Here is a 249,245-nt window from a genome sequence, read left to right as displayed (position 1 = left end):
CCTGGCTAGATACACCCCTTTAAACAGCAGTTTCTAGCAGTGTGCCAGACCCTATTATAAGTGAAACCACTGACCAAGATTCTACCAGTCATAATGCAAACAAGCCTATTCACAAAACACTTGGTGGAGGCTGAGGCAGGAGGATCCAAGTTCACGGTGAGAGCCTCAGCAATTTAGCAAGGCCCTGAACAACTTAATGAGACCTTGTCTCAAAAAAAGAAAAGGGCTGGGGATGTAACTTGGTGGTTAAGTGCCCCTGGGTTCAAACCCTGATACAAAAAAAAAAAAAAGCACTGAGTCCATGGCCTATTTCACAGGCCTTAATCCTCCATAGCATAGACCCCTACTCTAAATAAGTTGCATGAATATTTACAACAATGCAAAGTCCTTTTCCAACAGCTTACTGACTCCTGAGCTGCATGTAGGTAGTATTAGGCCCAGTTATATATAAAATCACTGCCTCAGGTGGCCACCCCAGTACCTAAGAGGGAGGGGAAGCCCCATACCTGAAAATGCTTTGTGTATAGATGGATCCAGCAGGGGGAACCCAAGCATCTGAGCTGCTGCTGTAGCATGACCTGTCACTGACATTATCCGGTTTGAGACAGGAGAAAATCAGAGTAGCCAACTAGCAGAGCTATTGGCAGTATGGTTGGTAATTAGTCATGTGCCGTGGCTGCAGGTTATTTGTATTGGCAATCGGGTGGTGTACCAAAGTCTTACACTGTGGATAGCACAATGTTAAATGGAACAATGGTCTATAGTAAAAAGAACTTTCTAGGAAGCCACAATGTGGCAACACATTTGAGAATGGCTACATGCACCAGAGGCACAATTAAACTGTATATCACGTTTCTGATCACGTTAAGATCTCTGTTCCTGAAATTATGGAGGTAGAAAGAAAGAAAGAAAAATAATGTCCTGAGAAGGTAAGTATGATCTGATGCATTGATAATGGTGGATTGACAGTGTCTAGGGCACCTATTTCACAGGACGTGCTGCTCAGGATTGGCCCCAAACAAATGATGGCACTTTCATTTGCCATTCAACATTCAAGCAGTATGGTTAATGAACAGAAAGAATGGCTCATTAAAGCAAGAGGTATGTACCCTAGTCAGCAAACCCACCTTGGCTATTGGACCAAAGTCCTTGGAGAAGTGCTAAGACATGTATATAACCATATGAATGGCACACTTTATCCTTATGACCATCTGGGGACTCTGGTTCCTGCCCCAAATATTATCCATCTCCAAGCTGTGTATCCAGATGTAATACTTCCAGAGTGGATGCATGAACAGAGAGTGCTGCTGTTTTGCACACTACAAGCATTAACTCAAGGGTAGGGGACAGTTCAGTGGGAGTCCAAATGACTGCTTCCTCTAGAATAAGTCTACTATTTCTTGTCATAGTGTGAGGAGCTGCAGCCCACCTAACTTGGTCCTCATTGATCTTGTTGTACTCTGAACCATGTGGTCATGACTTATGCCCTAAGTAGACTAAAGGATATACTTCAGAAAGCTAGAGTTGATTTATAGGTCCACTCAAAACATTTATTTTTCTGTGGTCTTGCCAGGCTTGGCAGGGCATACCTATGATCCCAGCTACTTAGTAGGCTGAGGCAAAAGGACCATGAGTTTGAAATTAGTCTGAGCAGCTTAGTGAGACCTTGTCTCACAATTAAAAAAAAAAAAAAAAAAAAAAAAGCCTGGGGGATTGTAGCTCAGTAAGAGAGTGGCATTGGGTTCAATCCCCAGTACTATTAAAAAAAAAAAAAAAAAAAAGCTGTGGTCTTTTGCTGTGTCTTTTCCCCCTGGAATATCTGGGCCGTATACCAAAACCAAATTAATGCCTAGTGAGTTTCCTACCCCTTCCATGGAAGATATGCTAAATTGCTGGTTTGATTTCTGGTAGGAAAAGTTGGTTGTTGTTATCATTTTCATAATCGTTCTTTGTCTTTTTTCATGCATGTTTCTACCATTGTTGGGGATTCTGTTTACCAGCTGGACAAATGGACTTGCCACTCCCAACTACACAATGTTAAAACCTCTCACAGCCTCAGGGGACATAGCAGAAGAGTGGGGCATGTGTGATTGAAAGAGCTGATTACTGGGGTGATAGGGATACAGTTTGACATGACTGCAGTTGTTCTGTATCTTAACCACTACAATTACTCGTGAATAACCCTGGCTCAGAAAAACATAGATAAAACCATTACAGTCAAATGTGAGGCTTTATGGATCTTCAGGGATGTACCTGGCTTTTCTATTATTATTCTAAGAGAAAAACCTGATACATTCTAGTCAGGATGAGTCACTTTTGTCCTAACCCATAAATATACCCACCTCTCTGACCAAAAATGTGGAATCAAAATGGTCTTGTTGACCCCAGAACCGTGCTTCTATCAGTAAATACCCCAATAAATTACACTCTGTGCAGTCCCAAATCTGTCTGCCCCACTTTCTTTGGTCTTTTGGCAGCTTTGGGCCTCACACATTAGGACTGGGTTATTCTGCAACAGCAATCAGTACAGATCAGCTCCTGCAAATACAGCTAATGCAGGACTCAGAGGAAGATTTGCTGTTTTTAATAGTTACATTAATAATAAGCATCAAAGTAAATAAAGCATTTAAGGTAAAAAGTTAGGACTCTAGGAAGGCTGAGGCAGGAGGATTGTGAGTTCAAGGCTAACCCAAGCAACACAGTGAGACCCTCTCTCTCCAAAAAAAAAAAAGAAGAAGAACAATCAGAAGCAAAAGCAACGAAGAATAAAGAAGCCAGGCACCATGACTCTTGCATATAATTCCAGCAACTCAGGAGGCTGAGGCAAGAGAATTGCAAATTCAGGGACAACCTTAATAATTTAACAAGGTGCTAAACAACTTAGGGAGACCCTGTCTCAAAACAAAAAAACTAAAAAAGGCCTTAGGATTATAGCTCAGTGGTATAGTGCTTCTAGGTTCAATCCCCAGTGGGGAGTAAATAAGACTAAAATACAATTTTAAAAAGGGCTGGGAAGCCAGGTGTAGAGCAGATGCCCATAATTCCAGCATCTCCAGAAGCTGAGGCTGAAGGATCCCGGAGTTCAAAGACAGCCTCAGCAATTGGAAGAGGTGCACCTGTAGTTCCAGTTACTCAGGTGTCTGAGGACCTGCAAGCTTGATACCAGCCTAGGAATAGTGAGAATGCATCTCAAAATATTAAGAAGAAGAAGAAGGAGGAGGAGGAAGAGGAGGAGGAGGAGGAGGAGGAGGAGGAGGAGGAGGAGGAGGAGGAGGAGGAGTTTGGTCCCCAACACTGCAAAAATAAATAAACAAATACAAATAATTTTGAAAATAATACAAAATAAAAATACATATTTAAAATATCACACTCATGCATTGCTTGTGGGACTGCAAATTGGTGCAACCACTCTGGAAAGCAGTATGGAGATTCCTCAGAAAACCTGGAAGGGAATCATCATTTGACCCAATTATCTCACTCCTTGTTATATATATCCAAAGGACTTAAAAATCAGCATACCATACTGATGTGGCCACATCAATGTTTATAGCAGCTCAATTCACAATAGCTAAACTATGGAACCAGCCTAGGTGCCCTTCAATAGATGAATGGATAAAGAAAATGTGGTATATATACACATGGAATATTACTCAGCCATAAAGAAGAATGAAATTATGGAATTTGTTGGTCAATGGAAGGAACTGGAGAATATCATGCTAAGTGAAATAAGCCAATCCCAAAAAACCAAAGGCCAAAGGTTTTTTATAATAGCACCACATAGGTGCTAACTCACAATAAGTAGGGGTGGGTAGAAGTTCACTGAATTAGACAAAGGGGAATGAAGGGAAGGGAGGGGGATGGGAATAGGAAAGACAGTAGAATGAATCAGACATAATGTTTCTATGTTCATATATGAGTACATGATCAGTGAAACTCCACATCATGTACAACCACAAGAATGGGAAATTATACTTCATGTATGTATAATATGTCCAAATGCATTCTATTGTCATGCATAATTAAAAAGAACAAAAAAGAATATAGAAAAAATAAACAAAAAACCACACCTATCTTCTGGGATTTTTATATGGTGGCACAAAATCCTGCTTGTGAAGCAAGAGGCTAGGTCTTTTTCTTTTTTTTTTTTTTTTAATATTTATTTTTTAGTTCTCAGCGGACACAACATCTTTGTTTGTATGTGGTGCTGAGGATCGAACCCGGCCGCACCCGGGCCGCACGCATGCCAGGCGAGCGCGCTACCGCTTGAGCCACATCCCCAGCCCGAGGCTAGGTCTTAATGCTCTCTGCTTCAGAAACATTCAGAGACAAATTGGTAGGAAAAGAGGTTTTATTCAAAGCTACCTTTGAAGGAAGATGGGAGAAAAATGAAAGTTTCAAAAGTTACACTTCTGTAAAGCTCTAGGTGGAGAAAAGTATTTAAAAGTGCCAAGGGAAGCCAAGAGCAGTGGCACAAACCCATAATCCCAATTATTTGAGAGGTTGAGGCAGGAGATCAAAGTCAGCCTTAGCAATATAGGGAGACTCAGTCTCGGAAAAAAAAAAAAAAAAGTAAGTAAAAATTTTTTAAAAGTTAGTTAAAAACAAAAAGGAAAGGGGATGTGACTCAGTGGTTAAGCTCCCCTGGGCTTAAATGAAAAGGCTAAGGGATGTACTAGGACAAAAACAAAACAACAACAACAACAAAAAAAAAAAAACAAAAAAACAGAATTTCAGTTTAGAACAGCTTTCACTTTTGTGTTATTCTGGCCCAAAAGGCTTTTCCGGCTTTTGACTCCTGAGTCCCTACTACTACATCAGAGAAGCTGGGACTTCTTGGAGCTAGCATCTGCACCTTCCTAATTCAGAGGGTGGGAAGGTGTCTCAAATTCAGTCTGCTTCAAATACGTCCCCCCATTAATTTCTACCCTCAATCTTGAAGAAATTGGGGCTCCCATGACATCTGGCTGGCAGTCCACTGGTGAGCAGGAAGTCAGATGCTTATTCCTGAAGGACGATGCAAATTCTGAGATATTTAATAGCTCTGCTAGAAGGAAGGACTTTAACATTAGTTCCATAAATCCTGGCTGCTTACCTTTTTGGTGGGTGTGAGAAATAGAAAGTCCAGCTGTCCATTTTATTTAATATTTATAGATATTATTAATAATAGATAATAGTTAGCTTTAATTGGGATGTAAGATCCAATTATAGCTATTTTAACTATACCCCGCCCCAATTTTAAAATTAGCCAATTGAATAGGATTGTAACCCAAGATCCTCCTATTAGAGCAAGGGATAGTGCTGCATTAGGGATAAAAACAGGTGGCCTGCCCACTCACATGGGTGCTTGCTTGCTGGATTTTTTTTTTTTTTTTTTGGATAACACCTTCTTCTGCAAAAGTAAAGTTTGCCTTGCAGAGCTACTTCCAAGAATGTGTCTAATTCCTTGTGGCACCCGGTATTTCTAACAGTGGGGTTTGACAAGTGACTCCATAGGATTTCCTGTTCTGCTTCTGAATGATTTCCTCTGAAGTTCTGTTGATCATTTGCCAAGCATCTAGGTTTCACGTTGCAGGAACTTTGTCCAGTTCTTATCATAAGAGTCATTCCCGTGGGAGGGGAATTATTAGTTCAAATCTATTACACAGACTGGATTAGTCTAACTAATTCTAATTAGTCTAATTAATTAATTCTTGACTTTGAATCACTATCCCAAGACCTCTTTTAAACCAATTAAAGCAACAGTTTTTTTGAAAGATTAGCTCTTTGGCCAGAAAAATACTGTTACTGAAAGCTTGATCCTTGTCTCTGATGTCAATCCAATAACAAGGACACGGTTTTGAGAAAAAGGGAAAGAAGTTTGATTGCTTTGCTAGCAAAGGAGAAACACAGGGGACTCCTGTCCCACAGGCTGGGATTCTGACCATCAGGGTGTAACAGAAGGCACTTTTTTTTTTTTTTTTTTTTTTTAATTGCAGTTGGACACAATACTTTGTTTTTACTTACTTGTTTTTATGTGGTGCTGAGGATCGAACTCAGGCCCTGGCCCTCACGTGCCCTGTGCTCTAGGCGAGGGCAATTCAAAGGTTACCTTCCAAGTGTGCCCAGTCCAGGCACATGTTGATTTGGGAGATAGTGGCACCATCCTGTAAGTCTGAATTACTTCAATTCCTGTGGTGTGGCACTCAAGGACAGATAACTCAGCTTCTGATGGGAAGAAGAGTTATCTTGTCCCCCCCCACCCCCAGGTTGGGGAGAGGGAAAGAGAGAAGAGAAAGGAAAAACAAACAACAACAAACTGTCAGTTTTCAAATAAACTGCAGTTCTAGTCCTGGTGGTGTACACCTGTAATCCTAGCAGTTTAGAAGTCTGAGGCAGGAGGATCCCAAGTTTGAGGCCAGTCTCAGCAAATTAGGTGAGGCCCTAAGCAACATAGTGAGTCTCTGTCTTAAAATAAAAATAAAAATACAAAATACTAGTAAGAGCAAAGCAATCCATCTAAAAAGAACAACAACAAAAGCAAGCCAGTCTGTGTAATAGATTTGAACTAATAAACACAATCTCTTCAGCTTTATCATCTTACCAGGTTAGAGAAAAACAACTTGTTTGCAAAAGCAATCTTATCAGATCTGTGTTAGAATGCCTCTTAGCAGTGCTTCTCGTGCAAATCCAGGTTAATCACCACCTGGGTAGAAAGTATCTTTAGAATTAGATTCAAATTTAGGTACATTTATAAAAACTTTGACAAGAATTAATAAAGGGTTAAGGAAAATAATATTCCTACAAGACAGTCCCTGGGAAGGGAAAAATAGAGGGAGGAGGGAGGGAAATTAGCCAAACATTAAATCTCCCCCAGTATATCCTTTCCCAGTAACAATGGGCCCTAAGGGAAAAGCAAACTTTCACCACTTCCCAGGTTCATCCCCAGGATCTCCACCAAAAGAAAACAGTCACCCCTTCCCAGCCACAATGGGTCCTGAAGGGAGGAGGCAGATACTGAAAGGCTGGGCCCTGGACTTTTACCCTTTCCCATTGTAGATGAGTCCTGGAAGGAGAAAAGCAAATCAAAAAGCTCTAGGTCCCAGAGGAAGGAAGATAAATAGTGAAATCCTTTTTCAAACCTTTTACAACTGCCTTGCTGAGTTAAAATTTTAACCTGCATTACTAGGTCCTTGACTATCTGAATAGCACATCCGTAGTCTCCAATGATTGATTCACCCTCATTTTAAACTATAAAACTCAGACTCCTTCTATAACCTGGGGGCCATTTCCATACTCAGAAACTGAGCCCTCTGGTGCCAGATTGACTTTGCTGGAGAATAAAGGAGAGCTTGCTGTTCCAAGGTTTGCTTCCCGTCCCCCTCCTGCGTATTTGTGCACCATGTGCTTACAATTAATGCCATTCCATCAAGTAAGATCGTGCATGTACACTTAAGTGTACTTTGTGAACTAAGACACAACACCATGCAAACAGTTTAATGAGAAAAACCCTTTTTAAAATAGCCAGTCTTGTTGGATCCAGTGGTGCTGAGAAACCAGCCTCTATCTCAGAGCAAAGCCTGTCCATGGAAGGGGGCATGACCCTTGTCCTTGGAAAAACCCACAAAGGGTTACCCAACTTGTTCCCGCCAGTGAATGTGCTAATCATGTTTTAGAGTTGTTTTATGATTTTTCCCATGGTGTGTGATGATTTGCTAAGAGATGCTATGATGTATGTGAAGTCCCTGCCTTCCCCAAAGAGTGTATAAAACTGCTGCAAACCCTGGGCTCCAGGCCTCTCAGCATCACCAGTTGCTGTGTGTGCGCGCGGAGGACTGAGCTGGCTCTCAATAAACACCTCTTTGCTGCTTACATTCGATCTTGGTCTCTGGTGGTCTTTTGGGGGTCCCAAATTCGAGCATAACAGTACATGCGTGTAATCCCAGTGAGGAGAGGCTGAGGCAGGAAGATTCAAGTTCCAGGCCAGACTCAGCAATTTAGATCTTAGATCTTACTAAGTTGTTTCAAAAAGGAAGGAAGGAAGGAAGGAAGGAAGGAAGGAAGGAAGGAAGGAAGGAAGGAAGGAAAGAAAAAATACTGGGGATGTAGTGCAGGGATAAAGTACCCATTGTTTTGAGGGAGATAGTGCTTAGGCAGCCAAGGCAAAGATGGCGAGTGAGGAAGGCAGGGGCAGGGCCAGAACAAAGAAGCATGGAGAGGGTCTTCTGAAGAGGTCAACTTCCTGGTTAATGAAAGCACTAGTGGACACAAGCAGAGGACCCAACCAGACAGACATTGCCATACTCGTGCTCTTACACAAGGGGATCCAATAGAAAAACTCAACAGATATTGTCAGGGGCTAGAAGGAAATTCTCCTTCAAAGAATAGCCTGATAGTTACAAGGAACAGCCCCCTGGGAGACATCCTGCCTGGGAGACATCCTGCAGCTACCTATCTTCCTGAAACATCCTGCGGTTATCAGGATCATCAGACATCTTGCAGCTGGCAGTTTTACCACCCACATCCAGCAATTGCTGATTAGAGAGCTTCCCCATCCCCAGCATATAAATACCCCTGTGTGAACAATGAAAGTTTGCAGTTTGATCAGAACTCCTGTCTTGCTGTCATCCCTTGTGTCTCTTGTCCCTTCATTCCTCCCCACCTAGGTTTGCCGCCATCATTGATGTGTCCTGCCGGTCGGGACAAGATACGTGGACAGGGGAGTGGATAAGGAAAGAAGGAAATTCCAAGGACTATAGAAGAACAGGCCAAAACTCCCCCATTGGGTTTCCAACTCTGGGTTCCCTTTTCATCAGAGAAGTCCCTCTGTATCTCTGTCACCTTTGCAATAAACCTACTTCTTGCTTGCTATCTCTGTGTGCTGTTCTTTAATTTTTTGCTGAACAGAGAAAATGAACCCAGTACCCCTAGGTGGTGGTAATAGTTGAATCTCCAGTACCCTAAAAAATGATAGCCAGTCTTGTGGGGTGCGATGGTGAATGCCTATAATCCCAGCAACTCAGGAGGCTGAGGCAGAGGATCATAAATTTCAGGTCTCAAAATTTAAAAAGAGGAAGGGAATTTAGCTCAAACGGTACAGTACCCATAGGTTCAATCCCCAGTACCAAAAATAAAACAAAATAATCTGTCTTACACATATTCTATATTGAAATATTTAAATTTGTCTTGAGATGGAGGATGAATGAAGCAAGATTGCCCCTATTAACTATATAGACACAGCTCACATTATGTAAAAATGATTACCAGCAACATGGAAGGCATTATTATTATTAGGGAACTTAGCAACTTAGTAAACAATTTAGTTAACTATACAACAATCACAATTAACAGCATTATATTTAGACTGTCAGATTTTTAAAGCTCTAGGGCATTTTTATCAATACAACATGACGTTATTTTTCAAAAAGTAGTTTATTTAATTAGAATTACAGAAAGAAACAAATGAAGACTTGAATAAATCTCAATCCTTAAGGACTTAATTTTTCTTTAAGCATTTAAAAACTTAACCAGTATCAGCAGAAAACTAATAAAAATTATCTTGCTAAAACAAAATCTTTGTTTTTTAAGCCAGCTCTTTGTAAACTTTATGAAGGGGGTTAGCCATTGCCAAGCTGTTAGTGAAGGATATGGACAATAGACCCCAGGGAACTTCCCTTACTGTTCCCCTACCCACCCCACCCTAAATGGGCCCACTGCCAAAACTTCTCCCATGACCTGGCCCTCCCATGTCCTTCCTATGAAACCCAAACCCTTGTTGGAGCCTGCCACCATTTTCCCTCTTAAAAATGTGCCTCTCCGTTGCTTAATAAAGCATCGCTGGTCTGTTAAGGTTGGCCTCCATTTCCTTTTTCTTTTTGTACTCCCTTTCATGTGCTTTCAGTTAAATCCTACTTATAAATGTATTTTAAGTTCTGTTATGCTCAAATTCGGGACCCCCAAAGACCACCAGAGACCCAAGATCGATGTAAGCAGCAAAGAGGTGTTTATTGCGAGCTAGCTCAGTCCTCTGCACGCACACACAGCAACTGGTGACGCTGAGAGGCCCCGAGCCCAGGGTTTGCAGCATTTTTATACATTCTTTGGAGAAGGCAGGGACTTCACATACATCATAGCATCTCTTAGCAAATCATCACACACCGCAGGAAAATCAAATAACAACTCTAGAACATGATTAGCACATTCACTGGTGGGAACAAGTTGGGTAGGGGTGATTGGTCAGTACAAAGTGGGTATTCATTTGAACTGATTGGTTTGAGCCAAGAGGGGTGTACGTGCTGAACTACATGGTTTCCCAACTTGTTATCAACCACCATAAACTACTGGGAGGTTTATCTGGCATCCCAGGTATTTCCCTGTCTCATGCTGATTGGTGGCTGCTAGGGGGCTGCTATGGGTCCCCACCTAGCCTGACTGAGTCAGGGACACCTGGTGCAGCAGATCTCTCTTGTTATTTATAGATAAACAACTTAGCAGGGTGGGAATGTGCTTAGGAGTGCTCTCTGGGTCTTTCCAAGGACTAAGGTCATGTCCCTTCCTTGAACAGGCTTTGCTCTGAGGTAGAGGCTGTTTTTCATTCCCCCCTTTGTCTGGAAACTTGGGAACCAATCATGGTTTCCTCAGTTGGGGGCCTATTTGGGCAGGCTCTACACACAGTAATTCTCAGGGGACAGTCTTCAACTTCCCAGACTCACTCAAAATTGGCCTCCTAGATCCAACCGGACTCGATTTACCTATCTACACTGCCTATCCATTTCTGGCTTTATTTCCCCTAATTTCAGAAACTTTATTGCTGTAAGGAGAAGGGGTGAGAAGGGGCGATGGCTCCTTCTGGCTGCTTCAGAGCTGAAAAGGGGTGTTGAACATGAGGGGGCTCGATGACATGGGGGACGATGGACGACGTGGGGGACGACGACATGGGGGACATGAGTTCCCTTTTAGAAGTCAGTTCCATTTGAGGTCTGGTTGGGGAAAAACAGGTTGTCATCTGGGGATGGGTGCTTCTATGAGAGAAACAAAAACCATGAGTACTGAATAAGTGTTGCAGCAGCTGGAACATGTCACTGTACATAAGTTCCCTCACAGGCTTTAACATCCCCATTACCAGGACTGTAAACATAGCATTTAACTTTTAGGGTTACAGATGTCCTACCCCTTAAGATAGTTTAATAATTTAATGTCATCTGATCTTGCAGAATCCTTTTACCAGTGTGACCTCTGTGTCTAATAGAGAAACCTTTAATTCTGTTATTTAGGGCTGGATAACCATACTAGCAAACACCATGCCTACCTGTGTAGGTTAGAATTAGCTGTAGGCCTTAAACTAAAAACTACTCTGGCAGTTTCTTTTGATAGTTATCAGGCATTTTTGTCTGAGAATCTCTTTTGCAGCCTCCAGTTTGCTTATTCTTGGAAGTTACATTTAACTATTATTATTATTATTATTTAAAATGCCCAGGAATGGCTGTGTTTTGGCTTTGACTATCTTTGCTAAGTATTTAAGATGAAGCAAGTCAAACTGACTTTTGTTTCTATCTATTGTTAACAGTCAGCTGAGTTTCCCTGGGAGTCCTCGGGAACTTTACAGCAGCTTCTCAGTTCTGCTAGTGCCATTTGCGCTAGGATGGGTCCAGGCCTTGCTTGACCATGTGGCTTCCCTTGGAAGCATCAGGGATGTCTCCCCTCTCTGATGACCCTCCTCTTCACAGCAAATGCACTGATTGGCTTTCTGTCCTCCACTGGTCTCATTAATCTCCCTGATCGGGAGGTTATGTGGCCCAGAGTTGCAAAGCTCTTGGAGAAGTCCCCTGTTCCCTGGATTCAGACTGACTCAGAGGGCAAGAGCCAAATATTGGTTTTCTTGGCCCTTTTAATTTAACTTTAATTTTAAAACTTAATCTTAAACATCCAGCAAATAAGTTTCAACAGCCTTATATTAAGAGTACTGGGCTTTAATGTCTATCTCTCTCTCCTGTAGGTGATAACTCCTTATCTTAAATTAACACAGGTTGTGTGTTAAAAACAGTACCTCTGCAAAACATTAACAGGCAATCTTAAGATCATTTATAAGAAAACTACAAAATAAAATTAACTAGGGTAAAAACATATTTAGTTTATGTAATAGCTACCTTGAATTTTGGCAGAGTTATACATTATAATCCCCTGTTTGAGATCCTGATAATCGTGACAAAAAACCAACTTTTGGACACAACTTTAAATGTACTGAAATCTGGCCTGCTTCTTCCATAGTCACTTTCACATGTAGTGAGATGGGACATAGAGCCTTATCTCAGGTGAGGTGGGGTTCTTCATAAATCTTAAGTACTGTAGTTTTGAAGCTGATCTTTGTTTTTTAGACATCATTTTGTAAAGCCTATATAAATTGTTGCTCAAGTTCACATGAATATTAGTTAACACAATATAATATCACATCTAAAACATGAATTAAAGAAAAGCTGAAAGCTTTTAACCTTTTGTAGAAAAGTAGTAATGTACTTTTGTGTTTTACAATAAAACCTTCACACAGATTAGGCTCTCATTAACTTAAAAATACATTTAAATTGTGTCTCAGTGTAAAAAGTAACATAGAACTTTACATATCTTATTGATAACAAGTTCAGTTATAGAACACAAATGATATAAATAAATCTCCAACATATTGTTTTTTAAGCCTAAAATTACCATACAACTTTAGAACACCAGCTTGATATAATACTCTTTTGAAGCTTCTACCTTACAGACTTGTATACCTGGAAGATATGAACACATTAATGGCACCACAATTACTTTGATGATTTTATATTAACCAAGTTTAGCTTTTAAACAAATAACATTACAATATTGAAAAATAACAGTTGTTGTTTAACCATAGTTGTATAATTTTTAATTTCTTTAAGATTACTTGCTCAAAAACTTACACATATAACCAACTTACACAAACCTTCTTTATCACTTACTTAAACCCTTTTATTAACTTAATCACATAGATTTTCTTCTCTAGAAACACATTTTCTCTCTACTAAATCCATACCTAGAACCTTCTAGTTTTTCTTTCCCATCTGTTAACCTCCTTCTGTTCACATTTTGAAACAATACTTGTAAATTTTTGAATTTAGGCAGATTATCTCATAGACATCAACATTTTATTAGGTTTTATTTTTGAACACCTAGAAAAACTTATAAGCTTAATTTTAAAGACACCTTTACTTTTATCTGTTTACCCACTTTAAATTGAACCATTTGAATCATGTGAATCAAAGATATTTGGATCCATTTTTAAAATTTTTTATGAGCACTCCTCATATATCTGCCAATTGTCATATAACTGCATGATATATGTGGACTTACACACATACAGACATACTGACATACAACACGTAACACAAGTGTAACACATAACACAATAGTAAAGGCCTTGTAGCTTTCTCAGGTGAAATCTCATTGCAATGTTTAAAAAAATTCCAGTTGATCAAAAATAGAACTTATCAGAAAAACATTAACTTGTCTGTAGGACCAAAATCATGAACTCAAAAAAATACAAAATATAAGAAAAGGCAAAAGTCCTAGAAAAAAATTTGACCGGCCAGTAATTAGTAAATGCCATACAATTTACTTTTTGGTTTAATCTAGTTTGAGTTCAGGTAAAAGACACCTTTACTTTTTTTTTTCCTCAGTCTCCTACTGAGCTCCAGGCTTCTTCTATTTGCATATCAACTTAAGTCCTGGCTGAGGTCTGGAAGGAACTGGGAAAACTGGATTTCTGAGCAGAAACCTCATGCCTAAGGCATTTTAACCATAAGTCATAATTTCCAGGTTTGGATGTTGAAAATTATGATACAAGTTTAAGATGCAATTCTCAAAATTTTATATCTTTCTACACTAGAAAAACTTGCTCACACAAAACTGAAAATAGGATCTTTCTTGATAATATAAAAGCCACTATCAGAAGAAGTTCCTTCAGGATCATTAAGCTACTTTCTTTGTTCTGAAGTTTCTAAAGTAGTATTAAGTTACATTAAATCATCTGAAAAAATTTTAAAAGAGAACCACACACTACCATGTATATTCAATTTTTTTTTTATTGGTTGTTCAAAACATTACAAAGCTCTTGACATATTATATCCAAAATTAAGCTTTGAAAATTTCCAAGACTGTTGCTATTTAATGTCATTTCAATAAGCCAAACCAATGTTTTAATTTAACACCTTTTTTTCTAAATCTTACACACTGAGGGGAACAGATACCATATCATAATTTACTATCCTTGCCCAAGTTAATGCACTGGTACACCTAGTGAAATCTTTTCAGGCTACCCATTTCAAAATTGATGAAAAAAAAAAATTAAAACTAAATGATTGGGAGTTACTTGCCAACTTGGAAGTAGAGTTTTTTAAATTTTCTATCCTAAGTATTTAAGTTCTCCGGCATGAATTATCTGAAATCACAAACTAAACAATTACCTAACCCCAACTTTTAACTGCAAGATTATGTAATGCTTCAAACTCATTTAGATACCAGATTGTTACAATGAAACATCATCTTTTAGACACACATTCAGCCTAGATCATCTCCAAGAATCAATCTATATTAACCTTCAAAACAGACAGACCAGATAAGAGAAAATCTCTCCAGGTTTCTAACTCCCATTTAATTATGACTTCTACATCAGTGGCACTATAGATTTCCCCACGAGTGGACCAGATGTTCTCACATAGGGGCAACTATAGGTGTAAAATCAAGGGGCTCAGTGTGATGACTTTACGGTATTCAGTGTCCCTTTCTTTTTAAGTAGACAAAGGTGGAGTAACCCTTAAAGTGCAGGTAAGGAAGAGGGAGTTCCCCAAAGCAAAATGGCTTTGGCAGCTGCTGGGAGTCCCTCCGTCCTTTTACTTACAGGATTAGTTCCTCTGGTTTGGTCCGACCCCAGGCACCAGGCACTCTCCATATCTCCTAACTTTTCAGTAGTCAGCTCCCCAAAAGTTCATCCTCTGCTTGCAGTTGTCTCGAGTGCTAGGCTTCCCCAAGAAGGCAGAGTGGGGACTCCTCTAGAGTCCCCTCTGGGGTGCCAAAATTTATGACTGAAAGTTCGGTTCCCATCCCCAAAGCCAATTAATGCCAATTTAATAATGAGGACAGGGTTTTGAGAAAAGTTAAAGCCAGATGTCAAAGTTCTTAGATCCCCAGCAGGCATTTCCCTCTGCAGTGGGTGCACTCAAGCCAACTACAGGAAGAAAAGGAAACACTGCTTCCCTAATCTCGCTTAAAAAGGGGGAGTAAAGTTTATCAAACTTCTTTAAAACACAGCTAAAAGGGGTGTAAAAGTTGAGAACAGAAAAGCTGGCGGTTCTATTGACTTTTGGTCCCTTACAGGAGAAGCATACTAGGGACAATTTAGGCTAAAATGTAGCTAAAGTTACCTCCACACATCTAAGGCAGATTGGAACTTGGGACTCTGCATCTGTCCAAAGTAAAACAAGGCCATCACACTTAACAGAGACACAGACAAAAGACATACAAAGACACACAAAGACATAGATTCCCTTTTCAGATTGTCAAAAAAACGAAAGTGGGTGCTGGCCCCAAGCCAACTGGGGCCTTCCCTTCAGACAAACGGATTGGGGGACATCCCCCTCAGATTGGGTCTGACGACCCCAGACTGGGAGATTAGTTCTCTTGCCAGGGTGTTGGGGTGGAGACAGTCAGGACAATAGAAACAAACACACATAACACAAAATTCGTCGTGGATTGCTACCCAGAAACTAAAGACTCAGGTGGACCGCGGATCCATCAGCTATAAAATACTTTATCAAATACTTCACAAAATACTTTACTACAGGCAATGCACTCAGAACCCAGAAAGGGGCTGGGTACGTCTCCCACAAACCCCGTCGGCTGCCCTTTGGTGCGTCCACCTGGACCTTTTGCTGACCACACAACACAAAACCAGGACCTGCATGCAACCAGAGTACATTTTCTTACACATCGGCAATGCCTTTACTTACCGGCTGGGTTTTTATCACCTCTCCATCGGGGTGTCTGGGTAGGCTTATTAGGGGATCCCAGATGAGCCCCCATATGTTATGCTCAAATTTGGGACCCCCAAAGACCACCAGAGACCCAAGATCGATGTAAGCAGCAAAGAGGTGTTTATTGCGAGCTAGCTGGTCCTCCGCACTCACACACAGCAACTGGTGACGCTGAGAGGCCCTGAGCCCAGGGTTTGCAGCAGTTTTATACATTCTTTGGAGAAGGCAGGGACTTCACATACATCATAGCAAATCATCACACACCATGGGAAAATCAAATAACAACTCTAAAACATGATTAGCACATTCACTAGCAGGAACAAGTTGGGTAGGGGTGATTGGTCAGTACAAAAGTGCTGGGAGCCATCAGCCAAGTAGGTATGACAAATTCCTTGCCAGCTTACTCCCATGCTGTCTAGTGGAAGGACTTCTGAAAGGTGACCTTGCTCAAGGACCAGGGCAGGATCCGTGTTTAGGGTGTTCCCCCTTTAGAATAGGGCGGTTTAGCATAATAGGAGATTAGGGTGTTCCCTCTTTAGAATAGGGCGGTTTAGCATAATAGGAGATTAGGGTGTTCCCCCTTTAGAATAGGGCGTATCCTGCTGCTGAGTTCCTCTTGAGTGCTTAGGGTCAGACAGTATATTTTGGGAGACAGAAGCCCATGCGGAGTGGATTTGGGCAGAGTAGTGGATTTGGGCAGAGAACGTGGATTCCCCCAGAACGTGTTTGTAGACGGCCGGTGTGAGTTTGAGAATAAAGAATTGCTGTTTGAATCTACAAGCTGTGTGGAGACTCGTGATTTGTGCCCAGCCAGAGACTGCGGCACAAAAGGGGTATTCGTTTGAACTGATTGGTTTGAGCCAAGAGGGGTATACATGCTGAACTACATGGTTTCCCAACTTGTTATCAACCACCATAAACCACTGGGAGGGTTATCTGGCATCCCAGGTATTTCCCTGTCTCATGCTGATTGGTGGCTGCTAGGGGGGCTGCTATGGATCCCCACCTAGCCTGACTGAGTCAGGGACACCTGGCACAGCAGATCTCTCCTGTAATTTGTAGATAAACAACTTAGCAGGGTGGGAATATGCTTAGGAGTGCTCTGTGGGTTTTTCCAAGGACAATGGTGATGTCCCTTCCTTGGACAGGCTTTGCTCTGAGATAGAGGCTGGTTTTTCAAGTGCTCTCTTAAGCTTTATATCTTAAAAGACTTGTATACTAGAAAAACATGAATACATTTAATACACAATGAAGCCAGTGAGGGTTAGCATTACAATTACACAGATGTCCTCATATTAACTAGGTTTAACTTTTACAGTAAAATTCAGAATTCATAAAAAGTGCAAGAAGTAAAATCAAGAATCAATATATGGGATGGATTCAAACTAAAAAGTTTCTTCTCAGCAAAGGAAAGACTCAATAATGTGAGAAGAGAGCCTATAGGTTGGAGGAAAATCTTTACCACATGAACCCCCAATAAAGCATTTATCTCTAGGATTAACACCAAAAAACAAAAACAAAACAAAACAAAACCCACCAAATAACCCAATCAATAAATGGGCTAAGGAACTGAACAGACACTTCACAGAAGAAATACAATTGATCAACAAATATATGAAAAAGTCTTCAATATCTCTAGCAATTAGAGAAGTGCAAATCAAAAGTACTCTAAGATTTCATCTCACTCCTGTCAGAATGGCAATCATCAAGAATACAAGCAACAATAAATATTGACGAGGATGTGGGGAAAAAGGTACACTCATACATTGCTGGTAGGACTGCAAATTGGTGCAACCACTATAGAATTCAGTATGGAGATTCCTCAGAAAACTGGGAATGGAACCACCATTTGATCCAGCTATCCCACTCCTTGGTTTATAGCCAAAGGACTTAAAATCAGCATATTACAGTAATGCAGCCACGTCAAAGTTTATAGCAGCTCAATTCACAATAGCTAGACTATGGAACAAACCTAAGTGTCCCTCAATAGACGAATGGGTAAAGAAAATGGGGTATTACTCAATGGAATATTACTTAGCTTTAAAGAAGAGTGAAATTATGGCATTTGCTAGTAAATGGTTGGAGTTGGAGAATATCATGCTAAGCGAAATAAGCCAATCCCACAAAACCAAAGGCCAAATGTTTTCTCTAATATGCGGATGCTAATTCACAATAAGGCGGGGGTAGGGGGCACTAGGGAAAAATAGCATTACCTTAGATTAGGTAGAGGGAAGTGATGGGAGGGGAGTGGAGGGGATGTGGGGATAGGCAATATAGAAGAATGAAACAGACATTATTACTGTATGTATATATGTGACTACATGACCAATATGATTCTGCAACATGTACACTCAGAAAAATGAGAAATTACATCCCATCTATATGTCAAAGTGCATAAATGCATTCTATTGTCATGTATAACTTATTAAAACATATAAAAAATGAAAAAAATTCCACACATATAATATGTTTATATTTCTTTTCTAGTTTCAGACCCTTTCTTAAATTTATTTTCTAAAATAATCCTTATGAATGTTATCTGTGCATTTAATTTACATAAAAAATTTCATCCCAGGAAAAGATTGGACAATCTGGCTTATACAAAAACTGTGCCTTAATCTTGTTTTTTTTTTTTTTTCTCCTATGTTGCCTTTAAGTGGTTGGAACACAGGATATTCTTGAGCCTGACTTGTATCTCTTATCATTATTACAATCTCATCAACTTTAAGTGAATTCCCCACTGTCAATTGTACCCAGAGTCTCCTTTGGGGCCTTTTTCTTATACAAGGCATATTGATATTCAATGGAAGAAGCCATTTCCATCTTATTATTTAGGCTTCCATAAAGATCACTTTGCAAAGGCTATCAACAAAACACAAATTGGAGATTGGTTTTAGTTTCTTTTTCTCCTCCTCCTCCTCCTCCTCCTCCTTCTTCTTCTTCTTTTTCTTTTCTGGGTCCAGTTGTTTCAGTGATATCCCCTAGCCAAATGGGGTGTCCTTCCTGTCTCCATATCATAAACTAACAGTGCTAGAACCTACTGCCACATCTTTTGTCTCCACTTCCCATAAGAAAAGAGGCTGGAAGGCAGGGCAGAGGCAATTTCTCTATGCTCATTTTTCTATAGCTCAGTCAGCTTTCCTGGGATTTTTTCCCCTAGTACTGGGCTGGTGTCCCTGATCCACAGTGAGATGATCTGCAGCTTCCGGGGCCAGGCAGAGAAACAATGCTGGGAGTGTCAGCACTGGATTGAAAAGATTTAAACCTTTTTCAAAAGCCCTTTCTTGGGCTAGGGATATAACTCAGTGGGTAGAGTGCTTGCTTCCCATGGATAAGGCCTTGGGTTCAATCCCCAACATTGTAAAACAACAATGACAAAAAAAGAAAAACAAAAAACAAAACTTTTTCTTTTCATATCCTATCCACTCACACCAGAGGCAATACCTTTTGGCTTCTTCAACCTAGTTTCTGACTGTTTAAACTTCTTATCATCCAACTGCATAAATGACTGTAATACAGAATCTTTTTTCATATACTTCACCTTTGACAGACCAACTCCAAATGCAATATTGTATAATAACCCAGAAAATGATTCAAAGGCTAGATTGTGTAAAACATAAAATATCTTTCTCTTAGACAGGCTTATAATTATAGGTCACCCATTGAGCTAAAATATCTTTTCTCAAGAGACTACTGGTAAGGTCAATGCAGCATGGTTCATGTTTTAAAGGGTCAGTAACAGATGCAAAAACCAAAAATGAAACACAGAGACAGAGGATCAGAGATTATCTCCAAAATGATGGTTGACAGATGGGAACCTTTAAAATAGACAGATCTGCACATATAGAATTTCTTCCACTGACTTTACCTCTGACAGGCCAACTTCAACTGCAAGATTATACACCCCCCACCAAAAAAAAAAAAAAAAAAAAGAAAAAGAAAGAAAGACAGAGATGACAACAACAAGAAATTATCCCCAAACCATGGCTGAGAGACAGAAACCTTAAAAACAAACCAGCCAAGATCTTTCCAAGAGACTACTTATAGGGCCAATGTAGTATTGCCCACATCTTAAAAGGGGCAGTAACAAATACAAAAAAAACCAAAAAAAAAACAACAAAAAAAAACCACAGACAGACAAACAGAGGAAATAATTTCCAAAACCAAGGTCAACAAACAGATGAAAATTTAGAGCAGACCAGAAGGAAGTAAATGTCCCACTTAACCATGACTCCTATACCAGTGGAATTCAGATGTTGTCACAAAGAAGGGCCAGATGTGTGAAATCAAGGGTCTAGGCACACACACCAGGGGGGATTACAAGTGACCAAGGTTGTCACAACCTTATTGAGTTCAGTTTCTTTTTTCTCAAAGTGGTCCAAGATGGAGTAACCTGTACCATTCAGGGAGAGTTCCCTGAAGCAAAAGGAGCTTCAGCAGCAGCTGGGACAGTCCTTCAGTCCCTTCCTTTACTCACAGAACAGCTCCTCTGTTTCAACCTGAGGCAAACTCATTTGTCTCCTAACTCTCCAGCAGTTGACCCTGAACAAGTTCACCAGCCACCTTTGCATCCTCAGCAGAGAAGTGGGGTTGCTTGGAGTACCAGGCCTGCCTAGGAAAGCTGGATCAGGAGCTGCTCTTGGGTCCTATCTGAGTTGCCAAGTTTGTTACCAAAATCTGGGTCCTTGCCCTAGATGCCAATTCAATAATGAGAACAAAGTTTTGAGAAAAAGGAAAAAGAAGTTTTATTGCTTTGTGAGCAAAGGAGAAATACAGGAGACTCCTGTCCCAGAGGCTGTGATTCTGCTTATCAGGGGGATTGAGGCATTTTTAAAGAGGTGAATTAAAGGCTACATTCCACTGTTCTCTGTCAAGAGTTGTAATTCACTTGTTAATTTGGGAGATAGTCATTTCTGAGATCTTCTGGTGCTATCCCCAAAGTCTGAATTTCTTCCTTCCGGTGGTAGGTGTGTGCTCAAGGACAGATAACTGCCTAGGGTGGGGAAGAAAGGCAATCTTATTTCTCCTGAGATTAGGGAAGGGGAGAGATTAGGGAAGAGCGGGGAGAGAAGAAGAGAAAGAAACACATCTGTTTTAAAAACAAACCTCAGTGGCAGTGAAAGACCCCAGCCCAGAAACCCCAGGCCCCATTGTGAAACCATCTGGGCGTGTTGCTAACCCACTAAACACCGGAGAGGTCTATCTGTTAATCAGTTAAGGGTAGTCTATTGTGAAAGGACAGGATGGTTGGAAAAGAACAACAACAACAACAAAAAACAGGTCCCAGGGCATTCTTAGGCAAATAGGAACTGATAACATAAAGTGAAGAACAACTTTGCCCTTTAGGTAATCTATATGCTGGGTTCAAAATAACCAATAAGAAACCTGTTGCTTACCGCGCGCGAAACCTGCCCCTTTATCCTATAAAAGACCTGTACCCCAAAGCCCAGTGTGCCAATTCACCAAAGCTCCGGCTGAGGTTTTGCTGAGCACCCACAGGCGCCTGTGTATCAATAAATTACCTCATGTTTTTTGCAGCCAGTGTCTCGTGCGTTCTTCCTTGGACAGGGAGTCGGAGGGTCTTTCATGTGGAGGTCCCACCACCGAGATTCCCCTGTACCCCCGTCCGGATCCCTGCCCGAGGAACACCCAGCAACCACTGGGAGGTAAGCTGGCCAGCTCGTGTCATTTTGTGTCTCTTTTGTTCTATGTTTGCAGTCTTCGGTCGTTATCTGTCTGTGCGCGGCGTCTGTACGATTACGCGTAATTGCTCTGTTTTCTGGGCAGCTCGAGAAGGAGTTGACGAACTCGGACTTCTCTCCTGCCACCCTGGGAGACGTCCCAGGGTTCTGAGTGGATTGCCTGTAGTAAAGTATTTTGTGAAGTATTTGGTAAAGTATTTTGTAGCTGACGGATCCATCTGAGCCTTTAGTTTCTGGGTAGCAATCCACGACGTGCTGCGAATTTTGTGGCCGCGCTGCGAATTTTGTGTTATGTGTTTCTATTGTCCTGTCTGTCCCCAGCCCAAAACCCTGGCAAGAGAACTAATCTCCCAATCTGGGGTTGTCAGACCCAATCTGAGGGGGATGCTCCCCCAATCCGTTTGTCTGAAGGGAAGGCCCCAGTTGGCTTGGGGCCAGCACCCACTTTCATTTTTTTGACAATCTGAAAAGGGAATCTATGTCTTTGTGTGTCTCTGTGTGTCTTTTTATGTCTCTGTTTAGTGTGATGGCATTGTTTTACTTTGGACTGATGCAGAGTCCCAAATTCCAATCTGCCTTAGAGGTGTGGAGATAACTTTAGCTAAATTTTAACCTAAATTGTAAGCGAGATTAGGGAAGCAGTGTTTTCTTTTCTTCCCGTAGTTGGCTTGCGTGCACCCACTGCGGTTAAGAAATGCCTGCTGGGGATCTAAAAACTTTGATATCTCGCTTTAACTTTTCTCAAAACTGTGTCCTCATTATTAAATTGGCATTAATTGGCTTTGGGAATGGGAGCCGAACTTTCAGTCATAAATTCTGTCCCAGACCGAGATTCTACACCGAGGTAAGTGCACGCACCCCATGTCTGTTTGAGGTGCATCTTTCTCTCTCTTTCTTTCTGGAGGTAAGGTGGGCACCCGACGGTTACATAAACGCAATTAGTGCAGCCACCACTCTTCAAGACTCGGGTGAGAGGTTTCTCGGCCTAGGCAGCTCTTAATCACCTGTTCAATACAGAGCAGGCATGTTGGGTTCTGCCAAAGCCGCTTCCAACTTTTCTGTTTGGGCCCGGAGAGCAATTGGCGTGAGTACACAGTGTCTGGAATCCCGACCTGCTTTGGATGCGTGGAGGTGGAGGAAGGAGTTGGAACAACTGCGGAATTCTGGTCTGGGCTACTCTCAGACGATTCTTAAGGTTCCTTTCTCTTGAGCCCCCTCCCGACAGCCCTAAGCGGTATCTAGGGTGATCGGTAGATGAATGGCACTGAGGGAAAGCCCCAATCACATTTGCCTCCGTATGGGCTATGCAACACTCCCACAACCTGGCATCCATTCCTCCTGGATGCTCCCCTTCCTTCGCAGGTCAGAAATGTTAGCAAATCAGGTTGCAGGACTAAGAAAGGCACGGGATAATTAGCAAAATCTGCCCAGGTTCCCTAAGGTGCATAGGTAACTTTCAATAGTCTGTTTTACCACCCCAATGTTTAAAATGAGCTGTGTTCTTTAAGCTTCTTTAAAATGAGCTAAATTCTTTAGAGAGGCATTTTTAGAATCAACTCCTCAGGTAATCTGCTAGTCTACAGAGCAAAGGCAACAAAAGAGAGCATGTTTCTCTTTATTTACAAAAAAGGAAATGGTGTGAGGTGCTGTATGTTCAAATTTTCATTGCTCTAAGGGAAAATCCTAAATTATGCCAACAGTGTAAAGTAGACTTAGCTATGATATCTGCCATGAAAAAAAAAAAAAATCTTGGACTCACTGAGAAAAGAATCAAGAGAAAAATTTGAGCCGATCAAAGTACATACCCTCTTCCCCCTTCAAGACCTAAGGCAGATAAAAACTGACTCTACTGGAAAGTTAGGAGATATGCCAGATTGCCTGGGATTGGGTCTATCCAAAGAAGTTAATCCTGTAAGTAAAGGGGAGACTGAGAAACTCCCAGCAGCTGCCAGAGCCATTTGCTCTGGGGAATTTCCTCATTCTTTCCCTGCACTGTAAGGATTACTCCACCTGAATGCAGTAAAGTCAGTCACACTGAGACCCTTAATTTTACACCTATAGTTGCCCCTATGTAAAAACATCTGGTCCACTCATGGGGAAATCTATGGTGCCACTGATAGAAGTCATAATTAAATGGAAGTTCAAAACCTGGAGAGATATTTTCTTATCTAGTTGTCTGATTGTTTCTTGGGGATAATCTAGGCTAAATGTGTGTCTAAAAGATGATGTTTCATTGTAACATCTGGTATCTAAATGAGTTTGAAGCATTGCACAATCTTGCAGTTAAAAGTTGGGGTTAGGTAATCGTTTAGTTTGATTTCAGATAATTCATGCCAGAGAACTTAAATACTTAGGATAAAGGAAATTAAAAGAACACTATTTCCAAGTTGGCAAGTAACTCCCAATCATTCAGTTTTATTTTTTCATCAATTTTGAACTGGGTAGCCTGAAAAGATTTCACTAGGTGTACCAGTGCATTAATTTGGGCAAGGATAGTAAATTATGATTTGGTATCTGTTCCCCTTAGTGTATAAGATTCAGGAAAAAAAAATGTTGGATTGGGACGTTGGTCTGGCTTATTGAAATAACATTGAATAGCAACAGTCTTGGAAATTTTTTAAAAGCTTAATTTTGGATATACATGGTAGTGTGTAGTTCTCTTTTAAGATTTTCTCCAGGTGATTTAATGAAACTTAATACTACTTTAGGAACTTCAGAACAAAGAAAGTGACTTAATGATCCTAAATAAATTTCTTCTGATGGTAGAGATCCTATTTTCAGTTTTGTGTGAGCAAGTTTTTCTAGTGTAGGAAAATGTAAAAGGTATGAAATTTTATAAATTGTATCTTAAACTTGTATCATAATTTTCAACATCCAAACCTGGAAATTATGATAATTATGATAAATTATGGTTAAAATGCCTTAGGCATGAGGTTTGTGCTCAGAATTCCAGTTTTCCCAGACCTCAGCCAGGACTTAAGCTGATATGCAAATAGGAGAAGCCTGGAGCACTCAGCAGGAGACAGATCTGAGGCCCAAGGGAAAAAAAAATAGTAAAAGTGTCTTTTTATGGGAACTCAAACTAGGTTAAACCAGAGAGTAAATTGTATGGCATTTACTAATTACAGGCCGGTCAATTTTTTCTAGGACTTTTGCTTTTTTTCTTAGATTCTGTGTTTTTTTTTGAGCTCATGATTTTGATCCTATAGACAAGTTAATGTTTTTCTGATAAGTTCTATTTTTGATCAACTATGGAGTTTTTAAACATTGCAATGAGATTTCACCTGAGAAAGCAACAAGGCCTTTACTATTGTGTTGTGTTACACTTGTGTTACATGTTGTATGTCAGTATGTCTGTGTGTATTTCCATATATCATACAGTGATATAACAATTGGCAGATGAGGAGCGCTCATAAAAAATTTTAAAAATGGATCCAAATATCTTTGACTCACGTGATTCAAATGGTTCAATTTAAAGTGGGTAAACAGATGAAAGTAAAGATGTCTTTAAAATTAAGCTTATAAGTTTTTCTAGGTGTTCAAAAATAAAACCTAACAAAATGTTTATGTCTATAAAATAATCTGATTAAATTCAAAATTTACAAGTATTGTTTCAAAATGTGAATAGAAGGAGGTTAACAGATAAAAAAGAGAAACTAGAAGGTTCTAGGTATGGATTTCATAGATGGAAAATGTGTTTCTGGATAAGAGTCTATATGATTAAGTAATTAAGAGGGTTTAAGTAAATGATATAAAGAAGGTCTGTGTAAGTTGCTTATAAGTGTAAGTTTTTGAGCAAGTAATCTTAAAGAAATTAAACAGCTGGTTAAACAAGTGCTATTGTTTTAGAGAATTGTGCTATGTTATCTCTTTAAAAGCTAAACTTGGTTAATATAAAAACATCAATGTAATTGGTGCTATTAATGTTCACATCTTCCAGGTATACAAGTCTGTTAGGTAGAAGCTTTAGAAAGAGCATTATATCAAGCTGTATTCTAAAGTTATATGGTAATTTTAGGCTTAAAAGAAAGATATGTTGGAGATATAATTAAATCATTTGTGTTCTATAACTGGGCTTGTTATCAATAAGATATGTACAGTTCTATGTTACTTTTTACACTGAGATACAACTTAAGTGTATTTTTAAGTTAATGAGGGCTTAATCTGTGTAAAGGTTTTATTGTAAAACACAAAAGTACTTCACTACTTTTCTACAAAAGGTTAGAAGCTTTCAGCCTTTCTTTAATTCATGTTTTAGATGTGATATTATGTTATGTTTGCTCAAGTTCACAACAATTTATGTAGGCTTTGTAAAATGATGTCTAAAACAGTCTCAGAACTGCAGTACTTAAGATTTATGAAGAACCCCGCCTTACTTGAGATAAAGCTCTATGTCCCATCCCACTATATGTGAAAGTAACTATAAAAAAAAAATAGGCTAGATTTTAGTACATTTAAAGTTGTGTCCAAAAGTTAGTTTTTGTTAAGATTACTAAGATCTCAAACAGGGAATTATAATGTATAACTCTGCCAAAATTCAAGGTAGCTATTATATGAACTAAATATGTTTTTACTCTTTGATAATTTTATCTTGTAGTTTTCAAAATGGCTTAAAGATTGCCTGTTAATGTTTTGCACAGGATAGAGAGATAGACATTAAAGCCCAGTGCGCTTAATATAAGGCTGTTAACTTATTTGCTAGATGTTTAAGATCAAGTTTTAAAATTAAAAATTTGGCTTTTGCCCTCTGAGTCAGTCTGAGTCAAGGGATAGGGGACTTTTCCTAAGGGCTCTGCAACTCTAGGCCACATAACCTCCTGAACAGGGAGACTAATGAGACCAGTGGAGGACAGAAAGCCAATCAGTGCATTTGCTGTGAAGAGGAGGGTCATCAGAAAAGGGAGACATCCCTGATGCTTCCGAGGGAAGCCACATGGTCAAGCAAGGCCTGGACCCATCCTAGTGCAAATGGCACTAGCAGATCTGAGAAGCTGCTGTAAGTTCCCGAGGACTCCCAGGGAAACTCAGCTGACTGTTAACAATAGATGGAAACAAAAGTCAGTTTGACTTGCTACATCTTAAACACTTAGCAAAGACAGTCAAAGCCAAAACACAGCTATTCCTAGGCATTTTTAAATAAAATAATAGTTAAATGTAACTTCCATAAATAAGTAAACTGGAGGCTTCAAAAGAGATTCTCAGACACGAATGCCTGATAACTATCAAAAGGAACTGCCAGAGTAGTTTTTAGTTCAAGGCCTTTATTTCTAACCTACACAGGTAGGCATGGTGTTTGCTAGTATGGTTATCCAGCCCTAAGTAACAGAATTAAAGATTTCTCTATTAGACACAGAGGTCAAACTAGTAAAAGGATTTTGCAAGATCAGATGACATTAAATTATTAAACTGTGTCTTAAGGGAAAGGACATCTGTAACCCTAAAAGTTAAATGTTATGTTTACAGTCCTGGTAACTGGGGATGTTAAAGCCTGATGAGGGAACTTATGTACAGTGACATGTTCCAGCTTTTGCAACACTTATTCAGTACTCATGGTTTTTGTTTCTCTCATAGAAACACCCATGCCCAGATGACAACATGTTTTTCCCCAACCAGACCTCGAATGGAACTGACTTCTAAAAGGGAACTCACGTCCCCCAAGTCGCCCCCCACGTCTTCAAGCCCCCTCATGTTCAACACCCCTTTTTCAGCTCTGAAGCAGCCAGAACGAGTCGTCGCCCCTTCTCCACACAGCAATAAAGTTTCTAAAATTAGGGGGAAACAAAGCCAAAAATGGAAAGGCAGTGTAGATAGGTAAATCGAGTCAGGTTGGATCTAGGAGGCCAATTTTAAGTAAGTCTGGAAAGTTAAAGACTGTCCCCTGAGGATTACTGTTTACCAAGATGTAGAGTCTGCCTAAATAGGCCCCCAACTGAGGGAACCATGATTGGTTCCCAAGTTTCCAGACAAAGGGGGGAATGAAAGACCCCAGCCCAGAAACCCCAGGCCCCATTGTGAAACCATCTGGGCGTGTTGCTAACCCACTAAACACCGGAGAGGTCTATCTGTTAATCATTTAAGGGTAGTCTATTGTGAAAGGACAGGATGGTTGGAAAAGAACAACAACAACAAAAAAAAACAGGTCCCAGGGCATTCTTAGGCAAATAGGAACTGATAACATAAAGTGAAGAACAACTTTGCCCTTTAGGTAATCTATATGCCGGGTTCAAAATAACCAATAAGAAACCTGTTGCTTACCGCACGCGAAACTTGCCCCTTTATCCTATAAAAGACCTGTATCCCAAAGCCCAGTGTGCCAGTTCACCAAAGCTCTGGCTGAGGTTTTGCTGAGTACCCACAGGTGCCTGTGTATCAATAAATTGCCTCATGTTTTTTGCAGCCAGTGTCTCATGCGTTCTTCCTTGGACAGGGAGTCAGAGGGTCTTTCAGCAGAGCAGCAGGGCTATAATCAAAGTTGCTGGAAGTAGTGGTGCACACCTGTAATCCCAGTGGCTCAGGTGGCTGAGGCAGGAGGATCACGAGTTCAAATCTAGCCTCAGCAAAAAGCAACTCAGTGAGACCCTGTCTCTAAGTAAAATACAAAATAGGACTGGGGATGTGGCTCAGTGGAGTGCCCCTGTGTTCAATCCCTGGTATCAAAAAAAAAAAAAAAAAAAAAAAAAAAGCATAAAGAGGACCACTGTTACAATCCTGCTATGATATTGGTTCAGCTTTTACTGAACCAGTAAGTAACGATGGGAAGATATTCACATGCTAAGGGGTGAATGGAATTGCTCAAGGTAAATGTTGACTATGCATTTTCCAGATGAGCTTAAGTTTCCTGAAGTTCTTTTCAACCCAGGAATGGGTTATGTTCTGAAATAAAATTTCCTATGCTTGTAGCTGAATATGTTGTTGCAGCCATCAGAACAGCTTGATAGCCTGAAAAACCAGCCTCTATCTCAGAGCAAAACCTGTCCAAGGAAGGGACATGGCCTTTGTCCTTGGAAAGACCCACAGAGTACTCCTAAGCACATTCCCACCCTGCTAAGTTGTTTATCTACAAATAACAGGAGAGATCTGCTGCGCCAGATGTCCCTGACTCAGTCAGGCTAGGTGGGGATCCATAGCAGTCCCCTAGCAGCCACCAATCAGCATGAGACAGGGAAATATCTGGGATGCCAGATGACCCTCCCAGTAGTTTATGGTAGTTGATAACCTGTTGGGAAACCATGTAGTTCAGCACGTACACCCCTCTTGGCTTAAACCAATCAGTTCAAATGAATACCCCTTTTGTACTGACCAATCACCCCTACTCAACTTGTTCCCACCAGTGAATGTGCTAATTATGTTTTAGAGTTGTTATTTGATTTTCTCACGGTGTGTGATGATTTGCTAAGGGATGCTATGATGTATGTGAAGTCCCTGCCTTCTCCAAAGAATGTATAAAACTGCTGCAAACCCTGGGCTTGGGGCCTCTCAGTGTCACCAGTTGCTGTGTGTGTGTGAGGAGGACCAGCTAGCTCGCAATAAACACCTCTTTGCTGCTTACATCGATCTTGGGTCTTTGGTGGTCTTTGGGGGTCCCGAATTTGAGCATAATAAGCCCTGTTGCAACCATTTATCAAATTAACAAACATCTTTTTCACAGTACTAGGAATTGAACCCAGGCTTTTGTGTATGTTAAGCAAGTGTTCTATCACTGTGCTACACTTGCAGCCTTTCAAGTTAATAAACATCTAAACAGTTGTACTAAATCAGCCTGCACTTTTAGATCTATATGCCATGATGTAATCTTATCCCCAAACAAAACTGGACACTCACCCAACCAATATAATTGTTGAAAAGTTTTACATTCTTTGAATTTTACCTTACTGATCAGTATTCAAAAATCAAAATGGCTTAGAATGGTTCACTGGAACTTCAAGCAGCTTAATGATAGACCCAACCTGATCTTTTATTAAAATTGGGAGCCATCTTGCCACAAAGCCATGAAAAGATAATTTTGGCTTTACTATAAATTACTGCAAATTCTGAACCTGCTTGGAATGCCTGCCCGTGCCTTGAACTCACCCATGCCTGGCTCTCTGACCAGATAGCAGCCCTCTCTGAAACTTTAGTGACACCTCATAAATATTGCCTTCCCTGGCCAGACAATGACCCTCTCTGAGGCTCTAATGGTCCTCATAAATTCTGATGTTGGGGCCAGCAAAAAAAAAAAACAAAATGTTAACTACCATTAGTGTGATGCTTGTCAAAGTTCTGTTATCTGTAACCCCCTTTTGTGTAACTTTCTGGGCTATAAACCTGGGCTGTAGGAAAGGTGGGGTAGCTGTCTTGTTCCCGCCATTTTGGGAGGGAGAGGCAGCCTGGCCAGTCGAAATAATAAGCTTGCTTTAATTTGATTTTAATTGGAGTCAGTGGTCTTTTCTTGCGTCCTGATCTAACATTAAATTCCACTTATGTTCCTTTTACTTTTTTTTCTTTCTTTCTTTCTTTTTTTTTTTCCTGGTGCTTGGGATTGAACCCAGGGCCTTCTGCATGTGAGGCAAGCACTCTACCTGAAAGACCCCAGCCCAGAAACCCCAGGCCCCATTGTGAAACCATCAGGGCGTGTTGCTAACCCAGGTAAAGAGAGGTCTATCTGTTAATCAGTTAAGGGTAGTCTATTGTGAGAGGACAGGATGGTTGAGGAAGAACAGAAAAGCAGATCCCAAGGCATGCCTGAACAAACAGGAACTGATAATGATAAGCAGGAACAGAAAAACCAGAGTGTTAATATGTAACTGTCATGAGGTTTATCCAGGAACATAAAGTGAAAAACAACTTTGCCCTTTAGGTAATCTATATGTTGGGTTCAAAATAACCAATAAGAAACCTGTCACTTCCTGCGCGCGCAAAACCTGCCCCATTATCCTATAAAAGACCTGTACCCCAAAGCCCGGTGTGCCAGTTCACCAAAGCTCCGGCTGAGGTTTTGCTGAGCACCCGCAGGCGTCTGTGTCTGAATAAACCTCTTGCGTTTGCAGCCAGTGCCTCGGGCGTCTTTCTTGGACAGGGAATCGGAGGGTCTTTCATACAAACTGAGCTATATCCCCAGCCCCCTTTTGAGTTTTATGGTTCACTCAAACCCAAAACAACTACTCAAGACTAGAGAGTAGAAAGCTGGCACAGAAATATGACCCACTCATGGTTCCAAACCTCAATCAATGGAGATAAAAATCCTCAATGTGCACCCTGATGGGACTTCCAATATGACCCTGTTAGGTAGCTAGTCAGCCATGAATGGGTGAGCAGGGAAGGACAATGAAAGGCAGCCTTATCTAACAGATAAGTACCTGGAAGAGGGGGGGGGGATTGGTGGGTTAAAACCTCCTCCAGCCATAGTTACAGCCATTTAAGAAAAATTATTATGTCAAGATTATGTCACACCATATCATGTGGTCTGGACTCAATTTCCCAAACTATGTCACAACTTCCATCACTTTAATAGCCAAACATCAAAGAAAGCTTGATGTGGATATTTGAAGGGTAATAAACTGATTTAGAGAATGGGCAATTGTGGCAAAAATTAAGGAAACTTGGTAACACACCCATCAAGGGGAAAGAAAATTGAAACAAAACAGGGGGACTCAATTTCCTTAAAAACTCCTACTCTTGGGTTGGGGATGTGGCTCAAGTGGTAGTGTGCTCGCTGGCATGCGGGCGTTCTGGGATCGATCCTCAGCACCACATACAAATAAAGATGTTGTGTCCGCCAAAAACTAAAAAATAAATATTAAAAAATTCTCTCTCTCTCTCTCTCTTTCAAAACAAAACAAAACAACTCCTACTCTATGAGCACCACACTGTCTGTAAGCACAAATAATTGAGATGGGAGCAGATCTCAAATGATCAGCAAGCTGTCTTTATTAAGCATTTGGCAGAATGGAACATGACATATTTTTAGGTAAAAAATGGGCACTGGTTCAAGAGTAGTCTGCTTTTTAATCGGTCTTTTTTTAAAAAAAAAATTTATCTTTTAGATGTAGATGGACACAACACAAAATGCCTTTATTATTATTATTATTATTTTTTTTTTAATGTGGTGCTGAGGATCGAACCTGGGTCCTGCCCGTGCAAGGCTAGCACTCTATGGCTGAGCCACAATCCCAGCCCTTTTTATCGGTCTTAATGAGAGTAAATCATAGCATAATGTTTAATGTGACTTAAACATTAGAGACTTGTGCAGTCAGGAAACTAGTTGTTCAGATTAAAAATCTAACTCAGGGAAACAGCTGTAGAAGCTGGAAACTCATGTTACTGGGGTAAAAATTCAGAGCCCAGAGCCCATTTTTTCTCATCTTTCCCTTTAGCACTCAGTGTTACTGGGAAAGGATGAAAGCCCAGAGGTTAGAGCTCATTATCCTTATCCTCCTACCTCCAGGATCCATTGTTATCCAGAACTTCACTATTTGCTTTTCTCCTTGCAGGATTCATTGGCAATAGGAAATGGTGAAAGTGCTCAGTATTTGCCTCCTCGGTTAAATGTTTGCCTTCTTCCCTCTTCCCTCCTCCTGGGCCACATTTTCTTTTCTTGGGGGGTGGGAGGGGAGGGCTACCAGGGATTGAACTCAAGGGCACTCGACCACTGAGTCACATCCCCAGCCCTATTTTGTATTTTATTTAGAGACAGGGTCTCACGGAGTTGCTTAGTGCCTTGCAATTGCTGAGGCTGGCTTTGAATTCATGATCCTCCCATTTCAGCCTCCCAAGCAGCTGGGATTACAGGCATGTGCCACCATGCCCACCCCACTGTCCTCCTTTCTTCCTGGGGGCTGTCATGGGGAATGTTATTTTTCATATCTTCATCGTCTTCTCTTAGAGGTGGTTCCTGCGGTTCCTATGCTGTCAGTCAAAAGTCAAGAGGTGGACTTGGATGGAACTCTGGAAACTTCCTGGGACTCCCTGCAAAACACTGGAGGGCGAAAGGGTCATGATAGGTCCACCTCTTCCTTGAGAGTGCCCTCCTTTCCTCTTTTTCATTCCTGCTAATAAACTCATTCCTGGGCTGGGCTTGGTGGCACATGAATATAATCTCAGTGACTAGAGAGGCAGGAGGATTGCCAGTTCAAAGTCAGCCTCAGCAATTTATCAAGACTCTGTCTCATGTTGAACCCCGATGCAAAGAATCACCAACTCCAATTATTTAATTGATTTTTTAAAAAAAAAATGACAGCAGAATGTATTACAATTCTTATTATACATACAGCACAATTTTTCATATCTCTGGTTGTATATAAAGTATGTTGACACCAATTTGTGTCTTTGGATAATGATGCCAACTCCAATTTTAAATCAAATTAAAGGAAGCTTGTATTTGTGTACATAAAGAAAGTTGATCAGCAACTGTCTCCCCTAACACAGGCTAGAGACCAGCACCCCTAGCTCTATAAGAATGAGATTTTATAGCACAAAAAGTTGTAAAAGGAGTGTCTTGAGAACTTACGGATAATAGGATTTTGACAAGCATAATACAAAGGCAGATAGTAGGTTAGTGATCCACATGGAATGATATTTCAAGGTAGAAAGTAAATTCAGATCCCAACATCAGAATTTATGAGGCGCCACTGAGGTTTCAGAGAGGGTTATTATCTGGTCATAGGGAGCCAGGATTTATGTTTTGCCCCTAAGGTTTTAGAGAGGGCTGTTATCTGATCAGGGGGAGCCAGGCATGGGTGAGTTCAGAGAGCACGGGCAGGAATTCCAAACAAGTTTAGAAATCACAGTAATTTGTAGTAAAACAGAAATTAACTTTTCATGACTTTGTGATGAGATAGCTCCCAATCTTGAGATGGAATTAGGATGGGTTCATCACTCAAAATGAGAAAATTGAAAGGGCTGGGATGTGGCTCAGAGGTTAAGTGCACCTGGATCCAATCCTCAGTACCAATAAAACAAACAAACAAACAAACAAACTCATTCCTGTAATTCTGAGCAATCTGTCTGAAATTTTTTGACCTGATCCCAAGAATCTGGGGGGAAGTGGTGGCCTCTGTACTGCCTCAGTATCACAGAAGGCCCCAGCCCTGTGACAAACCATCTGTCATTTTCAATTACTTCACTTTCCTCACAAATTAGGCATTTTTTCGGTAGCCAAAGTTAAAACAGGAAGGAAAAGGACAAATATCCAAGGATTTAAATATCTCAGGATATGTGGATGTGTAACCGATGTGATTCTGTAATCTGTATTTGGGGTAAAAATGGGAGTTCATAACCCACTTGAATCTCATGTATGAAATATGATATGTCAAGAGCTTTGTAATTTTTTGAACAACCAATAAAAAAAATAAATTTAAAAAATAATAATAAAATAAATATCTCAGGATAGTTATTCCCATTCTTCCAACTGTAGGTTTGGTTAGTTGCTAACGAATCTCAGTCCTCAGCCTTCTCCTTAGAGATAGGTGCTGGCTTAAGATTTCCAGGGCAGGATTTTGCTTCTGAAATGGCTTGCCAAAATTGTTACTGGGCAAGGAGAGTCTTGACCATAATATTCTCTGCTTCAGAAACAGTCACAGTCAGATTGGTAGGAAAAGAGGTTTTATTCAAATGAAGATGGAAGAAATCTAATTGTTTCAAAAAGTGCCATTTCCAAAAATTTCTGGGCAGAGGGAAGCTTTTTAAAGAGGAAAAGGATGCATTAGGACAAACCACAGAATTTCACAGGTTTGGAACAGACTTCACTTAGAAGCCATTATGGCCCAAAGGAGTGTCACAGGTTTTCATTCCTCCTGAATCCCTGGAACCTTCCTTATCATATCAGTCTGTTTCAGGATTAGGTGTGCTAATAGTCATATAGCTTCTAGCATAGCTTACAGAACATGATAAACACTGTTGATTAAAGAAAATTAGCAACAAAGTTGGCCATTGAATTTATTACAATTCTAATAAATACTCATGTATCTATAAAAGAAAAAAGAACTAACACATTTGAACATGTAACAATGAAAAATTTTATGTAAAATTTTGAATTCTTTGATGTAGAAAAAAATTTCTTAAAGGTGCAACAAAAGACTTAGGGGGAAAATTTCAATGTATAATATGATGTGGGCTAATTTCTTTAACATTTAAATACTTAAATATTTACCAACAAAGAGCAAGAGTCCATTAGAAATATTCACAGGGGTATGACTCATTTGGCTGTCCATTAGAAATATTGGGGGGTGGGGGGGCAGGGGAAAGGAGGGGCATGACTCATTTGTCCATAGAAGGAGAACTTCAAGTGGCCCTTTTAAACTTGTAAGAAATTACTCAATCTCACTCATAAATAAGCATTGCCAATTAAAATAACAATGAGATCCCAGCGGGACAAAGGAAATAACTCTAGACCCAGAAGGCTTCTTCAGTAAATTCTTGCAAACATTGAAGGAAGAAAATAATAGCAGTCTTACACAAACTCTTCCAGAGAAAGAAAAAGAGGAAACATTGCTCAACCTCTTTAACAAGGCCGCTTAACCTTAAGAACAAAACCTGACAAAGAAATTTCAAGAAGGAAAGTTGAGGGTAATTTCATTCATGAACAGAGATGGAAGACTCCTATACATCGTTTCAACTGTAGGTTGAACAAGCTTGTAATATAGGCCAACCAAATCCATAGATATAGAAAAAGAACATTTGTCACCACCAATTTTGGTTTGTTCCAGGAATGCAAGATTGGTCAAATGTTAGAAAAGCAAGCACTACAATTCACCACACTAACAGAACAAAGAAGGAAAACCATGACCATATCAACAGATGCAGAAAACTGATAAAATTTGCCAATATACACATGTGATAAAAACTCTCAGATATGAAGAATGGAAGGGAACTTCCTTAATCTTATAAATTGTGGCTACAACAAAATTACAATATGGAAAAATTGATAAAATGTAATGTTAAACATTTTAAATAAAGATTATGAATTAATTCTCACTCCCGCACCCCTCCCCCCTGAAAAAAAACCTACAGTAAAGGTATTTAATTAACAAACATAAAAAAACCTTCTCTTTTGAGATCAGAATCAAGATAAGAATCACTCACTTTCATCATTTCCTTTCAATAGTATAAGGGAAGTCCTAGTCAGTGCAATAACATGAGAAAAAAAAAAGGCATAATATGTTTTAGAAAGTAGGACATTGCAGGGTTGTGGATGTAGCTTAGTGGTAGAGTGCTTGCCTAGGATGTCCAAAGTCCTGGGTTTGACAAAAAAAATTAAAAAAGCAGGGAGTGGTGGTGCATGCCTGTAATCCCAGAGCCTGAGGCAGGAGGAACACAAGTTTGAGGCCAGCCTGGTCAATTTAGGAAGACTCTATCTCAGAATAAAATAAAAGGGCTAGGGATATAGCTCAGTGGTATACTGCCCCTGGGTTCAATCCCCAAGTCTGCAAATTAATAAATGAATTAATAAAATAAAAATGAAAACCACAGATGGGGTATCTACTATACCAGATATCAAGAATAAGCTACAGGGGCTGGGGTGGTAGCTCAGTGGTAGAGAGCTTGCCTAGCATGTGTGAGGTACTGGATTCAATCCACAGCACCACATAAAAATAAATAAATAAAATAAATGTATTTTAAAAAGAATAATATATGGTAATTAAGATGATTTTGTATTCAACAAAGAGTCACCTGACCCCCGACAGAGAGGACACAGCAGTGTAGTAGGAAAGTGACAATATTTCAATAACTGTTGCTGAATCATTTGAATATCCACATGAAAAAAGTATACCTTGACTCCCATCTCACAATATGCACAAAAATCTATTTCACATAGTTTACAGACCTAATTATGAAATATTAAGTAATAAAGTGTTTACAAGGAAAACATATAACATCTTTGTGACTTTGGAGTCGGTAAATGTTTCTAAAATAGAACAAAAAATACTAACTATAAATTGGACTGTTAAAATTAGGAAATTCTGTTCAACAAAATGTATTTTTGGAACACTGAAAAGGCAATTTCCAAAATGGAAGGATATTTGCAGTTCCTATACCTGAAAACAAACTCTCATCCAGAATTTATAAAGAACTCCTACAAATCAATTAGAAAGATCCAGACAATAGAAAATGAGCAAAACAATTGAATATGCATTTCACAAAAAAGGGGATCCAGATAGTCAAGGAACATATGAAAAGGTGTACAACTTCACCAGTTGTCAGAAAATGCAAATAAGCCCACAATGTGCTACCAATACACCCATCAGAATGGCTAAAATAAAAGAGACTGACAATATCAAGTGTTGATAAGGATGACACAACAGAATTTAAATATGCTGGAAAATGTCAATTGATAAAGCCACTTTGGAAAACTGGTATTTTCTACTAAAACTCACACACATGCCTAGCAATACTACTACTAAGAATTTATCCAAAATAAATGCACACATTTATGTATTAAAAGACACATACAAGCTAGGTATGGTGGCACATACCTGTAATCCCAGTGGTTTAGAAGCCTGAGCCAGGAGGATTGCAAGTTCAAAGCTGTTCTCAGCAATTTAGTGAGACCCTAAGCAACTCAGTGAGACCCTGTCTCTAAATAAAATACAAAAAGGGGTCTGGGGTGTGGTTCAGTGGTAGAGCACTTGCTTAGCATGTGTCAGGCACTGGGCTTGATCCTTAGCACCTCAAAAAATAAATAAATGAAATAAAGGTATTGTGCCCATCTATAACTAAAAAAATATTTAAAAAAATACAAAAAAAGCTGGGGATATGACTCAGTGGTTAAGTTCCTTCGGGTTCAATCCCTGGTACCCTCCCCGCAAAGAAAACAAAAAAGACAGACAAGGATGATCACAGAGACACTAGCCATTGTAGCATATTTTAATCAGCATCACACTGCTGTGACCAAAAATCTTACAAGAATGACTAAAGGACAAAACATTTATGTGGGGCTCATAGTTTCAGAGGTTCAGTCCATGGTAGGTTGATTCCAAGGCTCTGGGCCTGAGGGAAGACAGAACATCCTAGCGGAAGGGCATGGCAGAGGAAAGCAGCTTGGGACATGGTATCCAGGAAGGGGAGAGGAAAAGGGTCAGGGACAGGGAGAGCCCTCTCTCTGCTCATCAAGGACAATATATAAACCCCAAGTCACACCCTCAGTGCTCTACTTCCACCAGTCATATCCTACTTGTCTAAAGTTATACCTTTCACAATCTAATCATTTCACCCTTGAAAATCCTTGCATTGTTTCACACATGAGCTTTTGGGGGACACCTAGTATCTAAACCATAATATAGCCCAACACTGGAAACCACCTCAATATGCCTCAGCAGAAGAATGGATAAACACATTGTAGTGTTATTAGCTTTTTGTTACTGTAACAAAATACCTGAGTAAGCAACTTATAAAGAGGAAAGTTTATTTTGGTTCCCAGTTATCCCACTCCACGGTTTATACCCACATCAATGTTTATAGTAGCTCAATTCACAATAGCTAAACTATGGAACCAGCCTAGGTACCCTTCAACAGATGAATGGATAAAGAAGATATGGTACATATACACAACGGAATATTACTCAGCCATAAAGAAGAATGAAATTATGGCATTTGCTGGTAAGTGGAAGGACTGGAGAATAATAAGCCAATCCCCAAAACCAAAGGTCGAATGTTCTGATATACAGATGCTAACTCACAAGAAGGGAGAAGGTAGGGAAGAATAGAAGTACTTTGGATTAGACAAAGAGAAATGAAGGGAAGGGAGGGGGAATGGTAATAGGAAAGATAGTAGAATGAATTGGACATTACATCTCTATATGCATATATGATTACATGACCAATGTAATTCCACATCATGTACCACCAGAATGGGAAGTTATATTCCATATATGTATAATATATCAAAATACATTCTATTGTTATGTATAACTAATAAGAATAAATAAAACAATTTTAAAAACCAGACAAAAAAAGAGACTAGGGTATATAACTTCAGTGATAGTGTGGGCTAAGCATGTGTAAGGTCATTGGTTCCATTCCTAGCAGGCACCCCGCCCCCCTCAAAAAAAAAAAAAAAAAAAAAAAGAAAAAGAAAGAAAGAAAAGTAAAATATATCATATTTACATCAGTTAGGGTTTCATCAGAGAAGCCAGGTCCTGCAACTGTGGAATTACTGAGCTTCTAAGAGGACAGATCTAAGTCTGTCCTCTTTGATCTAATGCTGGAGTTTAAGATCCACTCAGGGGAATGTGGCTCAAGCGGTAGCACGCTTGCCTGGCATGCGTGCGGCCTAGGTTCGATCTCTCAGCACCACGTACAAAGATGTTGTGTCCGCCGAAAACTAAAAAATAAATATTAAAAAAAAAAATTCTCTCATTCTCTCTCTCTCTCTCTCCCTCTCTCTTTAAAAAAAAAAACAAAACAAAACAAAACAAACTCTTTAGGGCTGGGGTTGTGGCTCAGTGGTAGAGCGCTTGCCTAGCATGCATGAGGCCCTGGGTTTGATCCTCAGCACCACATAAAAATAAATAAAATAAAGGTATTGTGTCCAACTACAACTAAAAAATAAATATATATATATATAAAAAATAAGATCCACTCAGCAGGGAGTCAGGAAGGAAGGATGCATATAAAGTGGGGTGGGGACTCCAGAGCTAGCTGGAACCACAAGACTGGCTGGCATCTACAAGGATGGACTGAAGTCCATAACCCTTCTTGTTCCATGGGTGATGAAGGTTTCCTGCAGTAGCTGGGACCTTTCATTGCACACCTAGCCCAGGGGATAGCACTGCTGAAGGCCAATACAGGGCAAGGCAGGGTAGTTGCAGGCATGGCCTCTGCTGATTAGAAGATCAGCTGCAATGAGAGTGAGCTCCAGAAATGACTACTGCTTCACTTCTGCCTGTCAAATCTTACACAGGAATCTCTCTGTGACTGGTCCTAACCAGAAACATGCAGGGAAGGGAAATCTTGGAAATGGTGTGCAGACTAGCCAAGTTGACACAAGCCTTACATTTTTCATCTGTGTAGCAAAGAGGAGAAAAAAAAAAAAAAAAGTAGGAGCTCCACACACCAATAATGGGGGTGGGTGGGGTGCGGATCTAGGCTCTCTGGCAGGTTGTAGTGGATATCAGTGCGGGGGTCCAACTCAAGGATAAAAATGTGTGTATTGATTAACCAGCCAATCTGCTATAAGGATTTCTCCTTTGGGCAAAACTGAACTTATTCACAAAGTACAACAGTGTTTGAAGAAGTGAAAAAATGAGCACAACTGAAATGCCCATCTGGGTTGTGGGGTGTGGTGGTGCATGCCTATAATCCCAGCCACTGAGGAGGCTGAGGCAGAAGGATCATAAATTTGAGGCCAACCTTAGCAAGACCAGAAACAGAGGTATGAAAAACTTAGGGAGATCTTTTCTCAAAATAACAAATAAAGGGCTAGGGTTATGGCTCAGTGGTACAGCGCTTGCCTTGCACGTGCAAAGCCCTGGGTTTGATCCTCAGCACCACATAGAAATAAATAAATAAATAAAATGAAGTTATAAAGAAATTTTAAAAAATAACAAAATTGGATGTGTCAAAGTGGTAAAGGCCTTGGGTTCAATTCCCACTACCATAATCAATCAATCACATCAAAAAAGCCCAATTAAGGCCACACGCAGTGGCACATTCCTGTAATCCCAGCAGCTCAGGAGACTGAGGTAGGAGTATCACAAGTTCAAAGCCAGCCTCAGCAAAAACAAGGTGTTAAGCAACTCAGTGAGACCCTGTCTCTAAATAAAATACAAAATAGGGCTGGGGATGTGGCTCAGTGGTCAAGTGCCCCTGAATTCAATCCCTGGTTAAAAAAAAAAAAAAAAAGCCCAACTAGGACTATTTTTTAATATTTTTAGGTGCAGATGAACCCAATGCCTTTATTTTTCTTATTTATTTTATGTGGTGCTATGGTGCTGAGAATTGAACCCAGTGCCTCACATGTGCTTGCCAAATGCTCTATCACTGAGCCACAACCGCAGCCCTAAAAATTGATTCTTAGTTTAGATTGTTTTAGCTTTATACACACAGTATTTATTTTAATACTAATGAAAATTGGAAGGGCAGTTTTTCATACCTCTGTTTCTGGTGAATTGTTAGAGGAACCCACTGGTGCAACAAAACTAACCCTCATGCCCCACATTCAATCAACATATCCTGCTGAATCACAGAAGTTTATTTCTTATTTCCAGAGCAGTATAGGATGACCATGTGAGTATGTATGGGTATGTGAGTGTGTATGTAGGTCCTCCTCTATGCTGGGGACCTAGCAGAGACCCACATTGACATGGTTTCCAAAGTCATCCATGCAAAGGAAAGAACCTGGAGGCAGGTGTCAGTGGGAGGTTAGGAGGTTTCTTATGGGCCTGGGTTGGAAATCTCTCCAATCCTCAGCTCACATGGCCCTGGCTAGACTCATGATCACCCCCAGCTGCAAAGGAGGTTGGGAAATATATCTAGTGTGCAACTGGAAGATGGGTCTGAGCTACTAGCAGTTACCTGTTCAACTTCACTTCCCTAATTGGTTTTCAACCTTAAACACTTGGCTGGAGACAGACTCCTCCAAGAAGCCCCATGACTCCCTACTCCCACAACATCCTACATGACCATTCCCTCCTCTTCAGGCAGCTTTGGACCTGAAGATAGGTCCCCCAGAGAGCCTAGCAGGGGTCTGGTCCACCCCAGAAACTCAGCCACCATAGGGATTTTTTTTTCTTCATAGTGCTGGGGTTGGAACCAGGACCTTACCCACACTAGGCAAGCACTCTTCCACTGAGCTACATGCCCAGTCTACCCTAGGGCTTTGGAAAGAAACTGTCTGACCTGGCAGATTTGGAGGGGACAGTTCCTATACCTAGTGGAAATACTCCTCACCCTCTCCTGTGTCTACTGTTTTCAAGTGTGCCCAGCCAATTAGAAGCCCTAGGGGGAGGCTGGAGGGCAGTAAGAGAGAAGTAGATGCTTCTTTCTGCTTCAGTTGATGGGGGAGTCTGCAGCAGGACTGATGTCCTTGTGACTCTGGTCAGGGTGAGCCAACAGGCCTGCATAGTTCCTGCTTCTGTGTGGATATGGGCTGATTCCAGGAGCACATCCCTCACTTTAATCCCTCTGCCTGGGGTGTCGCCAGAATCCTGTGGGTGCTTCACTGGCAATTAGATCCCCTGGCTCTCCTTGGATTACCATCTCTCCTATCCTGACTTATTCGAGGGGGATAGCATGCCACAGGGCTCTGATTTGGATGATCTGTCAGTCCAACTTGTGGGGGACCATTTGCAAATCTCCCGCTGTTGTCCATCCAGCAAGCTCTGTGGCTGCTGTTTGAGAGACCACCTCTCTGAGGTGGAGGTCCCCTACCTTTGATGTCTGTAGAGCATCTGTGCTTTGTTCTGGTACCTTCTGGTACCTTTGTAAGGGACTAGTAGTACCTCTATCTCCTTTGGGACCCTGGGAAAGCCCCTGTCAGGTGGCGGGACTTCCCATCCTGGCCTGCCCCTGGCAATGAAAATGTCTGGGGCTAAGGCCGCAGCCAGGGTGCCCTTTTCTCCTACTGGGTAGGGGATATAGGTCATGTCCTAGAGGGAGATAGGTTGGTCAGGGGATACTGAAGTTGTCCATGCTTTACTCAAATGCCATGGTGTAGCAGCATAGCCATCTTGGTTGGCCCCCTAACCCATCCACTGCTCCTTAGACACAACTACCAATCTCTCTCTTTGAGCCTGAGCACCCTCTCTGATAAATGAGAGCTCTGAGAATACAATCTGCTTTTTTTTTTAAAAAAAAAAAAAAAAAAAGAGAAGGCCTGACCATGTTGCCAGTCTGGCCCCAAACTCCTGGATTCAAGTAATTCTCCTGCCTCAGTCTCCTGAGTAGCTAGGACTACAGGTGTGTGTCACCATGGATGGAATATAACCTGTCTTTTACCCTGAATGGGACACCCTCTGCTAGACTTACTGAGCCATGAAGTTGCCCCAGCCCTCCTGGGCTCCTTGGGTGCCTGTACCTACATGTTCAGGCCTTGACCAGGAAACCAACCTTTTATTGACTGAGGTGGCTAACCTGGCCTGGTTTGGCACAGGGATGCACTGGGGACTCAGGCAATGGAAATGAGACTTTACCTCATCTGCAGAGAGGAAAGTACCAGCTCAATGGCCAAGTGGCAGGAAGCACTACCCTGCCCGGAGTTACAAGTTCAGAGGAGTCTAAGGACAAGGCGAGGAGGGATCTGGGAAGAAAGGACACTGACCTCATTATTCCTCTAATTTCTTGGATGACCCTTCATCCTTCCAATTCCTGTCAGCTGTTTCCTTATATAAGCTCCATCATGCTTGTCTTCCAGGAAGCCCTCCAGATGGGAACTGTCCCTGCCTCTCAGCTCTTCTATTTCTGTCCTGGACCCTTTACTAAGTGCAAGGCTCAGTGAGTGGGAGTCCTGAACTCTGTCACCAAACCTGCTTGCAGCAGGTTGTGGAGGAGATTGCCATCCCCAGCCATCTGGGACAGGGCACAGTTCTTTCCCCCAAAACATTCATTGATCCTACCCTCTGCTGCCTCCATGTGGTCACTCGTAGAACTGCAGGCTACACTGAAGCTTCCACTCTCTTACCACCCACAGTAGGTCACCTGTGGGCATCCTCAGCCCCATCATCCCCCATACTTTCTCCACCTAAGATCAAGATGCCTAACCCTTATTCAGAAACCTATCCACAAAAGAGACTTTGGGCTCTACTTTTCCTCCAGCTGGCTCCTAGTTTGTGCTTCCATGGTGTGCCACTCATAGTCTCAGAGGGCAGGTAAGGAGCTGCTCAGGTGGGCAGCAGTGTCATGTCTGTGTCTAGCTTCTGGACATTCCTGGGTGAAGGAAAATGAATCTCACTCACTCGAGGACTTAGGCATGGCCCTACTAATTATTGCCCAGCCAAGAAGCAGCCTCTTGCAGGGCAGTGCCAGGGTCATGATTAGGGACCAGCTTGCTGCAGGGCATACATTTCTTCTCAGAGAACACTAAGTGAGAGCAAAGGGACAGGAACCTGGGCTGGGAGATAGTGGGCATGGCCAGGCTGGATCTGCCCCTTCCTATCTCCTGAGTAACCAATGTGACATGGCCCTTCATTTCCTACCCCACAAGGTGGTCACTATTCTGGATCCCATTTTACACAAACAACACCTTTGTTTGTATGTGGTGCTGAGGACCGAACCCGGGCTGCAAGCATGCCAGGCGAGTGCGCTACTGCTTGAGCCACATCCCCAGCCCAAGAGTAGAAGTTTTAAGGAAATTGAGTCTCCCTGGGAGTCAATGAAGCAGACAGGACTTAGACCTTGATACTGTAGGTAGTGACTTCACAGGGTGACCATGGAACTCTCCAGAATAAAGCTACAGCATAAGCACCAGGACAGCAGGAAAGGAATACAGAAGGTTTGTTTTCTCCTTGTACAGGTGGGGGCAGGGGGTATTTCCAAGCAACATCCCAGAATAGGTAGAGATATAAGTCTGAGTGCAGAGAGAGGTCTCTTTCCTACTGGGGGACTTCCTCTCTACCTAGGGGGCCCTGAGGTCTCTCACAGCCTTGGGGTTGAGTCCACCTGAGGTTTCAGGCTGGGTCCGTGGTCTGGGCACCAAGACCGCTTGGCACTGAGGCCCCATGGGGGAGGGGCAGCAGATCTCAGTCTACCAGGGGTCATGCCACCGGTGTCAGGCTATGCAGAGTGAGGTATTAAAATCTGAGTTTCTGATGCAGAAATATTAGGGCTTGGGACACAAGCACTAGCACTAGCTTGGGACACAGGAAATGAGGTCTCAGGTCTTAGGAATTAGAACTGTGAGTAGTAGGGAAACAGAACAAGGGGTTGATGTCAGGGATTTGGAATTCCTAACACTAGGTATTCTGCCTCCATCTGAGATGACAGACTAGGTATATGGTCTTGAGTCCACAGGTGTTAAAGGCCCAGTTATCACGTGTTCACACCTAAGGATTTGAGAATCATAGGACTGATGGTTATGTTATTGGGAGTCCAGGGCCTTCACCTGGGAGGCTGGGTCTTGGCCCTGAGGTGACCCTGTGCTGCTGGCCAACCATGCTCCAGTCTCAGGGCTGCAAGCTCCACATGTTCCTGCAACGGAAATGAGGTTGGACCAGTCACAATTGTCCCACTGGCTGCCCCAGGATCCCAAGAAAGTTGAAGAGGGGGATAGGTAGGAGTCTGTGGGTGGGGCTCTCAACCTGGGTGGGGTCTCACATGTTGCCCTTCCTTCGTAGCAGCACATAGATGATAGAAACCAGTAGCACCACAGCCAGCCCTCCGAAGATGATACTCAGCAGTACCGTGTAGCTCCGTCCTGGTGAGTGGGCCAGAGTGGTGAGTGTAATCTAGGGCATGTGGGCATGCAGGGGTGGGAGGGTGCACAAGAGAGATATCCTCACCTAACTGGCACTCTGGTGTGGGTGTGGACCAGGTGCCGTCAGCCTGGCAGGTGCTGGTCTCTGCCCCAGCCAAGCTGAAGCCGCTGTTGCAATGGAAGTGCACAGTGGAGCCCACCAAGTACCTGAGTCCCTCCTTGTGCCCATTGGCAGGGGGAGCCAGCCAGCCACAGGACATCACTGCAGTAGGGGCAGAACATAGACAACAGGTCTAAGTTGCTGGCCACAGCATGCAGCTGGCCAGTACTAAAGGCCATATCCTAGTGCAAGGTGGATTCTCACTTGCCCAGGCCTCCTCTCTCCCACCCTTACCAGGCTGTAGGCTCTGCATTCGCTGCTGGTACAGTTGGTGGGCAACCAGTGTGGCATTTCCCACACTCAGGCTCCCAGTGGCTGCCACATCGAATTTGCAGAAATGGTCATTTCCACATAGTTTGACTGCCTCTTCTGCCTGGCTTGGGCTGAGAGTGGTCTTGTCTGGGAAGAGGGGCTCAAATGTGGGGTCATGCTTAGGTTGGTACACGAAGTTGTTAATCAAAAACCAGGAGTCATACGTGAACAGAGAAGAAGTGTTGTGTACTGCCCCTGTGGAGACAGGTTGCATGCCTGGGTGGACACAGCTTCGAGTAGTGGCCAAGGGTCTGATGTCCCCTTGGTCCACAGATCCTACCTGTGCCATGCTCCAATCCACCCTACCCCACTCCCAGCTCTGCTCATTCTGCCCAGTGTATTCCAAAGGGCCACTTACAGTCAGCCCCAAACTGGAACAGCTCCTGAGCACTGGCGTTCAGGGGCAGGACCCGTCCACTGCGTAGGGTGAAGTCATCGGTGGGGTCATTATTAAGTGTCCCAAGAAGGCCACGGGTGTGGGTCAGAAACTTATCAGGTAGCAGGATGGCCACACTCAGGAAAGGGCCCTGTATGCTGACCTCCAGGCCGGCCCCTGATGACAACATGATGGATACCTTGTCCTCAGCAGCCACTGACAGGAACAAGCCTGGGCACAGGTGAAAATGGACTTAGTCACTCCCTGTAGTCCTTGTGCCTTGTCCTCATCCTCACCACAACCCCAGAATGGGGTTGGAGGCACCTAAGAGGAAGAGGAGGGCTGACCTGTTGATTATGATATTCTACCATCTCCAGCATACACTTGCACCAGGAACCCAGATGCATCAGATTCTCCTGCAGAGAATCTCCCCATGCTGAGGCTGCATGTGGGGGCATGTGGGGACAGGGCACAGCCCCTTCCCCCAATACATTCATTGGTCTTGCAGCAGTTTTACCTGTCTCTGCCCTTTCTGCGGGTCTTTGTATACTCATTCCCTCTATCTCCATTGGGTACTATTTTGTTTGGAAGCCCCCTGAAGTAAGGGAATGGTGGTGGCAAGGGAATGGGACACTGAGGCTATTACTCATTTTTTTTGAGGGGGGGTACCAGGGATCAAACTCAGAGCACTTGACCACTGAGCCACATCCCAGCCCTATTTTGTAATTTATTTAGAGACAGGGTTTCATTGAGTTACTTAGGGCCTCACTTTTGCTGAGGCTGACTTTGAACTCGTGATCCTCCTGCCTCAGCCTCCTGAGCTGCTGGGATTACAGGGATGCACCACTGTGCCTGGCTGAGGCTGCTACTCTTGTGTGCCACTCTGAGCTGTGTTCTGAACTCTGCAGGCATGGCTTCCTTGCAATGGCCTGCCTGCCTGCCTCTTTCTTTCTTTCTTCCTTCTCCTTCTCTCCCTCTTTTCCTCTTTTTAGATTGAACCCAGGGGTGCTCTACCACTGAGCTAATCCCTCAGCCCTTTTAATTTTGAGATAAGGTCTCATTAAGTTTCTGAAGGCCTTGCTAAGGCTGAGGCTGGCTTGGAACTTACAATCTTTCTGCATCAGTCTTCTGAACACTGGTCCTATCACATCCAACTTGCAGGGCATTTTATGATGGAATGAGTGACCACAACAAACCAGTAGAGCCATGTGGGCCAGCAGTGAGTCCTGGCATGCTGGCCCCTAGACTTTTTTGGGCCATAAGGAGGTCCCATCCTTCAATTCTGGCCTCTCAGGGGTATGACATGGGTAACTTTATAGGTGTCAAGATGTGAGATCAGACCTCAGGCTGGACCCTGTACCTCTAGCCTAAGACAGCGATGGTCAAGTGCACAGATTCACCCACCCGGCTATGTTTTGCTGGACCTATCTCCAATCCCCAAGAAGCCTCCATCTTTGTTTCTGAGCCCTAGACACCACCCTAGTCCTTAGTCAGGGCTGGGAAGAGGCACAAAGTCCCTAAGGATACCTTCAACCCCTGGGCAGATCACTGAACTTATCTAGCCATGCCACTTACCCTTCAGGTCCATCCAGCTCTGCTCAGCAAAACTGAGCACCTCCTGATTCAGCAGCACTTCTAGGACCCAAGACCTTTTGGCCAGCCGCACCTCTACCACATCTGAGTTGCCCTCCTGGACAGCCACTGCAGTCAGCCCTGTGCCTCGGGCCTGTGAGCCTGGGGTAAGAGGTGCAGAATGGGGGCTGGGGCTGTAGCTCAGCAGTAGAACACTTGCCTAGCATGTGTGAGGCCCTGGGTTCAATCACCAACACCACATTAAAAATAAATAAATAAATAAAATAAAGATATTAAAAAAAAAAGAGATGCAGAATGGGGTTGTCTTGGTTCCTATTTTCCACCCTAGATGACCCACCACCACCCAGAGGCTGTGGGGCCCTGGTTTTACCATTGGTCATCATCCCTGGCTGAGCACGTGCTTGCACCCTCAGGTCTGTCAGCTCCGCCTCTAACAGCACATACTCGCCACGCCCATTGAATGTGAGGTTGGTGCCATCAAAGGTGACAAAGTGAGGATCCCCGAAGACGGAGGCTGGGGCAAGAGCAGATTAGACAGATTCCTCAGCACCTGGCCCTGCCCAGCCCTCCCTGGGGCTAGTGCTCAAGCTGGCACCTACCCAGGTGTGGGGGCCGGTAATTGCGGCAGTCGCTGGAGGGCCGCCGCTGCATGTAGCGGGAGCACTCGGGAGCCCAGAGGCAGCAATAATAGAAGCTGATGACATCATAGAGCCAGTGAGACATGCTGGGCACACGGGGTGGTGTGCGGTATGGGGGTGAGCCCCAGTCGTGGCCACGGTCCGGGGTGCTGCCACTGATGGAGTCTGCTGTTAGGAGCTGTGTGCCAGCTGCCGTGTAGCAGCACTGCTGACCTGAGGCATACTGGGGACTGGTAGGGGAAGGCAAGTCAGGAGCCTACCCCCAACCCCTGCCCTGTCCCTCATCTCTGGTCTAGTGGCTCACCTGGCTTGTACAGAGCGTACACAGTGCACGGCCCCAGGGTGGTAGGTGCAAACACTGCCATGCTCAATGTCACAGCCGTAGTCTGTCTGCAGAGTAGCCAGTGGCTGTCACCTGGGTTTTGCATCCTTTCCCTCCTTGGGCGCCAAACCCAAGGGGACCCTCTGAACCCAACCTCACCCCCTGAGGGTATTTGTCTCAGTGGGGAGGCTGGCCCCACCCATCCCCCAACACCCTCTCCCAAGCCCTAATGGGTTCAGGGGCTCACAAAATAGCGGCCAGAGTCAGCTCGGGCTTGGGCCAGGGTGCAGGGGCAGTCGGGCAACTCCTTCAGGAAGTTGGGCAGCTGGTCCTCCAGTGCCTCCCAGGCCAGACACTGTGCACGAGCCCAAGCCACAGAGTCCTCTCGGAAGTCATCACCCAGGTGCCAGGCCAGAGCATGATCGTTGGTCCAGAGTGCCAACACATCCCTATGATGGTGATGATTCATGAGTTAAGGGCCAGGCCAGGCATGGCCTGGGGTTTCCCAAGCAAGCACGATGGTCTACATATAGTTGGATGTCCCCAGCCCATTCTTTGTACTGAGGCCCTTACTTTTTCCCTAGATAATTTTTGCTGTCAACGATCCGCAGAGCACCCACTTTCCATCTCTGATAGTCAGGAGATGCAGGTTTTGGAGTGAAAGTGAAGAAGCCAGAGTTGGAAATGTTTGTGGCCAGGGTATACAGGTATGACCACTCTGCTGTCCAATTCTCTGAGTATGGCTTCCCTGAGGGAAGAGAGATTCTTGGTCAGCCCTAGGACTCCTCTGAAGACCCCTGGGGCAAGAGAGGAACCTGGACCCAGTCTCTAGCACTGAACAGCTTGACAGATGGATGGAAGGGCAATGGATAAACAGATGGTCCTCATGGAAGGGCTTGCTGGAATGTCAGGAATCCCTTGCTTTGGAGCTCCACCTTCTCCACTTCAGGGTCACTGTCCCTGTATCATGCCAAGCTCAGAGAGGAAGGATCAGATCCAGTTTCTCTTTTTCCAGCATAAGCCTCCTATCCAAAGGCCAGGGCAATCAAACCTTCTACTAGGCCTGGGGCCCAAACAACCAGTCATCCTTTCACCTCGCCTTCCCCATCATTCAGTCTAATAGACGTTACTGCTATTCTTCTTCCCTAGATTGATGTTTCTGGCTCCCGATCCTCCAAACCTGCCTGGAATTCCCTTCCTTTCTCTTCCACTTATAAGACCCCACTCCCACACCTAGGACACCCATTTTTGGGAGCCCAAAGCTCCAGATGCCTCCACCAGCCCTGGACCAGCCTCACCTGTCTCTTCGTAGCCCCACAGCTCAATGGTGACAGCCTGCGTCGGCAGTCTTGAGGTGTTCCAAGTGAGACTGAGGTTACCTGTGGTGCCTGGGGTGCCGTAGTATTGCCAGCGGGTCTCATTCACCAGCTGGCTCTTCTCTGTCTCTGACACTTTGTAGGGGTGCACTGTGCAGAGGCAGGTGAGGGGTAAGTGAAGGCCTGGGGCCTAGGTGGTGCAGGGGAGGAGGCCCTGAGGCTATAAGGTCTAGGGGGAACTCTCAAAAATAAAACACTTAAGCAGCTGGCTGACTTGTCCAGTCCCTCATAGAAGAAAAGGATAGCAAGGCTGGGAGAAATGAGGGCCTGACCTGGTCTGGCCTGGCTGAGCTGTGTGGCAAGCACTGGCCTACCTTGTTCAGGGACCCACTGCATCTCCACTCCTTATGGGCTGATACACCCATCTGGATACCAGGGGATGGGGTAATGAGATGGGGGAACACTTGTCCAAGGGACTGGTTCAGCCAGAGTGGCAGGTGGGTGGACTAAGTCTCGGTGTGCATAGATTAGCACTGGGGAAAGTCCCTATGGGCTAAGGATGTATGGGGGTGGGAACCAGGACCCACAGAGGGTGCATGCCATCTGGGGCCCACAGCCTGGACTGACTTGGTGGAGTGAGGGCTCACCAGCCAGCCAGGTGCCTGCATAAGGGAAGGAGCGACCATTGTCCATGGAGATGTTGAAGGGGATGCGACCACTCTCATAGAGCAAGGGTGATATACAGTGGACTTGCCCCAAGGAGTCCACATGACCAAGGGTCTGGATGCTCTCCTTAAACCTGTGGAAACAGAGCTAGTAGGAACAGCTGGGCCAGTGTGATCTGACCAACTCAAAGGCCCAAGTCCCCCACCTCCTTAGTAAACAGTGTAGCCAGCTGTCTCTGTGCCCTCCTGCCTGTTCTTGGTCCCAGGGCTCCACCCAGCCAGCCAGTGGGGCTGGGAATATGGGGCCTCCCACCTGCAGATCACACCATCTGTGGAGCTGAACCACTTGAGATGCTGCACCACAAAGTCCTTGCCACCCATCATGGAACCTGAGGATGGTGAAACCTCCAGGCAGAAATTCTGGAAGTCCAAGCAGCAGGTGCCAAGGCCTGAGCAGGTTGGGTGGCAGGAGCAGGGCCCATTCCGGTCCCCACAGCGCAAGGAACAGCTATCCTGGGCACCTGGAAAAGAAAATCCTGAGCATCTGGCTAAGGTACATGCTAGGCTTGCTGCTCTAAGCACAGGGCCTGCCTCTAATTTTCCCCAGAGTCAATTAAGGGAAGCATTCCCAGGGAGGAATGCTGGTTGTAACTGCTCTCCCTGGTCAGCATGTGGACAAAATGGAAAGCCATGAGTTCCATGGGGCTGGGGTCAACCTTAGCACAGATAATCCAGTGGAGTGACTAGAAAATAGTAAAATGAAGAAAAATGCCTCAGACATTCAACCTTATAGGGTCAGAAATAACTCTCAGGGATCTACTAGCTTTCAGACACTAAGGCCTTATAGCTCACAGGACAGGCATTCTGAGAAGGTCACAGTTGCCTGCATCTTTGACCTGGGCCTGGGGACCTTTTTTGGCTCTCAGATGGGTCTGTGGACAGTGTGCTATCTTGGGACTCCATAGTCTGGAGAAGGACACTTCTTGCTCACCAAGGCTGGGGTCTGGTCACATAGCCACGTTAAAGATCTAGGAGGGACTAGTGCCTGGGCCGAGCTTGACACATTTTACTTTCCCAGGGGGCAACAATAGAACTCCAAAGAGAGCCCCAACTTTAGGGAAGAAGGTCAGGGGTGTTTCCTTCCTCTTGAGGAAGAGGTGGGACATTTCTAATAGGGAGCCAAGGAATAGGGAGAAGGTAGTCAGGGGTGTGCCATGGGGAGCTGTGGAGGTCACGCCTAAGACTTGTCCTATGGATAATGGGGACCTGAGGTAGGGCAAAGACTGGGGTGGGGTGGAAGTACTCAAGTTAGAATTACATATCTCACTTGGCCCTACACCATCCCCCGCAACCAAATGAGGCCAGTCAAGGGCTGGGCCTGGGTTTGAGCCACCAGAATGTCCCTACTTAAGTGCAGTGCCTGGCATTCAAGAGTGGCAATAAATATTTATTGTCTCAAGTGGTGTGGGGAAGAGGCTTCTATATGCCAATAAGTGTGATAAAAGTGGCAGAAGGGTTGTGATACTTCCCTGCAAGATGGAAGACAGGGTGGGGTGGAGGACTGTGGGTGGGTGATGCCTCTCTGAACCTGAGGCCAGGGTCCCAACTCTGGAGTTCAGGCCTTCTGCTAGACTTTCTTGGGTTCAATCTAACCCTGATGAGGACTAACAAGCCTGCCTAGAGCTGGGAGGGAAATTGGGGGCTCTCCATATGCAATCACACTCTTCACTGGGATTTGGGGTGCAGGCCAAAGGCTCCGCTGCTCTCCCCTACCTCTCTTCTAGGCAGCCATGGCTTCCTGTCTCCCAGAAGCATAAGGCAGGCTCAGTCCAGACTTCTTTCCCATCCCTCAACCCTGGAGCTTCAGAATTTCTTCCCACTACTCCCAGCACAGTCATAGAGGCCCTGACAGATGGACAGAGGCCAAGCCCAGCGGGGCTTGGAACTGCTCTCCCTGGTCAGCATGTGGACAAAATGGAAAGCCATAAGTTCCATGGGGCTGGGGTCAACCTTAGCACAGATAATCCAGTGGAGAGATTGCATAATCTACCCCAAACCTGGCTGATTAGACAGGGGGACAGAAGCGGGTGGGAACATACCTGCTGTGGGCCTGGGCCCGGAGCCGGGGACTGTCTCCAGCAGCAGCAGGACCCAGGGCAGGAGGGCAAGCTTCATGGTGAGGTCTGGGTCTGTAGTCAGCAGCAGCAGCAGCAGCAGCAGCAGCAGTGCAGTGGCTCAGAGGCGGCAGGAGGCTCTTACTCCTTGCTGGCCTGGCCCCGCCTGCCTGCCCCGAGCTCTGAGGCACCGCCCCTCCCTTCCCCACCCCACCCGTCTCCCTTCCCACCCCACTTATTCCCCTCTCAAAGTCCACAGGTGCCTGAGTAGAACAGCAGAGCCCAACCTGCCCCGTTAGCACATTCCTGGCCCAAGCAAAGGACATGGGAGAGGGAAGAAACCCAGCCCTGGGACGTTGTGGGAGGGATATGGGGCTGAAGCCTCCAGCTGCAGAATCTGGCACGTGATGAGCCGGATGTTCAGAGGCTGCAGCTTGGATCCTGGGTCCCAGCCCATCCTACATAGAGGAGCTGAAGGGTGGGGTTCCTGAACGGGTGTTTGGCTGCGGGCAGGAGCTGTCAGGTCAGTCCCAGGTTGATCCTTGGCCAGAGGCAGCTCTGGGAGGATTCCTGTTGGAGGGAGGAAGGGGAGGGGAGGGGAGTTCCCTGAGATTGAGACAGGCCCATTCACAAGCTCAAGTGATCCTCCAACCTGGGCAGGGGAGCCCACAGATGCACAGCCTGCTGCAGGATGGGTGAATCTGGTCTGTGCTTGAGATTGGCAGGATTCCAGCCCCTGTGCCTTCTGGTCAGATTTCACATCCTCAATCAATTTCCTGCACGGAGGTGTTGCTAATTCCTCCTCAAAGTTTGGTGGGGTGAACAAGTAAGCAGATTCTAGCCAGGGCTCGCCCCTGGTGGGCATGTTGGTGTGTGGGAAGGAGCTGTCAGGTCAGTCTCAGGTTGATCCTTGGCTAGACAGCTCTGGGAGGATTCCTGTTGGAGGGAGAAAGGGGAAAGGAGGGGAGTTCCCTGAGACTGAGACAGGCCCATTCACAAAAATGTGATCCTCCAACCTGGACAAGGGAGCCCACAGATGCATAGCCTGCCCAACTACACCCACCCCTGAGCTGCCATTCATCAGAGTTTGCATAATCTCTTTAATCTTTGGGCAGATGAGGAAGCAAGATAGAGACAGCAGGGGACAAATCAGGCTTTTGGGAGCCCATGCAATCAGGGAGAGCTAAGTTCCAGGCCTGGGACTTCTCACTCAGGGTTTGCCACCTGGGCTGAATGTTAGGACAGGTCCTCCCCTACCCTAGCTGTCCTAAGAGGGTGTTTATTAACTTTGCAGCTAGTCTTGCACAGCACCAAGCTGAGGCCATCTGGGATGTGACCTGCCTCAGCCTGAGGCCCCATCAGTTCTTTATTCTTCCATTTCTCACCTAGGTCTGCCCCAAACTACTCAATGTTAGTGGTCACCCACCTGCTCCTCCCTTGGGTCCAGATCCAAAGAGAGAGACTGGCTCCTATTATAACAGTGGTCCATTTTATACTTTGAATATACCCCTTGCTGCTCTGCCACTGCTACTTATTTAAAAATATTTTTCAGGGTTGGGGATGTGGCTCAAGTGGTAACGTGCTCGCCTGGTGTGCGCGGGGTGCTGGGTTCAATCCTCAGCACCACATAAAAATAAAAGATGTTGTGTCCACCGAAACTGAAAAATTCTTTCCCTCTCTTAAAAAAATATTTTTCAGCTGGACACAATATCTTTCTTTTTCTTTTCTTTTTTTTTTTTTAATGTGGTGCTGAGGTTTGAACCCAGTGCCTCACACAGGCTAGGCAAGCATTCTACCTCTGAGCCTGCAACTTATCTTTTAAATGGAAGTTTCTTTTCTTTTTTAGGCTCCTCCCTAATCTCAGGGGGAAACAGGATTACCTTTCTTTCACATTTTAGGCAGATTTATCTGTTCTTGAGCACACACTCACCATAAGAACAAAGTAATCCAGACTTTGGAGATAGTACCAGTTCTCAGATATGACTATGTCCAAATGAACAAGTGAATTACAACTTCAACAGTGTACACGAGGAATGTAGCCTTTGAATCACCTCTTAAAATCCCCCTATTCCTGCTTATAGGTAGAATCACAGCCTCTGGGACAGAGTTCCCCTATGTTTCTCCTTTGCTAGCAAAGCAATAAAACTTTTTTTCCTATGTCTTCGTTATTGGATTGGCACTGAGGACAAGGACTGAGCTTTCAGTAACACTACTGAAACTGTCAGAGGAAGCTTATGGTTGGGGGAGTTGGAAAAGGGCAGAGTTGCTCCTGGGGAACCCCTGCCCCCATTCTATAATATTTGTGCAGCACAGAGGCATTTAATAAGAAGTCTGTAAGACCCTTACCTCCCAGAAGGGAGAAAGCCCCTTAATGCACAGGGTTGCTGAACACTAAGGGTACTTCCCTGAGGGGTGCCCTGCATTTGGATACTGATGTCCTGTGCCAGGAAGCAGCTTATACCCCAGCCTGGGTCAGGGCCGCGGGTGCTTTCATTCACATGGGCAAGGGCTGGCCTGAGGAACTGCTGGACCAGTTCTCATGTCCCAAGATGGCAGGTCCAGCCAGGATCCCCCTGGACTGGCATATCTCTAGTTCCAAATGGCCTAGGCTGGGGATCCAGGATAGTGCCCAGTTCCTGGTGCCTTTTCTCCTGGGAAGGGGCACCTACCTAGCAGTAAGGAGGTGCCCCATCTCCAACCTGGCCCAAAGTTTAGGGACAGATGGGTCTCTGAAGAGCAGAGAGGGAATGATAGTCGTAAAGGGCAAGTGTGAGCATTTGGAAACCGTACATCCTCAAAATAGACAGGCTTGGAGCCTGTGAAGGCAGGGTCAGCATTAGGGGCTTGTTTAAGGCTGTTGTCACCTTAAGATTCTTAGTAATTTTTGTACAAGAGGTTCACATTTCTATCTTGTGCTGGGCTCCACAACTTACGTGGCAGGTCCTATTGGGGTGGGAAGTATGATACCTCCCTCTGCATGGTGTTTCATTGCCAGTCCCTCTGGCATCCAGTGAACTCTGGGGACTTCCCAAATGCCCCTTTAGGCCCAGTGCTAGCCTTGCCTAGAGGCGTCTGCAGCATTCTATGACACTCTACATTCTCCAGACTTTTGTGGTGCCCAAGAGCTGAGCCTAAGAGAAGGAAAAGGTCAGAAACTAGGGACATCAACCTCCCGAAGTCTGGGGCCTCCCCACCTCCAGCCCCACTGGGAGAACAAAGCAGTGAAGACCATTGTTCCATCTTTATTAAAAAAGAACACCCCCCCCCCAAAAAAAAAAGGTGTGAGGCAAGCCTGGCCCAGGTGATGCCTCCATTGGGATCTAGGCAGAACCCACTTTGTCCTGGGGTCAGGTTGTAGGTACAGCCTGCTGGGCTAGGTATGAGCATGTTTACAAACATTCCATAGAAAATGATGCTGGCCCTGTTGTGCAGATACACCAATCCATCCTTACAGGGCTAAATTGGGCCTCCTCCTCTTCCTCTGGGCCCCCACACTGTGGGTGTGGACAGCCCAATCTGTGAACAGCAGGATGCTGGGAAGACAGGGCTGGTGGGCAGTGGAGGCTGCATGGGAAATAATACCCACTTAGGTTTCTGGCCTTGCTCAGGGTCTGGGCCAAAGGGGATTCCAGGCCCACCCTGTCCCCTTGGGTGTGGCTGTGGGGCTCCGGCAGGCCTTCCTCAGATGTCCATGTAGTCATCATCCTCATCTGTCTCACTCTCTAGTGAAGACTCCTGGCTGGATGTCTCCAGAACCTCCAGAGCTGGCTGACATAGGTTCTCCTTCCTCACGTTGGCAGCTGACTGGGCAGACAGGATGGCCGACTGCAGACAGGGCAGGGCACTGGTCAAGGATGCCTGGCCTACTATAGGCTTCTTGACTTTATCCAAGCCCCTCTTCTTCACAGCTCCTCCCTCCCCCCAATAACCCGAGCCCTTGCCCCAGGCTCCCATTTGCCCAATCCCCTGCCCTAAGACCCCCAAGAACCCAAGCCCCCACCCCAGGCTCCCTGTAATTGGTGCCCTCGGCCCAGTACTTATGATCACCTTTAGCTTCTGCTTAGTCTCCTCCGAGATGCTGCCTTTAGGGGAGAGCAGGGTCGGGGTGGGCGGTGTGACGGTGATCTCAGGAGGAAACTTGGTGGTGGCCGAGGGGATCACCAGCTTTGGCATGTTGGGCAGGAGGCGGGACTTGGCCCGGCTGGGCTCGGCCTTGCCTGGATGGCCCTCAGGTGGCTGAGTACTCCCACTGCTGGGGACCTTGGAGCTGGTAGCTGTGGGGGTGAGACCTCAGGGGCTGAACTTTGCTCGTAGCCTCTGGAGCCTGCCTGTCCCTCCCCTGCTCAGGATTCGGTTTCCCCTTTAGAAGATAGAGATACCCTGAGCATCTCTCTTCCTTGTTGCATTAGAAAGTGGGTGCCTTCTCTCAGCCCACTGGTCCTGGGCTTGCATGCCAATATGCTTGTACTGGCTGTCAGGCCCCCCAGGCCTCCACCCTGGTCAACTACTTCTCACCCATAGGGACTCAACTCTGGCTCTGGACCATGGGGTGCTGGGACTGTGATCCTGACCTGGGAGCACCATGAACTCTGAGAGCTCAGGGCCTGGGACATGGGAACATCCCTAAGCCTTCCCAGGGATTCCATGGCCCTCTCAGACATCACAGCTTACATGAACTGTTACATCCCCCAAACCATTCCAGGCCACAAGACAGTCAATCAGCCAGGTGTGGTCACTGAATCAGCCCTAGTACATCCACTTTCCCTTACACTCCAGGGAGAGTGAGGGGTTGTATTTTCCTGGATACCAGAAGAAGCCGCAGCAGTTGCAGGCTGCAGCTCTAGAGCCTGGCAGCCTCCAGGGAGTTGCGTGAGCTGGGAGAAGCACAGCAGGCCTGGCAGAGCTCCACATTCCTCTGCAGTCCCATGGCTTTAAAAGGAGTGGGGCTTACTCAGAGCCTAAGCCTGGTCACTGCAGGCTGGCGCCAGGTCTTACTGTCCTGAGTGGTCTGTGGGAGGCTCAGCCAGGGGGAGTTCCCAAGGGGCCTGAATGGGTAGGATGGCTGGTGGGAACATGCAGGACAGAGATTGGGGTTAGGCTGTCTCAGTGGACCATGGGGATGCCTCAGTGATCAAGCCAAGTTCTTCCCTATACATTTCTATTCTTCTCTTGTCCTATCTGGGTTTTGCAGTGGGCTGATGGCTAAGAGGCCCAATCAAAATGCCTGTCCTTGTTGGAACTCCTCTGGGAAGCCAGGGGCAGAATGAAAGAGGCTCTAGGTCCCTGACAATGGTCCATATCAGATTCCAGCTTGGGCTCTTCCTTTGTTCCCCTCCCCTCCCCTGCCTTTCCTTCCCACCTCATCTCAACTGACCTTCCCCAGGCCTGCCCTCAGGCTTGGTGCCTCTGTAGGGAAGCCTTCCCTGGCTGCCAGATATGAAGCAGCCTTGTGGGAACCAGTGCCCAGCTGTTCCCAGCTGGCCTTACCTTGGCTGCAGGTGGGCTCGGGACCTATCTGGGGGGTAGCCTCTGTTGGCCAGCAGTGTGGCTCTACTGGGGGACCTGTGGGGGCCGTCTTCACCTGTTGACTGCGTCGTGGCTCCTGAGGTGGGAAGCCAGTGCTCTCTGCCACTCCTGCCAGCTCTTCTCCCTCTGTGGGGACATAGGCCAGATGCAGGTGACATAATACCTCCCAGGGCAGAGCCTCTTTTGTGGGCATCTGTGCCAGGCCCTGTGAGCCTGGGCTGTGCTCTCAGACACCCAGAAGAGAAATGTGTCCAAAGTGGGAAGCCTGCAGCTCTTTATCTCCACAGGAGCAAACTGGGGACCCTCAGGAACTCTTCTGGGACAATCTAGGTTGGTACTTTCAGGAAACCTCTCAGCCCCCAAGTGGACATTAGGAGTTGTTTCCTACTAGGGGGAAAAATGAAGGCTGTATGGCCCCTGGACCTGGGTAAAACACCACTATGGTTACACCATGGGATGGGGGTCTTCTCTCTCTTCTGGCTCACAGGAATGACGCTGAGACCTAAAGTCAGGATTAGAATCACAACTACCAAACTAAGACCAAAGAGGACAGAGAACACACTGGCACTGTGCCCTCATGCTGAGCCAGACCATTCCTTCCCTGGCACAATGCAGGGACGAAAAATTGGCCTCAGTTGTGCCAAGGACCAGATGGGCCCAAGGGGCTATTGCAGTGCCTGTGGCCGACAGCCAGGCCATTACTCAGCATCAGTGCTGCAGATGTCCAGGCCTCCCCAGACCCTGTTTCTAGCCTCCTCTCTGTCTTCTAAGTCATTCTCTTCTTCCTGCTTCCTCAGAGCTAGAATCTCCCAGCTTGCTGATACTGTTCCACTGCCTGCCCCTAAGGCTCTTTTTACTAGGAATGCCAGCCACCTTTTCCATCAGGGGAAGCAGGCTCCCCTCCTTGGCCAGGCATGTGTGACAGCTCCTGAGACAAAGATAGACCAGGCTGCAGGCAGAGGCCTAAGGGCCATTAAGCTTCCCTGGTCTCCAATGAGCTACTTAAGGGCAGGGTCTGTGAGGAGGCTTTATCTTAAGCCTGGCTCTGGGGAGCCACTCCCTTTCTTGGTCTCACTACCTGGCAATCCATACTCATAGATAGCCCAACACAATGGCTTCAGAAGGCCCCCTCTAGTAATTCCTAGTCATCACCCCCAACTTATTGGAGACAGGACACACACCACTAAATTAAGCTGATTTTCCCTTGGCCCTGGGCTCTAATTAACCCTTTTGTAGGGTTAATTGCCTGCCCTTGCTCTGGCCGGATCTTTCCCTTCTGTAGTTGTTCCCTCAGTAGTGTGTATGTATGGAGCTGTTCAGGTTGGGGAGGCCAGAAACCTTTTTTTTTTTTTTCTTTTCTTCTTCTTCTTCTTTCTTGGTGTTGGGAATTGAACTCAGAGGTGCTTTACCACTGAGCCATATCCCTAGCCCTTTTTATTTTTAATTTTGAGACAAGTCTCTTCCTTAAATTTCTTAGGGTTTTGCTAAATTGCTGAGGCTAGCCTAAGAGTCTCCTGCCTCAGGACTAGATTCTCCTGCCCAGCCCTCTCGAGTGGCTGGGATTATAGGCATATACCACTATGCCCAGCAAGCCTGGCTTTCTTGGTAATATAAATCTATAGACCTGGCTGCAATGAGGTGAGTCAAGCATACTCTGAACAGGCCTATTGGGGGCCCACAGAATGGGTGGAGGCTGCTCCCAAGATGGCTTTGCTCCTTAGCCCTAGTAGCAGCCTCATTGATTATCCATCTTTCTCAGGTCTGCCTTCTCAGGGTGCCACCAAGAACAGAAGGTATACCCCTGGTATGGAGTCCAGCAGAGACTTGGACACACAGTGAGGTGTTCCCTAGATCAGGTGGTCTCCTCCCCTCACCAGAGCCATCTGGGCAACCCAGGGGTGGGACCTACTAAGGGAACAGCCTGCAGAGAAGAGTTGTCTGGAGCTTCCCCAGCCTTGGGTTCTTGTCTGGGGAGCAGGTGTTTAGGCAGAGATTCTATGCAATCAGGACATTTCTCCTGTTTACCAGGACAGATACACAGACTGGCACCAGGTCTAGCTGTCTCCAAGGCTCATATTCTGGGAGACCATGGGTCTCAGACTTTCCTTGGCCTCTCAGGGCCTGCATGAGGCCAGCACTTTCACTACCCTTAATACTACTTGCATTTCCACTTTGCTTTACTCTTCCCACCCTAGAAGACACAATGGCTTTAGGGAAAAGGATCCTCTGGGGAGTCAGTTTTATACAAAACTAGGACCTGGCCTAGGGTGGGTGGACACCCAGCAAACAAGGAGATAGACACAAACTGGAAGAAGCTGCACAGTGATAGGCAGTGCCTGGGACTCCCTTAAGAGACACAGGGACCTTGAGCCCTGGCCAAACTTGAGGGGTACATCTGCTGCATGGAGCCAGTTTGGGCAGTCTGGCCTGGCAGGTGGGTGAGCTTACTGGGGCCTGGGGATATTGTGCACAGCTACAGCAGGCAAGACAAACTGGGGTTCTCTGAGAGTTGGTTGGCCATTTGAAGACCTCAGTGGATACTGGCTGGAAATTTTAGTTCCTCCCCTGTGGGCCTTTCAATAGATAGCTAGTATTCCCCATGTCATGATGAACCAATGATCCAATAGTATGTGAAAAAGCCAGATGGTCACACACCAAACCTGGTACAGTGAGGGAAGAGTTCCTTGGAAAGGGAACCCTAGAGCGGCTGCCTTCATTCCTTCTTGGCATTGCCTGCCCCACCCTCAAGTAGGTGAAAACCTGCAATTCACACCCTATTCTCTAACTGTTGTATCTAGGGAAGACTGCTCCAAGTGTACATTCTTCAGTCTGGAGAGTCAATCCTTTTCTACTTCCTTCCCCAAAACTAGATTAAATGATTTTTTGTCAGAATGAAAATCTTGAATATGTGCCCACGTAGGCCTGGCAGAGGGGCCTTCTAATGGCCCAGGTATCTAGCTTGCTCCCTAGCTTTCTGGGTTGGTGTTAGGGCCAGGCTGGGACAGGTAAATACCATCAAGCCCACATCTCTAGAGCAGAGAAAGTTCTCAGAAGGAAGGAGCTGGCTCCCAGCAGGGTCTAAATTTCCAGACATAACAGGGTTATGTGGCAATATGGCTGTAATGGGTGTGTGTGGGGGCTACCTGTAAAAGCTCCCAGTGACTACAGAATGTGCAGGACTAAAGCCAAAGTCAGGGTGATGGCATAAGATTGGGAGTCCATGCTAAGTGAGTGCCGAGTCCCAGGGGAGCAAACTTGAAAACACATTAACCCAGGACACTGTCCCAGGTTTCATGCAAGAGAACCAAGACAGTGGTCACAGAGGAGACTTGACAGTTGCAGTCCCTGAGGCAGTCATCCCTGTCTCCCCACTGGCTGTCCCTCATGCTCAGGGAGAAGACAGCTGGATTGTTACTGGATGGACAGGTAAGCCCTCAGGGATGGCTCCAGATGTGGGTAGGTGGGAGCCTGGCTGTAGACCAGTGCAGGGTCTCGGGCAAGAGCACAGGCTGGGAGAAGCATGGGGGTGGAGCTTGAAATACAGGGCCAAGGAGACACATCCATCCCTGAATGTGCTCTGGGGACACAGGCAACTCACCAGACTGGTCTTGGCTAGGGACCCACCAGCTGGGGAGGTTAACTGGTCAGGGAATATCCCTGTCCTATTATGGGTCTTCAGAGCCTGGCTGGGGCTGTTCAGGTAGAATCATAGCCACTAAGCCAGAAGCATGCCTGCACCAGTGAAAGAGATAGTGCTTTGCTTAGTCCCTTCCTCCTTATGGCCTGTGTGGTGCTGCCTCAATGACCCTTTCTCCCAGAAAAGCTCCTGGCCCAGACTTGTCTAGTCTGTTAGGTGGCCCTGAAAGACAGGCTGCCTTTCCAATGGATTTCTTATCCTGGATGGCTTCCATCTATCTTGTCCATGGGGGTGTGATGGCACCTGAGCAGATCTAGTGTGGGAACAATGGAGGCCAAGTACTGGTGGCCTTGCAGTATGTCAGTCAGGAGCCCTCCTGATACCCATGGGAGGCCTGGTCTGTGTTCTTCCCCTTCCTACCTGATCAAGCCATCTTTCTTATTTATTGAAAGGCTTTATTGTGGGGAGTGGAGAGAAAACCATGATGGCAGCAAACATCAAATGATGGTGCTTGCCCCTACTCTCATCACCACCCCTTTACAGATGGGAAGACCGAGGCATGTAGGGTTAGGTTGAGATTGGTATGTGCAGGATGTACCGACTGGCACCACTGATGCTGCCAGAGACTGACGAGCAGACCAGCAATCCCTGCTCTCTTGTGGGATCACACAGGCTGGAGGATACCCTTGCCTTCCCCCTTTGCCCATAGTTTCTATTCAGAAGCTGCTGTTGACTAATGGTAGGGGCCCCATACACCAGTTTACCAGGATGGGACTCACCTGGGCCCAGAGAGGCCACATTGGGGGTGGCTTCGGGCCTGTGTGGTTGGGGGGGCCCAGGGTCCTTGGATGAATCTGGAGTAGAGGCTGATACTGAGGCAGGGCAGCTGATGACAGCTGTGGCAGCAGCCAGTGCAGGGCGAGGTTTGGTGTGGATGTCGTTGGGTCGCTGGAGCACATCAGCTGGCACAGGGTCAGGTGTTGTGGTGCTTACCACTGTAGGAAAGAAGTTCTCTCGGCTGTCCTTAGGGTGCTTGGGGGTGGTAGGCATGTCCCCTGAGGTCTGTGAGGACAGAGGAGAGGTAAGGCAGGCCAGCTGGTCAGCCCTGGGCCCACACTGTCCTACCTCACATCAACCCAGTGCAGTCCCATAGGACAGTTTGTCTGGATCTGGAATGCCAACATGACCCTTTGGCATCTAAGCCCCATTCTGCTGCCAACAAGATCCATAGGCACCCTTCCAGAAAAATGCTAATGTCAGCATACAGCTGGGAACTGTGCACCCCTCTTGGAGATGTCTAAGCCCTGCTGGTGGGGACTCAGTGAAAATCTCCAGCTGACCTCCCCCTACACTCCAGGGTGCCAGTCTGGAAAATCATATCCATATCCAAGGCATAGGGTATAGGCCTAATCTGGGAACTTTAGGAATGCACAGTCAGTCTTGGACAAGGACTCCTAGGGACACTAGTGGTTCCAAGAGAATACTACAAGAATCTACACCCTGAGCTTGGGATTGCAACTGGCTGCAAGCCCCAGCCTGATGCTGTCCCTGCAATTTGACCAAATAGGCCCTTTGCCTACAGCCTGATCTTTTTAATGCACCTGCCACAGGTCTTTGGTTCCCTTAGGGGCCTCCAAGAGTCTTCTTTCACACAGCTCCCTCTGTCATGAGACCCTTTTTGGAGCTACACAGGGCATACCCAACTCCTCCCAACCACGATCGATCCCCCTCCTGGGCTGCACAAATGTGAAGTCCATGGTGCCTGACAGTGTGCTTCAAAGTGAGATTAGGTAGGGTAACTCAAGGTGGTAGCCTCTCACAGCAAAGCACCTGGACCCCCACCCCCTACCCCAGCACCAGGCCCACTGTACTGTATGAGCTGCCCACACTGGGGCAATAGGACCCTCAAAGTCAAAGGCCAGAGTCAAAGGCCAAAGGGTGGGCATCTCATTGGGAAGCTGGCTTCTACTGATAATCCTGCCTCTTCTGATGTTTTGCTTGAATTGTTCCGTCATTCTGAGATCCATATGGTGGGGGACAGGCCCTAGAAATTCTGCCATGTAGTGGGTGCCTGGGATAAGCCCCAGGCTGGTGTTAAGGGCAGCAAGTTTGGTGGGAGGATGGGGCAGGACAGCCCTGGCTCTCAGGGTGCCCAGAGTGGTAGAGTTAGGAGCACCCCAAGTTGCAGTGCGAGCAGACGTGAGGGGGAGGGTAAGTGCTATGTCCCTATTCTCACTCAGGAGGAGGTCTCAGCCACAGGCAACTGCATCTAGCTTTTTACAATGTCCAGAGCACCCTCTAGGCGTGCATAGAGCTGCCACAGCAATTGGGACATGTTGAGGGGCAGAAGCATTGACTCTGAGGGCCATGGCTTTCTTCTCCTTGGTTCTGGTCAGAAGTGGGCCCAGGATGGCTGTGATCATCCTAACTGATGGCTCTGAAGTATGGGGTTGGTGGAAGGTACTGCCAGATCCTGTGGGAAAGGAGGTAAAGGTTGGGTGGCTTTGAAGAAGACCCTGAGATAATACCCTGCCTTCCATAACACCAGGAGAGGACGACTTGGCTGAGATGAACATGAGGCAATAGGAGAAGACAAGGGAACCTAACCAGAGGGCTTAAGGGGAGTGTTCTAGGTGGCTTCTTCTAGGAGAAGGGGGCAAAACACAAAGGTTCCAGAAGAGTGAGAGATGGGAGGCAGAAAATGGCCTCCGGAGGGAGATAAGACCAGAGCAGAATAGCTCTCAGCAGTGATGCTCCAGACCTGAGGCAAGAGTTGTAGGCCAGACTTGTGGTGAGAGGGCTTCGAATAATAATACCAGGGGTATCCCATTCCACTGGGGTCTAGGAAATGGGTGACAGGTGGAACATTGATGGGGAGGATCTCAAGACCACTAGGTTGGCTCTCTACACTAGGGCCTGAACTGACATTGCCCAGAAGCAGGCAATCTAAAAGTTAAGGATCCCAGTGCCCTAGTTCTGGCCACTCCCAGAAATTTTTTGAGGTCCCTGAAATAAGGAAACCTCTGTCCACATCTCTCAGGGGCCCCGATATGAGCATGCCCAAGTAGCTACTGGTCCTCTAATATATGAGACTCTGCCCTGCCCTTGTCCCCCCCACCCTCCCAGTACCATGGAATGAATCCTGACTGTTGAACATGATAGGCTGCCCTTGGATCTTGCCAGCTAGGTACCAGTGAAGAGAAAAGTGTACGAATATTTCCTGTGTGAGTCTATCCTTTAAGCTGGATGTGTAATCCCAGCTACTCAGGTGGTTGAGGCAGGAGAATCACAAGTTCAAGGTCAGTCTGCCCAATTTAGCAAGACCCCATCACAAGATAAAGTAACATTTAAAAAGGGTTGAGGGTGTAGTTCAGTGGTAGAGAGCATACCTAGCATGCACAAGGTCCTGGGTTCAATTCCCAATACTGAAAAAACAAAACAGTCGTCCTCTTTTGTTTGTGGTCACTGTCTGCATGTTCACTTGCTCCACTTGGGTCAGTAGAGGTGACAAGAGGGGTTTCTAGGAGGGCTTAGGCCTGAGCCCTGCACAAGGGCCTCAGCAGTTATTTCTGCCCCATGGAGAAGGGAGGCTATGGTGGGGGTTAAGAGGCCATGGCCAACTGTGCTGTGCCCTTTGGCAATAATAAAGTGGTAAGGACTACAGGTAGGTTGGGGGCATATCTTGCCAAGGACTCTGAATCTCAGGAGACAGGGCTCACCTACGACCCCCAGAGAGTCCCCTGCCTGGTCCACAGCCTGCTTGGTATAAGGGAACTCACCAGGGCTTTCTAAGACCTAGAACTTTGGCAGGAGTTATGGCCAGATGCTCCATTTTCCACAGGGAGGAAGCCCATCTGGACCCCCAGGGTGGCCACCAGTCAGTTGCTGGGGGTGTTGGGACTAGATGGCTTAGGGGCCACCCGAGTAAACAAAGGCTATACCTATTCAAATGATGAGCCCCTGTGGTTTTTTCTGGTGGTGCTGAAGATTGACTCAGGGGCACTTAACCACTGAGCCATATCCCAGCCCTCTTAATTTTAAATTTTGAGACAGGATCTCCCTAAATTGCTTAGGGCCTTGCTAAATTTCTAAAGCTGACCTTGAACGTTCGAACCTGCTCCTCAAAAACGGCTCTAGTCCCTGGGTCCCCATATCTGGTAGGTCCCCATTCTTGCTATTTGGCTCCTAGAACACTATCTTTCTTGGATACCACTCTTTCTTGTCCCAAGACTCCTCCCTGTGCTTGTGGTCCTGTCAAGGTGCTTGGCCCTGCCTGTACCCTCTGGTTCATACTGATGATTACAGACTCACCAATACCAGGGTTCCTCACATATAGTGTTCTTGCCTGGATTGTTCCTCTAAGCAGGGGCAGGGTGAGGGCACTCTTGACTTAATGCCTTCATGGCCTTTCCTTTCAAAGAATTTCAGATTCAATAAAACCCTAGTCTCCACTCTGGCTGGGGCTCTCCCAGGCACTTCCCAGGAGGGGCTTTAACTCCAATTCCACCCCTGCCATTTCTACCTTACCAGTTAAGCTTCTACCATCTCTTGGACCCACCCATCCTCATCTGGCCTCTGCACCAGTTCTATCCCTCTCCATCCATCAATCACTCCCCTGCCTGATAAACACCAGTATTCCTACCCATTCTCTGAGAACTTGTCTTCACTTTCTTGTTTCTACCACATACCCTCATTTGGTGGGTCCCTAGGCCCCCAGCCACTTTGCTCCTAATTGGCCTGCTTCTAATGCTACTTGGTCCTCTACAAATGGAAGGACCACTCCAGGTGAGGTCAAATGGCTTGAAGTCATCCTCTCTGTTTCTGGAAAAGGAGCCAAGGCAAGGGGAGGGACCCATCAGGTCATGTATTCACATATGCCAGGGATCTGGGCCCTATCAAGGCATCCCACTTTGGGGTAATACTCCACCAGCTGGAGATTCATTCACTTCCTGCTTATTTTCCCACAGCCCACTATGACCATAAAAACCATCCTCAGGGCCTACCTACTTCTTGACTTACAGCCCTGGGCCTTGGTGTGGGGCAGGCCCTACATGATGAGGCTGGGCTTACCTGTCTCTGGGCAGCAGCCCCAAGGTGGACTTGACAGAACTTCACAGCTTGTTCCAGTGCAGCCTCCTCATCTACCTAAGCAAGGAGATGCCCAAGGTCAGAGGGCTTAGTGGTGCTTGAATTCCTCCCAGCCTTGACCTTTAGGTATCACAGACCAGCCTTTTTTTTTTGGTGGGGGGCCTCACTCCTGTGAAGGGCCCTCTTCACTGCTGACCACACCCAGACTCCCTCAGTGATGACTGTGGGCAGGTGCTCTTGTCTTCCAGGTGGAAGGGCAGGTCAAGGTCCCAATGGTCCTAGGTACTGATGCCAGTGCTGGACCCAGCCACTATTCTGGCTACACAAAGTTGATTTCTGTGGTGAGTTATATTCATTTTCAAAGGCTAAGGCTGGCAGAAGGATTCAGATCCCAACCAAACCTTCAAATTTGGCTGAGGCCATTTACTTCTAGATGGCTTCTGAGAAGGGTAGGCTTCTGGGCTAAAGTCTGCCTCTTGAGGAGGCAGGATAGAGGACTGTGACTCAACTGGGAGGGGCCTTGTGAAAACCCAGGTCTGGATGGTGGGCAGATGACGGTAATGGTCCTGGGCTGTGCCAAGTATGTCTGGAGACCAAGAAACCAAGCAATGAGGAGGTTAGTATGGGACTAGGGAGATGTGGGGGTCACTCTGGACAATCAGCAGGCTAAGCTTGCTTGCAGGGGATGTCTATACATTGCCAAGCAAAGGCAGGAGAGTGAGCAAGCCAGGGCAAGGGACCAGGTTCCCTAGCAAGGAAAGCAGCAGTACTTTTACTGTCTTCTGAGTAATTAGCAACAAAAACAAATGGAAGTTAACATTGGTGGCTGGTGAGGTGAAGGCAGGACATCTTAAAGAATGTCCTGGAAATCGATAGAATTTGGGGAAAAAAAAATGTTAATCAGGGATTTGGTCAACCCATTTGAACTTGTCACTGAGTTCTGGGTATTCTTTCTATGGGAATAATTTCAATTTGAAAAAAATATGTGCTTAAAAATGAAATCATGTTATTTGCAGGAAAATGGATGGAACTTGAAAACATTAAGAGAAATAAGTCAAACTCAGAAGATCAAGGGTCATATGTTTTCTCTCACATGTGGAAGCTAGAGAGGGCAAAGGAAAAGAGATGTTGGGTGAATCTCATAAGAAATGAAGGTAGATCAGTAGAATAGAGGAAAGGAATTGAGAGAGGGAGGAAGGAAGGAAAAAAGGAGGATATTGGGGAGTGATACTGGTCAAATTATATTGTTATACTGTGTGCATGTACAAATATATAACACAACAAATCCCATCATTATGTACAACTACAATGTACCAATGAAGTACGAGGAAAAAAAAAGATAAGGAAAAAAAAAAGGCAAAAAAGAGGGATGATACTTTCTCTGGTTACATTCAGGGTACTTCAGCCACCTTTAGATGGTACCCACAGAAGTCTCAAAGGAACTGCCTCATAGTGATGGGACCAGATGTCTGATCTCTGAGTATTGGATTTGCAATGTGGTTTCATTTTACTTTAAGACTGAATTCAGACATTTTAAAGCTCATTATTTTTCTGACTCTATATGTATTGCCTTATCATTGTAGAAAGTCTCAAAAACAAAATAAAACCAATAAATCATACTAAAGGAAAAAAAAAGCACACAGTTGGATGGGGTGAACAAGATACCTAATACCCACCCCAGAGGCAGGACCTGGTACATCTGGACCCCCAGGAATAAGACTCCTGGAGGACAGAAGGCCAAGGGCAGGTTGGGGTGTGTGGATAGGCCCACCCACCTGTTTGATGAGCATGTAGGTCTCTGACATGATCCTTTCAATGCGGCCCAAGTCATAGGCCACACCCTTCTGGCCCTGCTGCCACACACGGTAGGCATCCAGCAAGAGTGTCTTGCCAGACTCAGTATCCTCCAGAAGTTTCCTCTTGCGGCTGGGCCGTGGGGGTGGCTCCTCAGGATGGCTGACCCCCCTGGCCCCTGTGGCAGTGGTTGGGGAAGAGTTGGTAGTAGTGGAGACTGGTGGGGCTGGTGTGAATGGAGAGGGCTGCTGGCGGGCACTGATGCTCAGTTCCTCCAGGGACAGCTCAGTGGGCCTGCTCTCAGGGCCCCGGTCCCTTGGGGGGCGACCCGGCAGCACAGCTGGTGTCCGCTCCAAGTCTGGGCGATGAATAACAGCCTCACCCGTGTCCATAGGCTCAGTAGGCCCTCCTCTGGGACTCTCCTTGTCCTTCTGTTCCTTGCCCTGGTCTGCACTGTCTCCTGCATCCATGACCATGGACCAGTGGTTGAGTGGGCCAACTTTACACCCTGGCTCGGGACCTGGTCCTGAGCCCTCAGCCAAAAGGGGCTTCTTGGAGTGGGGGAGGCTCTCCTGGCCATCTTCAGGACTGGCCTTGTGTGAGACATCGGTGGTCATCCTGGCTCCAGGGAGGCTACAGGCCTTGGGCCCTGGGCGTTCTGACTCCTACAAGGAAACCAAAAATAAAACATTGGTAACTTGTACCTTTTGACATCCTCTCCCACCCAAAGTCACTCCTGTCAACCTTAGACTGCCCCATGACACTCCCAGGTAGCCAGATCAATGGAACTATTTATTTGCTACTCCTGAGTAACAAGCCTGGCTCTAGCTGGGATGGCACTGCCTAGTCTTCTTGTCCCTTTGTGATGGGAGACACAGGGTGTTTTATAGGAAGGGACCTATCTAGGGTCACCAAATGTGCTTGTTGCACAGCCAAGTCTCTTTAACCACTGGTACATGAGGCCAGGGTTTCTGGTGGCAAGGACACTTTCAAGGACACCCCCAGACCCAGATACCATCAAGCCCAGTCTAGCCTTACTAGGCACTGATTCTGAAGAGGCAGTCCTGGCTCAGTTTCCAGCAGCCTCACCTTTTAAGTGGGTCACTTAAACTCCTGGACCTTGGTTCATTCATCTGCAAAATGGGAGTAGTACTCTACCTGCTTGGAGGGTGAAGAGGGAGGGTGTACACACATAGTTCACTGGTGGTGGAGGAGCAGGGTGATGGGCAACATACCTCTGCAAGCTCACTCAGTGTATCCTCCAGCACCTTCACAGTGAGAATGAAGGCCCGCTGTGCCAGAACCTGGCGGTCTGCATCTCGTAGATACTTCCTATGGTGACACAGGGTGATTAGAAAGGATGGGAGCATGTCAGATACCACACAGTGCTGCTACGTAGTAGCCCAGTGTCTAGTTCCTGCCCCAAGAATGTTTGTTTCTGTGTCCCACTTACTGAGGTCTGCTCCCCCAAGTTTCACCTGAGTCCCACCCTCCACACTCAACAGGTTTCTGACTTAGCCCCAGCTGGTTGCCCTTCTCGACTGGCTGTGAACCCTGAAGGCAGGGCTACGATGGGCCAGTCCTGTGTACTGGCTTAGGTAGGGTCGGGGTGAAGGGATGAGCTTTAGTTCTTCTCCCTAAAGTCTGTCTCAAGGGTGCTCCAAGCCCCAGCTGGAGGCCCCTTTGAACTTGTGGCATGTTACCTGGGACCTCATAGGTGAATAAGACCATGAGAAGGTGAGGAGGGCAGCTAATGGAGGATGGTTGGCCTAGCTTAAGGCTTTATGACCAGGCCAGTCCACCTGTGAGTTCTATTTCTTAGGACCCTACACAACCCCTACATGCACCAGCTATGTCAGGTGTCCCTCTGTTCTGGCTGTTCTACCCTTCTGGTTGAGGGGTCCCTGGTCCCCATTGAAGACATGGCTCTCCTGCTGCAAATTATTCCTGGCCTTTACCTGGAGTACTATGGCTATGGTATGAATGTCTGTTTTCCCCAAGACTTGACATCACCTCTGAGAGTCCCAGGCTAAGGGGAAATAGAGGGAAGGAAAACCAAGGTCAGTGGAGAGAGCCTGTTTTGGCCCTGGAATGCTTGAGGGTGGGAGAGATATCCCTTAGGTTCTAGACACTGGGACAGAGAGTTCTTGAGGAGAAAAGGCTGGCTGGGACTCCCCCACAAGTAGGCTTCAGGGCCAAGTTGAGCAGGGCACAAAAGCCCCGGGTAGATGACTGACTCAGGGTAGCATGGTCACGGGCCAGGATGGGTACGTGTGTGGCTCACTCACTTGCCCTGGTCTGGGGTCCGTTGTAGCATGGAGGACACCTTCAGCAGGGTGCTATGGTCCCGGAGCTGGGCCAGCACCTTAAGCAACAGCACAATGGAGCGGTTCATGTGCCAGGCGAAGCTGCCCGGCCGGTCAATCTCATCCACAGGGATCCGCCAGATGCCCTGTGGGATGGGCAGAGGTAGGCTGTGAGGAGGACTGCCATGGCTGAAGCCTCAGAGACACTCCTGCCTGGAACCTGCCATGGTGCCAAAGTCACACCATCCCATTAGGGACTCCTTGGCCCCTTCTCACCATCCAGAAGACAGAAGTGTGGCCACTTCCACTTATTGCCTCCTCCTCAATGGTGGCAAATGACATGCATGCAGTTCTGCTACCTCTTTTGTATGACTATGTTGCATGGTTTACTGGGTTTATCTTCTATGGCGGCACTCAGGTCACATGCACACCTCTCAGTACAGGTGCTGACTTAGATGCACAACCAATATCTAGAGGTGAAACTACTAGGTTAAATGGGGACATGATGCTGGGTATGGTGGCACACGCCTATAATCCTATCACCTCTAGAGGCTGAAGAAGGATTTCAAGTTTGAGGCCAGCCTTAGTAGCTTAGTGAGGGCCTCAGCAACTTTGTAAGACCCTGTCTCAAAATAAAAGGGACTAGGAATGTACTTCAGTAGTAAAGTACTCCTGGGTTCAATTCCCAGAACCAAAACAAAACAACAGCAACAACAAAAGGGGGACCATGGTGAAGCTCTGGTAGCTGTTGCCCCCAGATGACTCCAACACAGCCCTATCTTGCACACCTCCTTCCCTACAGTACCCAGAGAATCTTCACAGCTCCCATGATACCCAGGCCAGTTTGCCCACCAGGGACCCTCCTCCCCTCTCCCTAATCCATTGCAGTACTAGACATATCCTACCCACTGCCAGCTCCAGAATCTAGTCCCTTGCAGGGTCCTGGTGACCAACATGACATCTAACAACCACTTGGGGTTCAGTCAAGGTGTAGGGAAGGCATGAGTGACAGAGAAAGGGAATGATGAGTAAAAGAACGTTAAGGAGGCTGGTCACTAGCAGAGGACCTCAGAAGCCTGGAAGGAGCTGGAAGGCTCCCATATGGGTCCCTGTAGCCAAATAATGGAGATATTCCTGCCTGAATGGACTAAGTCTGCAAAAGACAGGCTGCACTGCCTCCTCTTGCTCCTCCTGGGCATGGGGCCTGATCTATGTCAGGCTGCAGTATGGGGTTCTTGGGACCTCACTTATCATCCATGTGGACTACAGTGGCGTGCCCAGGTGGTGCCCCTCTCAGGGCCCTATTCTTGTGGGTGCTCACTGCCTGTTTGTATGCCCATGCAGAGCTTGGGCCTACTCTGTTCCAGCAGTCCTGGAGGGAAGACAGGGCACCTCCAGCTTTGAGCTCTTTGGGTCCCAGTAGAGCTTAAAATCCACATCCCCGAGCACTTGCACCTCCACACTGCGCCACTAGGCAGAGAAATGAGCAGCCTGGCTCATACTGTGACAAAAAGGGCCCACCAGATAGGCTAGGGGGCTATTTGGAGGCCACATTCTATCCACAGCAATGCCCAACCAGGGGGCTGAGGCCATCTATATCCAGTATGACAAACACCAATAGTGTGTCTTCCTCAGGAGTGGTTCTGTAGCAGCTGAAAAGCTACCACAGGGAGGTATGTTGGATGCTTTTTAAGCAGCTGTAGCTGCTGGTTTGGGGAGGTGAGGACCCCACGCCCTGGCAACCACCTGTTCCCAGAGCTGTGTAAGATCTAAATAAGACTGCAGTGGCCATGAAAGTGCTCTCTCTGTTACCTCCCAGGCCTAGCAGGAGGGGCCAGGGAAGGACCCAGCTCCCTGGGAAGCACTTCACCATAGTTTCACACAGCTACACTGTGGATGCTGGAGCTTGGAGATGTGGAGTAACTTTCCAAGAGCAGCTCACGTTTGGCCCCTCACCACATCCATGGCTCCAAGGAAAGGATTCCTTTGGGCCTACAGAGGGAATCTTGGACCACCTGTACCAGCCTCAACTGCACTGGTTGGGAGAGGGAAGAAACCCAGAGCTACAAATTGCATTGGAGAACAGGGTATGACTTGGAGGGGAAAGTGAGTGATATGCCCTGCACAAATGAGGGGGTTCAGAATGATCCTGGAGAAATCCCTCTAGCACTTTCTGTGCTGAGCTTAGCTTACTCTTACCCAGAACTAAAGTCAGACCCTTTCAGACCTCAGGGCCCTGACAAATCTGGCAGAGCAGCTGTGGATGGGAAAAGGTCCAGCCCTCATATCAGGTGAGGATGAATAAAAGAACGGCATGTGTTTTCCTCAATTGTGTTTTGGGGAGTGGGGATGTAATGAGGGAGGCTGACTTTCCCATCACCCTGAGTCTCCACACTAGTAGCTCTGATGCCAGGGCACAGGCAGGGTGAGAGAGGAAAAAAGACAAGAGTTGTGAGGGTCTCAAAGGCTCCCAGGCACTTAGGCCTAGAAAGACTGAGGGTGCTTGAGCCCTACTCCTACTGCCTTTCTACCCTCCATACTATAAGTTTGATGCCCATCAGAGGCACATCTGAAAGGCTAACTACCTCTCAAAGTAGCCCATTTCATCTTAATTAGCAGGAAAGGTCTTTTTCCTATGGTGCAAGAACCCCAGAATCATGCTCTAAGGATTGAAATTATGCCCACTGGCTTTTTAAAACCTCCTTTCTCAACTCCCTTACCAAGCCCTCAGCCCCTCTGGCCTGACACAAGCCAGGAATTCTATGCCTGGGAGCTTCTGCTTACATCCTTTTACCTCCTTTGCCTAATCAATTTTTGTGTCTTCCCAGGTCCAGCTGTGATGTCACCTTCTCTCCAAAGCCCTTCTGGCATGTTGCCCTCCTCTGACTCTCACAGAGACAACTTAAGGTCTGCCCCTCAGATAGCTGAGGGTTGTTTTAGGCTGGCAGTATATCTTGACCAAGAGTGGGTCTGCTTTGGTACTGGGTCCCCAGGGCCCTGACAAACCTGGCAGAGCAGGTAAGGCAGCCAGTTTGAGAAGGCCTTCTGCCTCCTAGAGAGTAGACATGGACTCTGCTGAAGCCTCCATCTGGAGAATCATAGTTCCCTAATCTCCTTGTTTGTCCCTTACCCTGTAAATGTTCATGTTCAACTGTTTAGGAAAGGTGGGAGATAATTCTCATGGAAAAGAGAATGCTCTTCAGAACTCTGAGTATGCAGAGGTGCCCCATGCTGGGGACAGAGATGGGGCTGCAGGGAAGATGAATGGTGCCCCATCACCAAAAGGCAATCACTGCAAGGCAGCAACAGTTGATTAAGCCAGGTGACAAACAGCTCACCTCTCCCCCACAGGAAAAAAGGGGCCAAGAAGGTGCTACCTAAGATAACCACACCTGGCCCTCTGCAGACAGAGAAGCACATAGAAGTTCAGAGAGGGATTTCAAACTCTCGTTCCCAAGTTCAAGGATCGAAGACACAGGGTATTTATCTGTGTGTATGTGTGTGTGTCAGGGGGCTCTTCTAAAATGAGCCAATGAGGATGTAAGAAAAAAACCTCTTGGAGGGCCCATGAGGTCACCTAAAGTAGGCTACCTGGTACTGTGAGTGCATCTAAAACTGCTTGGAGACTGGATGTTGGTATACCCTCATCACTTTTGGGGACAAAAGCTGTCTTCTGTTTATTGAAGTGAGACAATGTCCCAGGAGACAGGTTTGAGCCCCAGGTTCATCCAAAGCCTCATCTGGAACATCTGGAATGTCCACAGGTTCTGTTTCAGAGGGACCTGGGCAGTGTTGGCCAAGCGGCACACCCAACCTCTTGCCTCCCCTGTCCCTTGCCAGCTGATGCTGGGCTTCCATCCTTAGCAACTGACCTCTCTGGCCCAGGCACTCACTCTGCTAGGGGGCTGGGGGATGAATGAGGCAGCTTCACTCTCAGGACCTACTGGTTTGGGGTGAGGTGAAAGGAAAGGGTAGGGCAATAAGGGTAGGGCAGGGAAGGACTCGACCCCTCTGATGGCCACAGAAAGGTGGCATAGTAGATAGATGGCAGGTGATGGCAACAGAAGCACATTCATTGTAACGGGAAAGAGAAACCTACACAGGCTGGGTCTGTCAGGAGTAGAAACCCACGTGGGCAGAAAGCCCTCTCTGAGTCTCTGTCATTGAGCAGCAGTGTATAACCACCTCCTGGAGTACCCAAACATTGACAAACACTCCTGTGTGAACAGGTCTAGTTTGCACTGCACATTCCAGAACAAGGTTTAGATCCCTATCTTCCTTCTGTTTCCTTCCATGACATAACACCGCCCATCATGGAAAGAACAGAAGATGAAACGAATCAGGTAGTGAATCCATGAAAAACCAGAAGGGAACTATGGAGGTTCCTGTCTGTCTGTTGCCACTGAATGTCCCCAAACCAGTCCTTAGAGACTTGAGACACAACATTTTGCACTTGCACACACTTGTTTCATTTTGGTTTCTTGCTTATTCTTTCCTGATAATATTGGTGCTGAAGAGCATACTTCCTATGCCGAGTCTGGCTGGCTCAAGAGCCCTTGTTCATTTATTCACCTTTCATTCATGCACATGGCACAGCGTGGGACTCCTCAATCTGTTTACCAGGCAATGAGTACCATCCTCTCCCCTCTACCTGTAATGAATTTGTTCCTTCCCACTCCCAGGGCTGGACCTTTTTGCTGCTCTGTCCACCTCAGCAGCTATAGTGAAATAACAAGCAAGTGAGTCCAAGATCCCAGTCAGGCCTTCCTTTCTAGCAGGAGCCCCAGGGAACATCCCCTCATTTCCTTAGCATGGGGCTGTGTGCAGATGGAAGTAAACCCCACCTCAGCCCAGAGACGGCTTCCTATAGCCATGAGGATGGACTTCAGGGTCACTTGGACTGAAGAAATAGAGCCACCAGGCAGAGATAACACGGTGGAGAGCAAGCCAACAACTCTGCTTCCTGGATGAGCCAAGAAGAGATGAGCTTCTGTGTAACTCCAGGGTGGTCTGGACAAAGCCTTACTCCATGGGGACAGAGAGGAGCCAAAGTAGGTCTCTGCTTATACTGCCCTTCTCATACCCTGCCTGTGAAGGGCTATGAAGAACCTCAGAGAGAGCCACAGTGTTACAGAGGTCCTCCCAGTTTGAAGACAGGAGTCCAGTAGGAGATGGCACCTACTTTGCCCTGTTTTCCTCACCACTGCCCGACATGAGGTGGTGGGAGGCTAGGTGGAGGAAGAGCTAAGTTGGGGCCTGATGAGAAGGGCTGTGGACAGCAGTGCCAGAAAGGAGGCCCGGCTGAGAGTAGATAGAGACCAGCAATGGGGTGCTGACACCCCCTAGAATCTGAAGGACAGGCCAGAACAGAATCACAGATTTGAGAGAGCCACAGGCAGGAAGGAGTCAGAAGCTCCCCTGTCAGTTCTAAGTCCTCTGCCTAGGTACCCTCCAGGCTGTGCTGGTGCCCATGAATGTTCTGTCCACTCACAAAGGGGCTGAAAAGTTTGTGTGTTGGGGAATTGGGCGGGGGGCGGAGCCAGGAGAACAGTTTGATTTCTGCTCATGGCAATCTTATTGACTGACACAGTAGGGAGATGAAAGACAGAGTGGCTCCTGCAGGTATGGAAAATTGTTTCTGGACCATCTAGCCAAGACTGTGCCTGAGCTTGTGGCTCATGATGTCTCCTGCACACTGTTATCCAAAAGAACTTACTCCTGGAAGGGTATAGATGCTCTAACACTGTGCTACATCTCCAGACTTTTTTGTTTTGAGACAGGATCTTGCTAAGTTGTGGAGGTTAGCCTCAAACTTAGGATACTCCTGCCTCAGCTTCCTGAGTTTTTGGTATCACAGGTGTGTACCACAGTGCTTGGCCAGGTTCCTCTTTCCCTGGATTCCAGAAGCTGGCCACCAGCCCACACTTCCCTAAAGGCCTTGGAAGAGCTCACCCATGCACACTCCTGGGTCCTAGGGTCTGCATATCAGTGAGGCCACTGAACACAGCCATTTACTCAACCTAGAGCCACCTCTGAACCTAGCACCTGAAGGCCACAGATTCAAATACAGATCTGGTTCTCTCAGTAAACCCCATGGCCCTCTAATGGGCCACTGCTTAAGCTACTTTTGACAGTATAGCCCAAGGCTATTCTGGGGCTCCTAGGCCAAGGGTTCCTAGCCCTGTTATCTTAGCAGGCCCTGTCTTTCAGTTACAGATCCTGCTACATCCTCCTCTAAGGATACAGGGAAAAGCCTCCCCAGGAACACAAGTGCCCTTGGAAGTCAGAGCAGGAAAGAACAGCAGGCAAGGGTGTGCCCATTCAGAAATTCACTAGGTCCAAGGTTTGTTGCAGAGCAGATGAGGTTTGGGGATGGGATTAGGAGGGGACTCAAGAGATTCATCCTACACTTATACTAGCAGGGACAGTCTGAGTGTGTAATCAACCCAGCCCTTGTATTCCAGAGAGGGAAAATGAGTTCAGTGTCCTCCACTAGCACCACAGGTCCTCTGAGGGTCATATTTAAGTCCCTTTAGGTTCTGTTGTGGGAAATGGCTTCCAGCCTTGGTCCTCCCAGAGCTCAGTTGGCCTCTTCCAGCTCCCTCTTGTTGTCACACCCACAGGACTCAGATTGACCTCTTCCCCTGATCTGCCAGTCCCAGGGCCATGCCCACATGGGATGCCAGGCAAGTTTCAGGCAAAAGAGAAAATATCCACACCTGGGAATGCTGAGAAAGGTTATAAAGAAACCACATGGGTGCCACACAGAGGTATTTAGGAGGGAAAGGCAATGAAGTGCCAACATCACTTTGGGGAGTCCGAGGGTACTACCTAACAAGACAGCAAGTGGGAAGCTGGGTGAGTGGGAGTGAATATCCCCTTCATCTTCCCTTCTCTAGCTCATTGAAGCTCGCCATCTCAAGCAGCCTGAGTTTGGGGCCTTCTTGGGCTGGCCCTGTTCAGGCTGTCTACAGGAACTGTCTCTCGCTCTTTTTTTTTTTTTCTTTTGTTCTAGGAATCAACACAGGGATGCTCTGCCATTGAACTACATTGCTAGCCCTTTTTATTTTGACACAGTGTCTTGCTAAGCTGTGGAGACTGGCCTTGAACTTGTGATCCTCCTGCCTCAGCCTCCCTAGTTGCTGGGATTATAGGCATGTGCCAGCATATGTCACTGTCCCTGGCTCTTGACATCAGCAGCTAATTTCAAAGGCCTGTGCCCTGGACAGAATAGCATCCCTGTTCTTGAAACTGAACTCTAGGTTGCTCTCTGAATGCTGGACTGCTCAAGGGTGAGAGGGCTGGTAGGCAGGCAGTAAGATGGCATCATGGCATCACTCTTGCTTACAATAGCCCTCTGAACAGACCTGCTCTCCTGGGGAGCTCATAACCTGGTGAGGTGAGATGAATTCTCAGGGAACTCCTTAAGTCTACCTGTATTAGTGAGGAAAGGAAAATCAGGACAGCTATCTAATGGGCCTGCCTGTAGACTGTCTTGAGAAGGAAAGTTTTTTTGTTTTTTTTTTAAAGAGAGAGAGAGGGAGAGAATTTTTAATATTTATTTTTTTTAGTTTTTCGGCGGACACAACATCTTTGTTTGTATGTGGTGCTGAGGATCGAACCCGAGCTGCACGCATGCCAGGCGAGCGTGCTACCGCTTGAGCCACATTCCCCAGCCCCGAGAAGGAAAGTTTTAGGTAAAAGTCATAAAGCCTAGACTCCAAGTCCTTTCAACTTTGGTGCAAACCTCAGGTGGCTTTCAGTGAGTCCCAAGAGGGCAGGGAGAACATCCTGTCCCACAGAGCCATATCTGGGCTAGCCCTAGGCAGGCTCTGGAAATTAATGCAACAGACAAACCCCTTTCAGGGTGTGGGGGAGGTCCAACTCCCCAGAGAGCCAAGATGCAGGGACAGGAGAGAGGCTGACAGAAGGAGCAGTGGGCCAAGAAAGCAAAGACTCTGAGGGCCAAGAAAGCAAAGACTCTGAGGGCTTATCAGGGAAAACCAGACAAAGCAGGAGCAGGAGCTAGAGAAAGAGCCTCCACAGAACAGGTAGAAAATGGGCAGCTGAGCATACAATGATGACTCTTTTAGTCAGCCCCACCATCCAGCATATCCTAAGCACAGGGAGCATGTAATGTTTATCTAGATTATTTAACTCAGTAAATAGAGCATATTTTCCCACATTGTCAAAAATATCTCATTTAAAATGACCACAGTGTTGAGTGTGGTGGCACACACCTGTAATCCAAGTGGCTTGGGAGGCTGAGGCAGGAGGATCCCGAGTTCAAAGCCAGCCTCAGAAACAGCTAAATGTTAAGCAACTCAGTGAGACCCTGTCTCTAAATAAAATACAATATAGGGCTGGGTATGTAGTTCAGTGGCTGAGTGCCCCTGAGTCCAATCCCTGGTCCTCACTTGCCCCCCAAAATGACCACAAGTGGGTGTGGTGGTGCACACTTGTAATCCCAGTGACTGAGGAAGTTGAGGTAAGAGGATTGAAAGTTCAAGGCCAGCTTTAGCAACATAGCAAGGCCCTAAGCAACTTAGTGGGGCCTAAGCAATTTAGTGAGGCCTAAGCAACATACTGAGACTCTGTCTCAAAATAAAAAGGGCTGGGGATGTAGCTCAGTGGTTAAGTGCTCCTAAGTTAAATCTGCAGTACTAAAAAGTAAAATAAAATAATCACAGAGCCAATGACTCAGGAGGCTGAGATGGGAGGATGGCAAGTTTGAGGTCAGCCTGGGTAATTTAGTGAGACCCTGTTTCAAAATAAATTAAAAAGGGCTGTGGGTATACCTCAGTAGTAGAACACCCTTGGGTTCAATCCCCAGTACCATAAAAATAATAAAATGACCACACAACACTAAACCCAAAAAAAAGTGGGTTATTGATGGGTAACTGGGTCAGAGTCTCCAGAATTATTATGAAGAATGCTGGGCTGAACATTCTTATCTATGAAGCTCTCCTCCCTCTACACGGGATGGCTTGCCCTCAGGGACCAAGAGAGAAGGCACCAAGCAGCAGGCTGGACTCTTGGAGGTGATGCTTGGGTGGCTGAAGTCGTACAGTGGGGGAGTTTACAAAGGAAGACCAGTAATCAAAGCTTCCCAGAGCAACACTTTTCCAACAGCTTTGTTCACAGAAAACACCACTGTGAGTAACCAGGGGAGAGCCTGTTCTCCTGACTGAGGGATTCCTACAGCACCCCCCACCCATATGGATACAGTGGTGACTCAATACTAAGAACAGGAGAAGGAGGGGGAGCTTACTGGCATCCCATTCCAAGGAGCAGCAGGCACAGGGATAAGGAAAGGCTGCTTCTAGCTAAGGACGAGATGCCTAGTGATGGCTGGTGCTAGAGAGAGTGATGGAGCCTACCAGCAGGGTGGGGTTCTGGGACAGGAGATCAAGGGCCTTCTCCGATCCCCCAGAGAAGCACAAAACTTTCTGTGGGCTCCAGGACAGCCTCAGAGTTATAGCCTGACACTTAGCTGAGCCAGGAATGTGAAAGAATCTGGACTGTAGGCCCTGAGGTCAGAAGAACTTGTAAGGAAAATACCTGAAAATCCTCCAAAGTTTTAGAGACACACCTGTCACTCAAAGACTCATACAAACCACCCAAATAAGACTACCTGGAGAGAGAGGAGCAGGTAGGGTATGGAAGGATACTTCAGTGCCAGTGAGCCCCAGGAGTTGATTTCATCTTCTGGGGTCAACAATTCACAGGGTGCCTGCCCAGCTTCTTCAACACATGATTTCACTTATACCCCCACTGTGGGAGAGGAGACCAGTTCCAGGGCAGGCAGGCAGCTAGCAGGGAGCTGAGACCAGAACAGCACTCAGCCCACTAGGTTCTTATACTCCACCCCACTTGCCCCCAAGTAAGGACAGCATCAAGAACAGAGCCAGGCCAGGATCCTATATCCCCTCGCCTGCTCCTCTGCAGCCCTCATTCTCAGGAGACCAGGCATTTTGGGCCAGGACTGTTTCTAGGCTGGCAACTCTCCAGCCTTTGATGCCCTGAGGAGTTAGGGGCCCTCCCCCTCCTGTAGCATTTTTGCTCCAGGCTTAAGGGGGTGGAAAGAGGGCTCCAGAAGGCCAGGTTGAACACCACTGGGGGCAAGAAATTCCTACAGCTTTTACCCCAAAGTCATCTGGGAGCTTCTCTAGCTGCAGGGCTGTGCACAAGCCACCAGGCCCGCTCCCTCCCACCCCCAACACGGTCTTCGGTCTTCATTGTCAAGTTTGGACTACAGAGGGCGAGGAATTCCCAGTGTCAATACAGGTAATAAGACCAGAACCCACACAGGCAGGGCCTGGGGAAGGCTGCAATTCGCCCGCAGCTGGCGCCCACCGTTTCCAGCCTCCTCTGCCAAAGGAGACAACGCGCACTAGGTTTTTCCTCCCCTCCCCCTCCCGGGAAAAGCAGAAACGACAAACAACCAAGTGCGAGTGTGTAGGGGAGAGTCCAGGGGCCAACTCTCCGTGGCCAGCCTTGCCTTCCACATGGGTACCTTCATCCCACGCCCAGGCCCAACCCAGGCTCACGCGATCCCTACCTCCAACCCTACCCTTCCCACCAATGTGAGTGCTGAGGGTCAAGGACCGGGTTTAGCCCAAAGCTTTGAGCCCGCTGGCTCTCACTTTTAAAAAACCGCTGGCACCATCTTCCCGCCCCCGCACAGCAGCTATTTTTAACTAGGGAGGCACCGCGGCTGGGTGTTGCTGCCCACCCAGCCGGGCGGCCAGCTCACCATCCCCGGGAGCAGCACCGCGCAGCTTCTCGCGCGGTGCTTCTCATCGGTGTCTCTGTCGCCAAGTTGCTTCAGCTAGTGGCTTTCGCTTTCGCGCGGTGTAGCGCAGCACACACCCCCGCGCGCGTCGGCTCACTGCCCTGGGCTTGGTCGGGTTGGGCTTGCAAGGGGCTCCCTGCGCGGGCGCGTGTGCTGGCTCCAGTGGCGCTTGCCACCCCCGCGTGCCACCGCCTAGGCCGGCGTGGCAGCCCACCTGACGCTGAGCAGAGCGCCAGCTCAGCTTAGGCGTGGGGGTACCGCACCCCACTGCCGGCCCACTTCCTCCGCGGGGTGTCAGGGAAACCACAGCGCACGGGCTTCCTGCTGCGACAGGGGCGGGAAGGCTGGGGGCGGACGCGGGGGCCCACCCAGGGAGGATTGAGTAAAAGAAACACAGAAAAGCGGAGAGCGAGGCAGGCAGAAAAAGCAAGGTAGTCCTGTGGCCCTGGTCCCAGCCCCCGCCCTCAGCCTAGGGCAAGTTCCTACCCGCCGGCTCCGCCGTGGCATCTGTGCAGGAGAGCTAAAGCAGGCGCCAGGCCATGGCCGCGGAGGCTCGCTTGCTTGCTCTCGGCGGGCCGGGGTGGGGCGGGTAGAACCGGACAGGGCGCCGGCGCTCTCCTGGAAGCTGGCCCAGCAGTGCAACTGACTTTGGCTGGCCAATCCTGGCGGGGTCCCTGGCCCGCCGCGGGTGCGTTGGTGGTAAACTGCTGCTGATCCGACACAGGGTGATGTGGGTGCAACCTTCAGCACGGAAAGCTGTGGGGCTGGGCGGCCCCAGACTGGGCAGAGTAGGGGCGGCAGGGATGGCAGCGGCCAACTGAATGCCTGGGTTGTCCTCTACCCTTATAGTACCTATGTGAATGGCGCCCCCTGGAGTTGTGCCACACAGTGCTCTGTGGTAGGCAGAAGTGTAGGTGTATGGGACACCTGTAGGTGTGTGGGACACTCAAGAACTTGAGTGAAGACTTTTGAAGCAACATCCTCAAGGGGTAGGAGAGCAGAACAGAGATGTTATGATCAGTCCACCAGTGGGCTTTATTGCTGGAAGTGGCCTGGCTTCATTTTCCAGCTGGGTTAGAGAAAGGGCTGGGCCAGGTAGGCCTCAGGACCTGTGAGCCACTACATTCCAAGAATAGCAGTACCCTTCTAGCTAGCACATGACTAGCTTTGCAGACCTCAGGGAAGAGTACTGACTGTGACCATCTACAGAGGAGGAAAGGACTCAGAAGGAAAAGGCCTTACTCCAGAGCACATGGCAAAATCCCTGCTATCTATAGCCTCTAAGAGTCTTCCTCCCTGCTTTCTTTCCAGTGAGGTAGGATGCACTGGAATTGTCTACCAATTGCTGGCTGCTGCTTCTATCCTCACTGAAGAAAGAACAAGGAAAGGTGGGAATGGACCATCACTGATGGTCTAATTGGAGAGATGCTGTACCCCCCACAAGCTTCTCTTACCACTTGAGTGCAAGGAGCTCCCTCTTCCTTCCCTAGATTACCAAGGGCCTTGAATCCACCTGGCCCAGTGATATCCCCCTCTTTGAGCTGGCTAGTCTCCTACTCTTAGCCTGGTTCCTGTCCACCAGCATTTCTAAGCTTACCATGAGTCGTTTCCAGGTGCCTCCTGTCCAAATCAGCTTGGGTCCAACCTGTCCCTTCAGCCTGGAAAATGCAGAACTTTTTGCCAATGGAGGATAATTTCTTTGTCAGGCAATGTGCTTGCTACTGGGGACATGAAAGATGCATGCCTGGGCTCCTAGAAGTCACTTATTTGCAGGGAGACATACCTGGCACAAACCACTCCTAGGCTGTAGAGAAGGACAAGGGGCTTCTTTAATATCCCAGTTGGATATTAAAGAGTTCTGAATCCACATGTCAGTCACACCACTAAAGCCTCTCACCATCCACACTGATAGACACAACACACATGTGAACAGGTTCAGAGAGTCTGAGTGCTTCATGCAGTTACATAGCAAGAAGTGTCTAGGATGGTTGAGATCCATTACCCAGGTCTGGACAGCTCCAGTTGGGTCACTCCTCTCAGTTGTCCCCAGTTACTGGAACAGGCATGAAAACCAGGTGCCAAAGTAATGCTTGCACCTTGCAAGCTCATGACCTCACTTCATACCTTATCTACTTCCTGTAAGATCAAGTCAGACTGAAGGAAGCTGAGAACATGTGCTCATCATCCCCAGGCCAGAGAGAAGCTGTTATCAGTGTCAAGCGTTCAGTCCTTGCACTTTCAGGCCCACCACCAGTAGCACCCAGCTCTCCAGAGGATGTATGCTCTCCCATACAGTCTGGGAATAGGTCCATAGGCACATTCTCACATGCACAGTGGTGAAGGAGCCTGACAGCACCCCCACATCTGCCAATACAGATGAATACACTGAGGTTTACAGATAAATACACCCAGGGGTAGGGATTTGGGCAGCCCAAGGTTCCAGTATCTGGCTATCACAGCAAGAGGGAGGCCTATGGTGATTAAGGGGAGCTCAGGGATTCTATGCTAGGCTCCCATTAAGCAAAGCCTCTGAGGAGACATATTTGGGAGAATGCTTTGTAGACTCTGGCCTCTTTGGACGTAGTACTCTACCACATAGTGTCCTGCACTCTGAGCCCTGGTTTACAGCCTTTTCCAGAGCCCCAAGGCAGGCATACCATCTCTAGATGACAGGTAAGAATACTTAGGCCAAGGGCAGGAAGGTTCCTCACAAGATGAGGGTCACCCTCCTTGTCTCTCCACAGGGGGAAGTGCCCAAGTCCATGCTAGAGCCCCCTGGGGCTTCGTGTGAGAGTACGATGACAGTTACAGGCTGTGTTGGATCCTGGAAAATGCCTTCTCCCCTGTCTGTCTGACAATCTGGTCAACTGCAAAGTTAGTATAAGCTTTCAGGAGTGTTCTGAACCACGCTTGCTGTGGACTGGCAGAAAACCCCTCTCCTAGGCCCATAATACTATGAGATCCACAGAATAGAATACCCAGGTGCCTAGGCTGAGAGTTGGGAGTGGTGCTCACATTGATCTCAGGGAATGAAGCTGAGTGAAGTGGGATCCCAGCCAGTTGGAGTACTCCCTCTATGGCTATGCCTGAGAATGGGTATCTCCTGTCTCCCAGGAGAGGGACTTCTCATCTACTATAGCCACTGGAGGCCAACCTTTCTGTCAAAGGCACATTACTTCATAGGGTACCCCATTCCCCTGAGGCAGGGCCAGGTTCACTCTCCACCAGGCCCTGAGCTCAGGTGTGGCCTGCAGTCCAAGGCTCTCTATTCCTACTCTGAGTATGGCTAAGTAGATCCCTCCCTGGAAATAAAGCTTGGAGCTAAGCTGATGGTAGCCCATTACTAATGGATGCTCCTATTGACCCAGATGCTGGGTTGTTTCCCCAGCCATCCAGAAGGGACCCTCATTTGCTTGGGCTTGTTGAATGTGTTTCTGTGTATTGAGAGGGTGGTATTTGGGAGACTACAGAATCTGTGTCCAGCCAGTGACAAGCTGAATCTGCAGGAATGTTCCATGGGGAACTTCCATAAGGCTACCTGCTCTGAGCTAACTTAACTTATACACATATTAACAATCAGCATTTCAAAACTTTTTATTTTTTGATACCGGGGATTGAACCTAGAGGTATTTTACCACTGAGCTACATCCCCAGTGGCACCACCAAAATTGTTTTAAAAACAATTTTGAGACAGGGTTTCACTAAGTTGCTTAGGGTCTTGTTAAGTTGCTGAGGCTGGCCTTGAATTTGTGAACTTTTTGTCTTAGCCTCCAGAATTGCTGGGATTACAGGAGTGCACCACCACATGCAGCCCAAACTGTTTTTTAATCAAGTGAATTTCTGCAATGCTTTCAGGGAGCCTCCCCAATTGGCCCCAAACCATCTTACCTTCTTTACTGACTCCAGTAAGCCCTATCACCTGTATTCCTTTAACCACCTAATCCTTTCCCTACCCCATGTCCCCTAAACACAATGGTCACTGTTGCTGTGTACGGTGTCCCAAGCAGGTGCTATGGTCCACAGCAGTAATGTATTTTTGCTGAACATTTTCATGTGATCCTTTCCCTGAAGGAGTTGAGCCTTATAAACACTGATTAGCTTTCTCAAAGCCACCCAGTGGTATGGGGTGGAACCAGATGTGGAGAAGAGCCTGGAGGTGACTGGGGTGTTCCACCCAAGATCAGAGACAGGACAGGATACACACTACAGAAGGACAGAGGCCCCATGTGTAAAGGACTCCTTGGCTTGCTCCTGGGCAGTGCCTGGCCCCCAGGCACTTGTGGGCCCAGCCCATTACCATGGTAACCAGGAAAGGGCTTCAGTACTTCAAACTCAAGTTTCTCAGAAGCAACAAGCAACATGGTCAAACTTTCCAAATAGGAAAAGCGGGGTGGGGGCGGGGGGAGAAGAAAGGGTGATAGAGATTAACTTCTTAGGCTGAAGCCTTTCTACAAAGGAGACCTGGCTACTGAGCTAAGGAGAGCAGGAAGAGTAGGTACTGGCTGGGACTCTGGAGGCAAGGAAGAGAGGAAGCCCACAGCTCTGGCTTACATCTTTCCTGATCAGGAGCCTGGGCCAGTGGGAATGTGGCCTGAGAGGGTGGGGTCTGGCTCTTCCTGTCTCTGCTGGAGCAGCTACCCTCTCATCTGTTTTCCATTGGGTTTGTGAGAAAGGTTTCTTTGGAAAAAGGGCTGGAAAACCACTGACCTCATTCAACTGGTCCACCTTTGGAGATGGAGAAACTGAGGTCAAAGGGGCCAGGACCAGAAAGTCAACAACAGAACTAAACCAAGGGCAGAGTGGCATTCCCCAAGAGTGGGCACACTGTGAAGATCTGAGGATTATGTTGGACTTGGCCCAGATGTTCTGTTCTTCTGGGTCCTTCCTGCCTTCCACAAGCCCTGGCCACACTCACAGAGGCTCCTGGCTCAAGAACCCCACTCAGGGCAACCCCAGTGACATGCATAGTAAAGGATGGGAGCCCTCAGGCCAGAATGTGCTCTTTAACCCTGGGGCTTGAGGGCTAGCCAGAGTCCCTAGAAAGATATGAGCCATACTAGACTTTGCTGCCATAAGAATCTATCATAAGGACACAATAGCATTTATTTATTTATTTATTTTCTGTGATGCTGAGGATTGAACCCAGTGCCTCACACATGCTAGGCAAGCCAATGTTGACCTGGGGACTAAATGAACAAAGCAAAGGCTGGCACTGCTATCTCTTTCTTGTCCCCTCTCAACAAAGTGGTGGTGTTTTTTTTTTTTTTCCTTTGTGGTACTGGGAATTTAAATCACACAAGGGGTGCTCTATCACTGAGCTACACCCCCAGTCCTTTTTAATTTCTATTTTAAGACAGGGTCTCAATAAATTGCCAGTGCTAGCCTCAAACTTGTGATCCTCCTGAGTCTCTCAAGTCACTGGGATTACAGGCATGTGTCACCATGCCTGGCTAAAAGGACACATTCTTGCAGTAACCCCCTCTTCTTCCTAGCTTAGAGATAAGAGCTTTCTGTCTCTGACCCCTTAGTGGCCATAGACCTCCCCCAACCTCTCTGCCTTTTCCCATGCTGCCCTGAGTCTGAGAGGGCTGCCTATCTTGCTCCATTTTCCAGCCTTGCTGAGGGCACTACAACTTAGCCTGCTGCCATCTGCAGCTAGGTGCTGCCCTGTTAGGCAGTAGGCCTAGGCCTAGAGCAGTTTCTTGGGAGAACAAAGCATGTAGGATGTAAGGCTTTTCCCAAGCTCAGCCCATCATCCATGCCTCAGAAAGACATGGCAGGAAGAGCAAACCTCTAAAAAATAACTTACAGTGGTAAAAAAAAGTCTATACTGAAAAATATTCTTCTCTTCAGGAATGTTAAACAGTGAGCTCTTGAGTGAACATACAGAGTGGAGCAGCTGGGGGCAGAGGGGACCAGAGCTGAGGTCAGAACTGGATGTATACACAAACATTGCAGTTCTTCTGGGGGGAAAATAACAGTGCTCCAGAGAGGCTGCGCAAAAAATCTGGCATGAAAGCTAGACCACAGGATATGGGTCTCCAATCCTGGGCTCTAGTCCAGGCTCTGCCACTCACAGGCTTGTGACCTTAGCAAGTCATGGCTGCCTCATCTGTTAGGGGATCCTGAACTCCCTTTTCAGGGCTATCCTAAGGACTTGGTGATGAGACCATGAAAGAGATGGATTCCCTCTGACCAAACATCTTGACCTCACCACAATTCTGAATCTACTTCTAGAGGTGAAAAGTGTTTCCAGAAAAGAATGTACACCAGGGGATGACAGTCTAACATTTGGTTTCTTTCTTTCTCTCTCTCTTTCTTTCATAAATCATAGCCATGAACACAGGCAGTCTGGCTTGGCAAGACTTCTAACTGGTGCTGTATCCTATATTAAGGCAGGGGCCTGGGCATCCTGTGTCCATGGCTTTGCCCCCTCCTTGTCCCTGCAACCCTACTATGTTTCCTTTTGCTGGCCCTCAGACAAAGAGTCATGGAAGTTTCTCAGGGAAAGCATTCCTCCATCTGATGCCTCTGGGGCTTGCCCCCTCCCCGGATACAAAGGTATGGATGACAAGGAGGCCTTTGACACCTGCTCCAGGCTGGACCTGGGGCTGAGAAAGCCCAAAGCCATTAAGTTTTACTCAGTCTACAGAGTTAAGGACATAGGAAGAAAGGAAGGGTGGGGGATAAGCTCAGTGTGCTAACTCTAAGATTCCTAAAAACGGGACCTTTTTTCCCCTGGAGAACTTGAAGTGTTTCTTTTGTTTACTCTGCTTGTACAATTGGCCCATGGATCATCTCAGCAATGCTAAAAATAGTGCTATTGCAGCAATTCCTATTACAGCCAAGAAGCTCGCATTTCCTCAATTTAAACTTTTCCCCTGCTTTTTTTGTCCTCTGATTACCACTGTGATGTGATTGGGCTTTCTTTGACCCCACAGCAGTAATGGCTCTGCTGTATACCTTGGGTCATCTTCATGATGAAGAGTCAGCTCAGTGAGTCTAGGTGACCTTTCAGAGTCACAGCTACCAAGGGTGGGCCCTAGGAGCAAAAGCCCCACAGGATTCCTGACTAGCCAGGGATGGTATTTCCACAGCCATTGGTGACTGTGGACGAAGAGAAAAAGCCATAACCTATCTCAGACCATTCTTTTGAGAAACAAATGATGCTGGAACTTTAGGAAATGAGGGTACTCTGGGACAATAAGCAGCATCCTTCCAACACAGTCTCATGCGGCATTGAGGACATTGCTTACCTCTTAGTGGCATCCTGGAATGGGCATCCTGGTATGTTGTCCACTGGAGGACAGGAACATCCTTGCACTCAGATGCAGGGCCTACTAGGCTCCTGGGCCCACTTCTTTTTATACTCCCTGTCATTACTGCCCTGCCCCTTATCCTGTCAGTTCATGGGTGTTCAAGGTCCTTCTTGCCCATCTCTGGAGCTGTTCACTGGCCACCATTCCTACTGCCACTGATTTGGTTCAGAATATCTGAACCTCAAGCACTAACCTCAGATTCTTTCATCTGTAAGGCAGGAAGGCTGTGAAGATTTAATGAGCTATGGTGAGTACAAGACCTGAGGATGGGTGTATCAACAGTGCTCCTGGCAATCTACACTCATGGCAGCATCTACCCAACCATCCATGTGTACACCCTGTAACTCTTCAAGACCCTTACTGGTGTGTACCCACCTGTGCCTCACGTTATCGTTCACACCGTTCCTTTGTTCGGAAGCTGGGCCTTGTTCTATCCTTCACAGGCACATCCCCAACACTGACTTCATGTCTTTTTCACACTGTCTGCTCATCTTTAGGTGAAGGCATCTGAATTCCAGGAGGACTGAGTGCTTAGTCAAGTCTGGGGGCCTAACCAGGCACAGTGGCACACACCTGTAATCCCAGCAGCACGGGAGACTGAGGCAGGAGGATCACAAGTTCAAAGCCAGCCTCAGCAAAAGCAAGGTGCTAAGCAACTCAGCGAGACCCTGTCTCTAAATAAAATACAAAACAGGGCTGGGGATGTGGCTCAGTGGCTGAGTGCCTTTGATTTCAATCCCAGATACCAAAAAGGGGCGGGGGGAAGTCCTGGGGGCCTCAAAAAGCACATGTACAAAGTGATTCCTGTTGGGGGCTCAGGCAGGGCCTGATATGAGAAGAAGCTATTCTTGGGCAAGGAGGCTGCCAACCTGGGGCAAGACTGGGGGTGAACTTGAGGAAGCTAGGTGCAGAGACCCTGTGGGGAACATAAATTGAAGAATGGCTTCCACAAGCAGGTCTGAACAGGCCTGAGGAGGGCACTGAGGGAAGCCAAAGGCCTGTGGTCAGGATGGTCAACAGGATGCCATGCAAGGGAGGCTGGAGTGTGGAGGAGACTTATGGTTTCTACAAACTGGGGGCAGCGTAGCCCCATCAGCCCTGTTCAAAGCAAGGGAGGGACAAGAGACTATATTATTGAAAGGAGGAGGGGAAAGTGGGACAAAGACACAATTTGCCATTCTTGCTGTCCCTCCCTATCACATACCCACAGCAGGCAACACAAACAGAAAAAGAGAGCTGGGAGGTTGCCTCTGAATTCCCAATGACACAGCAGCTAAGAAGGGTGTAGGACTTGAAGTCAAACAGACTAGAATCCCAGACTGGCCATTTGCTAGCTGTGTGATCTTGTGGCATTTCCTCAGCTTCTATACTTTCAAGGGGGTACAATAGCACCAGTACTCTGCAGGGCCCTGGGTCATTGTGCCATGACCACTAGCAATTGTTGCTGGAGAAACATACTCAGCAACACCCTTCTGACAACACTAAGAAGATATGCAAGCTGTGGAATGAACTGCAACAGGGCCTCAAAATGGGCAGAGGATAGAAAAGGGCTTTTATCACAGCCTTTGGAGACTACTGGTAAAAATTTCTATGTCTCTACAGTGGGGACAATAATAGTACCTAAACCTCCCAGATATGTTATGGGAGACCAAAGGATGCACCCCCAAGTAAACCCTCCAATGAGACTGGTCCTACAATAGCTTTCATAAGCACCCTTCCCTGATAGGCCCCTAATAAGACCAGGCTGGATCAGACAAAGATGTTCTGGTGCAGTAGCAAATGGGGCCTCTACTGTTTCTGCTCCTGGCCTCAGGAGCCCCAGCCCTGAAATGGGCCTGGATGAGGTGGCTACCATAGAGAGGTGGCACAACCCCAAATAGACCTGGTGCCCAAGTTAGCCTATAGTGCTGTTCCACTCCCCAAAGCAGATCTATTAAACAGCTTAGTCTACCTATTACATCCCCCTCATTGGCTTGGAATCCCAACCTCATCTCCTAGGGAAAGGCTAAATGCCCATGTCCTTCTGTTCACTGCCACCCCATCCTCCCCATTCAGCCAATGGGTAACACTCCTGCCTAGGGTAGCTGGGCCAATGACATGAAGGTACCAGCAGACTCCTGCTTTTCTCCTTTGGGTGGGGCTGCTGGTCTCCATGCATGGGTTTCAGTGCTAGACACTGAGGTTGATGCCCATCCTCCAGCACAGACTGGTGATGGGACCTTCCAATCTTGAGGGTTGGCCTGCAGATCTGAGCCTTGTTGATAATATAGTGGGCCCAGGACCTGATCCATAGCAGGTGTTCAGTGGGTTAACGCACTTCTTGAAGCATGGGCACAGGGACAAGTAGTGATATAAGTAGAACCAGCCACAGCTGGTCCTGAGTGGGGAGAAGGTGATATAGGCCTGAATGAGGGAAGGCATGGGGCTATTATACTCAGGCCCTTCCTATCCTGATGTTTTTTAGTCCTGATCGAGAGGGTGGGCAGAAAGTCCTCATACTGAAGCTTTTGGGGCTTGTTTACCCCTGCTGGCTGCCTGGGGTGATGGTAGGTCTTAGGGATTAGATAGAGACTAATACCTCTTATCCCTAGTTTGCAACTTGGCCTTTACTGATATCTACCCACAACAAGCTCTGAACTTGGGGCTGGTGTCTGGGGATAGAGTGGTCCATAGGCCCACTAGGCATGGTACCTCTTAAAAGTAGGAGGGATAGAGGCAGAGAAGAAGCAAGTCTGGCCTAAGGTGATGGGGGAGGCAATGAGGGATCTGGCCCTGCAACAGGAGGTGAAGTCCCTGAATACCGGCCACAGCTGAACTCCTGGGTACATAACTAAGATACACTGATATGCCTCTTATCCCTTTGTTCTAAGGCTGCTACTTTCCAGTTATTCACCCCAGGTAATTCTCTTGGGGATGAGAGTGATTCATAGTCACTAGGCATGTCCTACCTGAGCTGGAGGAGGCATTGTGAAGACAATAGCAATGCTGTTTTAGATGAAGTCCCCAGGTCGGGTGGGGTCCATAGGCTGTGTTCTGCCTGGCTCTACTGGTCTCCATCTGGACTGTTGGCTCTTTCTGAAGGGGAATGGCACTAGCTGAAGCCTGGCCTGAAAAGTGGGCCCACTGTACCTGGCATCTACTCGCCAGGTGGGAAGAAGTAGGGATTCTCCCAAGGCCACAAGAGCCAACTGGTAGCAGTTAAAATAGAATGGATGTGAGTGATTCTTGTTGAAAAGAATGGAGTCCTGGGGGCCATGAAGACCTTTTCTCCTTCCCTCTAGCTCTGGCAAGTGGTCAGCCCCCCAGGTGGCTGCTCCACCAGTGGGGGAGTGGCCCTTCCTTCCCAAGACTGCATCAAAGCCCTTAGTGTATACTTATGATACAGGGCTAGGGACTACACAGAGCACACACACTTAAAAGATACAAAGATGGGATGGGGTGGCAGACGCCAAGTAGGGCCATGAAGATGGCAAGAAGCAGCTCCTGAAATAGGCCAAGAAGCAGGACAAGGAGATGGATAAGGAAGATGCGCTTTCAAGCAGGAACATAAAGAGGAACAGAATAAATTTGAGGAGCTAAAATCAAAAGCCACAGGAAAGGACCCTGGCCATGAGTGGAATTAAGACATCTGGCAAAAAGTAAGATGGTTCTTTGATACTGAGATGATGGTGATCATTGATTCCATTGCTATTTAAATATCAGGGTCCCTGCTATAACATCTTGCCACCTATAGCTAGAATGAAATGCTGTCTTGGAGTTTGTTGTAAATTTAAGAATAAACTTTTGTTAAAAAAAATAGATACAAAGATAGCTCATGATGACCGTATTTCCCATAATTTAAGTGGCATAGACTCAGGACAAATAGAACCAGCTGAGCCTGTGTGGGAGCTGCCAGGTAGAAGAGAAAACTTCAGAGCCTAGTCAAAGAAAGGGGACTGGCCTCAGGCCAAGTCACCTGGGAAGCACAGACTGAAACCACCCAAGTTCCTCACCATACCCCACAAATGGGTCAAAATGAAAGTCATCGGTGATTGAGGGCTGGGGGTAGAAGAGGGAATGCTGGAAAGAGGGAAACTAATCAAGTACTGTAGAACCATCTGGTGATTTGTGGAAGCACTGGAAATAGAGGGTCTATGTCCTGGTCTGTACTTCCAGGCATTTGTTCACAGAGATGCTAGAATAGGGGAGGAAGAAGATGTAAGGAAACGGTGTGTTTGTACCAGTAGAGAATACCTATGTATTCAAAAGAGGGCAGGTAAACAATCTGTGGGATGGTCAAACAGTGGAGTGCTATGCAGCCATGGCCAAGAAAGAGGGAACATGACCTGTATCCATAGGCACCAACTGAAGGCCTGGCCAAGCAGAAAAGGGCCTATGTGATGGCAGAACAGCTATGTCTGCATCTTGTGCAGCTCCACTAAAACCAGGGTAGGCCTTGAGCCTCAGGATGTCCTAACCATGCATGAATCAGAGTCTTTTCCAGCCTCTGCTTCAATCCCACCCCTTCCAGCATCAGCACTAGACTCTGGGATCAGTGGAAGTCTATTGGGATTCATGGAAAATCCCTGAGGCTCCATGTGAGATGACCTCCAGTCCTAGAAATGAATTGTGCAATATGCTGAGGACTTTCATCTACCTGTCAGGATCACCCTTGCCCAGGGGCAGTCCTAGGCCTTGTGTAAGGTCAAGGAAGGGATGCGGTATCCCAGAGCTGAGTGTATATGTGACCAAAATCTGTTTGTGTGCGCTTTTTGGTGACTCTAGGTCCCAGGGACTGCTGGTGGCTATGGAGGAAGCACCATATACAGGGTAGTCACAGAAGCCAGCATCTTCCCTCTGCTCTCTTAAGTTCAGGACATGGGTACTGCCCACCCCACACAGTCTCAGAAGTAGGAAGCAGTGCCAATCTGGCCTGCAGCTCCTTTTGCTTCTTTCACAGAGACTGGAAACTGAACTGAAATAAGAAAAAGCCCTGCCTGCTAAAATGAACAAACATTTTGGGGAAGAAGGGAGAGCCATCTCTGGCTTGGTTACTATGGGAGAATATTTCTGAATCAACTACAAGATAGGGAAAGGGGTTCACTCTGGACAAAGCAGCTTGGCCCCAGCCCCCACAGGCTTGCCTTCCCAGAGGTGCACTGCCTGCACAGGAAGCCCAAGAAGTTTCTAGGGACCCAGAAACAAGCTTTTAACTTAATTGGAATGGACAGTCACCTAGAAACACGTGCCATCCAATTTGGCATGTGCTTTTCTGGCCTCCTCTACCCAGGGAAGGATAATCCCCTGGTTCCATTCTCTGTAGCCCCTTTGGACCTGACTAATAAAGGAGAAGGACTATCCTATGCCTACAGGTGCAATTTCAGTCTCATTGCCTCCCACCCCAGGCCTCTGTGTCTTTCCTGGACTTCCTTTTCTGTACAACTGGCTTAAGATCTTTGAATCACATGGCCAGTGCTTTTTGTCAGCCCTTCCTGAGGCTTTGAAAGGTTGGGCAATAGTGTCCTGGGTGGCCCTAACCAACAACATCCAATAACTCTGGCTCTGTTTTGTCACAGACTAGACTATTCTGCTGGTAAGAGAGGACTCGTGTAATGGGGGCCTTTGCTGGGGATGTCAGCTTATTGAGGTGTACGAGCCTCAGCCCAGGAGCTTTGACATGCTCCTGCCTTAGTGGATTTTCCACAGCAGAGATCAGGTGGCAGGAAAAGGCTAGGTGGGGAACTGTTCTTTCTCTAAGGATGCTGGTTCAGTCAGTGTACAAAACAGTTGGAATGAATATGCACAAAGTTTATTCCTCCCTCACTCATCCACAGGTCCAACCCACACCACTGGGCTTAATACACACCATGTCTGTGCCACTGCAGGGGACCAAACAACAGTAAGGCAGGTCCCACGTGCAAGGGCTGGGGGTGGAACGTTTCTTGTCTGGAATGTTAGAACCTAAGGTCCCATTCACCCATGTCCCTTAGCATCCATTCTTTCCCAAGAAGGCTCAGTCACTTACCTAAGGGAGGGTCCAGCCTGAGGAGCTTCACAAGGATGCCTCTAATCCTGGCCCTTCTGGAAATCCATATGCAACAAAATGAAATTAAACCCCTATCTCTCACCATGCACAAAACTCAACTCAAAGTGGATCAAGGACCTAGGAATTAAACCAGGGACCTTGAGTCTAAAAATGAAAAAGTATAACAAGAATCAACAAATGGGACTTACTTAAACTAAAAAGTTTTTTTCTCAGCAAAAGAAACAATAAGAGAGGTAAATAGGGAGCCTACATCATGGGAACAAATTTTTACTCCTCACACTTCAGATAGAGCCCTAATATCCAGAGTATACAAAGAACTCAAAAAATTAAACAGTAAGATAACAAAAAACCCGATCAAAAAATGGGTCAAGGACCTGAACAGACACTTCTCAGAGGAGGACATACAATCAATCAACAAGTACATGAAAAAATGCTCACCATCTCTATCAGTCAGAGAAATGCAAATCAAAACCACCCTAAGATACCATCTCACTCCAGTAAGATTGGCAGCCATTATGAAGTCAAACAACAACAAGTGCTGGCGAGGATGTGGGGAAAAGGGTACTCTTGTACATTGCTGGTGGGACTGCAAATTGGTGCGGCCAATTTGGAAAGCAGTATGGAGATTCCTGGGAAAGCTGGGAATGGAACCACCATTTGACCCAGCTATTCCCCTTCTCGTACTATTCCCTGAAGACCTTAAAAGACCGTACTACAGGGATACTGCCACATTGATGTTCATAGCAGCACAATTCACAATAGCTAGACTGTGGAACCAACCCAGATGCCCTTCAATAGATGAATGGATAAAAAAAAACGTGGCATTTATACACAATGGAATATTACTCTGCACTAAAAAATGACAAAATCATGGAATTTGCAGGGAAATGGATGGCACTAGAGCAGATTATGCTAAGTGAAGCTAGTCAATCCCTAAAAAACAAATGCCAAATGTCTTCTTTGATATAATGAGAGCAATTAAGAACAGAGCAGGGAGGAAGAGCAGGAGGAAAAGATTAACATTAAACAGAGACATGAGGTGGGAGGGAAAGGGAGAGAAAAGGGAAATTGCATGGAAATGGAAGGAGACCCTCATTGTTATACAAAATTACATATAAGAGGTTGTGAGGGGAATGGGGAAAAAAAAACAAGGAGAGAAATGAATTACAGTAGATGGGGTAGAGAGAGAAGATGGGAGGGGAGGGGAGGGGGGACAGTAGAGGATAGGAAAGGTAGCAGAATACAACAGTTACTAATATGGCATTATGTAAAAATGTGGATGTGTAACCAATGTGATTCTGCAATCTGTATTTGGGGTAAAAATGGGAGTTCATAACCCACTTGAATCTAATGTATGAAATATGATATGTTAAGAGCTTTGTAATGTTTTGAACAAGCAATAAAAAAAAAAATGAAAAAGTAGGCCCTAATCTTCATCATGTGGGATTAGGCCTCAACTTCCTTAATAAGACTCCTATAGCGCAAGAATTAAAATCAACAATCAATAAATGTGATGGATTCAAACTAAAATGTTTCTTCTCAATCTGTGAGTTGTATAAAAAATAATCTGTGAGTTGTATAAAAAACCTACATCTTGGAGCAAATTTTTACCCCTCACATATCAGATAGAGCACTAATCTCTAGGGTATATAAAAAGACCTCAAAAAGCTAAACAACAAAAGTACAAATAATCCTGACCCTTCTCTCCTGCCCACTTCCTAGCTAAGCAGCATCCTGACCTCCCACATGGTCTATAGCATCCAACAGAGGCCCTGCAGAAAGGCCCTGAGGGGCTCTATCATAAGCCTTCTGTGTCCTGTGGTAGGGGCCAAAGATCTCCCTGTCATCCACTGTATTCAGCACTAAATAGACCAGACAATGTGCTTGGAAGCCATCTATCAAGGGAAACGAGTTGAAATCTATCCAGAAATTCTCCATAAGCACTTTCTCTGGGTCAGGCTCGACCAGACCAGGAGACTCACACAACATGGCAGCAACACAAGAATACATGCCTTAGGATGCTGTGAGAGCAAATACAGGGCCTACCCATGTGCCCACCCAAGGAGAGGGCAGCAATTGCTAAGAACAAAATGGCCTGAACTTCTCACATGGAAACCCAAGATTTCACGTCAGTGAAAAGAGCAAGTTGCCGAAGAACACACATTATGACATATTCACATATGCACACATACTGTTTTCAGAAACAGAACGGTTGTGCTCTCACTGAAGCACCTCTAAGAAGGGCACAGTGCCTGAGGTGGGCAAACAAGGGGGTGTAGCTCCTCTATGTATCTGTCTGTAGTGACAACATGGTCCTATATGACTCAACACAATTTTCAAAAATTGTCACTAAAAATATAATAGGAAGGTTTCCCACCTTCTGTTGGGATAGATGAGGGGGCTGCCTAAATAGTTGGGTGAATGACACTGAGGCTGGGAAGCATGAATGGTCCAGGTCAGTGGGCCTGGAAGAATGGTAGGCCAGGGCATGTGGTAACCCTGCCCTTCAACCTCTACCTACCTCCTTTTAAGGAGGAAATCTCCTTAAAAGAGCTGGTCCCCACTACCTCACTTTTGCCTTCCCTAGAACAAAGCAGTAAACCCCATTGCACACTGGAGGGAAGGTGGGCCAGCTAGCTCACCCTGACCTACAGCTGGCCTTGAGCTTTTAGAAGTGGACTGGGGAAATCTTAGTGGGTCCAAAGACAATTACTAAGCCTTGAAGGATGTCCTCAGACACAGGAAATAAAGGACCATTGTGAGATGGGATTCCAGAGCTCTATCTGTTAAGAGACATGGTTTTGTCCCAGTAGTGTCTGAGGGCTGTCCTATATATTCCTCCATCAACATGTTAGTAAACAGTTTCCTCACACCTAGTAAAAGACGTTGTACAGAATTGGGTGCTGACTGCTCAAGGTCTGCCCAGCACTTCCTGCCCTGCTGGGCACCAGGCTAAAAAAGCAGATGGGGCTAGGAGGGACGCTGAGGGTAGTAAAAATAGCAGGTTGCTGGAAGAACAAGCATCTGACCCAGAAGAGGGAAAAAACCATTCAAAACACCAGTCCAGCTTTCTACAGAGGCTTCTGGCTGACACAACCTCTGAATGTGTTTCTGTAGGACTCATTTTCTAGAAGTTCTCAGAAACTATGAGGGAACTTGCCAGGAGTAAGCCTAGTGGGAATGGGGCCTGGAGCACCAGGCCCCAGCTCAGATGTGCTCCATTTGACCCAGTACCTGAGGTACCAGTTTCCTTAACTTCAGCATTAGAAAGGCTGAGTGCCTCACCCATGAGGCAGGCATGAAGGCTGGGCCTCTCCTTCCAATATTTCTGCACTGTCTTTAAGGGCAAAGCACCAATAGTAGAGGAGGAAAGGAAACCATTTTCTTGAGTACCTACCATGTGCTAGATTCTAGATTAGGAATACCACCCCATCATTTAACTTGGTTCCTACAGTTACTCTTCAAGGAGAGGCAAGGTAATGGAAACCCACTTTAAAAGGTAAGTAAACCCAAGAGCTCATGGTAATTAAAAAACTTGCTTGGTCTATCAACTGCAGAAAAATGTTACCAAATGGGCACACTTCATTATATCAATTAAAAAAGAACCAATAATCCAACAGACAAATGAACAGGACTAGAACTAAACAGAAGTTAAAACTAAACATGATATCATCATCGTCAATCTCATTCATAATACATGAAACACAATAGATAGCATTTCCATCTACTTAAGAGCAAATATTTCCAAGTCAGTAATATAGAATTGATGAGGTCTGAAAACGTGAGTCTAAAGGGAAAGTGGGCCAGTTCTTAGGAGAGTGGTTATCTACTTTAAAGGTATCATACCCTTTGTCCTAGGAATTTTTTTTTTAATTTTTATTTTTTTAATATTTATTTTTTAGTTCTCGGCGGACACAACATCTTTGTATATGGTGCTGAGGATCGAACCCGGGCAGCACGCACACCAGGCGAGCGCGCTACCACTTGAGCCACATCCCCAGCCCTGTCCTAGGAATTTGACTTCAGTATTTATCCTATAAATGGGCTCCCACAAATGTAAAATTAGGTGTATATTAAAACATTATAGAAAAAAAGACTGAAAATAATGTAAATGCCCATCAATAGGGAATAGTCAGATAAACTATAGGGCATTCATATTTTGGGAGTCCTGTGCAGTTATTAAAAAGACTGAGCAGGCTAGGCATATAGCTCAGTGGAAAAGAATTTGCTTAGGCCCTGAGTTTGATCCTCAGCATCTCCATCAATGAATAGAATGAGCAAGTGCTAAACACTCTCCAAGAGATGCTCTTCAATGAAAAAACAGAGGGAGGGCACAAATATGTACTTTTACTTCTTTAAAATGCAAACTAGCTTACAAAAGGCAGATGACCTCTGGAAGGACACACATGGGACAAAGAACAGTAGCTCCTGAGGGGTATGGCTGTGGCCTGGGCATGTGGGTGAGAACATGCTTCTTTTTCATGGCAAATTTCTTTGTACCATGTTGCTTGATTACCAAAGACAGCTACTATTTATATATAATACCAAAAGAAAGAGGTGCACAGATATAGGACTCCCAGGTTCTGGAGTACCAACCAGACTCAGAAGGTCACAGTCTGAGACCTAGCCAGATGGGACCTGAGAACCAACTTCTGTCATATCCTCTGAAAACTGACCTTCTTAGCTCCAATTCAGGCTGACTCCATTTTTCAGTTTCTCTATGAATATTGGAAAACCAGGGAAAAATACATAAGAAACCAAGGTGAGAGGGACTGTGTGACTTATCAAAGCCACTCAGCTGGGATCTGGCCATGCTAGGAAGGGTGGTGGAGGATGCATGTGGAGTTGGAGGTAGAGGAGTGAGGGGTCAGTTGTCTGTGAAAGGCAGAACAAATGAGGAAGGGTTTGGCTTGGCAGGGTATGAAGGAAGACAGATGTGGGCTTTTGGGATAGGAGGCAGACAGGCCTGGGCAGTGGGCCATTCTTGCCTAAGGAGTAGGTTTCCACTCCACATGGAATGGCAAGGCTAAAAGGGTACTGAAGGCCCAGCATTGGGTAAACTTATTTTCTAAGCAGTAAAGTCACCTGTAGTCAGAATCTCTTGGTGCCCAAGACCACAAAGTGGGAGGTGGAACTGCTCCAGAGGGAGCAGGGCTGTGACCTAAAGCTCTTCTCACCACTGCCCACCTTATTCCAGAACACTTGGGACTCCAGAGAACACACCAGGGTCACCCATTCTGCTCTTACTGCAGACAGCAAACCAGTGCACAGAAGGGACAGTGATTTGCCAGAAGTCGCTCAGCAATCAGTCCCATGCCTGAGTCTGGTGCACTCTCACCTGCGCCACCCTGCTTGTCCTCTGAAGGTGCTGCAAATCTGTAGCCCTGGGAATGCCCGCCCAGGGGGTTGATTCATGTGCCTTCAATAAAAAGCGGTGGCAGCAAGAAGCCTCAGAAATCAACAAGGCGAAGTACTCACATTGAAGAAATTGGTCTTGTTCCTCTCACAGAAGAGCCCCTGTGCCGGCATGTGCTGCAGTTGTTGCCATGGGATACTGCTGCCTAGCAACACATCTCGGGCCCACTGGAGGTTCTGGGGAAACAAGAAGTAGGTTGGAAAGGAGTGTGTGGGCTGTTCAGGGCGCCCACGGGGAAGGCAGGCAGTCCGCTCCTTCCTGGCTGCACTAGCAAACTGAGATGAGCAGCAGTTCTGCAGACATCCATCCCACAGCTCCAGGCAGTTCTGGCCATGGGCTTTGACTACTGAGCTATCGAATGTATTTCCAGAACTGATTTCTTATCTAGTAGAGGTGACTGAGAGGAGAAGTGTGGCCTCAGAGTGCTCAAAATGGGCACAGAGGGACTTCTCCCTTTAACCAACCCTGAAAACCTGCCACATGGACCCAGTACCCATTTGCTACTGGGGGGACCTCCTACTACCCCAAAAAGCAGCTCTGACTTATTTATCTGAAACCCCTACTCACAGCCAGAGACAAAGCTGCCTTAGACTCAAAGGGATGGCAATAGTGCTCAGGCCCAAGATCCCTGGGCAATGGTGCCTCTGGTGAAGCTGGGGACAGGGAGAGAGGATGGGCATGGACCTGGCTTCCTCAAACTTTCTCTGGGGCCTTTTTACTAGCCTAGAGAGGAATCCTTTCTCACCAGCTTCCTAGCCAGCATCCTTCCCTCTATGTTCTGTACTACAGTGTGCTTAAATAGTGAGAACTAGAACCCTGGCCATACATCCCACCATAGGGCAGTGCTACCTATCCTACAGGGGAGGTACTGCAGGGAGCACAGCTAGGCCTGGACCCCCAATCCTTTCTATCATACCCATTCTCTCAGGCCAATCAGTCCTCTCCTCCCCGTTAGGCTCCTTGATTATCTTTCCTAGCACTGGGTCTATACTTTCATCACCTCATATTCCATCTGCTCCCAACACCCTCTTCATTTCTTGGCCTACAAGCCTGTGCTGGCCAGGCTGAACTTACTGTTATCTCCATCATCAGGTTAAGAAAAGTACAACTCCAGACTCTTGGCTTGCTGGTTGTGAGGCCCATGCTTGCTAGCCTCTGAGCTTCTGACACAGAGGGCCATGTACAGCAGGCTGTTTCCTAACATCAGGTAGGACCTGCAGCTGTATGGAGGTGGGCCACACAAGAATGAAGGCCCCCTTGGTATGGTCGAGGTAAGGTCCCAAGTATGCATCTCCTGGATGACATATTCATGGCAGAAAAAAAAAATTGGCTCTTCCAAGGAAGTCTGAGGGAGAGAGCCACCTCCCAAGAGAAGACTGAATGGTTAAGTCCAAGTATTAATTCCAAGGCCAATTTCTATGGGGACAAGGCCTGACTTTCAGAGTGGGTGAAGGACCAGGCTCTCTTAAAGTCAAGGCTGCCCTGACTAAGCAGTACTGAGGCTCTAATCTGGTCTAATTTAACATGCAGGCAGGACTAGAGAGCTGTGGACAGTCCAGAATGCCAGGAGGAGGGCAAGGATAATTCCTGTCAGACAAGACAGAGGACACTCTGTCAGCATGGCCTTGCATGTGGAAGGCTTGGTGCCTGCTCAGACACTAGTCTGACATGCTGAGATCATGTACAGAGTCAATTCCAACTGAATAGTGAGGGGAGCTTCAAGTAGAAAATTCTATCAAGGATCACATTGGAATCACTCTTACTGAGCTCAGCTGCTATCAGAGCTTCCCAGCTGTAGCCATGGCCTACTAAGATACTTTTCCTCTCTTACCCTCAAGGCCTTTCCAGGGCTTTAGGGCCTGATGACTGCATCCCTTCATGGTGAATTGATGGGGGTCTCCAGTAGGCAGTAGCCCCATTTGAGGCCCAGAAGCAGGAAGAGGAGGGGGGTTATCTTAGTAGCAAGTTCTTAAGACACCTGAGTCAGGCCCCTGGATCAGGAGCATAGACCACTCTCAGTGAATGAAATACTCAGTCTGAGTCTCTAAGTTCTGAACTCCAATAACTCCAGGGGAACAACTGTGGTTTATATTCAAATATCTAGCAGCCAGGTTCCAATGTCCTGCCTCTTTCAGGCTAGGGCCACTTCATTCAGGAGCTTTCTAAAGCTGTTTATAAGCCCTAGCCTTATATTTTCCCCTCCTAGCACCACCCTACCCATAGCCTACATGTCCCCCTCCCTTCCACAGCAGGCTCCTCAATGAGGGAGGGGTGTCCCTAGAGAAACAGAAGAGTGAAGAGACCTTGTATGTCTGGATGCACTTGATTAAAACAAAATTCAAGATTAATCCAGGTCCAGTGGTGATTGCCTCTATCCCAGAAATTTGGGAGCTAAGGAAAAAGGACTGAAAGTGCAAGGTCAGCCTAGTCATCTCAGTGAGATTCTACCTTAAAATAAAAAAATAAAATAAGAAAGGGTTGGGGACATAGCTCAGTGGGAGAGTACAATTCTTAGTACAGTCAATAATCAATCAATCAATATCCAAGATTAGTTCCAGCTGGCTCATCAAAACTGGGAGAAAGTAAAGGCTTGAGGCAAGTAGGAGCAGTAGGTAGCTTCAAGAGCCCAGGAGAGAGGCTGACATACCAGTGTACCAGTGTCAGTCATGACCCCTTAGTATTATTAGTGTTATTCAGTTCAGTCATTGGCTTAGTCCAGGTAGGTGTCTGCCCTAATCAGCCATGTGTAGATGTGTAGATCTTTAGGGTTTTTTTTTTTTTTTTTTTTGGTGCTAGGATTGAACCCAGGGCCTGTGCATGCGAGGCAAGCACTCTACCAACTGAGCTATATCCCTGGCAAGGTGAATCCTCACAGAAGAGGATATGGGACAGGAAACCATCACCTGCACTTCTAGTACCAGAGGTGAATCTACCTCACCATGGTGCAAAGGAGATCCTCTCTGATCCAGACCAGGAAGGCCAGGGAAGCTTCCAGAAGGTGACCCCTGGGCTATGGTTTGCACAAGGCTATTTTGGGGCTGGGGAACTAACTGGAGCAAGAGTTCTGGTGGGACAGCTAGAGTTCAGTTGAGGAGGTAGAGGAGACCAGGCTGGTCTACCTGTGAGGCCAGTGGAGAGAGCTAATGGGGGCTGGGAAGCTGGGAGACTGTTTTGAATATAGACTATGGGGCCCAAAGCAGGGGCAGTCCTGGCCTCAATGCTGTGGTAGTCCTTTCCCTCAGCTGAGTGACCTCATGAGATCCAGGGGGTCATTCATGGGAGTGACATGGGAGGCTTGAGCAAAGTTACATAAGATTTGTGACTACAAAGTCATGTCTAGTGCTTTTTCAGGACTTGTGAGAAATGTTCAGAAGACCTGTTAAGTAGCAGCAGTTTGGGGCAGGAGATGTAATAACATGGCTTGAAGAAGCATCTCCATAGTAGCCCTCTTTTCCTATGAAAACCAAGAAAAGAAGGTCCCAACAAAGACTTCCTTCTGGCTAGGGACACTAGAGAAAGTAGCCCTGGGGCCAGGGTAGACAGGAGAAGACTGCTTCCTGATCTGGGCACTTCACTGCAGGTCCCATAGTCACAGAATGGGAACCCACACTGTTCACCACTCTACAGCTTCTGTAGTGACAGCTACACCAAGTGGCCTTTCCCCTTGGGATGGATTAGGGAGGAGGGAGGAATCAGGAGGAAGGCAGTGAGAGGTTTCAGGACACTTGCAAAAAGTACTAAAAGCATTGGCCTGTCAAATCCAACCTGGATTATCAATTAGTCTCTGATAGACTTGGCCACTATGCACTGGTGAAGAGTGCATTTCTCCAGCTGTCTCCAAGGCCCACCAGAGAAAGAGCCAATTAATAGTGAAGGCACAGAGTATCCAGACAGCTCATGGGAGCTTCAGCTAATTCGCATCTGACACCTTGGATGGGAGCTGACAGGGTCCAGGAAACCTGTTGAGGGATCTGGCAGGTGCCAGACTGGTGGGGTGAGGAAGGGAAAGAGTCTGTGTTAGGCCCTTACTGGACTTCTGTGAGAGGCAGTGGTCCTCTGACATACAGTTTACCCTGCAGCTTCACAGTATCTCAAGGTGAGGCAAGGTGACCATAATGCTGCCCAGGCTGAAAACAACACCATAACTTCTCATCACATGTAAGTGACAGTTTACCAATGAAGAAACCCAGGCTGAAGATTCAAGGGCTTGCCTGAGCTCCCAGAGCCAGGAAGTGACAGAGATAGCTTCACACTTTGGTCCATGCCAGAAAGACTCTAAGGACTGGGCTCTTTCCTTGCCCATCCAAAGGTGAGCAAGTCAAATTACAAACCTATCTGGGCATGTGCTGAACTGGCCACAGTCTTCTTTCAAGCCTCATGCAACCTGTTACAAAGCACTGGCCCATACCTTTGGGAATGGGAAGAACTCCTTGAAGCCACTCACCAGATGAAAGCACACATATCTTCCTGGGTTTTGTGAGCCCTGAAGCCTGTGTATAGACCCCACTGTAACAGAGGACAGGCTGAGAGCTGGCTGATGAGAGGCAGAGAGAAGAATCCTGAAAGTATATGGGCACCTCAATGACTTCCTCCATACATCATTTGTACCATTCTAGCTCCCCAGCAGAAGGCAGAGGACCTTCTAACTCTCTTGCTTGAAAATCTTCAGGCTGTATTTCCCTTAAAGCAAGGGCCAGCTTCATGTCTCAGTTTCCTTGCCTACACGCCAGTTCATCTTCTCCCTGTTCCCCTATTAGATGGTCCTCTAGTCCCATTTGCCTCTGCTCCCACTTGAGTCTCTACAGGTCCCTCAGCCTGGTGCCATCTTGCCTGACCCCCACCCAGCCTCCCACAATACTGTCCCCACAGCATCACTGCCACCTTGTGCAGTGGCACTGACAGGTTTGCTGTCAACCCCATGAGGAGAGGGCCATGGACTGACTTGTTCATTAGTGGCTCCTCAAAGGGTTAGCTATCAGTTTAGAGCCCACAGAGGGGATGCAATAGATATTTATGGGGAGCATGAAACGAAGATGAGCAAGTTTTATGCTTTCAGAAAACGGAAAAGAAATCTGGATGCAGTGGTATATGGCTGTAATCCCACAGACTTGGAAGGCTGAGGCAAGAAGATCATAAGTCAAGGTCAGCTTGGGCAGTGTAGTGAGATCTTGTCTCAAAAATAAAAAGGGATGGCGATGTAGTTCAGGGGTAAAGCATGCCTGGGTGCCATTCCCAGTAATAAATAAATAAATTAAAACAAACAAACAAACAAATAAATAAAATGGGAAAGAAGAAGATATCAGGCTGAGGGAACAATCTGAGGCTCAAAGGCAGGAAAGGGCCAGCAGTAGATCAGGGAAGGAGAGGACTACATATTATGTGCCTATAAAGAGGCTGGAAACCTTCCATAAACTAAGTTTCTGAAACAAGGAAGAAACATGTCAAGTGAGGCAACAGGGGGCCAGAGGGCATGAGTAGGGCAGCCTAGGCCCCACCCAAAGCCAGGGTGCTCAGTATTGGGCTTCTCCTAGTGAGACAGTCCATGACTGCAGGGTTTACTTCAACTGTCTGCTTACTAACATGCACCACCCTATCATTAATTGTCTCAATACATTACCCATTGGGCTAACTGCCAGAGTTCTTGGGAGCCCCTGAGGATATCCTTTCATATAGGACATCAAGGCTTGGAGCAGGGTAGCCTATGTTCTTAACTATACCAAGAGTTCTACATGAAGTAGTGATTTAGCAATGCTTGCTAATGGCAGGAAACAGGAGAACTGGGCTACTGTCCTTGGGGTGTGAGAAAGTTTGGTGGTCTATTTTCAGAATATAGTATTTTAGCCTTAATTGGGATATAAGAGTCAATCATAGCCATTTTGAGATCCAACTATAGCCACTGTAACTTATAGCCCTTCCCTTAGCCCACCCCAATTTTAAAATTAGCCAATTGTATAGATTGTAACCCCAAGCTCCTCCTTTCAGAACAAGGGACAGTGCTGCCTTGGGGATAAAAACAGTGGACTGCCCACCCAAGTGGGCAGAAGTAAAATTCGCCTTGTTAAGCTACTTCTGAGCAGATGTTTGATTCCTTGCAATACCCTGGTATCTCTAACAGGGGGTCACCTACAGTCCCACCATGTAGGTGGTTCTGATAATGTGCTCTGCCTGTGTTTCTGCTCCCAGGAGCTCTCCCTCTGCTACAACCAATCACAGTGGTTCACTCACTGCTTAATGACCTCTTCTCTCACAAATCTATGAAAGACAGAGTGGGGCTCATAAGGGCCAGGTTCCATGACCCCTACATGGTGATACCAAATGAGGGAACTACCTGGCATATATCTGGGAGGAGGACCAGCTTCTCTGTGAGATAGATGGGACTCTGCAGAGTGGCCTTCTGCCTACCATGTGTGACGGCAGGCTCAGCTCTTTACCTGGCTATATCTCAGGAGTTGGTCTGAAGAAAGGGATGGGGTTCAGAGGTTCCAAGACAATTAGAGGAATCAGGAATGGGTAGAAGTCCTGGCTTTAGCCTGTGGAGCCACCGCTGCCCTGGTTTCCCCAGGTTGAGGGGAATTGGTTGGAGCTTACAGAGTGCAGAGCTGCATGATCCAAGAGACTCTGGGGAACTCTGATGGAGCTGGGGACATTCACAAAGCTGAGGATACATCCTCACATGGATTCACCCAGCAAAATGCAGGACACCTCCATGCCCATCAGTAACTACATGAGGGTAAGAACAGAAGGATACATATATCCCAATCCCAGACCTGGTGGATTGATCCTTTTAATCATTGGAAAAAAAGGTGATTAGACTTTACATGCTTGGAAAAAGCTAAACGTAAGAAATTGGAATACATTGATTGGCAAGGCTCTCTAAATTGACCCTTCACTGTCTTTACAGCAGCTCAAATATGTTTCACTATATATATATATATATATATATATATATATATATATATATATATATATATATATATATATATATAAAGCTACATGACACCTCTGTTGCAATGGCTTGAAGTTCACTTGGAATGATGTCTCCACAATTCATCCTGCCTAACTAGGCCCCAGCAGGCCTCTGACCACACCCTCTTCCCCCTCCTTCTTGCCTATTACTTCCCACCAGACCCGTTTCTATATCAAGGCAGGCATGCTGGCTGTGCCATCCACCTGGCAGCCTCTGCCCTGATGCCCCATGGCTGTCAGGTCTCCATCAGGTAATTCAGGTCTTTGCTTAGATAGGTCTTCTTTGACCTCCCTGACTCAATAGCCAAACTTCCTCCTCCATCTCCTTATCCACTTTATTTTTCTTCCTAGACTCATTACTAGCTGCCAGTAGGCATGTTTTTCCTCTCTGCTGTCTTCCAGGTGCATACTGGCCTTTGGCAACTCTGCCCTAGGCAGGGAATTCTCAGAAGGCCTGGCAGAAGAGCAAGCAGCCATGGAGATGCTGAGACCTCACCCTAATTAGAAGGGAAGAAAAGCTGTCGGCTGCTTTACCATGGAACCCTACCCTTCACCTTGTTATCACAATAATTCTATATGCATATCACCAGCATTCTCCTGGAACAGAATTTCACTGAGCCTCCAAAAGTTCCCACTATGAAGCCAGGATCTGAACCCAAAAGAGTGCAGCCTCAGAACCCACATTCTTTCTCTCTCCTCAAAATTCTTATGAAACAAACCATGCCCTTTCTGAGGTACTGTGAAAGATCTAAGGGGCCAGGAGTCAACCATCAGGCCTGGGCAGGCTCTATCTGCTGGGTCCCTCTGAAGACTCAGACTTCTGGCACTCCAGTTGGCCACTGAGCCACAAGACAGCAACCAGAAAATGTCACTGTCAAGCCCACAGGCATGGTTTTATGAAGAAATGTGCTGTCTTCAAATATACACAGTGTGAAGTGTTTGTTACCAAATAGCTATGTTTGAAAAGTGGTCACTGCTGCCAGTTAATGGTTTGGAATTAGTCAACAACAGAAAGAGCTGTGTCCCCAGATTTGTGGACAAGCTGCTACCAGCAGAGCTGACACTCAGGCCCTGTCCCCAGGACACAGGCATATCCTGAGTAACAGGATGGTTTTAACTTAGGTTTTCAGTGGATCTAGATGCTAATAACCTGCCATTCAAGTTGGTGGTGTCAACTGGTGGCAAAGGTCCCTGGATAAAGCTGACAAAGAAGCCAATGGGAGCTGGCCCAGGTAAGCAATCTGGTTCCAGGGCGTTCACTTGATGGCCTGGAGACTACCAGAAGCACATCTGGCTATGCCTGGGGTTCTGAGTTGGCAGTATAGCTATAGAGAGGGAGAATCTGCCACAAAAGGGGTCTATCTCAGAACCAAGGCCAGCATTTCACTTCCAAAAACCAAGGAAATCAACTTTAGGAACATAACTGACAGAAGAGTTGGGAGAAACAACTGTGACAACTGTGGGAGTTGCCCAGGGCCACAGGCATCAGTGGGGCAGATAGTTCTAGGCAGCCTCTATCCCTACTAATGGGAATGGCTGGATCTACTGGGTCCATGGACTCATGGATGGTTCACGGACCATCACAGAGTGACCAAAATGACCTGGGGACATATATGAAAAGAACAAAATGGGAAGACACACTTAAGGTAGACACACTTAACAGAGTGGGGGTAATGGAGCAACTGGGCCCTGAGTGAGGCCACCTGGGCCAATATCTGGCTTTGAAACCCAGCCCCATATAACAATGAGCCTGGGTTCCCAGATGTAAAGTAAAGGGAATATGATCCCTGCCATATAGGCCCTAAAACGAATAGTGCCTCAAAAGCACACAATCAAAAGTGCATGTGCACAGAGCCAGAAGGAATATTACACATGAAATAGCTTTTGTTTTAGAGTGGTAGAAGTATGGTTATCCCCCTTCTATTTTACTTTAATTTGACATAAATACCATTTTCTACTTTGAAAAAACTCATCAAATAAGGAGGGCAAGATATAATCACCACAGCCTCTGCCTGGCACTGTGCTGAGCACTTAATGTATATCAGCTCCCTTAGGCTCCAAATAAAGTCCTTTAGCAGGAAGCAGAGGCTGGGTGGCTGGACACCATGGGGCCTGCATCGCAGCTCACCTCTCCTCCCAACAAATCTTGCACTCTCCCTCTCACTTCTACAGGTACTCATCCTTACAAACCATCTTGTTCTCCAAATTCCATTTTATCAGCTCCTTTGGGGAAGGTGCCCTGCAACAGCACAGGGGAAGGGTCTGAGCTTCAGCACCAGGAAGTGGTTGTGTCTTGTTCAGAGCTGACACCAGCTACATTGGGAAAGTAGGGGAACACCCAATGATGACTGCTAATATTCCTCTCACTGAGACACAAGAGGGCTCTTGCAGTGGGCTCTGCTATTCCCATAAGGAACTAGGTAGAAAGTTCCTAAGGCAATGATCACATTGGGGTGGGGATGATGTCTCAGTCCTTGTCCCTCTGGTCTGCAAACTGCTTCATCAGTGAAGATACAAGATGGTTGGAGTTTATTAAAACCCAGGCCACTCTTGATACAGAAGGCCTGGAGTGGAGAGGTAAAGTCCACTGCCATGTGAGGCAGTGGTCCACTGTCAGGCAGTGAGTGGGCCAGGCTCCTATGTGGCATGAGCAGCAGCAACAGGCAGTGGGTAATGGAGAAAGCCATAACATGCTATTGTTTGCCAGCACACACTTCACAGAGGCCAAGGCCCTGAGGACAACAAGATCTCTTCCCTCCTCAGGCCTGCTGAGGCCAACTTTAAGGGAAACCGGTCAAGCCCTATGAATGATCAATTACTGAGGGGATAAGGCATGTACCCTTTTGGATCTTTGAGCCTAGTCTCCCAAACAGAATTCTTTAAAGTAATCAGTGCTAAGTCAGGGTCTATCTCTCTGGCCAAATGCCTTTCCTGGTTCTTTAAACATTCTACAGAGAAGGTGGAAGGCTTGGGGGGTGGGGGCAACAGTAGGAGACCTCTAGGAGAAAAGCCTGGGTTCAGAGAGCCAAATCTCCCAAGGAGACCCCCACAGGCTTCTCTGCTTGCCTGCCCATTCTAGCTGTCAACCACATATCTACTTTTGGCGGCTGCTGATCCTAGATAGATGTTCTCTTTTTCAATTAGCCTGCTGCCATCTGCTACTTACATCACAGGTCTCAGCACAGTTGCCTTCACAGATCTACTATACTACCCCCATGCCTGTGTCCTGTTATTTTCTCTGTAATATTGGTCAAAATGCTTTGCTTGCACATTTGAATGTTCTAAATCTCTTAGAACGAAGCTACATGGGGCAGGTACCATGAACAGGTGCACTGTCTCTCCATTACCTCCTGGGTAAGTGTGGAGTGAGTGAAGGAAAAAAAGAAGTCACCTCAGTCTCTCTACAAATGCTAAATGCCAATAGAAGAGGTCTGGCTGGGAAGCCCTTGAGGGCACTTAAGCTTGAGGCACAGCTGTTGCTTTCTAAAAGGAGCCAGAGAAGGCTATCAACACCTAGCCCCCATGAAATTGCCTGAAGATTGTTGTGGCAGCTGTGCCTGGGAGGTGAACCCCAGGGAAGGGTGATGGCAAGGAAGCTACTGCAAGAGATAGTTGAAGGGCTGGGGCCTGGGACAAGTTGGTCCTGTCTCTGCAGGGCCATTCCCTCCTCTCCCATCCCTCCCACGAGAGCCACCAGAGCCTATCACAAAACTCCAATCTGTTAAGGTTCTTCCTATCAGCCTTCAAGGATCTGTCTGTCCTGGAAGATCCAAGTCCACTCACCCGGTGGGTCTTGCTGTAGGTATAGAGGAAGGCCAGTCGATAGAGACTCTTGTAGTGCTGGGGGAAGCGGCTCAGGCACAGGCGGAAAGAGGCAATGCACTGCTCTGTGAGGAACTGGCGCTGTTCTTCGGCATCAGCTGGGAGCCCCTGGGGGAAGGCCATTGGCTCCCCTGGGGGTTCACCCCTCTTCTTCCCATCCCACAAAGCAGGTGTGGACACTGGGGCCTTGACAGGAATACAACCAGAGGCCAGGGGGTCTACAGCAGGTTTCTGGACTCCGTGTTCTGCAGCCCGGAAGCCTTCTGTGCTCTCTGAGGACTCCTCAGTCTTTCCTACAGTTGAGAAGCAAAAGAAAGTCACCCTGGTTTTAGGACCTGCTCATGCAGCAATCTATTAACCGTGGTGGAGGCAACTCAGTGAGGTGATTGGAAGAGTTGGTTCAGTGCCCATGTTGGACCCAGCAGTGGGAGGTGAAGGGCTCAGTGCTGGCTTTGCCACCATTGGTTTAGGCCTCTGTGGCCACATGGTCTCTTGTCCTGTGAAACAGGAGATCCCAGCTGGCATGCAGGTGAGAGGCCCAGAGGCTATAGAGAGCAGGAGTTATAAATTGGGATCTGATTCCTCCCTGCTGAATATTTGGCAGAATAGGCTGTCCCACCTTCAGGGATGGTGTAGGTGCAATAGGAATGTGGCCCAAAGAGGGCAGATGCTATCACCACCACCATCAAATAAAAGAGCCAGGAAAAGTCTCACCAAGTGTCATATCTGTTCCTCTGCTCAGTATCTCAGCCCACAAATAGATTCTATATCACTCTCCAGGGCTCCAATGTGAATTGAGTGCTTATACACAGGCCCCAACTTGATGCAAGCCTGGAATGTGACCATCCAGCCCTCCTCTATTAGGGACCTCAGAGTCAGGCAGCTGAAGAAACCCAAGTTGGGTTCCAGGATGACAAGAGAGGTTGGGTGGCCTCAAGCTAATAGTCCCTGAGGTGCAGGTTCCTTAGCTACAGATTGAGGAGGCTACCTGGCTCAGGAGAAAATGATGGAAGGAAGTGGGGTGGGGACAAAGGGCAAAGGCCAAAGGGCCTTTGGCAGGTAATTCCTTTAGCACTGGGAATTTGGCACATCTTGTACAACTTGCCTGGAAGGGGCCAGGGAGTCAATTAATACCATCCAGTCTGAAGGCAGTCTGCCTTCTGATTGACGCCCCCGACAGTGCTCTATCTACTGTAGGTGCGGCACTTGGAGTCTCTTGTATGGGCAAAGACTAGGGTCCTAAGTTCCTCTCACACCAAGTATAAACACAATCAGGTGAACATCAGGTATGTGGCAAGCTTGACAATCACTGCACTTCTTATTGAGACTGTCCTCCCCTCAGCTACCAGCCATTCCAGCTCCCCTGAGACCAGCTACTCAGAATACCTCCTTCAGTATCCCTGCATTTGCCCTGTCATTCTTTTTCCTGGAACACTGCCTTCTTCTCTACCCTTCCTCACCCATTTACTTGTATCCCTCAGTACCCTACTTGGTGTGGCCTCTCTTAGGCTTCCCAACCTCAGGATAGAGTTTGTAGAGTGACGGCATAAAAACATCTCCCCTCCCCAGTGGCCCAGAGCCTAACTGAGACCTACTCTCTTTCACCATATGAAGCAGACTGAATGACTGAATACCAGAAAGTCCTATTTGGTTTAGATGCTATAATCTCTCATGTGGGCTCAGGACGCTACTTAGGTCCCACAGCTTAAGGCTGGCATCATCTTGCAGGGGATACTGGCATTTTACATAAAAGTGTGCCAGGTTTCCAGTATGTTTGAAATGTGGCTCAACATACACTGTAAGAGTAATGGCTCTGGGCCTAGCCCTGAGGCCCCAAGGAAATAGAAAAATTGGATGATGATGCAGAGCACCCAGGGGCTCAAAAAAAGGCACTAAGTTCTCAAACACAAAGACACAAGAATACAGTTTTTATTAAAAAAGAAAAAGAAAAAAAAAGTAGGCAGAGGGCAAGAATTAAACCAAACAGAATGCAGAACACATATCTGAAGACACATGAGAAACAAAGAAAACAGCAATTTCAAAGGGAGATAAAATTTGAGGAGAAATGAGGCAGTTGCCTCATCCACAGCCTCTATTTCCCACTGCTGAATGAGCCTCACAGGTCAACAGAATTCTCCATTTATTTGATGAAAGGAAGAGGGTCAGAAAAGTCAACAAGGCCACAAAATGCTTCCTAATCAGGAGGTTTAGTGCTAACCCTAGCTGCAAGAAGCTGGGAAGACTTCTTCCTCTCAATAGAAAGCAAGAGAAATGCATCCTTTGGCCACCTAGTCTAGGGTGGGATCTGTTGCTGACAAGAACAGTCAACAACATTATATAGGTGCCAAAGCCACCAGAACACAGGACCCCCACCAGAGTAGAGTAGTGGCTGTATACGGTGGGCTACCTGGGAAGGCTGGAAAGGATCTCTAGTAAAGCTTGTGGGCGGATGTGCATAAACAGCCCCCTGAATTCAGGGTCCTCACTATGGAAAAGCTTGACCTGAGGTGGCTACATGTCTTGCAGAGATACCAACAGCAGAGAAGCCCAAGCCAAAATCTGTCCTGACAGAAAGACCTCAAGTTTCTTTCTCCTGACTGCTAAGATCTTCTTATCCAAATTCCACTAGTCTGAGATAAAAGCCCAGTAGGGGTGTTCCCCCACAAAAGGTGAGCAACCTTCTCCCACATTCAGCACTCCTCACCCTGTCCTGCCCGTGACTTAGGCCTCCATTGGATCAGGAAGGGGAAATATGTGGCTATAGTATGGCAGGTTGTGATGTATACTGCATGGACCACACATGTTTAAATGTGAAATTGTGGGCAATGTTTTCCAATATAAATCTTTATTGTTCCCATGTTCACATTCTGGACTGGTAAAGAAAGGGTAGAAGCAAGTTATGACCTTGAAATGGCAGGCTTGAAATGAAGTATCTTGCTTCCACAGACATGTTCTTCTCCTCTAAGCCTAGTTTTCCTGGGAACTGCAGTGGTAAAATTGATCAACTTCTTTTAGAATAGTTGATGTACCAAGGGATGCATAGAGTCTGTACCCAGCAGACAGGCAGACAGTACCTAGTGCTGAATGCACTATATTTTTTATTAAAAAAAATACAAACTCTGATCTTTGCAAAGGTGAGCTTCAGCTAGCTGCAGCAGTCATCTTTGCAAAGCCTCCTTCCTCAAGCATTCTGGTACAGACCAGTGTGGAGGACAGCTCATACTCACAGGACACAGTAGGAAGAAGTGCAGCTCAGAGCCAGGCAAGGTATGTTTGGCAGCTCTTTCCTGCTTCCCTCAGCACTGAGTGCCTGGTACAGACCTGTACCTGTTACATCCTGTTACTCAATAATGGACACAAAATATGTAAGCAAGGGCCTGTGCCCTACTACATGGGCCATGAAAGAAGCAGCAGGTTGCCTATGAGGGCATGCCTGGAAGGTGAGGGGTATGTAGAACACTTAGGGCACATGCAGCAATGACCCAAGCTCTGGCTTTTTCAGGGAGGCCAAAAGCTGCTCAAAGGCTGGGGATGCAGCTCAGTGATAGAGAACTTGCCTAGCATGTGTGAGGTTCTTGGTTTGCCTTAACTCTAGAAACAGAGGGACTCAAGCCTAGAGATCATGGTGGCCAGGACTATAGCCCACTAGGAATGCAGGGGAGAGTGTGCCAGAGGCTACCACTGGTCAAGGCCAAGCCTACAGGAGTACTCAGCACTAGGTACTGTCTGGCTGTCTGCTGGGTACAGACTCAATGCATTTCTTGGTACATCAACTATTCTAAAAGAACAAGTTGATCAATTTTACCACTGCAGTTCCCAGGAAAAGCTAGGCTTAGAGGAGAAGAACATGTCTGTGGGAGCAAGATACTTCATTTCAAGCCTACCATTTCAAGGTCATAACTCGCTTCTACCCTTTCTTTACCAGCCCCAAACATTGTGGCTTGAACCACTGGAATGGAAGAAGCAGGATGCTCCTTATAAATCTAGAAAGGTCTGGACAAGCTAGAGTGAATCAAAGCCAAAATTCCTGCCTCAATCCCCATGTGTGAGGTCCCTCACCCCACACATGGTAGAGAGAGGCTCACAATGACAACAGCATCTATATCAGTTAACTGCTGCATGGGGCACAAGACAGAGATGATCGGTCTTGCTTGTCCAAGAGTAAAAATAATCTGATTTTTAGGATCAGTAATGCTGTATAATAGTGTAGAGATGATAAATTACTTGTTCCCTCCCATTCTAAATTTCCTACAATGTTTTCTGTCAGTTTACAGAGTGTTAATATTGCCTGGGGATAGCAAAAAACTACTTAGTGAGAAGGCAGGGCAGTGGCTACAATTCTGATGGGGAAGGTGCCATCTGGCAAGTCCCCTGGTTCCATATCTCTTATCTGATGCTAATCGGGTTACTTTTTCCACCTATAGCGGGTGTGGCCTTACCCCTTCAAAGGCTAGCATGGAGTAGAGAGCTGGATAAGGCCTCACCTCCTGCTCTGTTTCCATTGCCGCCCCTGCAGGTGAGCTCCCAAATCTTAATCTTCCCATCTAGGAACAACACAGTGACTAGGCTATCATCCCCTTGCTCCCATCCAGTTCACCTGGAGAAGGCAGCACAGGATAGTGGCTAAGCCTGACCTCAGGCAAATGAAAAGATTTTAGATTCTTTTTTTTTTTTAATTTTATTAGTTATTGATGGACCTTTATTTGTTTATATGTGGTGCTGAGAATTGAACCCATGCCTCACACATGCTAGGTAAGCACACTACCACTGAGCCACAACCCTAGTCCCCCAAATTTTAGGTTCTTCACCTGTAAAATGGAAACAGTCATACTGCTTTCTTCCTAGGGTGATTAAGAGGACCAAATGAGTTAAAGCAGTGTCTGGCCCAGGACCACCAAGAATAGAGTTGTTGTTGCTATTGTTTGGTAAGCACCTGTATGCCTGGCTCTCGCCAGACTGGGAAAGTTTTCAAAAATCCATGGCTGATCAGCTAAAACCTTAGAGTAGCACAAGAAATTCCCTGACCTGCCTGTGGTCTCCCGGCAAGCCCAGAGGTGGGGTTCTGCCCACTGATTTCTACAAAAGGGGTCTGGGGATCCTAAGAGTGCTGGTATATCCTGGACTTAAATCAGAGCCTTCTGTCTAGAAAAGGAGATTTTTTTCCTAGAGCCTTGATGTGATTTAGACTAAAAAGAAAACACATTTTTGACATTTAGAATCTAAGGACTTTTTTAAAAATAACCATTTACCAAGGGGGGGAAAAATAGGGCATACTGACATTGTGGACATGGCTTTCCCAGGCTAGGCTGTGGGGGTCATAGTAACAACAACAAATGTCACTGAGCACACATGGTGCACCAGGCTCTGTGCCAGCACCTTCAGGAGCTGTCTTGTTTAATGAGAACCCTGGAAGTGGGCACTGAGATCACTACCATCTTATAGGGAGAACAGTGGAGGCCCAGAGAAGTGAGTAATTTGACCAATCAAGGTCCTAGGGCAGTAGCTAGAGGCATAAAGACAGAAGCCAGGCTGGACCCATGGTCTTCAGCTCTGCGGAGACTGCCACAGGACACCAAAAAAGTTCTAATTTACTGACTTAGGTCTTCATACCTCTTTCATCTGTGGCCCCCTGAAGATCTTTACCAGTTGGTCCTGTTTGGGCACTGAGCATGGGCAACCTCTTCTCTGCATAGGGTTTCCGGGGGCCTTCCAGTGAGCTGGTGGGCTCGTTAAAGAAGTCCTGCGTTGAGCTGGAGTCTGAGAGCGCCACGGCTGTGCTGTCCTGGCTTCGGTCTGGTGGGGAGAAGCAGGGAGAGAGGGCGGAAGCGTGAGTCCACACCACTTCTAACTTGGAGAGGCCTCCCCATGGTGAAATCTCCCTGCCGCTCTGGAAACTACCCTGCAAAGAAGATGGCCTGAGCACAGCCACTCTGACCCTGTTGAATCCAAAACATCCCAGAGGCCCCTGAGCCACTCGCCAAAGGCACCAATCTCCATCGTCAACCTTCCTGAGGTTTCCCCAAACAGTGGTATTTAGTAAATGTCGTCAACAAGTGGCTCTGAGAAGTAAAAGACTCTGATTTGTAGCATTTACTGATTTGTTTGGTATAAATATTCCCACCATGACCAACTGTAAGCTATCAGTGTGCTATTGGTGAACATGGAGGTGGGAAGAGATGCATAGTAGGCATCATTATATAGTTTTTCTATCATATAGAGATAATAGAAATAACATGTGGGGAAGAATTAGGCAAATGTTTTTAACCTACTGTTAAAGGCCAGGTAGGGTCTAGAACCAGAGTCTAGATCTCTCGGAGTCACAGACACAAAGGGAGCTTGTACTCATTTCTTTGCTGTTCTCCTAGGGTTTCTCTAGGGACTGGTGTGGGAGGAAGACTAGGGGTATGGCAGAATGTATATGGGTACGAGTACCCCCTTCTGGGAGTGCAGACTTGGAGGGAGGAGCAGGGAGGGGCTGCTGTGGGAAAGATCTGAGTCTGACTTGGACTCTTCTTCTCTAAAGGTCAAAAGCCTCTGGCCTTGGAGGAATGGCAGCAAACTTTGTTACTTCATGGTATAGGGGAAGGGCAAAGAAAACCCTCTGCCCTGAAGAAGGGCAGGAAACCTACTAATAGGGGAGGGGCAAATCACTGAGAAAGCCCCACCCCCAAGACGGAGGGACAGAGAGGCTGTTTAAGTCTTGAGGCTGGACCAAGACAACAGAGAGCTACCTTTGCCCCTATCCCACAGTAGCAAGCACTGAGTTGCAAGACAGCAGCCTACTGCAGAGAATGGGCAAGAGCAGGCAAGAGCAGGCAGGGAGATTCTCCCTGAGGTGCACATGAAGTTCTAATGTGGAAGGTGGAACTGGAACATCTAAAAAAAATTTGGGCAAACTAGACCCCACTTTAAGTACAAGGTAACACAAGGGGAACACAAAGCCAGTGGTGTAATTAAGATAACCAAAGCAAAACAACTTCCAAGCCAGCTCAACTTCTTATTAACCTAACTCAACTTCCCCTGATAGCCTAGAAACAGAAGAAGGAAGACCATTTCGAGCATAAATGTTATTTCAGTTTATTTGTTCCTTCACCATATCTGGTGTTAAATATAAAAATTATAAGATACCTATACCAAGAAAAAAGAAAGAAAAAGAATGAAAAAATAAGTGTTGCTAGGAGATAAAACAATCAATAGAACCAAACTCAGAGATGATCCAGATGTCAGAATTACCTGATGGGGAATTTAAAATAACTCAGAGTAATATGATTCATAAATATGATTAGTATGTTAAAGGCTATAGTGGAAACCTAAACATCACCCCATGAATTGAGGGAGAATTTTAGGAGTGAGATGGAAATTATAAACAAGAGTCAAATAAGGATGCTAGGGAAAATAACAACAAGAAAAAATGTTAACAGAGAAGAATGCCTTTACCAGACTTCTTAGCAGACTTGACGCAACTGTGGAAGGAAAAAGCAAAACTTGAAACTAAGTCAACAGAAATAATCCACACCAAGAGAAAAAGTGGCAGAATGGGTGTTTCAGAAGAGCATATCCAAGAGTATCCAAATGATCTAACCAATTAATTGGGCTCACCATAAGAGATGAGAGAAAAACAGGACTAAAGAAATATTTGAAGACATGACTACAGTGGTTGGCTAGCATGTGAAAGGCCCTGGGTTTGATCCCCAGCCCCACCCCCACCCCTCAAAACACCATCAAAAATAATGAAAGAACGGGGCTTCGGCTGTAGCTCAGCAGCAAAGCGCTTGCCTAGCATGTGTAAGGAACTGGGTTCGATCCTGAGCACCACATAAAAATAAACAAAATAAAGGCATTCTGTCTATCTACAACTACAATTAAAAAACATAATGAAAGACATCAAATTACCAAGAAGCTCAAAGAACACCAAACAGGGAAAAGACCTCCTGCACACATATTAAGAAAAAAAAATCATATCTGTGCTTACTCAAACTGCTGAAAGCCAAAGATAGAAACTCTCAATGACTTCCAGGACCTCATGCATGCCAGACAAATGCTCTATTACTAAGCCACACCTCTAGCCCTAGACATTATCTTCAAAGTGCAAATAAATAAATAAAAACTCAAAATTCTACATGAAGATGTAAAAATACCACCCCCCCCCCAATGCAGGAGAAACAAAGGCTTTTCTTCAGATGAACAAAAACAGAGGATTTCTTAATGATAGATCTGAGTTACAAAAAATGTTCAAGGCAGTTCCTGAGATAGAAAAAAATATGAAACCAGACAGAAACTTGGATCTACACAGAGAAACAAAGTTAACCATAAATGGTTAAAGTGACAGTAAATATATAAAAGACCTTTCCTCTTATTTCTAATTTTACTAAAATACCACACCACTTTCTAAACCAAAACAGTAGCAATGTGTAGGCCAGTAGCGCAAGTAAAAGCAAAATGAATGAAAACAGTCTAAAAGATGGGAGGAATGTAAGAACATTGCTCATGAAGTAGTACAGTATCTTTTGAAGGTAGACTATTGTTAGATGTCACTTTGTTAACCGTAAGGCAAAAGCTACATTTAAAAAAAAAACCTGATATTATTAACAAATGAATAATAGAGATAAAATAGAACCATTAAAAAATTAAAGTGCTTTGCTTTGAACTTTTACAAAAATTCCTCTTGTGTTATTCACAAGTTGTGGGACCTTGGCCTTGCCTCATCTATAAACTATAGTCACATATTTCTGAGAGGTCCATGCCATAGGCTTCTGAGGACATAGGAAGAAAGGTAGAGTCCCAAGACCCTCCAGCTCTATGCTTAGTTACTTTAAAAACTTGATATTGATGTTTTAGCACATACATCTGCTCTGCCCTCTTGGCCCATGTCTCATCGTATATCCAAGAGCTGGGGACGGACATTGTAGGCAGCACAATATAGTTGCAGTCTTTCATAGCTGCCTTTGTAACATTCACTGCTTAGTAACTGATGTGTCATTAAGTATCAGTTGGGCTGCTAGAAAAACATGAATAGGGTATGTGAGACCCAAGCTGGGGAGCAGGGATCCAACTAGATAGACCCTCTCTGACTTACACTCAACAAGGTATTCTATGCTTACTTGGTGAAGCCACCTGTGACCCTAAGACTCCATAAACACTGAATGGGAGTTAGGAGCAGGTTTGTCCTGAAAAATTTCAAACCTTTTAAGGGGATCCCTTCCCTTCTCCCTCAGGAGAGGTGGGGAAGCTGTTTTCTGTCCCTATAAAAAGGAAGATCTGACAATAGAGACCCTTTATTCCAGAAGCCATATATGACAATTGCAGGAACTCCAAACTTGGGGTCTCAGTCCCACACTCAGACATAGGCTGGCTAAACCTGGCTGAATGATTTTGCTGCTTTAAAATCCCCACTTCATAATTTTTTTTTTTTTTTGGTACTGGGGATTGAACTCAGGGGCACTCAACTACTGAGCCACATCCCCAGCCCTTTTTTGTATTTTATTTAGAGACAAGGTTTTACTGAGTTGCTGAGTGCCTCACAGTTGCTGAGGCTGGCTTGAACTTGCAATCAGCCTCAGCTGCCTCAGCCTCCCAAGCCACTGGGATTATAGGCATGTGCCACCTCACCCGGCCTATGTCATGCTTTTTAACATGGTTTTCATGGTCTCCCAACCTCTGCCAGACACACATGGGATTACAACAGGGGTATGGCCTGGTGTCTAGCACACTTGAATGGCTCAATGACCCATCCTGTCCTGAAGCATTCTCTCTGGTTCTGACAGTGAGAATACTGATGACTTGGACAACTCTTGAGAGGCCTCAGTTTCCAAAAGATGGGAGAGGTCATGCTCTTGCAGTTGATGTCTCTTTGAACATCAGACCAGGGCCAGTTCTCCTCAGATAGCACAAGACAAGCTGAAGTCACTGCAGGCTGATCAGTATACCCTGCAGCAAGCTCCAGGAAGCAAGCATGGCCAAGATGATCTCACCTACTGGCATGCTGCCCCACGAGCTCACTGGTCACAAGCTGTTGGGCTCTGGGCCTAAAGGAATAGTCAGTTTGGTGGAACCCCAGCTGTCATCATTTTGAAAACCAAGAACTGGCTTAAGCAAACAGGTATTTAGTCCCAATGTTCTAATAATAATGCTCTCTGAGGGCTTTTACTCCCTGAGGAGCAATAGCCAATTGAGTGAGTATTCTCCTGAACCTCCTTTTCTTTGTGGGGGAGGGGCTGCTGGGGATTGAACTTAGGGGTGCTTTGCCACAAGTTACATACCTAATCCTTTTTATTATTGAGACAGGGTCTTGTTAAGATGCTGAGGTTAGCCTTGAACCTATGATCCTCCTGCCTCAGTCTCCTAAGTCACTGATATTATAGGTGTGCACACCACCATACCTGGCCTTAGCCTCTTTTAAAATAACAACCATAGCTGGGCATGGTGGCGCATGCCTGTAATTACAGAAGCTCAGGAGGCTGAAGCAGGAGGCTCACAAATTCGAGGGCAGCCTCGGCAATTTAGCAAGATCCTAAGTAACTTAGTGATACCCTATCTCAAAATGGATATGGTTGGGATGTGGCTCAATGGTAAAGTACCCTGGTAGAATAAAATAAAATAAAATAATTTAAACACAAATAAAACAACCCACAGCAGAGAAGCAGGTTACATGAGAGCTGAGAGACCCAGCAGTGACAGGGACTGTAAATGGCACTTTCTCAGGCCCTTCCTGAGCCTCTAGACATGTGCAAGAACCCAGAACATCTAATTCTCTGACAGCCCCTGTAGCAGAGGCTGGCACTGGCATTGTGGTGATTCTAAATGAGCCTTCCTCCCAGGGTGATCACAGTACCTAAGTGGCCCTGAAGAAGGCACTACTAATGGGTTAGAGCCACCATAGTTCTGAGGTGCCACTTGCAGGTCACAGTGCTAGAGCAGAGTTGATGAGGCAGGGGCTGTGCATGCTAAGGGGAGCAAGAGGATAGGGGAGGTGCTAGCCAAAGTTCCTACCAACCCTTTGGGTAGAGGCACCATGAGACACACTGGGGACTTACAATGCTTCAGAAATAGAGAACAAATGCATTTCTTCAAATGAGAACCACCATTTGGACTCAAGGCTCAAGGTTCAGTTTCTCTCTGCTCCTTTAAGGTCTTTATTGGTCTGATAGAGTGGGCACAAGCTAACTTAAAATGATCCTTATTTTTAAATACCAAGAAGCAACCCAAGGTGTGACACCAAGAAGTCAGCCACTCAAAGGAAAACCAAGTTTCTTTTCTTTCTTTCTTTCTTTCTTTTTTTTTAAACACCAATAGGGTAAAAAAGGTGAATGAAATGGTTCTATCTATTTACCTCTACCTCTCCAGGGGAATCAGATCTTCTCTGACACAGCTGATTGAGGACCTCAGGCAGGTCAGACAGACAGACAGATGGTGGGGGAAGTTTGCCAGAAACATTGCAAGCATGTGAAAAGGTCCTTCTTCCTGCCATCAGCTGGACTGCTACAGATGGTATAGCTTAAACTGGGGTAAGATGAGGTAGGGAGGGCAATGGAGTCATAGTGCTGGGAAGAGGCTCTTAGCAAACAGAACAAACTTACACCCTCAGAGATAAATGAGCTGGCTGGGCAGGCAGCAAGGAGGGCTATTTGAACTGAGGCATAAAGCTCAAGGCAGCCTTCACTTCCTGATGTGGGAAGCCCCTACCCTGGGAGGCTCCACAGAGGGGCAGGAGAAGATGCTGCTGTCCTTTCCCCACTCCCAGTAGGTTCTTCTGTGGGGTAATCTCTTAGGTCATCAGGCACAAACCACAGAAGGGCCAGTGAAAGCTAGAAATCGGGGGATATTTTAGGAGGGCAGGAGTAAAGACTCCTCTGGAGTGGGTCCCCACCCATCAGCCTTGTGCCCTTGAGCAAGAATTCACTCTCTTGATTCACTGAATAATTTATGAACAGTTGAATTCAGCTTGGTCCCAACTAGGCAAGCTCTTATTGTCCATGTGCACTGGTAAAAAAATGTGGGGAGTATACAGGTGAGTGCAGAGGGGGAATTCTGGCTTGGAAAATACACAGACAGCTTCCACTTCACTGTGAGCTGAGTTTCCAGGCCTGATTCTAGTCCCACCTCTTCTGTGAAGCTGTCCAAGTAAGACAGACCTTATCTAGGATTCTGGCAGCTGAGGTTCCAATTGGGATTGGCAAACAACTATGTGTGTTATGGCCTGAGCTGAGCACTCAGAAGACCAAGTGAGTCAGCCGATGCTTTGCAAGAAAACGATGCAAGTCTGGTGGCTAAGGCTCTCAGTTGTCTTACCTGGCCCAGCAGAGGCATAGCATAGCCATAAGTAAGGAGACAGAGGCAGGTAGTACTGTTATCTTGCCTCAGTCCCACCTAGAGGGTCTGTGGAGGGGTCCAGAGTGGGGATTTTTTGGATCCCTGGTCCTGAGACAAAGCAGGAGACCAACGGAAAGTCTTTTTGACATAGGCGAGATAGATGCAGCCCAAACTTCTCATGGGGTGGGTGGGTAGTGCCTAGCAGGGAGACGGGTTCATTTAAGGAGACCCCCCAGGGATCACCTACATCACAGCCTCGACTTTAGTCTTACCATCTGAGGGAGGATTTATTTAAGGAGCTGCCTGGAAGCCAAGAGGAAAGACAACTGGCACCAGCAAGCAAGCTGCAGATTGGTGCTGTTCTTTTCAGAATATTCTTTTTAAAAACCTGCCTACATAACTGCTCATAGTAGTTAATATTTGGGACAAGATTATAAATATTTGATTCTCTTACTGTTAATCAACCAAAACATTTCACATTGAAACACATGGGCCATTCAGCCTTTCTTCTTTGAATCCTTAGGGGTAGGTGTAGGTGCCAGCCACCTCTGATTAAATGGCCTACTTCTAAACTTTGGCACTCTGCACTTCCAGGGTGGGATCCAAAGGAATGACAGCTAGCTATGAAGACAGAAGAACCTGGCTTGTGACAGAAAGGCAGCCTGTCCCACTCACTGTGAGAGCAGGCTCTGTTCTGAGTCTTCCTTCATCCAGGTTTGATTGAGCTCAAATTCCTTGCACATTCCCAGGACTCTCAGGTTAGCCTATAAGAGCTCTTCAGTTATAAGATGTGAGTCTCTATAGTATCTTCTTAAATGTGTTTGTGCCATTTGCTCCAAGTATGATTGACAACAGCTCATAGTCATTGATTCTTTTTTTTTTGGTATCGGGGACTGAACCCAGGGGTGCTTCATTGAGCCCCATCCCCAGAACTTTTTTACTTTGAGACAGGGTCTTGCTAAGTTGCTTAAGTCCTCACTAAGTTTCAGAGGCTGGCTTTGAACTTGTGATCCTCCTGCCTCAGCCTCCGGGTAGCTGGGATTCTAGGCATGCACCACTGTCCCTGGCCATAGCCATTGATTCTATAACCTCAGATCAATTAGAGTCTGAAAAAAAATGTGTGGTTGTACCATCAGAGACTGCAGTGACTCTGACTAGTGAACACTAAAAAGATCACAGATGTCCTGTCAACTAGAAAACAATGGGTTTTAAAAACCATAAACTCAGGTGGAATCAATATTTTAAGAAATTTTCAACTGAATAAAACCTATTGCAGTAGGTCCCTGCCAGCCAGTCAGCCAGCCAGCCAGCCAGCCGGAAAGGAGACAGTTACCAGGAGCAGGGCTGGCTATGTGGAATGGAAGTATCCACAACAAGCTGAGGAGACTGAACAGATGCCAAAGAGAATAGACATCAAAAACCCAGGAGCCCTGAGACAGAGGCAGACACATGGCAGGAAGCAGGTGGGCAGGAAGGCATTATTGTGGAGGCCAGGCTGCACTCCAACCTCTCTGTGCCAGTGCTTGTGGGCTGACAGAGTAGCCCAGGTACCTGTAAGCCCCAACACATTCAGACAGTGGTGTTGCCTGATGTTGGGGGCATGGTCAGAAGACAGCCCCACTGTCTCTCTCAACCTGTACCTCAAGCCAGGGGAGACTTTGACCAGAGAGGCCTTGGCAGGCTTTACAGGTTTTCCTAACCAAGGAAGATGGGCAGCCTGCTCTGGACACAAATGGCAGAGGAACAGAGGAACAGCTGTATCAGGTGAGCCAGTGCCCCACAGTCATCTGGTAAGCTTCCCAGGAATGCTCTTCTGATGAATGTTTGCAGAGAGTCTGCTTGTTGTTGAGACAAAGAAAGGCCCTGTGATTGCATCATTCTTCTACCACCCTCAGGAAGAAGTTCCATCCCTCAGAGCTCAGCTGCTTTCTCAAACTCTCTCCTCACAGTCTCTTTTTCACCCATTCTGGTTATCATAGTGTCCAGACACTGAAAGACTCTCAACTTCCATGTTTTTGTTCCCACTGCCTGTAGACTTCTACCTATAGACCTTTCCTCCAGGAAGTCCTCTCAACCTGTGAACCCCAGAACTTACTCCTGCCAACTTCTGGTACATCCAGTGCCCCAAGAAAAACGTAGAGACTTGAAGATCCAACCTGGCAGGATAGATAAGGGTGCCCTCACCTTGGCTTTCTCCACAGTGCCCTCTTCTATGCCTGGCATACAGCAGCTGCTTAACAAATGCCATAACCTGCTATGGCCTGAAGGGGTTTTCAGAAAGGTATTTTCAGAAAGGTAAGAATAAGAGGAGACCAAGGGGCAATTGGCTCTGTTATCTGACAGCTTTCCCAGTGTGGGGAATAAGCAGGACAGCCTGAGTTTCCCTGGGATTAACTCCCACTTTGAGAAGGAGGGCAGTGTTCTTACCAGAAACTGACCTACCCTTGACCCTAGGAAGGGAGGTTGCTGGGCAGAGACCAGGACAGGCCTACCCTTTCAGGACTGATAGCATTTTGCAGCTCCTAGCCCTCTGCAGCCTGGTCTCCATGAACTATAGGCACAGAGTGTTTTGAATTAGGTATTTTAGAGTCTGTTGCCTTTGTTGTTGTTATAATTTTTTTGTAAAACAAGAAAGAACAAAGCAATGGAAATATAGGATTAAGCCACCTGCTCAGCAGGTGGATGGGTGAGGAGTCAGGTAGAGGCCACAATTGCCTCTGCATCCAGCCAGAACTGGGAAGACGGGCCATCAACAGAAGCCAAGCACATCAAATGCACACTCTCCAAATCACAGGACCAGTGAATATGAAGGTGCTTCTGGTCATAGGGGAAGCAGGGAGCCGGACTAAGGGCTGAGCATGCGGTCTGCGCTGTTCCCTGAAGCGAGCCGTGACAGGTGCAAGCAGAAAGACAAAGCCTGGAGTACAGAGTGTGGTCAGGGTTAGGGGCAGCACGGGCAATATTGGTGAAGGCAGTATGGGGTGAACAGGTGAAGATGAGCACAGATGGCACACAATAGACGGTAACAACATGGTGGGTGAGGATGAATGGCCGTGAAGGGAGTTTGGCTATGGTACCCAGGACTCTTTGAGAAGGCCCACACCCTACAACCTGGGGGGCACAGGACAACCTCAGAGGGTCTTTGGCAGTTGTGTTCATGTTGTCAGTGGGGCTGGGTGGGGTGCATCATCTATACCATGAATATCAGACCAAGTCTCCCACTCTTGTCCTTTCTCCCCAGGCCCTTCATGCACCACCCCTCAAATATTGGCTCCTCTGACTCCTCAAGAAGGCCTTCTACCCCTGACCAGGCCAGGCCTCTCTGGGACAGGCAAACTTACCTCTTTGTGGCTAGCTTTGGTTGTATTCCAACCCTTGGCCGTTTAATTGACTAATGTGACCTGTATCCTGTGTACCTGTTATAGTGCTGATAGAATACCTGGATGGATGTGACCACATTCTGGCCAAAGAACCACAGAGAAGGGCAAGGCCTCTGACCTCTGAGGTACTTCCTTGAAGTGGCATTCTGAAGTGACATAGAGTAAGACAGGCAGAGGGTCTTAGTTCAACAGAGCTGCTACATATCCCAACGGCTAGCTAAGCCAGACAAAGTGAAGGACCAAACCATCCTGGAACAACCCTGCTAACCTAGGCCCTCCTCTAAGGTACCTCCAAGTAAGAAAACACATTCAGATGGAATCACTCAAGGTCAGCCTGGCACAGGGACTTCCTTGTATTAGCTTCATATCTGGCCTCGGTATAAGAGACTCAGAGTTTGCACTCTTTTCAGCTTTGCCCCAACTAGTGTGAGTCTTAAATACATGTCTGCCCTCAGTTGATTTCCTCTCAGAGATACAAAGACACAACCAAGCCTGCAGTGTGGCTGTCAAGATGGAGATATGCTACAATCCTGCAGGCACCTGCTTGAAATCTGGCACAGAGTAAGCACAGTGCTTATGGAGGGGCCTAATTACTTACATACATACATGCACATACACATACACTTGCACACCAACACTGCATGTAGGAGAGGGACAAAGGTTTCTTTTAAACATCTCCTTACTGTTTGACATGTGTAAATAACAATCACTGGGAGTCCCTTAAAGGTCACACCACTCTCTTCATGTCACTTTTTTCTTCTAGTCAGCTTCCTAGTCCTGACTAGAGGTTTCAACATGAAGTATTTCAGCACTGTGGATCAATTCCAAGAGACTGATGAAAGGCAGAAGTTAATTAGGTGGGAAGGACAACCTTCTCTGGCTTGTCTCTTTTCTCAGCTTGGCCAGAGGGCCCCTCCTGACTGTCATGAGAAGGGCTGGCAATGAAAGTTGGCTGTGGTGGTCTCAAGATGACCTAAGGGGTCAATTCTAAAGGCTTTCACCAAGCTGTGGAGGGGCTGCAGAAAGCTTCCAACCCTAGCAGAGAACCTGGATCCTAGGAAGCAGCTATTACCAAATGTCAAGTTACCTATATATACATGGAACCATTTTTCTAAATCTTTACTATATCTTACATCAAATCAGTTTAATCCAGCTGATTTCTTCTTTTGAATCAAAAGAGTACCAAAGTGGGGAGGCAGCCTTAATGGTGTCTCCTAACTACACTCAAAGCCAGTCCTGATGCTTGGCTCCCTTTTCCCGCTGGTGGCAAATTAATTAGCCTAAGAAGCCTCCAGGAGGCAACAGACTGGAACTCAGGAAGCCCAATGCCCAGGCCCATGCAGAACTGCTGTTTCAGATGACAGTGCCTAAGCTTTTTTGAAGTCATACCACTGGCTGGAGAGGTAGGGTGCGAAATAAGGGTGAAGAGTTCTAGAGCCCAGGCTCTTCCCTCTATGTGATTCTACCCAGTTCTCATCCCAACATCACTAAGAACCTGGACAAGAGTAAACAAGTACTTTTGTTTAATCCCCATGAGGCAAATATACTCCATTTTATAAGGGAAAACTAGCTCAGAGAAATGCAGGCCCTTGTCTAAGGTTGCTAAGCATGTAAGCAATGGAACTAGGATTGGAAGTCAGATGTCTGACTCCAGGTCAGACATTTGCTCTGTCCTTGCCTTCCTGTCTGAACTCAAGCAGTTCTCTGAACCCAGTAGTATCAGGAGTAGAAGCACCCATCACTCTCCTTGCAGGGGGAGGGCTTGGGCTTGGCTATGAATTGCATTGAGTGCTAATGCCCTTGTTCTTTCAGGGAGAACCTGAGGCTGTGCTCAGACTGAGGAGCTAAGTGGAAAGCATGAGCCATATATTTTCCTCCCAGAGCCAGCCAGGTCAGGAAGCAGGAATGGGCACTGTGGTCTCTTGAGGTTGCAAAATCCCCTGACACAGCAGTTTGCTGTTTCTGCCTAAAGTCTGGGCCTTTCCCTAAGAACTAGTGAAGCTGGTGAATGGCCACTGTGGCATTTGAAAATCACAGCTATTTTAGGGCTCTGAATATTTTTCTGTTACAGACCTGTGTTGCTCCACATACTGGGGTGGGACTGGGCAAAAATGGGCCATGAAATACCAATGGTTCCACACTGCTGATAGGAATCACTTTGAAACCACTGAGAGCATATTTGAATTTATTTATATGGCTCCATCTGCAAGCTTATAGAATTGGTTCTATAGTTATGTTGGCATCCTGAATGTGTCATGCCCAGTGCCTACTTGCCTTCCCAACTCTATGCACACTTATGTACCTGCATGGGGCAGCTAGGTAGTTGGTGCCAGGTGGTGACATGATTCCTCTTCTGAGATGCTCCTGCCTCCTTTCTTCCCTGATTCTAGAGGTACTTCTAGCTGTATGCACTGACAGCCAAGCAGTCAAGCCCTATGATGCCTGTGGCCTGAGCTGGGTGGGAAGATGCACAGCTGGTGCAGGAGCTTTCTACCCAGTAACACAGGAGTAGAGCCACATGGCATGTTCTCTTTCCTGAAAACTTTGGCATGGTGCTAAATCCTTACAGGAAGTACCTGGCAGACACTAACTCCCAGAGCAAGGATTTACTGCTAATGCAGTTTCTCAATATTCTCAAGAGCAAAAGATTGGAACATGGTGGTTTCCTGGGCTAACATGAGTTAATTAAGAAGGAGAGGATCTTACTTAAGGAATTTCCACAGAACTGAAGACTGGAGTAACAGGCAGCAAGCTCAACACTCCAGGGAGGGAAAGGAGGTGCCAATGCTAGGACAGGGTAAGGACACAATCCCATTGAGAGAAGTCAGAGACATGCAGCACACACACAGATACACTGCTTCTCTCTCAACACACATGCTACAGAGCCAAATCCAGGAAGGGATGCTGCAAGTCTTCTGTCCTCTCAGGAGATGACCAAATCCCACCCTTGGAGAAGCTAAGCCTTGGCCATCTTGTCATCTCTCACCAGTGATTCTGGTGATCTCTTGGCTCAGCAAGCTGGGGCATATGCCCATGTTCTCCAGGAACCTGTACACACTGGGCAGGGCCTCAGCAAGGCACTGGAGCCAAGGCAGTATGCCTTCCTGGCTCCCCTCCACCCAGACCTGAACTGGACCTCAACTTCAAGGCTATCATGGTGCCCAGAAGGCCCATCCTTCCTCTGAGAAACTGCTCTACAAAGGCTACCTGGCAGGAGGCAAAGCCCTGGGTCCAATCCTACCCACCTAGGGGTTTCCCATCACCTTGGGGAAAGTAGAGCAAGGCCTGTTTCCCCATAGCCTGGATAAGATGAGCCACACTGGAGTGAGGGCCTAGGTATCTTTCAGCATTGTCACTATCTTCTCAGGGGTTCACTTTAAGGGTTCTCTAAATTCACGAGTTTGGTTTATCCCATCTTGTCACTGTAAAGGTGAGGAGAACATGAAGAAACAAAGCTACATGCAAGCATGCAAACCTCCTAATGTTAGTAAGAAATGTGATTGAATAGTCGCCACCTGCCCCATTCCACATGGGATGGCCTTGCACATGATCCCAGGTGACCTCCATCAACATCCTGTCTGAATACCCCAGGGTGAAAGATTTAATTAGTCATCACCTTCCTGTGATGGTCAAGACAGAGATATAACATGCTACTGAATGGTGCAGGCCTCACCAAAGACATGTCTTCCAAATGCCCCACAAAGGAGATGTCAGCACACACATTTTGCAAGTGAGAAAATGCAGGCTCAAACAAGTGAGGCACTGACCCTTGCACTGGCTCCCAGGTGGGCAAGCTAGCAGGTGGCGACCCTGAGCATGTCTTGGAAGCACAAGAATCACCGTGAGTCCATGAAGTTAATGAACAGCCGCAACATTGCCCGTGTCACCCCAGACCCAACACCCCCCCTCACCAAAACAAAGCGACAAAATAAAGTCGCTTGAGCACCCTCCCCATGATTGGCGTGCCGCCCTGGGCTGGCAGTAGGGAGAACAGGGACTATACCGTCCGGCGTCGCCTGCTGGTGGGGTTTTTTACATTTGACGTAATCGTGGTCAATCGGAGTGGCTGTGTAAGGTGGGGATGTCAGACCTGGGCCAGAGGAGGAGGGGAGGGAGGCTCCGGGGCCCGGCAGTGTCCCAGCTGAAGAGTGGGAGTCCTCATCCACCAGGCAGGCCTTCTCCCTGTGGGGACAGAGGGTTGGGGCACAGGTTAGAGCCTCCATATCACAATGAAATGGACATGTGCCACTGTGGGTCAGTATCCTTCCCAGAGTATGCTGCTCTCATGTAAAGCTGTTTTGACAGTACCCGGATAGCTCCAGCCCCTAAATGGATGGTGGCTCAAACTTTTTGGCCTAGACTCTGAGGCATCTCTGGATCTCAGAGCCCAGTAGTCTCTTTAGGGAAGCTGATAAGCCTCTCCTCAGAAGCACCCAACACCCCTTCATACCAAGTCAGTGCACTTCTATGTGATAACCCAACAGATCTAATCCCTGACAAGTGAGTGGACAGAAATACATCTGTATTACTATAGGCTCACACTCATACAAGTACATCTACTGCAACATGGATTTAAAAAAAAAGCAGAGCAGAATACAACAGTTACTAATATGGCATTATGTAAAAATGTGGATGTGTAACCAATGTGATTCTGCAATCTGTATTTGGGGTAAAAATGGGAGTTCATAACCCACTTGAATCTAATATATGAAATATGATATGTCAAGAGCTTTGTAATGTTTTGAAAACCAATAATAAAAAAAAAAAGATGAAAAAAAAATCACACACACACACAAAAAAAGTAGAAACACCCTCCATGTAACCATGGAATGGTTACATAAAACCAGGCATATCTGTACTATGCAATAATAAATATGAAATAGAAAGAATGTGGTGAGGGGCTGGGGTTGTGGCTCATTGGTAGCACGCTCGCCTCACACGTGCGAGACCCTGGGTTTGATCCTCAGTACCACATAAAAATAAATAAGTGAAATAAAGGTATTATGTCCAACTACGACTAAAAAAATATATATTAAAAAAAAAAAGAAAGAATGTGGTGAAAAGATTATCATCTTTACAGACTGTGGCCAAGGCCCATCGTTGAGGGAAAAAGGCAAACTCTGGAGCAACACCTTCAATAATTTATTTTTATGAGATAAAGAAAACCCTTAATTCTATGTGTGAACATAAGCATGTACAAATTAAAAAAAATGATTTGAGAAATAAAACTGTCAATAGTGTCTAACTATTTATATGTATCTAAATTTCTTATAACTAGAATATGGTCAGTCATATATTATTTGTATAATTAAAAAACTATTATAACAGAATTATGGTCAATGAAAGACAACTTCATTATACCCTGGGGGCTCTTTATATATATTTGTAATTTCTAGAACACTGAACCTACCCAAGTAACACACCACCTGGGTGCTTATCTTTTCAATAAGCTGAAGGATACTGCCTCTGTGGACTATTTGTAGCAAATTCTCTCTGTCATGTGTCTACCTGTGGCCATGAACACAAGGCCCTCAGGGACTGGACCTGGGAGCAGAGCTCAGGCAGGGGCCCCAGAGATGGAGTGAGTTAAGAGAAGTACCAGGGTGGGACACTGGACCATGCCAGGGCACCAGCTTCCTTGAGCTCTCTGACACTGCAGGAAGGACCCATGCCTCTCATGGCCCTCACTGTTTCTGAGAACAGGCAGTACACCAGGTCTCAAAGGTAACCCATCCTTGGGAGGACACCAGAAAAGGATAGGGGTGGGGTAGGCATCTACAAAGTAAAAACTGGCCTTCTACAATGCTCTGCATAAAACAGAGCTGTACTTCAGTGGAGTGGAAGGGATGGTGCCGGCTTCACTTTAGGACATGCACTCAAGGGTGGGGTGACACCAGGTGTCATGGCCACAGGATGAGGAGCTGAGCACTACACACTCACCTTCTCCCTCACATTCAACAGGATGATCTTGGCCCAGCAATTAGAGTTTCCAGGCAGGTTCCAGGGACTCTGAGTTCCAGTTTACCCAATAGCCATATTCTGAACACTATACTGCAGTAAATGAAGCATGTGGGATTACCACAAGCATGCTACTCACTTCTCTGAAGCTTTGGGTGTATTCTTCTCCTCACCCCTGGCAAAGGGTCCTTCCGCAGCTTCCTTCATAAAGTTGACCAGGACCTCTGCACCAACCCCAGAATCGGGTTTTCCCAGGAGCTTCAGGATGGAAGCATGGAGCCGGAAGTACACCTAGAACAACACTTCTGGTGTAAGCAGCCTTCCCAGTGCTATAACTATAGCTAACAGCCACACTGGAAGTGGGTCCCTGCCTGTGATGACAGGCCACCACACACTCCCCTGTTTTGGTTACCTTTTAAGCCAGCCAAATCCATAACTAGTTCAAAATTCAAAATTAAATGAATTAAAAAATTAAAATAAATACTGTCAGCATTTCAGCTTAAATGTTTACCTAGTAATACAGGCTTGTGGCGGTGAGATAAGAGTAAGGACCTTGGCTCCATTCACTGGGCACTGCCTCCTACTGTGATGCCACTGATCCTTTGTGGCCCCTTCCTGGCACCCACAGAAACTGAGACTATATATCTGTCTTTACACTGAACTATGCATGCCCTAAGGCAAAGACTAGGTAGGATTTCCTATCTGTAATCCAGCCCCAGGGAAGAGCAAGGTCTTCATAGGTCTCAAGAACCTTTGCCTGTAGGATTCAGACAGGTAAGCAGGCAGAACAATGAATCAGATAAGGTTCTGTGCTTTCTACTACATTCCTCAATTTACAAATAGGTGAAGTTAGTTGCCTAAAGTCCCACAGCTAGGAAAGCTCACAGGTAAAAACCCAGGTCTGCCCTGTTTTCTGCCCTCTGCTGCTTCTACATAAATGATAACACCACAAGCAGACACACCTCCACAGACAGCTTGATAATGTGGGTATAATGTGGCTCCTGCCTGTAGTACATGCTACAGATAGCATATCTGTAGCATGGCTATCCCAGGGCCTGAGAACTGCTGGCACCTCAGACCTTGACTAGCAGGCTTCTGCATATACCAAAGATGGTTTTCACTTAGGTGACAAGTGTCTGCTGGTCCAGGCCCAGGTAGCATTCTCAAGGGGGCATACCAGACAGAGAGGGCTCACACCCAGAGTGCTCCACTTCTAGCCTATGGATTCTAGAGAAATTGGCTCAACAACTCCATTTTTAATTGTAGGAAACCATCCATAAATATCCAGGTGGCCAAACTTGGAGGAGGGCAAAGTGTTTAAGGGGCAAGTAAAGTTTTTGAATCAAGGTTCCACATCAGAGGAACCAAGGCATTTCATTTTCAACAGAGCAGGGTTAAGTTCTTCACAGAAATGTCATTTATAAAACAAGATATACACATGCATCAACGGATTCAAAGTTACAGATACACTGGAATGCCCCTGGAATGAACTCTGCACCTGCAATCCTTCAAGCCAGCACAGAGTACTGGAGAAGGGTGGTCCATATAACTGAGGCCTTAATTCCTCATTTGGAAGTCCCTGGGCCCCCTGAGGCCATCATCCTGCTTGGTCACTGGCTCTACTAGACAGAAGAAGAGTCCAAAATTCAAAAGAAAAAACCATGGAGGAAAACCATGGAGAGTTGATATCATCTTTGTGAAATCCAGGTCACTTTCCCCCACCCTCCACCTCCACTCTAGCCAGGGTCAGTTCTGCCCAGAGGTGTCACATATCAGTGGCCCAGCTCCCTTTCTCTCCTGCTGGTAATTTAGGGTGAGTCACATTTCTTCCCTGGACCTCAGCCTTCTCATCTGCACAGTTATAGTTCCTCCAAAGCATTCAGTGCCTAGTAGATCGTGTGAAAGTACAGTGAAGAGGGAAGGGGTTGGCCAGTGCTAAAAAAGCATTCAATAGGAAGCTTTACTCTCTATACTTAATTAAGAATATCTGGCCTCCTAATAGCCACTATATAAACACTTCACAGCAACTTTTAAAAATTAAGACTTTTTTGTCTGCTCACAGGATTAGCAATTGTGTAAAAAGCAAGTTCTAGCATGACTGGGGAGAAAAACAAGTTCATCAATCAGTATAACCTGTCAGGGTAACTGGACACTGTTGTTCAAAATGTTAAAAGACCCAACAATTCCACCTTTGAACTTTAGCCCTTGGAAATACTCATTAAGTGCTCTCTGATACAAGTACAGGAACATGTCCTAAGAAGTGGAGGGGAAGCCAAACCCATTAAGAAGGCACTGCATAGATAAACAAATGCCCAGCCCAATCATGGGGCACTAAAACAGGCAGGGAAGCTCACCATACCTTCAACTACATCTTGTCCAAAGAACTCAGAAAATGTTACTAAGTATCTACCTACATATTGATTAAAAAAAAAAAAAAAATAGGACATACAGGGACATGCCCAAACTGTTAATAGGGATTATTAAAATGGGGCAGGTGTTAATATCACTGGGGACTTTCATGTTTTATATACTTGTGAATTGTCTGATTCCCTTTAAAAAGAAAATAAAAACATGACTACATGTTAATTTTATCATGGGGGAAAAAACACATGAAGGTAGAAAAAGGATTAGTAAGCAGTAAATTCTACCTTAATTCTAAAAAACTTGCTGGGCATGTTAGCAGTCTCAGGAAGGGCAAAGCTAACATGTTCAGGGGAAGTTTGAATCCTGGGTTAAACCAAGCATGTCTGGATCTCCACCCACATCTTTGGTTTCCTCCCCTACAAAATGCACTGGTCACAGCTGCCTGGCCTGCCCCTCAGGACTACCATGAGCAACAGTAAGAGCATTCATCAGAGGTACACTGGAAATCAAAAAAGAAAATCCCAGCAGTTCAAAAACAAAAACTGCTTTTCTCTTGAGAAGCAGTGAGAAAAAAACAAATCTGGGGTAAAGAGCAGGCTGTTCACCCTGGCTCAACCTTGCCAAGCTGGGTATCCCAGACATAGGCTGGGACCTCACTGGGCCTTGGATGTCTCATATGCACCTGGAAGACAGAGCGTCTGTACTCCCCCTGCTGGGCTATACTCCCCCTTGGCACCAGAAGATATTGAACTTTACTGTCATCACCAAGGTCAAGCTCTTCAAACCTGTGGGTGCTAATGAGAAAGGATTTTTTTTTTTCCTGAGAGATGATAACAATCGCACGTTCTTCCAGAAAGGATGGTAAGCACCCTTAGAAAAAGAAAAGAAAGGCTGCTTTAATTTAATTGCACATAAAACTGCTGAACACAGAGAAGTTTCCAGTGGGTTTGCAGGAGAGTCACTGAGATTGTGAGCCCCAAGGAGACAGAGAGACCAGCCCATCCCTGCCCTGACTCCCAACCCTGGGCCAACATGGTGTCACCTCCAGGGCCTCCATGGCCAGCTCAGGTGGGTTGTGGTAGTGGATCTTCTTGGGGTAGCGGGCAGCCTCCTCATGCAGATAGTGGCTAGCCTGCCTATAGTGCAGCAGATAGACGGTTGGTGGCTGTTGCTGCTTCTCAGCCACCTTGCCTAGCATATAGTGGATGAGCCATTCCTCTTCATCACCATCACCCTCACAGTGAGCTGCCGATGTGAAACAGTGCCTGGCTGTCTCCAGCATGCTGTCTCTCCGGCCCTCCATCTGTAACAAGTCCCAAGAGCATAGGCCTTAGGCACAAGGATTGAACCTACCCAGGAATCATGCTTTTTCCAATATTAATTCAGTTGATTTGTTGACAAAATTTATATTCCTCTCAACAACCCTGAAATCAGACTGTTGTCAGCATTTCCCAGCTGATGATAATGAGACATGAAGAGCCCTGGGGATTCCTCACAAGTACACATAAAGTAAGGTGCAGAACTGGACTTAAATTAAGTGTGCCTCTCACCAGTGTAATGTCCTTTCTTATGCCCTCCCCCTGCAGCTCTTAACAGTTTATGAATTTGTGAAGTACCCACTGACCCCCTCTAAGGCTCCTATCTATGATCTATGTGGCTGCAGCAAAGACTTGTACCTGCAAAGGGGAAAGAGTAGAGGGCTGGGGCTGCTATCACCAGAGGGAAGAACCAGGCCAACAGCAATTGTGGCATGTCACTGACAGTCTCAGAATGTTGGGCACAATGACAAAAGCTCATCCTCCAGGGCAGAGGGGCATTCAGAGGATCTCAGTGGCACAACTGTGGGCTGAGACTCTCATTCAGTCCTCCAACAATCCCATGATAGTGTTAACAATGCCATCATCTTTTTTTGAGTTTTGATTAAAGATGAACACTGCAGAACTTAAGGCTTAGCACCATCTATCCAACCAGCAGTTCCCTTTCAGCACACTGCTTTCCTGGGAGACCTTTTTGGGCCAGGGTACCTTACTTCTGTACTAGTCTAAACATGTCAGTTTGAGGGGTGGGGATACAGTTCAGTGGTAGAGTATCTGCTTACCATGTGTAAGGCCCGGAGTTTGACACCCAGCATCACCAAAACACCAAAACCAAAACCAAATGTCAGTATGGTTCTTTTGCTTCCTTTTCAAGGAGGCCAGGGTTCCCTGCTGAACACAGACCTCAGGCTAGACCCAGCATCTCCCACTAAGGGTGCCCCTTACCAAAAGAAACTTTAAAAAATCCCAACACATGGTCAAGAATTTTATAAGGACCCAACAAATTCCTTGAGGAAAAAGGGAAGAGACACTTTCCTTCTGGTGGCTACCACCTCTCGCCCTACCAATTAACTACTCTCAAATTGATGACTGACAAGTCAGGTCACAATAGTCTGTCCCTGAACTTGCCTGCACTGATTGGGTGTCTAAAAACCAAGGGGACAAGTTATCATTATGTATGGTATGGCTTGAGCCTCCTGGGAATAATCACCCCTGAACTCCTGGCTTGAATGTGAGACAGGCACAAAGAATGTCTGGAAAAGAATTCTATAGTCCTGAGGGCACTCTGGTCAGACAGAAGGATGACAAGGCCCCTTTGCTTAGCTGGTCCTCACCTGCTGCACAAGCTCAGGAGGCAGCTCCGCTTTCCATTGCTTCAACTGGCGTGAAGCGAATGAGTGCAAGGCATAGGACATGGTGCCATACTCAATCCACAGGGACAGGTTAGAGCTGTCAATCTCCAGGGCCCGCCTGAAGCAGTTCAGGACAGGTGTGGCATGTTTCCAGATTGGTCCATCACTCTTCAGCTCATTGGAGTTCAACTTATCCTGAATGCGACTGGCCCGGGCCAGAGCCATGCCTGCCCAGGAATCAAACCTGGAGTGGGTGACAAAAAAAGCACAAGCTAAGACCACCATTGCCCTGATAGTAGGGCAGTTATGATGGCTCTGAGGGTAGGCAGAAAGGCACCGTGGACAATGTACTACCGTAACACTAGAGCTCAAAGCCCAAGATCATGATTTGGACCAGCCACCTCTCAAAGTCTCAGTTCCTATATCATGACATATATCTAAGAAGATCTACCTCAAGAGAAAAGCTGCGGGTTGTTGAAAGATAAAATGTATAAGTCCTTCTACAATTCACAGGCACTCAATGACTGCTTTACTGGATGGGCTCTTGGACTTTACTGCCTCTGTTTCCCTGAACTGAGGAGGAATAGCTCTCGTGGAAAGAAACAGGGGCACTCTGCAAAGCATCAAAATAGGGCCCAGTTAAAGTGATGGGGAAACTTTCAGCAGGTGTCATAGTCCCTCCTCCTACACAGGCAGAGCCTGCATCAACATACTTACCAAACAAGAGCACAGTCACCAGCCACTCCTCTCCCTGTTTTCCCTCTGGGACCCTGAGTAGACTCTGACCTTTCCAGCTCAGTTCCCAGCAGTAAAACAAAGAATGAGGGGGAATATGTGATGGCTGAGCCCCTATTATTCTGAGATCACCTATCTGAAAGAAACTTAGGGTGAGAATGTAGAAACCTCTCTGTGAGAATAATCAGCTACAAAGACACCAAGACCAAGATAATTTATGGGCTCTTAACAGAGTTCAGAATTTTCTGAATGCTAGATAGACAACAGAAAAAGGAGCTAGAAGGATGAAAGTTAGAAGTTACTCTCCCATATGCCAACAATTCTTGCCCACCACAGCTAAAGTTAGCTACTATGACTTTAAAAAGGGTTAATTGTCTTCCTGAACTATTTAATAGTTTACCATATCTCCAAGATGTTGTCAAGGAACCTTGTGAGTTCAGATGTACTTTCACTGCACTTCAGTACCCAAGGAGGAAACTGTATTAATGAAGGAAACAGAAAAAGACAGAAGGCTCACTGGGGTAAGGAGGACAGCAAAGACAAAGGCTTCATCCCTCATTCATTAAGGACAGCTACTGTAGGCTAGCCTCTGAGTACTACCAGGAAGCCTGTCTACAGACATAATACCTTCAGAGGCTGATCAGCCACAGAGGGTGGTCTTATTTTAATTGTGACACAAGGCTTACCTCCTAGGTGTGCCAGCCATGAGAAGGTATCAAGTGCACTTGACTTCATGAGTAGAGCAGGGCCTTTAAGGATGTTCAGGCCAATCACATTTTAAGAGAAAGTTAAGCAAGGCTTCTTAGGAAGAAAGCACAAGTCTCACACATACATACACAAGTCTCTCCTACATGTATCAGGTGACAACCACTACTGCCAATGATGCCCTGAGTCTCATCAAGGAAAGAGAACTTCAGTTTGAGTTTTTCCTATTACCCTCTCTACCCCAAGAAAACAACCATAATTAAAGAACCTGCAACAGAAACACTTAAGGGTACATATAACCCAACTTCCTGGGGCCTGAAACCAGAAAGGAAGCAGCACAAAACAGCACTTCCTTGTCTCACACACCAAGGCCCAAATTATACTTTGGACCTTCTCTGACCCCCTATCCCTTTCAGGGAAAGAAGCCTTCTGTTCTGTTCTTTTTATGGAGAACCTACTTTTCTAATAACTGTAGTGCACTAAACTACCTTCTTATTTCTTTTCCCTGGCCCCCTTGTTGTGAGCAGGGAAACTCCAAACTGGCCTCCTGAAGATCTGGCTGAGCCAGTCACCCCAACCCTCTGGGTAGCCAGCCTGGCCCTAGCCCAAATCACCCACCTGTTAGGGCAGATGCAGATGTCATGCATGTAGAATTTGATGGCCTTGGACTGCTCCTTGTTTTTGAAATGATAATCAGCCAGGAGGTAGTAGAGTTCATTTACTACTGGAGGAGAGGGGTCAGCCCCTTCTGGGAGGCAGGGCACCTACCAGGTAAGAGAGTAAGTATAAGAGGAGGTGGCCTCAGCTATGCCCTATAAGCCCAGGACTGCTTGGTCCTATCAACACATGACAGATCCCTGGCTTCTCCTAACCCTGGCATCTTATGCAGAGCAGGAAAGAAACCAGGGCATACAGGTAGCAATGATGTAGGGGAAGAATGTGATCTGGCCCCATAACCCCCACCTCCTTGTATCTACTGAGGCCCACCTCAGATGATGTCCCCTCAATGTAAGCAGAGACTTTGTCTAGGCTCAGTGCTGGCCTCTCTGTACGGGGCACAATGGTAGCAATTCTTTTCAGGAGATTGGCCAAATCAGCAGATACAGTGCTGGTCTTGTAGCTGTCAAATTCAGGAAGGGTCTTGGGCTTAAAATACTCAAACATAAACAGGGCATCCTCCCATATAAGATCCACCTTGAAAAAAGACAGAAGGCAGATTCATATTACACTCAGAGTAAAGAAAAAAGTTTCTCCATAGATATGCATTATGACCAATGTAAATAAGGTCACAATATATTAAATGGTCTATAACAAGTCCCCATTACACTTCTTAAAATCTGCACACCCAGTGTAATCCTTAAATTCAAGTGTTTGAAAGTATAAGCCTAGTTTTTATAAAGACAAATATTTTAACTGAGGATTATGCTCTGTGAGATCACATGGCTCAGCCAGAGGGTGGGTTCTATCATAAATGGGGGCCTGGGGCCAGCCACTGACCCTCTCTGTACCACAGCTGCTCCCTCAGTCATTTGGTTGATGAAAACTGAGTGCTGACTCTGAGCCCGGATAGTTTTAAAGGCAGGAGCCAGAGTGGAGACCCTAGCCTAAGAAACTCATATTTTAGAGGACAAAATTCCTAAGATTAGAGAAAAACTGACAGTATTGAGGAACCATGAGCCAATAACCCAAGAGTGCTTTAAAAAAAAAAAAAAAAAGAGAGAGAGAGAAAGAAAAAACCTCTAAGGAATTATTCATATCCAAGTTACAAATAAATCTACAGAGAATTGCTACATTTTTGAATCATTTGTCAACATTTATGAGGACACCATTTTTTGGAAACTCTTTATCCTTTAATCAAAGGACATCATAAGGTCCTCTTGTACTCTTCTTGCAACTTGTTCTGGGACTGTGGAGCTGAGTATAACAAATCTGACATGTTTCAAAAGAGCTTCTGCTTCCCTGGAGCCCCACTCTTCATCAGAGCTGCCTCCTTCCCAGAAGGTGGCAGACTTACCTGCTGGGCTGAGTGCTCCTCTAAGTACCTGGCCTTGCTCTTCTTGCTAGGGAAGCTGTACAGGCAGTAGAAGCACTGCTCCAAGGCTGTCTCCAGCTCCTCCTTATAGGGGTGTGTGTCTTCAGAAGTGGAGGCAGCAAGTTCCTTTTGGAGAACTTGCACCTATGGTGAGTAGAAAGAGATGCCTGGAAAAGTAGCCTGCTGCCAGAGCCTCCCTGTCATAGAAGGATCTCCCCGGGGAGATCTAAACTCTTTCAACCTAAGGAGGCAATGTTTGTTGGGTCCCCACATGACCTGATTCCAAAAGACCTGCTTTCTAGAAAAGACCTGTCATCCTAATGGGGTTATCTGGACCAGTTCTGGCAGCAGCCTATTCCCATTGGGTTTGCTGAGCTGCCTTCTTTCCAAATACCCAGTTTCCACCAACTACTAGAAGAAAATATTATACTGCATTTATTTAGCTGTACACTTCCTAAATGAATTATTTACTTAGCACTTTTTTTTCCTAGGCAGTGAAACACAGTCCTGCTTTTAAGAAGTTAAGGTTCCAATGGAGATAAATATTTAAAACAAGTAAGTATAAGAACATAATTCCCATTAGGGTTGAGGGAATCTCCCTCAGACAAAATATTTGTGAGGATCAGATAGAATGTGAATAATATTGTAAACAAGTTGTATCTATAGATATGAGAACCTATGGCTATTGAATTATTAGTAAACAGGCATTCTTTCCAAGTATCTATGAAATTTTACCAAAACTAAATAAAAAACAAGACTCATAAAATACCAAAAGATAATACAGACCATATCCTCTAAATGTAATTCAATAAAGTTAGAAATCAATCATATAAAAATAGCAACCACTAAATATAAAAATTTCTGGGATGTACCTAAAAATATATTGAGGGAAAACTTTTATACATATGTTATATTATACTTCAATACATATATTAGGAAATTAGTATTAAAATAGCATTGTACTCAATAAAGAAACAACAGAGTATCCCAAAGAAAATAAAAAGATAATAATATAAATAGATAATATTAAAGTGGTAATTAGTGAACTAGAAAGTAAAGAAAAAAAAACAGATCCAGGAACTAATAGGTTATAGTTTGAAAACATTAATATAGACCTCAGGAAAAGACTCGTTTTAAAAATCATAGGCAAACATCATGAACAGTTTTATATTAATAAGTAGACCCTATTCTGAAAATATAATTGACTTGAGAAAAAATCTTAACGGATCTATATTCACTAAAGAAATCGAGTTTTAGTTTGGATCTGTGTTGAAGGCTTTATTTAGAGACTGCATCTTATCTCACTGAGTTGCTTAGGGCCTCACTGAATTGCTGAGGCTAGCTTTGAACTCGAAATCCTCCTGCCTCAGCGGCTGGGATTACACCCATGTGGTACCATGCCCATCTTAGTAGTTCTTTTTATAGGAATCCACACTAGAGAAATTCTCACAAATACACGTAAACAACTTGGTGGATGTTAACCTCCAAAATGGATAAATAATAATGCCATCACAATCCATAATGCCATAATATCATCATTAAGAGAATGATAATCTATTTATAGACAAAATGATACAATGTCTAGGATTTGCTTCAAAACAATGCGGGATGGGAGTAGATGGGGGAATGGCAATGCATTATAAATAAATAATTACTTTTCAGTGCTCAGCCTCTTGCAGTGTACTATACTATTACTTCTATTTTATTGTTTGGAAATTTCCATACTAAAAAGTTAAAAATAATTCAGATGCTCACACAATATATGATCCTATAAAGCAACTGAAATGAATAACCCAACATTACTTTTTAAAATGAATAAACCATTGATTTATATCAATGTGGAGATATCTATGTGTTGAAATTAATAAAAGCAAGCTGCAAGAGATTAAAAACCATATATTTTGTACTTAAAATTTTAAAAATCGTGCAACTATATGTTGTTCAGTAATGTGCAAATACGTAATAATTAAGCATAAAAACCTGGACTACAAAGATACACACCAACTTTAATAAAGTAAAGAGACGGAAATGAATATATGTTACCCTTCCTGTACCTTTCTATTTTCATTAGAAGACAAGTTTGCAGCAAATACAGTAGATTATTAATGTGCATACAATCTGGGTAGTGGTATGTGGGACACAGTATAAAAGGGAACACCCCAGAAAGTAGTAAAGGCTCCACAGGAGAGGGGCTATCTGAGCTGGGTGTGGATGAATAGATAAGAATTCCACAACCCAAAAAGAACATAGAATAAGAAATGCTAACTCTAGCTAGGGATGGTGGTACACACCTATAATCCCAGAGATTTGGGAGGTTGAGAGAGGAAGATAACAAGTTCAAGGCCAGCCTAAGCAACTTATCCAAGGACCTGTCTCAAAATAAAAAATAAAAAGGGCTAAAAATGTAGTTCAGTGGTAGAGCACCCCTGGATTCAATTCAAAGTACTGGGGTGGGGGTTGGAGGAGAGCTAACTCCAGAAAAGATGGGATACAAGAGAATTTCAGACTATTTCTACTCTAAGAGAAAGTAATCCACACAAAGGGTCTCTCTGATGTTGGTCCCAAAACACTTTCAAGACAGTCTTTTACTTACAGACCATGAATCTGAGATAAACTCCACAGCACCTATGATGAGTGCTCAGGCAGCACTTCTGGATAAATGAATAAGTGTCTATTTTATTCACTTGCTGAAGAAATATCACTGGGACAGAAATCTATGTCAGGCACTGCTCAACCCATAGGGATACTTCAGACAGCAAGACAGAAAAGGTCCTGGACTCAGGGATGCAATCTAGTTGGGGAGGGGCATGCAATACAAAAAAATAGCAAGGTATCCAGCTATAGGGGCAACAGAGAATGGAGGAACTGGGGAAGGCTGCTTCAAAAGAAGGAAAGGACCAGCCAGTCATATGTGACCCACAAGAGAGTGGCAGGCAGAAGGCATGGGGTTGAGAGTGGGGAGTCAGAGGAATCTCAAGTTGGACCCTGGGCACAAAAATTAGGAAGTATAAACAAAACACAAGTGTACTCATATCACTTTTACTCTCTTAAATTCACATTCTTCCAAAAAAAGACAGAGATTGAGTAAACTGTCAATAGGACCACATGCTGACCCCTTTAGCCTTCTCTTCTCTATCAGCACCACTCCTACCCAAGGCCAGCCTACAAAGGTAGTAAAGTAACTCATTCTTCCAATTTGAATAAGGTGACTTTGTGGAAGCAATGTCCCTGTACTAGGCAACTGTCAGAGGAAAGAAAGAAGGGGGCCAATTCCTGGGCATCAAAACAGATTCCACCTGGCATAAATCTTCCCAAAATGATCCTGGAGCATAAAGACATCCCAGGGTAAGCACACAGGCCCTTGGAGCTCACAGGGTAGGGTAGACACTCAGCCATCTGGAGCTGGGGCTGGATGGAACCTGGGCCAGAGGGTTTCCTCACCAAGTCTCCACATCCTCAGCATGATGCTTTGCCAACTGAAAGGCCCTACACATGCATGAGCTCTGTATATGCTTAATCTCCTTCAACGTATTTATTAAATAAGAACCTACTCTGTATCGCCAGGAGCAGTGGTGCACGTATGTAATTCCAACCACTCAGGAGGCTGGCAAGGTGCTAAGCAAATCAGTGAGATCCTGTCTCTAAATAAAATACAAAATAGGGCTGGGGATATGGCTCAGCGGCCAAGTGCCCCTGAGTTCAATCACTGGTATCCTCTCGCCAAAAAAAAAAAATAATAATAATAAGCTAATTTGTGCCAGGCACAGTACTAGATACTTGGATCCAGTCGTGAAACAACTTAACAAAATTCCCTATTTTTTCACAAGCTACATTTCAGTGGAGAAGACACACAACAAACATAATAAAGAAGCAAATTATATAGCATACTACCAGGTGATGAACTATGGGGAGAGTATAGAGCAGAGGAGGAAGATAGTAGGAAGGGAGGCTACAGCTGCAAAGAAGGTAAAGAACAGGGGATGGCAAAATTCTTAAAGGACCATACAGTAAATATTTCAGGCTTTGTGGGCTATAAAGATTGAAATATATACTTGACTCTGCTACTGTACTGCAAATACAGCCATAGTTAATTTGTAAATGAGTGGATGTGGCTATGTCCCCAAAAAACTTTAAAGAGACATTAGAGACTGGGTTGGATGCCTCTCCCTTGGCAAATCCAGAATACCTGATGCTCTGTAACTTGTCTGGTATTGCTAGGCCTCCCACTCAACAGAGAGCTTTGGGGATGGGGTTAATACTGCTTATCCTCAGTAACTCCAGAGAGCTACTACCAATAAATCACAGTTGGCAAGTTCAAGGAAGTCTGCTTATGGAGGCTCACTAAAGAATTATTGACTGAATAAATTAATAGTTATTGACTGAGCAATTATAACCTGGCATAACAAGTGGTATTGGCAAATAGGACTTAAAAGACTTTGGTGGTAATAGTGAATGCAGTGACTACTTTAAAAAAATTATTATGGCCTACTTTTGTGTCCAACTAGTAACAGAATCAGCAATAACTAGTGGAACTAAATTCACCTGCTATTTAAAACCAGGTCTATAGTTCCCTGAGTCTCAGTTGCACAAGGGAACTGGTATAGTTTGGATTTTAAAAGAATTTTTAAAAAATTTTTTTATGGTGCTGGGGATTAAACCCAGGGCCTTGATTAAACCCTTGCCTTGCGAGGCAAGCACTTTACCCCTAAGCCACATTCCAAGCCCTATAGCTTAAATCTTGATTGTCACCTAAAGGCCCATGTATTGGCACTATTGGAAGGTGGTAGAACCTTTAGAAGGCAGGGCCTAGTGGGAGTAAATGCTACTAGGGGCATGCTCTTAATGAGGATTTCAGGACTCCAGCTTTTTCCTATCTTTCTCGTTGCTTTTCAGCTGCCATGAACAGGTTTCCTCTACTACATGCCTTGCCACAGGACCAAAAGCAATGGGACCATGTGACTCTGGACTGAAACCTCTGAAACCGTGAGCCAAAATAAATCTTTCCTCCTTACAAGTTGATTAGTTCAAGTATTTTGTCACAATAATGGAAAACTGACTAACACAGGAACCAAGACCAGGTTTTCTGGCAAGTCTCAATAGTCACACACATATAGAGAGTAGTCAAAGAAGCACAGTGGGCCCTCCTGCATGAAAAGGCCAAGCAAGCTCAAGGGAGCCAACACAGCTGTGTTCCTCTTGGTATCCCCCCAGCGCTATCCCAACCCTGTACTAATAGCCCATGGCCTGGGGAAACCACGCACATAGAATCGTAGCAGAGCCCCATCTGAATTGCAGCACCAGGACCTTCTTCCCAAGTATTCATGGGCTGTGTTGAGCAGCATGAGGGAGGAAGGGAGCATGGGCGTCTCTGACATTCCTAGAGAAGAACAGACCAACAGATACAGAGTTAGCAGGAACAGTTGGAACTGCACACAGGTTGCATGGCTCTCTCTACTTTAGGGGCTTTTTTGTCTTTACAAAAGTGGCCACAGAATTTCTTACTTTCCATTATTTTCTTGTTTTTAAATAAGAATGATTTGATTTGCTTTACTAAAACATGCATATCAAAAAGCAATTCAAATCATACAGGAAAGAATAAAGAAGGAATGCTTCATTTACCAAAATACCAACTTCTAAGGATGAACCAATTTGACATTTGGGACAAATAATTTATAATAATGGAACTCATAGTACCATTTCCTAAAATTTCTTTTCTTTAGACATGCCTGAATATTACAGGGAAAAAAAAAAAAAGGAAAACAGAAGGGGGGAAAAAACCCTGAATTTCAGTCAAATATTTGGTTACCAATAGAATTATTATTAGTTTCTTAAAGAACTTCACTATTTTTGAAACTCTAGGCCATAATCTATTAGTGTCTTATGATTTGCACTTTTAGAGGGGATTAAGACAGAACATACCAGAACAGAAAATATCAGAAGGTATTACTCAGGAGAAATAACTTTCTTTTTTTTTTTTTTTTTTTTTGAGAGAGAGAGAGAGAGAGAGAGAGAGAGAAAGAGAGAATTTTATTATTTATTTCTTAGTTCTCGGCGGACACAACATCTTTGTTTGTATGTGGTGCTGAGGATCGAACCCGGGCCGCACGCATGCCAGGCGAGCGCGTTACCCCTTGAGCCACATTCCCAGCCCCAATAACTTTCTTTCCTGAAATTTGCTTGGTACTTTTTATTATTGGTTAGCACCAGACAAAAAAGTAAAAGCACTGGTTTGAAAAAAAGGTCAGGTCATCAACAAGTTATTTTTTTTTTTTGCTCTGAGCACTAAACCCAATAGGCACTGACCTATTTCACTTTTTTTTTTTTTTTTTTTTTTTGAGACAGGGTCTTGCTAAATTGCCAAGGCTGTCCTTCGACTTTTGACCCTTCTGCCTCAGCCTCTAAGTTGCTGGGGTAACAGGTATTCACTGTGCTCTGCTAGTCACTCCAATCCTCTGAGGGTCTTATGGTTTCTATTTATAGACATCAAATGATTGTTACATAAGATCAGTGATTCACTTTATAATATTTTCTCCTCTCCCAACCTTTCAGTTTTGTTTCATACGTTTTCTATAACCATTCCAGGTTTATAACATTTCCATTCTTTTCTACAACCACACTTAGCCCAGTTGTTTTCTCTCAACACCAATTTTAAATGGACTCGGTGCTCCTCACAAATTCCTTCTTATGAATTAGCCACTCTGACTAGGTACCGAGTTGATTCTTTAGAAAAGATTTTAAGAAGTGCTCATGTGAGCTAGAGCTCCTGTTTATAATTTTCTCATTATCTCTGTAATTATAAACAACTTGGCTAGATATCTTAGGCCACATATTTTTTTCCTGAGGAACTGGACAGACATGTACATTATCCCAACGGCATTGACTGAAGTTATAGAGAAATCTAAAATGAGCCTAATTTTTTATCCCATAAAGACAATAATTACTTATTCAGCTTAGAAACCAAAATAATCTTTATCCTTTCAGTAGATGATTAACCAGGATGTGGTTATATAAGATATATAAGATACTATCTTATATTGGACATTAGATACTATCTTATATTGGACATTAGGAGGGTTGCTCCTCCTGTTCCATTGCCTAAGTCTTTCCACTGGGGGCACTACTTGTCCTTACACCAAACCCCAATCCCTGTTCTCCACCTCTGTCATCTTTCAATGCTTTTGAGTTCTTCACTGCATTCACTTGTTCATTTTGGTCATATTCATTCTACTCCTTGCCATTTGGGTTTTTGAATTTATAATAGTGAGATCTGGTTTGCAGAGTTTTCTTTTAGTTCTTCAATTTCCTTTTTACCTCATTGTTTATCAGCTCAAAATTTCTAATTATTTTCTTGGACCAACCATATACAGAGATTCTGTCTCTCTTCCTTAGAGATACATTCTCTGCCAGGATGAATACATCAGTTTTTTTAGTAGGCTACAATCACTCTTTTCTTTTTGTTCACCCAGTCCTTTGTGGGGGTGGTTACAATATGTTAGTACACTTACCATGTCATTTCTTTCTGTCCTACTCAAGGTCAGCCTGGGCAATTCCTCTAGACTCAGAGTTCTAATATATCATGGATGAATTAGCTAAACCTTCTCCTTAAAGCTACAATTTTAATTCTCCTCCTATGTCTGCAGAGACAGACACTGCTCACCTTTAGGGTCTGCTAGAGCTAGAGACTCACCTCACCTGAAGTTACACACTTCTCACTGAATGTGTAGTCACATTCAATGACTAAGTGAGATGAGAGTATAAAGGCCAGGCTACCTCAGCTCAGGCAGGACAGTTCTGACGGGCAACTGTCATCCAGAACTCCCTGTCAGGTTGGCCAAGGCTCTGTCAGGCCTGCATCACAATTTGACTTCTCCCTCCACCCACTTTTGCTTCTTTTCCTATCCTACTTTTTGCACATATTGACCCCTAATAAATCTTATTACAGTATCTACTTCCAGAGCGCTTAATATAATATGTGTGTGAGCCACCTCTGCATCTCAGACCACCTCACCCCTGCTAAGAGTTTAGTGTGTGACAATGGCCTCACCACACATTCAGAAGTGTTTTATCCCTGAGCTCTTTCCTTCAACTTAGCCTGCTAAAGCCAGGGCAATATGGAGGGGCTTCTCTATCAGTCCATTCTCTACAAATTAGAGAAAATTAATATTTCCCAGAATTTGGTCAATTTACCATCTTTCCTCAGTTTACCTAAATTGGGGCAGAGGGAACAGAGCCACTTGTGCTGTCAGTCCACCCAGAATTTTTGTCTCTTTCTTTGGCATACTTTCCAAAATTGGAGGCATATGACTCTTCCTCTTTTCTTGTCTACTTCCTAGAAGGGTTTTTTTTTTTTTAAGACTGTTTTTGATTGCATAATTAATTTTGAGGGAAAGGGAAAATCTCAATATAGAAGTTTTCTTGTATTATCTTTTTTTTTTAAGAGAAGAAAAGAGAGAGAGAGAGAGAATTTTTTAAAAAATATTTATTTTTCAGTTTTTGGTGGACACAACATCTTTATTTTATTTCTATGTGGTGCTGAGGATCGAACCCAGCGCCCTGCACATGCCAGGCAAGTGCGTTACCACTTGAGCCACATCCCCAGCCTTTCTTGTATTATCTTTAGAAAAATAATAAACATTTATAGTTATAAATCTTTTACTTTTTCACTACTAAGATTTTATTTGGAAAATAAAAAGGTATTGTTTAGTCAAGAGCTCTAAAGATGTTCATTCCCAGAAATTTATGCTAAAAAAGTAAAATGAGCGAAAGAAAAAGGGTATACATGAAGTGTTCCCCACAGTATGACCTATAAATAGAAAGAAATATTGCAGTCTTCCTAACTCAGCAGAGGGAAGAGCTCAGGAGAGCATGCACTTGGAATCAGTATTATGAAAGCAAGACAATAAAATGGTGGCTGGGTTATAACTCAGTGGTTGAGCTCTCGCCTCACATGCATGAGACATTGGGTTTGATCCTCAGCACCACATTAAAAAAAAACAAAAACAAATAAATAAAACAAAGATTTTTTAAAAATGGGAATAGCGGGGCTGGGGATGTGGCTCAAGCGGTAGCGCGCTTGCCTGGCATGCGTGCGGCCCAGGTTCGATCCTCAGCACCACATACAAACAAAGATGTTGTGCCTGCCGAAAAACTAAAAAATAAATATTAAAAAATTCTCTCTCACTCTCTCTCTCTCAAAAAAAAAAAAAAAAATGGGAATAGCTTTACAAAACAAAGTCTGAAAGCCCTTTGTAGTCTGCTCTCCCTCACATACAACCCACACACTCCAGGCCTCCTGAGTCACTGCCCACTATGGCTCCACCTCCCTAGCATCTTCTGCTCTGGATTTTCTATCAGTTTTCAGCTTCACCTCCCAGCCCACCTCAGGCAGCCTCAGGCACCTCACTAATCTCACTGGCCTAAGACACAGTCAGAAAGCTCACTTCTCTCCCCTTATCACAAACCTGTCAAGGCCAGTGGAGTCTAATTCAGAGGCCTAACATATAATGAGCAGCTGAGAAATATCTGAGGAGTACACAAAATTATAGAGACAAGGAGTAGAAGGAGATAAATTAATTAAGGAGACATGTTAATTCTAGTTTCCTCTGTTCAGGTGAAAAAGGGATGAGTTTCTTTCCTCTCCATATTTCTTATTTTATAAATGACTGAGGAAAAACTTCCCAGTAAACTTAATTTTAAGTTAGTTAAATAAATACATAAATATGTGTATTATATATACTAACAAATAGATGTATATAAGCCAAGGCTGGACAACAAAATTGAAGAAAATAAAAAAATTTTTTAAAAAAGCAGGATTACAGCAATGATTGCTTTAGGTGTCAACTAGGTGTTGTGATATAGTTCCTTTAATTCAGCACATTTTCTACCCATATTGACCATAGTTCAAGTGCCATCTCCATCACCGGTCCAAGCTTGTCTTCTTCAGGTTCTCAATTCATGACTACTCACTACTCAGCACCTATGACACTCTAGGTACTAATTTGCTATGGTACTTCATGGTTTTATTTCAGTCTGTTCCTGGAACAAACCTCTGAGGTAGCTGCCATTATTCCCAGTATAAATAAGGGAAAATAGAAGCTGAGGTTATATGAACTAACAAAGGTCACATCGCACAACCAAGAAATGACATCTAGAATGTGGAACCTTTGCTTGCCCTTTTGGCTTCCCATTCTGGGGCTACTATGGGATTAAAGGAGCTAGAAGTATGAGACATTCAAGGCACTCCTTAAAGCACTGGCCTTGCTGTCATTCCCTCCATGCTGCCACATGCACCAGACATGCAACACATCATACATTCATGCTTCCCATATTTACTGCACAGTGAGCTTTCTGAGGGAAGAAACAGGGAAGTTTCTGTCTCCGAGTGCCGTGAGAAATCCTGTCACACTGAAACCCAAGCCAACTCAGAGTACCTGGGTAGGGCCTTGAGACCCTAAGATAGAGGTCGGGGCAAGGACACCATGAGTCAAGGCCCAGCTCCATCAAACCTGTTGCCAGTGCACCTTCCTCCACTGGGTTCTGAAGCTGCTGCTGGTGGCACAGGGAACGGAAGGTATCCTCTTCCTGCCAGATGATCCTGTGCAGGATGATCCAGGGTAGCACTGAGGAGACATGGGGCTCCTTGGGCTCTTCCTGCACAGCCATGCTGCAGTCGATGACCTGGCAGGGGGCACCAGGGGTATCAGAGTGTGGCCAGTTCTATTCCCCACCCACCTGAAATAAGTCTCCATTGCAGTGCCCACTAGGAGATCTGGGGCATGAGGCCTGCCCATCCTCACAACTTTGGTGTGAGAACACTGACCTAGTAGCACCCCAGTAACGCATCAAAGTCTCAGAGTACCCAGTAATCAAGTCACAGCATTCTTCCTCATGCCATGTGCAATTACTGAATGTGGCATGATGAGCTAATGGCCTGGGGGAAGAGACCTATGGATAAGCTACCTGAATGCTAATGAGAGCAAATGCAGCAACAGGGAGTTGCAAAGGAGGGGTAGGGCAGACAGAGGTGAGCCCTTTAAAGGAAGTTTCCAGGTGAATGGCTATGCCCAATACCTAGAGAGGGCAGGCATATAGATGGGGCCCTAGGGGTAGCCAGAATGGCTGCTGCCAAGGAAATAGAAGAGGGGAGAGAGAGACAGTATCAACGCATCCTGAGCAGCACTCCACCCAGAGGGAAATATGAAGGGTTTTAAGCATGGGAGAAACACATTCATATTTCAGTTTTGAAATATGAATTTCAGGCCTCTGTGGTAGGATGGTAGTTGGGCTGGAAGGGTAGAAAGACAAGAAGCACCATAGGGTTGTCACAGTTCATGTAAGAAGTGACAGTGCCTAGGCTATGACAGAACAAGGAAGATGAAGGGAGAAACAAAAGAAAGAGATGCAAAGGATGTGGGGTTGGCAGGACTTGCAGATGGCCTGAGTGGAAGTTAAGGAGAGAGCTGAGGATGGTTCAGAGGAAGGTTCTCTGCCTGGATGATATGGGGTGCTGTGGTTACCTTTTAGGTAGAAGCGCCACAGCAACATGGGTGGTAGAGAGTCCTGACAGGAAGTCAAGAGACTTAGACTTCTGCCTCTGGCTCACTGCAAGCAGACTAGGCCCTGTTCTGAGCCTGTTTTCTCCTCTCTAGGACTGGTGGTCTGGGAGAATCCCATCCTGCCAAATACTACATTGACTCTAATTCCCAGACCCAGGGAGATTTGCACACAATCTCAGATCCCCAAATTGTCTGCCAGTGAGGGCAATTCATCCTCTTTGAGGTCCCTAGTTCACAGTGAAGGAGGCATCAAATTGACACACTTGCTGAGCCAGGGAAGAGAATGAAGGAAATAGGGGTTACCTGAATGAGGTTATTGGTGAGCCGGACAAGGCCAGTGGCGGAGGACGATTCCTTCAGGATGTTGCCACTGCTGTCGGCAGAGAGTGTCTGCTCAATGCCCAGTAGCAGCTGGGTCACTGTGGCTACCCACTCCTCCTTGGCTGCAGCCTCACTTGAATTCACCATCTGTTGGACAGCTTCGTTCAGAGCCACATCAGAGCATTCAAAACACTGCTGGTGATCCTTCAGCCGGAGCAAGGAGTCCTGAGCACAGGGAAAAGGGAGATGAAAGGTGCACTGTAAGCTCAGCACATCTTGGTCTCAAACCTGAGACCGGAAGAGCTGAGATGAAGAGATGAGGGACAGTACAAAAGAGAAAAAGGTCCCCAGTGCCTACACAGGTCTACACAGCCTTCAGGCATCTAAGAGGGAAGACAGTGACCTATGTGCAATGCCAGTATAATTGTCACAAGCCAGGGGACTTTCAAAAAGGCACTTTGCCTCTCTGACTCATTTTTCCCATTTATAAAAGAGGGATACTAGAAATGAGACCACACAGTTGGCAACTGGTCAACATGAAACTGAGGGACTCAAACAGCTCCATCAGCTTTCCCCTAAGGCATCATGTCCCTTTAGTGCCAGAGCTCTGGAGGGGACTCAGCAGAAGAGGGGTGGGCTGCTGGAGAGGAACTGTTTCAGCAGAGGAGGACCTGAGCTAAAGCCATAGCAGGGACAACTGGTCAGACAGTGCTGAAGTCATTGTTCTATGAGGCCCCTCGTCCCCAATGCCAGGCAGGGCCAAGGTGCTGAGTCCTTCTCAGCCTCAGCCCTGCATCACCCCCTTGGAGGTACCACGAGTATTCAGTGAATGCGTTTATGTGCCCATGAAAGAGCTCTCAGGACACCACACAGAAATGTTATTTCTATTTTAAAAATCTCTCTGGGAGCCATCACTTTTTGCAAAGCTCCCCCCTGCCCAGGGCCCTAGAATACAACCTATTTAAACTCCTGGGAATTTTAGGTTCTTTTATCACTGGCTGGTACACGGGGAAATATAGTCTGTCTGTGAATTCACAGATCTGGCGGACTACTTGTTGGACCAGCAGGAAGCGTTTGTACCTGGTGCCCCATTGGGATCTGACATCCCCAGCCCAGGCCCAGCAGTAGCTCCTTCCTGCCTTGACATGGGTAGCCACCATTCTCTGAAGTGTCATTGCCAGGAGCAGAAATACCCAAACTGCATTTGAAATGTGCTGCAATGTTTGAACAAACATCAAAACCTCCCAAACTTAGCCCTAACTGCTAGGAAAATGGAGTCTGTGTTTCTTTAGAGAAAACTGGCTGAGCCAGAGGCCACTGAGGCAAGAAGCACCTATGAAGTAGCTATGGGGTCTAAAACCAGAGTTGACTCCTCCTGGTCAAATCACTGAGCATAAAAGGGCAGATAAAGACTCTGGCCTTAAACTGTAGTCAGATTGTGGTGAAAGTTAGGGACAAGACAAAAATCCATTAGGAGTGCCTTAACATGATACAATCCCCAGGGCTCAAGGCAAGAAAGAATTTAAGTGTCAACAAATGTGGAACACAAACTATTATTGACTGTGAGCAAAACAACTGTCTATCCAAATAAAATGAGTAAAAAAACAATCAGAAATAATGGTAATTCAGTAATCAGTTGGATTAAAAAAAAACAGGCAAAAATTAGTATGGTTCCTATAAACCAGCAATGTACAGTTAGGAAGTATAATACCCAAGAAAAAGATACTTCTCAAAATAGCAACCAAAAATACTAAGATCTAGCAATCGACTCATCAAGAAAAAAATTATACTGAGGGATGTAAAAGCAGCTTGCCTAAATTGGGAGACAACCCTCCCACCCTTATGGCCAAGGGTTCTAAATTCAACTCCCAACTCCAGAGAAATCAAAGGAAGTAAGTAAACTTACAAAACAAAAGATGAACATTGCTAGAAGAAAACAAGGACAAATAAATTTTTTTATCTCTGGTGGTATATCCCTTGCCTGCCTCCCCTCTAGAACATGGGCTCCCTCAAAACTGCCTGCCTCTTGTCCAGTGCCAGGCACCCTGTAGGTAGGAAATCAAGCCATGTGTGTTAAACAAGTAGATAAGTATTTTTTTCTCCCCAGTCTGGAAAAGCCTGTTTAAGCAAAATGAACAAAAAACACAATTAACAAAATCACAAACATTTGAGAACATTGAAAGATCTGACCACATAAAAATCCAAAACTTTTATATGTAGAAACAAACAAAAAACAATAAAAATCACAATTTACAAGCAAACAACATACTAGCAAAAATATTTGCAAGATATGATAGAAAAAAATTAATATCAGATTAGGTAGATAAGCACTCTAGGGTTGGGAGTGTAGCTCAGTGATAGAGCCCTTGCATAGCATGCGGGTTTAATCCTAATACTGCAAAAAAACAAACAAAATGCCTGTTGAGCTAGTTTATGTACTGTTCGGGTGTTTTGTTTTGTTTTTGTTCTTCCTGCCTACTTTATGTACTTATCTTATTCTATAGGGCCTCATTCCTAACTACTGTTAGCATCCAATTTAGAGGACAGATATGCAATCCATATATTTTTCATTCCATATTTTCTTCAAAAGATTCCCTCTACATTGAAATTGCTTAGATAACATTCTTCAATTATTTGTAAAAGTTAGTTGATAATGGTCTTTGTCTTATGAATAACTGAAATTTAAAACAAAACAAAACAAAACAAAAACTAACCAAACAAAAAAGCACTCCCATCAGAAAAAAAAAAAAAAAACACTCTCTCAATATGAAATAGCAATGATCCGCAATCACTTATTCACAAAATTCAGGAGCTTCTATAGCATGTGGCACAGTCCTAAGGTATAGTCCTTAACACTATTTAGTGTCCATTCAAACAGTGACTCACCCATCCACATCAATTCTTCCTAAAGAATGTGGAGCTTCCTACCACATTCAGTAGGTGATTACAATGACCACAAGAGTAAGACATCCAAACAGTGGGGACATCCGACAGGGACACAGACAGAGCTGGCCTCTTCCCCCCACAGTCATCCTGGGGTAACACTCCTCTGTCCCTCCCACACACTGCCATGCTGGGCCACCTAATAGCCTGCTATGATAACTTAGGTCAGATACATCTCATTTCCTAATCTCAGCTTGGTTCTGCCTGACCTCCTCAGCCAGGATCTACAGTCTTCCTCCCCATTCCCTGTTCTCCCTCCCTAAGCCGACTCTTTCCTCCTTTTTCACCAGGGCTTTGCTGCCTGATTTTTGCCCATAGTTGCACCTCTTAATTCCTTCCTAGTTCAAGAAAGTTAATGACTGAAATGCCACATGTAATCTGAACAAAAAGCTGGCAAGACTGTTGTCTCTCTTTCCAAATTAAGAGGTAAGAATCCAATAATATAATATACACAATGTGATTAGTGGTACAAACCATAAGGCCCAGGATTCCAGACCAGTCAATGCCACCAAATGCATTACTATTGTCCATGTTTGTCCCTCTGTCCAATTAGGCATAGAGCTTGGTGGCAGTGATGACACAGGCACCTCCATGGTACCTGCTATGTGCCGGGCCCTGTTCTAACACACATTAGCTTGCATAATCCTCATGGCAGGCCTGAGGTAAGAAAACTTGCCACCTCCATCCTAGTAATGAGGAATCGAGGCTCAGAGAGTTGAAAAATTAACTCTCCAAGGCAACCGCTGGCTCCCTGGCAGGTTCCAAAATGATTTTCTTCCTAAGAACAGAGGTACGAAGGGAGCTACCAGAGGGCATGTGCAGCTTCAAACATGCCCTGTTTGCTGTTCTTTTTCTTCAACTATGCAGTTATACACAGATCTTTATTTTATCTTGATTCTTTACACTGTACAGGTATTTTATCAATTTTATATCTATTCAACAGTTAAAGAGCACAAAAGCAAAGATGAATGAATAAACAGGTGGATGGATGGATGACATTCTGACATTCCTTTCTTCCTCTGCCATACAAAAGTTCAGAGTCTCTAAATGGCAATCAACAAGAATACAGGCAACAATAAATATTGATGAGGATATGAGGAGAAAGGTAAACTCATACATTGCAAATTGGTATAACCACTGTGGAAAGCAGTATAAGATTCCTCAGAAAACTGGTAATGGAACCACCATTTGACACAACTATCCCCCTCCTCGGTTTATACCCAAAGGACTTAAAATCAGAATACTGAAGTAATGAAGTCATATCAATGTTTATAGAAGCTCAATTTACAATAGCTAAACTATGGAACCAAACTAGGTGTCCTTCAACAGATAAATGGATAAAGAAAATGTTATATATATATGTGTGTGTGTGTGTGTGTATGTAAATATATATATATATATTATTTTTTTTCAATGGAATATTACTCAGCTTTAAAAGAGAATGAAATAATGGCATTTGTCAGTAATGGATGGAGTTGGAGAGTATCATGCTGAGCAAAATAAGCCAATCCCAAAAAAATAAAGGCCAAATGTTTTCTCTAATATGCAGATGCTAATTCACAATAAGGTAGGGGGCACTAGAGAAGAATAGAGTTACCTTAGATTAGGTAGAGGGAAGTGAAGGGAGGGAAGGAAGGGGACATAGGGATAGAAAGGATACAACAAAACAGACATTATTACTTTATGTATATATGTGACTGCATGACCAATGTGATTCTACAACATGTACATTCAGAAAAATGAGAAATTATGTCCCATCTATGTATGATATATCAATGTAAATAAATGCATTAAACGGCTATGTATAACTAATTAAAACAAATAAAAAAAGTTAAATTAAAAACAAAAGTTTTTGAGCCACAAAGAACTCTAGAACCTGCATTCCTAGATTCTAATATTCCCCCAGTTTTGAACATCTTCTGACTAACATTTTCATAGAGCCAGATTTAATAGTTTGGACTCCCACTTTTCTAAGTATGTGTTCTCAAGGGCTTCTTCAGAGCCTCCAGAGAATACACACATGCACAAGCAAAGGTGAGAAATACAGACAGGGAGCACAAACCTGTAGCAGAAGCAACTGGGCTGGCCTCTCAGGAATAGAAGTCATAAATTCTAGATGTTTGGCCCGGTCAAACCCACTGGTGCACAAAGTGGGGCGGAGCAGATGCACAACAGCTTTGTAGTCACCAGCCTCATAAAGCCGCTGAATTTCCTCCAGAGACTGGCACCGTTCTAGTGACTTCAGGTTCTTATCAATCTGAAAAAGGTCCAAAGATGTTGTCTGATGGTAAACCCTTCACACCCTCCCAGAATCTTGTCAGTGTTTCCATTTATCCCATCCAGATGAGGATAAATTAGATGTTGTCCCCTACCCTCAACTCAAGCCAAAAAATAATGAGTGTTCACATAAATATATGTGCTTTTTAAAGTATTTATATCAAGGTCAAGTCATTTAGTTCTTTAATAAAAAAATATACCCAAACCCTAAAACCATCACAGAAGCAGAGGGGTTCCAGAACAGCATCTACCATAATAGTCAAGACAGCCTTATGGGCTGGCACAATGGTAAATGCCTGTAATTCCAACAGCTTGGGAGGCTGAGGGAGGAGGATCGTGACTTCAAAGCCTCAGCAACTTAGTGAGGCCCTAAGCAATTCAGCAAGATCCTGTCTCTAAATAAATTATTAAAAAGGGTCTGGGAATGTGGCTCAGTGGTTAAATGTCTTGGGTTCAATCTCCAATACAAAAAAAAAAAAAAAAAGACAACCTTGTGGTCACAGTTCAGCAAACCAGATTTTCAGAACTACAGTGTCAGGCTGCCAGACCTAGAGAGATTAGGCACTCATAACTAACCCATAGAACCATTTCCTTATACGGCCTGATGCAGTTTCAGCACACAGGAATAAGGGCACTGTCATAGTTCTCCAGAGCCTGTTCCATGTCTCCCTAGTTAGAAGGAAAACCAAATCAAGAAACAGGGGCAAAAGTCAGGGAACTGGACTTGCCCTGAAAACAACCTTGAAGAGTCTACAGGCTACTTTCAGACAAGGTGGACATTACAGATGTGGAAATGCAATAGGACTAAGGTTGCACAAAAAAAATAGTGCCATTTAAGTGGAGTCTATCTAGCATGTGTGCTAGGCACCACTATTCCACCCTCATGGGCATATCAACAATTGTCTTCATCAGCTGACATTTCCCTCTAGCTCTGCTAGAATTGCCACCACACACAGTCAGGGGAACTGAACATAATTTAACTAAATTATGCTAGCAGAAACTTCCATATCTGCCACTGGGCAAGCCAGAACTACCTCTCCTAGGCCTCTCCTGCCCTCTCTTCAAGAGACCTGCTTAGCATGCAGGAGGTTCTCTTCTTCTTCAGGGACAGGTCAGGTCTGATCTAACTCGGTCAACTCAGAATAAATCTTTTGACTAAGAAAACACTATTAAAAACTCTTACTCACCTCCTCCAGGGAAACGATGGAGTCATTGTGGAGGTTGGGCAGCCGGATAACAATGTCCCTTTGCTCAGCCCCTGCCTCTGCTTGGGTGGCAATGGAACTCTGGAGCATTTCTGTGCAGATGTCATAGTTCTCCAGAGCCTGCTCCATGTCTCCCTAGTTAGAAGGAAAACCAAATCAAGAAACAGGGGCAAGGGTCAGGGAACTGTCATGATGTGCCAGGTTCTTCACATTCCTGATCTCAATGGACAATGGTGCCCTCAGAGCAGAGTTTTAATCCAATTATAGCTCTACTCCCCTAAAAGGGTCTGTCACACAGCTGGGGTTCAACAAATATTTGCTAAATGCTTGAAAAAAAGAATGATCCATACCATAATTCTAAGAGGAGAAGTATCATTAACCCTTCATTATAAGTGAATAATACTTAGGCAAGGCTAGGTATGTGGCAGAGCCAGGATTAGAACCTAGGCCTGCCCTAATTCTAGAAGTGACATTCTTCATATTAAACAATGATACTTCCCTCAAACTGAACTGCTGCTGCTGCAACCTTAGTAATCTATGGCTTATTCTACCACAGTGCACATGTACCACCCAGCACTGGGTACTAGGTAACAGCCAATCCACCCTGGCCTTCCCAGAACTCTCACAAAATAGGTAGAGAGTTCCCTTCTAGAAAATACTGCTTCTATTCATGTACTTGCTAAAGCTTTGTCAGGAAAACATAAAGATCAACCAAGGCAATCTTGAGTAGGGCTCAATGAGGCACAGGAAAAAATAATAATAATAAAAATGAGGCACAGTAGATCCCTTGTAGAGTTCTGTGGATATGCTGAGGTATTTTACAAACTGGTGGCCATGCTTGGATTTCTGACAAGCTTAAAATTCCCAACCATTCCCATTTCTTCATGTCAAGCCCAGTGCCTAGATACATACATGCATGCACTTACATAGCAGCTGATTAGAGAACCAACCTGCAGTGCCAAGAAACGAGCCTTCAGCCAATAAACACGGACCACAAACTCTAGCCAGCCATCCTCAAACAAGTCACGCTGGGATGAGGCAAATGACAACTGCAGGAGGTCACCCAGGCAGTGGGTTCCTGGGAAGTCAGGCCCAAATCTGCCATTCACCATACCAGCAGGGCAGTTACGAGGAGACACTGAAAATCATCAGGCCAGAAAGTCACATTCATATGCAGGATCCAAATGCCCTTCTGCTCCCAGAGGTCACCCTCAGCCTTTACCACATCTGCTCTTAGTCTTTTTGGGTACTCTAAGCCCCTCTGCATTCTACAGGTGGAAATTTGTTATTTATTTATGTATTTCTGTGGTACTGGAGACTGAACCCTGGGCCTCACACATTCTAATCAAGTGCTCTACTACTGAGCTATATCTCCATCCCATAATTTTTTAATTTTGAGAAAGAATCTTGCTAAGTTGTCCAGGCTGGCCTCAAACTTGTAAGCCTCCTGCCTCATCCTGTAAAGTAGCTGGAATTGTATACATGCTCCATTGTGCCCAGTTTAAGTGGTAGTTTAAAAGTCAGAATAATCCATATCACCTGGGAAATTCACTGGGGAAACATAGAGCATTGAGCAGTCACTCCAAAACTGAGATCCTGCTTCCTTTAGTCCCGAAGAATACCTAAGGCAGGCAGATGGCTCCCTCTGAAGGCTGAGCTGCTGCTAACTACTCCTTGAAGTCAGGGAGATTTCTCTGGGATTTTGGAACTTGTGTGCGACCTTAATGAGCCACCCAGAAAATGTGCCCACTGTGAATATAAGTATGAATTCCATGACTCAGCCTCTCCATTTCAGCTTCCTCCAGCCTGCTGAGAGTTCAGAAAATCACCCCACCACAGAACATAGATGTCTCCTACCTGCAGAGCTTCTGCCTTTGGTCAACAGCCACTGGTCCAATTGGAGCTCCATGCAAGAAAGAGACATAAGCATCATATCCTGCAGGAAAGGCACAGGAAAGGCAGGAACAAAGTCTCAAAATTCACCTAAGTATGGGGAGTAGGGAGGAAACTAAACTAAAATTTACTTTTTGGGTAAAAAAAATAATTCTTCTACCTACTTTCCATTTCCTAAATGTTAATCAGTGGCTACTTGCTAGGACATAAAAAAGGCACATGGATCTACACTGAGATAAGACTTGGGAAGGACAAAAGACTGCCATCAGAGTCCTGAAGGACCATCCTGAAGAAGAGGATGTCATTCACCTGCTATATGCCAGGCCAGACACTGTATCCACTGAAGCCTTTAAAGTTCCTTGGGAGGTCAATCCATCATTTCCAGAGCACTCAGGGAAGCTGAAACTCAGTGATATTGAGGTACCTGCCAGTACGCACTGTTAGAAATTAACTTGGTTTGCCTGGAGATCAAAGCCTTGACTCTTGGTGCTCCACACTATTCCTAGCAGAAAGCCTGATGCACAAAAGCTACCAGAAGGGAGTCCCTGAGGTATTGCAGTGGGGTTTGCCCAGCAAGGGAGTGATGACCCACATGTTCCTCCAACTTGACCCGCAGCCAGAAAGATCACATGGGCAGGCCCTAATAGCTCCCCATGCTCCCACCTTGATACTTGCATAACACCTCCAATGGGAGGAGGCCTGAGTATCCGCTCCCTTGAGCTCTGGGAGGCAACTAATGGAGGAGCCTGGGGTACAGAGTGCAGTTAGTAGACAAGGCTGAAAAAGACTCCATACAACTGCTGGAGGCTCCACCACCACTTCCCTAAGCTACCTACTTAGCCTCTGTACTTCTGTACTTCTGTTTTCCTACAAGTTAAAAAAAATTAGTGAGTCCCTCACACCTGGAACAGTCAAATGCTTTGTGTTCAAGGTCCTCAAGCTTCACCCAGCTAACTTGCTTATCTCAGAAAATGACACTAGAAGCCCTTGCTATGACTCACATTCTCTCACATCCATACTCAATTTATTCTGTCAGTTCTGTCTTCAGAATCCTGATTCTGCCAGATATGGTGACAAACACCTGTAATCCCAGCGGCTCAGAAGGCTGAGGTAGGAGGATCTGGAGTTCAAAGGCAGCCTCACCAACAGTGAGGCACTAAGCAACTCAGTGAGACCCTATCTCTAATAAAATACAAAGAAGGGTCTGGGAATGCAACTCAGTGGTTGAGTGCCCCTGAGTTTAATCCCGGTACAAAAAATAAAAAAAGAATCCTGATTCTACTGTCACCACTGATATCAGCCACCAACATTGCTCAGCTGGCAGCAATCTCCTGCTGGCTCCCTGAACCCACTCTTATCCCAGTTTATCCTCTACTCAGTCACTAGAGGTCTTTCTGGACACAAGCCAGGTTAGTCCTATGATTTCCTACTTCAAACTCCTTAGGGGTCTAGGTTTCAGGCATATAAGTAGATGCAACAAGTGGACTAACATATCAGCCATATACCCACAGAAGATCCCTGTCTCTGTCCCCTGGTCCCACTATGATGCTGGCCATAGAGAGGCCCCTGACCTTGATGTGCTTGTTGCTGCAGTCTCTTAGCAGTGGGTTGGGCAGGCTGGTGCTGTGCCTCCTCCAGCTGTGGTAGACGCTGAGCACAACCTCTGCCAGGCCTGGTGGCCACCTCAGCAGGAACTTGTGGCCCATGCCCTTCAGGTAGCGCATCATCAACTCCAGAATGCCCCCATTGGTCAGGTTCTCCAGTAGGAACTCATGTACATCCTGCTTCTCTGCCCAGAGAAAGAGAACAACCTGACCTGGATGAAGGGGACCTCCTATGTCCAGTCTCCTATTCTCTTTAAAAGAGGAGAACCTGTGCCCTCCTCCACCACTCAATTCAGGTGAACATGGTATCAAGTTGCAGTGCTGAGGTCAGGCTGTTGGGGTTCAGTGCCTGGCTCCAGCCCTCATCAGTGTGAGCAAGCCTCTCATAATCACCATGTCTAGGGCTGGGGATGTGGCTCAAGCGGTAGCAAGCTCGCCTGGCATGCGTGTGGCCCAGGTTCGATCCTCAGCACCACCCACAAACAAAGATGTTGTGTCCGCCGAAAACTAAAAATAAATATTAAAAAATTCTCTCTCCCTCTCTCTCTTAAAAATAATAATAATAATAATAATAATCGCCATGTCTAAGGTGGGCATCAAAAGGGCTGACTTCCAAATGCTGCTTTGTATGCTTAATGAGATAATGCACACACAATATTGCACAGTGTCTGGCATATAATACACGTTCAACAGCTGTGGTCATATAGATTCAAGTTGTAAAACCAAGTCTCTGAATTCAGCCTTCAGGGAGCACACAGCTTTCAAGGAGCACAGCAAGTATAAGCCTGAACATTTCAATAGACCTACCAGTTAGCCACAGGGCTCAGGCCCAAGCAAATCCAGGTAGCTCTTTGATCAAAGCTTAAAAAACCTCCCCAAACCATCCTCCCAGAAGAAAACATAGGCAGGTTATAGGATAATTTGAGGAAGAATTTCCAGCAGTGATTAACCATATTGCTAATTCCTACCAGATTCCATGAACGTGGCCGAGTCAAAGGACAGTCGATGAGGCCCCATGCTTGAGAAGTTTTCCAGTTTGGCTTCTGATTGGACTTCATAGTTATTAAAGGGATCATCTTCCTCCTCAGGGTCCAGCTTTCTTAACCTGCATGGAATGTGTCAAAGTTACTAAAGTCATATCACTCATTCTGATATAAGCATCTGAATTTTTCCTATTAAGAAAAACTAAATCAGAGACAGGGTGAAGTAGACTAAAAAGAGTGAGTGGCAAGGTCCCAAGCCTCCAGGTGGTTCTGCCTCTCTCTAGGATTTTGTGAGCTGCTGTCTGGTCTCACTCATTCATTTATCCATCAACAGATGATTGCTCTGTATCAGCCATGTGCCCAGCATGGTACTAGGTGCCAGAATACAGCCTGCCTGCAGGAAGTTTATCTTCTAATAGGAGAAACAGACAAATAGCACAAATATAATCAACCTAGATAGGGACCAACCACAACAGAGTGCTTGAAACAGAGAACAAAATCATTCAGGCTGACAACAGAGAAGGGCTAGCAAAAAAGCAGGCACAAAGCCACAGGCTGGATGAAATTAGATATGCTCTACACCCTGCAGGGAGGGAAATGTCTGGCAAACAAGAAAGAAGTGTGTGGGTGAGAACGTGGCGGGTACATCAGGCCCTTCTGAGCTTGGTTCTGGGCCTCTGGGCCTGCCCAATCTTGGGATTAGAGAGACCTCTCCCAGGAGAAATCATTCTTTCAAACTGCTCTCAGGTATCATGCCTTGGCTATCTTTGTGGCTTTATCTCAAGCCAGCATCTCTACAGCATAAATACTCAGTACACTGGGTAAATGTGTTCACTCACTTATTGCACACTCCCAGAGAGAATCTATTGAGCAAGCTTCCATATTGTTGCCTGAAAATTCAAGGAAGTGAACACTAAAACCTTACAGGAGACCAACAACTGAAATAAAGTAGAAACCATTCCACATAAAGGGGGCTGGGGAGCAAGTTCTCAAGGTAGAACAGCATGGTTAAGGGGAAGTTGGGGGTCACTCTACCAAAGTTTAAATCCTGCAGCTCTTCCAAGGAGAAAACTTTTGGTATCATAACTTAGGAGAAATTTATCAGAACAAACTATATCCCCACCTTGGTCTACATTAACTGCATGCTGAGATTAACCGTTCTTTGAAGCATTTCACCTTCACCACAGAAAAGCAACAAGTTAGTAAAATTAGGAATCCTGCTGTAAAACAGATTTATAATTCTCCTAAAGTTTTTGGCTATTCCTTCTGGTCTTTGATGAAATTGCCACTAAAATTGTCGCAAGACAAAATGACAGCTGAAAAATCCTGGTCAGATGGCATACTATACATAAATAGTTACCTCCCAAACTCCATTCCAGTAACCATGAAGGAATAAAAAAGGTTATGAACCCAAAAAGATACAGAAGATATGAAAGGAAGCCCTACAGAAAAAAGATGTGCCAAACAGATGTTAGAAGACAGAAAGATAGACTAAAGTGACTAAATGCTTTCTCCATTCAGCTAAAGGTAGAGGAAAGGAGTTACAAGAAGCATACTTACTGGCACAATAAACCCTGGAAAGGCTCAGAAATACAGGGCCTTGAAGCCTCTGAAGGTGATCGAGTAAGAACAAAAAAAAAAAGTAGGACTGGTGAGATATCTATTATATAGGGAACAGTGGGGCCCAGGTCCCTCCCAGCTCTAGAGAACTTAGCACTTTCTCCTCCCCTAGGTTTCTCTGAGGAACACTAAGAACCAGTGAAACCAAGGAACACCTTACAAGCTCTTCTTCTACCTTCTCAGAAAACAAGGGAATATTGCTGAACCTGGAGAAAATCAAGTAAGCACCCACTCCCTGAAAGAAGCTCCTTTCAAATAGGGTTTGCTCCCTGAAAGAAGTCCTTTCAAATGGGGTTTGACAAGCATTTACGTCTAAGTAAGGCACTGAGCCCCAGGCTCTCAGCAATAAACAGATATCTGTGGGTGCACAGGACATGTGTTATGGTTTGGACCTTAAATGACCCCCAAAACTTGTGTATTGAAGGCTCCCTCCATGGCTGATTGGAGCTATTGGGAGTCAGTGAACACTTGAGGGATAGGGACCAGTTGGATGAAGTAAGTCTCATATGCTTCCAACATGACATGCCTCACCACAGGCCCAACGATAAAAGTCCAAGCAACCACAGACTAAAACCTCTGAAATCATGAGCCAATAATAAACCTTTTAAGCTGATTTTTTAAAAACATTTTTTTAGTTATAGATGTAGGTATTTATTTTAATGTGGTGCTGAGGATTGAACCCAGTGCCTCACATGTGCTAGGCAAGCACTCTACCACTGAGCTATAATCCCAACCCCTTAAGCTTAGGCACTCTGTCATAGTGACAGAAAGCTGATTAACAAAATTATGTGTTGTCTTTAGCTCCCTAGAAGTACCCAGTCCTCAAAAGATTAACAAGTCACACCTTCTACCTTAGGAAGTTCAGAGGCAAGAAGAGGCAAGAAAATCCAAGATCTTGGTCCAGTATGATGTATACTATGGATATTCGCACAGATGTTAAAGGAAAACAAAGGAGGTACCCAGAAGAAAGGATGGTGATTCAATAAGAAATATTACTGAGGGTATAGGTTGGCAGTTTGTGCACATACTGTTTTGTCAAACAGAAAAACTGTGCACAATACCTGGATGGCAAGAATTTCACCAGAAGCTCCTGGAAGTCCACTTTCTCTTCTTTTTTACACTTGGTGTTTCGGACACGGGCAGATCTCCGCTTTGCAGTCTCTCCACTCTCTTCTGAAATCTTCTTCCGCTTTACCCCTTTCTTGGATTTATCTCCCCCAGAAACATCGCCTTCACAAAGAACACAAATTAAAACCTTATAAGGTAGCAGAGGTGAAAAAAATGTACTACACAGATGCGATTAGTTTCCCTGTTTTACAACTATCAGCATTGAATTTTTCTTTGACATTCAAGAAATCTTTCTTTTTCAACAACAGAGTCTTCAGGAAAATAAATTTAAAACCCCTTAACTCTCACACCTTTCTTGAGTTGACAAGACACACAAGCCAGGTCTCAGAGCACCTTTATCCCTCTGGGGCCTTATGAGAATAAGGCTTTACTATTCCCTCGATGGGAGTAGATGAAGTGAGTGGTACTGACCCTATCCAGGACCCTCTGAACACAGGATGATATGAAAATACCAAAAAAAAAAAATGTATGAATTACCCAGAGAGCAGAGGAAATCCATGTATAATTAAGAAAGAAAGAAGAAACAAGTAGGCATGTATTCATTCAAAAATTTCTATCATTCTTTTCTGCAGTGACAGAGAAATTAAGGAAAATTGTGGGAGCTTTCATCAAAAATTTTTTATAACTCCAGAGATAATAAAAACCACTAAAATAAGTGAGGCACAGTGGTGCATGTCTATAATCCCAGCTACTCAGAGGCTGAGGCAGAAGGATCACAAGTTCAAAACCAGCCTCAGCAACTTAGCTGAGATCCTGTCTCAAAAAGAAAAACAAAACAAAAATACTAAAAAGGGTTGGGGATGTAGCTCAGTTGGTAGAATGTACCTGGGTTCAATGCCCAGTATGGCAAAAAAATTTTTTAAAAATTTTTTTGAAAAAAAAAAATCACAAAAATATACTACCACTTGGTGGTGATTTTACTGACTTGATTTTCTAAGGTCAAAGGACTCAGAATGCATGTAGCAAGCTAGAGGGGATCTGGCAGTGTCCATTTCACAAAGTGTGACTCAGCAACTGGGGTGGGGAGACTGGTTACTGTCAATGAGCAAGGAACTCTATCCCAGGGCCCCACAACCTCCCTGCAGGGGCTTTAGTACTGAAGTGCTGGCCCTGGGGACAGGCGGATAGGCTCCTCTACAGGGCGATGGGCTCTCACTTCCACTTATGCCATGAGGATCAGCATGTCTCATCTCCCTGGAGAGGCCAGGGAACACCAATGCTCTCATTCCTGCTGAGGTCAGCAAATAGGGTCTCTCCAGAAGCGGACTCCAAGAGGCCTGCTCACCCACAGCAGTGCCTGTATCCAGCAAGCTGGGACTGTGCAGTGGGAAGCTAGCTGTTGACACAGAGGTATAGGAGAGCACAGGCTCAGCCACAGCTATGGCTGGGTTGGTGTTGACAGGGCTCGGCTGGATCACACTGACAGGCGTCACCACCATGGAGGATGCTAGCAGCAGGCTGGGGTCCCGGTAGTCAGACAGGTCAATTCTCTTGCCAAGGCTGGGTCGTGGGGGCTCACAGGTGGTGAGGTGGTTGTACATAGCCAGCAAGCTCTCTCCAAGGCACTTCCACCTGCAAAGAAAGAGCCACCACACCTGGTCAGCACCTTGTTACAAGAGTCAACTGGCCTACAGAAAGACAACAGAGATGCTTTTGGAACTATAACTTCCATGGAAGTGAAGGGAGATAGTTAACATTTTGTCATTGTTGTAAATGACAAAATCTTGAGCATAATACATCTGAAGGTAGAGTAGCCCGAGACAGTAGAAGCAGGGGCTGGCACCTTCCTGCTCCTCACCCAGCAGAAGCTCCTAATGTTCTTTTACTAAAGGGATGTTGCTTTCCTGATTTTTAAGGAATAGCAGTTAGTGTCCCAATGGTCACCAGGTAATAACAGCAGGAGTGCCAGAACCGGATCCCGGTGTGTCTGATTCAGGAAAGGAACTCCTGGACAATGTCTCTGAGAAAGGTGTATATATGTGGGGCAGGGAGGTGCAGGGGATAGAACACTGATGCCAAGGCACACTAAATTTAAAGGTTTAAGATTCAATGTCAGAATTTTTTAAAACAGAAATTGAATGCCAAAGTTCACAAATGGGCTAAACTACCCTAATACCAGCGTGCCTTTCTTGATGGGGGGAGGGCCTCTCACATATCATAGGGCTCATAAGGGTGACCTTCAGAGTTCCATCTTGCAGGAAGGAAAGCACAAACTTGACAGCCAGGGAACTCCCAAGCTGGGATCAACTCAAGATTTTCCAGTTTCCTTCTGGCAAGTGCTTTAGTTTTCTTTTCATCTCTGGATAGGGCCTTACAGAAACATGGCAGATGGCTGGGGTCAACAATGGTGAGAGCCAAGAGGAACTAAGACTGGGCATACTTGAAAAAGAGCTGAGCTGCTACTTAGTAGTCAAAGAGTAGGTACATGTCTCCAGCCTTCTGGCATTGGTGCTTCCAGCCTCTACCCATTACATCAGCTCAAGGTCAAGCTTGGGGCTTCTCTCTCCTGTGCAATGTGGTTTCCCACAGAGAGTCCACTAGCCAACCCAATGTTCCTAGAGACACAAGATAACTTACGTGAAGAAGGGGATTGGCTGCACCAGTTTCAGGTCTGGCTCCTTCTCCCGCACAATCAATGCTTGCCTCTTTTTCCGAAGTCCCAGGGCCTCATCTACGATGGCCTTTGTCTCAGCAGCATTCACTGACACATCATGAATTGACATGTCACTAAAAACATGTAAAACAGGGAGAAATTACAATGTTACAATCTAGAGCCAAGGCTGAAATTTTATAGAGAGGGATGTGTTTAAGTTAACATCCTTTAGCCTGTATCCATTCTTCTCACATATAAAATAACCACTTGAATTTGGCCTCAAATGGACAGTAACTAGCATTCTTAATACCCCCATAACTAGAAATGACTAACAACCTTTGTTCCTTCCAAAACCCACAACCGAGAAGAGAAAGGGATTTTTTAAAACTTTATTTTATTTATTTATTTTTATGTGGTGCTGAGGATCGAACCCAGTGCCTTGCAGGTGCTAGGCTCTATTGCTGAGCCACAACCTCAGCCAGAGAAAGGGTTTTTGTATGTATTAATATTATCATAATGCCTTGAAAAGCCACAGCAAATAAAATCATTTCTTGATTATTTATAGAAAAATTTAAAAGCATTTAACTATCCTATACTGCACAACCCAACAAAAAAACCATTAGACAAACCAACTCACCAAAGTCAATGGTATCCCCCAGAGAACGTGCTTGTAGAGTGCTGGTGTGAGTTCGGGAATAAAGAATTGCTGTTTTAATCTACAAGGCTATGGCCTTCTTGAGGATACCAGCCCCAAGGACTCATATCTAATCTCAAGAAACATCATGGCTGAGCCAGACTACATGGAAGATGACAATCCATAACTCATTAGGCCCCAGAAATTGATCAATCCTGTCAAAACATCCCGGATCCATCAAGGGGTCTTGCCCCTCAGAATAAACCAGAATTGCAGAAGGTGATGGAAAAGAGAAAATGAGACCAAGTAATCAAACAGAAGGAAGAAGCACAAAAGAAGAAATCTGACCTGAAAACAGAACTTTTAAAACGGCAGCAGAAGTTGGAGCACCTTGAACTTGAGAAGCAGAAATTGCAAGAAGAGCAAGAAAATGCCCCGGAGTTTGTGAAGGTGAAACGCAATCTCGGGAGAACAGACCAAGAGGTGGCCCAAGCCCAAGAGTCCTAGGCGGAGGCTGTCTGGAGACCTGGAGTGTCCTGCCATCACAAGAGCTGTGTCTAGTTGCCTCCTCTGCATTTGTCTCAGGGCCAGAGCCCCTGGAGAGAATTCCAGCCAGCCAAGAATTTTCGCTATGACAAGGATTTGATTTGATTTTACTACAGTTTGGATGGATCAATTATCTATGAAAATTGTAGTTCCCATTCGCCAAATGAAGGACATTGACCAGCGTGTAAGTTGGAATAATGGACCTGTGTTCAGAGACTTAAAGCAAAAAAAAAAAAAAAAAAAGGAAGAGGACACTGGAAAAAAATCTTGAGAGCTACACTACTTGGTTTTTCTTCCAATCTGAGTTCAGTGGAGCAAATATTATTTTCTTTGAAGAGCTAAAGAAAATGTGTTTATTTCTTCTTTTGGTTATCTATAAGATAATTTAGATTACATAGAAGTGCATTTAATCAGTTACATCCAACATTTGTAAATTCTACTTTGAGAATTCAAAATTTTCTTGTTTAATTTATACTTTCACCCATGTTAGAATTAACCAGTGGAGAATGTTAATGTTGAACACAGCTATTACCATTGTTGGCACCAAAATTCAGAAATAGATTAAGAAGGTATAAAAACATGTAAAGATTCATGTTGGTCTGTTTTAATTCCTTTCATTTCTATGCTTTGTGGAGGTATCCACTTCCCAGAAGGTATCTCATGTAAATTCATTTATTGCTTTGATAGCCAGCATGTTTTCAGTTCAGTTTTATTTTCAAATTTCTTGCTGAGATAGTTCTTTCAGGAAAAGAAATAAAATCCTCATTCCTTTGGAAAACAGAAATAGTCTGTATAGCCCAGCTTTAGTGTCAAAAGTAAAGAGTACAAAAATCTTAATTTCTCTTGAGCACAGTGCAGGGAAAGTTCCCATCAGGAGCTGGATGGTGAGGCCTTCTTTAGGTATTTTAATGAGAAACAAGTATCAGTTGATCTCAAGGAGGCTTTTGGTTTGTACATTTTGAATATTTGTAGAATCCAAGCTTTGAAAACTTTTTGATTAATGATTGTGTATTTCTTTACTCTTTTTTTTTTCTTATGAAGGAAAACTTTTACCACTCTCTCAGCGTGATGCTGTTGGTAAGGATAATGTTGACAACTATTGTATTGCATCTCTCAGGAGAAACTGAGGTGCAGGGAGAAGGGACTCAGTTTCCTTATGTTAACTAGCATGCTATTCAGAGAGATACAAGTTGCAAATAATAGCAAATCCTCATGCAAAGTTAATTTTATACTGCTGACATGGAAGAATTCTTGTGGATTTAGTATGTTCTTCGTAGATATGATTCAGCCTTTCTACATCAGAGGCTTTTAATACTTCCTTTACAACTCATAGAAAGTTGGGATTCAGAGCTTTGGAATCCTTAAATAGCAAGTAGACATAAGCTTTCTGTGGGAGATGCTTTTAGTAATCAACAGGACCACATTCAGTCCCAATGTGAACAAACTAAGATTAAATAGATGATAATATACTGCTAGTTAGAGAAATATATTAGCTATTTACACCTGAAATGGATTATTTGTCTCATCAGCAAATATTATTTAAATATGACATGATGAGTTTGCTCTAAAATAGTTTGCTGTTGAAGATTAGAATGGTGACAGTTTTCTTATCATTCTTCCCTTTGAGAGAAGAAAGTGAGGTAAGTGATCATCTTGAAAGAACATTCCTTATTGCACATTGATTAGAGTTCTTGCTCTGTGGACTCATGGTGTGATCTGTAAAGTGAAGATTCAGGACTGGCTCCTATCTTTATCTAATAGGATTTTGATCTTGAGATCTGTTCCTTGAAGCAGTTTTGCCACTTGACAAAAATCTTAAGGGCTGAAAGGACCAATTCTGTTCCTAGAACTTCCTTAGGATTCATTCAACCCTGGGAAAAAGTTAATTAAAAAAGCATTTCCCTTCTAATTGCACTAAGATCTGCAGAATTGATTGTAGCTATACTATAAGGTCTGACCTAAAGAGGACTTGTAAATTGTGTAGAGTGATGGGTGTGGCTCAGTAGCAGAGTGTATAGGAAAGGAAGCTTTGATATCATCTGGTCAGCTGGGCCCACAAGCTGTGTTTAAATGGTGGTCAGTCTCTCCTGTACCTAGCACTATAAACTGAGGACTCATGAACATCTGAGCAGCTCTGTGCTTGGAGCCACCATTTGACAAAAATGACTCCATTCTTCCGTTCCGTGGTTTTCTTAAAATAGTTCAGTGTTTTATAGTCTCTTAATAGTAAAGTAGTGTTGCTTTCTAAGCTCTAACACCTGACTTTATTCTTCTACTCTGAACAATCTTGCCTTGTTTGAGTGTATATAATACATATAAAGGGAGCCTTAATGGGTTTGTTTTCATAATTTAATATTTTTTGTATTTGCTCTTGTATAATTGTTTTTAATGGAAAGTATTACAGAATTGAGGGTGGAAATCTTAGAATCAAAGTTATTCTTAATAAAAATCACCACGTGCTTGGACCATGAAAAAAAAAAAATGGTATCCCCCAAATACAATAAGGGTAGGGCACTAAGGCCTCAGATGCCCTTCCAAAGTCACACTCTGCTTGAAGTGACCCAACAAAAACTGCCCTCCTGTACAGGCTGTCCTGATCCCAACAGGGCTACCCAACACAGCCGCTCAGGGACTTGGTTCCCTCACAACTGATGTGAACACAGGCATAAGCTCATGGAGGACAGATTAAAACAAACAAACAAAAAAAAAAAACAAAACACCCCAGTATCCCTAAATAGTTGAGTTCTAATACAAAAGGGCAAGAGGAGCTGGCTCATCTGGAGGTTTGGGGGAGGTTCACCCAGCACACAGAAAGTGGCAGAAACACCACTGGGAATTGAAATGTGAAGGAGGAGCAACCGCAGGACAAGCAGAGAGGTGGGAAGATGACAAGGCTATTCCTCGAAGATCTTCTCCTTGAGAACCAGGTTAGTACACAGTGGGAACCAGAGAGAGGAGACAGAATGGTACACAACAGGGCCAAGCCTGGAGTCTACCAGGTACCTGAAGTAACTCTAACAAAAGAAGCTTGAGAGGAAAAACAGGAGGTGAGAGTGAAAACCAGAGGACCAGGCTAAAATCTCCTGGATGATGCAGCTGGGTTCTATCCTGGAGGCAAGGCAGGAACAGCACACGATCAGAAGTATGCTTGGAACACTGAACTTGAGCAGTACTGGAGACAGAACCTTGATAAGGAAAAAGGAGATAAGGTGGGAAGCAGGCTGTCATAAGCATCCAGAAAACAACTAAAAAACACTGAAAACTTTCAGGGCAGTAGGAAAGGAGAGCAGCAACTATGTTTACCTCAGCCGGAGAAGGCAGAGCCAAGCTCAGGTACAGCTGAGAGATAAATAAGGCAGGTTGAGTAAGCTCATTAGTTAAGGGGCCACTATAGGAGATGAAGCCCTGGAATTCAAGGCTCCTACTACTGGGAGTTCAGGACTGAGAGAATGAGGTGCAGTCCTGCTATTTATCAGCTGCATAGGGAGGGATGCAACCATATGGGATGACAGACTTACCATTTGAGGAACATTCTGAGAGAGTCCTTCCGAAGACAAGGCTGTTCCTCGAAGATCTTCTCCTTGAGAACCAGTCCTTTGCTGTACCTGCAATCCTTCTCCAGTGCTTTGCAAATAAAGTATAGACACGCTGGCAGGGAAAGAAATAGGACTTTTGAGACTACACTTGGAAACCCTGGCCTTGCCAGTTAATAGAAGGAAAATGTTCCCACTCTGGAATCAAAGAAATGTTTGGTAATAATTGCAAGACAGCACTTTATCCAATTCCATTAAAAAAGATTTCTAAGATTATAATATCATAATAGTATATTATAATATTATAATATAGATGGGGCACTCCAACATGAACAGACCCAAACACTGCCAGCAGAGGATAAACTATATGAACTTTCTAAAGGACCTTGACGCTGCAATCCCATTTCTAGGAATTGCTACAGGGAAAAAAAAAACCCATGGGGCTCACAGTGATGAGATATTGGCCAAGTGGAAAACCTCCTTCAAAAAATCTGGTAACTACTCTGCCCCACCATAGGAACCTAGTTAAGTGAAGTTCAGCTGATCCACACACTAGGTTGCCAAGCAGCCATTGTACAAATGCCCAAAGAATGTGCTAAAATGACCAGAAAGAAGGCCATAATATAGCATTGCAAAAAGAGAAAGGAAAAAACAAGTCACGTAGTGGGATTCCATTTGTACATATAAAACTATTTTTTCTTTTAAATTTTATTTACCTCTATTTTCCAACATTTCTTCTTTTCCTTTTAAAAAACTATTCTTAAAAGTTATTGTCTACAATTTAAGATGTGTACTTCCTTCATGTAATCAAATACCTTTCTCAAGTCATTGATCTGGAAAGCCTATGCCAATTCTGGCTCCTCCAGACCTGGAGACAGTAATAGATGAACTAATGCTTAGAGACAAATAGGATGACAGATTCATGAAGCAGAACTACAATGTGAGTTATAAAAGCCTTTATCCCTTATAAGTGGGACTAGCCCCTGGCAAACAGTACCACTGAGTTCCCAGCTACTCTGTGTTGCCAGGTCTCACCAGTGAGCACTCAAGGATGCAGTAAAGTACCAACTCCACTCTGCCTGGGCACTGGGACTACCATCATGCCCTGCTATGCTTCTCAATTTGAATGTGGTTAGGCTACAGTTCACTCCTATCAAGAATAACCAGAAAAAGAAGGAACTAGAGCAAAAGAAGGAGGAAAGCCAGAGCAGAAGTGATCTGAGCATGGAGGTCTTGGGAAAGGAGGAAATAATATGTTTCCGGTGTACCAATTCAGGAGACAGAAGAGCCTACTCATGACACTAGTCAGGGGCCATGCCTTTGAAGGCATACAAAGGGTCTGCACCCAGCATGCTGCATACTAAACTGGTCCAAAGATGCCTACCTCAGGTAAACAAGGAACATGGTTCTTCTGGGAGCACAGTGGGACCTGAGGGTAGCCATCAGAAACTTCCAGAGAGAAAACCAGGGAGGAACTGGGAATCTGGATGGTGCTTATTCTTAGCAGGCATATCAGCTACAGTGAGGTATGCTTGCTATCTGTATTATGCTTACCATTCTACAGAGGGAAGACGTGAGAAATCTCAAGGAAACAAGAGGAGGTTAATAGGCCTTAACCCAACACCCTGCCTTCTTATCTCATTAAGCATGAATTCAATATGCTGCTTTTACTTTTTGTATTAAATGAATGGAAAATTTATGGGGATCTCATATGAATCAGTTCAATCTCTATGATGATTAACTTTATGTGTCAATTTGACTGAACCACAAGATGTCCAGACTTCAGTCAAACAATATTTTGTGTATTTCTGTGATGAAATTAAATTTTAAATCAGTGGATGGAATAAAATAGGCTGCACTCCCAAATGTGAGTGGGCCTCATTTAATCAAGTAAAGGCCTTAGTAGAACAAAAAGGCTGACCTTTCCAAATAAAAGAGTATTTTTCCTGCCTGCCTGACTTCAAACTTGAACACTGATTTTTTTCTTGTCTTCTCAATGGATCAAAACATCAGCTCTTCCTGGGCCTGCCAGCCTACAGACTGGAACTACACCATCAATTCTCTCGGGTTGAAGGCCATTGGACTTGCTCGCCTGGGTCTCCAGCTCACCACCTCATCCTATAGATCTTGGAACTTGTCAATTTCCATGACTGCATGTGCCAATTCCTTATAATAAATCTTTTTCTATATATGTATATGCATATCTAATTGGCTCTATTTCTGGAGAACCTGTGTACAGGCCTCCAATTATGTATTTCCCACAAGGACCTTACCAAGCATAATTTCTACCATAAAAGAGAGGTACAAAAACTAAACTTGTTGGCTTGAGAGAGGAAGGCTGAAAATCGAAGATGGTACCCAAACTGTAGGAGGAACTACAAAAAGAAACTAAAAGCCTCTGAAAGACAAAACTACTAGAGTCAAAATGTTATACTATAGAACTGTCATATTCTGTTGATGATAAAAATTGGAGGAAACTTCAGAACAAGTGCATATGTCTACTGAAGGATATATATAAAAGAAATGTTTATAACAGCATTATGCGTAAGAGCCCAGAGGTGGAAAAAAACCCCCAAATGTCCACAAATAGAATTGTTAAATAGTACAGACTACACAGCAATGAAAAAGACCTAGTGGCTGCTATGTCCTACATGGGTGTACTCACAGACAGGATGACAAGCAGAGAAAGCCAGGATGAGAAGACTTCTGACTCTACTGCAAAGAAGTTCAACTATTGGCAAAGTTAATCTCTTGTAACAAAAGGGAGAGAACAAAGTTGCTTTATGGGGTGGTAATGAGTGGAAAGGACCTAAGTAGCCTGCCTTCTGGGTTGTAGCAAATGTTTCATATATTGAAGTATTTTCACATACACAAATTGATGGGCCTCATTGTGCACTTTATTTTTATTTTATTTATTTATTATTTATTTGTGTGTGTGTGTGTGTGTGTGTGTGTGTGTGTGTTGCCTCAATTAAAAATATTTTAAAAAATGGTTCTGGAGAACAAGAACTAGAGGTAGAAGAGTGAGCAAAGCCTTGCACTTCTCAACATACTCCATTCTGTTGCCATTTGGCGCTTAAAACGAAAGGGGAGAAAAGACTTCCCAGCTTCCAGAATTGTGAGAAATAAATGTTTATTGTCTAAGCCACCCAATCTATCATTTTGTTATAACAGTTTGAACTAAGACAGAAGTGGGCACTGAGGAATGGGTTGCTATTATAACAAATACCTACAAATGTATAAGCAGCTTTAAACTAGGTAATGGGTAGAAAATTGAAGAGTTCTGAGGTGCATGACAGTAAAAGTCATATTACCATGAAGGGATTGTTAAAGGTGACTCTGGTAAGGGCTCAAAGAAAAAAAGGCCAGAAGCTGTTGAGAAAGTATTCATAATTACATCCAGAATGTCAGTAGAGATATGGATATTAAGGGCAATTCTGCTGAGGTCTCAGGCAGAAATGAAGAACATGTTATTGGACAACAAAGAAAAAGTGATTCATGTTATAAAGATGCAAAGCACTTAGCTGAATTGTTCTAGTGTTTTATCAAAGGGAGAATTACTGAGCAATGAAATTGAATATTTACCTAAGTAGATTCCTAAGCAAAGTGTTAAAGTATAGCACAGTTCTTCTTGACAGCTTAGTTAACCCTCCATATCCACAGGTTCTACATTGGCAGATTCAACCTCTACAGACCAAAAATATTTGAAAAAAAAATTGTGTCTGACTTTTGTCATTATTCCCTAAACAATACCATATAACACTATTCATTTACATTGCATTATGTATTAGACGCAATCTAGAGATTAGATTTAAAGTATACAGGAGGATATGCATAGGTTATATGCAATACTATGCTATTTTGTATAAAGGATTTGAGCATCCACAGATTTTGCTATCCAGGGAGGTACTAGAACCAATCACCCACAGACACCAAAGGAAAACTGTAAAGTAAAATACAAGATGAGAGAAATGAATCCAACCTAATACAATGAATTAAAAGGGGAATTACTTAGCAAAAAGAAATGAGGACTTAAAGATTTGGAATATTCTCAGACTATATATATTGCAAAAATCGCAAAAGCTTGTTCTGAAGAAAATACTTGTATGTGGCAATCAACCATTTGATAACAAGATTTATGTATGAACCACAAACTTAATCACTTATCTCAGCAGAAGCTAGGAACAGAAATGGAATTATACTAGCAGAAACACCACCAGTTGGGAATAAAGGAAATAGAAAAAAACAGGAGGGAATAAAGAAAGGCTATGAATGTGTGCTATCCTTTAAAAAAAAAAAAAAGGAAAGGAAAAGAGAGGGGCTGGGGACATGACCCAGTAGTACAGCACTGGTTTGGCATGTATGTGGCACTGCAAAAATATGGATAGATACATGAATGAATGAATACAAAAATATATAAATAAGTGGAAGAAGGATCCCGAATATAATTTCAGGGTCATTAGGCTGCCACTCCTCCACTCCTACCATAGGAGGCAGGGCTTGTTCCTTAAACAGTGGGCTATCTCTCCAGTTGGCATGAGCCAGGATATCCCAGATCAGTGTCTCAGGGATAAGGCCCTACAAAGTAAGAAACATAAGGTCAAACCACTGAGTTGTGGGAGTGACTCTCTCTCCAATGGGCCTAAAGGGCAGAGCATAAGACCAAAGAGAATTATTCCTGAGCCTTTTGACCTAACGAAATTTGCCTTGATACATTTTGGACCCATCACCACCCTTCTTTCTTTCCTATTTCTCCCTTTTGGAAGGAAATGTCTAGTTTATGTCTGTCCTATCATTATATTTTAGAAGTACATGACTTAATCTTGCTTAACAGGTTCACAAATGGAGAAGAAGTTTGCTCCAGGATGAACTGTATATTCCATCTCACCTATATATGATTTAGATGAGAATTTCTGGAATTGATGCCAAGACAAGTTTGAGGGTTGCTGGAATAAAATATGTATTTCTTGCATGTAAGAAGGACATGAATTTTGGGTGTCCAGGGAAAAATACTGTAGACTGAACATTTGTGTCTCTCCAAAATTCATTTGTTGAAGCTCTAATCCCCATGTGATGATATTTGGAGGTGAGGCCTTTGTAATATAGGTTTAGATGAGGTCATGCATGTGGATCCCCCATGATAGGAGTAGAATGGTGTTCTTTGGTACTGGGGATTGAACCAAGGGGCACTTAATCACTGAAGCACAGCCTTTTTTTGTATTTTATTTAAGAGAGGGTCTCACTGAGTTCCTGAGGCTGGCTTTGAACTCGAGATCCTCCTGCCCCAGCCTCCCAAGCCACTGGGATTACAGGCATATGCCACCATACCCAGTGGTGTTCTTAGAGAAGAGAAAGAGACTAGAGTTCTCTCAAGCTCTCTCTTTTTGCCATGTGGGGATATACCAAGAAGATGGCCTTCTGCAAACCAAGGAAAAAGCTAAGATCAGATACCAAGTTTGCTGGCACACTGATCTTAAAACTTTCCAGACTCCAGACCTGTGAGAGATAAATCTCTGTTTTTCAAGCCACTTCATCTAGAGTATTTATTTTTATAGCAACCCAAACTGATTAAGACACAAAAGATGGGACAATGCACAGATGAAATAAGATAGCCAAAGGGAAAAAAATCACTCAGAGAAAATATGACTTATTTTTATAAAGCATCTGATAAATCAAGAAAGACGAGAAGGCTGTGGCATTACTTATGATCCCAGTAACTTGGAGGGCTGAAGCAGAAGGATCCCAAGTTTGAGGCCAGCCTGAGCAACTTAGCAAGATCCTGTCTAAAAATAAAACATAAAAAGGACAGCTCAGTGGTAGAGCACCCCTGAATTCAATCCCCAGTACCATTAAAAAAAAGGGGGGGGCTGGGATTGTGGCTCAGTGGTAGAGCATTCACCTAGCATGCGCGGGGACCTGGGTTCAATCCTCAACACCACATAAAAATAAATGAATGGAAAAAGGTATTGTGTCCAACTACAACTAAAATAAATAAATAAATAAATATTTTTTTAAAAAGACAAAATAATAAGTTAGGGGTATAAGATAATAACATTTCATTCTCTTTGACAGTCTGGCAGAAAGCCTGTCAGTGTTAACTTTGACTACCAGCTTATACCCAAGCCACCCTCCCTCCTCTGATGCAAAAAATACAAGCACATGGAGAAAGCACCAAAGCCTGACTCACTTGTGTAATCACTGAGGGTGTACAGGACAGTGATGAGGTTGTCCAAGCAAGGCCAGTGGTCAGGATTGCACCGCAGCCCTTCCTCAAAAGCATGACGAGCCAGGGGGAGCCGGATGAGTCTCAGGGCCACATGTCCAATTTTATACCAGAGGTTGACATCTGTTGAATCCAACATTACTGCCTAGAAGAAGCATATGCATATTTGGTTGCTGAGATCCCAAGAAGTACTAGCCTTGCCATTGAACTACCCTCTTAAATGGCAAAAGTGGCATGATTGCCTTATAATTGATTAGCAAAGCCAGTCCCCAGAGTCACACTTTTTAAGATCCAGAGAAATGAAACATAATAAGTTATAAGGACCAATTTATTTAATTTGGGACATTTTTTAATCTATTTTGTTAATTTAACAGGTAAAAGAAGGGGAAGGAGTAGAATGAAAAGAAAATATGGCAGTCTTCTGGGACTCTAGAATGATTATATGCTTTGGAGAGACCTTAGTTCACACATCCCTGCTCCATTACTGATTAACAGAATGATCCTGAGCCTGTTTCCTTATCACTGAAATAAGGATAAAGACACCTTCCTTGCAAGACAATAATTAGAAAGCAATTAGAATGGTGTCCAATTATCACATTAGAGATGCACCCAGATACAGCAATGGTAATATAGAAATAATGGCAATGCTACTATGACAGTATATTGTCAGCTCTGTTCTTCATACTTGTATGCATATCAACAAGTTTGATCTTCACAACTGTCCTCTTTTTTCATTATTTCCACTACACAGGTATAGACCAAGAGGGTCAAATAATTCACTCACAGTCTCGTGTGTACTGGGTAGCAGAGGAAGAATTCACATGCAGGTCTTTGCACCCAAGCATGCCCTTGCCCCACCACTGCTCTCCAGGCCTGTATATAGTTACTATTAACACCCATTGACTAGGGCCTTCTAGTCAATGGGTGTTAATAGTAACTACATACAATGGCTTGGTGATGCACTGCTACAAATTCTTTTTGGCCAACAAAATCACAACCACATCCCTTCAGCAAGAGCTTTTAAAACAGAGAAAACTAAGAGCTGTCAAAACTGCACCTCCAGGGCTATGGTTGTGGCTTAGCGGTAGAGTGCTAGGCTAGCATGTGTGAAGCCCTGGGTTCAATCCTCAGCACCACATAAAAATAAAATAAAGATATTAAAAAACAAACAAACAAACAAACTGCACCTCCAAGTAGAACTCCATGGCTGTCTCCAGATCCTCTCGCTGGGCTGCCAACTGAGCCAGGTTCTTATATGTGGAATATTTCAGTATCAGCCCAGGGTGTTTCAATCCCTCTTTCTCATCACCAGATGAAACTGCCTGTGAACAAAAGAAACAGGGGCAAAGAAATGACGCCTAGGCCTTGAATCTTGTTATAGTTTAGATATGAGATTCTCCCCAAAAGCTCTTGTGTGAGACAATGCAACCATTTTCAGAAGTGAACTGAGATCATGAGGTGTAACCTAAGTGGTGAATTAAATTCACTGATATGGATAGTAACCTTAGGCAGGCTGGATGTGGCTGGAGAAGGATCTCACTGGGGGGTGTGCTTTTAGAAAACATATTTTGTCCCTGGTAAGCAGTTAAGCAATATTTCTCTTTCTTTCTCCCCCTCCCTCCCTCTCTCCCACCTTTTCCTCTAGTTCCCTGTTGCCATGTCCTAAGCTGCCTTCCTCCTCCACACCCTTCCACCACAATGTTCTGCCTTACCTTGGGCCCAGAGCAACAGAGTTGGCCATCTATGGACTAAGACCTCTGAAACTGTGAGTCCTAAATAAACTTTTCCTCCTCTACGTTTTTCTTCTCAGGTCTTTTGGTCACAGTGATAAAAGGTTGACTAAAACAAAGTTTTAGCAAATAGTTTGCAGAATGCCTGGCTTCCAGTCTAGCCTCTTCTATGGGCTCTTGAGTCAGTTCAGTGTCAGCCTCCACTAGAAAATGAAGGTGCTAGAATAGGTGTTCCTAGAAGATCCCAGCAACTCCAACTTCACTGAGAGAAAGACCACCATAAGGCAGTTTGTAAAAGTATGGGCACTAACAGAGACAGAGGGAATCCTCCCAACCAGTATCACTACACCTGAGGGCTCAAAGTCTGAATGATAACATTTACCAGCATTCGTAAGCCACCCCAGTCCTACCCACTGTAGGACTGAAGACGGAGGACAAAGTATAAGGAGACTTTCTGGGGCAGCAGGTAGGACCTAGAACTTCAACCCAAGGAACCCTGGATTAGGAGTTAGGAAACAGAGCTCCCAAACTTGTAAATTGTCATGAGACCATACACAAGTTACTTTAAATAAATAGTGTCTTATAACCTCTGTAACAAAAGGATAATCATTCCTAGCCTGAATAACAAAGGTAAACATGAGCTTAAAAATAAATATTGTAAACATCTTTATGAAAAATCTTAGAAAACATATCTTCTAAGAAATTACTGATTAGAAAACTATTACTCTACCCATAGGACAAAGGCAAAAACATTTTCTAACAGAAAACTCACTGGCACAAAGAAGCAATTTCCAGGAACTAGTCCATATTACAGTTTTGTCCTGAAACCAGTGGCTTCCACACACTATTCTTTTTTTTTTTAATGTCTTTGTTTATTTTTATTTTTATATGGTGCTAAGGATTGAACCCAGTGCCTCACACATGCTAGGCAAGCGCTCTGCCACTGAGCTACAGTCCCAGCCTCTCAACACACTACTCTCTTTTTTTTTTTTAAAAAGAGAGAGAGAGAGAGAATTTTTTTTTTTAAATATTTATTTTTTAGTTTTCAGCAGACACAACATCTTTTGTCTGTTTGTGGTGCTGAGGATCGAACCCGGGCCGCACGCATGCCAGGCAAGCGGGCTACCGCTTGAGCCACATCCCCTGCCCAACACACTACTCTTCATGTTCAGAATAAGCAAGACCTGAGGACATACCATCCTCAGGAAGCAACCCTTGACTAATCCAAGAAACCTAACCTGGAGTTCTTAAGGAATTCCATCAAGACTGAAAACTCAAAGCAAAACCCATACATTCATATTCTACCGTTGTCTGGCTTAGACTGTAAGAAGGTCCCCAAGACCCAGCTGACCAATGCTAGGCCTCAAGTATCTTTACTCCTCAAAATATAGAACTCTTCAAAAAAGTTAGTATAAACAAAAAATAGCGTGAGTCTACTTCACAGACTACATAGCAACAGCAGACACACTCTTAACTGACCTCCACCTAATGACCACCTACATCCAGCACCACTCTCTATATTCCTTAAAAGGTTCACCTTAAGAAGCCTCTCTGTGATGCCACCAGCTAGGCTATATACTTCTTAGGAATCAGCTGTGGTCCAGGGCCTAATCATGTCAATGATTCGTGAATTATAATTACCCAATTTAGTTTAATATTAAGTATACCAATGCATATAAGTATAAAAAACTTTTTTGTATATCTTTTATACTTTTCAATTGTTTACAATGATCATGTTTTACTTTTATAAGCAAAAGGAAAAGGTATATCATCCATGTATGGGAATAAATGCTAAATGATATACACATGTATGACTACAAAGTTAATACAGAGCCAGTGCCCTTAAGTTAAAGTTTTCCTACCTTGTACCTATCTGGCATTAGCTCTGTACTTAGAATGCCTGCTCAGTCTTACCTGTTTCCATTTCTGAGATCTACTCAACCAAGGGCTGAGAAGGAAGACCCACTCTTGAAATGAGCCCAGTGTCTGACCCATACTAAAGTTCAGTAATATGGATTAAATTATTTTCCCTCCCTGGGCCCTCTCTTACTTCCTACTAATGAGAGAAGGGCAGGCCACATCTCCCATACCTTTAATTCTAAAACAACATAACAAACAACCAAAGAATCCTGACAAGCTAAATAGTTAGAAATATGAGAAATACTTTGAGAGAAGTGATAGATATATTCTGCTGAAAATTTAGATGCATTCCACCTCACAGGCAGTGAAAATCATAAAGGGGTAGGGTTTTAAGACATAGGCATCTGCCTTCCTGGAGGTGTAAGGGACTCTGCTTAACTGAAAAAAAAAAAAAAAAAAAAAAGGTGTGGTCTTGAATATGCCTGTAGAGTCTGTTTGCTTCCTGAATGCAAGCTATGGAGCTACAGCCCCAGCCCCTCAACACACTATGGGCTCTTAAGTCAGTTTAGGCACCTGAATGCAAAAACTTTTCTTCCTAATGAAATATAAACCTCTCTAAGTCAATTTCAGGTTGAAACCAATTTCCAAACCACATGTGACATCTTCATGACTCAGTAAACTTGAGGTGTAACTGACAGCATGGTCCCTACACTAGCACCAGTTCTTCCTACCTACCCTTTTATTCCAGAAGGCAGGGGCAAAGAGGATAACTTGAGCCCAGGAGTCTTGCCTGAACAACATAGTGAAACTCCATCTCAAAAAAAAAGTCCATAATGTTCTCACACACACTCCTGGTCTATCACCCAAATGGCATCTGCCAATATATGCTGCCCAAATGATCATTATGTATCAGAAAAGCTGGGATCGAATCCTACCCTAATACTTCATTTACATGAGTGGCTCTGAGCCATTGATACCTCACTAAGTCACAAGTTTTCACATTTGTAAATGGGAACAATACCCCCACCTACTGGGCAGAGTGCCTGTGAAATAATAATGGGCACTTGAACCGGAATCACTCAACCCTCACAACAATCCAATGAAGTAAGGTACTCTACAGGTGGAGAAAATGGGGAGCTCATAGGTGCAATACTGTTTTCAAGGACAAGAAATGAGAACACAAAGGTAACATCCAGCTTCACAGTTCAGGTGCTACCCACCATAGCTCACTGCCTAGCCTGCAAGTTCCTTACCTCCCGCAGCAGGCGTGCCTCCAGAAGCTCATGGTAGGCTTTGGCAGACTCCTCAAATCGGTCATGTTTCTGCAGATCCAGAGCTTTGTGATATAAGGCAAAAGCCTCTGCTTCCTACAAACCAAGACAGGAGATGTTGTCATAAAACACAAAGGTTTGTCTTTCTTAAACCAAAAATGTGTATAAAGGAAGTTATAATCATGTCCATGTTCACTGTCAGCAGCTGCACTCTCTAGTGTTAAACAAACAAACAGCAACAACAACAAAAACAGTAGAACTACAATCTCCTAGGCACTAATCACTGGAGAAAAACTCCTTATGAGCACCCCTTCCCAACAAGGAGACATGAGTAATGGAAACATTACCGAGTCTAAGCAATGGCAAAGACAACATAGAAAGCTGGGACACGGAATCAGACATGCCAAGATATAGGCCCAGTGGCCCTTTCTGGGTAAAACTGGAAAAATGGACATAGGGCCCTGAGTAACCCAGAGAATTAAAGAGACTATGTATCACACTAAAAGAAATACATATTTAGTCTTTGTCCCTGATTTCTGAACTGAAACTTCTGAAATCCTTGGAAGTGCAAGAGTGTGTGCTTGCCTAGTATGGCAAGAGTCCTTGGGTTCATTCCCTAGCACTACAAAATAAATCCATAAATAAAGTCTTCTCTGAACCATCACCAAAAATAAATAAATAAATAAAAATAAAAACAAATAAATAGGGCTGGGGTTGTGGCTCGGTGACAGAGTGCTTGCCTAGTATGTGTGAGGCACTGGGTTTGATCCTTAGCACTGCATATATATAAATAAAATAAAGGTTCATTGACAGCTAAAAAAAAAAATATTAAAAAAAAACCAAATAAACAAAACTCTTGGTATTTCCTGGGTGACAGGGATAATATGAGTACCTTTTATTATTCATAACAAGACCCTTTCAACTATATTTGAGTTTATGTTCATGAGGTTATAGGTTGTTGGGGTTCACTAGATAGCTGCAGGACTAGGCTGGTGGCCAGAGGAACCAATCATGATTAGAGAGTTGAAACTTTCAGTTTCCCCACCTCACCTCCAAGAGTGTTGAGAGCCACAGCAGAAGGGGCCCCAGCAAACTTTCAGACTGCCAGCTGATGATTGGCTCACAGCAGCCCCAGCAACATCTAGCTGATTGGCTCCTCTGTGGTGATGCTCATTGGACTGTTTCCCTGCCCTTTCAGGCCACGAAGCTGCTCATTGGGGGACTTTTTTGGCTCCGCCCACGCGACCCAGCCAATCGGCCTCAAGAGCAGGAGGATTGTGGGAGGTAGAGAGGCTGGTGGTTGGGGGAGTGGCTTGTGGGAAGCCGGTGGTGGCAGTTGGGCTCTGAGGGTTTTTTCCTGAGGAGTTGTTTTGTTTGGCGTGTGTGGTTCTAAAAATAAAGTTAGTTTCTTTTGACAAGTGGCTCCTGAATTGTGCCCAGCCAGACTGCGGCACAAGAGAGTCTTGAGATTCAGTTGATTACCAGTGTTTTAACCTATCACACTTATGTAATGGATGGGGCTTGGAGAATTTCTGAGTTGGTGCTAAAAGGGTGGCATACCCAGAGAGGGTATGGAAGCTCTATGTCTATGATCCTCTCTTCCATCTGGCTCTTCCTGAATTATATCATTTCTAATAAACTGATAAATGTAATTAAAGTGCTTTCCTGAGTTCTGTAAACCACACTAGCAAATTACTGAACCTAAAACAGGCAGGCAATAAGAATTTCTGACTTTATAGCCAAGTCACCTGAAATGTACCTATACTGGCACTCAGTACTTGCAACTGGCATCTGAAGTGAGGGAAGTCTAGCCGGACTGAGCCATTAAACTTGTGAAGTCTCACCCTAATTCAGAGTAGCTAGCATTAGAATTGACTGAATTGTGGGATACCTAGTTGGTATCTGGAGAATTGGATGGTATGGACAAAAAACAGTCCAGTCAAGACATCTGAGGTCAGATAATTGTTGTGAGAAAAAAATAATTTGGCATAAATAGTTTCCTTCATTGCTTAACTGCTTGTGTGTGTGTGTGTGTGTGTGTGTGTTGGGGATTGAACCCAGGGCCTCACACATACTAGCATATACTCTACCACTAAGCCACACCCCTAGCCCTCCACTGCTTTCTACCAAACAATCTGTACTAGCCTGATCGATGCCTAAAAGAGTGAGAGTCTCCTCCAACACTCCCAGTCTACCCATTGACATCCCTTGCCAACCAGAGACAGCTGACTAGTAGATTTCTGAGAGGGCTCTGGAACTGTCCTGGTTTTTCCCATAAAAGAAGGCAGGGGACATATGTCCCAAGGAAAACAAAGACAAAACCAAACCTTGTTAAATTAAGGTACAGCACAGCTGAACAGATAGAGGGATGGAGGAAAAAAGGAGGGAGAAAATGGATAAGAAAAGAAGAAAGGCCAGCTAAAATGGGAGAGTTACCAGTAGAGAAGAGTAACCAATATACAGAAAATCAAAGTTGGACCTGGCTGTCCAACTGACCTACAGTGAGATCCCAATCAAGGCAGCTTCCCTCAAGGGTCTCATTACATTATAAAGTAAGAGCAACACACTAGGGAATCTTGTAGTACCACTTACCAAAATATTCTACCATTCTCTGGGTATGCCAACTATGAGGGCTACATAGAGAGCTGGTCCCAACTGGAAAAGTGGCCCTGGTGCTGAATGGGACTTCATATACAATCACAGAATACCCAAGTAAAACAGATTTAACAAGAGATGGAGAGCTAGCCATGTTCAAAAATGGAATTTCCTCCTAAAATCTCATTAAGGAGATGTCTGAATGCATTTAAAATGAGGTTCCATTTATAGAAACAAGAAGCAGAGGAAGATGATCTTGGATTACATACCTGAGCCTCCTTCGTCTGGGTTTTGTGACTTTTAAAATTTCCTTCATGATCATCCTCAACTGTGGAGCTAGCATTTAAGGCTGCGATTCGAATCTAGAAACAAGTTTAGAGGAAGAGACTGCAATTCGAATCTAGAAACAAGTTTAGAGGAAGAGAAGTGTTGCTTTCAGATGAATACAATTCTGCACCAGCATATAATATATTCTACCTTGAAAAACTACAGAGGTAATAAATTATAAAAACGAACCATCTAGGAAGAAAATAAGGATTGGAACATGCCAGTCTACATGGGAAGCCCAGCCTGGGTACTGTGTATTGCAAAAGGAACAGAGGATAGGACACCCCAGCATCAGCTCAACATAGTGGAAGACCCAGGTATCAGAATAACAATTCCAACAAAACATATTCACTGTGATTTTCCAACAACAGTGACTCTGCAAGCAACTTCAATAACCAGTCAAGCACCCACACCCTCAAATGTACCAAGGCCCTCCTGGGAGGAGTCTGCCCCGCAGTCTGAGCCTTCAGAGTCTACCAGGAAAATGGATCTCACCCCCAAGAGTTATTAAACACTGGTGCCAGCAACACAGGCCTTATTCCTTACCATATTCAGGGAGATTCAGCACCAACACAAGGTATAACTTCCCATCACTGGCAGAGGCTATGAAAACATCCACAAATCTAGAGAGAAAACACAACAAACTGTGAGAGGGCCCAGGAAGAGCCAAAAATGTTATAGTTCTGGGGGTTCATCTATGTTTTAGAAACATAGGAGGGGGATAATTAGAAGTAGGCAGACCAGTATGAAACCTGATTGGCAAGGATGTGGAAAAATTAGAACCACACACATTGTTGCTGGGCATGTAAAATAATGCATCTCCTGGGGCTGGGGTTGTGGCTCAGTGGTAGAGTGCTTGCCTAGCATGCTTGGGGCACTGGGTATGATCCTCAGCACCACATAAATATAAAATAAAGATGTTGTGTCCACTTAAAACTAAAGGATAAATATTTTTTAAAATATTTGAAAAGAAAAAAAATAAATAAAGTAGTGCATATCCTGTAGAAAAGACACTGGCAGTTCTCAAAATGTTAAACAGAGTTAGCATACAATCTATAAATGCCACTCCTATGTATGTACTCAAGAGAAATAAAAACAGGTTCACATCAAAACTTGCTCGTGAATGTTCATAGAAGTATTATTCATAACAGCTTTAAAGGTTAATAACCCAATGTCCACCAACTGATGAGTGAACAAATAAAATGTCATTTCCACACAAGGGAGTTGTTATGATAGGGATATCAGGTGTCCCCCAAAAGTTTCTCTGTTGATACAAGAAGTAAAATGATCAAATCATGAGAACCATAACCTAATTATGAATTCATCCATTTGATGAATTAATAATATGAATGGACTAACTAAAAGGTAATGTAGGCAGTTAGGGTGTGGCTGGAGGAAAGGGGCATGTCTTTGGGGTTTGAATTTTGTCCCTTTGCTCTCTCGGCTTCCAGGTTGCTATGTCCTTCCTCCACGATGTTCTGCCTCACCTCAGGACCAGAGCAATGGAGTTAGATGACCAAAAACTGAACCTCCTAACCATGAGCCAAATAAACCTTTCCTCTTCTAAGTTGTTCTTGACAGTTACTTTGGTCACAAAACACAAAGCTGACTATTATTCAGTCATAAGAATAAAATTCTGATATATGTCACAACATAAAATGCCCAGAATAGGTAAAGTAGATTAGTTGGCTAAGGGATAGGACAACTAGGGAGTGCTATAGTTTGAATATTATTTATTCCCTCCATAATTCATGTTGAAATTTGGTCCCTAATTTAACAGTTTAAGAGGAGATAGGGCCTTTAAGAGGTGATTAAGTCCTTAAGAAAAATTAACACCTTTCTAGCAGGAGTAGGAAGTGAGTTCCCTTTTCTGCTTCTGTTTAGTTAGATGTGAGGTGTTAGAAAGTGTGGCTGCCCTCTTTGTTTTGTCTCTTAGACACAATTGCTTGCCCTTTCACTCTCCAACATGTGTTGAAGCAGGATAAGGCCCTCACCATATGTAGCTGCCCAATCTTAGACTTCTCAGTCTCCAGAACTGTAGCCAAAATAAAACTCTTTCTTTTATTAATTACCCAGTTTCAGACCAAGATGAACTGCCTACTAATGAGTTCAGGATTATTTTTCTGGAGTGATGAAAATATTCTAAAATTGATTTATGGTGATGATTACAATTCTGTTAATACACTAAAAAGCACATTGAAAGGCTGGGGTTGTAGCTCAGTGGTAGAGCACCTGCCTAACGTGTGGGGCACTGGGTTCGATTTTCAGCACCACATATAAATAACTGAATAAAATAAAAGTCCATCAACATCTAAAAAAATATTTTTTTAAAAAGCACATTGAATTGTGTACTTTAAATAAAAGAACCGCATAATTGGTGAATTACACCTTGAAAAAAGCTCTTAATGTACTCCACTTTTTTAAATTTAAATATTTATTTTTTAATTGTAGATGGACACAATACCTTTATTTTATTTTATTTCTTATGTGGTGCTGAGGATCGAACCCAGGGCCTCACATGGGCTAGGGGAGCACTCTACCGCTGAGCCACAACTCTAGCCCTCCACTTTCATAAAAGAAAACCACCACCACCAACAGTGCTTATAGCAATAACTTCTAGTACTGGCTTGCGCCACAGCTATGACTTCTCCAAGGGTTCCTGCAAGGAAGGAAGTATGTCTTTTTTGCAGACAAAGGACACTAACCTTTCAAAGGCTAATAGCTAGGTTAGTTCTACATTAAGAATTAAGAATGCTGCTGATTAAAACTGCTGCTTTACCATAAGCTATGCCATGATGATCATCGTGACTACCATGGGGATAAAAAAAGATAAAAGTAGAAAACACAGCATTACAAGGCTATATCCAGACTATTATCAAAACAAAACCAAAAAATAACAAGTATTTGAAAAAATACAGAGATATTGGAGCCCAGGTGCACTGCTGGTGTATGTGATATGGAAAAGAGTATGGTAACTCCTCAAAAAATTAAACATAGAATTAACATGTAATGCAGCAATCCCACTTCTGGGTATATACCCAAAAGAACTGAAAGCAGGGACTTGAGTTATTTGCACATAGTACCATAGCCAAAATGTGGAAGTAAACCAAGTGTCCATCAACATATGAATGGCTAAACAAAATATGATATATACTAACAATGGAATATTATTTATTCTTAAAAAGGAATGGAATTCTGACACCTACTAGAAGAAGAATGAACCTTGAAAATATTATGTTAAGTAAAATAAGCCAGTCACAGGTTTAGAGATGTGGCTCAGTGGTACAGCACTTGTCTAGCATGCACAAGGCCCTAGGTTTTCAACTCCCAACATCACAATCAATCAATATCAGACATAAAAGAAAAAATAGTGTCTGATTCTAGAATAGACAAATTCACAGAGACAGAAAGAAGAATGGTGTTTGCCAACCCTAGGGGAATGGCAATGGAGTTAGTATTTAATGTGGACAGAATTTCAGTTTTGCAAAATGAAGAGAGTTCTGGAAATAGATGGTGGTAATGATTGCACACAATGTGAATATATTTAATGCCACTGAACTGTACATGTGAAAAATGTTAAAAATGGTAAATTTTGTATATTTTTTACCACAATTGGGGGTGGGGAAAAGCCTGAACTAGCAATTATGGAATAGAAAATTTCCAATTAGGATGAAATGTGAACATATTTCAAAGACACTACTCCCCATAAAGTATCTACTAGATTCTGATCATCCTCAAAGAGGGGTACAGCCCAAGGTGCAAGCCTCCTTGATGACTCCCAGCAGGCAGAGTCCAGGCACTGCTGGATCCCACATGGCCGTTCTCTCACATTCATCCATTGGGCTCTGTGTACTGAATCCCAGAAAACCTTTATTGTTATTGAGCAACACACAGCCTCCTACCTAATAGTTGCTCTCACTTTCAAACAGGTACTCAATAACTATCCATTGGTTAATTTTTTTCCACCACTACCTTATTATAAAAATTGACTGTCCTGCCTATACCTAAAATTTTAAGAAGAAAATTTGAAAGGGCACTGGATTTGGAATGGGAAGATTTTAAAGCATAACTAGGTTCTATCTCAAGATGTTTGAGACCCTGATCCTTCACCAGTCTTTGTGTGCACAGTCTTGTGCATAAAACGGGGACAATGGCCTGACTACACTGGTAAGGAGCTCACCTGGGATTCACTGTGTCATGCCATGTTCTTGGAAACTCAACTTTTAGCCAAATGAAACTAGTCAACCAGCCTGTCTCTGTTCCCCTGTCAACAAATGACATTCACACCTAGTCACGGGCCTTTCAAACCACTCTCAAAAGGTCAGATGTACCTTTTGAGAGTGGTTTGAAAGTGAGAGCAACTATTAGGTAGGAGGCTGTGTGTTGCTCAATAACAATAAAGGTTTTCTGGGACTCCGAAAGTCTCTCTAGATGCCAAATGAATCCTCATGGGGAAAAATAAGAGAAAAGCCCAGGGATGGATGCAGGATCATGTCTATGCGGCACTGGCAGGACCTGTGTACATGGAGGCAGAGCATTACATTAATAAAGCCATCATGTAGGGGCCCAACCTACTCCCAAAGAATAACAGCTCACCTACTTCCTGCCTCAGCACCCAACAACTACCAAGATTGTGCTAAGTGAGCCTATGCCTTCCCAGGGTCAATCTCATTCTCTCTTCTTAGGACCACATGGGTATAAAGGCTGATTCTCAGAGTTGACAGAAGATGGCCCTCCCAGGACAGACAGATCAACTGAATAACTGGGCAATGATGTAAATCAAAACCACCACAATGAAACACCACTTCATATCCATTAGGGTAGCTAAAAATCAAACAAATAGATAAAACAAAAAATAACAATAGTAAGGATGTAAAAAAACTGGACCCATCCTGCACCGCTAGTAAGAATATAAACTGCTACAGCTACTGTGAAAAACAGGATGGTAGTTCCTTAAAAAGTTAAGTACAGGGGTTGGGGTTGTGGTCAGTGGTAGAGTGCTTGCCTAGCACATGCGAGGCACTGAGTTTGATCCTCAGCACCACATAAAAAAAAACAACCACATAAAATAAAGTTTGAAAAAAAGATTAAGTATAGAATGACCACAAAATACAGTGAGTCCACTCATGGTATATACCTGAAAAAAAAAAAAAAAAAAAACATGGATCAAGCAGATATTTGTATATTCATGTTCACTGCAGCATTATTAACAATTGCCAAAAGGTAGAAACAATCAAATATCCAACAACAGAAGAATGCCCAAACAGAATGTGGTGTACATATACAAGGAAATATTAATTCATTAAAAAATGAAATTCTGACATATGCTGCAATATGTATTAACTCTTAAAACATTTTGCTAAGGAAAATAAGCTGGACACAAAAGGAGAAATGTATGAGTCCCCTTATACAACATACTTAGAATAAGTAAATTTGTACAGGCTAAAAATAAAATAGAGGTTATCAGTGGCTATGCAGAGGTAGAAATCAGGAGCTACTGTCTAATGGGTTCTATTTGGAGTGATGAAATTTTTCTGGAAACAGTGGTGGAGGGTACACAACATCATATCCACACTTAATGTTACTAAACTGTTTAAAAAAGATTAAAATGAGACTAGGAATGAAACCAACATATGACCCAGCTATAACACTCCTCAGTATTTATCCAGAGAATTAAAGTCAGCATACTATAGCAATAAATACATACTCATATTTATAGCAATGTAATTCACATTAGCCAAATCATGGAACCAGCCTAGGTATCCACTGACAGATGAATAAAGAAAATATGGCATATAGAGATGGGCATCATTATCCTCAGTACATGTATGCAGACACAAATGGTGTGAATCTATGTTGTGTACAACCAGAGATATGAAAATTTGTGCTCTATATATGTAATATAAATTGAAATGCATTCTGCTGTCATATATGACAAATTAGAATAAATTTTAAAAACAAAGAAAATGGGGCTTTCCCCTGGATCTGCTATAAAAAAAAATATGGCATATGTATACACAATGGAGTTTTATTCAGACCTGAAGAGTGAAATTATGTCATTTGCAGGAAAATGAATGAAACTTGAGAGCATTATGTTAAGCAAAATAAGATAGACTTAGAAAGTCAAGCATTGTATATTTTCTCTCACATGTGGGAGCTAGAGGGAAAAATAAAAGTCAGGAAGGATCTTGTGAAAATAGAAGGGAGATATCCTGGGCATGAGATGTAAGTCTAAACACAAAATTCATTTTTTTCATATACATCTCATACACATAGCCTGAAGATAATTTTATATAATATGTTTAATAATTAGATACATGAAACAAAGTTCTATGGTGTGGAATTTTCCACTTGTGGAGTCATGACTGCTCTCGGTTTCAGATTTTGGAGTATTTCATATTTTTAAGATTAGTGGTGTTCAACCTGTAGTAATTTCTCAGATTCTCAGCCCAGCAATTGCATTTTTCCCAGAACAGCATTTTAAGCTCACAAGTATTCAAACTCTTTATAGTTTCCATGAGTATAGTTTAAGGAATAGATTCCATGGCCTAATAACACATAATAACAAACAGCACTTTGAGCAACTCAGCATCCTGATCCAGAGCCATAAGCAGTAGCATTTCCTGGTCTGTTCTGGCCCAGATGTCTGGAAGCTGAAGTCTTAAGCTCAGTTGTGGCAAGACCTACCTGAGTGACTGGCTTGGCATAGATGCCCCTAAGTCTCCTCTACTGTGGATTAGATAAGGATTCTGCAAGCTATTCAGTCCGCTGCTTTCTTTGCACATGAAAATTACATAAAAAGTCTACAAAATTCAAATCCAGTATTCATAAATAAAATTTCTGTAAAATACAGCCACTCTTATTTATGTATTGTCTTTGACTGTATTCAAACTACAACAGAGTTGGAGTATGGCCCCCAAAGCCTAAAATACTATTAAAAGTAGAGTTATGATATTTACAACATATAATAACACAATCTTATTTATAAAACGTTTGCTAACCTCTGGATAAGACAGTTCTAAGGCCATTCCACTTCTAATCACAGTTATGAATCACAGAGAAGGAATCTTAGCCGCACGGAATCCGAATATCCCACTTATGAACCGTAATAACCCAGGTACTGAAGAATGATGGTGGCCCCAGAAGTCAACTGTGCTGACATCTGGGACTGTTGAGTGAGGTCTGTCTAATCCGGATCCGACTCCTCCGAGGGGCAGTGCAGCCGGATGGTCAAAATTCTCAGTTGGAGACATACTGACCAATTAGGTGACTTTAAGCACATCATTTCACCTTCCCTCAGCCTCAATGTCCACCCTTGTAAATAGCACTAACAAGAGCACTCACCTCGCAGAGCTATTGTGAAGGTGAGTGAAAGGACGAGAGGAAAGGGTTAGCTCCAGGCTTTGCACCCAGCAGACGCAGAATCAATGGTGGCTCCTACTGTTGTCACTGTGACTCCCGAGGCCAGAAGCCATCACCTCAGAGAACTGGCGAGGGCTGTGAGGAGGCCCGCGGGGCAGACAGTGAACCCTGTCTCTTTCTTTCAGCTTCCCGGCCTCGGTTTCCCCAACTGTGGCTCTGGGAATGCCAGAGAAGACCCCAGAGTCTTCAAGTGACTCCACCTCGCGCCAGCAGCCTCTGTGGCCAGGCCTCTGGCTCACGAGAGCGGCACCTCTATACCGGAACCGCCCCATCAACCTGCTGCCCAGAAACTCACCAGATGTCTCCAGGCAACAGCTCCTCCGCCGACCCCCGCCGACCCCCGCCGACCCCCGTGCCGGCCGGCAGCGCGCCTGACAACAAGACGAACTCCCATTGGCTCGGTTGCCGGCCCTGCCAACCAATCAACGTTGGCGCACGCGCCGCTCGCCCGTCCAGCTCACTGAGGCCCAGTAGAAGGCGCCCCTCCAATACCCGGGTTCAGCGTCTAGGACCCGGAGAGAGGAGCTGGTTTGGGAGCGTATCTCTTAGTCCTTGAACCTCAGGAGGTCAGAGCGCCAGCTCGCGGTCGGACTCCTTCACTTGTAGTAATTGTAGTAAATGTAGCACTTGTAAGATTGTGTGATTATGTGTTGTAAATATCATAACTCTACTTTTAATAGTATTTTAGTATTCACTTGTAATACAGGTCCTGAGCAGTGGCTAAATAAGGGACTGCGTATTCTTCTTTTGAGCCGGGATAGGCGCTCTTAAGGCAGTGGAAACTTAGGGAACACTTAGACCGAAATAAGAGTGGCAAAGCATTCCCATTTTTTCCGAAAATTAAAAAAAAAAAAAAAAAAAAAAAAGACGCTCCAAAGGCACAAATTATTGAGACATGGGGCGGAGTTGGGGAGGGAATAACAAGACCCGTGAAATGAACGGGGTTGGGGGGTAGGAGCGAACAGGAAAGGGCAGTGTCCGAATTGGAGCTGATAAAACGGTCCAGAGTTCAAGAGTTTCTAACAGGGACCTCAGATTTGGAGACGTTACACTCTTGGATATTAATAATAAATCGTTTTAGGGAAGTGCTTCACACTGTGGTCACATTCATAGGGTCTGGCAAGGATGATTTAAATAAGAATAAATGTCATGGGTTTCTTTTTGACCTTATTTAAAGACAAAAAAAATAATATATAACTTTTAAAACCAAGGACAATAAAACCGTGCTGAATAACTCAGAGTCAGTTCAATATTTAAAAAGCTCGACTGATATTCTAGGAGGAACGAAAATTATTGAGTCATCAATCTTTGACTTTAAGAAAAGTATAGCCTGCCACGCAGAGGGTGGAGGTGTGAGGGGAGTGGGCAGAGCTGAAACGGGTGGTTTCAAAGTTGTATGGGTAATATGCATCTTTGATCCACCTCTCAACCGAAAGTTGTATTTTGAAAGATGCATTCCCACCCTTAGATAAAGGGTGGGAAGGGCAGTTACAGTGAAAAACCAGCCTCTATCTCAGAGCAAAGGTACTGATTTAAGAACACACAACCTGTGTTAATTTAAGATAAGGAGTTATCACCTACAGGAGAGAGAGATAGACATTAAAGCCCAGTACTCTTAATATAAGGCTGTTGAAACTTATTTGCTGGATGTTTAAGATTAAGTTTTAAAATTAAAGTTAAAATTAAAAGGGCCAAGAAAACCAATATTTGGCTCTTGCCCTCTGAGTCAGTCTGAATCAGGGAATAGGGGACATCTCTAAAGAGCTTTGCAACTCTGGGCCACATAACCTCCTGATCAGGGAGATTAATGAGACCGCTGGAGGACAGAAAGCCAATCAGTGCATTTGCTGTGAAGAGGAGGGTCATCAGAAAAGGGAGACATCCCTGATGCTTCCAACGGAAGCCACATGGTTAAGCAAGGCCTGGACCCATCCTAGCGCAAATGGCACTAGCAGAACTGCTGGGAGCCATCAGCCAAGTAGGTATGACAATTTCCTTGCCAGCGTACCCCCATGTTTCTTTAGTGGAAGGACTCATGGAAATAGGACATTTTGCAGGACATTGCATGTAAGGTGACCTTGCTCAAGGACCAGGGCGGATCTATGTTTAGGGTGTTCCTGGTTTAGCATAATAGGAGATTAGGGTGTTCCCCCTTTAGAAAAGGGCGGTTTAGCATAATAGGAGATTAGGGTGTTCCCCCTTTAGAATAGGGCGTATCCTGCTGCTGAGTTCCTCTTGAGTTCTTAGGGTCAGACAGTATATTTGGGAGACAGAAGCCCAGGAGTGGTGGATTTGGGCAATGGTGGATTTGGGAGAGAACGTGGATTTCCCCAGAACGTGTTTGTAGAAGACCGGTGTGAGTTCGGGAATAAAGAATTGCTGTTTGAATCTACAAGCTGTGTGGAGACTCGTGATTTGTGCCCAGCCAGAGACTGCGGCATCTGGTGGCCCGTACTGCTGTAAAGTTCCCCCAGGACTCCCAGGGAAACTCAGCTGACTGTTAACAATAGATACAAACAAAAGTCAGTTTGACTGCTTCATCTTAAACACCTAGCGAAGACAGTTAAAACCAAAACACAGCTATTCCTGGGCATTTTAAATAATAATAATAGTTAAATGTAACTTCCAAGAATAAGTAAACTGGAGGCTGCAAAAGAGATCCTTAGACAGGAATTCCTGATAACTATCAAAAGAAACTGCCAGAGTAGTTTTAGTTTAAGGCCCACAGATATTCCTAACCTACACAGGTAGGCATGGTGTTTGCTAGTATGATTATCCAGCCCTAAGTAACAGAATTAAAGGTTTCTCTATTAGACACAGAGGTCATACTAGTAAAAGGATTTGCAAGATCAAATGACATTAAATTATTAAACTGTATCTTAAGGGGAAGGACATCTGTAACCCTAAAAGTTAAATGTTATGTTTACAGTCCTGGTAACTGGGAATGTTAAAGCCTAGTGAGGAAACTTATGTACAGTGACATGTTCCAGCTGCTGCAACACTTATTCAGTACTCATGGTTTTTGTTTCTCTCCTAGAAGCACCCATCCCCAGATGACAACCTGTTTTTCCCCAACCAGACCTCAAATGGAACTGACCTCTAAAAGGGAACTCACGTTCCCACGTCGCCCCCACACGTCTTCAAGCCCCCTCATGTTCAACACCCCTTTTCAGCTCTGAAGCAGCCAGAACGAGCCGTCGCCCCTTCTCCACACAGTAATAAAGTTTCTAAAATTAGGGGTGGGGGGAATAAAGCCAGAAATGGATAGGCAGTGAAGATAGGTAAATCGAGTCAGGTTGGATCTAGGAGGCCAATTTTAAGTGAGTCTGGGAAGTTGAAGACTGTCCCCTGAGGATTACTATTTACCAAGATATAGGGCCTGCCCAAATAGGCCCCCAACTGAGGAAACCATGATTGGTTCCCAAGTTTCCAGACAAAGGAGGGAATGAAAAACCAGCCTCTATCTCAGAGCAAAGCCTGTCCAAGGAAGGGACATCACCTTTGTCCTTGGAAAAACCCACAGAGCACTCCTAAGCAGATTCCCACCCTGCTAAGTTGTTTATTTACAAATAACAGGAGAGATCTGCTGTGCCAGGTGTCCCTGACTCAGTCAGGCTAGGTAGAGATCCATAGCAACCCCCTAGCAGCCACCAATCAGCATGAGACAGGGAAATACCTGGGATGCCAGATGACCCTCCCAGTTCATGGTGGTTGATAACATGTTGGGAAACCATGTAAACCAATCAGTTTAAATGAATACCCCTTTTGTACTGACCAATCACCCCTACCCAACTTGTACCCGCCAGTGAATGTGCTAATCATGTTTTAGAGTTGTTATTTGATTTTCCCGCAGTGTGTGATGATTTGCTAAGGGATGCTATGATGTATGTGAAGTCCCTGCCTTCTCCAAAGAATGTATAAAACTGCTGCAAACCCTGGGCTCGGGGCCTCTCAGCGTCACCAGTTGCTGTGTGTACGGAGGACCAAGCTAGTTCGCAATAAACACCTCTTTGCTGCTTACATCGATCTTGGGTCTCTCGTGGTCTCTGGGGGTCCCGAATTCGAGCATAACAACAGCAGCAGGGAGCTGCATGACCAGGGTCCAAAGATAAAAAACACTACAGGGCAGCACAGTGTTACCAGGAGGCAAAGGTCAGGGCCAATGTGGGGCAGGACCAGTCCACAAAAGCCAGCAGATGATATTATTCTTACACAGTGGTGTTAATGTTTAATATTGGAGACTGATATGGCCATGTTATGATCCTGCTGAGAGTTAGACCCCAATTCCATCTTCAGGCACTGCAACTATTCATTCACATTCAGCCCACAAAAAAATCCTTGAGCCACTCTGGGAAAAGGTACACCCATGAAACACCTTGGCAAAAGAAAGGTATGCAGAAACAACTGGGACAAGCCAGGGGAAGGAACTGCAAGAGAGCTTTAAATGAGAGGCTTCAGCAGTGTTTAGGTATAAATACAGCAAGGGCAGTCATATTCCATTGGAAACTCACCTTACTAACATGTAGACTGCACAGAATGAGTTTCAATTTGATATTTCACAAAAGGATCACCAAACATTTAACTGTTCAGGGAAATAGCATTCACCAGTGCATAGAACATCTGGAAAGCTACTTAGATGGAGACTTCCTTTGGGTTTCTATACTTGCCTGTATACACTCTGAAATGCAAAGGCATAACATGATATGTTGATGGGGGAAAGGGACATTCATTCAGTTTCCAGTGGCAGATATTGAATTTCCAGTTGGCATGTTAGGACATGATTCACAAAGTGCATACCTTCAGCGAATTCTTAACCAGACCCTAATAGAGAGTGTCACCTTTTTAGAATGATTAGAGAAGCTTTCGGAAGTCCAGCCAGACCTGTCCCCCAACCGAACAAGGATTTGGTGGACAGGAAACAGCCCAGGCTACCCCAAGCAGAGTACAAGAGCCTCAAGATATCAGCAGAGTATACTGGAAGTTTCAGGATAGATTAGCTGCATCCATGTCTCCACTTACTTGCACATGGGTATAGAGAAGAGAACCTGGTGGCTGAGACACCCACCCACAGATTTCAGCACTGTAAGTATATTAAACAGAAACCCTGAAGACAGGAAACATCCTACCTCCGTGTTCCCTAAGTACCCCTCCTTATAAAACAAATCACCTGCCTAGGGAAGCCAAGGGTTGCCAGGGAGGGAAGTAGGAAGGTAAAGAACTCATGTTTGAATGACTTCTTCATTTATTTGGCATGACATGGAGAAGAGAAAGATTGTGAGGTCAGCAGCGTTTTTGTATGAAGGGTTTCCAAAGCTGGTATCCACTAGGCCTTGGCTGCCAGGATGATTCCATGGAAGGGATAGCAAGCTTGCAGGTGCTCTAGATCCTTAGTACCAATCATAAAAATGTCACAACTGTCCCATCCTTGCCAATTTGCCAGGGTTCCAAGGGGTAAAAGCGGATAAGTATCCTTTGGGAAACAGAGAAAAGGATGTCAGCTTCTTAGCAAAAAAAAAAAAAAAAAAAAAATTCACTTTGCAAGACACCTACCATGGGCTCCCTCATCAGCCCATGAAGTATTTACCAGCCTGCTCATCCAAGTTAATGATCTTCTCCTGGTCCCAAACAGGATAATGGGACTATCAAGTACAAGATGATGGCTGCATATCAGCATGGGCCACTCAAGACAGACACTATACCATGGCCTTAGTGGGTATGCTATGTGCTCATTTGAGTCTGCCAATCTGTGGGCTCAGAGGGACAGTCTTCCCTCCTAAATGCAGGGTACATGGGGTATGCTCAAGGCATCAGGCACTTCTCTTTTCTCAAAGCCTGACTCAGGGTCAGGCACAGGGTGACCATAAAGTCTGTGGAATAACTGAATGTGCCCCTTTCACAGAGATGACAGGAAATTCTTGGTGAAGAGCATCAGGGATGGAGACAGGTTGGCAGGGGATGGGTGGTTGGCAGCAGGTGACAGCCTCAGTTTCCCCAACTGCCAAGTCAGCAAAATGCAGTCATCTATCTCATGGGATGGCAGGTCGTCACCAGGGGGTCAGGGCTTGTACAGATCAAATGGGATCATGTGTGTTGAGTTCCTGGCACACAGTAGGCATTAATGCATAATTTATTGTTAGAGTTATTCTCTCTCCTCAGTCTGAGAATCTAAACACCCACCAGGAGTAGCTGTTCCTCATCAGCCTCCCTGAGTCAACAAGGGCTTCGTTTTGGAAGGTCCTTTCAAGTTTCTCATGCCCTTAGTTCCTCACAGACATAGACTTGGCTGGGGATATTTTTCACTCAGCAGGAAATCTTAACCTTATCATAGTGTTCCAGGTTTGGGTGGTAGGGCCTTCTTGTAGGGAAGAGAGGTCATTTAACCTTCCCCTTTCTGCTCACAGAAGAGGAAGCTGGAAAGTGGAGATGGTTCATTTCCAGTTTTGTCTTGGATCCTCCACCTTTGAGGGACCCAAAACTGGGTGTCTAGATCAGTGCTCTTTTCACTACTCTATCACACCTCCCCCAATTTCACTTGGGACCTGGTGGGGCTGATGTTCCATAGTCTTAGGACATACCCAGATTTTCTTCTGATTAGCCTAGAAAAGATTTTTTTTTCTAAGAGAATCAGACTCCCTGACTTCTTCAAGGTAATAATGTCCTCCTACTTTGCCTGGTGCCAAGGCAGGTGCAGGGTATAGGCCATCTCAATGACCCTTGCAGTGCCTCCTGGGGAGTGGTTAAAAGACTTCCAAGTGGACAGATGGAAACACTGTGGTCCTAGCATCCATGCCTTCTGAGGTCTCACAGTGTGAAAATAAAGCACAATATAAACAATAACAAGAGAGCTTTCCAAAATGGGTTCAGTAGTTCATTAAAGGAAGCAGGACTTGTGTACTTTTGAAGTCATTATCAAAAATTGGAAGTTAGGTTGCCTCCACCCTTTGATTGTGGATATCTGAAATGATCTGAACCCTGAACCTCAGGAAAATTCCATTGTGTCCAGAGATTTAAAATGCATATTAAGAGATTATTGAGGGGCTGGAGTTGTGGCTCAGCGAGGCCCTGGGTTCAATCCTCAGCACCACATAAAAATAAACAAATAAAGGTATTGTGTCCCACTACAACTGAAAAATAAATTTTAAAAAAAAGAGAGATTATTGGATTCATTTTATGGATATTTTTTACTAAATATGCATTTTCTTTCTTTATCTTCTAACTGTTCAGACACGCCTATTCTTTCTCAAAGAAGATTCCTACAAAGGAATTTTTACTGCTCTGTAAACATGGAACATAGCTTGCCCATATAAAATTCAACTTTTCCTGCCTGCCTCAGAAAACTGGTTCAAAGCTGTCTCCCCAGTTGCAATTCTTAGGATTACAAATAACGGGTTTTTTTGTTTTGTTTTGTTTTTACAATTTCTGAGTTTGATTGATTAACAGCAAGAACCACTGCATACCCAGAAATTCATCCCATCTTACTTACCATCACGGTGAACACAGACCCACCAACAGGAAAGAGGGGTGAAGAGGCTCAGGACTCCTGGGCAAGGCAAGGAATGTAATTCCCCCCCCCCCCCCCCCCCCGCCGCCTTTATGCAGGGCCCCTATCACTGCCTCAGGTTGCAAGCAGTTCTAAATGGGTTCTTTCATTACCACAACGCACCTGTCCTGGCCTAGGGCCAGCTCCTTGGTAAGGAACTCGAAGAAACTGGCGCTGTGGCCGCGGTTCTCCTCTGCAGTGCCCACCACGCCAATGGAGGAGACAATCAGCTGGGCACAGGGCTCTGTAGATCCACACAGCGCCATGGTAAGACCGGCCCGCACCGTCACATTCACACGCTACAGGGAACACGGAAGTTTCACCTGAAATCTGAGGCAACTGGACTAGAGCTGGGGACCTGGGCGTTTGAAAGCCGAGATGCGGAGAGTGTTTGGGGTTAGTACTCTAGGCAAGGGCCTGGATTCTCGTCGGGGTAAGGAACGAAGAAGGAGAAAAGCGACTATGAGAAGCGGGACCCGCGGGTTCATGGGCATGGAAAGTCAGAGGTTGGAGGGCAATGAAGGGTCCCTGAGGAGAAGAGTCCTAATCACTGTGAGGAGGCAAAGAGTGGACAGACCCTGACCCCTAGTATGCCAACCTTCCCTCGAGCCTGCTCCAACCCTCGCTCACGTTCTCAGGTTTGCCCAGAATGGTGGCAGCGGTCGCGCAGAGCCGCTTCTCCAGCCCCACGGGCACGCGATTGAACGGCAAGTTGGTGTCCAGCTCAATCGTGGGCATGTTCCTCAGGAGAAGGAGATCAAGAGGCGGAAAGATGCGCTGAGTGGAGTTCGAACTTCTCCAGGGTAAGTAAAATAGAGAGCAGGGAGGAGGCGTCACAGCAACTAGGCTCATCGTTGGCTGGCCAGAGATTCACCGATCCCGGATTGGCTGCCCATTCTACTTAAATTCCGGTCTCAGCCGACACCTACAGGTGCGCAGGTTGATTCCTGTAAGTCAGGTAGCCCAGCACGCTGCAAGAACTCCAGCTACGTCAAGGACCCGCCCACCTGCTGCAACAGGCTGATGGTGGTTTTCTCTTTCCTGGGACTTTCCGGTTCAGGTGCATGGGACCACGGTTCCTAACTCTGTACTTAGAGAGGGGTCTCAAAACACACACACACACACACACACACACACACACACACACACACACGGCGGGGTTGTGGCTCAGCGGTAGAGCGCTCCCCTAGCACGTGCGAGGCCCTGGGTTCGATCCCCAGCACCACATAAAAATAAATAGTGTTCAACTACAACTAAAAAACTAAAACACACACACACACACACACACACACACACACACCCCTACCTGTAGAGATCTATCACAAGTTTGACCATAATCTCCAGTGTTACGGAGGTTTGACATTTTTTAAAACGAGTTGTTACCAGTTCAAAGTCACATATCTTCACATTCAGTATGGAAATCTGAGTCAAGGTGACACAAACAGGTGCGATGGGTTCAGTATGGAAATCTGAGTCAAGGTGACACAAGCAGGTGCGATGGGGCTGGGAAAGAAACTAGGTTATACCATCCCTGCCTGGTCCCCACAGACATCTGCCTTTTATAGACTCTTACTCCTAATGCTGAGCCACATTCCACTAGGGGGTAGCAAAGGATAGATATTATAACTCAAATCAGTGGGTTGGTTCAAAATGATTATCAGTGTTGGAAAGTAATTTTAATAGGAAATTTCAAATATAATTAAAATTATGTGGGTGTATAGTTGCAATTTCAATTATGCATATAAATTACTATATAAGTGTGCATAATAAAGTACTCTCCATGGAAAGTCCGGGGATGGGGTGGGGCTCTGTCTTGACCTTTCCTGTCCCTTCAACAGTTTATTTATTAGACACCAGATTATCAGAGGGTCTGGGACATAAAGACAGGACGGTGACAGTCTGGACGAAATGGCAAGAACAGGTGACAAGTCTTGGATCCAGAGTTGAAAACAGAGAAGACAATGGTCAGGATTAGGAATAGGCAAGAGAAAGCAAGTCTGCTTAGCAGTACCTTCAGGGCCATGAACAGGACTTCCAAAACTAGGGACTTCCCTCCCTGCAAGGAAGTTCATGAAACAGCCTTGCAACCTACCTATGGAAAACAGATAATGACTCCTCAGAAAACTAGAGACCTAAGAGATCAAGGCCATCCCTGATCAGACATCTCTATGCAGGGTCAACCAATACTTGTGGCATGTCCTCAGCCCAGGGGGCAAGGAGATTGCTCCCTGCCAGGACTGAAAGAGGGAAACATTGGAGCTGAAGACCTCAGAGAGTTAGCTGTCCTTGCCTGGGGATGAGGAGGTGAGGGATGTCTCTCTGGAGAAGCAACATGGTGCCAAATGCCAAAAGAACAGGATGATATCTGACAGAGAAGGTGGGGAGGAAACAGCATGAGACAGGCCAGCAGGAGAGGGATCTGAAATGAATGCAGTTATGAGGCAGGGAGGCTTGTAGGAATAAGGGAAGATTTTCAGAGCTAAGTGCAATGACTCATATTTTAGGGGCAGTGAGGAAATCTACTTAATGTCAAATGGTCCTCCAGAAAGGTGGTATCCTATCTGCAACTGGGTATGAGCATGCTCTTGTCATGTTCCCTCATACACACAGGGCCCACAATGTGCCTTGAACTAAGGATATGCTAAAAATATGGATTTCAAAAATATATGCACATGGTAAAAGTGGTATGTGCATCTTGGACTCATGGGTACTTACTTGCTGGTGACTGAGGGTAAACCTGTTTGCATCTATTTATGGCCAATTTCCTCTTCAAGCAAACCCTTACTGTATTCCTTGGCCTATGTTTCTCCAATTTTTTGTTGTCCCTTTTTAAGTTTTAATGCATGTATTTTCTTTTTTTATTAGTTCTTTTTAGTTATACATGATAGAATTAATTTTGACATAATTATAAAAACATGGAATATTTTTTGTTCTAATTCAGTCAGTCCCCAGTACCTTTCCTTTCCCTTCCCTCCTCTACCCCTACTCCCTTTCCCTCATTGATTTTTCTATTATTTACCCATAATTATTTTTTAAAATTAATTTCTTGTGGATGTACACGATGGTGAGAGTCACTGTGGTATATTCATATATGTACATAGGAAAGTTATGTCAGATGCATTTCACTGTCTTTCCTTTACACATTCCCCTCTGTTCCATTCACTCCTCTTGTCTACTCCACTGAACTTCTATTCTCCATCCCCTCCCAACTTATTGTGGGTTAGCTTCCACATATCAGAGAAAATGTTTGACTTTTGGTTTGGGGGGATTGGCTTCTTTCACTTGGCATGATAGTCTCCTGATCCACCCATTTACCACCAAATGTCATAAAATTATTCTTTATGGCCAAATAATACCTAATTGTGTATATATACCACATTTTCTTTATCAGTTCATCTGTTGAAAGTCATCATAGCTTAGCTCCTATGAATTGTGCTGCTGTAAACATTGATATATTTGTGTCCCTGCAGCATGCTGATTTAAAATCATTTGGATATATACTGAGAAATAAGATAACTGGGTGAAATGGTGGTTCCACTCTGAGATTTTTGAGGCGTCTCTAGTCTCCAAGTCTCCATACTGCTTTCCAGAGTGGCTGCACCAGTTTTCAGTCCCACCAACAATGGATGAATGTGCCCTTTTCCCCACATCCTCACCAACATTTATTGCTATTTATATTCTTGATAATTGCTATTCTAACTAGAGTTAGATGAAATATCATTGTGGTTTTAATTTGCATTTATCTAGTTGCTAAATAGATTTGAACATTTTTTCATATACTTGTTGACCTTTCATAGTTCTTCTTTTGAAAAAGTGTTTAGTTCCTTTGCCCATTTATTGATTGTTCGTTGTTTTGTTTGGTTTGGTGTTAAGTTTTTTGAGTTCTTTGTATATCCTGGATATTAACGCTCTATCTGAGGAGCAGGTGGCAAAGATTTTCTCCCATTCTGTAGGCTCTCTCTTCACACTCTTTAAAGGGCTCAAACAAATAATATTAAAGATCTTCCCTGTGAGTGCCTACCATGACCTTTGCACACCCTTGATGGAATATCTAAAGAAGACTATCTTCTGGATGGGTTTGGTTTACCTGGAAAATTCAGCAGCAGCACACATATGTAATGCTTTAATGTTACACTCTTGTTTCCTTTGCTGTGAAGAAGCTTTTTAGTTTGAATTTATTAATTCTTCATTTTACTTCTTGTGCTTTAAAAGTCTTGTTAAGGAAGTCAGGTCCTAAGCTGACATGGTGAAGATTTGGGCCTACTCTTTCTTCAATTAGGCACAGGGTCTCTGTTCTAGTGCCTAAGTCTTTGATACACTTTGAGTTGATTTTTATGCAGGGTGAGAGATAGAGGTTTAATTTCATTTTGCTAATATGGATTTCCAGTTTTCCCAGCACCATTTGTTGAGTAGGCTATCTTTTCTCCAATGTGTGTTTTTGGCACTTTTTGTCTAATATAACTGTTTTTATGTGGGTTTGTCTCTGTGTCTTCTATTCTGTACCATTGGTCTTCATGTCTATTTTGATGCCAAAACCATGCCATTTTTGTTATTATGGCTCTGTAGCACAGTTTAAGATCTGGTATTGTGATGGCTCCTGCTTCACCCTTCTTGCTAAGGATTGCTTTGGCTATTCTGAGCCCCTTATTTTTCCAAATTTCATATTTTTGTGATGAGTTTCTAAGAGCATGTTAAAGATTACTTATTTCTAACATAACTTTAATAACATTAGTAGTAGTGTTTTCCATTTAACCTTTTTTTTCTTACAATTTCATTGACTATAAAGTCTACCAGAATTTTATTTGTTCTTAAATTGTACCTAGGCTTAGAAAGTCCTTCCATACCCTAAAAATCTAACAAACATTAATCGAATATCTCCTTATGTCCTCCTAGTTTGATTCTTTTTTTTAGTATTTCCCCATTGGGGAATTATGTGTGTAGCTTGTATTTTTTTCCTAGCCTCAAAAGGCAATATTTCCAGGCAGTATGTGAAAGGGAATAGGACTAACTATTGGTAGCTCAGGAATTAAGGCACATTGCAGGAATCTCTACTTGATTTGCTCTGTGCCTTGGTTTCTGGGCCACAAGTTGGGTTAGATTTGGCAGTCTTTGGCATTCCCAAATATGGTGTTTTTAAGGTCTCATATCTGAATGGAAGTTTTATTTTAAATTTGTTTATACTGGATATTGAACCAAATCTCCAGTCCTTTTTATTTCTTGAGACAGGGTCTCACTAAGTTGCTTAGACCCTCACTAAGTGGCTGAGGCTGGCCCTGAACATGCAATCCTCCTGCCTGCCTCCTGAGTCACCGGGATTACAGGTGTATACCACCACACCCAGTCTTTTTTAAATAGAAAGCACCATCACTTAAACATCTTGTGAGGTGTCCTCATCCCTCATGACTCACCTGCCACATGGCTTGGCCTCAGTGAGTGCTCAGCATAGCCACCAAGCTCACTGGGTTCTCCCGAGGGAACCAGCCCTTCCTCCCGGGATTTGTGGGAGAAGTGGTCACTTGTAGATGTCTAATGCAGTTGTGCTGCTTCACACTTAGCATTCTACTTCCTTCTGAGGCCTGGGTTGGTAGGAAAGGGGCCTGCAAGCAAGGTGGGTCCTAAACCTTGTGCAAGTTCCTCCCTTCTGCCTGCTTCACCTTCCTCATATGCACAATAGAGGATGGTATAGGAGATGCCATAACTTAAATAGCCTCTCCCAACTGACATCTTTGCCTCTTCAGTCAATTTTCCACCCTGGGGCTGGCACAGGTACTTGGGACACATAAGCCATGATTCAAACTGTCCAGAGCAACAAAGATGGATGATTATCCTCACAAGGTTTGGCTGCAGGCCAGGGTTCCATTATCTCATGGCCAATGTGAAGTTCCATCCTTCAAGGCTTCATCTGGGCAGAGGAATCAGTGTAGTGCTAGTCAGCAGGAAAGACCAGTAAGGTGGTGGGGAGGAGAACTCTGAGCCTTTTAAGTTCTCTGTCCCCATCCCTAAATTCAAGTACCACCTTTCTGGGGTAGAGGGAAGGATTAGGGAAGAGGAGGGTACTGTGCTGGTACCTGGATCATAGACACTGACCCCATCTGCCTTGTGCCTATTCCCTTGGAGCCTGGGCCAAGCAGAATGTCAACTTGGACCTGGGGAGAGGTGATTCCCAGGAGTTTTAATCTACCTATCATCCAAGTCAGCTCCATCCAGTCTTCTGGATGGCACTCCAGTTTTCTCCCTGAGTTCTACTCTTGCTGTTCTGATTTATCTTTGCAGGCCACGTTGAGAATCAGATCTTTTTGATAAGGCTGAGGGAATCATCTGCAACTCAGAGCTCCAACCTGTGAAACTACTGGGCAGAAGGAAGGTGTACAAAAATACTTGATACAAGCCAAGCAAGGGAACTCCAAGGCCTATCTTTTTTTTTTTTTTTTTTTTAATATATTTTTTTAAGTTGTCAATGGACTTTTTTTTTTTTTTTTTAATTTATTGATATGTGGTACTGAGAATTGAACCCAGGGCCTCACACATGCTAGGCAAGTGCTCTACCACTGAGCCACAACCCCAGCCCGCAAGGTCTAGCTTTTAATGAGAAGCCTCAGAAGTGGTCAAATACAAACACAGCAGGAAAAGGCATATGCATTGGAAACTCAATTTATTAACTATGTAGACTGCAAAGCAAATGAAATTTGTTTTGAGAAAGAGAGAGAGAGAAAGAGAATTTCAATATTTATTTTTCAGTTTTCAGCGGACACATCTTTGTATGTGGTGCTAAGGATGGAACCTGGGCCGCACGCATGCCAGGCGAGCGCACTACCGCTTGAGCCACATCCCCAGCCCCAGAAAATGAAAATTTGAATTTGTTAATTCATTGATGCACTAAAAATAAATCATCGGACCTCCAACTGTGCTAACTAGTATCTAAGGGTCATGAATTGTAAATTCTGCATGGAATACTGGAAAGCTAGAGTTGGAGACTTCCTTTGTACTCCTCTCACTCAACCTGTATACACTCTGAAACATAAAGTCATGATCTGGTATTTAGATGGGGAACAGGGATGACATTCATCCAGTTTATACTTGCAGACATTGCATTTATACAGCTGGCATGCTGGTGGACGTTGTATGTCCCATGTTTGGCTTAGGTTATATGAAGTGAACGGCTCCAGAGAATTCTCAGCAAGAATCAAGGTGCAAATTGAGGTCCAAGGAAGTTCCCTGAAATAAGCTAACCCTGTTCTTTTGGCTAGTACCGCAAACTAAAGACAACTAAGGGTCCAGGTCAACCCAGACTGAGGTCAGGATTCTCAGGATATCAGCAGAGTACAGAAAGTTCCAGGCCAGAACAGATTCCCCCATGGTCCCACCCTCTGCACATGGGTGTACAGAGCAGAACCTCCAGGCTGGGTGACCCACCCACATATTTTAGCACTGTAAATATATCAAACAGCAGCCCTGAAAATAGGAAACATCCCACATCCATGTTTCCTAGGGTCCCCTCTTTATAAACCTACCCTCTGTCCATAGTGGACCAGGATGCTGGGGAGTGGAGTAGGGAAGTAAAGAACTCATGTTTGAATGCTGAAGAGCTCCTTGTTTATTTGGCAAGAGAATATGGGAGAAAAAAACTATGAGGTCATAGACAAATCTGCACAAGGGTTCCCAAAGGTGACACCCACCAGGCCTTGACTCTGCCAAGAGTATACTCTGGAAGGGGCAGCCAACTCACAGATGCCCTGGATCCTTTGTGCCAATCATAAAAATGTCATGACGGTCCCTTTCTTTCCAATCTGCCAGGGTTCCAAGGGGCAAAAGCGGATAATTATCCTTTGGGAAACAGAGAAAGGATGTCAGCTCCTTCAAAAAAATTCACTTTGTAAGACACTTACCAGGTGCTCCCTCATCAGCCCATGAATTATTTACCAGCCTGCTCATCCAAGTTAATGATCTTCTCCTGGTCCCAAACAGGATAATGGGACTATCAAGTACAAGATGATGGCTGCACATCAGCATGGCCCACCCAAGAGAGACACAATACCATGGCCTCAGTGGGTATGCTATGTGCTCATTTGAGTCTGCCAGTCTGTGGGCTCAGAGGGACAGTCTTCCCTCCTAAATGCAGGCTGCATGGGGTATGCTCAAGGCATCAGGCACTTCTCTTTTCTCAAAGCCTGACTCAGGGTCAGGCACAGGGTGACCATGAAGTCTGTAGAATAACTGAATGTGCCCTTTTCACAGAGATAACAGAAAATTCTTGGTGAAGAGCATCAGGGATGGAGACAGGTTGGCAGGGGATGGGTGGTTGGCAGCAGGTGACAGCCTCAGTTTCCCCATCTGCCAAGTCAGCAAAATGCAGTCATCTGTCTCATGGGATGGCAGATCTTCACTAGGGCTTGTACAGATCAAATGGGATCATGTGTGTTGAGTTCCTGGCACACTGTAGGCATTAATGCATAATTTATTGTTAGAGTTATTCTCTCTCCCTAGTCTAAGAATCTGAACACCCACCAGGAGCAGCTGTTCCTCACCAGCCTCCCTGAGTCAACAAGGGCTTCATTTGGAAGGTCCTTTTAAGTTTCTCATGCCATTTAAGTTTCTCAAGCCTATGTTCCTCACAGACATAGGCTTGGCTCGGGAATATTTTTCACTCAGCAGGAAATCTTAACCTTAACACAGTGTTCCAGGTTTGGGGGAAGAGAGGTCATTTAACCTTCCTCTCTCTGCTCACAGAAGAGGAGGCTAGAAAGTAGAGATGGTTCATTTCTAGTTTTTCTTGGGTCCCCCATCTGTGAGGGACCCAGAACTGGGCCTAGACATCTAGGCCAAAATTTTTTCCCTTAATCTCGGATAGGATCCTGAAACAAGATCGCTATTTCTGGTTGCACATCAGTACCAAAGGGATCCTCACTACTGCTACGCACCGGTCCTGGTCCAAGGCCAGCTCCTTAGTGAGGAACTCAAAGAACTGGGAGCTGTGGCCACGGTTATCCTCTGCAGTCCCCACGACGCCAATAGAGGAGACCACCAGCTGGACACAGGGCTCTGTGGTTCCGCCCAGTGCCATGGTCAGACCCGGTCGCACAGTAACGCTCACACGCTGCGAGGGATACAAAAGTTTCACCTGAGTGTAGGGCCGGTGGGGCTGGCGTTAGGCATGCGACCGCGTGACAGCCAGGACGCAAAGGGTCTGAGGGGTCAAGACACCGGGATGGGCCCTCGGAGGTCAGGCAGGGAACATGCGACAAGGGCAGACCGGGGAAAGAGGGCTGCGGGTTCGTCAGGGGCACAAAAGGTCAAAGGTTGGCCGGCCTATAAAAGTCCCAAGGGAGAAGATTGGTGTATGAGGGGGAGGTCCCTGTGGAGAGGCAGAGAATGGACTGGGCCCGACCCCTGGCTCCCAAGCTCCCAGGGAAACCCGACCCTAGCTCACGTCTTCGGGTTTGCCCAGGATAGCGGCGGTGGCCGCGCAGAGCCTCTTCTCCAGCCCAGCAGGCACGCGGTTGGCAGGCAAGTTGGTGTCCAGCTCAATGAACGGCATTTCGGTGGACAGCGCGAAGGACTACAGCGAAGAACGCAGAGTCCTGCTCCAGTTTCCAGTAGCTGAATACGGAGAGGGGGCGGAGCGCCGCAGTAACCAAGCTCCTCATTGGCTGGGCAGAGCCAGTGCTCTCCGATTGGCTTCCAGAGTTCCACCCCATCCCTTCAGTCACGTTAGCTGGGCACCAAATTTCCGGTAGTTCTACCTCCCAGTAAGTTAGGTGTAATCCCACCTCGGACTGGAGGCTGGCCACTCTCGGCCTGCCCACTCCTGGAGGGCGGGGCGCGGTGGCCTGTCGTGATTTTCCATTTCCTGACTTTGAGTTGTTGCGCTAAACTATTCCTAATCCATGCTTATGATGATACTGCTGGTTATCAGTGACAAATTCTGCTTCCTCACAGAAGCATATAAAGCAGGGTTTATTTTAAGAAGGGGTAACATAGACTTTTTCCCGGAGGGAAAAGTGGGGCCATAGCTGGTATCCTAATAGGTGAGGTGTTCTGCCCTTTTTATGTCTTAGACTTCCTCTGTTCTCCTGCCCTCTTCTCCTTCTTCTTCCTGCATGGGTGACTAGGCCCAGGAATGCTGGTGGGATGGCCAAAAAGTGGGAAACAGTTGGGCTGAAGGGAGAAGGGCAGGATGAAGCAGCCAAGGACACATTAATTAATAACCTGTGGCTCCCTGTAGGGAGGGGCAATTCCTGGGACAGGTTACACTGGCAACAGGCTGGAGGCAGGGGCAAGTTCTTGATGAGGGCAGAGGAAGGGCTCTGAAGGAATTAACATTTCAATTCTTCAGGGGACTGTGAGTCCAACTTCCCGGACTCACTCAAAATTGGCCTCCTTGATCTGACCTCACTTGATTTACCTATCTATGCATGTCTAATTCTGGCTTCACTAATGTGCAGGTCTGAATATTCCCAATACAAACAGGTCTGTAGGGGCCTTTATAGGTTCACTCGACCCTAATAACCATTGCCACACAGGTTTAACTTTTGGTTTTGTTTTTAAACGATTTGCCACCATTTCATAGTCAAAGAATTCACCTTCAATATGGGAATTTGCCGTTCTCGTTCGGAATCCCAGTAACTGAAAGGAAAGTGAGCAAGCAAGAGGCAAGAGAGCGAGAAATGAAGGACAGAGACAAGGTAGATATCCACACAAAGGTTTGTCAAAGCTGACAAATAAAGGCCATCCCTCTATATAGTGGAGAGAGGCGCCCGAGATAGTTGGGTGTTCAGCTTTTGTGGGGTAGGGGTTTGGATTGTAGTTATGGCCCTAAGGGATAGACTGCATCAGAGCTAGGTAGATGGGGAATAGCATGGCTTAGGTCAATGGCACCAAGAGCAGTTCCAGAGTCAAGGGATAGTGTCCTTCTGGGATTGGCTTAGAGTTATGGTATCACGTGGTAGGTCAATAATGGGGGTGGGGGGAGTTCGGGTAAGAGGAAATACAGGAAAGCGAAACTTATAAGATGGTGGTTAATATTTAAGATGGCTGCTCAGATGTTAAATCAAGACCCTGTAGTGGCAAGTGCAGGTGCATTTGAGACTGAAAGACCCTTGGGCAAGGGCATCTCCTCCTTTGTTGCCTCTTGTGCAAGTGGTGGCAAAAGTTGTTTAAAACAAGACAATCTGTTCAATCACACATAAGAAATTCTAAGAGTGCATATCAAAGTGGTCTTCGTAGGAAGACATGTGGGCTAAGAGATTGTCATTACCCTGCTAATTCTGTTAGCAGTTTATTTGTACAATGACTCAGATATCAGAGGGTCTGTGTTACAAGAACAAGCAGGCTGTGACGCAGACTTAAACCGTGGTAAGTTTGGGACCTAGAGTTGGGCACAGAGAAAACAGTGATTGGGATCAGGAATAGGTATGGGGGAACAAGGCTATTGGGGCCAGAAACAGTGCTTTCCTAACCAGGGACTGCCCTCTCTGGAAAGAGGTTCATGAAACAGCCTTGTACCCTGCCTGTCTCCTACAGAGGGAGAGAGACTTAGTAGACCAAGGCCATTCCAGATCAGACTTCTGCACAGGGTCACCCGACATCCATGACATGTGCTAAGCCCAGGGGCCATGGAGCTTGCTCCCTGCCAGGACTGAAGGAGGGAAACATTGGAGCTGAGGATCCCATAAAGTCAGCTGTTCTTCCCTGGGGATGGGGAGGTGAGGGATGTCTCCCTGGAGAAGCAACATGGTGCCAAATGCCAAAGAACAGGAGTAGTATCTGGCAGAGAAGGTGAGGAGGGAACAGCATGAGCCAAAGATAGGAGGCCAAGGTAGGACTAGGACAGGGATCTGAAATGAATGCAGTTAGGAGGCAGGGAGGCTTGTAGGGGTAGGAGCAAGATCTTTAATGCCATGTGCAATGACTTATACTTTAACTTCAAGGAAGTGGGGATACATGGAAAGTTTCCAAAGAAGAGGGATAAGGCCATTTATGTGTTTACTAAAGCTCTCTCCAAAGGTCAGGTAGAAGCCTAATAAAAGTGGCATGGAGACACAAAAGGAATACAAACCTGATACTTGGACAGAACTGTGAACAGACTGTGTGGACATGTCCTGCTTACAGCAAAGGAAACAAGCAGCTTCATCTCTTTATTCTGACAACCCAGCATTTCCCTTAGTAATTTTACTGGCCAGGGCCACTCACTCACTGCAACAAACCCTTCAATGACTGCCTCAGTTTCTCCTTCAAGGCAGGGTCTGCTGGAGGAATGTCCTTGGCCTTCAGGATAACAGCATGGGCTTCCTGGAAGAGGTCCTCTCCTACTGCAGACTCCACCCGCTGGCGCCATGCAGCCAACTTGGGTCGGCATTCAAAGACTTGGCAGCCAGCACTGACAGGCTATGGGGAGGAGAAAGTGGGTAGGGGGCTGTGTATAACCAAGCACAAGGCAGCATGACCTGCTTTAGGGCTCTCAGATTGAATTTTCCCTCCTTCACCGTGTGTGAGAAATTGGGGGTCCCCCTCCCAGGGCACAATGGGAAGTCCCCCAACATCCCTGCAGTGAGGGCTTATGAAGATTCATTTTACAGATGAGGAGATTGATGCTTAGAGGGTGAAGTGATTCCTCCAGGGTCGGAAATATAAGTGGAGACATTAGCTCCCCACAGGAATTCTCACAACTCACCCTACCCCATGGAACTCACATGCATCAGCTCTGTGATGGCCACCAAGTCAGCCACAGAGATATGGGACCCAGTAAGGAAGGCCTGGTTTCGCAGGAACTTGTCCTCAAGCAGCTGCAGGCATCTATCCAGCTCAGCCAAAGTGGCTGCCAGTGTCTCAGGAGGCACTGGCTGGCCCAGGAACACAGGGAACAATATCTGGGTGGGCCCGCAGGCAGAGAGAAGGTCAGGCTTCACTTAATGCCCCAAATTTTTCCTGCCCTTAATCCATTCAATACCAGTCCCACAGTTTATTTTTTTTCCTCCCCAAGATGTTCCTCCATAAAACTTTACATGGCTCCTCAACACAGAGCCCTCCCGAGTGCAACATTCATCTGGCCAAATCCCCCCCACCTCTAACTCCAGAATTCTCAAGTAGTATATACGTATGAACACCCTAGGACATAGTTAGTCCATGTTCATCAACACTGTGACTGGCAGTCTCTGGTATTCCAAAATTTGGTGTTCTAAGGTCTTGTATGTGAATGAAAGTTTTCACATTTTTATTGATGCATTATAAATATACATAATTGAGGAATTCATTGTTACAAGTTCATTCATACACAAGATATAATAATTTGTCCGATATCTTTCCCCATTATTTCCCTTTCCCTCCTCTTCTTGCTCTCTGATCCTTTTCATTTACTCTGCTGATCTCTCTTCAATTGTGAGTGGAGATTCTAAATAGCACTATCACCTAAACATTCTGAGAGGTGTCCTTGTCTCCCATGACTCACCTTCTGCCACATGGCCCTGGTGCAGCAACTCCGCAGGGTGGTGTGTTGCCAGGACAGGTACTCATCCACCCGGGCTCTGGCCTGCAGGTCTTGGGGGTACCAGTGATCAGGGGCCTTGTACTTGCGACTCAGATACAAGAGGATGGCCACACTATGGGAATATTGCAGGGGTGAGGACATGCCTTGGTCACTCTTCAGCCATTTAGTGGGGGCATTTTCACTATCCACATTATGCAGAGCAGGAATGAGAGGCTTAGAGAAGTCAAGTGACTGCCCAGGGTCACACAGCTCTACACTGGGCCATCTCATCATCTGAACAAAGGATGCCAAATGAGAAATAAAATGCCATGAATTTTGGAAGGAGCTAGGGACTCAGAGAAGACTTCCAGGAGGAAAGGGTATCCAGTGAGTCTTGAGGGATTAGAGCAACTTGAATACTATTCCCCACCATATCCAAAGGATGGACAGAGCCAGCAAGGGTACCGCCCCTCCCGATTCTCCTGAGACTGGGAGAATTCTCCTAGGTGACATGAGGACATTACTTGCCACCTGGTCTCACCCTCTCCCTACCTGCTCAAAGTTTTTAGCCCCTTCATCCAGGAAACTCTTCCTCACCTCCTCTCATCAGTTTCCCTACTGTGCTGGTGTGTGCAACCTGACCCCCAGAGCTCATTGTGCCTCTCTGGGTGTTGGACTGTGCCTGAGCCCCAGGCTATGCAGCCAAGTGGCTGTGAGCATGAATCTAGCTCCAACAAGAAGATACTCTGTGACCTTGGTAAAGGATACCACCACCATTCAGTCACCAACCCTTTGGGCTGACCTTGGCTCCCCATCTTTCCCACTCATGTCCAGCCTTTCTAGAGATCATGCAGTTATTTGACTCTGAAGAGAACTTAGAGTCAATCATTCCCCATGGTGTACCACCACCATGTTGACCTGGGGCTTAGCACCTTATTCCTGTATTTCCTTGGTAGACTTCACACCCTAGGCAGGGAGATCATTTCACATACAAGAGGAAACATAGCTCTCCTCTGTAGGGAGTGGTGATGTGAATTAAGGTGTCAGATTACCTCATGGTTGTGGTGCACTTGCAGTGGGATTTCCCTGTACAGGGTTAACATTCCTCTGTGCAAAAGTACAGAGTTACCACCTGTAAGCCCAGTGGCTCAGGAGGTTTAGGCAGGAGGAGGCAAGTTCAAATCCAGCCTCAGCAAAAGCGAGATACTAAGCAACTCAGTGAGACCTTGTCTCTAAATAAAATATGAAATAGGGCTGGGGATGTGGCTCAGTGGTCAAATGCCCCTGAGTTCAATCCCCAGTACAAAAAAAAAAAAAAAAAAAAAAAAATGTGAAGCCAGCTCTAGGTCACTATTCTCAGTCAAGAGTTCAGAGTTCAGTTTTCCACCTGATCCTGCCTTTCTGTCTAAATGTTGTGTATTTTTCTTAATCCCTCAACTAAAGTCCCTCACCAATTTCTAAATTAACAGAGCAGGTCTTGGCACACCCCTGCTCAAACCCTCCAATGGTCCCATTCACCTACGGGAAAAGCCCAAGTTTTCCCTCCCTGCCCTCCCCTTTCCTGCTCTGCCCTTCTCACCACAGCCATATTGAATCCCTGCTGTTTAGGCTGCACCCCAAGCAAGGTCCCACCCTAATGATTTTCTCCCTTGCTCTTCCCTCCAACCAGAACACTCTCTCTACATACCTTGCATCTGAGGCTACAAGTTCCTGCTCAAATGCCACCCCCTCAGCAGTTCTTCCCTTGACCACCCACTCAAAACTGCACCTTCACCTATTTCCTCCACAGAACCCCCACTTGTTTATATCATGATTGTCAGTTTCCTCTAGAATGTGAGCACCATAGGGCTTAGACATGTCCTCTGTTCAAGGCCAGGGCCTGGATGGTGCCTGATGCTGATGGGTGCTTGGTAAATAGCCACTGAGCTCACTGGGTATTTCCTTAATCTCCCAGGGAAACATCACTCACCCCGAGGAGGATATATGGAAGCAGTGATTGCTTTGAGATACCCAGTGCTGCCACTATTCCACATTTAGCATTCTCCTTCTTTCTGAGGCATGGATTAGCAGGGAAGAGGCCTGAAAGCAGTCTTGGCCTACAACCTTGTGGAAATCCCTGCCCTCTCCCATCCGTTTTCTTATCTGTACCATACAGGGGCAAACAGGTGTTCCATAAGTTCAACAGCCCCTCCTAGCCCTGGATACCCCTGAATACCTCTCTCTGCTTCTGCCCACGCTATACCCTGCAGCTCCAAGGGAATTTGGGACACACAAGCTGTGGTCCCAGCCATTAACAGTGAACATAGACAGGCTTGACTGAGTGGCCCCACAGGCTTGGCCACAGGCCAGGGATCTATTACCTTTCAGCCAATGTGAAGTCCCCGTCCTTTAGGGCTGGCACCTTCCTCAGGGGGTTCACCTGACCAAAGGAATCAGTGTAGTGCTGACCTGCAGGAGAGACCAATGAGGTAAATGTGGAGAACTCCAAGTCTTCTGAAGTCTCTGGCTGCCCCCACCTCTAAATTCAGGTACCAGCTTTTGGGAGCATAGAGGAAGAGGTGAACACTGTGCTTGTCTCTGGATCATATATCACTCCACCTTCCCTGTGCCCACACAAATGGAGCCTGGGCCAAGCAGAATTTCAACTTGGGCCCGAGGAGAGGGTGATATTCTAGAAGCATAATCCACCTGACACCTCAGCCAGCTCCATCCATGTCAGGCACTCCAGTCCCCTCTCTGAGCTCTACTTTTTCCCTTCTGATTTCTCTTCCTACCCTGGGGGAAAGGAGGGGGATCAAGCCCTTCAAACCAGGCTGGGTGACCTGTTCACAATCCCAGAGCTTCAGCCACTCTTATTCCCGTCTGTCCATCCAGGAACACGGACCCCATTCAGCCACTTAGCCTTTAACAGCTCAGCACTTCTTTCTTTCCCGTGCCAAACCCTCAAAACTCCCTTCTCAAGATGGGTTCCCAAGCTGGGGTTGTAGCTCAGTGGTAGAATGCTTGCCTCATATTTATGCCTGGGTTTGATCCTCAGAACCATATAAAAATAAATAAGCTAAATAAAGGTATTGTGTCCATCTACAATAAAAAATATTTAAAAAAATGGGCTCCCAAGTCTGAATCACTTCCACAGACCCTATATCCAAGCCCAGGCTAATGCTGGAGGGTACATTAAGTGCCCAATTAGTATGTATGGAGTCCGGGGGCCTCCACCAAGCCAGCCTTCAGCTGATCATAGACTTACCTATGGGCGTCTTTTTCCTTACACTGAATGGACACATTTCCCTGCGCACTCTACCTCCAGAAACTACCTGTACCCACAGTATGTCCCATAGCAGTTGGCTCACACAGGGCCAATGGGAGGGCTCAGCTGAGCAGGGGCCTTCATCTGGGCTGGTTACCTCTTGCCTCCTTTACTAGATTCTGCTGCAGCTGTTTTTCCAGGTCAGTCAGACCAGCAACACTGCTTCTAAGGTAAGAGTGCTGGCCTTCCCTACTGCCCTGCCACAGGGCTCTTCAGAGCTCTCAGAGCCCTGCCAGTGGGTGGAAACCACCAGGGACAGGAGCAAGTCATTAGCAAGGAAAAAAAAAAAAAAGCCGAAGAATGGCAAGGAAGACATGAAAGTAGAAGAGAACTAGATGGGGTAGATAGGAGCGAAGAGAAGACCTCCAAGTGGGGGCCATCTCCTGCCGGAGGATGCAGAAACACAACAGATGGGGACAACTTCATCTTGGAAATGAAGAGGTATTTCGATCTTTTTCTCCAATCCTAGAGGTGAGGATAGTCTGGCCCTTTCTCCACTTGCCTCTTCTATCCAAGGACTGCTTTCTCCCTTTTATTCTATGTTTTGAAGAATGTCTTGTATTCACTAGGCAAAGATTAGGGTTCTTAAAAATACACAATTGACAACTGATGCAAAGGCTTCCACACTGGAGAGGCTGGGCTTCCCTCTAGTTTGTACACCTGACCACGAAGCGACGCCTACAGGGAGAGAACCGCCTGCACACCCCGCCCATACTCCCAGCCTGCCTACCCAGCCCACCTTTGAGCAGTTCCACGGTGCGCAGCTGGAAGGGGATGCCATTCTTCTTGGCGAAGATGTAGACAGCGCGGCAGGGCTGGGACATCAGGTCCAGATAGAGTTCCAGGCCCATGGCGAGGTCTGCAGTGGGTCGGCTGGGGAAGCGGGCGTGCAGATCTACGGGTCTGGCCAAGAGGCCGAGGACAGGAGCCGCAACCGGAACTTTGGGCAGGAATGGCTGAACACCTACTCCACAGAGCTCGACCAACTGGGAACCTGGCCCGACCACGCCCTCCCCTCTCATTGGATGGCTCAAGAAATTTAGGGCCAATCAGTGGCGTCCCCACTGTCTTGCCCCTCCTCCCCCCTCAGAGAATCTGGGCTGAAAGATTTCTTCCCAGTTGGAGAGGGCTCAGACAGGCGGGTCTAGGTACTGACCACCTCGGGTCTCGCTGCCAGGTCAGATACCATCCCTGGACTCAAAATCCATCTTTGTCAGATGGAGCAGAGAGAGAGGTGATCACAGACTTACCTTGGACACTTCCAACACAAACTCTCAGTGAATTTAGGATGGAAAGATTGTGCTGTCTGCTGTCAGCCCAAGCCTCCTCCCTCCACCCTCCTGAAGAGGAGTGGCTTGGGGTCCAAAAAGAGAAAGAACGGATGTGCAGCAGCCTCCCCACCCGTGCCTGGGCCTAGCTCTCAGAATGGAGACTGGGGAGAATGGGGGGGGGGGGGGCGCTGTTTGCTCTCTACTGAGGCCAGCCCTACACTTTGTGAAGGAATGAATTATTCCTCTCCAGTCCCTAGGGTGGTCTTCATTACACTCCCGCTAATCTCTCCCCAAGAAGCTAGAGCCCTGTGAGGCCTAACCAGAGGTCAGCGGGTGTGCCTGGGATTGTACAGAACTTCCCCACCCCTTTTGCAAGGCCAAGTTCCTCCAATTGCATGTTTTTGTTTTGTCTTGGTTTTGGTTTTGGTACTGGGAATTGAATCTGAGTCCTCACCCATGCTAAACCATGGTTCCCTCCGCTGAGCTACATCCCCAGCCCTTTTTTCTTATTTTAAAAATTTGAGACAGGCTCTGTGCTGCCCAGACTGATTTAAACTTGAGACCAAACGGCCTCAGCCTCCTGGATAGCTGAAGCTACAGGTGTGCACTACCATGCCCAGTTCCAACTGCAGTTCTGGAGCTCCTAAGGCCTATGATTATGGCACTACCATTTCCCTTGGGAGTCTTCCAAGATGTGAAGACCCCGATCCCAAATCCAAGAGTAGGAGAATGTCTCTTGGCAAGAGGATAAGTTATTGGGAAGCTTAAGAAGATCTTTGTCTTCCTGGTTCCAAATAGTCCCCATTTAAGAAACATTTATTTCTCCCTTATCTCAATCCCCCCATCAGGGACCAGGAAAGTCTTCTTAAGATATTAGTGCTACAGCCTTCTCCAAACTGAAAGGAGCCAGTTCTCCACTCTTCTCTGCCTCTCACTGCCTGCCAATTCTTCACAAATCGCCTTTGGCCCTAATTATTGCAACATCCAATCTCCCTGCTTCCTCCTTGGCTGTCCTCCAATCCAAATACCACTGGCAACCAGAATATTATTCTAAAATGCAATCTGAGACTTTTGTTCCTGTTTACAGTTTGTAGCTAAGTGCCTAAGCATTGCATTTAAGCCCCTGAAGGCCTGTACTCATGAATTTTCTCCTCCTGACCAATTCCTCAGGACAGATGCAGGACTGGTGATTAACAATACTACATGCCAAAGGGCCATGTCCTGGGAGACTGGCCAGTCCAATTGATGGATCAGTAAACATGCCTGTAAATAACACATGAGATGTCTACAGACCCCTATGCTGTATGACAAATCATTCCCCAGGAACTAGAAGGCTACAGGGCATTTGTGACTTCATTCTTAGCAACCATGAGGAGGAAGCCAACCCTCACTGGGAAAGGGGGTTGTCTTTCAGATAGAGACCAAGACCAGGATCAAGGACAGAGGAAGGGAATAAATTATACAGAGCTAGAAACAAAATAAGTCTGAACCTAGGTTTATTCTCTAAACTTAAAAAATAAAATGCAGTGATTAAAGGTCTGGGTTTGTGTCCTTATCATGACTGTGATGGAGCCTTGGCAGTGGGATCATGGCAAGTAACTCTTGCTCTCTGGGCTTGCTTTCCACAGCACACAGGAAATGAAGGTGCTTTGTGAACATGTTCACAGTGCGGGGGTGGGGCGGCCTCCAAGCTCACTGGATCATGGCTAGCACTCCAGGCATCAGCTTCTGCTTTATGGTGGCGTCTGCAGGGGGAGTGTTCTTGACCTTCAGGATGACCTCATGAGCTTCCTGGAAGAGGTCCTTCCCCACTGCAGCCTCTATTCGCTGACGCCATGCAGCCAGCTTAGGTCGGCTTTGGAAGACCTGGCAGCCAGCACCCACGGGCTGTAGGAAGAAGACAATAAAGTGAGGTAAAGCTGAGGACCTACCTCATTGTCTGGTCTGTGGACCCCAGTACTCCAGCAGGGGTTTCCATGCACAAGCATAATTTCGCAGCCAGGTGTGGACAGCATAAATAGGACTTCAGCACCTCCATCTAGTGGGCCCACACTACCCATGGCACTCACATGCATGAGTTCAGTGATGGCTACCAGATCAGCCAGGGAGATGTGGGGTCCGACAATAAAGTCTTTGTTCTGGAGGAATTTGTCCTCGAGCAACTGCAGGGTCACATCCAATTCAGCCACTGTGTCTTCCAGTGTCTTGGGAGATACTTGCTCGCCCAGGAAATTAGGGAGCATCACCTGGTGAGGGGGCAGGCAAAGTGGGGGATTAGAGAACAGCCTAGCCATGGTTGTAGGAATACAAGACCTCCAACTTTGGAGTTGTTTTTTGGTTCTATTCATCTTTTTTCCATGACCTAGCTAGGCCTGCAAGGAAATTTCCAAGGGATTTCTTTTCCCAGGTATATTCTTGCTTCCCTGATCTCTGACTGGATGAGCCCTTGGGATATCAGACAAAATTACTCAAACCTCTTTGAGGACCACTCAAATGGGGATCTGAACAATGGTTTTAATACTTTGTGGGGAGGGAACTAGCCTAAGATGTACAATCATGCATCGATTAATGGTGGGGATATGGTTTGAGAAATGTGTCATTAGATTTCATCATTGTATAAACATCACAGAGTGTACTTAAACCTGATTGGCAAAGGTCAATCACTCAAAATGGCCTGTTGAAGAAATCAAGAGACATGATCAACAAGAAATGGATGAGCTACTGCTGGTATAACACAACAAACTATTTTACAGTCATTTTTTTTGTATAAATAGAAGGAATATATTCTAAAACAATGATAAAAAAGTATAGTAAAGTAAATACATAAACTTGTAACTTAGTCATCCATTATCATATAAAGTATTATGTATTGTGGTGCTGTTGGCATAAACATATCTACTGCATTCCCAGTCATGCTAAAGTATAGCACATGCAATTATGTGCTATACATAATACTTGATATGATAATAAACAACCATGTTATTGGTTTGTCTATTTTCCATACTCTACTTTTTAACATTTTTTTAGCATATACTCCTTCTACTTAGAAGTTTACTGTCAAGCAGCATGCCATGTTTCACAGGTAGCAGCCTCAACCATCTCAAGTTTACTGGATCTCTTGGCTGCATCAAAAGCACAAGACAGACCTAGATGGTGCTTTTCAGTCTTGTTGGAGGCCACCTCTTCAGAGGCTGCAGTGCACAGGTGGCTGAGACAGAAGAATCCATCATCAGTGAGCTGCATTAGCCAGAGGGAATATTTCTGCACCACAGATCACCTGCAGAGAATCCACAACCCCAGGGCCTGTACTTGCAGAGAGCCACTAGGCTCTACCTTACCATGAAAAAGATCCTGTAAAGGGGTGTGGATACACAGTGACCCACAGCAATCAGAGGAACAGCCTAGAGTCCTGACTCCCAAACTCCTGCACACAATAGAAACAACCAACAGACATAGCATCATACCCACTGTACCCTCTGAGCAATCAGCAGCATGTCCCTGATAAACCAGAACACACTGGTGGGATGTCCATAGCAACTAGGGGAGTGGCTCCTGTGCCCCAGAACCATTGGAGGGATCCAAAGTCAAAGAATGATGGACATCTTCTAAATGTCTGAAATCCTAATGAAATTCAAACCAAGGTTCAACAAGAATTTTCTTTGCCTTGACATGGTTTACTGTAAATAACTCTAATGCCAAATTTGAGCATATATATCACTCTTTGTCTTGATTGATAATTGTTACCCTAATAGCCAACATTGTACCTTCAACCCATTTCAATGTATTTCTCCTTATGGTTTAAAACATTAATTGGAATCATTCTCTATTTCTTTATTTTCCTAGTTCAAATTTATACTTCCTTCTCTTGCTCACTATTCTCCCTCTTCTTACCATCTGTTGCTACCTGAAATTCCCTCACCCACCTCTTTCTCATTTGTTTTTAATATTTATTTTAATCTTTGTTTTTATTATGATTTTCTATCTTTTCTTTCCTCCCCTCTTTTTTTCTTTCTTGCCTAATCTTTCTTCTTCCCCCTTTCAGCCTTCATATAATATTATAGAAATTTTATTGTACTTCATAACTAGACATAACTAATTTTTCAACTTGTTCCAGAACTTTTCTCAAGTTTATAACTGGATTAGAGGAACTGTGGAGAACACTATCAACAAGTTTTTTTTTTTAATTTTCATAGGTTATATAATGTGTGCTTTGGCTCTAAAGTGATTGAGGTAAGTAGGGTTCAGTGACTTCTCTCAAAGTGGTGCTGGTACTGAGATCAGCAGAGGCCACACATTGAGTTAAAGTATCAATAGATACCAGGGTTTCTAAGAGAGAGAAGTTCACAAAATAATCTGTGGCTAAAAGAATAGGTAAGAATAGAAAATATAGGAAGTGAATCATTCCAATGAAGAGATAGAAATCCTAAAAAATAATCAAACAGAAATCCCAAAAATGAAAGACTCAATAAACCAAATTAAAAATTCAACAGAAAGATTAGACCACTTTGAAGATAGATTTTTCAGGCCTTGAAGAGAAAGCACATAATCTTGAAAATAAAGCTGACCACAAAGCAAAGATCATGATCAGAATATTTTAAAAAATCTGGGATAACATCAACAGACCAAATTTAAGAATCATTAGGGTGCAAGAGGCTCTGAAATACAAATGAAAGATATGCACAATATTTTCAATGATAAAATATTAGAACATTTTCCAAATCTTATGAGATGGAAATTCAAGACATATAAAACTCCAAAAAGACATATCATAATAGATCTACTTTAAGAAACATTATAATAAAAATTCCTAATACACAGAATAAAGACAGAATTTTAAAAGCTGCAAGAGGTAAATGACTGATCATATGTACAAGTAAACCAGTTTGAATTTCAACTGATTTCTCAACCCAGACCCTAGAAGCCAGGAGGGCTTGGAATATATCAAGCTTTGAAAGAAAATGGGTGCCAGCCAAGATTACTATGCCTGGCAAAATTATTCTTTAGAATTAAATATGAAATGAAAACTTTCCAGGATAAACAGAAACTAAAAGAATTCATAACCACAAAGGCTGACCAACAAAACAAACTCAATATTTCATGAAAAATAAAAATGAAAACCAATATAGGGATGAGTTAACTGCAATAATACTCAATTAAAGGAGAATCAAGGCATCTGAATACCTTTAATTTATTTAATATCAATTGTTTAGAGCTCTGCCATTTCATCAGTGCCTATTAATATTAATATTTATGTGTACCAGGAGTGTAGTTGATATGTTTTATTTGCAGTAATCCAATCTCCAAAGATTTCCTTTTGAAGACACTTTTCTCCCTCCTTAATTTTTACATTCCTATTGTACTAAATATTAAGTGTTCTTGGACAAAAGTGAAATGACTTTATCATTAAACCAGAATGTTTGTTTTTAACTCATAGATCAAATGTGCCTTAATAATTTTTTTTCATTTATATTTCAAACATTTAGTAGGCTTGCCATTTTAATATACGTGATTGGAGATCTGCTTATTTGTAAATAGCCTTTTGCTCATTTGGAAAAATAAACCAGTGGAAATTTTTTTTAAGTAGAATCAAGCTGCACATGGTGGTGCACACCTGTAATCCCAGGGGCTCGGGAGGCTGAGGCAGGAAGATCTCAAGTTCAAAGCCAGCCTCAGCAACTTAGGTCCTAAACAACTCAGTGAGACCCTGTCTCTAAATAAAAATATAAAAAGAGCTAGGGATGTGGCTCAGTGGTTGAGTGCCCCTGAGTTCAATCTAAAATACCAAAACAACAAAAAAAAAAGTAGAATCAAGTCTAAATTAAACATTAAAAATAGGGGCTGGGGTTGTGGCTCAGCAGTAGGGTACTTACCTGGCACGTGTGAGGTCCTGGGTTCGATCCTCAGCACCACATAAAAATAAATAAAATAAAGATATTGTGTCCAACTACAACTAAAAAATATTTAAAAGAAAACAAAAAAAAAACATTAGAAATAAATCAAAATGGCAGGAGATAAAAATCACCTCTTTATAATAACATTGAATGTACCTGATCAAAACTTTTCAATTAAAAGACATAGATTGGCAGATTAGGTAAAAAAAAAAAAAAAAAAAGACTCAGCCAGGCACAGTGGTGCACACCTACAAGCTCAGGGACTAGAGAGGCTGACTCAGGAGGATTGAAAGTTTGAGGCCAGCCTCAGCAATTTAGTGAGGCCCTAAGCAACTTAGTGAGATCCTGTCTCCAAAAAAACAAGGCGGGGCGGGGGGGGGGCGGTGTGTGTGTGTGGAGAGACTAGGGTTGTGGCTCAATGGTTAAGTACCTCAGTCTCAATAAATAAATAAATAAATAAATACATACACATACACATACATACATAAAACAAGACCCAACAATATATTGTTTTCAAGAAACACAACTTAGAGACAAAGACATCTTCAAATTGAAGGTGAAAGGATGGGAAAAGCTATACCATGCAAATGGTACTTGTAAAGAAAAGGGGTAGTAGTTATTCTCATATCAGACAAAGTAGACCTCAAGCCAAAATTAGTCAGAAGAGATAATGAAGGTGTCTTCATACTGGTTAAGGGAGTCATCAAAAAACAAGACATGGGCTGTAGCTGAAGCTCAGTGGTAAAGCATTTGCCTTGCATGTGTGAGGTACTGGGTTTGATCCTCAGCATCACTTAAAATTAACAAAGATACTGTGTGTCCATCTACAACTAAAAATATATTTTTTAAAAAAATAAGACATAATGATTATGAATATGTATGCACCAAAACAATGGTGCATCTACATACTAAAAACAAATGCTTCTAAATAGTAATAATCAAATATGATTATATGATAATATAATGATATCATATAACCATATGAGAATACTGGGTGACTTCAACACACCTCTCTTACCATTAAATAGATCATCCAGACATAAACTAAATAAACATTCTTCAGAACTAAAAAATACTATCAATCAAATGGAACCTCACAGACATCTATAGAATATTTCATCCAACAATGACTCAATTTACTTTCTTCTCAGCAGCACATGAAACATTTTCTAAAATGGATCATATTTTAGGTCACAAAGCAAATCTTAGCAAATACAAAAAAACAGAGATTCCTTGCATCCTATCAGATCATAATGAAATGAAATTAGAAGTCAGTGACAAGATAAAAAACAGAAACCACTCTAACGTCTGCAGATTAAATAATACATTTTTGAATGATTAATGGGTAGCAGAAGAAATCAGGGGATAAATTAAGAAATACTTAATTTCAACACCAAAATCAGTAGAAGACAGGAAATAATTAAAATCAGAACCACAATTAATGAAATTAAGAATAAAAAAATAAAGGATTAATGAAGAGTTAGTATTTTGAAAGGATAAGCAAAATTGATACACCCTTAGCCAAATTAACCAAAAGAAAGAGAAAGAAGACTGAAACGAACAAAATTAGAGGTGAAAAAAATCACTATTTTGAAAATTTACACTCAAAAAAGCTAGAAAATCTTGAAGATATTGAGAAATTCCTAGACAAAAAATATGAGCTACCCAAAATGAACCATGAGGATATAGAAAACTTAAACAGATCAATATCAAGTAATGAAATGGAAGCAACTATCAAAAATCTTCCAACAAAGTAAAATCTAGGATCACATGGATTCTCAGCCAAGTGTTCCCAGTCCATCAAAGAATATAATATACTAATATCAATCTTCCCCAAATCATTCCATGAAATAGAAACGGAGGGAACACTTCCAATTCATTCAACAAAGCCAACATCACCTTGATACCAACACCAGATAAAGACCCATCAAGGAAAGAGAACTTTAGGGCAACATCCTTGATAAAAATAGATGCAAAAATTCATAAAATATTAGCAAACCATAAACAAAAACACATTTAAAAGATAGTGCATCATGATCAAGTGGGTTTCATCCCAGGGATGCAAGATTTGTTCAACATATAAAAATCAATAAATTTAGTTTACCCATAGAGTTCATAATAAGAATCACATGATTATCTCAATGGATGCAGAAAAAGCAGTTGACAAAGTACAGCACCCATTCATGTTTAAAGCACTAGAGGAAATAGGAACAGAAGGAACTTACCTCAACACTGTAAAGGATATATATGACAAACCCAAGGCCAACATAATAGTGAACTGAGAAAAACTGAAAGCATTTCCTAAAAATTGAAAAGCAATGAAAGAAAGCATTTCTAAAAACTGTAACAAGACAAAGATGCCCACTCTCACCATTCCTTTTCAGCATAGTCCTTGAAACTCTAGCCAGAATAATCAGGCAAAAAAAAAAAAAAAAAAAAAAAAAAAAGGAAATTAAAGGAATATAAATAGGAAAAGAAAATCTCAGGGCTAGGGTTGTGGCTCAGTAGTAGAGTGCTCAATCCTCAGCACCACATAAAAATAAAATAAAGGTATTGTGTCCAACTACAACTAAAAAACATTTTTTTAAAAAAGCTAAAATTATTTCTTTTAAAAATTATTTCTATTTATTTCCACATGATCCTATATTGAGAAGACCAAAAATTCTTTACCAGAGGACTTCTAGACCCAATAAACAAATTTAGCAAAGTAATAATTTGCCATAAAAATCAATATCTCCCAGCACTGGGTTTGATCCTCAGCACCACATAAAAAAATAAGGATATTTTTAAAAATGAATCTGCTAAAAAATAAATTAGAAAAACTATTCCATTCACAATAACCTCAAAAAAAAAAAAGACTTGGGAATTAATCTAACAAAGAGGTGAAGGACCTCTACAATGAAAACTATAGAACACCGAAAGAAAAAACTGAAGAAGACCTTAGAAGATAGGAAAACCTCCCATGTTCTTGGATAGGCAGACTTAATATTGTACAAATGGCCATGTGATCAAAATCTGTTTTACAGATTCAATGTAATCCCTACCAAAATACCAATGACATTCTCCACAGAACTAGAAAAAGCCGTTCTGAAATTTATTTGGAAAAATAAGAGGCCCAGAATAGCCAAAGGAATTCTGAAATTCTGAGCAAAAAGAGCAATCCTGAAGGCATCACAGCACTGGGACTCAAATTATACGACAGAGCTAGAGTAACAAAAACCAGCATGGTACTGGCACCCAAACAGACCCAGAGACAAACCCACATAAATACAGGTATCTAATACTAGACAAAGGTGCCAAAAACAAAAAAGAATACAAATAATAATAAATTCTGTTGAGGATGTGGAGAAAGTGAACACTTTTACACTGTTGGTGGCATTGTAAATTAGTACAACCACTGTGGAAATCAGTATGGAGATTCTTCAAAAGACTAGGTATGGAATCATCATACAACCCAGCTATACCACTCGTTAGTATTTATCCTAAAGAATTAAAGTCTTAATACTACAGTGATACATACATACCCAGCGCAATTCACAATAGCCAAAATATGGAACCAGCCTAGCTATCTATCAGTGGATGAATGCATAAAGAAAATGTGGTATACATACACAATGGAGTTTTATTCAGTAGAAAAATAAAATTGTGTCATTTGCAGGAAAATCTATGAAACTAGACCATTCATTATGTTAAGCAAAATAAACCAATCTGGGGGGGGGGGCAGTGCTGGGGTTGTGGCTCAGCAGTAGAACGCTCGCCTCGCACGTGCGACCCTGGGTTCGATCCTCAGCACTGCATAAACAACAACAACAACAACAAAAAAAAAAAAAAAAAAAAAAAAAAAACTAGAGATGAAAAAGGAAAAGAAAGGTGGGGAGTGGATCTCTTGAAAATCAAAGGGAGATCAGTAGAGAAAGGAATCAGGAATCAGAGGGAGTGGGGAAGGGCTGGGGAATGATATTAGCCAAATTATAATGTAATATTGTGTGCACACACAAATATATAACAACAGATTCTATCATTATGTACAACTATAATGTATCAACAAAAATGTGGAAAGTGTGTAGGGGAGAAGAATGTTGGAGCTGGGGCTGTGGCTCAATGGCAGAGTGTTTGCCTAGCACATGTGAGGCACTGGGTTCGATCCTTAGCACTACATTAAAAAAATAAACAAATATAATAAAGGCAGTCTGTCTCTATCCATAACTACAATTTTTTTTTAAAAAGAATGTCTTGTGATACAACCGGTTACAAGCATGTATTCATGAAAGCTCTTTTTACATGACCTTCCTCATCTGCATTTTGTTGGAGTTTGACATAAGTGACTCCATTTTGGTATCAGCAACTTTCACAGGGTGTATTTCAAAGTATATAGTTTAGTGTACATAGTTTAAGTAGATCTACATTGTTGTGGAGCCATCTCCAGAACTCTTTTTTAAAATATTTATTGTTTAGTTGTAGGTGGACACAATACCTTATTTTACTTATATGTGGTACTGAGGATTGAACCCAGTGCCTCACGCATGCTAGACAAGCACTCTACTTCTGAATCACAATCCCAGCCCCTCCAGAGCTCTTTTTATCTTGCAAAAATTCAACTCTGTACCTATTAATCATAACTCCTCATTCACCTCTTCCCCAAGCCCCTGGAAATCACCTGTCACTCTATCTTCTGTGCTTAGATTCCAGAGCCCTGCTGAAGTGAACCAGTGTCACAGTCCCACCTTCAAAATATAGTGTTTCTTCATTTATGAAAGGGGTAGGTCCCAATAAACCCATCAATAATCTGAAAACATCGTAAGTCCAAAAAGCATTTAATATAGCTAATGTACTAAACATTATAGCTTAGTATACCTAAGTACACCAGAGCTATAGCTTGCTTCTGCTGCCTAACATCAGGGAGCATATCATATGGCATATCAGTAGCCAGAAAAAAAGATAAAAATTCAAAGTATGGTCTTTACTGAATGGACCATCCTAAAGTTGAAAAATTATAAAATGAACCACTGTAAGTTGGGGACTATCTGTATTTGAAACAAGAGACAAACTGAAACTACCTGAAGCCACAACCCAACCCACCTCCTTATTAGCTGGAAGATAAGCCTTGTGCCCTGGATGCCTGACGAAAGTACAATCCCTTCCTGGGAGTGTTTATTATATACTTCAATCTCTATTCTTATTTTATATATAATATTTGGCATTCAATAGTATCTTACGAAACATAAAGAAGCAGGAAAATGTGATCCATAATCAAGGGGGGGTGGGAATCGGTGGACTGAGGTGTTGAAATTAGCTGACTTTTTCTTTCTTCTTTTCTTTTTTTGTATCAGGGATTGAACCCAGGGGCACTTAATCACTGAGTCACATACCCAGCCTTTTTTTTATATTTTATTTTGAGACAGGTTCTTGTTAAGTGGCTTAGGGTATCACTAAATTGCTGAGGCTGGCTTTGAACTCACGATCCCCCTGCCTTAGCCTCCTGAGCACCTAGTATTATATAGGCATGCACCACAGTACCTGGTAAAGAGTTTTAAGTAACAATGATAATATGTTAAAAAAGAAAAAAGATTAATGAAGCCTGGGTGAACAGATGGTAAATTTAGCAGAGAAATGGAAACTAAAAAAAAACAGCCAAATAAAATTTCTAGAAATGAATCTACATATCCTAAATAAAGTATAACATATGGGCTTAACAGCTGAGTAAAACAGAAGAAATAATTAGTGAAGTGAAAACAGGACTGTAGGAAATACCCTAACTGAAGTGAATTGGATGTTGCCCAAATCCCTTTGGGATAAAGTCCTAACTATCCCCCCATCCCCCAACCTTCCAGCCTCACCTTATGCCACAGGGCCCGTAGGCAATTTCTCCGCAGAGTTGTGTGCTGCCATGCCAGATACTCATCCACACGGGCGCGGGTCTGCAGGTCCTGAGGGTACCAGTGGTCAGGGACCTTGTACTTGTGTGTCAGATAGAGCAGGATCGCCACACTGTGGGTATGGGGGGTATATAAATGGGTGGGGGAAGTGCACTATGTTAGGGACTTAATACCCAGTACCTTCTTTGATCTTCCTGATAATCTGTTAAGATATAAGCCTTATTTTCCAGAGAAGGAAAGCAGGCTTAGAAAGGTGAAGAGTCTTGCCTCAGGGCATACAGCTCTTATTGGTAAAGCTGGGAGTCTTTCTGGGGCTAATACCCAACTTTTTCCTACCATCAGGGAAAATCTCACAACAGAGTATCCCATTAAGTGTTCAGAGATAGTTTTTGATCAGAGGATCAGAGAGAGTTTCCTAGAGGGGGTGGCATCTAAATGAGCCTTGAGGAAACTCAGTCCTTTCTGGTTTGTGTATACTCTCATTCATTGTCATTCAGACCAGCCTCGGATTACCTGATTGTTCAAAAAGAACAACATCATCCCTCTATTCTCTATGTCATTCTTTCTGTTAAGAATCAGCTTCTATTTAAACCAACCACCGTGGCTCAGCCCCTTAAAACCTTACTCAGGATGGGCATGATGGCGCATGCCTATAATCACAGTGGCTCAGGAGGCTGAGGCAGGAGGATCGTAAGTTCAAAGCCATCTCAGTAACTAAGCAAGGCCCTAAGCAACTTAGCAAGACCTGTCTCAAAAAATAAAAAGGGTTGGAGATGTGGCTCAATGGTTAAGTACCCCTGGGTTCAATCCCTGGTACCAAAATAAAAAAACAAAACCTTACTCAGGAAACATTGGGTGCTCAGAATCCTAGAACAACAGAACAGGCATGGCCTCTATTTTTTTTTCCTCCAACCCTGGTTTATGAGGGCTGTCATGGCATGGGGATGGGGATGATCCTTAAAGGACATTGAGGATATATTCACTGGGGCTATAGGAAAGTTTCAGGAACTTGGTGTAACCCAATGATTGGGTATCACAACCCAAAAGTAAGAAAATCTCTGTATCTGCCACTGGCTCATGTTCCCTATTAAGATTCCTGCATCCACACCCAAGCTTACTGCCTCAGTTTTTCTGAGCAAGCTTCTTTGGTGCTTCTTCTGCTCCCAGATAATTGTTCAAGGCACCTCTGAGTGGGTCCCTATGAGTATGGACCTCTTCAGGGTGAAAGAAGAGAAATGGAGAAGTTGCTCACTGCTCCTGGCTGGTACACAAGGGTGCTCAACCCTGAGCTGACACAAGGACTCAGGACACTAGGGGGCAGCAGAAAGGAAAGAATGGTGCTGGGAGAAAGCTAGAGGAATTCACTGGGGTGCATGCATCTCAAAATTTCAGAGATTCTGAAATCTCAAAATTCTAGGTTCTCCTTGCTTTGGAATAAGTGACTCATGTGACAAAAGGGCAGAACTGGGAAAAGGCTTAGCCTTTCCTAAAGAGGGAGATTTCAACTTCTTGGGATTTGCTGTGATATAAAACATCCAAACATCCACATGTATAGAGGGTCTCCTAGAAGGGAGACCTATAGGGAAGCTACAGTGGCTCCAGAGATGGAGATACTGGGTAATCCACATACCACCAGGCCATCCTGACCTAAGATTGCCAGAGGGCCGTCCCCATGGTGGGTGAAATGTCATCCACTCCTGCCCCAAATCTCTGTCCCAGAGATACTCTTGTCAACAAACAGAGACAGTTACAGAGGTAAAGTAGGTACCTGGTTTTCCAACCATCCTGGTGAACTAGAAAAGAAGACAGGTAGGGAGGGGTCTGGCTTCCAATCTAAACTCTCTGTGGGATATGGGGCAAAGGAACCCTTCATCTCTAAGGTCTTTAGTTTCCTTGTCTATAACTATCTATGGGTTAGGGCAGGATGTTCTGCTAAGGCCTGGCAGAAGCCCTAGGTTCCCAATTACCTTTCAGTCAAGATGAAGTCCCCATCCTTCAAGGCTGGTACCTTCTTCAGGGGGTTCACCTGGACAAAGGCATCACTGAGGTGCTGGCCTGTGGAAAGCCCATTATGACAGGGGTGGGAAGAGAAGGTTGAGCCTTCCATGTAGACTGGGCCCACTCCCTATGATGCTCAGGCCCAATTTCATGGTTCTCCTCCCCACTGGTCTGCTTTCCTGAATGGGACAAACTGGTGGGGGGCTTCAGTGGAAGGAGGGGTTGGTTGTTCTGGCAGCTGGAACAAAATATACCTTGACACCCTTTGACAAGTCCTCACGGGTACTACCTCTGTCCAACCCCTCTCCACCCGCTCAACAGAGCTCAATGTGCAGGGCATGATGTTTAGGCCTCTTATTTTCACCATTGCCAACTTCATAAACTCATGCTTGGAGTGTCCCCAAGCTGCAAGGGCAGGTCACCTGAGTGGATCTCTAACTTCCAACAGCACCTGTACCCCATAGTCTGACAAAACACTTAAAAAATTGGCTTTTCTCTGCTATCTATTTACTTGTTATCAGTCTTTATTGCCCATCTGTGTTCCCTTGCTCCCCTTGACCTAGGCTCTAGGACTACAGAGCTGGCCCTGCTTTCAGGTTCTGGTGAAGCTGGAGCAATCTCATTTCCTGCCCTACCCACAACTCCTGCAAGGTATGACCCAGGTGTCCCTTGAGAACCAGGTCTCTGCATTGAGCTTGTTTTAATGGTTTCTGCTCCTTCAGACACTCTCAGAAAAGCTTCTAAGATCATTTAAGTCTATTGCTGCTCTGCCCCATGGCCCTCAGTGGTTCACCATTAACCCTGGATCAAGTGGAATCTCCTCAAAGCTACATTGGATCATCTTTTCCCTCCACCCTTGAGGCTACCCTCTTTCCTTTAGACTATTCCTCCACTAAAGGCATCCTCCCCTCCTTTTCTGGTGGAAAAGGCACCTCTCCCTCTGCACCTATATAATTGACAGCCAACTTGACATCCCCTTGTCCACCATACCCTTTCCTCTGCCCTATACTCTGTAAAGGCAGTCCCTGAATAAGGCAAGTGGGTAATCCCCAGAGGAGGTTGGGTGGAGGTGAAGTTCCAGGATGTAAAAAGGCACAAAGGCCAAGAGAGGGGCACCTGGTGTTGGGAGAACTCAGCCAGAAAGCTGAGCCAAATAGAGTCACCCTGCTTGATCACCCAACACCACCTATATTCTGCTGCAGCCACCTCCTCTTAGCACTCCACCTCTGCCAGATTTGAGCCTGAGTCTGTCAGCTATCCTTGAGGATCCCCTACAGGTCTGTAAGAGAAACAATCCCCTGCTCAGGCTGCAGGTTTCACCAAGGTGGGGGTCCTTCTCCCAGAACACCCCATGGGGGCAGTCTCCCTTGGCAGCAGGAAAGGGAGGCAGAGGACAAGATAAGTAAGGCAAAATAGGAGGAGCAGAAGAAGGAAGGGACAAAAGGGACCCCAATACACTGTAGGACAATGTAAAGGACAGAGCTGGAAAGACAAGTTCCCAAAGCAATGCCTCCTCTTTGTGTTGTTGTTGTCAGTCTCAGGACTGGGGACCCCAAGGGAGGGACCTAACTACATTTGTTTCCCTAACCCCTCTCCTCTCTCAACCATCTATTTTCTGGAGGTCGTCTATCTTAAGGCCCAGGTCACACCTATTTCACGGGCACCAGGCCTTTCAACTCTTCACCCTATCATTCGGCTTCAGCAGAGCCCCTATTGTCTATTCCATGGGACAGCAGAATTTAGGGGAGTCCCAAATCTTGGATCTCCTTGCTGGTTCTCCTTTCTCACAAGATTTCCAAAGCCAGACCAGCGATGTCCCCAGGAAGTGGGTGGCACGGGAAGCGGCCCTAAGCTTTTGTGCCTCCCAGAGTGACCCCTATTCTCTCAGTTCCCCAAACCCCAGACCCGGCCCACCCTTGAGCAGCTCCACGGTGCGCAGCTGGAAGGGGATGCCGTTCTTCTTCGCGAAGATGTACACAGCGCGGCAGGGCTGGGACAGCAGGTCCAGGTAGAGCTCCAGGCCCATGGCGGCGGCGGCGATGACCAGACCCGCAAGTCCCAGAACACAGCAAAAACGTTGACGATAGATATTTGACCGGTCCGTGTTGGGCGGCTCCAGCGCTGGGAGCGCACCAGCAGCTGAGCCTGGCAGGGGTGAGTGGAGCGAGAGGGTGGGGGCGTGGTTGAGGGGAGGCGTGTCCTAGAGATTGGTGCTCCAGGAACTCACACCAGATAGATGCTCTGGAGCAGGCGAGGAAGGCGCGAGGAGTCCCAGTTTCAGTTCTTCTGTGACCGGTTTATTTGACTTAGCACAATGTCTTCAAAGTGCATCCTGCTGTAGTGTGTTTCAGAATTTTCCTCTCATCCCCGTGTCCAAGATGGGAAAACCGAGGCATTGCGTGATGATAGATCCAGAAAGTCAGTCTCCAGACTCCATTCTCTTAGAACAACACTAGCAATCCTGGTGCCAGGAAGTGGCAAAGCTTCAGGCTTGTATTCAGCATTTTGCGGTCACTTGCCTCACTTGAATTGCACTCTTGAAATTTGATAGTGTGCTCCTGTGCTAAAGCAGTTCCCTCAATCACATTCCTGAGTGTCCTAGTCCTGTTTAAGCTGCTGATACGGCTGGTTATCAGAGTTTTGTTTCCTCACATGTTGAAGCATAACACTAGAGAAGCACGAGGAGGCAAACATATAAAGCAGGGTTTATTTAAAAATACCAGGGGCTGGGGTTATGGCTCAGCAGTAGAGCGCACGCCTAGCCTGTGCAAAGCCCTGGGTTCTATCCTCAGCACCACATAAAAATAAATAAATACATAAATAAATAAAATAAAGTTATTTAAAAAAAAAGGAGTAACACAGCTTCTCCCAGGAGTGGGAAGGAGGGCCATCGCTGGTATCCTGGTATCCTAAGAAGTGAGGGTGCCTCTTTTATATATTGTTAGAACAAAGAGACTGGGCTGGATGCAATCCTCAAAGATCATTTCAGCGTTTATTCAGGAATGGGATTACACCTACAGGAATGGACCTACTTTCCTGGTGGAAAGTGAGCCATTTGGACAAAGGAGGAACTGGGCTTTATAGGTTGTGGGTGATTTAGTGAGGGTGTCAGTCTGAGCATTCAGGAATTCAGTTCTTGGGCTGGAGGTCAGTGGCCAGCACCCTGAGAGGAGTTATCTTGGAAGAGATTAATGTTTCCTAGAGACTATCACTTCTAGGTTAAATGAGACACTTTCTCCCCACCTGTGGTCAGCATCTGGGAAGGAGTTATCTTGGGAGAGAAGAAAGCCATACTTTGATGGCTTTCTTTTCTAGTTCCTTCTTCCAGGCCTCACTATCTTGTGATTTTTATTTTCATATTCAATATTATTCTAGACTTTCTTTGTTCTCCTGCCTTCCTCATCCTTATCTCTCTCCTTCCTGCATACCTGACTAGGCCCAGGAGATGGCCCAGTGGGTCATGCCAAAAGGTGAGAAGCAGATGAGCTAGAGGGGCCAAAGTGGAGTGATCAGGGCAAGAAAGGGTCCCAGGGTACACTAATTAACAGCTCCCTCTCTGCTCAGAATTTGCTTCATTAATAACTCTTGGGGAGGGGCAATACAGGCAAGGTTCTGAGGACACTAACATTTCAATCTCCCACGGTGGTCCCCAACTTCCTGGACCCAAATTGGCCTTCATTCTCTCAATCTGACCCGAGTTGCCTACCTACACCGACTGCCTGTCTTTAATTCTGCCTTCACTGCCATAACAAAATACTCTAGACTGGGTAATTTGTAAATAATAGAAATTTGCTGCTGGAAGTTTTGGGGACTAGTAAGTACAAAAATCAAAGTTCCAGCAGATTTATTGTCTGATGAATGCTCGGATCTCTGCTTCAAAAATGGTACCTCATTTCTATGTCCTCATATGGGGGGAGGAGCAAAGAAGCTCCTTTTAACCTCTTTTATAAAGGCACAAATTCCACTCATGAAAGGGGAGCCTTGACTTAATAACTTCCCAGAAGCCCCCCAATACCTTAGGTCTCCACGTTGATTTGGAGGAGACAACAATATTCAAACAATAACCCTGGATTTCTTTTTTCCCCTCTCTCAGCCTCAGTTTCTCCAACTGTAGAGTGATGGGGAGGCTAAAGCCCTCCAGTACCTTTGCAACTTCAGGACACTGGACTTAACTGTCGAGTCCCAACCTCAGTCCTACCCATTGCCACCCAAGTACCCTTGGGGCCTGCTACCCAGGTAGCCAAATGACATCAGTGTTATAGATGTTATCTTCTAAAAAAAGTCCAACTGAAAACACATCAGGAGGAGCATGACATTTTCTACATAGTAAGGAAGATTTCTATAAAGAAAATGAATGTTGGTAATAATGTGAGGGGGTGGTGCTGGGAATTGAACCCAGAAGTACTCAACAACAGAGCTATATCCTTAGTCTTGTTTGTTTTGAGACAGGGTCTCCCTAAGTTGCTCAGGTGGACCTTCATCTTGTGATACTCCTGGCCTTGATCTCCTGAGAAGCTGGGATAAAAACGTGCACCATTGCATCCAGCAGTAAAAACAATTTTTAAGTGAAAAAAAGTTTAAAGTGAGAAAATTTGGTTTCCATGTTATGGTTTTTAAAAGAGCTAGATACTCAGAGAAAACAATATTTTCCTTATCTTCACCTCTCAGTGTCTCTAGTAAGTGCTCCAGGAAAGAGCTACTTGGATCCTTGTCTAGAGTAGAACCAGTCTTCCAAGTCCAAAACCTAATTTAGTCCAACTTCCAGGATTGATCATGATCTTAGGACTAGACTGAAATCAACTCATAAGACACAGATTTACTAATTTATAGGGGGAAAAAGCCATTTAGACAGGATACTCTTAACAATTGCTCAGTATAACCCAAACTAATAGCACCCTCTCAGCAGTGCAGTCTCCCAGAAAACTGGAGGACTCTGGGTAGGTAGAATGAGAGTAAAGGCAATCAGATGACCCACAAACCACCTTTGGGACACTTGAAAAGATCTTCTGTAGTACTTATCTATTGCAACATAAAAAATTATCACAAACTTAGTGGCTTAAGATACATACATTTAGCCAGGTGCAGTGGTGTATGCCTGTCTAATCCCAGCAGCTCAGGAGGCTGAGGCAGGAGGGTCATAAGTTCAAAGCCAGCCTCAGCAACTTAGCAAGGCCTTAAGCATCTTGGGGATATCATGTTTCAAAATAAAAAATAAGAGCTGGGGAAGTCACTTAGTGGTTAAGTGCCCCTGGGTTCAATCCCTGGTACCAAAATAATAATAATAACAACAACAACAACATACATTCATTATTTCACACTTTCTGTGGGTCAGAGTTCTGGGTACAATTTAACTGGTTCTTCTGCAAGGCTGCAATAAAGGGGCCAGACCCTCAAAATTCATGAGATTGAAAAGAGCTGCCTATCCCCTCCCACCATCCAAGGCTCAACTGCAAAAAGATCCATCCCTAAACTCTCTCAGATTGTTGACATATTTTATTTCTTTGCAGTACTGAAGTTGCCTACTGTCTGTTGGCTGGAGGCCAGCCTTAGCAACTTGCCATATGGACTTCCTAACATGATCACGTCTTCAAAACCAGCAATGGAGACTCCAGAGCTAATAAACTAGGAAGATGGAGTCTAATACAACAGGGTATTCTCAGTAATCTCAAATGAAAACAGACAAGGTTTTCATAGGCCTGTAGCTCAGAAAGCCCTACACTTGGGTGAATGCTGTTACCATCTTGAAATTCTTGATAATTTTTGGATAAGTAGCTCCATGTTTTCATTTGTATTCAGTCCTGGTCAAGGAGTTCAGAGAGCTCATGAGGGTGGACAAGCATGATTTGCTCTGGGTGGTGATGTGGCCATCAATTAAGACAGGCTCCTGCCTCACCCTACCCACTTACTGGTTTTAGCAAGAAATATTGGTGCCCCAAATTTCCTCAAAGAAGGGGGCATTTTTCCACCACTGAAAAGATAAGTGGCTTAGAACTTGCTACTCAAATTGTGGTACTCTGATGAGCTGCAGCTGCCTTGCCAATGAGCTTATTAGAAATGAATCTGGGGGCTGAGGTTGTAGCTCAGTGATAGAGGCTTCCATAGCATGTGTGAGGCACTGGGTTTGATTCACAGCACTGCATCTAAGTAAATAAAACAAAGGTCCATTGGCAACTAAAAAACATATTCAAAAAATAAAGAAAGAAAGAAATTAATCTGAGACCCTGAACTCCAGACCTGCTGAATCAGAGCCTGCCAAGAATCATGCTGAGGTGACTCAAATACACCTGAGTTTAAGAACCTGAGGTCACGGAGAGCCAACTCTTCCAGAGACTGTAAGGCATTTTTTTTCTTTGCTCTCTTCCCTTTTCCCTTAGGGTTTCCTCTTCTCTGTGCATCTGCTCTGGAGGTGCCTACAATATTTCAAGGGGGTTTCCGTTGCCAAATATCTGATTCCCCTAGTATTTCTGAGTTAGAGTCTGAGAGAATCTGCACCATTCTCCATCTGAGCTACTCCTACATGACGATTCTGCTCTGGTGGAAAGAAGTCACATGATATAAAACACAGCAGCTACCTTAACTCTAGATTTGGGCTAAGCAGTTCCTAAGAAGGTGTTGGAAACAAGTAGATCATGTTCTATTCCCTGGACCCATACTTGTCCTCCAGTCACCAAGATATGCTTTTATAGACCATATAATCTGTGACATAGTTTTTCTTCCTCCTTCCAATTATACTCACTCATAACTACCTAACAGTCTAGCACCGCCTCACAGCCCCTAGATTTATCAGCTTTAGAGCAAAAAATAGGCTCTGCACAGGGCACAAGGCTGTGTTAGGTGTTATCACAAAGACAGCCAAATGGAAAGACTTTTGTTTTTAATTTTAATCTTGGGAGAAGATGGTCAAATTCTACATTATAGAATAAAAAGAGCCATCCTTCATGTTTTGCATTTTTGGAGGCTACTTCCATGTTCTTTTGTACGTGGAATAAATACGAACAATGAAATCTTATTTTATTATTGTGATATAATTCACATATCACAATACTCATCCTTTCAAAACATACAATTCAATATATTTTAGTATAGCCACAAAGTTATGTCACCAGCACAATGACCTAATTTTAGAATATCTTCATGAACCCACCAAAGGAACTGTGTATCCATTAAGCAGTTGCCTTTCATTTCCCCTTTTCCAGCCCCTGATACTTCCTAGTCTACTTTCTGTCTCTATGGACAGATCGTATTTGCCTATGTGGTTTTATTTCCCAAGGATTCATGTACTGCAGGTTTGATCTTCAGTGTGTCCATGTGAGGGGTAGTAGGATCCTTAAGAGGTGGGTTTTAGTGGGAGGTTATTGAGAGTGCTACTCTCAGATTAGATTAAAGTAGTCCTCATGACACCCCTGATTAATTTTTGCCAGAGGGTTGTTATAAAAGCCTGGGTTTGGCCCCATCCAGTCTCTCTGCCTTCCTGATTTGCCACATCTTTCCTTTACATATTTGACCATGATATCATTTACCTCTAGGCCTTCACTTAGAGGCCAAACCAATGAGGCCACCTGATTTTGGACTTTCAGTCTTCAAAACTGTAAGCAAAATAAACCTTTCTTCCTCAGTAATAACCTATCTCAGATGTAGTAACAAGACACTAACACATTTGGGCATTTCACTTAAATGGAATCATATGGTCTTTTGTGACTGGTTTCTGTCATTTAGCATGTTTTTAAGGTTGATTCATGCTGTAGCATATAACAGTATTTTGTCCCTTTGTGTGACTGAATAATATTCCATTTTGTGGATATACCATCTTTCATTTGTCTGTTCATCAGTTGATAAGTTTGGCGGGGGATTCCTACACTACCTGGCTGTTATGAATATTACTGTGATGAACATTCATGTACAAATTTTTGTCTGCATATTTGTTTTCAATTATATTGCATATTTCCTTGAGATGTCTAATACAATAACTTTGTGTTAAGCTTTTTGAGAAATTGCCAAACTGTTTTCCAAAATGGCTGCTTCATTTTATATTTCCATCAGCAGCAGTTCAATTCCTTCACATCTTCTCCAACATTTGTTATTATCTGTCTTTTCCACTAAAGACAATGTGTGTGAAGTGGTATTTCATTTTTTTTTAATTTGCAACATCTTGATAACAGTTACCTTGTATTTAGTTTTCAAGTCTAGAAATATGAGTCCTTCAGTTTTGGTTTTTTTTTTTTTTTTCAAAAAATTTTTGCTATTCTGAGTTCTTTGAATTTTCATGTGAATTTTGGAATAAATTTGTCAATTTCTACAAAGAAATCAAATGGAATTTTGGTGGGTATTGTGTTGAATTTGTTCATTAGCAGGATTGGATTGCCATTTTGACAATATTAGGCCTTCTAATCCATTAAGAATATCTTTCCATTTGTTTAGATCTTCTTTAATTTCTCCCCTCCCAACTTTTTTTTTTTATAAAAATATTTAACTGAGCACAGTGGTGCATGCCTGTAATCCTAGTGACTCAGGAGGCTGAGACAGGAGGATTGCAAGTTCAAGGTCAACCTCAGCAACTTAGACTCTTATCAAAAAAAAAAAAAAAAAAAAAAAGGACTGGGGATGTAGATAAATGGTAAAACACTCCTGGTTTCCATTCCCAGTATCAAAAAAACTTTTAAGACACATAAAATGAAAGAACTAGAACAATACCACTCATATACACAACCCAACCTTCAACACTTGTTAATGCTTTTAAAATTTTTTGAAGTTGTTGATAAACATTTATTTTATTTATTTGTTTTTATCTGGTGCTGAAGATCAAACCCAGTGCCTCACACATGCTAGGCAAGCACTCTACCACTGAGCCACAACCCCAGCCCTTGTTAATGCTTTTAATAAGTAAGATACCAACATCAAGCCACTTTACCCAAAGAAATATCTAGAGGAAAGATATTCTAGCTTCATCTGATCCTGAGGTTCTATTTATAAATGTTCTTCTATGGGTGGTTGAATGTTTCTAATGATTGATTCAGACTCCCTTGATCTTTTTTTTTTTTTTTTTTTTTTGCATTTCAGTTTCAATTATGTGTCTATATTGCCAAACTTGCCTCACAGACACAACTTGAAAACAAAATAGGTGTTTACTAAGGAATGGGACTCATGGGCTGGAGCTGGGGCTCAGTGGTAGGGCCCTTGCCTGGCACTCGTGAGGCACTGGGTTCAATCCCCAGCACCACATAAAAATAAATGAAACAGAGATATTTTGTCCATCTACAACTAAAAATATTTTTTAAAAGAATGGGACTCATTCTGTTAAACCTATGATAGATATATTTTAGATATGTTAAACCTATGATAGATATATTTTAGATATAGGTTTTTCATAGAAGCTGTTTATCTTCTCGTCTCCATCTGTTGAGTGATTGTATTATGAAAAGCTATTGATTAGAAAATAAGTTATTTCTTCTTCAAATATTTGGTAGAGAGAAATTCCAGACTGTGTGGCTATCTAGTCACTACTCTCAGCTCTTGGGTTGGACTCTTATGTCCCTGAAGATACAATTTAAGAGTTTTCTATTTCCAAGAGCAAATAAAATGAATATATCTCCAAGTTTGCCCATCTTCTCATCTTTTTAAAGATTTTGGGAGACAAAATGGTGGGTCAGAGGCAGCCAGCACTCACCCATTTCTCTTAAGTTGGAATAAGAACAACTAGAGAGCAGTTTCTCATTGAGGTGGGTGACTGTAGGAAGACTCTGAGGTTCAAGAGTGAACAGAGATTTGGAAAAGCTCAGGGACTCTAGAGAGTAAAACTGAGTGAGAAAGTGTGTGCAGCACTGAGCACATAGAAGTGAGATTCGTGGCAATGTAACTAAGAAAGGGGTAATAGAGGAAAAGGGACCCAGTGAATGCAACTAGGATAGAAATTGCCACCATGCAGAAAGGAAATCTGAACTCAACTGATGGGGATCTGCAAAGCAGGTTGGCACTGGAGAAATTCTCTGCACTTTCCATTGTGTGCTCATGGTGATATAACAGGGAGTCCTCTTGAAAAGATCATGTCTGAGCTTGCTGCTTTTGAAAAACAAAGACCTTGCATTTTCCTGTGCTCAGGAACCCACAGCAAACATCACTACACTGTCTTAGTGTGCATCTCTTTTGAGACTTAGTTTGGCCCAGGGGAGAGCTACTGAAACAAACTCACTGGAAACTCTACAGGGTGGGAAACCAATCAGGGACACAGAAGGGGACAGAATTGCCAGCGGTAGTGCATACCTGTAATCCCAATGGCTCAGGAGGCTGAGGCAGGAGGATTGCAAAATACAATAATCAATAACTTTTCTATACATCAATAATTAACTTCCTGGGCTGGGGCTGTAGCTCAGTGGTAGAGCACTTGCCTAGCATGTGTGAGGCACTGGGTTCGATCCTTAGCACCATATACAAATAAAATAAAGGCATTCTGTCCATCTACAACTACAAAATCATCATCATCATCATCATCATCATCATCATCTTCCTGAGAAAGAAATCAGGAAAGCAATCCCATTCACAATAATCTCTAAAAATAAAATAAAATACTTAGGAACAAATCTAAAGAAGTGAAAGTTTCCACAGTGAAAAAACATTATAAAACACTGAAACAAAAAATTGAAGAAGAAACTGAGACATGGAAAGATCTCCCAAAGTCATGGATTGGGAGAATTAATATTGTTTAAATGGTCATACTACCAAAAACAATCTACAGATTCAATATAATCCCTATGAAAATACTGGGACTTTTGCCACAGAACTAGAAAGAACAATTCTAAAATTCATATGGAAGAACAAAAGACCCCCAAATATCCAAAGTAATCTTCAGCAAAAAGAGCAATGCTGGAAGCATTTTAATATCTGATTTCAAAATATACTACAGAGCCATAGTTACATAAATAACGTGGTATTGGCATAAAAACAGACATGAGCCAAATGGAACAGAATAGAGGACCCTGAATTAAACCTATGCACCTACTGCCATTTGTTTCTTAACAAAGAAACCAAAAATATATTGCAGACAAGATAGCCCCTTCAACAAATGATGATGGGAAAACTATATAACCATATAAGGAAGATTGAAAGTAGATTGCTATTTCTTACCCTGTTCAGAAGTCATCTTGAAATGGACCAAGGAACTTAGTAAAGGAGATGAAACATTGAAACTACTAAAGGAAAACATAGAGGAAACAAGCAACAATTTCCTAAATAAGCCTCTACTAGTTTGGGAAATAAGAGCAAGAATTGACAAGTGAGATTACATCAAATTAAAAAGCTTCTGCACAGATAAGGAAACAATCAACAGAAGGAAGAAACAACCTACAGAATGGGAGAAAATCTTTTCCAGCTATTCATCTGACAGAAGATTAATATCCAGAATATACAAAAGAACTCAAAAAAGTTAACATCAAAGAACAAGTAATAAAATCAAGAAATGAACTGAACACTTCTCAGAGGTACAAATGGCCAATAAATTTATAAAAAAAATGTTCAACATCTTTACTCACAAGGAAAATGCAAATCAAAACTTCATTGAGATTCCATTCCACCCTAGTCAGAATGGTTATTATCAAAAAACATTATTATTATTAATAATATTATTAATAATATTATTATTATCTGGGTACAGTGGCGCACACCTATAATCCCAGCTACTCAGGAAGCTGAAGAAGGAGTATTGCATGTTTGAGGTCAGATTGGGCTACTAAGTGAGACTCTCTGTCTTAAAATGAAAACTTTAAAAAGGGCTTAGGATATAACTTAGCGGTAGAGTGCTTGCCTAGTATGTGGAAGAGTCTGGGTACAATTCCTAGTACTGCAAAAACAAACAAACAATGTGCAATTCTGGTGAGAATGCAGAGTAAAATAAACCCTTATATTTTGTTGGTGGGAATGTAATATACAGCCACTGAGGAAAACATATAAGAGAGAACCTGCAAAGTATTCACAAATTCCAGCACTATTCACAATAGCCAAGATATGGAATGAGCCTAGGTGCCTGTCAACAGGTAATTGGATTTTTAAAATATGGTGTCTATACATAATGGAGTTCAATTTAACCATAAAAAAGAATAAAATCATGTCATTTTCAGGAAAAGAAATGGAACTGAAGGTTATCACATTAGCCAGACACAGAAAGATGAGTACAACACGTTTTCTCTCATATGTAGAAATTAAAAAAAAAATTAGAACTGAAATGATCTGAAAAAAAACCACAACAGACTATTAGGTAAGGGGAGGAGGATCCAGGGGAGGATAAGAGAAGATAGTAGGGCCAGGAATGGCAGCACACGCCTGTAATCCCAGAGACTAGGGAGGCTGAGGCTGGAGGATTGCAAGCTTAAAGCCAGCCTCAGCAATTTAGCAAGGCCCTAGACAACTTAGTGAGACCCTGTTTCTAAATAAAGAATAAAAAGGGCTGGGGCATGTATCTCATCGTTAAGTGCCCTGAGTTCAATCCCTGTTGCCAAAAAAAAAGGGGGGGTACTAGGGAGGGTAGATGTGGAAAGCAGATGAACCCCTAGTCATCAGCTGATCCTGTGGTGTTAGCAAAGCCAAGCCTGGGAAAAATTCCTTGCCAAAGGCAAGGATGTTCTCAGCCCTGACTCTCAGCTCTGATGCTAACAGTCATCAGAGGTCCCAGGACAACGGGTGTCCTGGGTACAGCAGAATAATGGCAGAATGTTCTTAGCACCGCAGCAGTAGTATAGCTGCTGCAAAATGTTTCTAGCTCTATAACTGTTTAATGCACAAAGAAGACTCTGACAACTCAAAAAACCTTGAATTTACAATGCCCCTTAACTTCCTGATTATGAGACCCTATATAATAAACTTGTGAAGCTAGTTCTAAGTCACTGTTCCTCTATAAGAGTGCAGTCCCATCTGGCCCCAGATTTTCATGAAAATATCTCTGTGTCTTCTTTTGTGTTTTTCTTCATCTCTAGTCACTCCTACTGGAGAATCCTTTGTTGATGCTGCAGTGGTAGGTACCATCAAAACATGATATGTGCATGTATGAAAATGCCATAGTGAAACTCAATTAATTTGTATAATTAATATGATCAAATAATTATAATTTTGAAAAAGACTGGGTTTGGGGGATGGAAAAAAGTATCTAGCAGAAGTCATCATGAAATCATCTGGTCTTTGGGTTTTCTTTTTAGAAAGCTTTTTTTTTTTTTATTTTGGTACCAGGGATTGAACTCAGAGGCACTCAACCTGAGCCACATCCCCAGCCCTATTTATATTTTATTTAGAGAAAGGATCTCACTGAGTTGCTTAGTGCCTCGAAGTTGCTGAGTCTGGCTTTGAACTCTCAATTCTCCTGTCTCAGCCTCCCAATCCGCTAGGATTACCGGTGTGCGCCACTGCGCCCAACTGTAGAAAGCTTTTTAAAATTAATATTTTTTGACCTATTTATTATATAGGTCTATTCAAATTTTCTATTTCTTCTTAAATAAGTTTTGGACGATTGTGTTTTTCTAGAAAATTTCCCACTTAGGATATCTAAAATACATATTTCTTTATAAATCTTTGTACTTTTATAAGATCAGTAGTGATGTCCTTGTTTCCTTTCCTGGTCTGAGTAATTTTTTATTTATTTTTTGATTATTCTAGATAAAATTGTTAGTTTTGTTGATCTTTTAAAAGATCATTATTTTTCCTCTATTGTCTTTCTATTCACCTCATTCTAATCTTTATTGTTTCTTTTTTGTTTTGTTTTGTTATTTTTGCAGTGCTGAGAATTGAATCCAAGGCCTTGTGCATACCAAGTAAGCGCTTTACCAATGAGCTACATTCTCAGCCCAGTTTCCTTTCTTCTAATGGTGTTGGGTTCAGTTTGCTCTTATTTTTCTAGTTCCTTAAGATGTAAAGTTAAGGTTTTTGATTCGAGATCTTTTTCCCCCCCGCCTGAGGATTGAACCCCAGGGGTACTCTAACACTGACTTATATCACCAGCCTTTGTTTTTGAGACAGGGTCTCACTAAATTGCCCAGGTGGACCTTAAACTTGTGATCTTCCTGCCTGTGCCTCCTGAGTAGCTGGGTTTATAGGCATGCACCACTCTGCCCAGCAGAGATCATTCTTTTTAAATTATATGTTTATAGCCATACATTTTCCTCTTGGAACTACTTATACTGTGTTCCATACATTTTGGTATGTTCTGTTTTCATTTTCATTTATTCAGGGCACTTTCTAATTTTCCTGTGATTTCTTCTTTAACCCATTGGTTATGA

At 44.6% G+C, this 249,245-nt stretch overlaps 6 protein-coding genes, 1 long non-coding RNA gene and 1 pseudogene across 14 annotated transcripts; 2 read left to right on the top strand and 6 right to left on the bottom strand.

Moving 5' to 3' along the window:
* Positions 1 to 42,788: 42,788 nt before the first annotated feature.
* On the bottom strand, positions 42,789 to 52,601 carry Susd2 (sushi domain containing 2). 2 transcript variants are annotated; one of them, XM_076867473.1, is made up of 15 exons: positions 52,526 to 52,601; positions 50,740 to 50,947; positions 50,409 to 50,560; positions 49,744 to 49,911; positions 49,019 to 49,193; positions 48,693 to 48,894; positions 48,428 to 48,513; positions 48,085 to 48,353; positions 47,856 to 47,999; positions 47,468 to 47,626; positions 45,875 to 46,123; positions 45,439 to 45,711; positions 45,130 to 45,306; positions 44,929 to 45,044; positions 42,789 to 44,818 (listed from the first exon to the last, which is right to left on the bottom strand). In XM_076867473.1, exons 1-14 carry the CDS (start codon positions 52,599 to 52,601, stop codon positions 44,941 to 44,943), a joined length of 2,442 nt encoding a protein of 813 aa, XP_076723588.1. In that variant the 3' UTR covers positions 42,789 to 44,818; positions 44,929 to 44,940. The 2 variants fall into 2 exon arrangements, with proteins under 2 accessions (XP_076723588.1, XP_076723581.1); XM_076867466.1 differs by having other exon boundaries at positions 44,945 to 45,044.
* Positions 52,602 to 55,768: 3,167 nt separating this feature from the next.
* On the bottom strand, positions 55,769 to 196,020 carry Cabin1 (calcineurin binding protein 1). Of its 3 annotated transcripts, XM_076866211.1 has the most exons (37): positions 195,944 to 196,020; positions 188,773 to 188,849; positions 188,169 to 188,261; positions 185,287 to 185,400; positions 181,631 to 181,765; positions 180,408 to 180,588; positions 174,206 to 174,335; positions 169,492 to 169,641; positions 168,200 to 168,486; positions 166,848 to 167,016; positions 164,152 to 164,288; positions 163,151 to 163,368; positions 161,544 to 161,622; positions 160,637 to 160,824; positions 159,669 to 159,821; positions 158,267 to 158,461; positions 153,244 to 153,486; positions 151,891 to 152,062; positions 146,647 to 146,762; positions 141,368 to 141,529; positions 140,341 to 140,547; positions 139,972 to 140,117; positions 137,896 to 138,157; positions 136,288 to 136,548; positions 133,021 to 133,172; positions 130,927 to 131,105; positions 116,845 to 117,027; positions 111,196 to 111,527; positions 100,509 to 100,622; positions 70,874 to 71,037; positions 69,821 to 69,917; positions 68,567 to 69,250; positions 66,774 to 66,848; positions 62,483 to 62,765; positions 58,028 to 58,192; positions 56,588 to 56,814; positions 55,769 to 56,365 (listed from the first exon to the last, which is right to left on the bottom strand). In XM_076866211.1, the coding sequence occupies exons 2-37, from the start codon at positions 188,773 to 188,775 to the stop codon at positions 56,222 to 56,224; spliced, it is 6,600 nt and encodes a 2,199-aa protein (XP_076722326.1). In that variant the 5' UTR covers positions 188,776 to 188,849; positions 195,944 to 196,020; the 3' UTR covers positions 55,769 to 56,221. The 3 variants fall into 3 exon arrangements, with proteins under 3 accessions (XP_076722326.1, XP_076722408.1, XP_076722454.1); XM_076866293.1 differs by lacking the exon at positions 58,028 to 58,192; XM_076866339.1 differs by lacking the exons at positions 168,200 to 168,486; positions 169,492 to 169,641; positions 174,206 to 174,335; ... (4 more) ...; positions 188,773 to 188,849; positions 195,944 to 196,020 and adding an exon at positions 168,071 to 168,185.
* Positions 170,248 to 170,648, top strand: LOC143408113 (protein FAM107B pseudogene; annotated as a pseudogene).
* A 105-nt stretch (positions 196,021 to 196,125) lies between the features above and the next one.
* Positions 196,126 to 199,668, top strand: LOC143408107 (uncharacterized). The gene is made up of 3 exons (XR_013092450.1): positions 196,126 to 196,214; positions 198,686 to 198,863; positions 199,502 to 199,668. It is a non-coding gene; the product is annotated as an uncharacterized LOC143408107 (long non-coding RNA).
* A 1,243-nt stretch (positions 199,669 to 200,911) lies between these two features.
* On the bottom strand, positions 200,912 to 203,926 carry LOC143408097 (D-dopachrome decarboxylase-like). Its single transcript, XM_076867433.1, has 3 exons — positions 203,819 to 203,926; positions 203,312 to 203,487; positions 200,912 to 201,118 (listed from the first exon to the last, which is right to left on the bottom strand). Exons 1-3 carry the CDS (start codon positions 203,924 to 203,926, stop codon positions 201,046 to 201,048), a joined length of 357 nt encoding a protein of 118 aa, XP_076723548.1. The 3' UTR covers positions 200,912 to 201,045.
* A 6,832-nt stretch (positions 203,927 to 210,758) lies between these two features.
* Positions 210,759 to 212,814, bottom strand: LOC143406965 (D-dopachrome decarboxylase). Of its 2 annotated transcripts, none has more exons than XM_076866012.1 (3): positions 212,616 to 212,811; positions 212,107 to 212,282; positions 210,759 to 211,012 (listed from the first exon to the last, which is right to left on the bottom strand). In XM_076866012.1, the coding sequence occupies exons 1-3, from the start codon at positions 212,721 to 212,723 to the stop codon at positions 210,940 to 210,942; spliced, it is 357 nt and encodes a 118-aa protein (XP_076722127.1). In that variant the 5' UTR covers positions 212,724 to 212,811; the 3' UTR covers positions 210,759 to 210,939. The 2 variants fall into 2 exon arrangements, with proteins under 2 accessions (XP_076722127.1, XP_076722212.1); XM_076866097.1 differs by lacking the exon at positions 210,759 to 211,012 and adding an exon at positions 211,161 to 211,622 and having other exon boundaries at positions 212,616 to 212,814.
* A 2,249-nt stretch (positions 212,815 to 215,063) lies between these two features.
* LOC143406889 (glutathione S-transferase theta-3) lies at positions 215,064 to 220,957 on the bottom strand. The gene is made up of 5 exons (XM_076865896.1): positions 220,697 to 220,957; positions 219,011 to 219,098; positions 216,633 to 216,783; positions 215,878 to 216,054; positions 215,064 to 215,572 (listed from the first exon to the last, which is right to left on the bottom strand). Exons 1-5 carry the CDS (start codon positions 220,806 to 220,808, stop codon positions 215,378 to 215,380), a joined length of 723 nt encoding a protein of 240 aa, XP_076722011.1. The 5' UTR covers positions 220,809 to 220,957; the 3' UTR covers positions 215,064 to 215,377.
* A 1,963-nt stretch (positions 220,958 to 222,920) lies between these two features.
* On the bottom strand, positions 222,921 to 237,019 carry LOC143408080 (glutathione S-transferase theta-1). Of its 4 annotated transcripts, XM_076867402.1 has the most exons (6): positions 236,908 to 237,019; positions 234,963 to 235,050; positions 233,003 to 233,107; positions 224,673 to 224,718; positions 223,298 to 223,474; positions 222,921 to 223,115 (listed from the first exon to the last, which is right to left on the bottom strand). In XM_076867402.1, exons 1-6 carry the CDS (start codon positions 237,017 to 237,019, stop codon positions 222,921 to 222,923), a joined length of 723 nt encoding a protein of 240 aa, XP_076723517.1. The 4 variants fall into 4 exon arrangements, with proteins under 4 accessions (XP_076723517.1, XP_076723508.1, XP_076723526.1 ...); XM_076867393.1 differs by lacking the exon at positions 224,673 to 224,718 and having other exon boundaries at positions 232,957 to 233,107; XM_076867411.1 differs by lacking the exon at positions 224,673 to 224,718 and having other exon boundaries at positions 223,049 to 223,110; positions 223,285 to 223,474; positions 232,957 to 233,107.
* Between the last annotated feature and the right edge of the window lie 12,226 nt (positions 237,020 to 249,245).

Source organism: Callospermophilus lateralis, chromosome 1, assembly GCF_048772815.1.
Source record: "Callospermophilus lateralis isolate mCalLat2 chromosome 1, mCalLat2.hap1, whole genome shotgun sequence".
Classification (NCBI taxonomy): Eukaryota; Metazoa; Chordata; class Mammalia; order Rodentia; family Sciuridae; genus Callospermophilus; species Callospermophilus lateralis.
Note: the sequence above shows the minus strand (reverse complement) of the source record. Positions and strands in the feature narration are given on the sequence as shown.

Bases quoted from the DNA above. Each gene is read 5' to 3' on its own strand.
- Cabin1 (XM_076866211.1), bottom strand. The intron at 168,487-169,491 runs GTAAGTTATCTT...CTTTCTTTGCAG, and splicing joins CAGCCAATCCCCTTCTTCAC to GTGGAAGTGCCTTGGAGAGA. The intron at 158,462-159,668 runs GTGAGTAAGAGT...GACCTTTTTCAG, and splicing joins CCATCGTTTCCCTGGAGGAG to ATTGATAAGAACCTGAAGTC.
- LOC143406889 (XM_076865896.1), bottom strand. From the start codon at position 220,808: ATGGGCCTGGAACTCTATCTGGACCTGATGTCCCAGCCCTGCCGCGCT. The intron at 216,055-216,632 runs GTGAGTCATGGG...GGGCCCACCCAG, and splicing joins CCAGGGCCATGTGGCAGAAG to ATATTGTTCCCTGTGTTCCT. The intron at 215,573-215,877 runs GTGAGTTCCATG...TCCTCCCCATAG, and splicing joins CCATCACAGAGCTGATGCAT to CCTGTCAGTGCTGGCTGCCA.
- Susd2 (XM_076867466.1), bottom strand. From the start codon at position 52,601: ATGAAGCTTGCCCTCCTGCCCTGGGTCCTGCTGCTGCTGGAGACAGTC. The intron at 49,912-50,408 runs GTGAGCCCTCAC...GCCTCTGCACAG, and splicing joins TGCAGGCACCTGGCTGGCTG to TGCACCCCTACAAAGTGTCA. The intron at 48,000-48,084 runs GTAGGTGCCAGC...CTCTTGCCCCAG, and splicing joins TTACCGGCCCCCACACCTGG to CCTCCGTCTTCGGGGATCCT.
- LOC143406965 (XM_076866012.1), bottom strand. From the start codon at position 212,723: ATGCCGTTCATTGAGCTGGACACCAACTTGCCTGCCAACCGCGTGCCT. The intron at 212,283-212,615 runs GTGAGCTAGGGT...TATCCCTCGCAG, and splicing joins TCCTGGGCAAACCCGAAGAC to CGTGTGAGCGTTACTGTGCG. The intron at 211,013-212,106 runs GTGCGTAGCAGT...TGTTTCCCAAAG, and splicing joins CTGGCCTTGGACCAGGACCG to GATAATTATCCGCTTTTGCC.
- LOC143408097 (XM_076867433.1), bottom strand. From the start codon at position 203,926: ATGCCCACGATTGAGCTGGACACCAACTTGCCGTTCAATCGCGTGCCC. The intron at 203,488-203,818 runs GTGAGCGAGGGT...TGTTCCCTGTAG, and splicing joins TTCTGGGCAAACCTGAGAAC to CGTGTGAATGTGACGGTGCG. The intron at 201,119-203,311 runs GTGCGTTGTGGT...TGTTTCCCAAAG, and splicing joins CTGGCCCTAGGCCAGGACAG to GATACTTATCCGCTTTTACC.
- LOC143408080 (XM_076867393.1), bottom strand. From the start codon at position 237,019: ATGGGCCTGGAGCTCTACCTGGACCTGCTGTCCCAGCCCTGCCGCGCT. The intron at 235,051-236,907 runs GTGGGCCGGGTC...GGCTTTCCACAG, and splicing joins CACCGTGGAGCTGCTCAAGG to GCCAGCACCTCAGTGATGCC. The intron at 233,108-234,962 runs GTAATTGGGAAC...CCATACCCACAG, and splicing joins GACTTCATCTTGACTGAAAG to TGTGGCGATCCTGCTCTATC.